General features: G+C 52.6%; 1 protein-coding gene and 1 pseudogene across 2 annotated transcripts; one reads left to right on the forward strand and one right to left on the reverse strand.

The window, feature by feature from the left end:
* Positions 1–29,511: 29,511 nt before the first annotated feature.
* Positions 29,512–237,449, reverse strand: TRABD2B (TraB domain containing 2B). 2 transcript variants are annotated; one of them, XM_027576377.2, is made up of 7 exons: positions 236,957–237,449; positions 234,308–234,868; positions 67,712–67,858; positions 61,220–61,394; positions 46,554–46,644; positions 43,244–43,516; positions 29,512–34,991 (listed from the first exon to the last, which is right to left on the reverse strand). In XM_027576377.2, the coding sequence occupies exons 1-7, from the start codon at positions 237,056–237,058 to the stop codon at positions 34,772–34,774; spliced, it is 1,569 nt and encodes a 522-aa protein (XP_027432178.1). In that variant the 5' UTR covers positions 237,059–237,449; the 3' UTR covers positions 29,512–34,771. The 2 variants fall into 2 exon arrangements, with proteins under 2 accessions (XP_027432178.1, XP_027432172.1); XM_027576371.2 differs by lacking the exon at positions 236,957–237,449 and adding an exon at positions 235,674–235,801.
* Positions 237,450–279,973: 42,524 nt separating this feature from the next.
* On the forward strand, positions 279,974–280,385 carry LOC113926798 (annotated as a pseudogene).
* The last annotated feature ends 5,329 nt before the right edge of the window (positions 280,386–285,714 follow it).

Below are 285,714 nucleotides of genomic sequence, written 5' to 3' on the forward strand. Positions count from 1 at the left end.
AGATGAGCCTGAGGCTGCGGGGCCAGGAACATGTCCCTGGAGACAGGGCAGGGGCAGAACCAGAGCTGCGTGGAGCTCCAGCTATCCGCAGGGGTGGGGGTGGGGAGGTAGGGGGGTGAGGGTGCACACCAGGCACTCTGGCACCCCGCAAGCAGATCATGCATTCAGAAGGGGGCTCCTGGGGAGCAAAGGCCTGGCACAGGGACACTCTGCGACCTCTGGGAGCGCGCACGGGAGCCCACAGGGGGCCACGCACTGAGCCGCCAGGGCACCTCACCCGGGGCCCACCCACCCCGCACGGCCTGCCTGCGCTCCTCCCCCGCCCGCCAGTGCGGGTCGGGGGGGGGGGCGGTGCTCGGCCTCCGCTTAACCTGGGCGCGCGGGGCCGGCGGGGCCCGGGCCATTATGCGGGCGCATGGCCGGCCGCGCCGGGGCGCAGAGCAAACTTAACCTTCATTTGGGAGCGCCCGGCGGCCGGAGCGCGCTGCGCAGCCATCGATCGCGGCTAATGGCCTCGTCTAAATGCGGAGCCGCTGCCTCCGCCCCCCCGGGTCAGGGCGCCCCCGCCCTCGGCCCGCGCTCCGTGCAAAACGGTGTTTACCAAAGTCAATATTGGCCGCGGCGCCCGCCCCAGGGCGCAGGGGAGCCCCCGCTGGCCTCCCCAAGCCCTGGTCCACATCCGGACTGCCAAGGCCTCGTCCTTGCTGTCCCAACTGCCCCGGGGTCTGAGGAGGGACCTCGCCCAAGGTCGCCCAGGGCCGGCGTCCTGGGGCGCTGGACCTTCCGGGCAGCCCCTGCGGTGGGAAGAGAAGCAGGGGGTCTGGCCTGGGAATGGCTCAGGTTGACTCCTGGCTCCGTCTCTCTGCAAATTTAGGCAGGTCCCTTCACCTTTCTGAGCCCTCAGAGTTGGCACTTTTAAACGTCTCCCCCAAAGGGTTGTCGAAAGGATCGCGACAGAGAGTGTGAGGCAGTGGCCAGCACAGAACCTGACTCGCAGGGGCGTTTGCCCAGTGGCTGGGCTAGCCCGAGGTAGTGAGGTGTCTGCTTCTCCCGTACCCCTCCTCCCGTGCCTGTTTCAGCTTATGGACCAGCACGGTCTGGAAGGTACTCCATCTGCATCCTGGCCTCACCACAGACGAACCTGAGACAAATCCTTGACCCCTTAGATCCTCCGCTTTGTCTCCTGTCAACGTGGCCATGATAATTCTTGCCCTCCCAGACCAAGGGATGTCTGACTGGGGGCACCGAAGACCACACAGCTTCCAGGCAGCGCAGAAGCTGGGAACATGTGGCCGCGGTGGGGTATGGCCCCCTGGCTCCAGTTACACCTTTCCAGCCTGCTGCCTTTAAGTGTTTATATGGCATCTTCTTAAGCTCATTTGACAATAAAACCACCTCCCTGCTCAGGTCCCTTTTCATTCTTGCACTGTTGATCTTCGGATTGATAAGAAAAGCATCGTAATTACAATTTCTCCTCCCTCCTCTTTCACTCTGTTCCCATGAGAGAGAGGAATTTTTAAGTGAGAGCGCCAGAGAAGATTTGGGGGCTGGACCCACCGCGGAGCTTTGGCGGAGCCGGTCTACCCAGGGACCGGTAACCCGAGTCCGCCACCTGGTGGCCACAGCTAGGCCCACAGCCCTGCCCTTAGAATGGGATGGAGGAGCCCTTGTCCCTGGGAATTTAGACTCCGGTTCAACCTCTGAAGAGTCCCAGACTTAAAATCACAATAGTCTGCTCTTAGGATTGGAGAATTTTGGATGCTTGAGGATTGCATGTGTGGAATTTTAGAACAGTGCTAATGACTACCAAAGAGGTTTCTCTGTGCCAGAAGTTACAGCAAGTTCTTGGTAGGCGCTCTTTCTTGTAATCCTCTTCACAACATCATCACATGGCAACAGTCATGTCCCCATTACGTGGATGAGAAAACTGAGATTCTTGTTAAGCAGTTTGTCCAAAATCACACGATGGTCAGCAGTGGTTGAAATGTGAACCCCGGGTCTCTGGGCTCCATGCCCAGGCTGTTAACCACCATAGAGTCTTAAGATTTCACAGTCTTAGTGTTATAGAATCATAGGGTATTAGGATCTTAGGATTGGAGGATCTTAAGATTTTGGAACCGTGAAATCCTGGGAAGAGGGCATCTTAGACTTGTAGACTGAGGAACTGTGCAGGGTTAGGAATGGGAGGGTCCCTCAGGGAGGGCAGGCTGCCGGCTGGCTGGGCAGGACAGGGTGGGAAGTGTGGGCTTCCTATCTCCTGACCCAGCATTCTTTCCACCTCAGGTTTCTCAATTAAGGCTTTTCTAATCATGTTCTTTTATAGCACCGCAATAAAGCTGTGGACTTTTGCTCCAGACAGCACATAAAATATCCCATTATTTGCCTCTTAACCCAGGCTTCTGTTTTACATCCTAAGTCTAAAGTGTAAGCCTCATAAAAGGTAATCATCTAAGGCCTGTTCAAAGAGAAGCCATAAATTGGCCATTTAGCCTGATCAGCCTTGACTGTACTCCTACAGGCACCCAACCAGTAGAAGCCTGTGCCCCATCGCAAGGGTGGGGGGGGGGGCGCAAACCTCCATCCCTGATAACGTGCCACTTAACTTCCCTTTGTGGAGGAGGGCACAGATGCTGAGTCAGTGCAAGAAGCAGAAATGTCACCGGGGATGCCATTCTGTGGCTAGATGCAACAACAGGAGAGGTCAGTGTGGGCCGCAAAGGAGTGGAAGCAGAAGGGGACGTGTGTGTGTGTGTGTGTGTGTGTGTGTGTGTGTGTGTGTGCTGATTATTAAGTCATTAGGATACACTGGACACTGTGTTGTGTATGTAATGCATGTTATCACACAGAATCTTCACCATAATTTTCTGAGGTGGGTATATGAGCAAGCCAAGGCTCAGAGAGGTCGAGTGGTTTACCCAAAGTCACACAGCTATTCAGTTCTGGAGGTGACTTGGACTGAGGTCTTTCTGATTTCAAAGCCTTTGCTTTTAATCACTATGTCGCACTGCTTTGGGGTTGGGCCTTAAATGACCATAGTGGTTGTTTGAAGAACGGAGGTCAGGGGGAGTTCTGTGGATGCACAAGGCCAGAAGGTGGGAGGAAGGTTGGCTTTACTAGAAAATGCCCCCCCCGCCACCATGCGGGCTCACCCTGCTCTTTCCAGTCTCATTCTTAGCTTCCGTGGCTCCAAGTTGATCAAGAAAACAGGTCTTCTTCTAGGCCTGGCCACCCAGAATTCAGCTCTATCCTTAGGCTGTCTTGGCTGGGCCTGGGCAGCCCGGCCTTCCATGTGAGCCCCTCTCAGGGGGATGCCCCGATCTCTCTTCTGAACCTCTTCACTAGAGGCTCCTCCTGCGCTGTCTCCCCTCTCTCCTGCCCACCCCCAACCCTCTCTGCGGCCCATACAAGTATCTGAGAGCCCAGGGTTGGGCCCTGCTGCCCCTTTAACAGGGCTTTGTCACCATCTTCCTGACAGTGTGTGCTTCAGGCTCTGCCTACGACTGGGGCCTCCTGTCTCCACTCTCTCCCTCATACTCAGAGGTCACCTGCCCACCTTGCTCCTTAATCATCCCACCACCATTTCCTGAGGTCTCAGCCCTCATTCAGGCCTCATTATTTCACACCGAGACTAGGGCACGGGTCTCCTCACTGATGTCCCGGCCTTCACTGTCCCCTCTTTTACCCTCTACACACAAATGTGGGCGGTGTGCAGCTGAGAACCCTCCCATTGCTCTCAGGACAACTTCCAGCCCCTTTTGGGGTGAAAAGTCTCCTTCTCATCCGCATCTATTGACCTCTTTAGGTTTCCCTCTCTTCTGGTTCTTTTGCAGACAGGGTGTGGGCTGGACTAGAATCTTAGCCTCACTATGAGCAGAATGATCTTGGTCAAGTTATTCAACCTGTAAATCTATAAACTGGGGATGATAACTGAGTCTTCTTTGTTGGGTTGCTGCAAAGATTCAGTAAGCACCCCCCCCACACATACACACAAAAGTAAAACGCTTTTAACATTGCTTGGTAACTCTCATTATCATCACTATCATCACCTGATACCAGACTCCTTCTCTATCAAATGACATGCCATTCTCTTAACTCACTCAGCTGTTTCACAGTCTCCTGGATATTTAACGGTCAAGGCAGATTCAGAATAGCTACAGGTTCTTTGGCCCTACTTCTTTGAAGAGATGGGGGTCTGCATTCCCCCTTCTTCAGTGTGGCGTGAACTGTGACTGCTTTGACCAAGAGGTGGAAGTGACGCTCTTCCGCTGTCTCACCTCCCTCCTGACTTTAAAGAAATAGGTGGCTTCCGCTTTTGTTTCAGGGAGCCTTGCCCCGCCCTGTGACAAGTTCTACTACCCTGTTGGAGAGATCATGTAGAAAGACCCTGGGACCTCACGAAGGGGGTCCAGCTAAGTCCAGATCTCCAACCACGCCCACCGAGACACTAGGCATCGGAGTGAATGTGTCTTGGATCCTCTATCCCAGCCAAGGCATCAGCCAAAAAGTAAGTGGCCCAGCTGACACTATGTGGAGCAGAAGACTGGCCCTGTATTTACCACAAAGACACAAATGTAGGGATCCGAAGGGGTACGTGCACCCCAATGTTTATAGCAGCAATGTCCACAATAGCCAAACTGTGGAAAGAGCCAAGATGTCCATCGACAGATGAATGGATGAAGAAGATGTGGTATATATACACAATGGAATATTATGCAGCCATCAAAAGGAATGAGATCTTGCCATTTGCAATGACATGGTTGGAACTGGAGGGTGTCATGCTGAGTGAAATAAGTCAGAGAAAGACATGTATCATATGACCTCACTGATATGAGGAATTCTTAATCTCAGGAAACAAACTGAGGGTTGCTGGAGTGGTGGGGGGGTGGGAGGGATGGGGTGGCTGGGTGATAGACATTGGGGAGGGTATGTGCTATGGTGAGCGCTGTGAATTGTGCAAGACTGTTGAATCACAGATCTGTACCTCTGAAACAAATAATGCAATATATGTTAAGAAAAAAAAAAAGAAGATAGCAGGAGGGGAAGAATGAAGGGGAGTAAATCGGAGGGGGAGATGAACCATGAGAGAAGATGGACTCTGAAAAACAAACTGAGGGTTCTAGAGGGGAGGGGGGGATGGGTTAGCCTGGTGTTGGGTATTAAAGAGGGCACATTCTGCGTGGAGCACTGGGTGTTATGCACAAACAATGAATCATGGAACACTACATCAAAAACTAATGATGTAATGTATGGTGATTAACATAACAATAAAAAAAGAAGACTGGCCCTGCCAAGCCCTGCCTATACTCCTGACCCATGAAATCAAAGAGATATAATAAAATAATTGTTGGTTCAAGCCACTAAAAGTTTGGGGGCCATTTGTACATAGCAGTAGATAACTGAATCGATGACCAAGGGGTGTTTTAGTTTGCAGAGAAAGACCCTCTACTAGTGGTATTTTAAAAATATTTTAAAGTACATTACTAAATGAGTAACATCTAATAATAAGATGCTAAAACACAGTTTTTTCGAATATTTAAACGTCTTAAAAAAACACACTGCTTTGCATAAACTGCAAGTACAAATTTTATAATGTGCTTTGGATCTTCCAAACTCATGAAACAAACAGATAAAACATATACAAAACCAGAATTATTAAAACTCAAGACTATGTTGACATTTATACTTATCCTAAGAGCATCTGATCTTTGGGTTATTTCTTCATTATTTTTATGCTTAATTTTATACCTTCTTAGTTTCTTAGATTTTTTTTTTAGATACTCAAGCTAGGGTTGCAATAACTTTCCAAGTTGAAAAGAAAAGTTAGAGTGACTCACACCAAGATCTGGGTTACAATTGTTTGGCTCTTGGTTGGACATGGAATGTGATTGTCTCTCCCATGGCCTTCGAACAAGAGCTGCTGGTCAACAGACGGAGCTGCCCTTCTTTTTTTTTTTTGGCTTAATCTCCACTTGTTACATCAGTAAAATTCGTAAGTCCAGGCTTTTCACACAATCGTTAGTTTTATTGTAGCTGGGGGTCTCTCCCCCAAATTTTATACATTGCCAATTTTACTTGGTCAGTCATTGTGACATGTGGATCTGATCCAGGAGCATTATTTAAGACTTCTAGATACCTTTTATTATCTTATAATTAGTGAAGTCATCTGGAGGTTTGATTGGAGATGAGGATTCCAGCTCCGTGAATTTTCTCCTCACTGAGACATTCAGCTGCTCTATCACTGTGGGACACCCGGTGGAATGCCCTCTACTCAGTTACATAATAAAAATGAATTTACCTTTACCTTTTACACTTACCTTTTAATGACAACCACCTTTTTGTTTGCTTTATATTGACTTTAAGTGTCACAAATTTGCAGCCTTTCATTAACTTACTTTGTTCTAATAAACCATATTTTTTCCTCTCCTCCTTGTCTTCCTTCTTGGAAGGAATATTCAGATGATCAGAACTTTGCCAGTGGAAGGTGCTTTAAACTGCCCCCCCCTTTAATACACTGATATCTTGTAAGCTACTCTTGTTTTCTGGGAACGGCAGGATGCCCCATATCCATCTGTATTTTTTTTTTCCTCCGGGACATAGAACCAGCTGTCCTCTAAAACATACTGATTCTTTTCCATGGAGAATGGTAGTAGAGACCTTGCTGTGAGCACTAAGTGGGCAGACATAGTCTTGGTGCTGTGACTCTAGCTTTTCTGATTGGGTGTCATGTGATGCACATGGGGACCAGAGGTGGTCATGCTTCAGACCCACAGTGCTCTGCTGGGATGTGCTGTTGGCCTCGGCAAGTGGCAGACACTGCTCTCCCCTCTACCATGGTGTCCTAGCCTCCCCTTAATTTCTCCAGAAGAGCAGACATAATCTAGATCTTTTGACTGGAAGATTCAAGGACAAGGGAGGGGCATTTAGTAGAGAATAAATCATCTCTACTACTTGAGGCTTCCTTCAGAGCCCTAACACCTAAATCCGCTCTAAGATCTCTCTCAGAGCCTTCCCTCCCTCCCTCCCAGCCTATCCCTGTAGGGGACACCCACCCCTGTCCCTCGCCAGGAATCCATGGAGGATATGTCCATTAGGATTTCAGACCAACGGCCAGAAGGACTGATGAGAAGGAGTTTCCTCCCATTCCCAGGGAGGGTCCACTCTTGCCGGCATCAGGATTGACAGCTGCCTGGAGGGTGGGCAATTGGGATGTTGACTTCCTTATCCTTACTCACAAAAATGGGGCCTTGTTCTAAGTGCCCCAAGGACTATCACACCAGAAAGCAACAACTGAACATCACTGGGCACAGCCCCGGAGTCCAGGTCATGTAGCTTAAGCGGTCTGCAGAGGACATCCAGAACTGACTTCAGTGTGAGCTATGTCCAGTCCGGCCCAGTTTGTTGTTTCCAGTGGTCCTTCAGGTATCATGCTCGGACATCTTTCTAGGTTCTTAGCTTAGACCATCCGGTGAACTAGTACTAATAATTATTAATTAATAAAAATTGCACACACACACAGGCAAGCACAAGGAAGTCAAAGTCCTACAGAGTAAAGAAGTATTTATCACTTTTCCTTTTTTACAAAATTTATTCTATTGTTTATTTTTATTTTTTTAGAGGGTGTGGGGAGAGGGAGAGGGGCAGGGGGAGGGGCAGAGGGAGAGGGAGAGAGAATCCCAAGCAGGCTCTGCGAATCCGGATGCAGGGCTCTACCTCAAAACCCTGAGATCATGATCTGAGCTGGAATCAAGAGTTGGATGCTTCACCAGTTGAGCCACCCAGGCACCCCCTTTTTGTTTTTTAAAAAGGACAAAATCTACAGAAACACAGCACTCACCACAACTACATGTGTCAATTTACATGACGGAATATCTCCTTCAAGCTACTCAGACGTTGCCCCCCCATAAGGAATTGGAGAGGGCTTGCTTGCTTTATAAGATGTTACTAAATGGCCAGTTCTAGTGCTTTTCCAAAATAAATGGATATTCTTTCCCCAAAAAATCATATGTAGATTTAAAAACTGTAATGCATTCTCATGATTCAACTTCGGAAATTACAAATATATACAGTGAAAAGTCTCCATCCTGCCTGTCTCCAGCACCCCCCTCTCCGGCTGTCCCCTTCTTCCTCAGGATCCGATGCTACCAATCTCTTATACCCCTTCCCCCCTTCATAAAAATGCACATTTTATGCATTTGCAAATAAGTGTGCACACATGATCTTCCCCACTCCTCTAAAAAAAACATGAATGAGAGCACACTCGACACTGTGTTCCGCACCTCACTTTTTTTTTTACCTAACAATGTATCTTGCAGATCATTCCACAGCACCTCATAAAAATGTTCTTATTCTTTTCCCAGTCAGAGTGTGTTTAACCATGTCCCCTGTTGATGAACACCTAGTTTCTAATTCTCTGATACAAACGATGCTACATTTAACAGTTTCTGTACATACATCATGTAACATGTGTCTAATTGCATCTGCAGCATGAAGTCCTAGAGGTGGGGACCGAGGGTAAGAGCCTGTGGACTTTGACATTGCCAAACTGCCATCCAAGGGAGTCAAACCAATTTTCCATGTGGGCCATTGGCTTCTGTGTGTATATCCTTGCCAACAGAGTATATTGTTATTATCCATCTGGTGGGAGAAAAAAAGGATCTTAGAAAGTCTTTTATTATAATTCTGAGCATCTTTTCATATGTTTAAGAGCTATTTGTATTTCCTTTTCTCTGAATTATTTGTCTTATAACCTTTGCTCATTTTGGAGAGTGGGGTGGAGTGTTAATCTCTTTAATTGATTTTCCACGCTTATATTTTAAAGGAAATGTACTTTTGCCTGTGATATGAGTTGAAAGTATTTTTCTCAGCCCATTATTTACCCTTCATTATATTATGAATATTTTTGCATGTTTACTTTTCCATATGAACCTTAGAGTTTTGTATAGTTCTGCATCCCCCCCATATTTTATTGATATTTCTATTGAGTGTTCTTGCCATGAATAAAATTTGTATTTTTGTAGAGTCAAATTATTCAGTTTCCTTCATTTGTGGCTTCTCAGTTTTATAATATTTAGACAGGCCACCCCCTGTCATGAGACTATAACATTATTTTCTTTCTATGTTTCTTATAGTACTTTTAATTTTTATATTCAAATCTTGGATCCATTTAGAATTTATTTGGGTGTTGTCTCCTGTGTCTGTCTTGTTCCTCTCAATAGACCATGGTGCTATGTGGCAGGCACGGTGGCTGAGATATGTTCCCTGCCACAAAGATTCAGCCATCCAGAGTATGTTCCCAGCTGCTAAACACCAAGGAGATGCTGGCTGAGCCCAGGGCAGTGGACAGACTGACTCGTGTTTCTTGACCTTAAATCAGGTGGGTCTCACAAAGACCTCAGAACTCTCTATGGAAAAGAAATAGTCTAGAGATCCCCCCATCTCTGATGAGGAGTCTTGTAGACTATTCGAGAACAATTTTTACCCAGGTTTTCTTATTTTTAATTTTTTTTCTCTCAGATTATTCTTGTAATTTGGGGGTTAATTCTAACACTTTATTGTAAATAAAAACCAAGCTCTTTGCAAATATTTTAGGAAACAGAGAAAAGGAAAAAATTAATCTCCTAGAACAACATACACAAAGGATCTTTGAGCCTTCTCTTGTAATCTCTCCCCACTTGTATTTTTATTTTATATGGTCGAGATAATAATTCTTATACAAGATATAACTTGTTTTCCACCCCACAATAACTTACAAGTATGTCCTAACATTATGATAAAGCATTGGTGTGCATTATTTTTGGTGACTGCATACTATGCAAACAAGAAGATGTGCCATACTTTACTTAGCCAGTTTTCTGTTGTTGGGCAGGTAGGTTGTTTCTACATATTTGCCATTACGTACAATGTTGCACCAAGAATCGTGTACATAAAGCTCTGTACAAATGATGGAATGACTGGAACAATTTTAAAGACACTTGGTCCAACCTTCCAGAGTGAAGTTTGTGTTTTTAGAGAAAGAGCAATGGTAGCTAAGACTAAGTGGAAGACTCGTTTCCGTTCACGTTGTTTTCTTAGTAGTTCTGTAAGTTCCTCTTGTAGAGGAACCCTGCATGGGTCCTTAAATATTGTTATTACTCATGGGCTATTTGATGTATTGTAATAGCAATTGAAATTATAGCTAATGTTGAATAGTGAGCAACAGAGCTAGAAAGAGGAAGGGATAGACAGCAAGACCAAATGTTAGCGCAAGATCCCAACTTGACCCACATTAATGGCCCTCTCTGTATGCTGTAGTTGTCCGTTTTAAAGTCTCCACTAGACACTTAGAGGGTTGTAGAGATGGTGAGGTCTCAAACCTAGGAAGGCGAGGCATAAGGATCCAGAGATGTGCCCAGAACACAGGGTAGAGCCGGACTGGCCTGGGCTGGGCTGGACAGCAGTCAACTGCTCTAGGGTTGGCCCATCTCAGAGATGGACTCCAGGTGGCGCTGTGGCTGCAAAAGTTTTGGGCTGAGAAATTTTGGCAAAGCTGTCAGGACTCTAGGAGGGAGAAAGGAAGCCAGAGAAGCAAAAAGGAGGAATAGTGTGCTGGAGGGAAGGAGAGTAGAGGGGAGTGGAGGGAGTTGGGGGGATATAGAGGAGAGAGAAAGAGAGAGAGAGAAAGAGAGAGAGAGAGGGAAAGAGAACAGTAATAGGAGAGAAAGGGGAAAGAGATGCCCCAGCCTGTGCTTGGTCCAGAAGAGATGAAATAAGCTGAGGACTCATTCATTCATGCAACAAGTACGGACCCATGCCCACCCTGTGCCTAGTAGTGGAGATAAAGTGGGCTGAGCAGCTTCATTCCCAAGGTCCTGTTGCATATGAAAAGTGACAGTGACCAATATTAATCAAGCCACACGTGAGTAAATAGTGGCACATGCGCTGTGGGCCCCGAGGAAGGGAGCGAGGATCTGGGAAGGCCTGTGACGGACCTGGTTTTGGATAAGTGACCTGGTTTTGGAGGAGAGGCGGACTGTTAGCAGTGACTGCCCAGTGGAAAGTACCAGAGGTGATACTGAAGGTAGACAAGAGCGAACGAGGGGAGAAAGGAGAAGGAGGGCATTTCTGGGCAGAGAAGACAATGTGCGTATAAGCTTATGGTCCAAGGAGATGGTATGTTTGAGGGACTGAGAGGAGAATCAGGGAGAGGGAGATGTTGGGGGGAGGGTGGGAGAGGAGGCTGCAGAGGGAATGGGTACAGGCCATACAGCACCTTATTCACAAGGGAGATTTTGGTCTTTATCCTAAGAGCATGGAAAGGGGCTGAAGGGTGTAATGCAGGGTAGGCGACTTGCTCACTGTTGTTTCTGGAGATCACTTGGGTTCAAGTGTGGGAAGGGCCTGAGAGGCTTGAATGGATACAGGGAGGCTGGCTGGGAGGTTCTGCAGGAACCAGCGGAGTTGCTTCAGCTAGAGTGCCGGCAGAAATGAGCAAGTCCGGCACACTGAAGGGTAAGATTGGGCAGAAGTGGTCAGTGAGGAAGATGATTCATTCCTACAGCTAGACTCCTGGTGTTGGCCCTTGGACGGAAATTGCCGCCATCACTGAGACAGTGAATCCTGGAAGATGACCAGGTTTGGGGAAGAAGATCATGAGCTTGGTTTTGGACACATCCGCAGGGACACCATTCTCTCTTCCTGATGCTTCTACCTCAGCTTATGGAATAGGCACTCCCACCTTTGTCAAGATGAGAAGCTTCCTCTTTTTCTGCTTCCCCTCTAAGGAAGGAAAATGACTTCTCTGTTAAGGAGACTGCAGGGACCAAGTGTGACCCTGCCACCTTCTCTTTCTTGTTGAGCTCCGCCTGCCCAAGGATTGAGATGTTGAAAGGCTGCTCACCTCCCTTTTTCATGTGGAATGTATATGGGCAGGGGTGTGTGTGAGCGTGGGGGGTGGTGTAATCTTTAGGATTTTCTACATGGAAGATCATGTTGTCTATAATCAGAGATAATTTTACTTTTTCCTTTCCAGTTTGGATGTCTTTTATTTTGTTTATTTTATTTTATTGTTTTCTTAATTGCTCTAGCTAGGACTTCTAGTACTATGTTGAAAAGAAGTGGCAAAACTGGACGTCCTTGTCTTGTTCCTGATCTTAGAGGAAAAGCGTTCAGTCTTTCACCATTCAGTGTGATGTTAGCTGTGAGCGTTCCATATATGGCCTTTGTTGTGATGAGGCACTTTCCTTCTATTCCTAGTTTGTTGAGTGTTTTTTTTGTTTTTTTCTTTCTTTTCCATTTTGCTTGACCCCTGCTCCCTGCTCTGGCAACACCGATCTGTTCTCTGTACCTATGAGTTCAGTTTTTTTTTTTTTTTAAAGATTTCTCATAAAAGTGGTATCATACAGTGTTTGTCTTTGTCTGTCTGAGTGATCTCACTTAGCATAATGCCCTCAAGGTCCATCCATGTTGTTGCAAATGGCAGGATTACCTTCTTTTTAATGGCTGAAATATACATACATACACCACATTTTCTTTATCCGTTCTTCCTCTGATGGACACATAGGTTGTTCCCATGTCTTGGCTCTTGTAAATAATGCTGCAATAAACCTGGGGGTGTAGGTATCTTTTAAAGATAGTGATTTCATTTTCTTTGGATTAATACCCAGAAATAAAATTGCTGGATCACATGGTAGTTCTATTTTTAATTTTTTTGAGGAAACTCCAGACTGTTTGCCACAGTGGCTGCACCACTTTACATTCCTACCAACAGTGCACAAGATTTCCTTTTCTCCACATTCTCTCAACACTTGTTATTTCTTGTCTTTTTGATAATAGCTATTGTCAGGTGTGAGGTGATATCTCATTGTAGTTTACATTTTCCTGATGATGAATAATGGTTAGTACCTTTTCATGTACATGTTGGCTATTTGTATGAGTTCTTTGGAAAAATGTCTATTTGGATTCTCTGCCCATTTTTAAATGGGACTGTTTTTTGTTGTTATTGCTTTTGCTGATGTTGAGTTGAATTGTATGAGTTCTGTATATATACTTTTTCTTTCTTTTTAAGTTAACACTTTTATTTCTTTTTAATTAAAAATGTTTTTTTTAGTGGGGGCTGAGGAGCAGAGGAAGAGAGAATCAAGCACATTCCATACCCAGCGCAGAGCATGACATAGGGCTTGATTCCTTGACACTGAGATCACCACCCAAGCTGAAATCAAGAGTTGGACACCCAACTGACTGAGCCACCCAGCACCCCTATATATTTTAGATATTAACCCCTTATCAGATATATATTTTGCAAATATTTTTTTCATAGATTGCCTTTTTATTTTGTTAATGATTTCCTTTGCTAGACAGAGCTTTTTAGTTTGATGTAGTCCCTCTTGTTTGTTTTTGGTATTGTGGCCTTGGCCTTTGCTTTTGGCTGTCAAATCCAAAAAAATATTATTGCCAAGACTGATGGCCAGGAGCTTACCTCCTATGTTTTATTTTAAGAGTTTTATGGTTTCAAGTCTTATATTTAAGTCTTTAATCCATTTTGAGTTGATTTTTGTGTATGGTGTTAGATGGTGGTCCAGTTCCATCCTTTTGCATTTGGCTATCTAATCTTCCCAACACCATTCATTGAATAGACTGTCCTTTCCTTGTTGTATTCTTGGCTCCTTTGTCATAAATTAATTGACCATATATGTGTGGTTTTATTTCTGGACTCTTTATTCTGTTCCACTGTGTCCCCTTTTATGCCAATACCGTGCTGTTTTGATTACTACAGCTTTGTAATATAGTTTGAAATCAGGAAGCATGACGCCTCCAGCTTCATTCTTTCTCAAGATTGTGTTGGCTATTTGGGGTCTTCCATGGTTCCATACAAACTTTAGGATTGTTTGTTCTATTTCTGTGAAAAATGATATTGGGATTTTGATAGGGATTGTATCAAATCTGTTTCTTTGGATGTTATGGACATTTTAACACTACTAATTCTTCCAATCCATGAGCATGGAATACCTTTCCATTTATTTGTGTCTTCTTCAATTTATTTCATCAATGTCTTAGAGTTTTTAGTGTATAGATCTTTTATCTCCTTGGTTAAAATTATTCCTAGATATTTTATTCTTTTTGATGCAATTGTAAACGGGATTGTTTTCTTAATTTCTCTTTCTGATAACTCATTATTAGTCTTATAGACATGCATTGATTTCTGTATATTGATTTTGTATTCTACAACTTTACTTTTATTTATTTATTTATTTCAATTAGTAACTGTTTTATTATTTCTAACAGTTTTTTGGTGGAATCTTTAGGGTTTTCTATATGTTGAGTGTTTTTTATTACAAAAGGGTGCTGAATTTTGTTAAATGATCTTTTTCTACCATCAGTTGAAATAATCATGTAGCCTTTTTTCTTTATTCTGTTAATGTGGTATATTTTATTAATTAATTTTCATACGTTGAGTCATCCTTGCATTCCAGAAATAAATCCCATTTGGTTATGCTGTTTAATTCTTTAAATGTTCTGTTGAATTCCATTTGCTGGTATTTTGTTGAGGGTTTTTACATCAATATTCATCAGGGATATTGGTCTGTAATTTTCTTTTCTTTCAGGGTCTTTGGCTTTGGTGTCAGAGCAATGACGGCCTCATAGAATGAGTTTGGAAGTGTTCCTTCCTCTTCTATTTTTTGGGAAGAGTTTGAGGGATATTGGTATTAATTCTTTTTTATGTCATGTCTTTTTGCAGTGAAGAGAGCATACTTCTTCACACTGATATTGAATTTGTCTATGTGACTTGATTTGGCCAATGGTAAGTTGGTAAATATGACTGCAGAACCCTTCTGGTGATTGCCATGAGAAGAATAGGTCTAGAAAGCCACTGCACCTTCAGACTGCCCCAGAGGGAACATGCACGGACCAGACCTGAACCTAACCTTGTAGCCTAAAGTTCACCTGGATGATCTTCAGCCTGAGTAAATCAACCCAGACCAACCCAGACTAGAAATGCCAAGCTGAAGCTAACCTGCAGCCTCATGAGCAGGGGAAGAAATGTCCATTATTTTAAACCACTATGTTTTGGGCAGTTTGTTATGCAGTATATTTGTGGCAGTTACTGATTGAAATAGGACCGGATCCCATGCTAAAGGCCGACTTGAATGAAAGAGATGAATCACACTATCTCAGTGCCCTGAAGCTCACATTTTAGTGGGGCTGGGGGTGGTATAACTTGAGATAATTTGTAAATTAAATTCTAATTTCTAAAATTCATACCTAAATCAAAGAGGTAAATACAAATTTTCTAAATGCTTCTTTTATGGACAGCCTTAGACTATACTTGAAAGGTGAAGTCAACAAATTAAAAAAAACAAACAAAACACTTGCTGAATCTATACAGTGTACCAATGGCAGGATCTAATTCATGATTGCAAGAGGCATCCAAGCTGGGAAGGCGCCTTTATTGAATGACACCATCCAACAGCACATTTGATGAGCTCAAAGACAAACAACTGATTTAATGAATGAGGTTAACTTGACTCTTTACCCTTGAGTTGTATGAAAACATGGATTTTAATGATTTGGCCATTTTTCTTTTTTATTTGTTTTGTTTTGCTCAGTGTAGAATGACAATGTCTATGAAAACATGTTAAAATGTGCTTGGAGCACTTTTCAGCCAAACATGAGGTTTTGGTGAGGGTTGAATCCACTGGACAAATACATGGCTGTGTGAGCAGGGACAGACAGGGGAGGGGGAGTCTGGGTCCAGGCCTCTGCATGCGCTCACTTACCGAGAACACCTTACCACCACAGGTTGCCTCCCAGTGTTGATGGCGCCTTCCATAGGGTAGCTCAAATGACAAATTTTATTAAAATATATGAGTTGTGACTTTAATATTCAACTCTGAGAGTATATTGGTAATAATTTACAAAGCACAGATGCTCTATGGAGAACTCAGAAGTTGCTTGCTAAAGTTTTCAGTCTTAGGGTCAAATTGTTTTATTAATTCCTTGATGGCTTGAAGGAGTGGTGTTATAGGGTGGAAGGCATTTGAGCCTCATTTTATTCTGAAGGAAGGAGCCAAAGAAAAGATAAAGTGAAGATGAAGGACAGAGTGTCAACTGATGTGTGGAGACCTTGGAGGAAGTGAGGGAGAGGGTAAGGTCCCGCGTATGAGAAGAGGGGCTGGCCTTGAAAAGGAAAAGGGGGATCCCCCATTAGCTGAGACTGGGGTGGATGATCAGTAGAAGCAATCAGTTAGGCTGACATATTGGGGTTGGGGCAGGGCAGAAGGTTGAGGAATTTCTAGCAAAAGGCCTTAGTGAAGTAGGAGGCAAAGGTCTTCCCTTGTGAGTGAAGGCCCCAGGAGTGGGAAAGAATAGTGAGGGGAAGGGCAGCAGAATGAGAAGACTGTTCGGGAACAGGCCTGACAGAGGTGCAGGGGCAGGCGGTGAGATGGCTGGGGGGTGGGGGGGGTTCCCGTGTCCTGATGAGGCTGACTCAATTTGTACCTTCCTGGCTGCTCACCTGTGCAACTTTGTCTCTCAGAAAGATTCTTCTTCATGATTTCACTCCTGTAATGCCTTCTCCAGGAAGCCTTCCCTAATTCCACTCTGCTTCCCCAGGCTGAATGGGCCCCTTTTGGGTGCTCTGGAAGCCTTGAGGGTTTCTTTCTGCTAGTAGCCTTCCCAGGGTTTACAGGTCTCCTCCTTTGTATCCCTAGACTGTGCAGGACATAGATGTGGGTCTGTCCCGGGCCCTTGAAAATTAAGATGAGGAGGCCGTGGCAGTAACCTCCCCTTCTCTCAGTCAGACTCAGGCCAAATGACTGACAGAGGGCAAATCTACTTTTCCTGCCTGTCATCCCTTCCCTGCCCCACCTCCCCTGTGGCCCTGTCTTTTCATTCTCTTCTTACTTTGAATCTCCCCTTGGTCTTCTGAGGAGGTGAGTTCCATCATTCCTGAGAGGAGCCCATGGGCTTCCCCTGCCTTCCCTCTGGGACTTAATTTTCCCATCTGCAACAGAGGATAATAACACATTCTACTAGCGTTATGCGGAGACTAGAATGAGACCTTTCAAATGGAGCACAAAACCCAGAGCCTCGCACAATAAATGGAGGGCCCCTCCCCAACTCCAGCCCCCTCCCATCCCCCTTACCAAGGTGTGGTTCTCTGACCCTGTCACTAACTGGCATGAAGTTTCCCTCTCTGGGCCTCAGTTTTCCCATCTGGAAATCACCATTCTTAACATATTTATTTATGCCCCGCTGGACTGTGAATCCCTTGCAGGCGGGGCCTGTATTTGACTCTCCACCCACAGCATCCCTAATACTCAGCACAGGGTTGAGCCTAGAGGTGAACTCAATCAGTATCCATTTTCATGCCCACTATTACTGTTTTGGCGGTGGTTCCTGTCACTGTAACTCAGAACTGTGCCCTTAATAGTGCAAAGGTGGGGTGGTAGTCCCTGGTTAAGAAACCTTACTGCAGGAGCACCTGGGTGGCTCAGTCGGTTGGGCATCTGGCTCTTGGTTTCGGCTCAGGTCATAACCTCAAGATCTTGGGATCAAGCCTCACATTGGGCTCCCCGGTCAGTGTGGAGTCTGCTCCAGATTCTCTTTCTCTCCTCTTTCTGCCCCTCCCCTCTCAAATAAATATATAAATCTTAAAAAAAAAAAAAGAGAGAAACCCTGCTGTTAAGTAGTGGGCCACTCACACAGGGCCAGAAAGAAAGTTGTTTGCTTCAGATTCTAGTCATAGAATGCAAGGAGCATGCATTCATGAACCTCAGGGTTCACAAGGAACAGACATGAGCACGCATCTAAGATCTAGCCAACAGGTCAGTCCCTGAGTTGAGGTCTGGGGTCAGACCTCCAATTTACCCATAATTATATACCTCTTGTTAAAATATGTGACCCTAATTTCACCACAAACAGAACTTCTCAACATTCATACCACAAATATGTTTTGAGTGCGAGCTCTGAGTCAGCCAGGGGAGATGGGGAAGGAAGTGTGCAGAGAAGGTGTGAGCCTTGGGGGCTCTAGTTCTAGAGAAGCTGGACACAATGGACAGTAGAATGCCAGGTGGTGAGTAGTGGTATGAAGAAAATGAATATAGGATGGTGGGTAGAGAGAGCCCTAGGGCAACGCTTCCTACAGATGATCAGGGGGCTTCTCTGAGAAGGTGGCATGTAAGCAGAGAGGTGAAGGGGGTGAGAAGAAGTCAACAAAGACCTGGGGGAAAAACATTCTGGGCCGAAAGAACAGCAAGTGCCAAGTCCTAACACTTGAAGGTGTTACCATTGTTCAAGCAATGATGAGGAGCAGTATGGTTGGCTTGGAGTAAGCAAGAAGAGGGCAAGGAGTGACACCAGATAGGACCCGGATCAGGGAGGGTAAGCAATGGTGATTTCATTGAGTCTGATGAGAAAGCACTGGGGGTTCACAGCTGGGGACTGCCATGATCTAATTTACATTGAAAAGGATCATGTGACTTTGTGGGGTGTAGACTGGGGTTGGCAGCAACAAGGAAGTCAGTTGGGAGGCTGGAGAGAGGAGGGTGGCTCAGCCCAAGGTAGTAGTGGGGGTGAGAGTGGTCCTTTTCTGCATAGATTCTGATGGTAAAAGTAACAGGATGGAAAAGATGTAGGGGATGAGGAGAAGATCAGTCACGATCACCTCCACAGTGTCTGCTCTGAGGGAGCAAGGGAATGGTGGCACCATATACTGAGGTGGGACATGGAGGGAGGAACGGGCTAGGGGCGGAAAGCACAAGTTTGGTTTTGAATGTGGTAACTTGGAGATGCTTTCTGATATCCCAGTGCAAAGGTTGCGGTATTAGCGGGATGTCAGGGCAGAGGCGGGGCTAGTGTGTAGCTTGGGGACCGATCACAGATTATTTAGAGCCATGGGACTGGCTGAGGTCACCAAGGGAGTGAGTGTGGACAGAGAAGAGGTCTCAAGCAGAAGGAGCCATTAAAAAAAATAGCTGGCTACCTATGAATGTGATTCTATAAATCAGAGTGACGTGAGCCATGAGGGGCAAGTGTTGTAGTGTGCTGAGGGTCACAGGAGAAGGAAGATTCGGCCTGGCAATCTGGGGACAGTTCTCTGAAAGATGGAGTCAGGCCAGGGGGCCAAGAGTGAGTAAGATGGTAAGATGGGGACATGACAGAGTTTGAGGCTCCAAAAGGCAGGGGCTGAGGCTGGACCCAGCTCTGACTTAGGGTAGTTGGAAAAGCACAGATTTAGAGTCTTACGGGCCTTCTCATTCTTGCAGTCACTTCTAAGTTATGAGGTCCCAGCAAAAGTCTCTCATCTTTCCAAACCTGTGTCTGTGTCTATGAAACAGGGCTGGCAGCACTGACCTCTCAGGGCCATTGGCAGCAGAGTGCAGGAGACGCTCACGCCCAGCACCCTGCATAGGAACGCCCGGAAAATGGGGGCCCCAGAGGGTGGTTGTCCATGGTTGATACTGGCCTTCTCCATGTGAGACAGGAGCTTGAGTGCCACAGTTGTGAATCAAGATCTCATTTTAGGCCAAAGAGAAGCCATTTTCAAGGGTCTTATATGGAGAGTCCTTTGAGCCAATGTTTCGCCATGTGGTGGTGCCTCTCGGTGATGGCTTAGTTCTCTCTGGACTCCAGAATCTGGATGATCTACCCCATTTGGATGTATCCACACAACAAAATCTCCAGGCTTTTTTTTTTTTTTTTAATGTATAACTTGGACTTTCATTTTGAGAGAGTTTGAACCATACCCTGGAATGAAAATTATACACAGCCTGCTATGGAGCTAACACACTCATCATTGGATTTACTGGCTTTGAAGCAGCACCTCAGTGATTTCTGAGGTGGGTCTCTCATGGTCTTTTACAGATGAAGTCGTAAGAATGGTTACCAGGGCAGCTGAGAGCAGGCTCTCCAAGACAGTCTGCTTTGGATTCTTGTTCACCTTGTCCTGCCTGATGCTGCTTATGTGGCCAACTCTGCTGGCCAGGTTTCCAAATGTAAACTTCTGATTGATCCGGGTGGACTCAGTGGGGTACAAAGAGAGAACGACTTGAGTTTCTTTCCCCCAACTACTCCCTTCAGCTGGTTATATGGTCCCTCACCATCCCTGGATCACGTCCTGTGTGGATCCAAGTTTTCCCATCACTATTTGGGATTAAAAGGGTCTCTTTTTCCTGGATTAAAAACTCCCATCTGATCAAAATCAATCTAAGTTTCTCACCAAATTCAAAGTGTTTGTCTCCCCCCCCCCCCCCCCATCCCCCCCCCCCCCCCCCCCCCCCCCCCCCCCCCCCCCCCCCCCCCCCCCCCCCGCCCCCAGCTCAGCTCAGTGTGAGCCCTGTCACCTCAGGCTGCCAATGAATGGCCCCCTGCCCCCAGGCTGGGCGGGACGGTGAGATGAAGAAAAAGAGGGCATCAGTGCCCTCTGGTGGCAGATGTCCAAATGTTGGCTCTTTCTCTGGTTGGGGACATATGTGTGGGTTTCTTCAGGGACACTGAGCTCCTCCCTGCTGTGGGCAAGCCCTCCCTGGCTGGCATGTCCCATCTCCCTCATAGCTCCTGCTCTGCTAATCTGCTCCTTACTGCTTCACCCCCCACCACCCCTGAGTGTCCTCTGGCCTCAACCCTACCCATATGCTAGTTGACTGGGGAGGGGTGGTATATGGGGTGTTTTCTATCCCTCCGCGATCCCACAGGGGTGGTCTGGTTTCTTTCTTCCAAACTGGGACACACTGTCTTTATCTTTGGGACCTCAGCCATGATTCTTAGACACCAAGAAAAATTCTAAGCACTATTGGGTTTTACTTTAATTCCTTAATCTCCATTGTGCAACTTTTATCTCAGTACAGCAGGGCGATTAAGTGTGCAGGTTCTGGAGTTCAACATTGGCTAGGTGACCACGGGCAAATAACCTAAAGTCTTGGAAACTCAGTTTTCTCACCTGTAAAGCAGGAACAACGATTTTCACTCTCAAGGACAGCATGAAGATTGCACTGTTCTTTACATGTCAGGTGGCACATAGCGAGCCCTCAATACACAGGAACAATTATCTGTCAATTTCTGAGCACTCTTCATTCCATCCAACCAGACTGGATGTCAGTTCTTCTTGCTAATCCAGAGATGGCTCCCTCCCATTTGCCTGGCCTGTGGGGTTCTCTTTGATAACACTTAGCCAATCCTGAGCACCGTTATCTTATTCACATCTCACATGTGCAGGATAGGTCTTATTATCATTTCCATTTACAGATAACAGAACTGAGGCTCAGAGGGTGAGTCACTTGCACAGGGTCAAGTAGTTGGTAAACTGGGATTCAACCCAGGCTTATCTGATCCCAAAGCCCGGATGGCTTCCACGACTCATTTCACATCCTCGACCTCCTTGCTCTTTGTCTTGTCTTTGTTCCCTCTGTCAATGGCTCTTCTTCACTCTGGATATAACAGGGCATCTCTTTGAGTGAAGTCACTTCCTGCTTGGAGTGCACCCTGGAAATGGATCCCCCACTGCTTGGTAGAATGACACTTCCTGTGTTGCACACTAACAAGTCCCCAGAGCAGCTGCTTATAGGTAATACTGTCTCCATCCACGTTCTGTCTACTGTTATTTAAGCTATATACAGTTGCATTTTCATGAAAAGCATCCAGTTAGCCTTGACTCAGCATCAATCTCAGGTCTGGATTAGTTATGAAAGGTAAGGTGTTTTCTGATCTTAGGCCTCAAATCTATTTACAGAGATAAGATATGTAAAAAAGATATGTAAACAAACAAACAAACAAACAAAAAAACCAGCCCCAAACCAAAAAACAACCTGCCAGCAAGGCCCAGATGTATGTAGTAGGTGAAGGCGTGCAGGGAGTGGTACCCTAGGCACTCAAAGGCAAGAGTGGTCTGGTGGCTGGTGGCTGGAGAGGTTAGGGTCTGGGAGGGGAGGTCGTAGAAGGATCTGGAGAGATCCTGGACCGCTGCTAAGCCCTGAAAGCTGGGTAGGATTTGGATAGACAGCATGCTTGGTGTGCTAGCAGCAAAGAGGATGTGGGTGACCAGCGTGGCAGGAACCCAGCATGGGTACAGGGACTGATTCTTCCAAAGGAGCCTCTCTTTTACGACCATGAACCTCTTTGCTCCCTGCTTGGGGGATTTTTACGACGCCATCCATCTGTTTGCAGTCAGGTCTGCTTTGAAATTCAAAAGCTAAAAGGGAAGTGCTATATTGGAGCCAGAGCGGCGGGCTGGGCAGCTGTCTCAGAAGGAGGGAGAGGCTTCATGGAGCATAAACCACAGCAGGCAAAGCACCTCTTCGGGCTGGCCCGCGTCCCTGGGAAGCTTGGGACCAGGAGTGCTTGAAGAGGTGGTGGACGATGAGTTCCCTGCGGGAACTTCTAACATGGGTCTGAGCTGGCAACCCAGGTGCCTGCAAGCAGGCAGCCCCCGACGGTGGAGGCCGAGCGTGGACGTTCAGGGCGCCTTCTGCAGGGGCTTCGGGCCACTCCGGACCCGGCGGCCTGTGTTTGTTTCTCTTTCCTGCTCTGGCCGACGGGCCCAGGCCCGCTGTGAGAGTTGGCTCAGCCCTCCATGCCTCCCGAATTATCTGGCCCAGCTACACCCCCTGCATTCCTCACGAGCCTCAGTATCCCAGAGAGACAAGATTTTTTCCATCTTCTGGAAGAAAGACTTTTAGTGACAGTTGTTGATCAAACCCAAAATCCACAGTAGGGACTTCCAAGTAGTGCTCCAGGCCCCTGACTCCCCTCAGTCCCACATCCCCCAAAACCACCTCCTAGTTAACGGCCTTCACCTGGCCCAGAAGCGCCCTCGAGCACATCCCCACACCCACTGACCGCGGTGGCTCCTTCTCGCCCACCCTGTCCACACCCCACACTCCCATGGCTGCTCTCCCCCCATTTCAAACACCCCCTGGGCCTATTCTCCAGGCCACAATCGACCACAGACCTGGGTGTGCCTTTGGACCTCTGTTTAAAGATGGGCTCTGCCTGAATGTGTTTGAGTGGCAGACGAGGCTTCTGGGGCAGGGCAAAGACTATTAGCTAGGAGGTGTTTTTTGTTTATTTGTTTTTTTAAAGATTTTATCTATTTATTTGAGAGAGAGAGAGAGAGAGACATAACGAACAAGGGGGAGGGGAGAGGGAGAGGGAGAAGCAGACCCCCGCTGAGCAGGGATCCCGACAGGAGACCTAATCCCAGGACCCTGGGATCATGACCTGAGCCGAAGGCAGATACTTAACTGAGCCACCCTGGCGCCCCAGGGAGGTGGTCTTAAGGGCGTGGGGCCGAGGGAGGCCAGGGGTCTGTAGCACAATGTGGAAGTCCCTACTGTGCATTTTGGATTTGATCACCATGGACCTGGAGCTCCTGCTGCCCCGGAGAAGTCAGTGGCCCTCTTACAAGTCAGGCCGCTGGGCAACAAACTGCTAACAGCCACTGCAAGGCTCTGAGCCTTAGCATGTGGCGCAGACCAGCATTTTAGAGCAGGTGTTTCAAAGCCTGGGAGCAGAGTTCAGAGGTTGGAGGTTGGAGGTTGGAGGAAGATTTCGACATTCCAGCCTGTAAGAGCTAGGTGATTCCTTAAAGATCATCTGCTCTAAGCCCTGCTTTTTTCAAATGGGGAAACCGAACTTCGGAAAGGGGGTGTCATTGGCCTAGTGTTATGATGGAGTCTGTGGCAAAGCAGGACTGGAACCCACTTTGGGGCTTGAATTAGCCAAAATCTTCCACTTACACCACTTGGGGGCCCTGGGTGAAGATTGGGGGACTGTGGAGTTCTGGGAACAGGCTTGTTTCCTCTTTCCAACAACTGTAATAATGTGCATTGATGTTGGCTTTGCAGAAACGAAGCTCTTCTGGCCCGTGGTCTCAGTCACCATGACAAGCTATCAGGTAAGTTATCTCGATTCCCATTTCACAGATGAGGCAAGTAAGAACGAGGCTTAACTGACATGCCCAACCAAAGGTAACCAGGAAGTAGCCAAGGGGGGTCTTGGGCCCAGGCCCGCTGCCCTTCGCGATATATCGCTCGACCTCCCTATTCCTTGAAAGGTGCTACTCTCTTTTGGAAAATCACGCAGAAAAAGGGCAGAGTAGAAAGTAAGATATAAGGGCTTTAGCTGCAGATCCCAGGATCTGGTACTGTATCTCAGGACTTTTCACTTTTCACAGTTAAAAGAAATATGCACAGCAGGGTCTCTTAACCCTTCCAGGTCCAATGTCCCACCTTATTACAAATATTTTATAACGTCCCTTCTTGTACTGACATACCCTAAGTCCTCATGGTAACCCCGTGTGATCAGGGTCGTCCTCTCCCATTTTGCTGATGGGAAAACTGAGACTTGGTGAGGGGAAGAGATTGGGCCCAGGGCATCCGGCTTTTACACTACTTCATACCACTTTGTTCCAAAACTGCCTGGGGCAGAGTCTGCTGCTTTAGCTGGCAGGTGACAGTCCCTCACACCTGAGCCCAGCCCCCAGCCTGAGCCTGGCCTCCTGCTGCAAACTTCCCTGCATCCTCTAGGCCGGAAGGCAGTTAGGTCCCCAAGGATGCACTGTTCAGATCCCTGTGAGAGTGGGCACATCTCCTCACCCCGACCTCTCCTGAGAACTCAGACTCAGAACCAGTCTCAGGTATAGACTGCAGTGTGAAAATCAACTCCTGAGAGGCATTCTCCCTCCTGCTCTGCCCCTCTTCCTTTCTTGCCCTAGTCCAGGACCCGCTGACCCCTAACATTTCACAGGGCAGCCGGAGTCATTTGCAAGGTCACCGATCCACCAAGTACTATAATGCTGGCCTGCTCTGACCTCTGTGTTGCAGACCTGGCTCTCTGCACCCTGCCTGAGTTAGCTCATTTAATCCTAGGGCCACTGTAAGACAGAGACCTCCAGTCACGTGGTCAAGATCACACAGCTGACTCGGTGGCTCCCACTGTCTCCGGGATGCTGTACCAATTTCTAGATGTGCACAACAGTGGTCCAGGCCTGCCCTTGCTCACCACTCTGGCCATATCTTCCCAAGCGGCCACCTGGAACCCTGCTCCCCTCCATGCCCAAGCGTCTGCAGGCCCTCAGCCGCTCGAGTGCTGGACCCTGTGGCCTGTGGGGGTGGCAGTAACAGCTAACCTGGGTGTGGGCCTTGCTTTGCAAAGCATTTTTGCCTGCACTATCTCATTAAAACCCCATTGCAAACCGTGTCAGAAGTATTTTTATTATCCCCATTAAAGAGATGAGGAGAAAGACTCTGAGGGAAGGGAGGGCAATGCCCGGGGCCAGGCCCCAGGCCCCTGATGACCAGCCCATGACCCTGGCCGAACCTGTACCACCTTTGTGCAGAGAGGGACCAGGAATGAAGAGTGAGGGGCTGTTCTCCTGAGTCTGGGGAGCCAGGCAGGCCCTGGAACCAATTCGTGTTTTCGGGTTTCCCTGAGAGGAGTAGACAGCTTGCTCCCAGGGGCTGTCCCTAGCGGCCCATACATCCGGCCTCCCACCCACCCCAGCATCTGTCCCAGGCCCCACGCTCTTTGGAGACCCTGCTGTGTTCTCTCTCTGGGAATTGGGCCTGACCCTCTGCCTCGACCTTCTCTCTGACTGCTCCTTCATTCTCCCCGTTCTCTCTCCAGCTCTGGCTGGCTGGCTCTCTCTCTGAGGCCCCTTGCTCCTTCTCTGGATCCCCACTCTGTCATTCTGTGTATTGTTCTTTCTCTCTCTCCTGCATCCCTTCCCCCACCTCTGGTCACCACCCGGCTCAGCCCCTTCCACCCTTCCAGAGTCTCGGGGAGACAGGTCGGGGAGAGCTAAGAAGTGTCCTTCAGTGCTGGCCTGGCGGCTTGTGTCTCCAGGTTGGAAATACCATCATTCTTTTCTTGTGACTGGTCAGGGAGGAAGAAATGGAAAATATGAAAAAAGAAAACACGAGAACTGTTTCGTCAGCCCAGAACCGACACGTAACAGCATTTTAGGACTATTTTCTGAAAAGAACCTCTTCTTACGGTGCTGACACAGTGGTGGCCAGGCCCCGGTCAGTGGTCAGGGTCCTCTCCCTGGGTGGCAGCCCCGGAAGCTCCCGAACCCCGCAGCCCACGGCCGCTGGAGCCTGGCGGGTCTGCCCGTGATCCGGTTGCGGCCTGGGCACTCCTGCTCCGGCATTCCTGGTTAGGATGGTCCTGACCTCCAGCTGTGGGGCTGAGGTCCAAGGCCTCCCGGAGTTTGTGAATTCCTCGGGGGCTCTCCCTGGTGTGTGTGTGTGTGTGTGTGTGTGTGTGTGTGCATGCGCACGCGCATGCGTGTGTTTGTGTGTGTGTGCACACGCGTGCGCTCTTCTTGGCCTCCAGCTCCCTGTCATTGACCTTGTCTCATCTGCTTCACACCATGTCAACTTGGCCATGAGAATCAGCCCCGGCTGTGCCTCTCCCTGTCCCGGATCTTCACCAGCAGTGGGGAATTTACTGGAGATGGCAGAGCAGGGGGAGTTGGGTTCCCACAGCAGCCAGGAAAACGACCACTGTCTGCAGGTTTTCTCTCCATGGAGGAGGACTTGTTCCCACCTCCTTCAGTGCCTCTCCACCTCCCTAGCTCCACACCTCTCTTCCTCCCTTCTCTTGATTCCCTCTTTCTCTGGCCCTCCTTTTCAGGAACAAAATGACCAAACTCCTCCCTTGATCATAAGGAATATCTTCCCTCCACCTCCTGTGAGGAGGGAGAAGGCGGTTTTCCTTCCTACCTCAAGCCCCCATGGAGGCAGTCTTCCAAAGATGTTGCTGCTCCTCAAAGGGTGAATACAAGTTGCTCCTCCTGCTGTGCAAATAAGAACACTGAGGTCCAGAGAAGGGCAGAGCTTGCCCAAGGCCACACAGCAGGCCACGGCAGAGCTGAGGCTGGGGCTCAGGGCTGTGGTCCTCATTGCAGGGGGGGCGGGCACCGGCTGAGGGTGTCTCTGTATGGTTGGGTGGTAGGGCTGTGGATGTTCAGGGGTGGGAAGGAGGGGATCGAAGCACACAGAAAGATGGAGAAGGAGTAAGGACACAGAGGCATGAGAGAGCAACAAAGACAGACAGGCCGAGGGAGATAGAGACGGCCGGTTGGCCAGCCTCTAGTCTGTGGTGGGGATCCCCTCTCCACTGAGTTACCCCGTCACACACGTCCCATGTCAGAGAACTCACTACCTCCTCAGCCGTGTGACCTGCTTCTGGGGTGGGGGCGGGGAGGGGGGCGGGATGTATGGCCGCTAGGGGCAGCTCCTGGGAGCTGGCAACTCTTTCCCTATGGGCTCAGTATCTACACAGAGAAGCCTCCTGCCTGGGGCAGCCCTGTAGAGCTTTGGAATCTCATGATCACATATCAGACAGGGCCTTCAGTTTATCTCCAGCAGAGCACTGTAGCGGGAGCCTGCTCAGAGCAAGGGACTGGGCTTGTCAGGACAGGAGAGGGGGCCGGGGCTCCCCGGTTAGGAATTGCAGACACTCGGGTGTACTAGGTACAAACACTTGAGTGTTCCCTCTTGCCGCCCGCGTGTCCCCTCAGCCACCCATTCCATCGTGTCTGAGCCCCGTTCCTGGCCACACCTTCTTCTCCAGGGAGCAGGGGCAAGGGCTCACTCTCTCACTGGGCTTCTAGAAAGGTAGATGACAGGAGCCTCTTTTCTTGAAAACAGCTGGTGTGTGAGGGGCAGAGAACACAGGGGTCACAGGCCCCCACAGGACGTCTCAGACCCCTGATGGCAGTCCCACAGACCCGTGTGGCCATGCGGGCCGAGGGCGGGCAGGGCCTCTTCGGGCACCCCATCCAGAGTCCGGCGAGTGGGACAGAGGTCAGGGCAGGCTCCATGACGTGAAAGAGGCTCACCGCACTGGGCCGCGCGTGGGTCCTGACCTGGCCTACCTGGTCTGTGACATGGGGGTGCAGACACCCCCTTGCCCTCCTCACAGGCCACAGCCCACACGGGCTTGTAGCCAAGTGAAAGTGAAGAGAGTGGTCTAGGAGCTTGACTACTTGGCTTTCCGTCCTGGCTCTAGCATTTACAGGCTACGTGATTGTGGTCAAGTTGGACTGCGTGCGTGTCGGTTACTTTGTCCGGAAAGCAGAGGTAGGGAAGAGGAGCTGTGAGAATGAGGGGGTCAGGCTCGTAAAGGCTCAGAACACTGTTTGCGCATCAGAAATGCTCACTCCGTGCTGGCCCCGGCTGCGTTACCAGCTTTATCTGGAGGCGGGCCCGCCACGGGCAGCCTGTGTCAGTCCCGGTAGGAGCCGGGCAAGAACCCGTCGACCATGGCCAACGTGTCGCCGCTGCTGAAGGCTCTGTGGCTTCAGAACCCAGGCGGGCCTCTCCCCTCCCCACCCCTCAGGTCCCTGGGGCTGTCTCCCTTTGGGGAACTTGCAGCAGGAGCAGCGGGTGGAGACCCCAGCCCACTAACCCTTGAAGTATGGCCTCTGTTATGATAGAGAAGGACATTTTTTCTCTTTTAGTCTCCCCCCTCCCCCCGCTCTTCTTCCTTTCCTTCCCCCTTGACTCTGCCATTTTCCCACAAGTACCCGGTAGGTATCAAATCCCATGCTCGGGGCTGACAAATCAGAGAGGAGCAGCCGTGGTCCTGGCCTAGGTAGGTGAGGGCAAGGGCAGGCACGGGGAGCGCATTTCAGCACAACCCAGGTGCGCAAGGAGCAGGTGCTGTGGGATGGGAGGGGAGGAGTGGCAAGCTCAGCTTAGGAGCTCAGGCTCAGTGGGGCAGACACCACCGGGGCTGGGTCATGCACGCTGTGTAGGACCCCCCCCCCGCCCAGAGCAGTGTGCCAGGAAGTGATGGAGGGGTGGACAGATGGTCAGTGCGGGGGAACGCAAGTGCAGAGACAAGGGAGTTGAAGGGTAGGGTGCATTCAGGAAGTGTTGAGGCAGACAGTAATGGGAGAATAGGAGGTTGAAAAGGAGAGGAGTTGGGAAAATGTGAACTTCATACTGGAGATACTTCTTGGTGGGAAAGGGCCAGGTCGCAGAGAGCTTTGTGTGACCTTGACCTTTGTCCTGGGAATAGTGGGGATGCATTGGTGAGATTTAAAAGCAGGGGGATACGTGGTCATTTTGGTGGTTTATGGACCTCGCTTTGACCTTGGGGGTGGGAGGGGGAGGGGACTGGGGCACAGCTGTAGGCGGCCGTGGTTCAGACGAGGGTGAGGAGGCCTGGCCTGGGGTGCAGGCGGTGGGGAGAAGTGAAGGAATGGTTGGTCTGGGCGAGTGAGGGAGTGAGAGAAAGGAGGCCCTCAGGGTGAACCCCAGATTCTAGCTCATTCTGGCTGGCCAGGGCTTTCTGGATGCCACTTGGAATGAGGCCTCTCCAGTCACTGGATCCCTGCCTAAGTACCCCCACCCACCCCCCCAAATCTGCCCAAGCTTTTGCATGGAAAATGGGCCTGTTCCAGTTCCTCCACACCACTGTATCCGGGCTTGGACCTCCCAGCAGAGTGATTTCCCCTAGTGTTCCCTGGCGGCGGGGCGGGGGCGGGGGGTGTAGCCATCAGCACACAGAGACACCGTCCTGCTGAATTCATAATGTCTTTTATTAATATATTATGCTACAAAAATATTTTTGGCAAAATAACATTAATAGCATCTTTCTTTGTCTTCTATATTCTTAAAGGACTCTTCATGATAATTCACAGAGGTGAAGGGAAGAGGTGGTTAAAAGAACAACATCACCAATATCTTTCAAATACATTAAGATCTGAAGCTTGTGTCACATAATGAGTCAGCTGGAAGACCTTCTGCAATCTCTTTGAGGCCCGGGAATGGGGCAAGAGCTCCAGCTGCCCCTGCTCTGGCCTAGAACCTCCCTTGGCCAAGAGTTAGCCCCCTGCTGCCCCAGCCCCTGGGGCCCAAGATGTTTCAGAGCCTCCCTGGAAATGTCTTAGATTCAGGTCCCATCCAAAGCCCACCTTCCCTGAAGCAGGTCTGGGCGGGAGCAACCTGTAAGGCATGCTACTCTGTCACCCTGCCCAGTCTGCGACATGCTCCCGACTCCAAGGCGGTCTGTGGGGTCTGGGAGGAAAGCTGAGCATGGAGCCTGAGGAGGGGTGGTGCCTCACCTTCACGGAGCCCTGAGATTGCACACAGCATTCCTCCAGCCCCCAGAACGGCCCGGGCAGGAAACAAGGTCTCCATTTAATCAGAAAGGAGCAGGGGCTTGCCCAAGGTCACCCAGCAAGGTGAAGGAGTATCCAGAGCACCTCTGGAGAGGAAGAGCCAACATTTGGAGAAACGATGGGGAGATCTGAGGGTGTGCCCCTACTCCCAGGAAAGGGCCAAGTAGGGGTTCGATCAGTCCTTGTGGCCCCTCTCTTCTGTCCCCCATGGTCGGGGGCAGGGAGGGAAGGAGCTCTGGCTGGGGTCAGGGGCCCTGGGTTCCAGACCAGCCCTCCCCCACCACCCAGAAGTCTCCCTGCCTCAGGGTAGCAGGCAAGCCTGCCAATTTACGTCAGGCCTGGCTGGGCTCCTGAAGAACGGGGGTGTGAGGCTGGATGGATTCCTGAACCTTACTGGTTTAGACGGCCAGCCTGGGTGATGTTTTTGGCTGCTTAGACGAATTTTTGGAAAAATAACAATGTTCAAAGAACCTGAGCATTACAGAGCCAGGAGGGACCCTCAATGTCATCCACACCAGTCCCTTGCCAAGACTTCAGCTCTCATACCACATCTCCAGCCGGCGGGCCTATGCCCTGCTCACACCTCTGCTGACAGCAAACTCACCACCTGTAGAGGACAGCTTTGGCTTTGTAGAGATTATTCCACTGCCAGAGCTGATGTCTTTGTCTCTCCTTTCCTCTCTTCATTCCTCCCTTCCTCCTTCCCTCTCTACACATCTACTGAGTGCCATCTTTGGGTCAGATGAGGATCTAAAGACGAATTTACATGACCCCTGCCATCAAGGAGCTCACGGTCCGGTAGGAGAGCAGATACACTATTATAGTCTCAACACTGATCAGTGGGTGTTGTGATAGATGCTAAAAAAGCAAAAAAGCATCACAGGGGCTTCCTGGAGGAAGTGTTATCTGAGTTAATCCTCAAAAAATGAGGACTTGGGGAAAGAGAAGGGGGTTTCCAGACCCAGGGAGTGGCACATGTGGAACATCCTGTCTATTCTAGAAATGACAAAGGATTTAGTCTGGCCAGGCACAGAGTAGGAGAGATGGGTGACGTGGCTGGCAAAGTCAGCAGGGCCTGATCATGGAGGGTCTGGTCGGCCAGGCCGAGGACTCCTGCTCTTATCCCACAGTTGCTGGAACACTGTCTCGAGGCCCGGTTCATTCTCGCCACACGGGACACCATCAGAGCTGCAGTTCCCAGGTGGAGCCTCTCTTGTCTTTCGTGGTGGTTTTCTTAAATGTGACTTTTGGTGGAGGACCATTCTTTGGGATCCACTGTGACGAGGACACTGGGCTGGAGCCTGGGCAGGTGGAACCGGGGTCCCGAGCCCCGAGGCTTGCCCGGGCCTAGCGAGGGTGAGGCAGGAGATGGCAGAGCATCGCGTATGAGAAAAATCAGCTTGCGGTTATTTGGCGCACAAAGCAAATTTGCCAGTCAGTGCAAGTTTCCGTGCTTCATCCGCTCCGGGTCTTTGCATCTCAGCTGGAGGGGCCCGTGGTGGCCTTTTGCAGCTCCCTGCGGCCTAACATTTCCACTCGCCCTGCCTTCACCTGGCTGCTGGTGCGTCAGAACAGCCTGGAGAAGGACTGGAAGGACGTGGCCATGCTGGCAGCTTCCAGAATGCCCCTGGGCCGTTCGGTCAGTTTTCCTGAGACGGGGACCGAGGGCCACCACTGACACGCTGCCTAACCTTGGGCAGGTCACTTAGCCTGCTGGGTCTCAGTCCTCCCATCTTCTCTGCCACTTGAAGGTCAACCATGAAAGCCCTAAGAAATGTACACGGGGCTCTCAGAGCAACAGGGGCTTTTTATGAGGACAGGCACATAGAACATGCTGGAAAAAATGTCAGCAGTGGTGGACAGATCATCCAAAGTGTGTAAGTGGCTGTGGATGGCGTGGTGGTTCCCTGGCTCGGGATGAGAGAATTTAGTGTCCCAGCCACGCAGATTTCCACAGACATGCCTCAGGTCTTCTGGGATGTAAGTTTGTTTCCCACCCCGGCCGGTGGGTGGGCCGCGGGGATCTGTGAGCTCAGGCTGTAGACGTCCGATCGACATTGGCTCTGGCTGTCCTGTGGGCACCGGGCTACCTAATCAGCCGGCCCACCCCTCTGCCGCCATCCATCCGTCTTTAGACACTTGAGCGCTTGCTGGAGGGAACGTCTGGAATCTCCTAATCTCTCCAGAGGATGGATCTGGGGAAGACTAGGGCTGAATCTGTCTGTGGTCAGGGGCCTGGGTAGGATAACCTCTCAAGTTCCTTCTAGGAACCTACGATTGGGCTGCTTGCTCCGCCTTGATGACGAAGGGTTCCTCTGGGCCAGGAAAGGTGCACAGATGAGGCCTCAACACCTCGCCTGGCACCGCATGCGCGTGCTCAACAGTCACACAGCGGGTTGATTTACCTCTCTGGGCTCATGCCCGGCACAGAACTGGGCATGCAGTCAGGTACCTGGACTGTTAGCTCAAATGTTTCATCTTTAATTCACCTCAGGCTTCGGCTGAGTGCATCTCATGCCACACACTGCACTGAACTGAGGGAAATCTGGCTTCTAATTCCTTGACACTTATCTCATCTACAGAGCGCTCCGCACCATCTGTTTGATGTCCAACAGGCCTTCCGAGCCTGCTTTAGAAGTCAGCGAAGCCCCTTCCCACTCAGAAATAGGAAGTCACATTTCTGCCAAAGATAAACGGACTCCAGCCCTGGCTGGGGTCAAGTTCAGTTTACAACGTGATGCCCATGGGGCTGGCTGGACCCTCTGAAGCAGATCTCAGGACTCCTGCCAGGTCTCAAGCTCAAACATGTCCATCCAGGGCCGAGATGAAAAGAAGTTAGCTGCTGGCCAAGGTGCTCATGGGGCCTCTGGCCGTCCGGAGATGTCCGGAATTCTGTCTCAGAAGGGACACAGCTGCCGGGCTGGGCACAACGGCACTGGGTCTGATCAGCCATTCCCGGGCCTGCCAGGGAAAGCCACGGTGTGGTGACACTGTGGAGCACTGGGCTGGGGGTCAGCAGACCCGGCCAGCTGGGTGCTTCCCCTCTCTGGGCCTCATGATTACTATTACCGTTCTTATCTGTCAAATGAGGGGCCCTTTCTGCTCGTGGGTTCCAACTCAGTAACTGACGAGCCACCAGCCCAGTGAAGACTTAGGGCTAGGAGGCAGCCAACCTGGGTCCTGTGCTATCTCAGTTACCACCCTGGAGGCAGAGGAGTGAGGTCAGTTTCCCTAAGTCTCAGTTGCCTGCCTGCCCAGATTCCCCCACCCACCAGCCTCTGATTTGATAGGAAAGCCTCTCACTGGCTCCAAGATAAGACATGTTGGGGCATGGGACACGTGGTCCACACTGTTGCCAGAGCCCTTCGCTCAGAGGGGCCGACATGAGTGACTGTGGCCAGTAGGTCTCTTTGGTTGGAGCAAGGAGCTTGTGCTGGCCCATTTGGGTGAGATCTGCCTTCTGCAGAGCTTCCCTGTGCAGAAAGAACATGGCAAAATATGGTCCAGGGGACAAGCATTGCTTCTGAATCATACTGATCTGGGGTCATGTCCCAGCCAGGTGACCTTAGGCAAGTCCATTTATCCTTTTGGGGGGCTCAGTTTCCTCATCTGTGAAATGGGGGCAATCACATCGCACAGAACTGGCATGAGGATCAGTGATAAAGTGAGTGTGCAAAATGCCTGCCACGATGCAGGCCTTGGACAAATGGTGGCTTACATTAGGATTGTTATTACCACGCGACTCCTAGAGCCTCAGTCCCTAAAATTGCCTTTTTGTGCCCACACCTGTCCTTTGGCCCAGCTCACTCTGTTTGGCCATGACATCAAGAGGCTCTTCTATAAGCCAGGCTTATAGAAGATTAATGAAACCAGAACAGAGAGGTCCAGATTCACATCCCGGCTCTCCCACTTGCTGCATGACCTTGGGCAACCACCTTCTTCTCTTTGGGTCTCAACTTAACCATTTGTCGCAGAGGGCTGGGGGATGACCCCCCTCAGCACCACCATCCCTCCCCCACCCCCGTGCTTTGGTCCAAACACTTACCAAGAGCTCTGGAAGGCCAGTTCACAGACACTCAGGGCTTTCAAAATAGCAGCATTCTTTCCTAAAGTATCTTCCCACCTTAGGATGCATCCAGGGGAGGGAAGGATCGTCAGCGTTCACATCTCTGGCTCCCAGATCCAGCTTCACAAAAGCTAAGCCTGTCTGCCTGCCCCTCTCTCTGAGATCCCCATGGTGGGAGAAGCCAAACCCAGACACCGGAGGCTTCTGCGGGTCTAGGAGCAAGCCAGTTCAAAGCCACGGTCTGCCTGAGGTTTGCAGACATCCTGGCAGCCTGGGTTCACTTCCTGGGTTGGCATTGGGGCTACTTAAAGGGTTAACATAGGCCACATAAAAATAGTTTTATCGGTAGAATAAATACATTTTTCTTTTTTAATATGGACACATATTTTACAAAAGAGCCCCATAGCACTATGGGAAATTAAGATCCTTCTACAAAAAAGAAGATGTAACTTGGGTACAATAAAGCTCTAGTGTTCTAACGGATCCCGTCTGGACTGCCCGTGAGGTGTCAGGCACCCTGGACGTGGTGGCAGGGGCAGTGGGGTGTAGCCACAGACCCTCCTGTGGTTTCTCTGGCTTCTCTGCACTGGTGGCCAAGGTCAGGAGGGCCCAAGGGCGTGCCGCAGGAGGGGGGCTGCAACGCTGGCCAGGATGGCGGGGAGGAGGCCCAGGGTGGGCTGTGGGCAGCGGGGCGCAGAGCTGCTGGTGGGGCCTGGCTCTTCCCGCTGCTGAAGCCGCTCTGAGGGCTGCAAGGGGGGCCCTGCTGTCCCGGAGCTGTGCGTAGGCTGCAGGGGCGGCGGGGGCGGTGAGGCGGCCGTGCTAGAGGGAGAGAGAAAGCAGGAGAACCGCGGCGTGACCGCTCAGTAGCCTCGTCCTGGGCTGTGGCCTGGGGTTCTAGGCGACTTTAGGGAATCTATTTTCTTATAAATGGAGAAGGAGACGAGGGGCTGCGCAGGGAAAATGAGCGACCCAGAGCCACACAGCCGGCCGGCTGCGCTCCCGAGGCTACAGGCTTCAAGTGTGACCACTCGACACAGGTCCCAGGGCAGAAAGGATGAAAGTGACACGGAGGAGCTGGGTCTGGGGTCACGCTGGGGCAGTCAGCCTCCACGCCTGTGTGCGCAGGCACTCTCCTGCCACTGTGCCCACCCAGCCCGAAACTGACAGGAAGCCAACCACACGGACCACCCTACCATCTCCCGGCCCTCCTGATCACAGCTCCCAGGTCCTGAGGGTCTCTCTGGCCTCAAAACCAACCTTCACAGTGGGTCTCATCACCCCCTTCCCCCAGATGAGAGGGCTGGGGCTCGGGGAGGCTAAATGGCACCGGGTCCCAGGAGAAGCAGGGCCAGCACCCGGGGCAGCCCCGGGGCAGCCGCCCTCTACACAAGTCCAGGGAGGTTGAGGGAAACCTGTGATCCTTCATGAACTCATAAAAAGAGAAGCCAGTTTTGGAGGGAATGGGTGAGATCGTTGGCTCAAGAGAACCTATGAAAGAGAGGGAGGGAAAGAAGGAGGGAGGAAGGGACAGAGAAATAGGGAGATTGAGTGCGGAACGAGCCTGCTGGCTGAGGCCAGAGCCTGGTGCCGTGGGGAAGTGCAGGGGAGGACAGGGGCCAGATGGGGTGCAGGACCAGGTAAGCGGCTCAAGTCCTGGAAGGAGAGAGAGAGCACATGGCCAACAAAGAGAGGGCCAGGGACAGAGGAGGAGAGGAGACAAGGACAGACAAAGACACAGGCATATAACCCAGAGAGGCCATACGGGTAGAAGGCTCCAGGATGAAGAAAGAGTTGGAGCCCCAGGGGGCGCTGGGCCCCACCTGCTCTCGTGGAGCCCTGGGTCGGGGAAGCAGGTGGAGATGCAGACAGAGGACCTGACAAGTCCCTTCACAGCAGGGGTACAAGGGTGGGAGGGGAGGCCGGGCAGGGGGCACAAAGAGGGGTCCCTGTCCAGGGCAAGGCCAGGAAGGCCTCCTGGAAGAGGTGACAGAGCAGTCTGCCTGAAGACAAGAGTCTACCCTTGCACGTGGCTGAGGGTGCCCCCGGTGGCCAGAGAAATACTTACCCCCAGCCTGTGGCAGCTCTGGGCCAGCACCTAGTACATACTTCATGGCAACACTAGGAGGCAGGTCTGACTCTTATCCCCATTTTACTTAGGGAGAAACTGAGGCAGGAAGAGGTTAAGTAACTTGCTCCAGGACTCACACGAAGGCTGGGATCGGAACCAGGCACATAGTAGGTGCTCGCTAGCAGGTGATGCACGGGCAGGAAGCTTGCCCTTCCCTGGGTGTCTTCGGTGTGAGCAGCCTCCTCCACGTGGGACGCTGCCCCGTTTTTCCAGTGCTTAATGCCCCTCCCCAGGAGGCTGCTCACTCGCTGGGTCCTCAGGGAGTCCCCTGCTCTACCTTGGCCTGCCCTTCCATGGGTTCGGCATAGGGTCCCAACAATTGGCCATAGTCACTGTGAGCTCTATGATCATCACCACAAAGATCCAGCCCCACTCCCATCCCGGCCAGACGCCTCTCACACAGCCTGGCTCAGCCTCAGCCTTGGGTGGGTGTACAGGGGAGCCCGGGGTCACCATGTACACCCCTGCCTCCGAGTGGGCTGAGACCTCTAATCTGGGAGTGGGTGTCCACATGCCCTCAGTCAAGAAGGTCCTCGCTCCTGGCCTGTCCCTCGTTCTCTATCCTGGTCATGCTCCAGCCACGAGAACCTGCCACCTCCTCACATGAGGTTCTTCTCAGCCTGGCATCTACAGTTGCCGTGTACTGTGTTCCTCTGTCTTTAGAAACTCCTAGAGGGGCTATCAGGAGAGGAGGGAGCAACAGCATGTCATGCACCATGGACAGAGGGAAGGTGCTCCTAGGTAGAGAGTGTGCCTGTGGAACAGAAGAGGGGTAGACCAGGAGGCTTTGCCCCTGACGACACACAGTATCTGGCAGATGATGCCCCAGCCTGTAGCGGCCAGCTGAGCACTGAGACCCCTCACGCAGTCGGGGGCTGGCCGACCTCACCTTTCCTGCCTCCGCCAGTACGTGTCACCCTGTCCAGTCACACTGACTCCTGCTGCCATTTCCCACCCATGTCTGAAGGCCTGGCTCAATATCCCCTCTCTTGGAGGCCTCTCTGGTGGGTTCTCCTTCCCCTTAAGGCCTCCAGGGAGAGTTAAGGTTCCCAAGGAACCTTGTGTGTGTCTCATCGATGCTGCTGGGTCCTACACAGGTACCTCTTTCGGCAGAGGAGGCCTGAACGGGCTCCTGCGTGGGAAGTGCTTTGAGCAGCGCCCCGCGCGCTGGAAGCACGACACGGCTTTGTGTTTAGCATCGTCGTTAGAATGTTTGTGTGTGTAGCTCTCCCGCTAACAGCGTCCTCCACTTGTGAAGCGTTTCCTAGGAGCCCGTAGAGACTGCGATGCTGTACACGTGTCACCTCATTGTCCCCATTTCCAGGATGAAGGGACAGCCTGCAGGGGATTGGGATACAGAGGCACACCCGTCAGAGGGCACAGGGGTCAGTGTGGCGCTTCCTGCTGAGACCCGGAGAAGCTGTGTGTGGAGGCTCGCCGGGGTGGGAGGTGAGGCCCATGTGGCCTCGGCCCCGGGAGGGTCAAGCCTGTGCCCAAGCCACTGCCTGAGCCCTTTCTCTCCCTTTCTCTTCTAATGAAGAGAAACTCCACAGGCTACACAAAGTGTCCACCACGGTCCCTTCCTAGTGCCTGCCCTGTCCTTTCAGCCTGAGCAGCCAGGAGGCTAGGAGGCCCAGCCTCAAGAGAGGAGGCTCTGTGCCACTTGGGGTGCCCAGAGAGGGGCCCAGACTGGCTGCAGCCAGCCCTGCCATCAGAGGGAAGATCAAGTAGGAGTTATGAAAATTATGTCTCGCTGAGGAAGGCGCCCAAAAGCATTTGCTCTCACACTTTGAAAACCAAAGATGCACATTCCCCCTTGGAGCCCGAGCAGGGGTTTTATTGCTTGGAAAGAGTCCCAGGGAAGTGGGGTGGGGGGCGGAAAGCCCCTCCAGATGCCCCCGCCTCCCCGGCCCACTCTGCTCACAAAACTCAGTCCCCAGGCCCAGATCCCCCTCCCCCACGCCCCCAGGCCCATACAGGGGGAAACTGTCTCATGGCAAAATGGCCTCGAAGCCAAACCAAACACACTGAGTGTTCCCAGGCTCTGCAGACGGCTGGCACCAAGCGGCCGAGTCTGCTCTGAGCCGACAGGGCCCCTCGCATGGGGAAGGGCCCCACTGCTTGGGTGAAAGGCTGAAGCCCTGTTCTAGAATGCCTTATGTCCCTGTTTGCCGTGTGACTTGGGGCAAGTCCTGCCCTCTAGGCCTCAGTTTCCCTACGTGTACAATGAAGGAGCAGGAACAGACCCATGCATTTTAAAATGTTTTCTAGCAGCAGAAGCCAGGAGGGAGATCTTAGGCAGAAGCTGAAGGTGTAAAGCACAGAGAAGGAGGGTTGCTGCTTGAGACAGTGTCAGCTGTCTGCCCACTGAGGCCTCCGCTCTGGGCACCCCACGTGGCACAGAGCCTCCTCTCTCGAGGCCGGGCCTCGGAAGGTGGTGGCCTTCTTCCCAATGCAAAGGGCTGCTGGCTGTGCTCTGGGCGACCTCCTCCAAGGCTTCCGGGGAGACAGAGTGGAGATGGGGCTTGGGCGTGCAGGGCCCCGCTGCCAGGCGGTCCTACTGCCTGGGGGTGCAGCTCTTGATGTGGCCCGGCTGGAGGAGACTCCGCTGCCAGTCTGGTCTGGCCTCAGCCTCTCAGAGCCAAGCGGGCTTTGCCCACAGCCCGATGTCCCGATGTCAAAGGCCCATGCCCACCTCCAGGCCTTTGGCCTCACGGCCTTCTCTGCTGGCAATGCCCTCATCTTCCCCACGGCCCCGGCTGACCGATTCCTTCGCAGGCACAGGAACACTGACCGGGGCTCCAGGGCTCCTTCGGTGACACCGTGTTGGGAAGCTGTCCCTGCCTGGCCGTGGCCTGAGACTTTCCCTGCTCTCGTCCCCACCAGTGTGTGGCCAGTGTGCTCCTGTTAAGCAGGGGGGAGTGGGCGGCACCCACCCAGTGGCTCACTGAAGGCTTGAAGCCTAAGAGGCGCTAGGGACCCACGAGCAGCTCCTGCTGGGGTCGGGGAGAGTGGCATCTGAGGCCAGCCCAAGAGTCCCACCAGCGGTGGTCTGGTGCCAGCTTACCACTTTATAAGCATCCCTTCGTTTCCTCTCTATCCGCAAAGCAAGCACAGGGCAGAGCTGGGCGCTGAAGCCCATTCTGCCTGCATTTGTCTGTGCTTTTATTCATGGAGTGATCCAGTTTCCCCCTTTCTCATGGGGTGTCTTCTACCTCTAATCCCATGGCATTCTGGCCTCATACAGAGACGCTGACCACGCTGGACCCTCTGAGGAGAAGGTCTGGCTTTACTGAGAGAAACTGGCACTGGGGAGCTTGGGGCAGGACGGGTGGGCCAGCCAGAGGTGTGCAGAGCCCTCCCAGGGGCCGAGGGGTTAGAACACTGTGTCTTTTCCCCTTCGAGGGGGCCCTGGCCACCGGCTCAAACCCCAGGGAAATCTAGGCCCAGAAGGACAATGACACGCTGTGCGTGTGTGAGTGTGTGGGTCCCGCATGGTGCACCCACAAGGCCCTGGGTCCGTCCACACTGATGCGCACCTGTGCCTTACTTCCAGCCACGCCCAGCCCTTGGAAGGAGCTCCCTTCCCTGCCACTGCCCTTCTGTCCTGACGGCCCAGCACTCTGCTCCCTTGTTTATGCACCCCTCCACCCCCATCGTGCGCACACGTACCCCAGCCGTGGACAGGGAGAGCAGCAGAGCTAGCATGACCTTCGGAGACCAACCAAGGCCCTAACTGCCCAAAAAGAGAGACCGAGGATTGTCACAGGTCCCATACGGCACACAGCCAGTGGGAGCGAGCCCTGCCCTGCTGCCCGCCTCCTGGCCCTCCAACATGGGGATTCCCTGGGGGTTCCCTCGGAGTTCCGTGCTTGCAGCACAGCCGTCTGCAGACACACGCTTGGCCCTTTCCGGGGGTCCTCGTAAATCACCCTGCCAAGGGCTGCGGCTTCCCTAAACTTCCTCTGGGGTGTTTCTGTCTCAGGGATTGAGGGGCAAGGGGAGGGTCAGCAAACCCCCAGCGAGGCCCCTGGTGGCCACAGTCGTCCAACCCAGATCTGGTGCCCAGGGCCCCCAGGCCTTGAAACACAAGTGAGGAATCGCAGGCCGTGTGAGTGAGGGGGCTCCTGAGGGGGCTGTGGGGTGTGGGGGAGGAGAGAAGGGACACAGCCGGTGAGGAGAGAGGAGTTGCTTGGAGGTGACAGCAGGAGGGGCATTTGCGTGGCCACGGGCGAATGTGAGCCTCAGCGTTAGACAGACCTGGGTGTGCGCTCTGACTCTGCAGCTCACTTGCTGTGTGGTCTTGCACGAGTTACCTGACCTCGCTGGGCCTCAGTTTCCTTGTTTGTCAAACAAAGTTTACTTCCCAGACTCCTGACAGGACCCGAGGCATGAGGACATAGGAGCCTGCTGCGGTGCCGGGCACAGAGCGGGAGCTCGGCCAATGTCCCCTCGCGCCCACCGCCGGCAGAGAGAAAAGCAAGAACAAAGGTGGGCGGTAAGCCAGGCATGGCCCGCTGAGGGTGGCGTACAGCCCGACCAGGACAGGGCCCGCAGGAAGGGCGGCCTCGGGCCGGAGGGGAGACCACAGATCTGCATCCCTAGCGGTGGCAGGGAGCACCGAAGAATCTCAAGCTGCTGGGGGCAGTGTGCTCGGGCAAGGGGTGGTCACAGGTGGAGCAGGAGCTGGGAGAGGTGATGGATGGCTCTGGCAGGATTTGGGAGGAAGAAAACAAGAAAACTTGGAATGGAATCACAGCTCCAAGGAAAATGGTTTTGTTAGAGTGGCTACAAATGGGCCTTAGGTTCCCCCTCGGAGAGCTCTCCTCTGCTCCCCCGCAGAGGACCGGAAACTTGGAATCCCCAGGTGGGTGGGGTGAGTCCCCTGGGAGTGACAGAAGCTGCACCCTCACCTAGGCCTCTCAAGGAGCTCAGGGCCTGCTTCCCTGAGAAGCATCGAGAACTCAAACGGGGTGCCCATTCGTGGAAACTTCCTTCTCCAACCCCACCAGACGGAAGAAAGCTAGCCAACCACAATTTACCTGTTAGGTTGGAGAAAGGGCTCCCGCTTGCCAAAGAAAAGCTATTTTCTTCTCCTGAAACCAGGCTCTGTGTTTCAGAGTTACGTGTTGTGAAAAGGAAACTGTTTGGAGTCGTTTGCCGAAATTTACCTTTCAGAAGCAGTTAGGGTCGGGGGTCTGTTGCTGGAGCTGACAGCCAGCTCCCTGGCCCCTCATGGGCTGGGCCCACCCCTGGCTGGGTCTCCTGGTTGCCCCAGCAGGTTGACAAGGGCCCTGAGTCACCCTCCCAACTGGAGCTTTCTATGGGCCCCCAGCGCCTCTGTTGGCCCCGCTGCTCCCTGGGAGGCTGCAGGCCGTCCCCAGTGCTGAAGAAGTGGCTCTCTGATGCAACTCCCTGCCCGCGCTCCCGGGCTGGAGGGAGCGGCCCATGCCGGGCATGTGAGCCAAACATGTCCCCGCTAATACAGCTCCAGCGGTGCCTCTGCCTTTGGGGGGCCAGGCTGGCCAGGGCTCCAAACAAGTGCATTTCCCACTAACCCAAGTCAGATGCTTTGAAACCAAAGCCCAAAGGAGCAATGGGCTCCACTCCTATTTGCTGGAAGTCTTTGTAGAATAGTGCACCTCCCAGACTTTAGGAGAGTGGACTGGACTGTGTCAACGTTTTGTCATTGACTCAGAGACCTGGCTGCAGGAGGACCATGAAGTCGACAGGGCAGGAGGCAGCCCCTGATGGCTTGTGTGACCCTGGACAGACCCCCTGCCCCGCAGCCTGTAAATGCAGAACTGGGTCCATGTTCCCCAAAGCTGCTGAGAAGACTCTTGAGTGCACATTCAACCCAAGGGCAGACTCAAACACACAACTCCCCAGGCCCATGCGGTGCAGGGTCAGATTTATGAGGTCTGCAGTGGGGCCTGGACATTTGTTTGTTTACAGGTACCCCAGATGATTCTTTCTGGGAATGTGGAGGAAGTCCCAGATGATGGTCTTTAGGGCTCAGGGGAGACTCCAAGTCTCCAAAGGCCCACTTCTGGGGCACGAGGTCCAGGGCTGGGCTACCACAGTGGGTAGGACTCTGACCTTCACTGACAAGGTGACACTGTTCACTACACACGGAGATTCCTACCCGCCAACGTGGAAGCTAGGGAGACTGTTCTGTACCGAGCCTGCAGGCAGAAGTTGGGAGATGGCATCCTGGTTACAGCAGGAGCTTTGGTGACAGGCTGAGAGGGTGGCACAGGGGTGGCAGGAGCACACAGGCAGGGGACAGACAGGTATTGGCACAGCAGGATGATCTCTGCACCCGCCCATGCTCACCATTGTTCACCACAGATCCCCCCCACCCCCTGCCAAGATGGAGGATTAGCAGTAAGGGCAGTGGTCAGCCCCTGCCATCTCTTCTTGCAGAGTGGGACCCCCTGCACCCTCCCTGCCCGGGTGTCAGCCACTCAGACCTTCCAGGGACAGGGAGCTCACAGCCTTTGCAGGTAGCCAGCCTGCTCTACTCACTCTTAGTGTCACCGTCTGGCCCGTGGGACAAAAGGAGACTGCTGTGCACCCCAGGTGCATCCAGGGAAGCTAAAGGCAAAGCAGACTTCTGTCCAGTGCACCTTAGGGAAGTTTCTATTCCCTTACCTTTAAAATGGAAAGAAGTGTACTTGCTCTCATTTTGAGAATAAAAATGAAAAAATCAGATGTGAGCATGCTCTGTAAGCCCTGCTGAATGACCAGGAGGAGCCTTTGTGAAGGTGGGGGGAGGGTCAAGCTATCCCATAAGTTTCTGCTCAAGTACCCACCTGGCCCACTTCCTCCGAGCAGGGCTCTTGGAGGAGAGAGGCCCCGGCTCCGGGGTGTGTGCGTATGTGTCTGAGGCCGGCTGGGAGAGGTGGCCAGCCCCAGACGGGCCCGCCCCGCTGCCGCTCACCTGTCCTCGAGGCGGACCCACAGGTCATTGAACTGCCGTGGCCGCTGCTGCTTGTTCTGCCTCTTGTGCCACTTTTTCTGCCGCCCAAACTCCTCCAGCTGGCTGAGGCTGTCGGGGAGCAGGAGGTGTGGGGACAGGGCCGGGTCTTCCTCCTCAGGCGGGGCGGTGGGGGCGGCTGAGGGCGCTGCGGGGACGGCGACGGCGGCAGGGGTGGCTGGGTCTGGGCTCGCCGAGGTCCCCTCGGGGGGCGGCGCAGGGCTCCGGGTGGCGGGGCTGGAAAGGGGCAAGAGCACGTGAGGCGCACGTGTGGGAATGTGTCACTCATGCGCAACAGCGAATGCCACCCAGCGGGAAGGCTGTCACCGCAGGAGGAAATGCTGGGTGCCCCTGCCACCCCGGGCCAGGGTGTGTGCTGTCTAGAGATAGAGGGAGCTCTGACTCCTTTCACTGAGGGACTCCCTGCGCCGGGCACTCTTCTAGGAGTTGGGCAAAAGCAGTCTAAACTAGGTCCCTGTCCATTCTGAGCTCCCTCTCCGAAGCAGAAGATGGACGGTAAGGATGGCAGACGGTGGGAGCCCTGGAGGAGGCCAGGAGGGCGGGTGGAAGGTGCTAGGCATGCAAGGGGGTCTGGTCACTGCCGGGTGACATCTGAGCCCAGACTCGTGGGAGCGGAGGGCGGGAGCCATGGGCAGGTCTCTGGGGGCATATCTGACCTTCGTCAGGGTCTTTCATTCCACAAACTCTGGCTGAGGGACTTGGGGCAAGTGACTAACTGTGCTGTGCCTCATCCCATAGCCCGTGCTTCCGAGGGGCATCATGAGGATTTCATAAGTTAACACAAGCAAAGCCCTTAGAACACTGACTCGTTCATAGTTAGCAGCTGAAATGTTTTAGTAATGAACATTATTCATTAAATATTATTAAGTATTAATGTGGTTACTCGTGTCATTCATCCAACCACCCATCCGTGCATTCAACATCTACCTCCTGAACACCCTTCTGGGGAGGTGGGACAGTGTTCAGCAAGTTAGAGCTCCGGCTAGAGGTAGACAGACATGGGTTCACACCTGGGCTCTGCAGCTCACAGGCTGTGTGACCAAGGGCAGGTGCCACGGTGGTCTGGAGCTTCAGGGAGCTGTAAGATGGGAGTAGTCATACCACTTACTTCATAAGCTTACCACGAGGTTCAATAAGATGAGGTCTTAACACAGTGCCTGGCACATAACAAGCATTTCTTTAACGTTGGCCTGCCAGCAAAGGGACTTGGCCATAGTAGGCACTAAAGCATTGATTAGGTGTGTGTTCGTGGAATTCACATTCCATACAGTGCTCTATATACAGGTGTCTTGGCCCAGGAACATCCTCTGCTCGTCTCCCTTTTATTCTTTCCTCTCTGGCGCCCGAACGGACTTTCTCTGGAGGACCTCGGTCGGACCCTGGCAGAAGGCTGGATGTGTCATGGGGACCATAAAGGTACGGTGACACCCGAAGCGGCATACAGCCTGTCCTCCACTCCTGCATGCACGATGGGGTGAGGGGCTTCTCCCTCCTTGAAGGAGAGAAGGCCATCAGCTCAGCTTGTCCATCCCCAGCCCCCACAGCAACCCCAGATTCCCAGGGACCAGGAGATGTTGCAGCTGCTAGGGAGATAATTCAAAACAGGCGGACAAAAAGATGGATCCAGGAAACACCTGTGGCCGAGGATGGCTTTTATTGTTGGGATCTCCTCAGCATCCCAGCCCCTCGGGCCCCCCCGCCCCGACCCCGGGACTTCATCGTGTGCTGGAGACTCAGCCTGAGAGCTCTCAGAGCGGAGCCGGGCAGGGAGGGGAAGAGGCGGGGGACCTTCCTCTAATGCCTGGGCTCTGAGATGAATAGGAGCTGAGGCAGCCTCACCGGCCTCTCTGCCCACCCTGCCTGGCCTGGGCAGACACAATGAGCTCTGAGATGAAGTCCTTGGGGCTATGTAGGGGAGCGTGAGGAATGCCTTGTCCCCGAGCGAGGCTGCCTTGGGCCTCTCACTCCTCCAGCACACCCCTGTGCTGGCCCAGGGCAAACTGCTTCACGCTGCACTCAAACATGCAGGAGGAACAGTCTCATCAGGCTGACTCAGATGGTCAGAAGAGGAAGGAGTCCAATGTGAGGGAGTTTTTAAGTTCTTCTAGAAGAGCCATGGAGACAAGGGTGAGCACTGGCCCAGAGCTAGGAGACCAGAGGCTCAAAGCCCTGGGCAAGGGGGGGCAAGCCTCATCTCTGCAGAGCAAGGAGCAAAGCCTCAGTCATTCCTGAGCACTCCCACTTCCAAGCCCACCTCCAGTCCCCAGAGAGGGGACGGGGAATGGTTAGGAGTTTAGGGAGGCTCTAGAGCCAGACTGCCATTTACATGAGCTGTGTATCCCTCTGCCAGTGACTTTACCTCTCTGGGCCTCAAGTTCCTCAATTTTAAGATGGGGATACTCATAGTTACTAACTCATGGAGGTGTTGTAAGGATTCAATGAGCTAAAAATGCTGAGAGCCTGGTGTACCGTGAACCATCAATAAATATTCGCTATGATTGTTCAAACTTTTTTCTGACTCTGGCTCATGTCATGTCAGAGACAGGGACTGAAACTGCACTGTGGCCACCTTTGTGGGCTAGTGAAGCATGTTCCTGCATTACGGTTGGAGTGCGGGCTGCACGGAACCCCCAAGTTCGAACATCCTGTCATTGCCTCCCCCCACAGAGCTGCCCGGCATGGGCTAACGCCCATCAGGCCCGCCCTGGCACCGTGGGCCACAAGTGGGCCCAGCTGGCCCTTGCCCTCGGGGGACACCCAGCCTAGGGGGGATAGGAACCCCTCAGATGCCCAGTGATGGCTATTTGAGTAGAGTAGGTGTGCCCTGGTGGGAAAGTCAGGGGTAGGGAGGCACAGCCAAGAGGTGCGGTCAAAGAAAGGGGGGGTGCGGCCGGGCATCCCCCAGGTCTCTAGGCAGCACCCCAGGTATCCTGCGGAGTCCTTCCACCCCCCTGCTCACCAGGCTCTAAATCCTGAGCATCTCTCAGGATCTAACGCTCTTCCCACTCCCACTGCCCCAGCCCCCAGCCTCACCTCCCAGCTTCCTTCCCAGTCCGCTCACCTCCAGCCCAGCCCCTCCACTCTTGGCTGCCTGGTCACAGCCGGGCCCTACGAGGCTTCTTCACAACTTGCCCACAGGCCCGAGCAGGAAGACAGGGTGCAGCCCAGCCATGCAGCACGGGGTCTGGCGGGCTTTGTGGACGGTGGCAGCAGGCCAGCCAGGCCCGTGCCCCCAGATGCCCCAGCTGCTCACCTGCGGATGGTCTGCCCCGCAGGTGTGTGCAACACCTCCAGCCCTGCTTGCCGAAGGACGTCGATGACCGTGTTGTTTCCCAGGAAATGACCTAGAACACGAGAGACAGAGTGGACTCAGCCACATGCCAAGTCACCAGCAACTGGGGACAGCCTCAGGCCAGGGACCTATGCCGAAGGCGGTACAGTCCTGGAGCCAGCTCGGCATGGGCCCAAATCCTGGCTCTGCTGCTCACCTGTCGTATGTCCCTATGCCCCAGTTTCTGTGTCCCGTTCCTCTCTGTGGAGTGGGAATGATGCTAAAAGCAGCCTGCAGGTGTTGGGAGGATGGCGGGAACGGTGGCTGGCACTGTGGCAAAGGGTCACAAGTGTTGCCTGTGGCATCACTGCGCCTCGTACCCTGAGGCTGACCCCAGGCCCAGGCTGTAATAACCCGTGGTGCTGTCTCTGTGCACAGGTCCCAGGTGCCGGCTGTGGCCACCACAGTTTTATACCGGAAAAATAAAGTGAATTAAGCCTGTGTAAAACAGACAACAGAAACAAGCGGCCGACAGTGGTCATGCAAGGCCCAGCTCCGAGAAAACCTCCACCAAGAAGCCCTCAAGCCCTCAACAGGTCTGTGGCTTATCTTTGTAGGTTCCACCAGCAGCGCAAGGCTCCCTCCCTTAGCACAGCGGTGGGTTCTGTGTGTTCACGTCTGTCTCCTCACCAGGCTCCCACAGGGCAGAGGATGGATTCATGGTTTCATTTGTTCACCTTCTATCCAACATTCAGGGACGACCCATTACACCCCAGGCCCCAGGGTGGCCCCAGAAGGCTCATGAGGTGTCAGATTCTGGGGAAGGGGAGAGCAGTGCGTGGTTGCAATGGCCGCAGGTGCAGCCGACAGAGGCGGTGGCTCAGAAGGGGTATAAAGCCGGAGCTGAACACCGCCGAGCTGGTCCCTGCTTGGGGGGGGGCGGTCTTCATCTCGCCCCAACCCCTTAATCATTCATCCAACACACACTTCTGCTGCACTTACTCCGAGGCCAGCCCTGGGCTGGTGGCTCAGAATACGGAGGGCCTCGGCCCCAGATGCTCCCAGAAATCGCTCTCCTTCAGCAAGACTCGGGCAGGAGGTCTGTGAACAGAGAAGGCTCTCCCGGCCTCTGGTTAGGAAGGGTCCTCAGGAGGCTAAGTGACTGTGGAGGCGGTCTCTGCTGGGAATCAGCACCCTGGCAAGCCCCTTGCCCTCCCTGGGCCTCGGTTTCCCCACCTGTTTGATGGGGGCAGAGTGGCAGTGGCCCCTTGTTGCCTCCTAGCCCGTGTGCCTGCCCTGCGGCCCCACTCACATGGGCAGCACGTTCCCCTCCGCTCCCCATTCAGCCCAGAACCTGGGGGGAAATCCCTGTGCCATTACTCTAATCGCCTGTGACAGGCGGTGACAGGTGGGAAGCCGGAAGGTCAGCACGCTGACAGCCCCAGGGAGGTCTGAGGAGAGCAGACAGTGGACAAGCTGGGCGGGAACGGAGAGGCTCCGGCACAGAGGGGGTGAGGCTGGGACTGCAGAGCGGGTGGACGGGGCGGGGGGAGGGGGTGAGCCCGCCACGCTCTGCCGCCCACCCTGCACACCTCTGGGCTGGCTTCTGCACTCTCGAGCTGGCCTGCCCCTGTCCCTGGAGTCCACCTTGGGATCACCGTGAAAGACCACTGGTCTGGGAACAAGAGACCTGGCTTCTAGTCCAGGACCCACCTCACTCACTCTGAGACCTCGGGCAAATCCATTATGCTCAAACACCCAATGTCTCTGTGTACAAGGGAGGGATCCACGGGCTCCCCCGGCTCTCAGACTCTACGGGGAAGGTTTTGGTTTGACTCCAGACACCCTGATGAAAATGTATTTTCCCTCCCTTCTTCCCTTTCTTTACCGATTCAGTTCATTAATCTGACAAACACTGAGCGAATGGATATCTAGTGCTAGCCAGGGGTGAAGAGACAGGGGCCTGTTCCAGGCACTCGGTCTCAGAATCAAGGTCTTTTGATCGGGGCTAAGTACTGTGTGGAGGGAAGCACAACCTCAAGGCAGGGCAGACTTCCTGGAGGAGGCACTGATAGCTGAAGGGTGGGATAAGAATTAGCCAGGTGAGGATGAGAGTTGGGCACAGGGTGGGGGGGGGGGTGTTCCAGACAAGGGGAACGGCATGTATAAGGTTAGGGGACAAGTGAGGCTCATCCGGGAAGCTGACTGCAGGAGACACACAGACACGCAGGCATCAACAGTCCCTCCCAGGGCCCTGGCCTTCACCCAGTCCTGTTGAGGACGGAGACCAAGCTCCTGGAATGGCTATGAGTCTCCTGAGCTGGAGAAGCCCATCGTGCACTCCTGGGTGACGTGCTAAGTCAGTCTTCGGCGGGACCCCAGGGCCGTGCCCACTCTTGCCCAACCCGCGAGTGTGACAGACCTGGGACCGGGCCTGGGCACGGTGGCCTTTGGCACATGGGCTGCAGGAACTCACTGCCAACAGTTCTTGGAACTGACTCCTGGCAGCAAAGGCAATTCCTTCCCTGCCTCCATGGAGACCCTTTAAAGGCGAGGGCCTCCAGGCCCAGCAGAGGTCTGCCCTGAGGATTTCAAGCACCAGCAGGGAGAGCAGGCTGCCTCAGGCTGCACAGGAGCAGCACAGAGTATTTAATGAGCAGTGTGACCCGCTCCAAAAGGGACATTCCTGATGCTGGTGGAGGCGGTGTTTGGAAGGGCCCAAGCCTTACAGAGTTCCAGCTGGATCTCGAGCGCTGCCTGACAGCGTTTCGGGGTCCAGTCAGCACCCCATCCATGTCCTCACCCTCAGTAGCTCCAGGCCCTCACGGTGCAGCTCAAGACCCTGAACAGAAGACTTCAAATACTTTGAGAAACTAGTTGGAAGCAATCAGCAATGAGTCTTTCAAATCCCTTCTTTCCTTCTCTAAGCCACACCCACCTTCACTTCCTTCCCTGTGGGGCAGAGACCACCGTCTGCACCCCGCGGCCCTCCCCTGCCCCGGCAAGAGGCAGCTCCCGCACGGCTCCAGGGAGTGCTCCCCCCCCCATGAACCCCCGGCCCAGGACGGCACAGACCAGCCATCCATTCCTGAGCCTGTGCTCCCAGCACGGCCCCGGCCCTGCCCTCTCTGGGCCTGGCTTCACAGGACCCCACGACACTTCTCTTCATAACCCTCTCACTGCCCCGCCTCCCCTACCATAGCGTCCTGCTCCCCCACAATCTGTGGACAAGTCATCCACCATGTGGTTTCAATGACCATACAGTGCAGACCACTCTGGAACGACTACTGCCCTAGCCCAGACCCGTTTGTCCGGCAGCCTACTGGGCATCTCCACCTGACAGCCCCCAGAGCCTAGAGAGCCAGCTTACCCTCCTCTCCCAGGATGTCTCTCAACTGAGCTCTGTTGTCCAAGTCACATGGGCCCTGTCTCGACCAATCAGTGACCGGAGTGCCCCTGATCTTTTTCCTCCTAACCGTGCTTGACCAGCGCAGGTCACCATCAGCTTCTGCCCGAGTCACTGCAGACACGGCCTTCCTTGTTAACTCTGCAGCTGGCATGATCTTCCCGCCCTCCCGGGATGCCCCTGTCAGAACTCGTTCCCAACAAGCCACCAGAGGGGAGACTGTGAATTTTTCGAGGGCAGGAGCCGCGTCTGATTCATCCTTGGCCCCAGGGCTGAGCCCAAGTTTGGCCCACAACGGTGGCTTCGTGAATGCTTGTTGAATGAATGAATGACAAGACCTGTTGCTCCATATCCTTGTTGTGATCTCATCCTAGCCCCAGAAGACTTGAGCTCACAGATCCACTTCCCTGGTAGCCCCCGCCCAGCCTCCTGGGGATGCTCCGGCAGATCTCACCAATCCCAGGAGCTTGGGCCTTGCACCAGCCCAAGTCAGGGCCCCGTGCCCGCTGTCCCCAGGGGCTGGCAGACAGGGCCTAGGCTTGCCTCCAAGGTCACAAATTCCGAAAAAGTCACCACGCCCATCCTGGAACCTGCAGGGTAGGTGTGGCAAGTTTCCAAGGGGGCCCTACAGTGTTGGGGCTTGCCCAGGCTCCTGGGGTCTCCTGGCCACCGCTCAGCCATTCCTTCCAGCACTGACAGCTGTTTCTGGCCTGCTCTCCGCAGGGAGGCACGTTCCCTTTCATCTGCTGAGGCTACATGGACGGGGAAAGGAGGAAAGAGAGGGAGGACAGTGAGGGGTGGGGCGCGCAGAGCCACAGGGACGGAGTAGGGGAGAGGAGACAACAGAGGGGCCGGGAGGGAAGAGAGACTCTCCCCGGGAGAGACCGGGAGAAGGAGAGAGCGCCAGGACACAAGGAAACAGAGAAAAGACAGACAGATGAGAGGGGGAGAGAGGGGCTGGGAGACAGGCTGTCAGAGACTCAGAGAGAGCGGGAGGGAGAGAGGGAAAAGGAGAGACACTGAAACAGAAAGCAAAGAGATAGAAAAAGAAAAAGACAAAAACAGGGCAGAGATACCAAGAGACAGAGATAGAGAGGGAAGAAGAAAAGAGAAAAAGAACCCAGAAAAGAAAACATGGGGCATGGTGGTAGATATCACGGAAGGCTTCCTGGAGGAGGGACCCACGTAGCCAGGACTCCCAGGACGGGTGGGATGGAGGAAACATATGTGGTGGCGGGCAGGCGGAGGACTGTAGGTCTGTAAAACGGTGGGGCTGGTTTGGTGATTGCCTCCCGGACCCCACAAGCCACAGTACCATTAAAGGACATTCATATACAAACAAGGGAAGTGTCCTGCTCCCAGTGGGCACAGCCCCGTGATGTGTTAGTGCAGAGGAAAGGCCCCTCTTCTTCCAGGTATAAGCAGGCCAGGGCATCAGACTCAGCAAACGGAGCCCAGGCTGGATCTAGCCTCTACCCATCAGCTGGCCCGGCCAGCCTGGCAGCCCCCATTTACCCTCCCGACATGGAAAGGCAGGGTAAGGCAGAGCAAAGAACCCTGTTGTGGGGTTAGGACAGAAAACCTCGCTCAATGGCCACAGGGCTCTGTGACAGTTTCCTTACCCTCTCTGTGCCTCAGTTGCCCTCCATGGTCTCATGGGTCTTCCCACCTCTATGATTCCGTCATTGGATAACACGAACACGAACTCCTACTCAGTGAATCTCCTGGGTACACTGTGCTTCTCAAATGTCCTTTCACATCAGCCTTGTGGCAGCCTTTTGAGGCACCTCAGAGAGAGGAAAGGACTTGCCCTAAATCGCACAGCTGGTAAAAGGCCAAGCTCTGACTTCTATCCAGCCATGTCCTAGTTCACTGCATGCTCTAGTACATTCGCTCTGAAGTCTTAGCATCTGTGAGGGATCCTGTGTTCACATTTGGGGGGCAGGGAATTGTCAGCAATGTGTGTCCTTCCAGGGTTCACCAGATCAGAGAGAAAAGTGTTGTGAGTCCTCAGCAAGAAGAATACGCCAATTAACAGGGTAATTTCAAGATAGTGTTGGGGGGCCGGGCAGAGGGGAGAATCAGATGTTCCCACAAAGGCTCCAAAGTAACAGAGGCTCCCCTCGGCCAGCACACATGTTTTCTCTCCAGTGAGCCTGCTGGGTTTCCAGTTTTCTCCTCCTGGAAGAGGGTCCCAAGCTCATATTTATGTTCTGTATGAAATTAACGCAAGGGAAACTTTCAAATGCTAATCTAGCTGCCAGGATTAGCCAGCCGGATGCCAAGCGACGGAGGTGTTTGTTTTCCTGAGGAAGTGTGATGGGAGGGCTGGATGGGGGGACCTGGGGATGGACAGACAACTGGGGGTACCACGGGGCTTCGGATCTCCCAAGGAAGGTCTGCCTGGGAAATTGGCAGAGTTGGGTTTCCTTTCCCCTGTTGCCCCAGCCAGCCAGGGCAGGGTGCATTTTTAGTTCAGGGAGGACGGAGAGGACGTCTCCCCTGCACCCAGTCCTGTGCTGGAGCTGAGACACATGGCCCCCACCCCAGAGGAGATCACAGTCCGGGGCGGGGTGGGGGTGGGGGACATGCACGAAAACCTTTACACAGCATCGAGAGCCCCGCAGGGAGGGAGGGCCTCCAGGGGCTGTGGAGTTAAAAGGAAGGGCTTTCACGAGGGAGGACTGAGCACTTGCAGGGGCACAAAGAGAAGAGGGGTCCACCACCGTGGTTCCAGGTTGTTGGAATATGGGGCGGAAGGGGAGGCGGGCCATGGTGAGGGTCAGGGCAGTGGGACAAGCTGTGGGATTCTGACTCATGGCAGGACAAGACGAAGAGGGCAGGTTTCAGCTGGGCCCAAAGAACACCCTCCAAGGCAACTGTCCGGCTCTGTAAGGGAGTGAGGGCTCCCTCCCTGGACGTGTGCAATCAGAGAGTCACTGAATGCTTGTCAGGCCCGCGCAGAGGGGAGTCAGACACCCTCCAGGGAGCTGGGCATGTCCAGGTGGAACCCGATTCTGCCCCCTCTACCATCTGCTCCTCTCTGGAGCCTGCCAGAACCCAGGATGTCAGAAACAAAGAGCCCCGAGCCTTCGCTGGTCAGCTCAGCTCTGCTGGTAGATAATGGGAGGGTGGATACAGATACCAAGAAAAGCCACCCCACCTCCCATTGCTCCAGAACTCAGACGGAACTGGACGCTTGGAGTCATAGTGTCACTTGACCTCACTGCGATGCTTCTGAAGCCAGTAGAACTGGCCCAGCGTCACGCAGAGAGGAGGCGCAGAACTGGGGTTTGCTTGAGCCTGTTCATGGCTTAGAATGCATCTGTTTAAAGGGCACTTCATGGGGGCAGCTGCTGAGGCGGGGGCTCCCTGGGCACAGGGCAGCCTCCCTCTAGGGCTGGAGCTGCTGCGGGGCCTCTGACACCTGCCTGACCGTTGCCCAGTCTGGGGGTCCTGTTCAGACCTCCCCCAGTTGTGTCTTTCCTCTTAGAAGCACGCCCCCCATCCCCCACCAGGCCCATCCCTCCACGCCAATCCTCTTGGTTCTTCTAAAATCCCCAGGGTTTGAGCCTTTTTATTCTCTTTGGACATAGATTGTCTTTCAGTTAATATTGTTCAGAGGTGAGGAAGTCTCCTCCATGCACCCCACCCTATCAGTGAGGACATAAGCCCTGGGGGTTTCAGCAGTGTCTCCTCCACAAGCCTCTCCTGGGACCTCCTACATGTCAGGCATGTGCCAGGCCCTGGGGACCCTGAGATGGGTCAGACATGGCAGCCTTTCCTCCTGAGGCCCGACACCACTCTAGACCCAGGTGATCACTGTGCAGAGGGGTTCGAGGTCACAGTGAGGCTCTGGGGGAGAGCCCCAGAGACAGAGCCTGTGGTGGGTTCTGTGGCTGCAGGGCGTGGCACCCAGCCAGGGGCTCACTGTGGCCAAGGTAATTGCTCCACGACATCCAGAGGCTCCTCTCCTGGAATTATAGCACCTGGGACTGGGAAAGCTTCCTGTTGGCCAATCTGCTCCTGAGCCTCACTGTCACTTGGAGTTGAGCAGACTCTGGGGTCTCCGTGCCATGACCTATCTGGGTCCTCAGAGGCCACAGAGCACCTCTGCCTCCCCCCACCCCCTCTGCCCCGGGTGGCCCTGCTCTCTCCTGGGTTGGGGGAGTACTGTCCTCGGGGAACTGTGGGCTCTGACAGGTGAGGACTCAGAAGTATTAATAACATCAAGAGCTCACATTTATCCAGTGACGGTGCTGCCCCAGGCACTGAGCAGTCCAAGGACCAGCCCCCTAACTGGGGGGAAATTTGACGTCAGAGAAGTGAAGCACCTGGTCTGCTCAGGCTACTTCCTCTAAGGAGAAGCGCTAGGTTTCTAACTCAGGCAGTCTAGCTCCAAAGCCCATGCTCTTAATCGAGGCCATTTTCTTCTCCTGCCTTCCCTACACGGCCCAGCAAGAGTGCCGAGCCCATGGCCGATGTTCCATAAGTCCCGGCTCACTGACAGATCCAGCCTGGGATATGGGTCCTCCGTTCTTTCCTCTCCCCCATCCCAGAGGGCAGGGTTGGCTCCAGGGAGGGACAAGCTAGCAGATGGGATGTTCCTCTGGGCTGAAACAGGAAGGGCGACTCTGGCCAAGGATCACAGCCTGGAGCAGGCGTGCCAGCAGCCAGATGTGAGCATGGTGGGGAGTAGGCTCCTTTGAAGCTCCGTTGGAAATTCTGAAACACTTCCGGATGCTGTGGCCTCATGTTCCAGCATGGGGAGTATGGCAGGCCATGGGCGTTCCCCTGGGAGAGGAGAAAGCGGCTGGGCGTGTGCTCCCTGTTAGCTGCACTCCTTATTTCTAAGGTGAAAGAGGCCCTACACGGGACATGGCTGTTCTTCTATGTTCAGCCATGAGCTCTGTTCCTGAGGCTGCCGAGTGGAGAACTCCGGCGGGAGGGAGGCGGGTGTGGTATTGTCCCGAGGACTGTGGGATGATGAGGAACCAAAGGCAGTTGGACCAGCACCGGGAAAATTTTAACTGGTTCTTACCTCCTCCAGGAAGCCTTCTCTGATTTACCTTCCCTCCTAGACTGGGAGATGACAAAGGGGCTCGGCACAAGCAGGGCTGTGATAAGGAAATCCTGCATGGCTGTGGGAGCCTAGAGAGGAGGTCGTGGAAAGCCCAGGCAGAAGACGAAAAGGGCACCATCAGCAGAACAGAGGCCCAAGCAGCAGCTGGATCTTTTTTTGAGGGGGGGGTGGTACTGAGCAGTCCAAGGACCAGCCTATCAGCGTGACCATCATTTCACTCCAGTTCTGTGTCTCTCACTTCCCATCTGCACCTCGATTTAACCATCGGCCTAATGGAATAATAAATACCATCCTGTTTCCCTCCAAGAGGAATTGAGGACATAAAGGTCATATGAATGTCCTTCAAGCAGGATGGTGCCACTTACAGGGAGTTGTGGCCACTGTTATTAATAAGAAAGATGTTACTGGTGTTTGGGACACTGGGCTTCTATCCCTTCTCTCGAGCCGGGGCCTTCACCACCAATCGGCTTCTGTGTCCCAGGCCCCGGCGTGCTGCTGAGTGGGGCCTGTGGCACTTGGGCTGGGGCAAGAAAGAGTCCCAGCACGCTGTCCCTGCTGCTCACACTGCCCGCCTGAGAATGCTTTCTGCCTGGACTTCTGCTTCTCATGGGGCAGGCGGCCATAGCCCTACAGAGAGGGGTCTCCAGGGGCTGGAAGCTCTTAGCTCCAAAACCCTCCCATGAATCCCAGAGTGACGGAAGCAAACTATACGAGAAGGTGAGAAGGCTGGGAGGATAGGGTGGTGGGGGTTAGAGCCACCCTGCCCGAGATAGACAGGGTCAAAGGGCTTTGGAAGGCCAGAAAGTAGAAGCATATTCAGATTATAGCACTTTAGGGGTCTGGAATGTACGGTAACCACTGGCTCTAGAGTTTGAAAAGAGTGGGCCCTAGTGGTTATCTGGTCCACCTTTGAGTCTGGTTTGTATCTCAACCCAGCTCCTCCAGCTTCTACATTACTTAGTCCATTCCAGATTCTGGAATAGCTGATAAATCAACACATCCCAAGGAGGCCCAGTTCCCTGGAGCTAGGGACAAAACTGTAATTTTCTTTTAGTGCCTGGGACTGAGACCTCTCTATCCCTCGGGGGCCTGAGGCCTAGGAGATACTGTGTGACTAAATGGAATGAACTTGATTCTGGGCGATTGGGTCTAGTATGCCTTTGTAGAACATCTCCTAGGCGTTGGCGATTCTGAGAAGCTATGGGCCCTGCCCTGGGGTAGCACCCACACAGTGGGATGCTCAGTGAGCAGTGGGTGCTAGCATCAAGTCAGGAGAAGGCCCAGGGGACAGCATTTACATTTATACCCTAGCTGTTCAGTGTTGCTGTAGAAAATTTTGCAGCCTGTGACTGGAGCCCCTCACAGGTTCGTGGGCTCTCATTGCCAGTCAGGGGTCTGTGCTGCTAGCGGTCAGAGCAGAGAGGTGGCAGACATGTGCCCTCCTCTGGAGCCACGGCAGGCATCCCTAATCAATTGGAACCTCTTCTCTGCTGAGCCCCGATGTGGTTTTGTCACCCCTCACACCACCAGGCTCCAGGCAGCCACTACCCACCAATCACAGTTGGCCCATGAGATGAGACCTGTCTAACTTGCTGTCCATGCCAGTTCTTATAGCCAGTCTCGCTTGCATTTAGGCCAAATGGTCTCTCTTTAAACCAAGAACCCTCCACTTGCCTCCTCTTTTGCCGCAGATGACTTTACCCTCCCTAGAGAGGAGCTCTGATTAGAAAGCCACCAGGTGACTTTTCCACTAGCAAATCACCCCTCTGCTGGCCTTCTCCCTCCTTCAATTACAGGTGAAGAAGTGCCCTTCTCTACCCACGGCCAGACCCTTGACCTGAGCTCTGGTTACCGCCCCCCCACCCCCTGCCGCTTCCTTCCTTTTCAGAAGCCCTGGGCTAGTAATTTTCCCCACTGAGCAGCCTCACCCCTCCTATGACATTCTTTCCATCATGTTTCAGGCGTGCTCAATTCTGTCCCGCCGTAAGAAAAGCGGGGTGGGTAGGGGGAACGGTACAGTTACCAGCTTTGACTCTGGCCAAGTAAGGGCTCCGAAAGCTCCCTTTGCCTTATATCACCATTTTTTTTTTTTTTTTGTTTATTTGTTTTAAAGCAAAAGATGTTTAACTTCGAACATGGTAGAAAGGAGATAATTTCAGAATATTAGATAAGCCTGTAAATTGAATAAATTTAGTTAATAAAAACTCACCACCTAGTACCTATTTTTCTAAGTTATTTATAAGAGCAGAAGAAACCCAAGAAATCCAAGAACCTGCACGAGATCTGTGGGGGCCCTGCAGGATCAGCTTGTCCTTGAGCCTGATAGTCGAGAATCAGGTCTTCCCTCCCCTTGGGCTGGCACTCCTCCCCATGACAGTGGCCTAGGTCATTCCAGAACATCTGGGTTTGCACACTGGCCACAGCCACCTCCTGGAGAGGCAGGGCTTCCGTCTGGGCCCCTAGATGTCACCCAGGCCAGCTCAGAATTGTCACACACAGTCACACACCACTTGCCACTGAATAAGCTCCACAAGAGGTCAAATAGTGTCTCGCCGCAGAAACATCACTGACACCAAGGAGACTACTCTTCTGTGGGATGTGCCAGATAAAAGGATACCCTTCCCACAGAGCCATCCACAGTTCTGGAATTCTAGAGCAAGGGCACCACGTATGGAGGAAACGCTTGGGACTGGGACTCAGAAGCCAGGGTTCAAGTTGAAGGTCTGCCTGCGTGGCCTTGAGGAAGCCATTCTTCCTCTCTGGGACTTAGCTTTCATCTGCAGAATGAGTATAATAAAGCCCATCTCATGGTGTTACTGTGAAGATCAAAGGTAATATAATCTCAGAGCCTGGAGTGGTGGCTGGCACACAGTAGGAGTTTTTATTATAAAGATCCCTCCACTGCGGTAGAGAATTTCAACCCTGTGATATAAAATGTCCATATTTAGCACAATCTGACAAGGCAGGTATATTATCCCTGTTTTGCAGATGAGAGACTGAGGCCCATAGAGGTGACATGGCTTTCCTGGTGTCTCTAAGCTGACAGTGGTAGAACCCCACTTTACACCCAAGCATCCTGACACCAAACCTCTTACTCTTTGTACCGAATGTCTCCATAGAGCAGAAGGGAGAAGGGGCGGCCGATTGCCCCTTGGTAATGGAGACCCCAGTCTGTGCCCGGGGCCTCCCAGAAAGGGATGCTGGAGCAGAGGTGGGCCGAGGAAGGCCTGAGACGGGACTGCAGAGGCACCCAGACAGCGGCGTCTAGAGTGGACTGGTGTGTCTGCAGGCCGTCTGCAGGTTGCACGCTGCCCAAGGGTGCTTGTGTCCGCCTTGCACATCAATCTTCAGCCTGCCGTAGGATGTGGGGCTCAGGCGTTACTTAGCCATAAGAAGGCAGTGAGGCGGCCGTGGACTTCTCTCGCTACAGATCGTGTGTGGACACGTTCCACACCAAAACAGGTCTGTGCAGCGGGCTCCCTGACGGCACATAAGAACAGAGCCCCTGGATCATAGCTCCTGGGCGCAGGGCTCCAGCCCTGGCTCTCTCCCTGACTTGCCATGAGCTTCATCCAGATCTTGGCCTATTGGGCCCTCAGTCTGTCCGGGGCTCTGATGAGGCGGGCAGGCTTGAGCTTAGAGGCTGCAGCCAGCTTTGAAATTCTCAGAACATTGTTTCAGGAGGGGCTGAGCCTCCAGCGGCAGCTTCCAGCAAGATCTGCACGTGGCTCTGGGCTTATTATTGGACAGCAGGCCTCTGAGAGCCAAGGTGGGGCTCAAGTTGCCCTGACTGTACCACTGTCATGTCCACCAGGCCCAACGAGACCAGGAGGGGAGGAGCCCGTCAACATGCATTCGTTCATGTGTGCATGCCTTCACTCATTCATTCTTTCATACACTCATCAAGCTTGAAACCTGTTACACGCTACTAAAAACACAGATGGCCACGTGGTGCAGGCCCTCCGGGAGCTCAAGGCGGGGGTGGGGGCCAGAGCCAGTGGCAACCAGCGGCTCTGCTGTGGTGGGGGCGGGGAGGGCAGGCTGGAGGCGGGGAGGCTGAGCTGGAGCCCGGAGGCTGGAGCTGATGGAGGCTTGGCCTGGGACGGTGGCGATGGGGATGGACAGAGTAGACGGATGTGAGTCTTTCTGGCAGTCTGTCAACAGGACCAACCAGGGACCTGCTGGGTTGCAGAGATGGGGAGGAAACTGGAGATGGGCGTGGTGCTTGCATGCTGGTTGAGTGCCTGAGTGGGCATTTGTGTCTCCACGGACTTGGGTTTCAGGAGAAGCAGACCAGTGCCCAGGGCCGCCCGCACTGCTGTGAAGTTCATCTCCAAGCTCCCTCATTCCCTCACCCACAGGAAAGAGCTAGGCTCAGACCCTGGGTGGCTCTGGTCTCGGGCCCTGGGACCACTGGGGCAGGCGGCCCTACCACTCAGGGGGGCCATGTGGAATGCTGGAGCTCTTACTGGCCTCCCTCAGGGATCACGCTCACCGGGAGGCTGGCTCCGCTCAGAATGGCTCCCCTTTTGTAGTCAGTGGGGGGCCATTCCGGAGCAGGAGCACTGCCTAGATGCCCACGGAGGGAGGAGTAGGGAGGCAGCTGGATGGTGAGAGGGTGTGTTGGGGAGCACTTCTACCCCTCACCATCCCCAAAGCTGTCCTGACTCATGCCAGGTCCCTAGTAGGTATCCTGCACCTGGAGGGTAGCCTTGCCCTCTCCACGTGGTTGGTCAAGGTCCTGCTCCTGCTGGCCTCTCCAGATACGCCAGTGGGAATCCCTCTTTTCTCTGAAAACTGTTGGAATAGCTCCTGGAGCCACCAGCGGCCCCTGTGCTTTCTGAATCCTTCTGTTCAGATGCGTGAACTCAGGCTGTCAGAGGGGAAGGGGTCGGCCACAGGCCACCACAGGCCATGGTCGTGCTCCAACGCAAGCCAGGACTCGTTCTGTCCAGCTGCAGGGGTGGCTCACGGGCGCTGTCCCACCAGCCGCCCCCACGCTGAGGGCCACAGAGGCGGGAAGACAGGCACAGTCAGAGGACCCTGGCCCTCCCCTTGACGTGTATGGGGTTGAATGGCGGGGCGGGGGAGGCAGACCTCCCACAGCAGACACACCCCACTGCAGAATCAGGACTGGCCCGGGCTACAGGGACCTGAGTGGGCAGGTGGTGCGCAGGCCAGGGGCCACGGAAGGAGGGCGGAGAGGCAGTGGCCGTGAGTGCTCCCACCCCCCCCCCCCAGGGGTGGTCCCTTTCCCTTCATTGTCATGCATCAGGGGGTGGACTGAGCCCACATGAGCAAGACATACATTTCTATCCTGTGGCTCTGGAGCCAAAGCTGGCTGATAAAGGAGGCAAATGCCATCCCCTGGTCCCATCATCACAGGAGACAGCCACAGGGAAAGGAAGGAGTGAGGGGGAAGAGGGAAGAGGAGACGGGGGTGGGGTGGGGGCAGCAAGCCTTGCACCTGGACATCCGGACTTCCCTTTGCACAGAGAGGCCAGAGCCCCCCAGGAGAAGCATTAAGCTCATGGCCCACGGTGGGATGACAAAGCGTGTATTAACCGTCCTGATGCTTGGGATGACAGTGAAGCTAGCTGCCATTCTGAGTTCCTGCTATTAGGTTATTGAAGTGTTACTGCTAATCTTTATAACTCTTCCACACGATAGAGATTTTCAATTCATCAGCTAGTCATTGCTGTCACTGTGCATTCATAGAAGAGGGGCCTGCGCCCTTGATGGTACCGTGCCAAGGTCACACAGCCCAGAGGGGGCTGGACCGGGCCGTGGGGTCCTGGAGCCCGCCTCTCCCCACCAGGCCCCGTGGCGCTCCTACGCTTGGCCCTGGCTCTTCTGGGTGGGCTCGAGGCTGGGCTGGCCGTGGGAGCCAGCTACTGTTCTGGGCTCTCAGCACGGCCTCCTGGGGCATGAAGGGGCCCTAGAAGCTGTCCTGGCCCCGGCAGGGTCACCCCTCTTGCCCATGGGGCCTATTACGGAAGAACCCCTGGCTAGAAACAAGAGAAGTGTGGGGCGTGGCTTCTCCTGCTCCATTCTGGACCTCCACGTTTTCCTTTAGGAAGGAGAGGTCAGGGGAGGGTCTAACAAATCTCCCAGCCCTTAAAGATTCTGCAAATAATCCCTTCCCCACTCCGGCCCAACCTGCTCCGAAGGCAAAGAAGCAGATCTTGTCTTCGTTCTCCTGCAGAAGAGCCATGACCCTCTTTCCCATCCGCTCATTCCTCTTGTAGATGAGCTCGTGGCGGAAGTAGCTATCGATCTCCTGTGCTGTCACCTGCTCGTGCGGCGGGAGGGTGGTGTTGATGAAGCTGGGCAGCTGCAAAGGCAAGACAGAGGTGCCCTCAGTGCTCCCAGGGCACGGGGGGCTTTAGGCAAAGACACCAAGCCCAGCGGAGTGGGCCACTTACCTTTCTTAAATGGCCCGTGGAGTGGGCTATACCGTTTGTCTGGGTTTTTCATCAATTCCAAAAACGCTTTGAGAGGAGTGTGGTTATCCCAGTTTTACAAATGAAGAAAGCAAGAGTGGAAAGATCCAGAGACGTGTGCAAAGTCTCACAGCTGGTGGGGTGGCAACACAAGGAGGTATGGCTCCTGTGTCTCTGCTTGTCGACCCTCTGCTTCCAGAACGCAGAGGGCCTGGGAGGCAGGACGGCTCTCGGCTCCTTTACTGTCCTCCCTTCAGCACCCAGCCCAGTGTGCAAGGAACTCACTCAGCAGGCGGGTGTGGAGGGTCAGCTGAGCTGCCTGGTGTAGGAGGGAGGCCACAGAGTACAGGATCAGGCTGACCTGGATTCAGGCCTCTTTCTGATGCTGTGTGACTTTGCCCAAGTTACTTAACTTTTCTCAGCTCGTTTCCTCATGTGTAAGATGGGGATTAGGTGAGATGGTGGGTGCTGTCACGGGCTGCGTTCAGCCCAGCCCACCCTACAGAGAAGACAGGAGAGGTCACAGCCTCCAGTTTCCCCAAGGCCTGAGCCCTGGCTGGCCACCACCATCTCCCCATTCCCAGCTCCACTACTTCCCAGGGCAGAACCAAACCCCTCCAGCCCTTCCTAAAAACGTCAACTGCAGGACCACAGCTGCCTCCCATAATGATGGTTCATTCCACAACCTGGCTTGGAACTTTCCACATTTCTCAGCTCTGGGCCCACTGTCCACACCCAGGTCTGTGGCCGGGGGCAAGTGTCACTGACATGTTATTGAACTAGGCAGAGAGCTCTTTGAGTCCAGGGACAGAGCCCTTGTCATTCCTGGGCCCCCAGTGCCTGACACACAGTAGGTGCCCAGAAAGGTTTCTGGAATCTTAAACATAAAATCGCACTGTCCCCCCTCATTGCATTTCCTCTTCCTGGGTTCCTCCATACCCAGCATTTTGTCTTTCCGGCCTGGATGTCAGGTCCAGGTGTCCCAGCACCGTGGCCTCCAAGGGTGGGCGGGGCCTGAGAAGAAGCCACGAGCCACGGAGGAGATGGGGGCATGAGTCAGAACATCCTCTCTATTTCCCCATAACCGCTCACTGTCATTCCACCTTCCAAGCTCTTGTGCACAGGATGTCTTCCATCTGGAGTCTCCTCTTCCCCTTCTCTCTTCATCAACTCAGGCTAATGCACAGAACACGAGGCCTCACTGACTGATGGGCTAGCTAGGTGGAGAGTTGGCATGAGGAGACTGAAGTCCTGCAGGGCTTAGCCCCCAAGGGTCATGGGGCCCAGCCACATGGCTTTTAGAGCCACTGACAAGTTGTCAACACTCTTTCTGAGGAAAATGGAGACGTCAGCAGAGGCTGAGCCTTCAAGGATTTGGACAGGGCCAGGACATCTGTCTCTGATATCTACTGGCCAAGCACCAGGGTGCTCCCCAGAGTGGGAGGGGAGGGGCTTCTCTGCCATAAAGGCCTGATTCACTGTTCTGGGATGACAAGGCAATGATATGACTGATAAAACCTAAACTTACTCAGTGCACAACCTGCGTAGCTGTACGCAGCAGCCCTGCCAGAGGCCCAATCAGAGATTGGTGCCCAACCAGAGTCGGTGTTTGGCGAATGGATAAACAAAGGAATGGAGCTCTTACCCCTCCCACCAATGATGGAAGGGATGATTGGCAGACCTGACAAAGCAGGACACGTTTGGACATGATACAGCTCCAGGAAGGGCTTCTGAATGGGGGAGGAGTTGTGGCTCAAAAGGGTTATTTCTGGAGGCATGGCCCTCTCTGTTCCTCAGGTATGGCAGAGAATGTGGGAGGATGTTGTACCAAGAAATAAACATTTGTTCCATCAGTGAATGAATGCATGAAGGAATGAGCTGAGAGGCAACAGGTGGTTATGAAGGCAGGTCCTGGCTTCAGACAGCCAGGGTAACTTGGGATGGAATCCTTCTTTTGCCACTTACCAGTTGGGTTGCCTCTCTCTAACTGGCAAGTAATTTGTGCTATTTGAGACTCCGTGTCCAAATTGGTAACATGGGAGTAATATATGTTGTTGTAGGAATTAAATAAGATCAGTTTTGGAAAGTGCTTATTAGCACAGTGCAGAGCACAAAGAAAAGTCTTGACTAAATGTCAGCTTTGTACAACTAGCCTGGGGGATGGAGCTGGCTTCATCATTTTCCCCTACAATGGCAGAGGCTACAGTGAAGGGTGACCTTGAGCAGGGGGTAGAGACAGAGATGACAAATAGAAGCCCTCAGAATCACCAGAGAGCCATGAAGGAAGCATCCTGTTTCCCTTCCCTTCTGCCAAGGGTCCTGGCAGAGGCTCTTCCTCACCATGAATGTGCATTTGTGGAAAGATGAATCTCGATTCATTCCTTAGGGAGCTAAAAAAATTTAACAAGGACAAAACCCAGAAAGTTCAATGTCAAAGCCACGAAGCAGTTTGGCTAGCCACTGGGGTTTCTGGGACTGCCCGGCAGCTGGCTGACATTCTCTGCGTGTTTCATGCTGATGGGCCCTGGCTCCATGCCAAGGATGGGACTTGGGTCTGAGCCCAGGCTGGGATGGAAACAAATTAATGATGTCATTAGACTTGTCAGGAGCCTTAAATCTCCCACAACAAGTTTAAGTGCAGGATGCACCATAGAATTTGAAAGAGGACATGTCAGGTCCCTGGGGTCCTAGAGCCATGAGTCCGAGGTGCGACGATGAGATAGATGGGCCAGGCGGGGCTAGGGTGGGGCCGCGGGGAGCGACCTCAGTGTAGGCTCCCCTGGCCCACAGCCAGGACAGGGTCAGATCTGGTGGTCAAATGCTCGGGTCTACTGCCGTCACTGACCTCAGTGGCCTCATCCCTTCTCTTCAGCCCATCCATCCAACAGACAACTTCTACAAACTTCCATGAGTGTAGCCCTGTGTCAGGCGAGGGGTCACAGAGCACCCTCACACTGGGTCTGCTGCCCTGGATGAGGCTCACAGCCCAGTGAGGGAGTCACTGTGGGGTCCATGCTTTGACCCCACCAAGGGCGTGTGGAGGAGGTACCTCACAGATAACCGTGTGTTCTGCTTTGTCCAGGATGGTCCAGTTTCATGGCTAAGGTAGACTGCCCCATGCCCGTTAATTTTTCTGACCCTTAATTATATTTGACCTTTCACTTTCCAAAGTGTCTGGGGACAGATGATAAGTATATGGCTGCTCTCCACCTAACACAGGCTGAAGGGCTCAGACAACGCTTCCTTTGGGTCACCCTGTGATCGTGGGGCATTGATGGTGCAAGTGACCCGGGAGCTTTGGGAGGTTGGGGCATGAGCCATTTCTGAAGGTGAAATGGCGGGGTAGGGAGGCAAGAGAGATCAAGACAGAGGTGCAGCCAGCCCCTGTCCCCCATCCTGGCCCCTGCACCTGTCAACCCCAGCCTCTAGAGGCCACTGCATCATCCTCTGCTGTGGCCAGAGACATCTTTCTGACCACATCCCTCTCCCGCTTGAACTCCAGGGCTTCTGCCCCTCAGCAGACATTTTCACCCCCACCCCCTATGATCTGCCCCCTGCTCTGCAGATCATTCCTCAGGACCATCCACATCCCTCCCCGCCCAACCAGGCAGCCAGCCCCTCCCTTCGGCCCTGCCCGGTAGACTCCTTTCTCAGGCCTAGTTCCAACACCATTTCCTCCCTGCCTACGGGCGGTGACTGTACCCCTACAGGCTGTGTGTTCTCAGCTCCCCACAGCTTTCGAGGCCTCTCGCTACAGAGGCAGCCCCATGTCACCTGGACCCTTTCTCCATCAGCGCATGGCCCTGGATTTAGCCTTGCTACCCCGACTCTAGGCTTTTCCGTGTCTGGGGGCAGGGCTGCCTAGTTCCTCCCTTGGGGGCTAGACTCTGCCTGTGTACCCAGGGGGTCCAGGGGAGTGCCGCCCAGTTTGCTGTCCTAACTGGGTGCACCGATCCAACTACACCCTCTGTCCCGCTTCAAGGACGGGCACCGCCAGGGGACCCCCCAGTGCAGTTCACCTGCCAGAGACAAATCAGTGGATCTGGACACAGGTTCGAAGTAAATCTGAGCTTGCTATTGCCTGAGGTCACCCCCCTCCTCCCTCTCACAGCTGCGTGCCAGCCGCGGCCGCAGCAGGGCCCTGTCCTGTCCACCCCTGCCCCCAGCCCAGCTACTGCGCGCCCAGGCTGCCCTGAGTGCTGACCAGGTTCCTGCAGCCACAGAGCTCACCAGGCTCTCTCCCGGCGGATGACACAGGGCGGGCTCCGGCACAGAAGCTCTCAGACCTACAGATTGGAATCGGGGCTCTCAGAGTCCTGAGCCTCCTCTGCAGGGTCTCTGGATCCTTCCTTTCATGGCCTCCACTGCCCGGAGCACAACACACCCTCACCTTCGCTCCCTGGACAGCTGTTCCCTGACACACGCTCTGCGGCCCTGCCCTGGGCCTGGGGACGGAGGGAGGCATGGCACACTCTTGCCTCAGGGAGTTCTGGCTCTAGACGGTGGCACGCGCACACAGAACCTCTCAGCCCGGTCCCCGGCTACACCTCCAGCCCAAACTCACACCCCTCCTCCTGCTCTCTCTTGCCTCTGCTGGAACCTTCTGCTTCCTCCTGTCCGTGGCCAGGTTAGGTTCTTCCCTGACCTCTCACCTTGCAGGCATCCTTCCTTCTTGCCCTGAGTCCACCTAAACTCTTGCTCCTGCCCCAGGCCTCAGCTGTACCCTCTACTCTCCCTTGGAGCAAGGATCACACTTGGGTGCTATTGCTTACGGAATGTCCCCTTCTCTCCCGTCCGCCCCACTGAGGTGGCTCTCTCTGGCTGCCCTGCCCCCCACCACCCCATATCCCTTTTCATAGCACTGGGCCCGGTATTTACAACCAATTTCATTCATTCATTCAGCAGCTATTTGCTGAGTCCTGCTCTGTGCCAGGCACTGGCCTAGCCAATGAGAATATACTGATGGATCAAACAGATGCAAATCCCTGTCCTCAGGGAGCTTATGCTCTAGTGGGGAGGACAAACAATAAATATTCACTTATCAATGAATCAAAATATGTAAGTATGTGAGAAGATGATAAAGACCATGGGGGTTAAATGGAGCATAATAAAGAGGTTGAGAGTGTGGAAGCAGGGTTCATTCTGCAATTCTAGATCAGGGAGTTGGGGCCCAGCTCACTGAGACGATGATGTCTGAGTAGAGATGGGGGGTGAGTCATGGTGATACTTGGGGAAGGGCAAAGGTGAAGCATGCCAAGGGGTCCCCTGGAATAGCATGGAGGCCCGCAGAGCTTGAGGGGTGAGTGTGAGGGGAGGACAGAGGACATGGGGTGGGGGTTAGGGGAAGACTCGGGGCCCACACAGGTCATTACAGAGACTCTGGCTTTTACACTGAGAAAAATGGGGAGCCACAGCAAGGAACTGCTCTTGAACGAGTGGTTAACCAAGCACCATGACAGAAGGCACAGGGGTCCTAGAGGGGTCTAGGAGAATATCTAACACCATCCAGAGGGTCAGGGAGGGCTTTTCAGAGGAAGTAACAATGGACCATGGCCCAGCAGGAGGAAAGGAGGAAGGAGGAGCCTGAACGGAGGCATAGTGGCATCAGCAGGCGGATGGCGTGGGGCATAGGTCAGCAGAACAAGGTCTGCGGGGTAGGGCACCTGGGCTGGGACAAGGTCAGCAGAGGGCAGGACACAGAAGGCCTCAAGTGTTAGACAGAGTAACTTGGAATTTATCCCGAGGGCAATGTGGATGCCTGGTGGAGTCATGCTCAGCTCCTCGGGGTGCTCCTCACTCTCTGCCCACTTGTGGGTAGTCTTTCCTCTAGGACTTGACTCAAGGCAGAACGCCCCCAGCTGGACTCAAGCCCGAGGTCTAACTGTGAACTTGTTTCCTCTGGCCTCTAATTTCTCCAGATACTGAACTGAACTTCTCAGAGGCCTCCCTGCTCTTACAAGGCTAAGCTTCTACCACACACGCCAGACTTGAGTGGTGCTTTTGATAACTTGGGAACTCGACAATTAAGCGCTGTGGGCTTGGGCAAGTCTCTTTGCCTCTTTGGGCCTCAGTTTTCCCATCTGTAAAATGGAATACCAATAGGTCCTGCTTCCCATGGCAGAGAGATGATTGCCTGCACCAGACACATAGTAGGTGTCTAACAAATGCTAGGTGGGTTCAGAACTGGGTGGGAGGAGGGGAGCCTCACCTGGGATGTGTCATGGTTGAAGATGACAGCGTTGAGATCCCCGCAGTTGTAGTGCTTGATGAGGTCCTCCGTGGTGTAGGGCGCCTGCAGGCTCCCTGCCCGCACGCTCTCATGCTGCAGCAGAGTCTGGTTCAGGGCAAACAGCACCTGCACAGAGGAAAGAGAGAGGAATAAAGGCTGTAATTCTAGATCAGGCTGGGGGCCCTGACACCTCCAGGCCCGGCCCTCCTCGCTCTGGACTTTGGGGCAACAGGCCCTGAAACAGAGAAGGTGTGTGGGGCCTGGCACCGGCTGGCGCAGGCTGAACTCTTCCACTGGCCTCCGGACACGTTCAGCCTGTTCTCATCTCCAGCCCTTTGCCCACATGGGTCCCCACTTCTGCTCTGGCTATCAACATCTTATCTGAGGAAGGGGCAAAATGAGAACCTAGTTGTGTCTGGGTTTGGAATGATGGGTGCGTTTGTCTTTTGACTAAATTTTTCTTATTCCTGTGCTTAGGAAAGTTCTAGAATGAGCACAGACTAATTTTGTAATCAAGAGCACGGCAAACAAAGCAAGACAAACACACGAGCAAAACAAACAGAAAACCCACTTAGATTTCAAGGCCCCACCCAAAGGACACTTCCTCCAGAAGTCACCTTACCTACAGGCAAAGGCCCAAGGGGCTGGGCCTCTCTGAATCAGACCCATGCTGGCACTCAGCACATTTCCTAAAGCTCCTTTGCACTCTGGGCCGCTATGCGGGGCCCTGGGAACACAGCTGCCCCCTAACCAGACCGGCCTGGCATCAGGATCACGTGGAGCATCATACAAAAATATCAGCTGTCTGGTCCCCATGCCCAGAATCGGCATCTCCGAGGGGGAGCCCAGGATGTGTATTTTTAACAGGCTCCCTGGGACTGACATTAGAGGTCTGATTGCTTCTGCCATGAGGACCACACTCTGATGGAACATGGCCTGCCCACGGTTTGGGGGCCCTGAGAGATGATCTCAGATGTCCCATTTTAGATGGAGAACCTGAGGCCCATGAGGGGAAGGGACTTGTTCGATTCTGCACAGCTAGCTTCATGTGACGGTGTATCCCAGACCCCCCCTGGCCAACAAAATGGGGGAGTCTGACCATGATTTGGGTTCTTTAGCACAGGTGCAGGGAAAAGCTGCTGCAGTTCCTGGGCAGAAGATCCAGAGGCTGTCTCAAGTCCTCTGTCCTTGCTGTTGCCCAGCCCCAGCTGGCCCTCCGCTCTTCAGGTCTCGAGCAAGCTCTTTGCCCATCATCTGTTTGCCACCCTCGGCCACAGTCCCCGGCCTCCCACCTCACACCAGCTCAGTCCTGAGCATCTCCCACTGGGCCCAGTGCAACCCGCCCCCCTCCCTGCAGACCCCCTTTCCTCCCCCCATCCCGTAGTTGTCTGCCACAGGCACCTTTTGAAAGCACAAATCTGATCGTCTTCCCTCTCTTTTTTTTTTTTTCCTCAAAACTTTCACAGGTGCCTCCTACCCTCAGAGTAAAGGCCTAGCTGTTCAGTAGAGCCTGCAAGGCCGTGGCCTGGACCCTGCTGTGGTCGATGACCTTGCTTCCTACTCAGTCCTCGTGACTCCAAACACCCAACTACTCAGCACTCTTCTGTCTCCACGCTTCTTATATGCTCTTCTCTGCGCATGACAACCTCCTGCCTCTGCTCTCCCCTTGCAAATCTAGACTTGGCCTTCCAGGCTCTGCTCAAATGTCTTCCCCAGGAAGCTTCTCTGACCACCTGGGGGCTGAGTCAGGCCCCTGCCGGAGGCCCCCACAGCCTCCTTGCGGGGCAGACTGCCAGAGTAGTGGCTCCAAACCTTAACCTGTCCGCGTATTCGTGCCCTTGGCCATGGAGCTCTTCGGCTCCCTCCCGTGCTGATATTGTGTCTCTGGATATAAGTCACCAGGACGTACAGAGGCCTGAAAAGCAGGCTGCCACTGCCTCTTACACCTCCGCGGACCCGACAGCAGCCCATGCTAGCCCACTGGAGGACGGGCAGGGCCGAACTGCCTCAGCTGTCCCACCGAGGCCATCCCAGCCCAGCCAACAGACAGCCAGCTCCCGGACAATACGAGTAAGGGCCAGCTGAGCCCAGCAGGGCCCACCTGCCACTGGGTCCAGACCCCCGAGCAGACGCTCAGTGCTGGTGCTGCCCGGCACCGTGGTGATGGACAAGCGACCCACCGTGCTTCTGTGTCCCCCACCCCGGCGCGAACATGAGATGGTGCCTGCTGTTAGCTACCTGGCTCTCCCATTAGGCTCTGAGCTTCTCGAAGATAGGACTTACGTTTTATTCGTTTTGTGTCTGCAGCTCTCAGCACGGGGCTGGCAACGAGAGGATGTCACTCTACTCTTTGCCTACCGCCTTAGTGCCACCTAGTGCCACCTGCTGGGGTCAGTCACCTCCTATTTCAAAGCTACTCAGTAAGCCCCTCAGACTAGACCCTAGGCCTTTGGCACTCTGTCTGCATTTGGGGCATGATGCTATCATGTGGCAGAAGCTCCCACCTGTGACGCCAGCCACCTCATTCCAGAACACACAATCTGAACAGAAAAGCTCACGTAATAAGGTACACAACGTGCTGATGTGGGCAATGGGGCCAAGTGTGCTTGAGATCACCTCTGCCCGTCCCCTCCCACTTTTGTATCTGGCAGGTGGAGAGCTGGATACCGCTGGGGTGCAGTGGCCCAGGCCGCTCCCCCTAATGAGCTGGCTGGGGATGAGGTCAGACCCCACCTCTGGGCCTTCTCCAGGCTCTGGCGAGCACCCTGAAATTCAATCTGCGGCCACCTGGTGCAGGGTGTCAACGGCAGCCTGGTGGCTGGGATGAATCACAGGAGGCCATGGCCCTGTTGCTGTGCACGTCACTAAGCCAACAGGCACTTCCTTCCACACGGAACAGGCCTTGTGTGCAAGTATCCATGTCAGGCTGGAGCGCTCTACTTCTCTGGGGGGCTGGGGTATGCAGGCTTCCCTTGACCACGCCCGCCCCGGCATACACCTGCTGCTCCTCAGAGGCAGCACCACCTGGCCTGGGGTTGAGGTCATCCGTTCAGGTGCCCAGAAGACCTGGCTGGAGGGGAAATTGCTCCCCTGGGCCTCCCTAGACCCATGGAGTCACTTCCGCAGTCCTGTGGCTTTCGTGGAGCAAGGAGGTGTTCCGGTGAGTTAAGCACATTACAATCTGCAGGGTGCTAAGAACAGTCCTGGCGTGTAGTAAGAGCTGGAGGAATGCTTGCTAAATAAAACTTGGAAGAAAATACTTAGACTTGAACCTTCCCAGATTGGAGCTGGAAGGGCCCCTGTAGGTCATCTGGCCCAGGGGTTTTTTAAACCTTTTTTGGCCATAGAATCCTTTTTTATTGTTATTGTTTTCCAAAGGAACTTTACTTGGAACTCAGTATGTGGAGTAGATAAAAGTGGAACTTTCCCTAGTTGATGTGAGGAGACCGGCTAGAGCCTGAAGACCTACAGGCTCAAGGCCCTCATGCAGCAGAGGTTCTCATGGCTTCTTTGTGGAGACCCATGGGTCTCCAGGAGCCCATTTTGAAAACCACTGATCTCATCCTGTGCCCTCATCATATAGAAGATGAAAGGAGACAGGGGCCCAAAGTAGGCAAGAGAGAGCTCACCCAAGCCCACACAGGAAAGCTGGGGGCAGAGCAGACTCAAAGCCAAGCCTGACGCCCAGCCTAGGACCCTTTGCGGTGCCACAGATTGGGGCTGGATTTCTGGATGTTCACTGGCACAGCCCAGGTTCATCCCACACACTTTACCACACCTGTCTTCCTTTTGGAGCCTCTCGAAACAGCCAGAAATAGCCACAGGGTATTTTTTATTAGCATGTTGCATACAGAAAACTGAGAGTAGATCATTCCCAGTGTGGCACATGCAGTGTGGTGGGGTTTGGCCAGAAACCCAAGCCTATCATTCTGGACTCCCATGACCCTCAGGCCAGGTTTGGTGCCTCCCACAGACACCTGCCCCACCCCCCCACCCCCCGTCCCGGTCTTGGCACTTAGCCCATGAAGTGTCCGATTCTGGTGATTCCCCATTCCCTGCCTGTGTAGACCGAGAGCTGGTAAGTGCAGGAAGCTGACCTCTGTTCACCGGTCACTGCTGGAGAGCAGATTTTTAGGAACTGTTTTGGAAGGTGGACTGCTGACTGTCTGTGACCGAGTCACATGCCCTTTCCCCACACCTCCCGCCTCCTAGCCATCCTTTGCAACTCATAAAGAGGTCCTCATCTGTTCATCACTACGGTCGCCATGTTTCTTGAGCACTTACTCTGTGTCAGGCATCTTCTAAGGTCATATTAATTTATTTTGCAGCAACTCTGAGGGAAGTCTGATATTAGCTCCAACTAATAGATTAAAGAACCCCAACCCGACAGCAAAGACACAGTAAAGACACAGCAACTCACCCAAGGTGACAGAGCTGGAGAGGGATGGGATGCACACTTGGCTTGGGCAGGCCAGCCTTGGAACCCATCCTCCTAACTGCCCACTGCCCAGTGGGGCCTCCCTCCGCTCTCCCTGGGAGACAGCCAGCAGAGAGGGTGTCCTGATTCATAGACGGGAAACCAAAGAAGCAGACGGGGCCCAAGGCCACATGGCTTGTAAAGGGCAGAGCTGGGCTTTGACATGATGTCTGGCTCCAGACCAGGTTCCCATAACTGGAACTTCAAAATAATATGTGCTTCTTCATGAGCATTCTTGGTGCTTCCAACAGATATAGGGAAGCTCCACTTATTCATTCACTCAACAAACATTTACTTTCTGTGGATTCTCTGCAGGGATCTGGGGTTGGTGGATTAATTGGGCTTGGTTTCCACCTCTACGGAGCTCATTTCAGAGGCAGATATCCCAACTGACCATGACAGTAGAGGGTGGTAAGTGGGGCCTCTGAGTCCCCGTGCACAGGGATGGAAAAGCCTCGCCCTGATTTCTGCCTCCCTCCCATTCACCCTGAATTCCCAAGCCTGGCGCTGCTCACAGCCTCCCGAGCCTCCATGCCTTGTGCCCCCAGCCACTTTAGAATAACAAACCCTCCTCGCCAAAGCTGCTATGGCCCACTCTAGGATAATGTTTATGATAAAGCCTTGACATGGAATAACAAACACTGGGTGGAGGCTAGAGCCGCCTTGTTCCCCCTGGTTGACCGTGTGTGGAGGCCCAGCCACCGGGGAGGACCCGAGCATCCCACGGCCGCCCCCCTTGCCAGGGCTGGCCTGCCAGGAGCTGGCCCGCGGTGTCTGCTGAGTGTAGGCCCAGAATTTAAACACATCTTCAAACACAGGCCTAGGATGGAGTGAGGCAGGCGCCAGGAGGGTGGGGACAGGTTTATTGTTCCAGATTAGTCTAGTAAACAGTCCTGAATGGGCTGGGATGGTGAACACCGACCGAGGCCTTGGGTTTGCTCGCTGGCCCAGCACCATCAGTGTGAGGAGAAGCAGCAGGACCACCTCTGTCAGAGAACATGATGCAACCCAGGGATCCTTGGGACAGGCCTGACTTTCAGGCTGGGGTTCTGAGGTGGATGATGAGCACCTCTCACCTACCCCAAAGCACAGGGAAATCGCAGCAAAGGACCCAACCCCCTCAGCAATGTTTACTGAGTATGTGCCATACACCAGGCACTGTTCTAGATGCTGGGGATTTAGTTAGGGACAGAACAGACCCAGATCCTGCTCTCATTGAGCCTACCTGCTGGGGGCAAACAGAGAATAAACAAGATGATTAGCGAAGTATTAGTATGTAGCCTGTCAGATGCACACAACAATGATTCCATTGAACTGGGGACTAGGACTGCCTCCAGCCACTTTGAGCTCGTCATGCTTCCTAATCAACAGGTAAAGAAAGGAGTCACTGTGCTAGCTGGCGTGACGGATCCTGACCAGCAGGGAAAACGGACCGTTGCCCCACAGGGAGGTTGAGAAGAGCACGTCTGGAGAACGCGAGATCCCTCAGGGTGCCTCCTAGTATCACCACGCCCTGTGATTAACCGACGTCAATGGAAAACCGTAACAACCCAATCCAGGCAGGACTACTAATGGTCCAGATCCTTCGGGAATGAAGGTCTGGGTCACCCCACCCACTGTGAACCACAACCAACTGAGGTGTCTTCAAAAGGTAAAGGGGATCCCTGGAAGTAGAAGGGAGTTACACATAGCAGCTATGAGCACAGGATCGGAGACAGAAGCAAAAGACAGAAACAAAAGCAAAAGGTCAAGAGTATTTCTTCCTTATTTTAAGAATACTTGTATGTGTATAAAATACTTTCTTCTCTCTCCTTTTTCTTTTTCTCTCCCCCATGCATGTAGCATAAGACATATTGACTCTATATCCTAGTATTTAAGTATTGTTAACTTTACATTGTTGTATTTAAGCTATGGTATATGAAGAAGAGTAAACATTACGCAAAGGCTTTGCCTCCTCATCTGGGGAAGTGCATTCTGGTTGCACGTAGGAACGCTGTATCATGTTAGGTAGAATTATGACCTTGCTGTTGTCTTTATTTGGAGATGAAGTATGGTTTAAGGAGATGCTTGTGGGTGCCAAGTTAACAAGGGAGGCACTTATGATGGTTAATTTTATTTGTCGACTTGGCTAGGTCATGGTACTCAGATATTTGGTCAAACATTATTCTAGATGTTTCTGTGGGGAGGCTTTTTAGAGGTGATTGTCATTTAAATCAGTAGACTGAGTAAAGCGGATTATGCTCCAGAATAATTAGATGAGGGTGGGCCTCATCCAATAAGTTGAAGGCCTTCATAGAAAGAGGCCAACTTCCTTCGTCGAAGAGAATTCTGCCCACACACTGTCTTTGGACTGAAACTGCAGCATCAGTTCTTCCCTGGGTCTCCAGCCTGCCAGTCTACCCTGTAGACTTTGGACTTGCCAGGCTCTGCAATGTGTAAGCCAACTCCTTAAAAGAAATCTATCCATGCAATCCATCCATCCATCCATCCAACCATCCATCCATCCATCCATCCATCCATCCACCCATCCATCCATCCATCCTATTGGTACTGTTTCTCTGGAAAATCCTGACAAATACAGTATGTGTTACAGAGAGAAAATAGAGCAGGAAAGGGGGCAGGGAGTGATGAGGTAAGGGGGAATAGCAGGTGCAAAGGCCCTGTGCATGTGTGAGAAACAGCAGAGGCCAGGGTGGCGGGAGCTGAATAAATAAGGAGGACACTGATAGGAGATGAGGTCAGAATTGGTTAGTAGGCCAGGTTCCATGGGCCATTGTATGGATGCTGAGAAACCATCCCCTACCACAATCCTTTCAGAGAATGGATTGTTATTTCCACATGACATATGAGGAAACAGGCCTTGAGGATGGTGAAGTCACCTGCATAGGGTCTCAAGTTGACAAACTGGAACTGGGATTCCAATTCAGGGCCAGCTGACAGGTGCTGGGTTCTTTCTGCTATCCCTGGGCCTGACCTGCCAATCTACCCCCACCCAGTCACTGGTAGGAAGAACAGACATTGAGACAAATAGGGACCAGTGTGGGAAGCCCAGCATCTGAGTGGTCAGCTGGGAGGAAGGAGGGGTGCTAGAACCTTAGCCACGGGCCTGGTCAGAACTGACATGAGGAGAGGAGAAAGGTCACTCTTGCCAAGGTAGCCCACCTGCTAGAGGGCCTTCCTGCGTTATCGCTCTCTGCCCCGGCGTGAAGGATTCTCATTTGTGCCGCGTTCTTCCCAGCCTCAGGCCCGTCCCCTTGCTCCTGCTCTGCCTGAAACCACCTTTCCGTGCCCCTCTCTCACTTGGCTGCAGGGGCTCCTTCCTCAGGAGGGCCTCCCCGGGCTGGGGGCCGGCAGTTTCCTGCATAGTGCCCCCAGAGCACCCAGGGCTGTTGGATGCTTGCACTCCCCCAGCTTCACAACTGTTTCATGCTCATCCTTCCTGCTCTATGGTGACACGCCAAGGGCAGGCAAATCATCTGACTTGGTCACAGCTGTTTCTCCAGCAGAGAGCACAGTGCCCAACACACAGTAAACGCTTCAGAAATACTTGTAGAATGAATGAATAAAAAGCTGAGCAAGTTAGCTGTCGCAGAACCCCAGCAGCTCCCTGCCTGGACCCAGTCCCCCCCATGGCACAGAGCTGGGAAAGCTGAGCCCCCGGAGCCCTGAGCTGCATCAATCTGTCAGTGCCCGGAGTTGGCGTGGAGAGTAGCTCCGCCTCATGGGAAGGTTTCTCCAGCCTGGGGGAGATTTCCTCAAAGGTTAGAGCCCACTGGGGTCTGGCTGAGGTTTATTTGTTTATTCTCCTTGCCCCATTGACAGTACCAAAGCAGTGCCGACGACTTCCCTGCTTCCTGCTTAGTATTCTGAGTCCCCTGAGCCTCCGGCACAGAATCCTGTCTCCGGACACTGGGCTACTGAGCAGCAGGTATCCAAATAAACACAAGGTTTCCTGGAGCCAGGCACTGGCTCTGGGCTGGCAGGTAGACCAGAGATCTTGTCTCCATCTGAGTCTAGACTACGAAGTCCTAGGCAAGTCATTTTCCTTCCCTGGGCCTTGGTTTACCCACCCACCCATGCAAAGGACGAATTCACACATTCATCAAGGAAGTATGTACTGGGAAATTATCAGATGCTGTTCTAGGCCCTGGAGGTACAGCAGTAAACACAACATTCACTCCAGTGGGAGGAAGCTGACAATAAACAAAAACAAAACTAGCAAAACATCCATGTTAGAGAGGGATTGATAGTGGCTAAAGAGGAAACAAGGTAAGGAGCATAGGAAGGGTGTGTGCGTGTGTGTGTGTGTGTGTGTGTGTTGGGGGCTGGCATTTTTGGGATGATGCCCAGTAAAGGCACAAAGAGAGGTGATGTTGGAGATCTGAAGGAGAAGGAGCTGAGGGAGGTGGTTCTGTGGACCCTGAGAGAAGACCGGTGTGGGGCAGGCAGCAAGTATAAAGGCCCTGAGGCAGAGGCAGGCCTGCTGGGTGTGAAAGGCAGGAAGGAGGCCAGTGTGTCTGGAGAGGAGTGAGTGAGGGGGAACAGGAAGTGAGATCTGTCTCAGGCAGGACCCAAGAGAAAACAGATGGTGCGTGGTCAATGAAGTAAGTTCAACTGCAAGGGTAACTGAGGCACGTTGAATGATAGGAACATCGACAGAGGTGCGGACAGGGGGTGGTGGGGCATGAGGGGTAGCGGTGGTGGAAGATTTCCTGCCCCAGGCCTTAAAGGGAAAGGGGGGGCGGTGAGGGACCTGAACGTCGGAGGACAGCACAGCTACCCCTCCCTGGCCTAGCAGGGAGAGGGGCGGGCGGGGGCACGAACTGTCCCAACTCTCTTCCCCTCCTGCCTACAGCCATCTCCTGCCAGCGCGCCCCACGGACGTCGGGATAAGGGAGGCCAGGTGATGTCACATCAGGTCTGGGCTCTGAGCAGGGAGAACAAGAGGGTCCATCTGGAGAGGAAAGGGGATTTCCAGGACCCGGTCGGAAGTATGGTGGGAGCACATCCCTTAAGGCCTGTGGCTCCCCCTGAGTGAGATGGGAAGGCCCGAAGCCTGAGCAGAGGAATGCTGTGGTAGCCCTGCTGATCTGGAATCCAGGGAGGACAGGAGTAAACACAATCAGATGGAAGATGAAGGCAGCTCTGGCTTCCTCCTGAAGGGGGAGCAAGTGAGCATGCCCCCCCCCCCCCCCCCCCCCCGCCCGGCCCCCTTCCCCTTCCCATCTCTATCCCAAACCCCAGCCACAACCCAAAGAACCATGGACTTGGCTTCCAGCACGGTTGGTCCCGGCTCCGTGAACGCCTACCGGTCAGACCCCGGCGGTGGCGGCCACATCCTCCCTCCGCACTGCAGTGTGGGCTGGCCGAGCCCTCTGTGCTTTCCTGGGCGGGCAGCGGAGGCTGACTCACCCTTGCTTTCTTTCCTTCTTTTCTCTGAATGCCTAGTTTCTCCACCCAAAGACCACCCTTAAAGATCCCGGCGTTCCTCTTCTGTCCTTCAAGTCATGCCAGGAAACGCTCATAAATCCAGAGCCACCCACAAGAGGAGATTAGCATTCTGCTGGGTAGGGAGGCTGATAGCCAGGCTGGGTATGGGGGAAGGGGCAGACCCAGAGGCTTGGGGTCTCCAGGAAGGGAGCTGATGTGGGTTCTGTCCTGTTGGAGGGCAAAGGGGTCCCCTGGCTTTCAGTTTTAGGCACAGGTAAGCCCGAGGCAGGGTGGAGACCCAGATCAGTTGTGGGAACCCCTCTCCCGGTCACAGGGTCCCCCTCTGAAACACGAGAGTGTGGGAGTACCTCTCAGCTCTGGAAGTCAGGCTCTATGAGCATAACATTTTAGGACAGCAATACCCTACCACCACAGGATTTAAACAGTCTATGATTCTAGGCACTTTGCACATGGAAGCTCATTTATTCTTCATAAGAGCCGTGTGAGGCCACCATTAGTGACTCCCTTTTACCTACAGAGAAACCAGGCTCAGAAAAGTAAGTGACCTCCATGCTCCCCCATCATCGGGTCGATGTGGACCAGTGCCTCAGCTCTGCCAGGCCGAGCGCACCAAGCCCTCCCAGCCTCGGTGTCCATTCTCTGCCGTGAAGCTTCTTTGCTCCCCAGTCACCACTTCTGATCTCCTAAATTGAATATACACTGCAGGTGGAGAAAAAAGAGCAAAATGTAACAGAAAGACCCAGAGAATCATCTAGGCCAACCTATTCTCATGCATAAAGCTGAGGAATGTCCAGGTGGTGGAGGAGATGGACAGAGAAACAGGCTATTTTAAAACCAAGTGGTAAGTTAATGATAAAAGGAAAAAACTGGGGCCTTTGGGAGGGAGTCTGTGAGGCAGCCTGGGCATCGGTGAGGGAATCAGCTTCAGGCTGGGCTGTGCAGGACGAGTGGGGTTGGCAGGGAAGCACGTTCAAGGTTGACGGGCCCAGAAGCGTATGCTGTTCTTAAAGCGCATGTGTCAGGCATTAGGCCCGGAGAGGGTCCAGGGATGAAGGCTTTCCATCTCAGCCCACGGGCTCTGCACTCCACCCAGCTGGCAGACTCGGCTCTTCTCTGCTGGCTCATCAGCTGTGAGGCTGACATGGGTGGGGACGCCAGACTGACACCTGCACAGGGACAATGGTGTGCACGGCGGGCGGCGAGTCAGCGGTGGCCACGGTGACCACCACCATCATTATTACTATGAAGTGGCTGATCCACGGAAAGCTGTAGCTTTCCTTTTCCCTGCTGTCTCAGACCAGCCTGCTGACACAGCTGCCTAGACTTCAAAAGGCAAGTCTCCATTTTCATTTGCAAAATCAGTATGAAATTCCTCTAGGGCTTGTCTAATTCCTTCTGGTCTGACCACACGGCAATTACCAACGTGCAGGGAGGAGGGGGAGGGTCTCGCAGGCCCTCCAGCAGTGTGAGGACCTCGGCTCTGGGTCCCGGGCAGCCGCCAGGGAGGACGGCACTAGAGCGGGCACCTCGGGGGGCCTTGGGCGAGAGGCGAGGGCTGGCCCTGGGAGCGCTCCATGCTGACGAGCGAAATCGTTGTCGGCTATGCCACAGGCTACCAACTGCTTCAGAGACGGAGTGTGTCTGTCTGGCAGCGGGAAGGGCAGGGCTCTGGCCCAGGTTCAAATGTGCGTCCTGCTATGTGCAGGCTGTGTGGAGTTCCTGTTCTGGCTTTTCTGGTGATGCGCTGCTACGAGATTGTGGCACAGGCCCTTCTCCTCTCTGGGCCTCAGTTCACCCATCTGCCAACTGGGGAGAATAAGATTTGTCCTCCCCAGCTAGGGAGGTGGCCCCTTAAAAACCTCGTAAACATTACTGTCCTTCCTTAGGGCACTTTAAGACACTTCTGTTCCTCTAAGCAGCAGCAGGGTGGCTCTGAGAAGGGGCAGAAGCTAACACGTGTGGACTGGATTCTCATTCACTCCTCAGTCTCCAGTGTGGATTAGCGCCAGGCTCTGTGTTGGCTGCTGAGGCCGCAGAACCAAATCGGCACCATTTCTATCCTCAAAGAGCTCAAGGTCAGGGGTGGAGTGGAGCAAGGAAGGAGGTGCCCAAGGAAGTCTTGCAACAAGATGCTAACACACCGTGTGAAGACTGGGCACCGGGATGAACTCGGGGCTGTGGGAGCCACAGCAGGAGGGACTCATCCTGCCAGGGGGAAGGCCACATCCGGGATTCAGGGGAGGCAATCCGATCCGCAGTGGTGTCTATGGGATGTCTGTGGGAGCGTGCCCTTGTCATGCAGAAGAGGAAGAAAAGGAATCCCAGGTCGATGTCCGTGCAAAGGCCCGGAGAAGCTGGCCACTTAGGGGAAATGTGTGGATGACCCCGTGGGCTGGAGTGCCGGTGCGGCTGCTGAGGAGCATGAGATGGGAGGGAGCAGGTGCAGAGGATGAATCTGGAGCTCAGGCTTCATCAGAGGAAAGGAGGAAGCCCCGGAAGTGATGAAACTGGGAATGACTAGTCAGGCTTTCCACCTAGAAGCTGCCCTCTGACTGCTTCGTGGAGAAAGGATAAGGGAAGCACGGACTGCAGGCAGGAGACAGTCTTGGCCCTCTCCAGGCCTGGGGTTCTGCGGATGCATGAAGGAAGTAAATGCGGGCTAGAATTCCAATTCCTTCCTGATTTAGATATTCTAGAACCTTCCAACTCAGGGCTCTGAGTCTCCTTCCTTGCCCACTGCTGCCCCCTCTCCCCTGCTCCGAATTTTGGGGACCGGTCCTCCTCCACCCGCCCTCCACTTCAGGAAAGCCTTGAGCCTCATCCAGGGGGAGCAGCTAGACAGAGAAGGGGCCTGCTAAGAATGGCAGGAAAGAAAGACTGCGTGGGGCTGGCATGGGGCCCGTGACCTTCCCAGCCCCGGGGGATGGACACTCTTGCTAGCGTACATCAAAGGAGACAGCTGCACAGAACTTGGCCTCACAGACAAAACTAAAATGCAGTCCCAACGTCTCCTGCTTTTCACCTGTTTAAATTCACAGGTGACACATCCCGGCAGCAGGATGGGAAAGTTGAGAAGGTCAGGTGAGGGAGGGGTCTTAGATCCTGCAGAGGCTCCTCACTCTATGGAGAGGATGCTGAGGTCCAGAGAGGACAGGAAGGTGCCCAAGGTCACACAGCAAGTAGGGGATGCACATTAAGGCAGGAGCAAGGCATCTGTCTGTTTTACTTGGGCAGCTTGGGTCTCCTCTGCCCCCTTCTCCCTTCTTTCCCCCCATCGTGGAAAAGGAAAATGTTTTTAGACCTGAGGCAAAAGAATGCGAAACTGAAACCTGAGCCTTGGGTCTTGGGAAAAGAATACAGAGAAGTCAGACACATTCTGGATGGGCAAAGAGCTGCTTACTCTGCAGACGGGAAGTACTCAGGGCTACCCAAGCTTCCTTCTGCGCCCCTCTGACCTGGGAGGGCAGGCCGAGTGTGGGCCTGTGGGAACAGAGAAAGACCCCCACGAATGCTGGGCCAGTGTTCTTCCAGGATCCACTGTGGGCAGAGGGAGGAATGCTCCAGCCTCTTACTTAGCTCCCTGCTGGCAGCCTTCTCATGGGGCCCTAGGCCCAAGTCAGCACTCCACTGCCCTTCCTGGACCTGCCACGAGGGCCCCGCCACATGGGGGGCAGGGCTCCTTGCTGGCCCCCACTCATCCACATCCACACATCCATCCTGCCCCTCCTGCAAGCTCACCTCCTCAGAGGAGGCCTCCCTTCAGCTCCAGCCCGTTCTGCCTTCTCCTTTTGTGAACTTCTGCAATTGGGAAGGGCAGCAGCAGGCCAGAGTTTCTTTCTGTCTTGGGATGTCTGGGACTCTAAGTGACCAGGAGTTGTGTAAGAATGTGTGTGTGCACATGTGTGTGAAGGAGAGGGTTGCAGATGGAGATAAAAACAGATACATAGAAGAAAGACAGATAGATGATAGATTGATCAATAAATGATAGACTCGGGACAGGTGTGAGGTCTTCCCTGTGCACCATCCACATCATGAAGAGGCTTAACCACAGACTGATATTTGCACATGTCACAGAAATCCCCTCTCGGCCAGGAGCTGGACGTCAGTCCTTGGGAAGCCTGAGGTCAGCATGTTCCGTTCCCCCCTTCCTGATACCAAGCAGCCCCATCAATCATTCTCCATGGTCCAGGCTTCAGCCTGGTCCTGCCATGTGTGTGTCTTCAGCCCCCTCTCTCTCCATGCGTTCCCTTTTACTATTATCTCTACTTGATGTTGGACGATGCTGCACAGGGTGATCCTGGGCTTTGAGGCCAAGGGTCTGGGCTGCATACTATACCCTGAGCATCCCTGACCTGATGCAGGGCCCATTGGATCTAGGCCTAACAGGGAAAAGGGATGGTGTGTGTAGGTGTGAACTTAAAAAAAAGCAACACATAAATGAGACCACAGCACCCCCAGGCTTAAGTCCTTCATGGCTCTGTTCTGCTCTAGGAATAATGATTGACTTCTTCAACCAGGCCTTTCAGCTCTGCTTGGCAGGGCCCTGCCTGCTTCTCAGATTCACCTCACTTCCTGTCCTCCTTGCTCTGTGTTGTCAACATGTTGCCTTTATGGGGTTTTTTGGAATATGCCCTTTCTTTCCCACGTCAGGGCCTTTGCACATGCTGGTCCTTCTGCCCGGCATGCCCTTTTCATCATCCTTTCTTTTGCTTCATTAATTCCTCCTCATATTTCAGGTAATGGTTCAAGCCTTCATCACCTCCTGAAAACTTCCCTGATGCCCCAGTCAGCTCCGGGGCCCCTTTCAAAGTTCTCCCCCACCCTGTACTCTTCCTTCAGAGTGCTCATAATAGTCTGTCTTCATATATCTGCATATGTAATCATCTCTTTAATGTCTGCTTATCCTAATAACAATTTTACTATCACTGACTAATCATTTGTTCCATGCCAGACACTGCACAAAACTCTTCTCAAATATTGTTTCAATGAAGGCCCAACAACCCTGTGAAGTACTTAGAATTTTAATCCCATTTTACAGATGAGGCAAAGGAGACACAGAGTGGCTAAGTGACTTGCCTGAGGTCACACAGCAGGTAAGCAGTAGAGGAATCAAGATAATTTGGCCATTTTAGCCACGGACCAGTCTGTAGCCCACTGCTGTGTAGACAGGATGAAGGTGGGGACCAGGTCTACTTTGCTCCTCCTCACATCCCCAGTACCTACTCTGGGACTTGCCACTCTCAGTTACCCACAAAAGGGAGGGAAGGCCAGAGAGGCTGGGGTGCCAGTTGTCAGAAAGATATCCTTGGGCAGCCAACTCTCCAGGAGCCAACCCCCAGAGGCCACATCTTCCCTGCCCTCTGGTTCCGGAATTAGGAAGAACCAGTGTTCAAAGCCAGCAAGTATGCTTTCTCAAAATAGGATGGAAAGAGCTCAGGGAACCCAGATGTGGACCAGAGCTGGGCAGAAGCCCTAATGTGTCCCAGAGCCTCGGGCTTAGGTGGGGTCTCAGAAATGGTGTAGTCCAGGGGTTTTCAGCTCCAGGATTTCTTTTCCAAGTCCACTCCACTTCAGGTGCCTGCCACATCCCTGTGGGGGACATGCCACAGGTACAGAGAGAGGGGCTGTTATGGTGGTTGGGAGCTCATCCTCCACCCACAACGCATGAATGTGGACCGTGGCGAGGGCCTTCCTTATAGACCCCTAATGTCTGCCTCCTGGAAGCTTCGTCTCCCGTTGGAGGCACCGACCTGCTCCTGAGACTGGCATCCGTGCTGGAGGTGAGGGCCCAGTCCCTTCACAGGATGCCAAGGGGGCCCGTCGCCTCCCTCCCCGTTGGCAGCACCCAGGCCCGAGCAGCCGGTGGCCGGGCCCCGGAGCAAGCCCGTGAGGTCAGCAAGCCTGGGAGGCTTCCCCCAACTCCCCGGCCCCCCTTTGAAGGGGATCAGGTTCCCCCACAAACATAATTGAACGAAAATATGAGAGAGAAAAGGTCTTTGTTCTCCCATTTACAGCGTCAGAAAATATGTAACAAATTAGCCGTTTATGAGGTAAGAGAACAGGGCTGTGCGCTGCGCCGGGGAGGCACAGCGGCCGCACAAGGGGGCCTTTCAGCACGCCGAGTGTGGGGGGCAGCGCGGCCCGGGAAGGACGGGCTCGGCCCCGGGCCGGCCTGCCTGTAAGCATGGCCTGGCACTGGCAGGACGGAGGCGGCCCCATCTGACCCCCTGGCTCGGGCTGAATGGAAACATGGAGTCAGCCAGTCAAGGGTGAATACAGCCCCTTGGAAGGGTCAGGCGGCCCGAGAGTGGGAGTGGGGACCGGGGGCCTGGGTTCCAAAGCCACCTCTGACCGCTTCCCTGGAGTGACCCTGAATGATTTCCTCTCCTGCTGGGGACCTGCTCTTCCATTGCTTACAGGAGATTGTTGTTCACACTGATCTCCGGGGGCACACACATCTCCCAGCAGGAAGGCCTCAGTGGCTTCCTTACTAATTTCCCTGAACCTTAGGAGTGGAAAGGTGGTTCTTGGCACTGCACCGGATTTTTCTCTCCAATAACTTCGATTTTTGTTCCAGGGTTTGATCAAAAATTCCAGCCGAAGCATTGGACAGAGGATGTCGTTAAGGCCGGGGGTCGGAGGGAGCACGTGGAACCTGTGAGGGGCTGGTTGGCTGAGCAGGAAGCAGCCCCTTCAGCAGGGAGGGGGAGAACGAGGCTGGTGCCTTTATTTGCTTCCCGGTGTGTCCAGAAGAGCAAGGAGGGTGGGCTGAGAGCTTTCTGACGGAGGTTCTTCAGGCTACCCAGTGTGGGGATTCTCCGAGTTGGGATTTAATGGCCCTGACTTGCCCCTCCATGGTTCCGGTGCCTGAGGACCTGTGAGTCCACAGCGCGTCTCTCCCATTTGAGGGCTTGGCGTTCTACGATTTGGAATTTCTGATTCCGTGGTTATGCCATGTGTTTCGAGGCTGCTGCTTGTCCGATGTTTATGCTGCTGCAGGCCAGTAAGTGCCCTGCAGGCGTTCAGGGCTGTAGTCTCCCGTGGTGCAAAGAGCCCGAGCCAAGGGACTCTCCTCCGAGTCACACCATCGGTGCTCAAGCCTTGCACTCCCCTCTTCGGTCGCACGGGGCAGGAGGCTCACGAGGGCCCCAGGCCTCCGAGAGAACATGCTGCTGAGATCATGGGGCCGTGCCAGTCTAGTGTAAGGAATCCCTGCGAAAAGCGGGGTGCTGGGCTTCAGCATGAATATCCTGAGTGTTTCGTCTGCAGTCACAAACACATCGCTTTCCTGGATCTGATTTTATTTATTTTGATTGGATCTTAACAGTTCTTTACAAGGCTGAAACTGAAGCCGCCTGGGGCCCCCAGGAGACTTGCTAAAACTTCAACTGCACCCAGTTTAGCAGAGCAACTTGAAAGTCAATCAGCGGTGAGGGACAATTTGCCTCATTATTTCCAGCCCTGGAATTTGGCAGCATATGGAATTCTGGGCCTGGTGTCGACGCGGTGCTGGGCAATCAACACAGCAGGGTCTGTCGCCCCTGGCTATGTCGTGCAGGGCCAGGGCTGGAGGGGCTGGTATGCCCTCCGAGGCTGGTGCCAGGAAGGATCTCCCATCCCGGGGAATGAGGCTGACGAGGCCCCCTGACCCCAGGTTCAAGGCTGCTGCTCTAGACCCCGGATCAGTCCTTCAGATCAAGGATTCCAAGCCCCTCTGCAAGCCGAGCCCCAGCTGGGGTCTGAGGAAGCAGAGGTGGAACCCGACAGAGTTGCTGTCCTCCAGGAAACAGACCAGAGACACCGGGGTACATTCTCCCAGGAGAGAGCTGAGGGAGTGCACAGGAGGGGTCACCTGTGCTGACACCTTCTGCATTAAGCCTCGCTTTCTCAGTGAGGCCCACACTGATGCCCTGATTTCAAATGCTAACCCCCTCCCCAGGCACTCCCATGCCCATTCACTCTGCTGTCCGTATCTCCATCCATCACCTTCCAACACACGACACTATTGCTCTTTTATTGCATCTCCTCCCACTAGAAGGAAGGCACTCCCTGCGGGCTGGGATGTGTGTCTTGGTCACTACTATCTCTCCAGCCCCAGCACAGGAAATATACTCAGTCACGATCTCACACGAATGATTGGATGTACCTGGTGGCATGTCATTACCAGTGACTGTTTCCAAGTCCTCCTGTGCAAGTCCAGTGACCCTGTGCCTCCACCCCTTCTACAGCAAGGTACTGGTGCCCCGCGGAGAAGGGCTTACATACCACCAGGTCCAACTCCCTCGACAGACAAACCTCAGAGAGGGGCAAAGGCCTGCCCAAGGTCACACAGCACAGGAGCGCATATTCGGATAGACCTTAGGATGTGCCCGTGGATGCCAGCCGCTGAGGTCCTGGCCTACTTCAAGCCGACTGGGGCACCCGGCAGGAACCCCCACGGAGAAGGACTGGGAGCCCATGGTGAAGCCCGAAGTGGTGGCCCGGGCTGAGGCCCTGGCTGCTGGGCTGTCTTTCCTACCTTGCTTCCTGCCCATCCGACCCTGCCAGTCTCTCTTCCTGCCCTCCCTCCTTGTGCAGGAGTAATCATAAGTCAACAGATTCCATTTGTTGCAAACTGAGGACTTGGTACATGTGCACACATATAAAATCTCGTTTGCTACTCCCCCAATCCTGCAATTAGGAATATTTCATTTTTAAAAACAACAGAACTAGGGCTCTGGGAGGTCAGACAACTTGCCGAGGTCACAGAGGGAGTGGCAGGAGGTTCGGACTTCAGCGTGTCCTTTCTGTGCTCCGGGTCAGTGTGCGCACTGGCCAGGTGTTCGTTGTGCTGTGTTGTGTTGGAGCCTGGGCTTCCTTCCCCTCCCCCACTGCTCCTCTCCTGCCCAAGTGCCCCTGCTGAGCACAGGTTCCCAGCTCATCACAGGTATTACCAGCGAATTGAGCTATTCTGTACGAGGCTGTGTTGTGGAGTCTTGAGAGGTGGACAGAGGATCGCATTAGCAATCAGAGGCTCTGGGTTCAAGTTACAGCAAATCAATTCACCTCTCTGAGTCTTCCATGTCCTGCTCTGGAAAATGGGTATAAGGAAATCCCAGGGCTATTTGAGAAGTTGTGGGAGACCCAGAGGAGCCTGACTCAGCTCCAGGGGTTGGCTTTGGAAGCAGGAGCCATGGCTCCAGATCTTGGGGTTGGAAGGAATCCTCCTATTTGGAGGCACCCTGGCAATGGTCTGCCACACAGGTACATGGGGACCTCTGCACCAGAGAGCCTGCCATACACCTCCATCCCTCAGACCTCTCCAATTTCGAGAAAGTGCTTTTCACATGGAACTGGACCTTGCCTGCCCATCTCAGGCCAACCTACTGGGACTCCAGAACTCATCTGAGCTCTGTGATCCTGGAACGGCTGCAGAGATTTGGGGTGGGTCAGCCCTTGTATAGGCGGACAACCCCTCTCAATGGCCGGTTCTCTCAGGACCAGCTTGGATTCAAGATGCCCTCAGCCCTGGTCACCCTCTCTGTATGCCCTATAGGCTGTCATAATCCCTCTGCAAAAGCGGATGCGGACACCAGAGGAAGAAAACATTCTACAGAATTGGATCAATGAGGCCCTGCTGATTAGCTTTCAGCCAACCAGAAAATATAACTAAGCTCCTTGCCCAATCCCGAGCACCGGGGTGATGTGTTCTCTCTCACAAACCTTCGCACGTAGACTCACACACACACATGCAAGTCTGCATTCTTACTCACATTCTACTCGAAGTCCCATCACCAAGATCCTGTGCTGTCTCACATACAGACAACACCTGGATGGGCACAGACTGTGTGTGCACAGTCACATGTGTAGCTTCAGTCACACACACACACACACACACACACACACGGTTACACGCACAGTCACACAAAGTCATACACAGAATTTCACACACACATGCATGGCCTCTGCCATCACACACACAGAGTCTCACACACACACACACACACACACACACACACTCTCTCTCTCTCTCTCCTCCAGTGGAGATCTTGCGCCCCACTAGGCCCAACCACCTACTATGGGTTGCTCTAGGCTCTCTTCCTCCCCCACACAGCGGGCTTACTGTGGGGAGAGACCCACCTCTCTACCCTAGGCATCTATGAACCCCAGAAACCAGGCCGCTGCCTGTTCAGAGCTTCTGGTGGGCAGTGCAGGGCCCGCGTCAGCTGTCTTGGGCTCACACAGGCAGGTTTGGGTGCCCCTGCCCCGAGCTCCCCGGGCACAGGCAGGGAGGGGGTGCAGACCTAGAGCCTGGCTGTGGACTCGAAGCCCACTTGCGTGGCGGCTCGGTCCGGGTCCCTGGTCTCGCCAGGGCATTTCCTTGTCTGTAAGACAGGGACTGCTTTCTTGCAGGGTTGCTGGGAAAGCTGCAGATAAGGTACGCACTATGCTTTCATTTTTTAACTCTTTGGATCCCCTTACCACCCCCAGAGGCAGCTGCTGGTATTGTCAAGTGTTTTAAAAGATGAGGAAGCCGAGGCCCAGAGGCGTTAAGCAGCACACAGCGCTGTGACCACTGTTGCGGCACGACCCCTTCCCAAGACGACTTCACAGTTCTGTTCCGGCCCTGGAGGGTCGGGAGGCCAATGATAAGAACACGCCTGTGAGCCTCATTTGCCCCTTGATCCAGGTGGCCTTGCTGGAGAAGGCTGCGGCCCCATCGAGAGCATCACCCAGAGAAAGCACCACCCTGGGCACCACCCTTGGTTCCTGGAGCCAATGCCACCCCAGCCCTGATTGCCCTGGAGCGGGCCTCATTTCCCGAAGCTGGTGTCAGGCCATGTGAGGAATCAGGAGTGTGTGGTGGCAGACAAAACCCCCAATGATGTCCCTGGGGGCTGCGCAGTCGTCGTGTCAGCAGAGACAGTCTAGAGAAGCCAGCGCCTGTGGCACAGGGCCTGGGACACTGCGAATTCAGAGCCTGGGGCTGGGGCGCTTGGCCCTCCCGGGGAGCATCTGCCTTGAAGACCCCTCACCCCAGGGGGGGAGTCCTCCTCCCAGAGGGAACAGTGACTGAGGGGTCATGTTGCTGGAGAGACTTTTAGGGAGTCGGATGACAGACTGTGCTGGCCTGGCCGAGCCACGGATGAGATGTAAGTCTTGCTGTTGCTTGTGCGTCCCCTGGGACGCTGTGGGTTTTCCCAGCCGGGAAGGCAGAAGTTCAGGATGCAGAGCTGTGTGGAGGAAGCTCATGGCAAAAAACCTGCCCTGCTGGTGTAGTGTCAGCACATTCTTGGAGCAAAGGCACTGAAAATCCCATCCTCTGACTTCACTTCCAAGTGAGAATGAGGGCCTTGCTGCCCCAGCCAGGCCAGGGTCACCGCCTGGAGCTGGAGGCTTTGGCGGGGAGGGGAGAGGCCTCCGAGGCAGGCTCCTCCTGGTCTCCCTGACCCGGAGCCCCTGCCCCTGCTTGCACGGCCCTGGTGGCGGGGAGCTGGCTGAGGCCCGGGCCTTCGGGGCGGCTCGTTCTCCGGCAGGCAGGCTCTGGAGAAGGGGAGCATGTGTCTGCAGACGCAGAGGGAGTAGGGGGCCGCTGGCTGGGGAGGGGAGAGGAGGCCTGGCCGCAGCCTGCAAGCGGGCCGGTGTGACAGAGGCCTGGAGCCGGGCCGGCTGGGAGAGCGGATGTCAAGGCTGCAGGGGCCCGTGCAGGCCTACCCTCCCAGGGTCTCACAAGGCCTCAGCCAGGCCCGAACCGCAGCTTGTGAGTTCTGGTGCAGAACGCCTGCTGGGAAGCCGAGTGGGGTTTGAGGGGCTCCAGCAACCACCGTCACCCCCGGGAGGGCGCCCCAGGGCCCGGCCGAAACGGCCCTGGGAGCGATGCCGGCTATTCTGTCATCCTTCCCGGACCCGGATCTCCTCCCCCAAAAGCCGAGGTTGCTAGGACCTCTCTCACCAGCAGGCTCGGTGATGCACGGGTTTCCCCGCCTGGCCCAGGGCTGGCATGCATATCACAGACGAGGACACTGTGGCCCAGATGGGGGCAGCCTCATGCCCGGGCACACAGCTCACCGAGGCGGTGGACGAAGTGGCACTGGAACCCGTGTCTGCCTGACTGCAAAGTCCGTGCCCTCCTCACACTTTCGGGACACAGGGGACACGGGCGGGGGAGGGTTGTGGGAGAGATGGCCCTGAAACCAATAGCGGCAGCACCCGGGCAAGGGACAGCATAAATTACTGAGGGCGATATTCGAGGCTCCTGGACCTTCCCTGCTTTCTTTCCCTCCACTTTGCTTCCTTGTCCCCAGGCCCTGGAGCTGCCTGTGGAGGGGCTAACCGTGGGCGGTTACCACGGCGGCGCATCACCAAAAGTCTGTAAAAGGCGTGGGGGGCCAGAGCCAGACAGCATCCCCAACACACACAGGCACGTGCACACAGCTGCCCACCAACGGTGGCCAGGCGGGCCAGGACAGGCCCTGGACGTGGCAGGTCTCCATCCCGGTCACAGGCTCCCAGGAGGAAGATGGATGGCCAGCCCAGGTCTTCCCTTGGGAGAATCTCAGGCTCCGAGAGAGGGGGTGATTTTTCAAAGGTCACAGAGCAGGCTGTGGACAGAGCAGGCAAATCAGCAGGAATAAAGGCTGACCCTACCGGTAGTTTCCAAAGCACTTCCTAATCTAGGTTCTCATTCGTTGTTACCATAGCCATCTGAGAAACGCAGAAAGTGACGCTCAGAGGAAGAAAGCCGTAGTCTATCACAAGCCCTGCCTTGGGCATGACCTTCCTACAGCAAAACTGACCACACTGCCTTGCTCCAAAGCCTACTGTGGCTCCCCACTGCCCCCTTACCCTCTTCTTTAGATCCCTCTCCTACTCACCCATATTATGGTTCAGAAAAGGCAACTATCTACTCCTGAGTCCCCCCAGACAACATTCTCTTTCACACTGCCACACTTCTGCTTGAGCTATGCCCTTTGCCTGGAAGATCCTCCTGCTATCCTCTACCTGGCTGACGTCCACCTGGATTGAGCCATCCAGTCTCTCATTTCAGGGATCACCGTCTATCCTCGCTGGAGGCACCCACCCCCTCAACCCCTGTGAGAAGCATTCCTGTGGGCTCAGAGGGCCCTCTAGGTGGGCACTGAGCAGCAAGAAACAGCCGAGTTCTCAGCATGGAGCGCCACCCCCTCAATGGAAGCCAGCTCTCTGAGGCCGTGACAGCATGTGGGGTCTGGGGCTGCAAGTCAGGAGCCTGGTTCATGTTCTGCCTCCACCACTGACTTTCTGTGTGGCACTGGGCAATTCTCCACCGCTGCTGGGTCTTGGATTCCTTGTCTGTCCCATGGGGAGAGGTAGAGGGCTCCAGGAGAAGAGTACTGGTCTGTGTGTGCTCATCAAAGTATGCTCTGTGCCTTGCAGATGCTGGATGTTCAGTAAATACTTGGTGACCCATCAGCAGCGATTCTCAGTGGGGTGGGTGGGTGTCCGGCTTACTGGGGGTTGGGTGGAAGGTCGTGTGTACTTTGCAAGTCAAATAGCCCACCTGGCTTGAAGTGGCCTAAGGTGGGCTCCCGTCTATCACATGGGCCAGGGCAGAAGAGTGGCTGGAGCAGAGTCCACAGACTTAACTCTGGGTGAAGGAGAAATACCTATCTTTCTAGATGAATAGATATTTGTAGTTTTACCATTGCTTTTGGGTATGGTTGAACTCATGATATATAACTTATTTAATATAAAATATATTGAATTCATATCTAATCTATTTTACATATATAATTTATTTCAAAATATATATTTACTCTGAATAGGTAAAAGAGGGTCTGAGATGTTCATGTTGAGTTAGAAGGCGCCATCGTGTTCGGAGTTGAGAGGCACTGGCCTGGGTGACGGGATGCTTCTAGGAAGACATTCCATAGAAGATGGTGTTCAGGAAGTATTTGGGCAGGGCCCCCTGAGTCCCTTCTGTAGTGACCTTACGTGCTAGGAGTACCTGGGTGAGGATGGGGAAAGTTTGGGGCCTTAGCATCCTGCTCTGTCAATGGGTCCAAGCTCCACTCCAGACCAGGTAGGTGAGCGTGGGCCTGCAAGGCAAGGAGGCTGAGGGCACTTGCCAGGGCTGCTCAGGGTGCTGCCTGGGCTTCCCTGTCCCCTTTAACACCACCCATCCCAGCAGGCTCCCCAAGACCAGCCTCGGGCCCCTGAGAATCGGGAGGCACGTGATGGAGGAGGCAGCCAGGGAACTCTAGCCCACTGGCTCAGGACTCCAGAAACGTGAACAGAGCAGGCGGGCTGCTTGATTGCTCAAATCAAGAGGCACATTAGAGACAGACCCTCTAGGTTTGAATGCCTGTATCACTTCCTCCGTCTACATGGCCTGTGGCAAGTGCCTTGGCTTCTGCCTTGCACGTGCGGCCCTTAAATTGCCAAGCATCAGGGTGGAGACTACTGAGCAAGCTCCCAGAGCGTCCAGAGCCTGAAAGAAGCAGCTCCCTCGCTTCTGATTTGTCCTGCTGTGGAGAGCTCAAGGCCTCTCAGAGCCTGGAAAAAACAGGGCAAATTGAGATAGGGCCTCTTAGGGAAAAATCACCCCAACAGCCACTTATCCCTGCTCAGAATGGGAGCTGAGGCCCCAGCAGCGGGGCAACCAGCAGCACTTTGGCCCACAGTGAGGCTCCCCCTTTCTTTAATAGGAGGGATGGGAATACCTGGTTTACTCACGCTGGGGCATTACCTCCTGGGTGGGACAGCCACTTCAAAGGTGCCACTGTAAGGCTCAGCCAAGAGAGTTGGGATGCTGGGGCTTAAGCAGGTGGGAGTCCCAGGAGGGTCAGACAGGCACTGTGACCTCAGACCAGGAACCCCAGGCTGTGCATCAGTTTCCTCACGTTCCCTTCCTCACAGGCTTGCCCCTCAGCACGGGGCCACGCACAGCGGGTGCTGCAAGGGAAGATGTTCCCTCCTTCGCCTCCAAGGCTCAGTGTCCACCCTCTGGGCTCCACCGCAATGGGGACTTTCCCCCTGGGTGGCTATTCCCAGGGATTCTAGAGTCTTCCAAATGTCCCTCCTTCCTCATCAACAGGCCCTTGAAGTGAAAATCCCCCACCAAGTCTGGCTGGGGGTCCCTTAATCTGTACTTTGGCCCCCCAGCAAGGGAGGGGCAGTACGGGCAGGTGTGTTGGTGAGTGACGAGTCACTGTCCCTCCTGGCCTCTCCCTCCCTCTTCTACTGTGCCAGGGGCTCACTGTGAGTGGAAAGGGCACTAAAGCCACTAGGCCAGTAGCTGCTGAAGACTTTGAGGGGCCATATGGCCTCAGTTTACAGAAGAAATAATAAAGAAAAAAACACTCCGCAAAGGGTCCCCTTCTGCGGCCAATCTTGCCAATGCCAGAGGTACAAGCCCCCTTCCTCAGGGCCTCTTCCTAAGTGGCTCCTTGCCAGGATGTGGCACAGAGGAGCTCTCCATCCCCAGGCCTCTCCCAGAAGCTGCCTGCAGTCTTTGCTATTCCAGATGGGCTGACTTTAACCCAGTGACAAAGTGAGTCTCGACATCAAGAACCTTAGCAAGTGGGGTCCTTAAAAGATCTGGGAGTTGCAGCCCTTCATGTGACAGGTGCAGCCAAGAGTGGTCTCCCTGCAAGCAGGTAGCAGAGGCAGGGCTGGACCTGACCCCTTAATCACCAGTCCCTTGGCTACGACAGGCGGCCTCCATCCTGTGCGGGCCTCCTGTGTGTCTCGTTAGGCAACACGCTATGGGCAGGACAACAGTGCTGTCAGAAGATGATGCTCTCATATGATGTCTAATGGGGATGGGGAGGGGAGGGTCATCTCGGAGGTCTGAAGAGGAGAAGGACCGGTCCATGGTGACCCAGAGAAATCCTGTGCCAGCCTTGTCCCTTAAGCTTGGACATCAGGAGGGGCCTGGCCTTGGCTTTTCAAATTCTTACAAGCAGCTAATTTTAAATATCCCAGAGGGCAAGACCCAAGGAATGTGTTGGCTTCTCAGACCTTGGAGGCTGCCCACAGGGCCCTATTTGGCCTGGAGGAGAAGCCTCTGGCTTGTTCCTGTAGGAGCCCTGAAGTTGCTCGCACCCTCCCCAGGGAAGGGTCCAGCTGGGCGTAGGAGGGAGCCGGAGGAACTCAGGGGCTGCTGCTTGAGGGATGGGGAGCAGAGGCTCCACTCTGACACCACAGTGACTTGCAGGGGAAGCTAGCACGTCACTCCTCTAGGACTCCGTTTCCTCAGCAGTCACAAAGGGCTCCTAACCCGAATCTGGAAGCAGCTGCCCTGGTCCTGGGGTCAGCCTGGACTCTGCGCCCCAGTTACCACCCCGCACTGGATCCCTAAGCCTACCTCCCAACTCCTCAACCTACCGCTCCTCTTTGCCTCCACTCCCCTGTCTAAGCCGTCTCTCTGGTCCTCCGTCCCTTGTCCCTGTCCCCTTCACTTCATTCTCCATCAGCACTGAGATCCAAATCAGAACACAAGTACCCATGGCACCTTCAGTGAATATCACGTGGATAAATTCACACACGGCACTTAAGACACTCCTAAAGAAACCACGAACAGCAAAAAGTCCTTCACTGCACCCCATCTTCTTAGGAACAAAGCCAAGTTGTCACTGAACATCAGGGCCCCTGGCCTCTCCCTGCTCATCTCTCATCACTACTGGTTAGGCCTCTGTTGTTCTTCCAAAACATCTCTGGCCTCTGGGCCTCGAACTTGCTTCCCTCTTCCATCTGCTCTGCCTCACTTCAGTCCATCCTTAGAAATCCCAGCTAAGCATCACTTCTGAGGCCATTTCCTGCCTGGCCAAGAGTCCTCTTGTGCTCGGGGCACTCTGACTGGTCTTTCTGGGGTCTCACTGCCCTGCCCTTGGATGACCCTCTCACTGGATGGGGCCTCCCCGAGAGCAGCCGTGTGGCATCCCCATTCACTCCTGGCCTTGTCCTCAGCCCCAAGGATGGGCCTGGCCCAGAGGATGCCCTCAACATGTCTCAGATGAACACAACTGTATTGACATCAAATACTAGGTGCTTGGTAGATAGTCAGACCAGAGGGAGCTCAGGGGTTTCATACACATGGGGCATATGCTTTGCTAATGAGAAATGAAGCAACTTAATACACTCACTAGAATGAGAAAACCCTCCAGGCTGGGAACCAGAAGAAGCAGGGTTCTAGGCCCAGCTCTGCCTCAAAGCTAAATCACCTCCCTTCTCTAGGGCTTCAGCTTCCCCCCTAACATAAAGGACATGACCCCACTTTGTGTGTCTTTGAGGATCAGACAAGATAGTGGTGGTGAAAGGGGCTTTGACGAGTACAAAGCTCTAGCTGGACGTATAGGATAACTGATATTATTTAGGGACAAAGAGAGGTTTCTCCAAGGCCTTATCTCTTCTTTATTTTCTTTCAAGGAAATGGCTCAGACCCGCCCGCCTGCATTATTGTTGGCACTGAGAGCCAGGGGGAGAGGGAGGCAGAGAGGGAGAAGGAATCTTTAAGAGAGACTCTCTGGGGGACACTAATATTTTTAATAGTTTGTGGGTTATGAAGCAAATCTCTGTTCTCCGTATTATATATCTCGGCCGAGCCTGAAGAATGTTTCCAGAGTCTTTAATGAAATTGAAGCAGTAACCCAGCAGAGAGAGGGAAAGGCAGAAAGAGGAGATTTATTTGCAGAGATGTTTGCTCAGAGAGAGGAGAAAGCGGCTGGAGGCAGGGGGCCGACTCAGCCACATTCCCCCTCAGCCATCGAGTGCCCTGATCCTGTCCTTGGTGGAGGCCAGACCACCTGTCCTCACCTTTGAAGAGCAGAGGCGGCGGCTGTGCGCATGACCTCCTCTCCCCATGGCTGGGGTGGGGTGGGGGGGGGCTGTGTTTTCCCCTCTGATGTCTGCAGAGGAGGACGAACTCGCCAGCAGTTGGCTGGGGACTGGCTTTTACAGCACAGAAGAGAGCAGGCTGTAGCCCAGAGCCTTGGTGGGAGAGCGGAATTATTAATAGGTCCTACCGAGGCCTCGGGAAAAATGCAGGACTGCGTGGAGTTTAAAAGGTCAGCGTGAATAACAAAAACAGACTTTCTGGGGAGTCAGAATGGATTTAAAATACACTCAGAGGAGCCTGGGGCTCCTTTGCTGTGGCGGGCGCAGCATGACCGTCTCTGTGTGTTGGTGGGTGTGTGCGCACACCTCCGGGCTCTGGAGACATTTGTCAGCTCCCAGGGAGCTTGCTGCAGGTTTCAGCCTCACGGAGTGTGTGCTCTGGGCAACTTTTGAGTGCCAAGAATGGCAGCTCAGTGGCGGGGCTGCCGTGTCGGGGCAATCACTCACCTCTCTCTATAAATTGAGGAGACTGGGTTAGCCGGCCCTCCGAGTATTTCCCACTTCAACAGTCAGAGTGCTGGAGGATGGAAAGAACCTGACTCTGGCACTGCGCAGACCCGAGTTCAAGCCTTAGCTGCTCAGGCCACCGGCTGAGTGACCAGGCAAGTTGCTTCCTGCCCCCCTGGCCCCCGTGGCTGTTCCCACCCCCCAGAGCTGCTGGGGGGATGAAGTGAGCAGAGTGGGCAACATGCCTGGCTCCCTGAGGTCTTGAAGATCCGTGGTTCTTTCTCCTCATTCCAGGCCTCTCTGGAGGCTGGCGTCACTCATCCTTTACTTGCATTTTAGAAGATTCCTACAATCGATCAGACTAATATTGAATGAACACCTACTACGTGTCAGGTGCTGTTCTAGGTAATGGGCGACAGTAGAGCGCTCCTGCCCCATGAAGCTCATGTTTTATGATCATCGGTGTCTGCCTGTCCTTGGGTGGAGTGGGTCAGACTCACTGGAGGTAGGACGTGGGAGCAGTGATGGGGAGCCCCAGGTCTTGGGACTAGTCAGACTGACATTTGCTGTGATCACAGAGGAGACCCATCATCTTTCAGAACCTTGGTTTCCTAACCTGCAAAATGGGGATAACATCAATAATCCTCTTTGGGGGGTGATTTGATAGGCAAAATGCTTAATAAATATTTGTTAGTGAATGATTAACAGGTGGGAAAACATTTGTAAACTTTAAAGGGCTATAAATCCTTCCTTCCTTCTTTCCCTTTCATCATCTTCTGCACATATATTAAGCCTGTGTGTTAACAGGTTGTGGTGAGACTATCAGGAAACTCTAGCAAGTCCTAAGAACTTTATAGTGGAGACCAACCTTATGTGAGCACCTGCTATATATAAGCCCTGGTGCTGGGTGCTTGGGGACGTGGAGATGAATCTCGGAGGTTCTCGCCCTTGTTATATTCAGTGTGGCTGGGGAGACACAGCTTCAAACAGGCACTATGTGTGGTTATTTGTAGGGGACAGAGGGAGGCACTAGAGCTCCTGGGAGCCCAGAGAGTCACCTAATCCTGCTTTGAGAAGCTGGGAAGACTTTGAGACGACCCCTACCCAGCTGTCACAGTCCTGGGCTCTGAGTTTCAAAGGCTTCTTACAGACCTTCCCCCTCATTTTACAGGTCTAGAAATTAGGACCATATAAATCATATTCTTAGGGCATACATATGGTAAGTGGCAGAATCCACCAGGTGTGACTTCCAGGCTAGGAACCCCTTGGAACTTGCATTTCAGGAAATCAGAATTTATTAAATACAGATGACTGGACAAGGCAACAAATTAGTGATGATGGTAGAGTTCCAGGCACTGTGGTGGCAGAGCGGTTCTGACATGGGGAGTCCTGATCCAAGAACAGATTTACTTGGTCCTGAGCTCAGGTCAGTAGGAGAAAGGACAGATCACCAATGAGGAGAAGATGGTGCTAGGTTTTAAGATAAAGGCTCAGATCCTACCTGGCTGAGTAGGTCAAAAGGTGCAGCCTAGAAGAGAGGCTGAAATTTTAAAACTAAGAAAAGGTCTCCCAGATGGAGCAGTGGCATTTGGTGGAGTTCAGAGAAAAAGAGATGGTAGTCAGAGGTGTAGCCAGTGAATGATTACTTGCATGAGAGATTGTTAAGTCGCAGAAGGTGCTGGGATGAGTGAAGGCACTTTCCCTCTTGGCAGTCATGGCAACCCAGGATCTCACCTCCTCCAGTAACATTTACTTATACCTCAGTCTACCTTGATCATCCCCTCCTGAGGATTCCTATGACCCTTATTATTATAACCATGCCTTTGGCACTTAGTAAAACCTTAGGATATTGCCTTCTGTGTTCTCGTAACACCCACCCTTCCCCTTCATGCCCTTGTATCCTGCCTCTAGGCAAAAATGCAAGGATTTGGACATCACTGAACAATTTGGTGAAGTAAGGACCTCCAAAAAGTTCTCTTTTCCATAAAAGCAATAAGAACACTGGAAAAACTAGTTAGAACCAACTTTTTTCAGAAGTCTGGAAGTTAAAGTCTTGCAGCAATCCAGGGAGCATTTATTTAAGAAAAACAACTGAATTTCAGTAAAAACAGAAGATTTTGTGGCATTTTAACTTGTCTGATTCCCATACCTTGCACTCCTCCAGGGTAACCTTGAAAACCAACACCTGCAATCATAGTGAAAATCAGCAGCCTGGCAGCCACTGGAGGCTACAAAACCATGTCAGAACTCCTTTAGAGCCTCATTCCCATACAACAGTTACCCTATGACCTGCCTGGTGATTCCCTGGAAAATCCTACTCTCAATGCTGTCTGTCTATATTTGACCGGTCTTTGGAGCTTGCCTAGTACTAACAGACTCGTTCTCAGGGGTGTTTGTCAAAAACAATCAGAGGCATTAGTTTACCATCAAAGCAGTCTGAGTTAATGGATAACAGTTGGGGTAAACAAGAGCTCATTAGCTAACCATTAAGCTAACTGAGCAGAAACTTCAGTGGCCACACATGACAAAGAATATGCACTTTACTGAATTGGTTTAGAAAAGTCACTAAGCAAACAGTAATATCAACAAATAGCAACTGTCCTGAAAAGGTGGGAGAATCTGATTTCCAGAGTTGTCATATTATATTATTCTAAATGCCCAGTTTTCAACAAAAAATTATAAGACATGCATAAAAACAAGAAACTATGGCCCATAAATAGGGAAAAAAGCAATCAGTAGAAAGTTATCTCTGAGGGAGTCCAGAAGTTGTACTTACTAGACAAAGACTTTAAATCAGCTCTATTAAATATGTCCAAATAAAGAGATCATGTCTAAAGAACTAAAGTATGGGAATGATGTCTCATTAAATGCAGACTATCAATACAGAGGCTGAAATTATTTTAAAAAGAAACAATCACATCTGCTATAGTTGAAAAGTACAATAAATGATTTGAAAAATTCACCAGAATGGCTCAACAGTAGATCTGAGCAGGGAGAAGAAAGCATCTGTGAGCTTGAAGATAGGTCAACTGAGATTAGACACTATGAGGAACAGAAAGAAAAAAGAATAAAGATTTATGAACAGAGACCTGTGGGACACCGTCAAGTGTATCATCATGCATAATGGGAGTTCCAGATGGAGAGGAGACAGAGAAAGAGGCAGAAAGAATATTAAAACTTCTTTAATAATAATAATAATAATAGCTGAAAACTTCCTAAATCTGATAAACAGTGTTAATCTATATATCCAAGAAGCTCAGTGAATTCTAAGTAGGATCAATTCAAAGAAATTCACATGTAGACATATCCTAATCAAATTGTTGAAAGCCAAAGATGAGAGCCTTAAAGCAGTGAGAAATGACTCATCATATTTCTGAATAAGATTAATAGCAATTTCTTATCAGAAATAATGGAAGCCAGAAGGCAGTTGGTTGACATATCAATGCACTGAAAGAAAAGAATGTCAATGAAGAATTCTATGTCCAGCAAAACTATCCTACAAAAAAAAAAAATGAAGAAATTAAGCCATTCTCAGATAAACAAAAACTAAGAGCATTTGTTGCCTGCAGAGCTTCCCCGCAAGAAATACTAACGATAGTCTTTCAGGCTGAACTGCAAGGACACCAGAAAGTAACTTGAATCCACATGAAGAAATCAAGAGGAACAGTAAATGTAACTTTATATAATATAAAAGACAGTATAAATGATTTTTTTTGTTTGTAGCTCTTTTTTTTCTACTATGTGATTTAAAAGGCAACTTCATAAAGTGACAGTTATAAATCTGTATTGATGGGCTTTATAATACCTAAGGATCTAATTTGACAATAACAGCACAAAGGAGGGAGAGGAGGGAAAGAATCTATATAGGAACAAAATTTTATATGCTACTGTAATTAAGTTGAAATTAATCTGAACTAGATTGTTATATATTAAAATGTTAATTATAATCCCCAGGGAAATCACTGAGGAAAATAACTCAAAATAAGTAGTCCCAGACTTGGGTTCACATGACAGAGCTATCATTTTATCCCTAGATGACCTTGGGCAAACTACTTCGCATTTTGTGTCTTAGTTTCCCCACCAGTCAAATGGCTGTATTGAACCCACAGGTTTATCCATATCCCTGATAAGGACATTGATGTGCTATGCATGTTGAAGGGAACAGAGTCCACACTGGAAGCCTGGTTGTGAATATTGCTCCTCAGCCTTCTTATGCGTGTGATCTTGGGCAAGTTATTCAACTACTCAGAGCCTCAGTTTCTTCTTCTGTACAATGGGAAAACAACAATCTATATGGAATTAAATGGGGCCATAAGTATTGTCCCTATTCAGCAGAGTGCCTGGCATATAGTAAGTATCCAATAAATGTTGGTGATTATTCTGAACTGGGAGCAACCCAAGGGTTGGGATGTCCCTTTAATCATCTCTGGGTCCCTGGGGCCTAGTGAGTAACTGTCCACTAGATGGTGTTTGTTAAACTTGATCAAGTTTGCTATGCCTTTTGTCATCCACACGGAAGGCTAAGATCTTGTGAAAGTTCACACCACAGGGAGAGGTCTGGGGCTCAGGAGGCCAGGGCTGGAAGTAGAAAGTCACTGGTGGGATCCATCCCTGTCCCCTTCTGGGCTCTGGGAGTCCATGGCCAGGCTTGGCAGGACAGCAGACTCCTTAGCAGGAAATGTCATAACCTCAGCACCAAGACGGGATGGATATGCGTTTTTCCCACATTAGGACATCTTGCTAATAAGAATGGGTTCCTGGCCCTGAAAGATGTTTGGGATTCAAGGGTGACCAGGCCCATTTAAAATCTCTTAAAGGGACCACCACAGCCTCCCTCAGCCCTGCACCACCTACCTCTCCTTCAGTACCACCCTTCCTGACGGTCTCCACTCTCCATGTCCCCTTGTCCTGCCCAGGTCACTGTGTCTGCCTCTCCTGTACTGCTCTTGCACAAATCCCCAAAAGCCTCCTAATGACTGAAGCCGAGCTCAGAGCCTTGGACCCACTTCCTGGTTGACTATATCACCTGGACCATCAGGCCTCTCCAGGGCCTGGAGAGAAGCTACCTAGGCTTCTGGGGAACACACCTTCCATGGCTTGAGAGTCCTTCTGAAAGGTCTAAGAGTGATGAGTGAAAACAATCCAGAGGGTGATCACTGCCCAAGATTCATAGTGCAGGCCAGTGAGCAGGGGAGTAGGAATCATATTGCTCACTCTGAGCCAGATCCCATGAGGAAACCGAGGCACAGAGAGATTAAATAATGTGTTCAAGTCACAGAATGAGAGTGGAGCCAGGACTGGCGTTCAAGCAGTCTAAGGGGAGATGCCACAGTTTTTTTGTCTTTTGTTTTTAAGATTTTATTTGTCAGAGAGAGCGAGAGAGAACACAAGCAGGGGGAGCAGCAGGCAGAGGGAGAAGCAGACTCCCTGCCGAGAAGGAGCCTGATGTGGGACTCGATCCCAGGACCCTGGGATCATGACCTGAGCCGAAGGCAGACGCTTAACTGACTGAGCCACCCACATGTCCCTAGATGTCACGTTCTTAAGCAGAACCCACTTTGCCTCTCAAGGTGGGACATAACAGCCTTTGCTTAACTTAGGGCTAATTCACAATGTGGGGTTGAATTTCAGGAAAACAATCAGCTTCAATGAAAGCGACACCAGGAGAAAACAGCATGAGAGAGGAGAGGGTACAATTTGTTTGCAATCAGACTTGGCCATTGTTTTCCCTGCCCGCCCCCCCCAGCTGGGGAACACCGGCTTTGCTTATTAGACATCCACGGCTGGATTTGGAGCCAGGGCAATCTTCCTAGAAGTCATTCACCCAGGGACCTGGAGACGTTCCAGCAAGAAAGAGTGTCAATTGTCTTGCTTGGATGATGTGGCATGTGTGAGGAAGGCTGAGGCCGCTGAGGGAAGCATCCAGCATTGGGATGGGCTCTCCAAGAAGGGGGTGAGCATCCTTCCTGCAGGGGGTTGAAACAACGGGGCCGCAGATCATCTCTGGGGTTCCTGCTGGCTCTCTGAGGCACTGAGTGCCTGCAGCTCACCAGGTATCCTTGGGGACTTCATTCAGGTCTCTGGATCTCCCATGTCCTCCCCTCCTGTAACACAGGGCTATTGAGCAATGCTTTAGAAAGTCAGGGTCAGTTACAACTGACAGGTTTAGATAGTCACCCCCAAGCTGTCCCCTGGGGAAGACGAAATCCCTTTGGTGGCACTATTAAAGAGGCACAGAGTAGACCATGAGCCACCGGCCCTGGCAGGAACGGGGCTATCAGCTGGTGCGACCGGATGGGAACAGGGCTTGGCAGGACAAGGGACTAATGGAAGGCCATGCAGCAGATCCAGGGCCTCAGGACCCTGACCATGTGAGCGGGAAGGAGACAGAGGAATAAGTGCCTCCAGCAGAGGGTCAAGACTGACCCCCAAGGACCCCCGAAAGGAAACATGGGTAGCAAACCAGGAGCTAAAGCTAGACGTGCATGTGGCCTGCGGCCTGGCTGGTTTCTGTCAGCCCCTGATACTCTCTCCTGTGGCGGGGGGTGCTGGTCAGGCGCACACACCGTGAGTAGGTCACGCTGGGCTTTGGGCCTGCAGAGTCGGGGTTAAGTCAGATCGCGAATGCTCAGCATTCTCACGAGAGGACGTGCTACACAATGTAGTAGGTGTGCCCCAAGAGGCCACAACCCCACCACACACTGCATTCTCAAACAAGAGCCCATTGCCTCATAGGTGGGCTCTGCAGACACAGCCATGACCAAGTGCGGGACGGTAGGGGACACACGGGGTGAGCCTTCCTCTGGACCATCCTCTACTTCATGTGCTAGGAGTCCGGCTTCTCCTCTCATCCTGCCTCCTTGGTCCGCACCACACACTCATGCGTGCACACACACTCACACTCATGCATTCACACACAGAATGCATGCCCACACCAGCACACTCACGCATATACACGCACATGCCTGCACTCACTCACCTAACCAATCTCCTCGTCAGGCCAGGTGGGCCTCCTACATATCTCCGATGCCGCGGCCTTCTCTTTCCCGAGCTCGCCCAGCTGTCCTCCGCCTGGCCTGGCCCATCGACCTGCTCCCTGGATCCCTACCATCCATGCTCCGGTCTGCAGCCGGAGGGAATTTTATCAAATGCGAATCACATCTCAGAGGGGAAGGGAAGAGGGAAGAACTAAGGACTAAACCCAACGGCTCTGGAACAGGCCCAGCTCCCACGTGAAGCACTTGATGACTCACGCTGGCAGTGCCTCCCCCACCATTATGACAACAACCAGCCACACGACGCTGTACCTAGCGGAGGCAGAGGACCCTGTGCTTGCCATCTGCGGCACCACTGACCTCTCTGAGACGCCAGGCTGCGAGGCGGAGGCTCATCTACCTGGTGAAGGTGAGGGTGCCGAGCTGACCATGGGTGGCGGGCAGCGCAACGTCCGGCCCTCCAGCCATGGCCGAGCTCGTTGCATCATAGCCGCCCCTGTTCCTATAAATCCCGGTGGGTGTTCCCCCCTCCCCCATGGACTGTGAGTTCCTGGAGGGATTTACCTCCTACTTTCGGTGCAACTGAGGACCAGGCCAGAGCCCAAGTCCGCTGAGAATCTTGTTTGAATCTCTGTCAGCTGGGAAGAGCTCAAAGGACCAGAGAGATACCAGAGGGCAGGGTGGCAAGTCCACTTCACAGATGAGTAAAGTGAGGCTCAGAGATATTTTAGAATGGGCATGTACTGTCCATAGTGGTTATTCCTTATGAGGAGTGGTTGCTTTGTCTGTCCATCTATGGGCGCCACAATGTCAGGAATGAGAAAATTAAGCACGCCCATCCAAGGGCTGCCCTTTTTCAGAAGCAGAGACTAGGCTCTGAGAGTTTCAGCAATGTGTTCGAGGTCACACCAGTCAAGCCAGTAACTGGTAGAGCCGTAATTCAAACCCACATCCCCTGAGTCTCACATTTTTTTCTCTGCTCAGACAGACCCTGTAGCCCAGCTCCTTGGCCCTCCCTGAAGCAAGGCAGGGTCTAAAGCAGGCCCCAGACTTGGTCCCCAATATCCCCTGGAGCACTCATGTTTGAAACAGAATTTGGCAGGCCCACTGGGATTAATTAATTACAGGCCTATCTCCAGGGTGGCCTGGTCGGCCATCGAGTTTGCGCATACCTGTTGATTGCATAATCCATAAATATATTTGACATCTTTAATTGGAATCAGGCCCCCCAGGCCCTGCCCACAGTTGAGTTACGAGCTCCAAACTCCCTGTTGGCAATCCTGAGCTTCTGCCTGAACCAGGGCCCGGGGAAGAGGGAGAATCAACTTGGAGCTCGATGACATTTCTCCACGATTAGGAAGCAGAGAAAAAACCAGCGTTCCATTGTAAGGATGGGGATCTTCCTCTAGCTCTGTGGTTATGGACCACCTCCCAATCCCATCCTCCCAAATCCAGAAAGCCTCCCTAGGCCTGCTGGACCCTGGGCTGCCAGACCCCCATGAACAGTAGAACAACCCTATTGGGTCTGACAGGCGGGCTTTGGGGCTCTCTTGCTGGACTCCCACAGCAGTCTGCCCTACCTGGCTCATCTCCTAAGGCAGGCCAGCCCAGTGCGCACAAGCCAGATGCTACAGCAACAGGACAAGGCCCCTGTGTGACGGGACACTGCAGGAACGCCCGGGCTCCAGGCTGAGTCCCGGAACCATCACCTACCCGGTGGATAACTTTGCATGAATCACCCAAACCGCCGAGTCTCCACGCACTCATTCATTCCGTCCCTCACTCAGTCTCATGGCCTGCCTACTGCTTTGCCAAGGTGCCGTGCACACACGGAGGGCAGCTGTAGCTGCCTTGGAGCACCCCGTCTAGAGGAGTCCACAGCCCAGAGGGAAAAGTGTGGACACAGGGGCCACGTGAGGCACAGGTCAGGGGCCACGATCTCAGCCTGGGTAGGGGTGAGGAGAGGGAAGAGGTTCCCCAGAGCCAAGGGCCTGAGCTGAACTGGTCTTGCTGGATAGATCCTACAGGGCCTGCCCCACTTTCTCTTCTGCCTTGTGATCTTGATGACAAAGCGGGTTATTGTGAACATTTAAACAGAAAGCTTGTAGAAAGTGCCTGGTACAATGCAGCTTTTTGATACTGGGTTCCCTTTCTAAACCTTTTTCCTCTAGACGCATCTGGAAAATGAGAACATTGGGCACACTGGGATGAAAGGCAGGAGTTCTGGCTACCCTTGACCTTGTGGGACCACCCGAGGGCTTGGGGGTCATGATTTGGCTCACCTGTCAAGAAGCTCTGTCTCAGGGCATCATACCTCCCTGGGCTGTATGACCCAGCCTCCACAGAGCATCTCCCAGCCTACTGCTTTGATTTCTCACTCTGCCTGATCCCCTGCTGGGGCTGTAAGCTCCCAGAGGGAGGGGACTCGTCTTACTGATGTCTTCCCTTCCTCCCCCAGCACGAAGCCTTGATAAAGCTTCCAAGTGAGACGCTTTGGAAGACCAAACTGTAGGAAAGAAAAAGCGGATTCTGTGACAGGACATGGCAGCCAGAGTTGGGTTGATTTCCCACCACGCCCATGTGCTAACTGTGCAAACCGAGTGGTTTACTTCTCTGAGCTTCCCTTCCTTCCTCTACAACACTTCCTAAATGGTTAACTGGATGATTCATTCATATGCCTGTGTCTACTCCATTCAGAAATTGTTTTAGATTCCAAGGATACAGCAGTGAACAAAACAAACTCTCTGACATGTTGAGATTATGTTCTAGTGGAAGAGACAGGACTTGACAAGTAAACATACTTGCATGCTGTATGGAGAAACTACGAGGCAGGGTAAGGGAGATCAGGAGGGTGCAGGCGGGGTATTATTTTATTTAGCGTAGTTAGGGAAGGCTTCACTGAGAAGGGGCCATTTGAGCATAGATCTGAAGGGGGTTCGAGAGCAGCCATGGGGGATTCCTGGAGAACCCTGGAGACAGAGGGAGTCTCTAACATGAGGTGGGAACATGGCTGGCATGGCTGAGGAGCAACAAGGAGGCCAGCATGGCTTCGTGGCAGTGAAGGGGGTGAAGGAGGAGAAGGTACCAGATGAGGTCAGCATGGTAACAGGGTGGGGATGCGGAGCGATCCAAGGAGGATCTCAGGTCATCATGAGGACACCGGTTTTTCCTCAGAATGAGGAGGAAGCCATGGAGTGTTTTAAGCCAGGGCTAGTGACACCTGACTCGCCATTGAGAAGCCGACGCTGACTGCTGTGTGGAGCAGGACATACAAAGGGACAGAGGTGGAAGGAGGGAGCTTGGGAGTGAGGCCACCTCAGTGATGGCAGGGCAGGGTGGTGGGTTTGGGGTCGGGTAGGTAGAGGAGACATGGTGATGCTCTGGATCCACCATGGAGGCAGAGCCAGTAGGATGTGCTGACCAACTGCATATAGGGTATGAGGGGGAAAGAGGAGCTGGGAAGGAGGCCACTTGCTAGGGCTGGAGCACCTGTTGGATGGGAGGCGCCATCTCCTGAGTCCAAGAACATGGGAGGAGGAGGTTCAGGGGCAAGGAGGACTCGGGGTCTGGTTTTGGGTTTGCTAATTTTGAGGCGCCCGCTAGACAAGCAGATGGAGATGTCAGGACACAACCAAACACACTAGTCTGAGACTCAGGAGGGAAGTCCAGGGTGGAGATAGACATCTGGGAGATGACTCTGAGAATGAGCGAGGAGGGAGAGGTTTGAGGATGGAGCCCCACAGCTCTTGGTACTTAGGGGCCAGGGACACCAGGAGGAGCCAGCTGGGCCGTGGTGAAGGAGTGGCCCATCGGTCAGGAGGCAGAGAAAGGGGGGCCCGAAATTCTCGTAAACATTTTTTTTGAAAAGAAGAAATTACCAGCTTCATTAGAAGCTGCTGAAAATGAGATGGTCTCACAGGAGAAGACAGATGAGGTGTGTGTAGGACCTGAAAAGCAGAGGGACCCCAGCCCCAGATCATTTACTGCCCTCCCCTGAGGTGCTAACTCAGAATGGGTCTTTCTGGAAATGGAATGGCCAGAGTTGTTGAATCCCTCTGATGGGTTCCCAGCCCCAGGCCCATAAGCTGTGGAAGAAAGCCCCGACAGAAGCCGCCTTCAGCCCTAACTCCTGGAATGCCTTTGAACCCCTCAAGGAAAAGCGGGAGCTCGGAAGCAGGTAATTTTAGCCAAGTGCACTGTGTTTGCTTAGAGTTTGGGTGCAGGGAGCAGTTAATGACGCAGGTAAATCATGTCGTGGTCCCCTGCGGCTGGGGAGCAATAACACCGTGCTGACCACACTTTTAAGGGTGACCTAAGCCTCTGAGTGTGAGCTAAGAGGTTGTAGAGGCTTCCCTTTGAATGGACCTCTTTCTCCCAGAGCCCACAGGAGTTGTGCTTGCCCACGCCCGCCCAATGGTGGGGTGGGAGGGTGGTCTTGTCTTTGACAAGGGCCATAGGACTTGGGACCAGTCCAGCGCTGGCTGGTGGCCCGGTGGGAGGTGGGAGAAGTCCATCTTTTGCATCCTCTGCTCACATCATTGCGACATGTTTCTCCCACTGCCCAGACACTGCACAACCTTCCAACTAAAATCCACGTCAGCAGCACAAATATCCATTGGGCCTGGCCCCGTGCTGGGTGCTGAGTGCTTAGAACCCAGGCGTGCCGAGGTTTGTCCCTGCCCTCCAGGCAGATGGAAAACACGGGCAGAAAGTCTGCTCCGAGGCTGTAGCAGGATGAACTAAGTCCTTCCTAAGAGGCTGAAGCCTCATGCAATGTGAGCACCAAGGAGGGCATGATGGATTCTGGAACATCTGTTCCTACAAGACGTACAAGGATAAGATTTCAACAGGCAGGATTCGGGGATAAAGGAATTCCAGGTGGTGGACGCAGCATGAGCAAAGACCCAGGGGCTTGACTGTATTCTACGCTGGGACACTCGCAGAAGCTTAGACCCCTTGACTCAAACGCAGGGAATCAAAGACCCTCAGCATTCTGAGACGGTAGAATGCAAGAATTTCAGCTCTTGGAGCATGCCAGAGGTGCACCTGGCCAGTTCTCTCCCCGGGGGGCAGGAGACCCTCCCACTGGTCACCAACAGCAGGCACCTTGTGAGCTGGGCAGAGGGATGGGGGGGAGGACCTGTCTTGCACAGGCATCTGCTTGGCAGCTCTGTCCCCATCCATCCATCTCCAGGCACTGCCCGGGTGCATGCTTGAGACCAGCTTTGCCCACTGTGTTCCAGAGCCTCGGCCTGCCCCTTTCTCCTGCAAGCAAGGCTCCTCTCCCCACCACAATGGCGTTTCTGCTGAGGGTCAGAGAAAGTGCCCAGTCTGACAGCGTGCCCGGGGGCTGATAGCAGTCTGGCATCTTGGTCAGGATTTTGGTCTCTGCTCTAACTTTACCCTCACATATTTTACTTCCCTAAGTCACAACTTCCTTTTCTTTAATATTAGGATAGCAACAATGACAGTGAGCAATTGTTTTGTTCTTACCAAGTGTCTGGCACTGGGTTAAATGCTTTATAGGCATGATCTCTGCTAAATGATCTACAGTATAGGCACTATTATTCTCTTCTTTCCTATTGGGAGGCTGAAGCGCAGAGAGGTAAAATAACTTGCCCATGATCACCCAGCTAGTAAATGGTGGAGCTGGGATATGGACCAAGGAAGTCTAACTCCATCGCCTGCTACTAATGGCAATGAGAATGATTAATAATAATAATACTAAGAACAAAGTACTATCCTTTTCCAGGAGGACATGCAGCAAATTCATTGTCTGAGTGGGGGTTTAAAGTCTATCTTTAGGGGTTTAAGATATAAAGTATATGAGTATAGGGCCTGAGGAGGTGTGGCTGCTGAGAAATTGTTATTTTTTTTTGTAGTGAGGAATGTATTTTTATAATCTGAGTAATTTCCTCCTAATGTGTTTAGCTCCCATTAAACTGTGGACTTCTCCAGGGAAATGAACATGTTTTATTGAACCTGAAGTCCCCAGAATCATGCCTGACACTTAGTAGGTGCTTAGTGGATGTTGACCTTCCTCCCAGACTCACCCAGTGGGCCTCCTTTCTCCCAGGCTGACCTGCATACTGGGCACATCAGGGACAGAGGAGGTGCATCTGTCCTTTATGCATTTGCAAAGGGGGTCTGGGTGACGGACCAGGTACCACGAACGTCCCATGTCTGGCTTTTTGGCAATACTTTAACAGCTGTTGTGCGAAGACTCTTAAAGCCTCTCGATGCAACGGCTTTAAAAAAAATAAAAAAAAAAGAACCAACATATAGCTAAGATGTGGTTAATACATTCAGCATGCTTCCCACCCCCCCCCCACCCCGGCCCTCCAGTTAATTAGAAAACTTTATTACAGGAAAGTTGAAGTGGCTTTTCTTTCCAAGGCAAACGTACCAACTTCTGAGAAGTGGGAGAGAGGCATGCCAAGAGCTGCACCATCATCATTTCCATCCTGCTCTCCCCTGGGTTTGCTGACGCTCGCCCAACTGCCGCGAGTCCAGTTCACACATGGCGGGGGGGTGCTGGGCTTGCACCTGGGCTGTGAGAATGAGCTGCCCTGGCAAAAAGGATGTGTGCCCGTGTAGGAATCGGAAGGCCCAAGTTCTGATCCCGTTTCTCCAATCTGCTGCCCGTCCACAGCCCGGCAGGCAACTGCTCTGGGCCCGGTCTCCGTTCCTGAGAAAAGCACTGGTAACCACCCCTACCTCTAGAGGTGGCCGGGAGATGAGCGAGGCAGGGAGTGAGGCTCGTGACCTATGGAGATTGGGTCTCAGGGACACCCGAACATCTGGTTAATGCAGGGAACAAAAGAAAATAATCCTGGCGGGGGCGCACCAAGTCCTACAGGCCAGGCATCCAGAGGACTCACCGGGTTTTCAACGGTTCCAACCACTGCTGAGCTGCTATGTGGATAATGATTGACCGTGTGGGGCTGCCACGCCTGCCTAGACCAGGAGTGAGTCACATCTTGTAAGACATTCTGGCTTAACATAACGCAGGCCAGGTGAGGTTAAAGCCCACACTCACTCAAAAATGAGGGCTGGGTGCCCTCTGACCCTCGGTTCAATAGCTACCTCCCGGGCAGTGATCCTAGGGAGATAGGAGTGTCCACATCAAAGGATGGAGAGGGGCAGATTTATGGGTAAGCAAGGGCTCCTCCCAGGTGTTTCTGCTCCCACTGCTTCCCCACTGGAGCATCTGGAGAGGAGGGACTGGCCTTGGAAGGGAGAAAGGAAAGGGCTTTTCCTGGAGCCACCTCCTCTGGAGTGTCTTGGGGGGATCTTGAAGGTGGTCTTGCACTCAGGGAAGCTGGGCTCACTGCCAAGGCCCCAAATGGGGGTGAAGGAGATACTACCTCAACTGACAAAGTCTGAAACGGGTCCTTCCTGGCCAGGCAAAGGATTTCTCCTTCACGGTGATCTTTGTAAGCACCTCCCCTGTGAAGCCTTCCCTGCTGCCCTCTGAAAGGACCAGTCACTTCTATGTTCTCAAAACATGCGACCTCTTTCATACAGCTCCTCTTGGAGGGAGGCCCTGTATTGAATTCATCCTCATGCCTGCAATGCCCAGCACAGAGCCTGACACAGAGCACTTATGCACAGAATGTGGGGTTGCAACGAGTGGAATTGTTCGTGACAGTATTCTGTAGATTGATCTAAATAGTGCCCTCTCACTGGAAAGGTGGGGAAACAAAGGCCCAGAGGGAGGAAGTCACTTGCCCCAGGTGGCTGCTGGGAGTCAGCACCCGATGTAGGACAGAATTCGGGATTCCGCCATACCCACTGTGGCCCTGGGTGGCCCTTGCACACTGATAGGGCTCCCTCCCTGCCTTGCCTTAATCTACTCGACCACGCCGTGCACAGCCCAGCCAGGAGGGGGAAATGTCTACTACGTTACAAAAATCATACGAAAGAAATTATGGATGGAAAAATCATTACCTTATAAATCGGCCGAGCTGTTCAGAACTTGTAGGAAACAGGGCATATAAAATTCATATGGCACGTTGGGGCTTTGATAGAGCCTCATTACAGCCCTCAGACTCCCATGAAAAATGTCCTCACCCAGAGAGGGCTAATTTTCCTTTATTAATGACATGGGGTGGGGCTGATGCCATAAATTCCAGCTACCTGAGCACCCCGGAGCTTGGGAGAAACTCTCCCGAGCAGCAGATCTCTCGAGGCTTCGGTGCCCCTACCCTGCCTTGCCCCTGCCGCACCCAAAGGAAGCAAGACAGGGGAAGATGGCTTCCCCTTGCCCCAGGCCCCAGACCCTCAGCTTTCAGACCAAACACGATGGGGCAGGAAGGGTGGGGGCTATCTCTTCTCTGGTGAGGGCCCAACCGGCAATGTTTAAATCAGCCCCTTCATGGGGGATGGAGTGCTGAGGAGAAGGGGATCCACATATGACCCCACATTTTAGGTGTGATTCCTATCATGGAAGTGGCATGCACTAGGCCATCCATACTCCAGTCTGTGACCAGGGCAGGGCTCGGCCTATGATCGGGGTCAGGATTCAGCCTCTAACCAGGGTCCGCACTCAGGCTGTGACCAGGGTCAGGGCTCAGGCTGTTCCAAGTGGGCAGGACAGTACCTTGGTCCCAGGCCCTTAGAGAATCCAAGAATCTAGAGTCACGGTCATAATACCAGAGAACAGTCAGCCAAGCTGGGCCCCTGGAAGCAAAGCTGGCTCCCGGCCTGTGGTTTTGCCTTTGTTAGAGGCTGCGGTCAGCACTCAGGCTTGCACAACTCAGAAATCCTCTAGGTTAAATTCTCTCCTTGCCCATGACACAAATGAGGAAACTGAGGGCCCACAAGTATTCTTGGAATGCGGGCAGAGTGACCTGGAGGGGCAGGGAAAGTGAGTCCAGGCCACCTGCTCCCCGCCCCCCCCCCCCCCCCCCCCCCCCCCCGCAGCATGATCCCGGCCACCCACACCTCCTCTGCAGCAGAGAATGATGATAAGTCACACCAGTCACCACCAGGCCACGGTCCTAGCTCTTGGCTCTTCTTGACCATGTGCCCCAAGAGAAAAGGGAAGGGAGGGCTTGTCTGTCTTCTGAGATAGTCACATGCCCCCAAACATCTCCCCTATGGCCACAGCTTCCTGAGGTGTCCCAGCTGCCTCTGTCCCTGTGGGCCCCCAGTTAGCAACCCTTCACACCTGTGTGGCAGTTCCTGGTTTTGCACACGTTGCCTAACCTGAGCTCCACAGCAGCCTTCTGGCTGGGCGACCGATGAGAAATTTGAGGAGCAGAGCAGTTGGGTGATTGCTGCGGGCTGTTGCGTGACCAACCTCCTCAACTTCATGTGTTGAAGCTCTAACCCAGTGCCTCAGAATGTGACTATATTTGGAGACAGGGCTTTTGGAGACAGGGCTTTAAGGGAAAAATTAAACCGAAATGAGGCCTCAAGGGCAATCTGACTGGTGTCCTCACACGAAGAGATTAGGAGTCACAGACAGGCCCCGGGCCATCAGCACAGAGAGTAAGAGGGTGGCCTTCTGCGGGCCCTAAGAGAGGCTGTGGAGGAGAACCCAGCCCTGGGGCCCCCTGACCTCGGACTCCCAGCCTCCAGAACTGTGCAGAATGAAAGTGTGTTGTTGAAGCCCCCGGTCAGTGATATTTGTTACGGCAGCCTGAACTGACTGGTTTGCCCAAGATTTACCAAGACGAGACTTGAATCCACGTGTCTGATTCCTGGTTCTGCTTCTTCCCTACTGACAAGTGGGCACCTCTCAAAGCCCTGGAGAGCTAGAATTCTGAGATGACAGAAATTGCATCTTTGCCTCGATATCTCCATCGCCTGGCCCCCCGCCTGGCAGGCGATGGGGGTGTTGTGAGTCTGTGCTGCTTTGTTGAACCATGTGCGAGCTTCTGAGGTTGGTCTGCTGGCTGAAGGGATGGATGGGGCTGCTCGGGGGGCAGGAGGAGGGGAAGGAGCACAAGGCATGCTGGCCTCTGAAGGCAAACTTGGCCCTCACAAGTGCTTTTGCCTTTGTTACAGCTGCGGTCAGCACCCGGGGTTACACAACCACTTTCTTGCTCGGTCCCCACCCCCTGTAGCCAAAAGCAGAATCCCCTGATGGGACATTTGGCACAACCTAGGATTTCACAGGCCTGTTCCTTCCAGAAGAAGCTGCAGACCCAGCCAGCGCTGGCCCACAGACTCACAGGAGAATTGCAAAACTAAGGCATTTACCCCAGATCAAATTCCCCCTCCTTGGGTCTTTGAGCTACTTGTTTATACAGAAGAAAATCTCTTTCCCACCCTCAGTAGGGAGGCAGCTGGACACAGACAACTGTGTCATCAGGGTATAGCACAAGAGGTGTGGCTTCCGAGGGAGCTTTCCACCAGCCATAAGTCCCCAGAGGATGCGGCAGACTTCTCCCAAGAGCTGACCCAGGCCCTGTCACCCAGGGTAGGGACAAAGCCTGGACACAGAATCAGTGAACACAGATGATGGTGACAAAGTTCTTTCTCACAGTCAGAGCTGTCTCATGATGGGGCAGGCTGTCCCCAACAGTGCTGAGTTTGCCAAGTGGGGTGGTAGGGAGGTTGCCACTAGAAATTGAGGAAACGACCCATACATCATATGGAAGGTGGGCCAAATTGACCCAAAGGCCTCTCTCTGCCCTGAAAGGGTAGTAGTCTAAAGAGTATAGAATCGTCCATTCAATGTATCTATGAGCCCGGTGTTGTGACGAATGAGACCTGCCCTAAGGAGCTGGAGGCGAGAGCAGGAAACAGATGACCACAGTCCAGAATCATGTGTGCAGTGACAGATGGATGTCCAGGATACTTCCTCCACACTGCCCCTGCTCCACCCATATCCCCTGCCCTTAAACACTCCCAGCCAACTTTCAAGTGCCACCACCTGCGTTTCTTTGCCTGAGGCTTTCTCTAACCATGAGATCTCACGCTGCCTGAGCAGGCTGGTGCTGGGGATGAGTACTGCTCTATGGACTAATGACGGACAAGAACAGGAGTATCAATACCTCAGCTCCCCTGACTCACAGGTATCTTAGCACACTGCTCCCTCTGCCAAGTTTGCTTCCCCAACTCCTGGGTTCAGGTCTCCAAGAAACTTAATTATACTCAAATCCTTCACTCAGGGTCTGCAGAGTTGAGTCATAGATTGGAGTAGGGGGAGCAAGATGGGAGGGGGAGAAGAAGGGGGAGAGAGAGAGAGTTCGGACATTATGCTCAGCAAGAAATCTAGGTCTTCTTTTGAGTTATACTTAAGCTGAAGAAATATCAGATGGTTTTCTAGAGTTGGAGGCTTCTCTTAAAGTTGGTCTCTGTCACCTGCCAGGTGAGTGAGCTCAGGTGATGAAACTCGTATCCCCAACTATTATGGGAGTGATGATCGCAACTTCCCAACTTCCCAAGGCCATGATGAAAATTAAATGAGACGAGTGTGTGTGTGTGTGTGTGTGTGCATCTCACAGTTGACTTACTATGTACTAGACATGAGCAAATTACTCCACGTGCATCACTTTCCTAAATCCTTCCACTGACCTTGCTATTAGCATTTCCATTTCATTGATGAGGAAGCTGAGGCTCAGAAAAGTCAAGTGATAATCCCAAGAGAACTCAACTAATATGTGCCAGAGGCGGGATTCGAGCCCACGCCATGTGGCTCCAGAATCTGTGCTCTTAATCAACATGAATCACATAGTAGGTCCTTGAAATGGCAAAGGAGCAGCCAGAAGCTGGCACAAGCCAAAGCAGGGGAAGATGTCAAGAGCCATTTCAGAGCCCTTTGCTAAGGGCTGAGCGGAGAAAGCAAAACAGAAAGACAGAGACTGTCCAAAAAATAACCCCAAACCCAAACACCCACAAGCCACAATGGTGGCCCCTGGCACGGCTGAGCTCCCAAGAAACCTCAGGGGCTCTGGAACTAGAGCAGGGCCCAGACTGTGGCCCAACACAGAGGAGGAAGGAGAGTGATCAGGGCAGAGCTGCTTGGGGAAGCCGGGAGGCTCCCTGCCCCGAGGAGCCCCAATCATAAGGACACTCAGGCCACCTTTGTTGCTGTTGAAGACCAGAATTCCAGGCCAAAGTAATCAAACTGACCATGAGTGGAATAGAATTTCGGTCTCCCCTCCTCCACCTCCCCACCCACTATGGGATCCCTTTTCACGATCCCCTTGGAATGATGCAAGCTGGAGAGAGCTGGAAATTGGCCCGGTGCGTCCACTCAGCGCCAAGGATCGGAACCGTCCCTTCAGCCTACTAGGCCCACTGCTGCTGGACAGGTCAGCCAGAACTCTCCGGCAACTGCAGCTCAGGGCGGAATCAGTGAATTCTCCAGCACACCGTGACTACCCCTAGCTCCCACTGAGTCAATCCGTTTCTGCTTATCAAGCACCAGCTGTGTTCCAGGCCCTTATTAGGTCTCTCAGTCTTGGAGGAGGCAGCTCTGTTGTTGTCTCTACCCTGCAGATGGGGAGGTGGGCCAGGTGAGGGGAGGTAAGGTTGAGTAATTTGTTCAGTGTCCAATGTCCAATGTCCACCTCAAAAGTTCTTAACAGAGAGCTTGCCCCCAAACGGAGTGACTCCAAGTGTGTTTTTCTTGGTCGTCTCTAAAATGAGGGTGATGGCGACAAATACCTCTCCAGAGGCCTGGCTGGATTCTCATATTCTCTTTGACGTTTAAGAGCCCCACTTCCATGGGTTCCTAAAGGCAGCCAGAACTGGGTGGGGCAGGTAAAGGGAGGTGGGTAGAAAGCCCCCCCCCCCACACCCTGGAAACATGCCTCGCAAAGAGAAGCCTTTTCTAATGAGTGTTGGCTAAGCAGAGCAGCCCCTGTACAAACACCCCGAATGGGGGGCTTGACTGGTACTGGGGCCCAGGGCCACTCACAGGGGGTGGTCAATCCGGGGAATGTCAAGCTCTGGGGGATGAGCAAACAGACTGCAGTGCAGTCCGCATTCCTCGGCCTGCAGCCTAGGGCCCAGAGCCACTGATGCGCCCTGGCATTGTCTGGAGGGGGCCTGGTTTGGGCAAAGGGGCAAGATCAATATTTGCTGGTACATATTATGCCCCACCTCCAGCGGCATCTGTGTTTGGATAGCCCTGCCTCCCACTGCTCAAATGCACTCTGGGCCCCACAGCTCCTCACAGGAGGGTGGTCACTAGCCCCAGGATTGGGGATAACTCCAGTGGCATTTCCTATATATTGTGTCTGACCTCTAACTTTTCCCCATATTTCGAAAGTCATGCAAGAAAGGAAAGTCATGCAAGAAAGAGTCTTAAAGGATGTCAGGGTGCCTAGCTTAGGGCTTGCTTGCAGGCCATGCTAATTGGTATGGGTTATTTTGGGGGTCATCCTTGATTCCTTTTCTCTCCTTCCAGACCCCACCGCCCACCCATCTGTCTGTCCGTCCGTCCATCCATCCATCCAATATTTATTAAGCTCCAAATAGCCTGAAAGCCTATCTTCTCAACTGTGATTGGCCCTAAGCACACCCAAACTCCTCCCGCCTGGATACTGTAGCAACTTCCCGCCAGGCTGCAACCAAAACCCACTTTTCAAACCACAAAGATGATCATGCCTCTCCCCTGCCATGGCTCCCACACCTGCAGGACCACGCCTAGCAACTCAGAGGGCTTACAGAGACCTTAATGATCTCATGGCCGCTTCCTTCTCCCTTGGCCTTGCTTGCAAACCCATCCTCTAGCTCCCCAGGATAATATGACGTAACAGTTATGAGCAGAGCAAAAACTCCAACAGTTTTTGGAGTCAGAAAGACATGGCTTTCAACTCTGCCACTTATGAGCTATGTCATTTTGGGCCAGTCCCTGAAATTTCCGAGCCTCTGTAAAACGGAGGTGGGTTCTTGAGCATGACGCTAGGGAAATGTATTTCAAATTCTCAGCCCAATGCCTACCACCTCCAGGTTTGGCAGGATGGGTCACGCCACAGTGCAGAGAACCAGGAGGGGCCATAGGAAGGTGTCTGGATGCCTCAACCTGCTCTCAGTCTGCCCTGAGACTTTCACTGCCCCTGTCCCCTTCTGATCTCTCCACTCCAGAGAGTTTAGTTCCATTTCGATCAGGGAAGGAAAATACTGGGGACGAGGCCTGGGGAGTCTAAACTAAGATTGCCTACCTCTGAGGACATACGCATATCAAGATGCAAGCGGAGCAGAAATGTTCCATCCAGCAATGAAACCGAATCACTCTGCTAATTGCCTGGAAGAAGCCACTGTCCTCTACGGTGTGACAGTGAGGTCACGAGCATGTTAGCAAGTATGCTGTGGATAAGGGTACGTGAGGCCCAGCTGGGATGCCACACCACACTTTGCTTTTTGCAGTGAGGGCAAGTAAAGCTCCCAGAGGGAAAGGAGCTCACCAAAGGTCACAGCCAGTTGGTGGCAGATGCAAGATTCAAGGCCAGTCTCTAACCTCTCACCCTTGAGCTGGTGGTTTTCATTTCGTTTGGTGTTTGAGTCAACAACATTTCATGAGGAGAGGCAGCTTGTGTGGGTGGTATGAGTAGAGGAGAGAGCATGGTTTGGGGTTACAGGCACCGGAGTCTAAAGCTCAGGTTTTCCACCAAATAGTTGTGTGACATTGGGCAAGTTGCTTGCCACCTCTGGGCCAGTTTCCTCATTTGTGAAATGAGGGTAATAGGCCTTGTTCTTGGAATCACAGGAAGATTCGCTGTGGAAAAAAAGGTTCAACAGGGCACCTTGCAGAGGGCTGGAACTCAGAAGTCCTCAGACATGTGGTTCATGTGGGTTTTCCAGTCAGACTGTCTGGGTTTTGTTTAACATCTTTACTTAAAATGAAATATTTCAAACCAACAGAAAAGAACAGAGGAATCTCACAAATACCTATGCATGTACCACTGAAATTTAACACACATTAATCTCCTCCTGTATTTGTGTGACCTATTTTTTGAAAAGAAATAAAATTGTAGCATCAGAAGTTCCCTTGTTCCCTCCTTGATCCCATTCACCTCTTTTCCCCTCCAGAGGCAATCCCTTTGGAGGCTGGGGTGGATCCTTTTTGCCTGCATTTTTATTCTTTTATTACATGCATATGTGTGTATATACACGGTATGCAATATTGTTCTGTTTCTCAATTTGCATCAGTGGTAGAAGTCTGCATATGTTGTTCTACGATTTGCCTGGTGAACCCGATATTATGTGAGATTGGCCTGTGTGGACACGTGTAGGTCATTCATTCTGTGTGTTCCTTGTGTTCCAACCCATGAATATAGTACGCTTTACTTCTTCATTGGACGGACCTCTCCCCAGCCCCCTGCCCGTGCTGTTTTCACTAAACTATGGTAGAGAAGAGAAGCCACTTTCCCCGGAGGATGGACAAGCCGCTCTCTGAGCACGAGGCTGGACTCACAGAGAAAGGCCCCTGAAATGCTGTTCAGCCTGGGTGAGTGGTGTTAAGGCAGACTGATGTCTCCTCTTCTTGCAAGCAGGGGCTGAGGCATCCTCTGCTGGGGACAGAGGGACGATCTGTAGGACCACTGCCCGTGCTCCACTTGGACCCAGGAGTCCACTCCGCGGGGGCTGTGCAGTGCTCCCCGCCCCTGCTCCTCTGGTCTTTCTGTCCTCTGTGCTCCCCATGGACCCAGGCTCCCCACTCTGCTACCAATGCAGGCTGGGTGCTTGGCACCCAGTAGGTGCTCGGGGAAATATCAGTGATGAATGCACAAGAGAGTGAAGTGACGATGAATGTGTGTGAATGATGAGGGGCTAAGTGGATGAGTGCAACTAGCTCTTGGGTTTAGAGGAAGTTTGGGCTTCCAGACCATCTCCCTCGACCTCAGGAAGGCAGTTTGGAGTGGGCCCGAGGTCTTCCTGGCCCGGCCGTGATGTTCTGGCTCTGGACGTAGCTGGGGCCGCCTCGCTGTCCCCGCACACCCACCCCCACGCCTGGGTGCACACTGTCTGCACACACCCTCTCATTTTTCAAGAGCACGGTCTGGGATGAATTCCTTGCTCACCACCTATGGTAAAGGAGATTTATTACCCCCACGGACTCATTTTATCCTCCTTCCCAGGGACTTTGATGGATTTTATCTTGATAAATGATGAGGCCTGGGCCCTGCAGGCACAGAGGAGGGCGGGGAGCTGGGAGCGTGGAAAGGAGAAGGAAAAGTCGAAAGAACCGGAGGCTCTGGGCTGTTGATGTTCGGGAGGGGCTGTCACTCAGCGCTCTCCTAGGCTGGGAGAGTTTTGGACATTTCGGCCAAGTTTCAACAGCCCGCTGGGTGAGCACGGCGGTACTGCCTTCTTAGCTGTGGCCCTTGTGCTTGGACTGGACTGTCAGAAAGGCAGCTTCTCCATCTAAGTGATCAGTCTTGGTGCAAGCCACGTGATGTGGCCTCTCCTTCTCTCAGACCCGGGCCCTTAGTAGGTGCTCCCTCATCTGCGACCTGCTTGTGTCCTGAGCCTGCCACCTTCCTGAAGCTACTCCCACAGGTTGTTACCCAAGCACTCATCTTCTCAGCCTGCAGACTCCTCCGGTGCCCCGGCTCAGGCAGGTGACTCCGGGCCAGAGCACCGTTGCAGCTTTGGCCCTGCCCTACTGCCTGTACCCATCTGGAAACTTCCAAACTATCTTTCTAGGTGTGGGGCCATATACCCCTCTTTGGGGAAGCTTAAGGGCCCCTTCTCAGTACCTACTCTGGGTAGCCCTCCAAATTCCCCCTGGCACTCTGCATGAGGCCTGACTGCTCACCTGTCTTCCCTTCAGGTGACTTCCTGGGACGCCAGCTTGGATCCACGTCAGCGTCCCAGGGCCTGCCCGGCACACGCTGTGTACAGGGAAGGCCTCCAAGCACGAACACAGGAGTGAGAGGGTGAGAGAACCCTTCTGGGATCCTGCCCCTGTCCTGAGTGGCCAGCTCCCTGGACACAGGGACTGTCCTCAAGTTCTCTCAGCTTTGGTCCTGCCACACAGTAAACGCTCGGGAAATGGTAACCAGTGCTAATAGTTTCTGTGTGCAAGGCACTCGGCCCACCACTTTCTATCTCATTTAACGCTCTTACCAGCCTGCAGAGTAAGATTTATTATCCCCAGGGCCAGACAATGCAGGCTAGCCTGAGCAGAGGAATGCAGAGCTTGTACACATAGAGATGCCCAAACGTGAGCGCCCTGCCCCCGAAGCCCGTGGTGTCTTCCCTCTGCCTCATCCTGAACCTGCAGACAGCAAGTGCCGTAAACCTCTTCTGGAAGCTGGCCTGGCAGGAGGAGCTTGCCTTTGCCCTCTGGAGTAGCCGAGCCAGCAGACAACCCCAGGAAGGGCCTCAGGCAGGTGGCCTGGTTGGGGGGGCTGGAGGGGTGGGGGGGGCAGTGGGGAGGGGAGCTCTTGCCTGGGCGTGGGGACCTTGGTGGCTGGGTCCAGGGCAGTGGCCTTGTCTGTAGGAGCCACAGCTACCCTCCCTACCCTCCCTGTGCACGTGGTTCCCGGAGCCTGTTAGGAGGCGGTCTTTGCCACCAAGCAGGCAATGGCCTCTGCTCAGCTTGGGGAGGAGCACAGGGGCTCCTGCTGTGAGTGCACCACTTTCTGGAGACACGGGACTGCCTGTCCCGAGGCTGGCATCGCACTTCGTTTCAGCAGACCCCAGCTTTGTGGGCCCGTCCTCCTTTCTTTCTGCTCCTCCTGCCCTCTCTTTCCCATCTGGCCTGCCCCTCCCACCTCCGGAAACCCAGCCACTGCCAATGCTGTGGTCCGTGGTTACCCAGAGCCAGCCACACGTGGCTGAGAAACGCATGTGGCTAACCGGGGGGCCCCTCCAGCCCAGCTGACCCACGTGAGCTCCAGTCAGACCCCAGCCCCTGCCTCCAGCATCAGCCCCAGAGCTCAGTTCTACCTCCTGCCCTCCATTTATACCTCTTCCCAACAACTGTGTCTGAGAACAGGTTCATGTGCCCCTAGGCATTACCTGTCTTGGTTTCAACTTGTAAAGCTCTGGCCATGGAATTCAGAAGTCTTTCTGCATCGGCCCCTTTCTGGCCTGGCCCTGGGGTCAGGGGAGGCTTCTGCATGCACCAGCAGGCATGCAGGCACAACCCCGGCGGGGGCCTGCCTTAGCTGCTGCTCACATTGGTGGGAAAAGCAGGCATCCCAGCACCCGGCTGAGAGTGGCACATTCCCTCTCATCTTCACCGGCCCAAATGGGACAAGGCTCAGCCCAGCCGCCCCCTTGAGGGCGAAGTCCTCGGCACCTTCCAGCCCTGGCACCTCTATCTGTCTGGGTGCGGATCCCACCCCATTTGGGATGGTAACGCTCACTCCTCACGCCGGGCAGCTCCTCACAGTGACCCCAACCCTCGGGTGCCCAGGAGCTCACTCAGCTCTCATATGCCACCTCATGGGACAGCCCACAGGGGAAGTGCAGCTCAGGGAGGGCAACCCAGCCGAGGGCATGGGGGAATGAAGACGTGGGTCAGCATGGTAGGACTGCACCCCGTGAGCACTGGCCTGATGCTGGGGCCGTGATGCTGAGCAAGACAGGCCCTGGTCCTTGGTGCCTGACGGCTGCCATCTTCCTAGATGGCTAAATGCGGGGTGATCTGAGCGCACTCAGATCGCTGCCTCACGCCTTCATTCTTGCTCTTTCCCTCTCCTTAAACTCCCCTCCTGATTCCCAAGGGCTCAGCTTAAGTCTCCTTTCTCCAAGTCTCTTTCTCTTTTTTTTACCAAGACCTACACCTCCCTCCAGACCAACACAGCTGCACAAGCTCCCCCCGCCCCGTTGCGCGCAGCCAGCCTGGAGACCCGCATGAGTAGAACCTGCTGGAAGAACCCTGTCTGCTCCTCCCCCTTGTCTCTTAACTAGTGTTGCCTGGCATAGTGCTGGGCACCCAGACACAGTGCCACACAGACTAGCCGGGGGTTTGAGTCTGTTTGGGACACGGAGCTAGCCGCTGAACCTTGGTTACAATGACACAGAGAACGGATGAGTCCTGGATCCCTGACTGACAACAGGCCCCATCTGCCCTCTGGGCCCCAGCATCTTTTAGTGAAATGAGGCTGTCTTCGACCAACAGAATGTTAGCCCGGTGAGCATCTCTTTCCACCTATAGGGAGAAGACCAGGCCCAGAGATGTTTGCTGGTTCTGGCAGAACCAGGACTCTAAGCTGGTCTGGCCTAGGTGACCTCAACAATCCCTTCTAGGCTGAAATCCTTCGCCCATCTACAGCCGTGGTTCTCAGCCTGGGGGCAATGCTGTGCTCCCCTGTCCAGGAGACATTCAGCAATGTCTGCGGGTATTTTTAGTTGTTACAAATGGGGGAGGGTATGCTACTGGCATCGAGCTGGCAGAAACCAGGGATAGAAAACACCTTACAGTGACCAGGACTGGGCAAATAAATGAGACTCGGTTTTCCCAGAAGCCTCCAGGTCTCCCCTTTCCTGTCAAATAGCCACTCCTGAACCCCAGCCTGGGTGTGCAAGGCCCTGACTGCCCTCTGCCCCAGGCATCCCATCTCAGGCTGGCTGCCTGGCCTTGGCCTCCACTGCTCTTCGATCACAGGGTGCAGACTGGGTCTATAGGAAGGTCTGACTGCTGGTGGGAGGGAGTGTTCAGGGCGTCCTGGGCATATGGTCTAGCCATCTACTTCCTTCTCAGAAGCACCTCTAGGGAGCAACACTCCTGCCCTCAGCATCACACTCCATCCCAGGCCTCCTCTCCAAGTGGGCATCTGCTGGGCTTGCAGCTGAGACCAGGAAGCCAGGAATGGGGAAGGAGGCCCAGCTTCCTCCTTGTCGGTGGTCTTCCCTCCACTGCCTGGCCTGCCACGGCTCACTGTCTCTCTTTCTGTAAACTGACCTAAAGGCCTGCCTCCTGCATGCAGGTTGCTAGCTCCTGACATCCCACCCAACACTGGTAGATGGCCTGTTGGGGGTCTCTTTGTTGACTCGGCCCATCAACGCTCATGACAAAGTTTTACCCGACCTTTCAGTTTGGTGGGATTTTGTTACACCTTGGCTCACCTTGATAGAAAAGAAAACTTCTTGGCATGGGCAGTGTCCCAGAGAGTCCAGGAAATGCAACTGTGGGAATTCAGAGAAGGAGACACACGTCCTCTGCCCGGCTCCAGTTCCCGGCCTCTGTCTGAGCCTCCTTTTCTCATTTATAAAGGGGTGAGTCTGGGCCAGATGGTTTCCAGCCTTGCTCCCTGGTCTCCTGTTGCCGCTTATGAATGGCGGTGGTACTTCTGGCCGGACCAACGCTCAGTTTAACACTCAGACCACAGAGAGAGGTAGCAGCTGCGCAGGATGGGAGGACCCTGCTGTGCACACAGTAGATTTGGAATCCCGTGGGCTTGGGCTAAGTTTCAACTCTCCACTTGCAACCTGTCACCTAGGCAGCTTTCTTCATTCCCTTCAGCCTCCTCTTCCGGTGAGGACCTAGCACCGTACATATTGTTACTACGACGACTGTTATTTGTCATCGCAGGTCAAGGAACTCATTAGCACTGACCCTGTGCCCAGCTCTGTGTGCAAACAAGACAGTGAGCCTTGTCCATGTGCTTGGAACCGCCCCCCCCAAGTGTGGCAGGAGGTCAGCCATGACATAAAAGACCTCAGGGAACGAGCTGCGCTATTCAGACCTAGTTTCTAACATCCGTGTTCCATTGCCCAGAAGGCATAGTCCCTGGGGGCAGGTGTAGGCCGGCACCTCGGCTCAGGGCTGGCTAAGATCATCAGGAGCAGAAAACACATTTCTGTGAAAGTCCCCCAAGGCGGCTTTGAATCCCTAGGAAATGAGAGAAGGCTCAAGAGATATAATTTGACTTTGGGAGCCTTGACTGTTTATCTAAACCCAACTTCCTTCGGGACCCCTGTGAGGCAAAGAGGGAGCCCATCCCGGCTGCTTCCCAAGGATGAGGGCCATGCTCTGGAAGAGAGACAATGGCTCAGTTTCTTTGAGGCTTCCCAAATGGTGAGTGGCCCAGCCAGGACAGGGGCCCCTGTTTGCCAAACCCACTATCACCAGCAACCTCCCAAACCCTTCCTAGTCCAGGAGAGTCCTGGAAAATTCCCAAGGCACGCGCTGGGACAAGGGTGAAGGATAAGCCAGGAGGCTCCTTGGCTGTGTTCCTCCTATGCTTTAGAACTTGGCTGTGTCTGTGATGCAATTCAGTGGACCCCTCTCCACCCCACCCTTCCCGTCCAGGCCTGTTAATTCCCTGACTTTCCAACAAGCGCCCAAATGAAGGCAGGCTGAAAGGCCCCCGGGGGCCTCGATGTCCAGGAATGGGCTATTAGTGGATTTCAAAGACCCAGATCTGATGCAAAGCTGCAGCCAGCTAGACCCTCAGTCTCAGGCCCTGTCACAGCCAATCCGCCCCTCACCAGCTGGTAAGAGCTCTCCCTACATTCAGCTCTATAGTCAGACGTCAGAGCCACCTGCCTATCTCCACAAGGAAGTAAAATGTGTAATGACAACTGCATTTACAGAGCTGCCCTAGATTGTGAACCCAGATGCTCTGAAATCATTCTTGGCTGTAACGTGTGCAGTGGCACATCCGCTGACAAATGAGAAAACATGGCCTTTCGCCGAGAGGGCGAAATGTCAGTCCTTTTCTGGCTCGCACCCACGTCCAGGCTTCTGCATCTGCATCTCTTCCTACAGGGTGGGGGGGACGTGGTGTGGCATCAGGGTGTGACTCTATGAGTGGCTCGGAGAGAGGGAGCAGAGTGATAAAGGTGCGACGAGATGAAGGCCGCCTCTGGCACTTCCTGGCTGGGCGACCTGGGTCAAGTTCGTCAGCTTGTCTGAGCTTCAGAAGGGGCTGTTGGGGGGATTAAATAAGATAATGTTTGTAAAGTACTTAGTGTGACATACATTGGCTTCCTTCCATTTTTCTGGAAGGAAGGAGGGAAGGACAGAGGGAGTGAAGAAATAAAATCGTGGTCCTTTCCAAGGACAGGCAAACATGCTCAATGGACATCAGAAGTGTAAAATTGTGTTTCAGCAGGCTGCAGAATAACTTTCCTGCGACATTTTGGGTTTTAATGGATTCCAGAAACCTTAACATTTCTCTGCAGTCAGAACAGGATGTTTAACTTTTGTCCTTCATGAGAAAAAACAAAAACAAAAACAAAAACGATGCACTAACTAATCTCTTCATTCACTGGAAATATGTGGGAAACAATGAGAAATGGGTTCCAAAAAAAAAAAAGTCAATGTGAAATGTTCTGTTTTTGAATATGAGCAACCAACAAGAGTATTGCAAAATGTGGCTGGAATCAATAACAAAACTTTTGGAGATGAACCATTGAAAGTGATGCTTTATCAGGGGCAAAACACTTGGGAGGCTCCAATTTTGGAGGCCTTCAATGGGGTTTAGACTTCCTTTAGTACCTCAAGGGCAGGAAGAAGAAATGCTTTTATCGGAAGCGGGTAGGAGGTGAACTGGCAAAAAACACCATCTCCCTATTCCTTTCTCTTGAACTCCTTTCTAATATGAAATGGGGACCAGAACCATTTTACAGAAAATGTCAATGTGGAGAAAGCCAGCAGTCCCCAAGCCCCACTGGCATTTGGTATCGAGAGGGATAGTATCATTCTTTAGCTTAAAATAACATGAATTCCTGAACTAAATGCTTTAGGAAGCCCAGGCCTGTTGACCTTGCTCATCACTGTTCCCAGAGTTGCTAGCACCTGACATGTGGCTGGTGCTCAGTATACATTTCTGAATGAAGCCAGGAAGGACAGAGGGAAGAGGAATTGAGATCATGGAAACTCGAAAGTGTGGCCCAAATCAGGGACCATCACTCCGCTCAGCTGTGATCAGCCTAGAAGCAGATGTGGACTTTGAACTGTGAGGCCCCCACCTTCCCCAGCTGGGCAGACATCCTTGGTCATTTTTGTAAAAATCAAGATGTCCTTCTTTACTTGTTGGTAACCAGGGAACTCGTAACCCCAACCATCCTCACTTCCTGGGGCCTCGCTCTAGACTCTGCCCATGAGCATCACACAGTAGCCAGGGGAAAGTTCAATGCCTCTTGCAAGATTCCCCAATTGATCCCCCTTGGTCTTCCCTTCTTCTCTCCTTCCCCCAAGTGAGCTCTGTTCATCTTCTATCTGTGTTTACCTTATAGAGCCCCACGTCATGGAATTGTCTCTTAAAGTTTCCACTCCTCCACCTGAAGGATGGGAGCTGTTTTATACATATTCATATTTCCATTGCCTGGAACGTAGTTGATTCTCAGTAAAAGTTTATTAAATAAATAGGTGGATATTGCTATGATAAGCAGGGGAAAGACAAGGAAAACTCTCAAGACTTGTTAAACATAAAACACAACAAAATATTTTCTGCTTCTGAGCAGTTGGCCCGTCTGGCACTGGAGGGTGAAGTTGTCATAACTACTAAGACAGCCATGACAGGCGTGTTCCTCCACGTAAGCAGACGTGTGCCAACGCCATCTGCAGGTGGGCGTGATGCTGTGTTGGTTCATACCCTGGTCTTCATCCTGGATGTCCACAGCCTCCCAGGGTCAGTGACCCAGCAAGGGGCAGCTGGAACGGTCTGCCCAGTCTCGGTATTGTCGAGTTGACCAATTCTTGGCCAGGGCTGCTTCCTCTTTGTCAAAGAGAAGGCAGAGAGGGCAGGAAAAGAAGGCTTGAAGAACATATTTTTGAGGTTCAAAGGCCATCAGATATCGCTCAGAATCACACTGCCTTTGAACACAGGGGAGCTGAATCAGAAACACATGGTGTCTATTCCCTCCCCGTCACATACGGTTTGAGAAATCAAGGCAAACCGGAGCACTTGAAGGCCACAGAGGTAACCAGAGCTGGGTCCCAGTGGCTGTTCTAGGGAAGGAGAGCAGGGCTGGGGAAGGGGCGGTTTTCTTTAGATCTAGCCCATCACAGACCAGTAAGATACTGGAGGCCCTAGTCTATCAGTCAGGGTCCAATCAGGAGACAGAAACTGTAGAGGCGGAATGTTTGCGTCCGTCCCCCAGATTCAAATGCTAACGAGTCCCCAGTGTGATGGTATTTGGAGGTGGGCCTTTGGGAGGTGATTAGGTCATGAGGTGGAGCTCTCATGAATGGGATTAGTGTCCTTATAAAAGAGACTCCAGGGAGCATCCCTGCCCCTTCCACCGCTTGAGGATATAACCAGGAGGTGGCCGGCTAAGAACCAGCAAGCAGGCCCACACCAGACATCAAATCAGCCAGTGATCTTAGACTGCCAGCCCTCAGAGCAGTGAGAAGTCATTTCTGTTGTCTGTAATCCCCCCGCCCCCGGTCTGTGGTAGCTTATGACAGCAGCCTGACAGACCAGGACAGAAGCCACGGGGTGATCCAGGCAGGGGATAACGGTACACGGAGGGGAGCTCTGCACTGGCATCTCATTTATACCTTCGACACACTTCCATAAGCAGCGAGCGCCACAACCTCACCCTGCCATCTTCCTCGGTTTCCTACCTCCACTGCCCCCGCCACGCTCAATCAGAACAACTCCCTCTCCTGAGTACCCACCTCTGCCCGTCCCTCCACCATGGTCACCGCCACTGTGCATGGGAACCACTAGTGCACGTGTCCCCCTCCTGTCTCCCAGCACACACGGGAGGAAAGGAACGAACATCGCTTGCACCCCTGCCCTAGGCCTTGTGCTTATGTTGGAGACACAGAGACCGAGGAGATCCCAGACGGCACGACAGACACCAAGTGGGCTCCAAGTGCAGCCGGAAGCATCTCGGCACAGGATCAGCCTGTCCACCCCGTGTGGCAGAGAGGATGGGTCAGCCTGAACCAGATCTTGACGGAGGAGTCACGATTTCCAGGCAGCTGAGACAAGGAAGGGCGTGGAGGCAAGGAGGGTACAGGTGAAAGCAGGGGAGGCCCTGACCTGCACAGGGCGGGGCCGGCATGGAGAGGTTCCTTGGGGTTAGAGCGCCATCCCGCCAGAACCACAGTGACAGGGAGAGCCGCGCTCACACATTCCGGACGTCGCTCTCTATAGGCTGGACCAGATCCTACGTGCTTTATGTGTGCTAGCTCTTAATCCTCACAAACAAGGCTACCAGGTAGCTGCTAGTATTTTTGTCATACAGTTGAGTGACCTGAGGCACAGCTGCTTGCTCAAGGACGGTAGTAAGGGGCAGAGAGCTACTAGAGCTGACCAGAGAGGGGGCAGGAGTGGGGCGAGGGGTGAAATTTGAAGGACCCTGGAAGCCCCTGCAAACCTGTCAATCAGAAGGGCCCCTCCCAAGGCCCTCTCTTATCCACTCTCCCTGCTCTAACCAGGACCAGACCTGGCTCGGGTTTGAAATCTGATAAGAGGCAAGATGGCTTAGAGTCAGCAAGGAAATATATTCACTTTCAAGAAAATTACATTGTTGTTTAAAAAAAAGAAAGGAAAAGAATCCCCCCGCCCCAACCTTGAGGTGACAAGGGGAGAGAATGGGGCTGCTGGCCTTCTGGGGTTGAGGCCCTCCCAGCCGTGGTGGGCTGGTTGCTGCAAGACTCACACAGGCTGCTCAGATGGGAGGGGAGAAGGTCAGGGCAGGTGGGAAGATGCATCAGAGGGGGCTGGTCCTGCCCCTTTGCTCAATGCTTCACAGATGAGGAAAATGAGGCCCACAGAAGGTGGTAGCTCCCCACGGGCTCAAGCAGGTTAGTGGCAGGGCCTGCACGAGCATCCTGGGCCCCTGACCTCCACTCCGTGCTCTTTCTTTTCCTTGTTCATTCCCTTCCTCCTAGCCCCCTGGAAGTCATTAGCTCTCAGCACCAGCAAGGCCTCGATCTTGGTTCAAAGGCAAAATCACGGGCCTCTCCGAGGAGGGGGAGGGACAAGAGGGCCCACGGGTGCCTATGCCTCCGTGCACTGCTATGCTTCCAGGGATGTCTGGGATATGAGTCATTCCACATCCGACCCTGGGGGGACAAGTGTCTACACATGACCCATGGGACTGTGGGCTCCTGGGAAGCAAGGCAGCTCTACGTTCAGGTGCATGTTATACCTGTGACACCCAGGTGTGTAAGCCCAGTGCACCCTGATGCTATCCCCACCACCAGGAAGAGAGCAACCCACAGGGAGTCACAGCAATGCTGTTCCCATACTCTCTAGGGAACCCTGACTCCTAACAGGCTCATGTCTATTTTGCTGTGTGCTATCTAGCTTCGGTTCCTCTGGACCTATGTCTGGTCTCCTGGAAGGCTTTCCACTCCCCTTCCAGGACATGACTCAGGCTGTTAGAGATTCAGACGACCTCGACCAGGCTGCTGCATCCCTTGGCCTCATAGACCCCACTGTCTGCCACCATCCCTGCCACCCAAGGATGTTTGGAAAGAATAATGTATGGAGGAAGAGACAAACGAGTCTCTAGGCGCAGGGACAGACAGAGCTAGAACCCAAGGATCCTGACTCCCAGCCCAGGTACTTGCTTCTGCTCCCTGTGTGGGCTCCAGGAGGCAGCTGAGCAGAGGTGGGTGGGAAGTCAGCATGGCTGGGGTGAGGTGGAGGATGGGGTAAAGAGGGTAAGGCTAGGGAAGCAAAGGGAGAGAGTCGGAGGACTGAAGTGTCTGCTAAGAATATTCTTAAAGCCACTTGGCCTAGTGTTAAGATCTGACTCAGTAGCCCGGCCGCCTACCCAGATTCACGTACTAGTTGGTGATTAGCAAGTTACTTGACCTCTTGGTGCCTCTGCTTCTTCACCGTGTCACAGAGGTCCCACGCGAACGGATCCTTAGAAACCACTGTCTTTATCTCAAGGGAAAAGATGACACTTGAGGACAGCCTGGCTCCCTCAGGGCACAGAGAAACTGTTGAGAAGCTCGAGCACTGGAGGAAAGAAGGTCAAGGGAGGGGGTATCAGGTTGGGGGTCTGAGACATCCAGCCCGGGCGTGGGGAGCCCTCGGGGCTCCTGCACCTTGCCAGACCATGATACCTCCCATGTTTGAGCCCGGGATGCAGGATGGGGAAGAGGGAGGTGTGTGGTTTGCCCAAATGCCACCAAAGGGCTTTCCCAAAGTGTCTGCCATGTTGCTACCAGGCACACGGTCTTGATTTGCTACTCTTCACCAGATTTACTGGGGGGATGCATCCATTTCTGGCTCACTGTCTAGAGAGCTCCAAGCACACGCCCTTCACAACCAAAAGGAGTAGGGGCAGCAGTGAGCACATGGCTGGGAAGAGGGGACCATACCACGAGGGGCAAGCCCCCAGGGCCAGGACAAGGGAAGCGGGGTGCTGGCTGTGATTCAGAACCCAGCGTCATCTTCCAGATGTGTCTATACCCCCAGATTTTCCTGTCTAGACCATGCAACTGATTTCCCAGTAGAAGCAGAAAACTATGAAGGTCTGAACACATTTCAAACCATGTCGGGCCTCCGTGGCCTAGTGGGGCCTGGGCAAGCGCCACCCCAACCAGCCCCGGGGACTAGAAGGCTGCCTGGCATGCTATATCACTAGGTCAGACCTGCAGGAGTGAATGCAAGGGGCAGAATTCCAGCAGTGTGCCTGGGACCCATTCTGACACTAACTACATCAAGTTTGTCTTTGCTTTTTTTTTTCCTTCTTAAGATAAAGCCCTGGGTTTCTAAGCAAGAACACGGGCTACGAGAGGATGCTGATGCCAAAGGGAAAGTGACAGGATAGCTTGCTGTCCCAGGCCTCAGAGCAGAGCGGGCCACAGCCAGCTGTGACCTTGTCATAGAGAACAAAGAATGCCGGCCCCGCGGAGGTCAGGGGAGAGTGCACAACTTGTAAAACTGGGGCCTGGCGGAGAGAGCCCGGTCTAGCACTGGGGCAGGTGGTGCAGGGGCTGGATGCCCAACGGGCAAAGTGGGTAATGAGGGAGCAACTCATTGAGCCAAAGGAGGTCAGAGGAAGCGGACTTGTGGGTTGGACTTGAAAAGACAAAAGGAATTTATCAGCAGTTCATGAGGTGGAAGGGGGACAGACCATTCACAAATTGGTATGCCCTTGAATGAGAAACCTCATGCAGGCTTAATGCTGGGCTGGGGTGAGACAAAACCACAGATTCTCTCAGCTGGTGCTTGCCTTCTGGATGCTTCAGATTGGCACTCAAGTAGCTTGGCAGAGTGTGGAGCGCAGGAATGGTTGGGAAGCCCGGCACCAAGCTCGGCTGCTGTTCAAGGAGCTGCATGGTCTAGGGCATAACCTCAGTTTTCCCAACCACAAAATGGGAAAAAATTTGCTGTCCCTAACCCCTCTTCTCCCCCACATAGTAAACAGAGCTCATTAGAGTTTATTGCAGAAAGAATAGAAGGCTGGTTATACACACGGGATAGTGGGAGATCATGGCAACATGTACTTGCCTGGCTATTGAAAACTGGAGCTGGAAGGGACCCGAGAGAGAAAATAGTTTAATCCTCCTCACCCTTCCATTTTGGAGATAAGACTGAGGGGAGCGGTGGTTCTTCTCGACTCCTCACTCACTGCTTCTGAACCCAGGAGCTGCTCTGCCCACAGCTGTACACAGTGGCTTTCAGGTCCCGACGGGGTTTTGGTGCTGGATTTAGTGCTGCCACCCAGGGCTCTGTACGCCCAGCGAAGGTCAGTGTTGTAGGCTCATGGGTGCAGACTGAGAGGTTGGGAATGTGTCTCTTAGAGGGACTGAGCTTTAGGTGTTAAAAGGAGGTCAGCCCCCCGCCCCGATAGGAAACACTCTCTGTTCCAAGTTGTTAAAGGCATGTTAGCACTCCACTGAGACTTCTTCCCGAATCGATCGCAAGCCTGACGTTTTGCTATTACGACGAGGGCAGGGAGCGTTTAGTACTCTCCACACTTCTCTCTCTCTCTCTCTCTCTCTCTCTCTCTCTCTCACACACACACACACACACACACACACACACACACACACACACACACACACACACACACACATGGCTCTGAATATGCTGCCCTTAAAGCCTAAAACTCACAGCTTAGATGCCACCAAACTTGCTCTTCAGCTAAGAACAAGTGACTGATTCTGTCCCTGGGGAGGTCACTGCACTCCCTCAATGTCCCAAGCCCCCAAGAGTTCTGATCTTGCCCCAGCTGAGATCTGAACCCAGTCACAGACCAGAAGCAATTCCGGCCACAGTCTTGGCCTCTCTTTACATTCACGCCCGTTCACATTTGTGCTGCCCACTGACCTACCATGCTTTGCACCACATAGGCGCTCAATATATATTTATAAAACGGACGTGTGAAAGAATAATGTCACAAATCAATTTTAGTATATGTGCTGCCGAAGTGAGCACTAATGTCACAAATCAAATCCAAGACAGATGGATATGCTTTTCCACAGCTGAGAACCAAGACTGATGGCACACCAGAAGGAAATGGTGTCCCCCCAGCCCGGAAAGGCCCTGCCCCCGCCCCACCTCTGAGAGGCCAGCAGGAACTGAGTCCATCCACTTCACTACTCCCACTATAACAGTAATGAAAAGAAGAGTCCGTATTTGGACACGACTGACTTTGTCACTTAGTAGCCTTGTAATCTTGAAGCCAGTTGCCCTCTCCAAGCCTCAACTGGGCAGAACAGCCCTGAGATCTTAGAGCTGCTGGAAAAAGCAAATAAAATGACTCATGGGGAGCCTCCTGAACCCTAACTCAGAGCCATGTGACATCACAATTGCCACGAGTCTGAGAGCACAGAGCAGAGATCCAGTGAGGGGGGACCCCAGCCCAGGCGACCTAGGAACCGGAGCTATTCCTGACTCCTGGCCCAGGGCACAGACTCTGACTTGGCCACCCATCCCATTCCTGGAGCACCCAATCATTAAGTCAGCGGGTCAAGCGGTCTCTGTGTGGGAGACGGGCTAAGTGCACGGAGGCTGGGGGGACGGGCTAAGTGCACGGAGGCCGTGTGTGTGGTGGGACGAGGGGGCAGAAAGCCCTGGATCTCCAGCATTCAGACCTTCTGGAGATGGAGCCACAGGTTCACGTAGCAGGTCGCTGCAGCCCTGCTCCCCAGAAACACCCCAGTCCAGCACTGGTCCATGGGGTCTAGCAGGGCTGGGATGGGTCTGAGGTCAGTGAGCGTTGCCTCCTACCCAGAGAGCTCTGATGGTGGCGCTGTCATTTTTTCTGCTTTCTCATTAAATGTGCACATAGGAAACGCTCCTACACACTCCGCACTGCGCTACATGCTAGGTTATTGGTCCATTCATTGGTTCGTCAATCATTCCTCCAGTAACAAGTGTGTGGTTGAGTTCTGACTCTGTGCCAGGAACTAAGTGGGTGTAGTAGTGGATGAATCACACATGGCCTCTGTTCACATTAAGATTACAGGCAGGTGGGGGAGGGAGACAAATAAATATAGGTTACAAATTGTGCTGAGTATCACAAACGGATCTAATCAGAGACAGACAGTAATATTGGCGCAGGCAAGAGGTGCTGAATCAGACATCTGAAAAGGACTCTTGGGTGGTGGAATTCAAGGAAAGGCACAAAGGACCAGAAGAACTCAGCTCAGGGCGGTGCAGGCGGGCGGGGCGGGGCCTCCTGGTGGAGGAGACCCCCTGGGAAGGCCACTGGTGGGGACAGAGCTCAGCACGCTGAAGGGGCTCACAGAAGGCCAGTGTGGCCGAGGGAAGGTGAAGGTGGCAGAGCAGGGGGTGGTGGTCTCTGGGTCCATGCTCCATTCTCCCACGGCACATCTAGCTTTGAGTGATGACGGCCGTGGACCCTTTGAAAGAGACAGACGCACGTGTCCCCTGCCCACCTGTCGCCCCCTCCCCATTTCTAATGAATGATGTCGCTCTGAGTTGGCAGGCATTGGGAAATCAGGGATTCACAGAAATTTTCTGGACATTATTTTACCATCCCTATCATAACCCTTAAAAATATGCATAGTTTTTGAACGAGCCGTTTGGCAGCTCAGAAGGCCCTCTAGGAGAAAGGCCTGGGAGGCATGCAGAAATTATACATAGACCAAAAGTCAGTTAATAGGGAAGTGATAAAAAGATACAGTCTTCCATAAATAAAATATTATACAGCTGCCAGGAACATGTTTGTGAAGTGTGTGAAGTGAGTAGGTTAGGAGACAATCATTATCACACGGCACAGGATGCAGCATCCCCGGGCCGGGAGGAAGGCGGGATGCAGGCCACGGCGGGGCGGTTCTCAGGGTCATAACACTGACGGAAAGCCAAGTCCGAGAAACACATGCACAGCATCGTTCCCTTTGTGAGGGAGTTTAAAGACATAGGTAGACTCAAACAATAAATAGCATCTAGATGAGACAGATCTATTTTTAGAAATTAAAAGAATAAGAAATAACAAAATGTAAGACAGACTTATCTCTGGGATGACAGGGGCCAGGAGAGAAGGGAACAACACATGGGGAGATGTGAGTCACCAGTAATATTTTAGTTCTTGGGTTGAGTGGTAGGTTCCTAGCTGTTTATCACATTGTTTACAAATAAAACAAAAACAAAATAAGGTCTAACAAGTATAGACCAGTGACGACAAGCATAGCATAAGGTATTGGTGTAGCATAAGGATTATGATAAAAAATATGTTACAGATTTATATTTGTACTTTTCTAATTTTCCAATAAATGTATATTTTGTAACTAGATTTAAAGAGAGACGGCCGATTCAAACGCTATCTAGAACTTCTTCTCAGGGAGCCCAACAAGGGCTGGCAGAGGGGGACTGGCCCTGAGGTCCAGAAGGTGACGTGGCGCGGGGTGGTACCGCTGTGACCGAGAAGTGGGCAGAGAAGCAGGGGAAGGCCACCGCCGCAAGCTAATGTCCAGCTGCACCTTTTCTCCCCCATTTCAGGTATCAGTGTCTATTCCTCATCTGCTATCTCTCCCCATTCCCTTCCCCGAACATCTAGAGAAGGGGAGCTCCTTGAAGAAATGAATAAACCTATCAACCAATCTAACAATGACAAAATTCCTTTTGGATGAAGGGTTTTCTTCATTGGTTTGTTCATTTGTATTTATTTTTGTAAGTTTGTATTTTCAAGTGATCTCTACACCCAACGTGGGGCTCAAACTTACAATCCCAAGATCAAGAGTCGTTCACTCTACCAACTCAGCCAGCCAGGCACCCCTGGCCTGAAGGTTTTTATTTGTATTTTTTAAATTGGAAAGCAATAATGACACAGGGATTGGGAAATAATCAGCGTTGTTTTCAGCCACTACCTTGAGGTCATGTTGTTACTCAGCATAAGCCACTGGTGCACGGTCAGAACTGGGGCCACCAGAGGACAGGGCAGGGAGCAGCTGCTGTTTTGACTTCAGGGAGGGCTGGAAGGTGGTTGCCCAGGGGGGAGGGGGGCCAGCATGTGCTCACGTCCTCTGCCCTCCAGGCTCCAAGTTTTACCTGGACAGACCTTCCCATGTGGGGTGCCTGTCCTCGCCCAGCACTGTCTGGAACTGTGTGGTTAAGCCTGCCCATTCCGGGATGCAGTCAGACGACCTCTCTGCCTCTTGCAATACGCTATGATGCCCATCCTGAACTTTCTCAGTAAAAAGGTTACATTGGGCCCCCATTTGCCATCATCACCTTTCATTCCCCAATCATTTAGAACTCAAGTGGCACTGTTTTGGGGACCCCTTGGAGCAGTGTGCGGGTACTCTGAGTGGGGAGGGAGGCAGAGGCAGAGCACGGAAGATCATTAATTTTAGGCTGGGGAGACTGGTTCTTGGCTTGTAGGTCCATGGCCTACAGAAGAGTCTGTGTGTTTTAGTGGCTAGAAACCACACCGCACAGTATGTGCCTCCTTGGCCAAGAAGGCATCTGGTTTGCCTCAGCTCTGCATGGTTCGGTCATGTGCCTGCAATCATCTTAGCTTGGTGGTGGTGGTAGAGGGAGAAGGGGGCGTGTGTGTGGGGTCTGCACAGGTTTGTCTGTGAGCCCCGATGCGTATGGCTCTGTGATCTCTGTGCGTTCCCCTGTGTCATTTGGTCCATGTATGTTTTTGTGTGTCTGAATATATTTGAATGTCCCATTTTTCAGATGAGCTCATCACTGGTGAGGGCGTTAAGAGAGGTTAATATCAGCTAAGGTTCATAGAGTTCTCAGCACCAAGAACTCTGCTAAGAACTTGATGATCGCTTTCTCATTTGTATCTTCATAATGACCCCATGAGATTGGGACTACCGTCATCCCACTTTCCAGCTGAGGAAACAAAGGCACAAGGAGGTTAAGACAAAAATCTAAGAGAGAGAAGTCAGACAGAGAAAGACAAATACTGTATGATACTCCTTACACGCAGAATCTAAAAAAAGCCAAACTCATAAAAAACGGAGAGTAGAACGATCATTATCAGGGATGGAGGAGGGAAGGGAGGGGGGACAGGAGAAATGTTGTTTAAGGCTACGAACTTGGAACTAGTAGGTAAAAAAGCCCAGAGCATAGCGATTATAGTTCAAAGGCGCTGGGAGCCTAGATCTGAATTGTTCACTAGCTAAGGTAAAAACCATGTTGCAGTATATAAATACATCAATCAACATGTTACACCTTAAACTTACACAATTTAATATGTCAGTGATATTTCAATTAAAAGGAAAGAGTGAGGCGCCTGGGTGGCTCAGTCGGTTGAACGTCTGACTCTTGATCTCAGCTCAGGTCTTGATCTCAGGGTCATCAGTTCAAGCCCCACATTGCGCTCCACACTGGGAGTGGGGTCCACTTAAAAAAAAAGAAAGGAAGAAAGAAACTCAAGTGTGGTTAAACAAGTCTATCTATCCTCTTTCCCACCCAGCCTCACGCCCATGATGATATCAGAAAGAAAGGGCATGTGGAGGTAGGTGATGAGGTAGACAGGGGGAATGGGAAAGGAAGGAAAAGGAAAGAAATCTGAGGCCACACTTCCAGCAGAAGGTAGATCTGGGAGCAGACTGAGACGTTGTGTCCGAAAGCCCATCCAAGCATGTCCCTGTGAGTCTGGGTGTATGGCCATGTGCCCAGGTCCTACACGGCACCCGGGGCGGGCTTATCTGTATGTGGCCGAGCTGTGCTGGTTTGGCCGTGGAGGCGCCACGCGCCCACGTGTAAGTGCGTGCATCCTGGGGGACCGGTGCTCCTCGGCCTGGCTCCCGTGCTCCTCTCCCACCCGCTGTCTGTGCCGCGCGGCTGCACGCGGGGAGCCGGCCGGGCTCGGAGAACATCTGGCTCTGACACGCCGCCTGTGGGGGGCGGGTGGCGGCCGCACTAATCCCCGCCGTGGGAGCCGTGTGCCTCCTGCCCTGGGAGGCCGGGAGGAACCCCACGGCCGCCCCACCGCAGCAAGGCAGGCAGGCAGGCAGGCGGCGCGCTGCTGGGGGCCTGGCTGGGTTATTTTCAGCCACCGAGGAGGCCCTGCGGCGTTTAATTAATTCCACTCCCTGTGTAAACACCAGCAAACACCGGGTTCCAAAGGCACAAGCACGTCCCGCCTCGCACCCCCTGTGGCTGCCGCGGCGCAGGGACGTCACTGTGGTGACCGCACATGTGTGCCGGAGCACCGGCCGAGACCGCCGCCCCGATCCTGCCATCCAGTCTTCCCAGGACCTGCTCCCTGAGTCGGTCTCCACCTGTCTCCCGTCTTTATCCTGTGGCGTCTCCCCTGGCTCCCGGCTCACCAGCTCTAGCCTGGACCCCTACAAAAGTCCTGCGGGGCTGGCAGTGGGGGGCTGTCTCTCTTCAGCGAGCCCTCCCAGCCACCCCCCCCCCCACCCCCGCCGCCCCAGCACAGGGACCGAGCTTTGGAAGTGCAGGCCTGTGCGGTGTTCGGTTCAGACAGAATAGCGCACATGGGGCGTCTGCGTGTGTGTAACACAGAGACACCTACACGAGGGGCCCAGTGCTGGGTTCACTGGGGACGGGCTCCGCGGACGGTAATATACTAAGCAGTATCAAGACAGCGGGGCTGCAGACCTCCAATTGGGTTATGAGGAAATAGCCATAAGTGGGGAGTCGTGGGAAAATTTTTCTTTCAAGGAGTGAGGAAGGTGGGAGTGAAGAAAGAGGCACCTGGGGGGCCAAAGCAGAGGAAGCTATCAGGCAGGGGTCAGGCAGGAGGTCCCTAGAGAGAGCCAGGGACCCAGGGATTGGGAGGAGAGTCTCAGAGAAGAAGCTGCTCCTGCTGGTGCTGCTCTAGTCCGTGCTCAGAATGACCTCAAGCAAGTCACCCTCCCAAAGTGTGAGCGTGCCTGTCCAGGCTGACACACACCAACGATCACCGGAGCGGCTTCTGCCGGCTTACGACACAGTGCTCTCGGGGCGTCACCTTGCTCACTGTTCACAGTGTGCCCACCCGCTCCGTCTCCACGCCCCAGGCTGTGGAGGACCACATGGAAGGTCAGGGATGTCAACTACCTGGTGCAAGGCCACACCCCGAGCAGGTGGCAGAGTTGGGATGTCACCCCGGCTGGGGCCTGGGGCTTCTCCCAGAGCCCGGGAGCTCACACTGCCTTGGTTCTCCAGCTCAGACCGGGAGAATTCTACGCTCCACGTTCATGCTCGTTTTCAGTCATCTGGAGAATTTTTAATTCCACTGATGCTCAGACCTACTGGCAACAAGATGGAGATGTCACTAGGGGCTAGGGAGGACAGGGAAACTGAGAGAAGATGGATAGAAGAAAGCATGGCCTTGGGTCTGGGAGTCGAACAGGGAGGTGGCTCGGGGCCGTCTCTGCAAACCTGGAGGGACCAGGCGCTTGGAGCCCTCAGCTGTGTCACAAAATCAGGACATCTGGTTGGTTAACCAGACCCAGAAAAAATAAAATGCCCCAGGGCATATGTCTCATCTTCACCAGAGCAAAACACATTCACAATCATTTTGTTCCAACCGCTCCGACAGGGGGTGGCAAATGCAAACCCACTGTTCTGTCTCCACGGTGTCTCACTTAGAAGTGTAAACGCCATCAGCTTTCTCTTTATTTAGCACGTTGCTTTTATTGCTCATTTTAGGGAAAGTAACAAATACGCACAAAGCATTTGGGAGGTCCACACCCAGCCCATCTTTCCCAGAGGCTCTGACGTTTCTGAAACAGTAATTCTTTCTCTGGGGATTTTAGGATGCCGAGCCTGGTGGCTTGGAAGGGACGACTGTGCCTGCATCTCAGGGCTGGTGGGAGGATGGAACGTGACCAGGTACATAGAAACAAATTCTAAAAGCAGCAGACCGATATTTGTGGTGGTTATGTAATGAGAGAGCCGCACGGTGCTGGTCATTAGGGCCATCCACAAATAGTCTGGTTCTCCAGGCTTCCTGAGTATGGTGGCACTTTTCTACCCTCTTTGAAAAGAGAAGTGGCCATTGCTTTGGACAATGAAATGTGAATGGAAATAATGTGTGTCACTTCCAGGTGCAGGCTTTAAAAGCAGTGTGGAAGTGGCCTCTTCTCCTCATTCTTTCTCTATGTTCCATGCAGTAGCTGCTCTGAGGCCCATGGCTGATTTGTGAGTCACACGGTATGGGTGAGAAATCAGCTTTTATGGTTTGAAGCTACTCAGAGTTCCAGAAGCAAATCCTAGCTATCCTGACTGTAAGTTCCCACAACCCATGCACCTGCTGGTGGTCCTCAGAGTCATGGTGTGAAGGGCATCTGGTTCATCCCAACCCTCTGCTGGTGGCCAGTCTGGTCCTTACTGCCCATTCTCCACACAGCAGCCAGGGTCATCTTCTTAAGCCACAGACCTAATCACAGCAGGGCCCCCAGCCCCCCAAGCTGGTCAAAACCCCCGAACAGGATAAGGTTCAAGGACTTCATGGAAGTAACCCCAGCTCATCTCTTCCGTCTTGGCTCTTGCTTCACACTCAAAACTCCTACATTTTTTTCAGTCATTCAAAGGTGCCATGCTTTTCCTCAACTCCAGAAATGTCACGTGCTATTCCCTACACCGAAAACACTCTTCTCTGTCCCCATGACTTAACCAACTCCCACACATCCTCTGGGACCCAGCTTAGCTCCCACCTCCTCCAGGAAGCCCTCCCTGACTCCCATGCCAGGCTAAGTGACATCTTGGTGCCTTCACTCTTATATTTTGTATCACTGTGTACTGTCTACTTACTTGCAGACCCCCTTTTGGGCAGTAGATCTGTTGAAGGCAAGGACTGCGTTTCTTTTGTTCTCTACAGTGTCCCCAGTGCCCATTATAGCAGTGGCCACTAAGTAACTACGAAGCACTACTGAATGGACGACGAATCCCTCCAAGAACAGGTCCTCTGACTTCAGGAGGGGACAGGGGTTTAATGAAGCTGGGGAAGCTTCCATATGCACTCTACCCCCAAATCACTGGCTTGAAGGGGGAAGGCTGGGAGCCCATGGTGATGAATGGAGGCCTTCCATGTGGCTTAGTGGCCGAGACACTCAGGGGTGGCAGCCTGGGGTCTCTTGGGGAGCTAACAGTTTTCAGGAGCAGTTTGGAAATGAGTCCCACAAACAGCCAAAACAAAACATAACCTCTCCAGGACCCCTCTGTCCCGAGTATTCAGCTCAGAGAGAGCTCAAAGGGACTTAATGAATTATTATGTCCACATTTCTTGCTGATAAATGACAGTCTCATGCTCCATTACCAAATGCTGGTTGTAATATTTAATCAAAGTCTAGTTTCATGCACCAGTTGGTTTTGGAAATAATATTTATGGGTCTGGAATGCCTTCAACCTTCAGGCATACAGCCGAAGAGAATCACTGTTTTGTTGCTACTGGTCAAGAATATAGGAGTGAATTAAAGAAACTTTCTGAAGTTCATTATTGCCTGCTCAATGCCAAGTCCTCTCCTGGATGTCAGAGATGCTGGGATGTATACAAAGGACTTCTTTCATGCCCAGACCCCATCCTCAGGTCCAAACCTTTGCCCTCGTGTGCTCCATCCTCCCCCAAATCCAGTTCATCATTCAACCCAGCAGTTCAAGTCCTGCCTCCTCCAGGGAGCCCTTGGTGACCAACCGACCCCCAGGGAGCTCCCCTCCCCTAAGTGCCACTTGCTGTCTGCCCACCACACAGGCATAAGTGCTCTTCCGCACCAGGGGCCCACTTAACCCCTTAAGTCCTGGCCATCCAACAAGAATGGAGACAATGGACGGTTTGCCTCTTGTCGCTCTCCACCCCTCCTCATGCTGGACACCTAGTGGTGTTAGGGCAAGCCCACTTGATTGGACAGGATTGAATTTATGGCCTCTGGACCCTGCACACAAAGGGAGTTTAAGAGTTACCTGATTCTATTGTAAATCGCTCTCCAAATTTTGTTCTCTTCCCTGTGCTCCCTATTTCAGTGACTATGCCAAGCCCGACTCCTGGAAGTCATCCGTGAGTCCTCCCTCTGCCTCTTTGAATTATCCATTCATTCACTCATTCATTCATTCACCCATTCATTCACTCTTCCATTTCAACAATTAAAAAAAAAAGGTATTATTCGATTACTCACTGCCAGGCCATGAGCTCGGGACCAGAGACAAATTGTGGTGAATTAGCCAGAAATGGTCAAGTGGGGATTTTACCTTCTAAATAGTTGTTCAAATTGTTTCTTCTCCTCTACATTCCCCAAGGCCCCTGCCTTGGTCTGGGTCTCTACATCCTTAACAGACTTCTAATCAGTCCCCTGCCTCCAGCCTTCGGCACCTCCAAGCCATCATCCATCACACCTGGTCAAATTCTGAGACCATGGAAGCGGGAGTGGGGTAGGGAAGAGAAGCCCTGAGTGGGGCTTGGAAGGGCTGGCTTCTAGCTCCCTGTGTGAACATGGATAAGTTTTTCCCTTCTCTAAGCTTTGGTTCCATAAGATGTGAAGTGGGCTAATAATTTGTACCTTAGTGTGGGTCTACCTTGGAGGCAGGTCTGGAAGAAATAATAGCAACGGTTTACTGAACAGGCCAAGCACATCATTATACATATTAACTCCCAGCATTAGGGGTGGGCAGCCATTCCTCTTACTCCTATTGCCATTTTGCAATATGGAAACTGAGGCTCAGAGAAGTTAAGTGGCTTTCCCCAGGTCACATAGCTCTAAGTCGTATACCTGGGATTCCACACACAAGCCTGCTTGACCCCAGAGCCCCAGATCTTAACCTTGACATTTTACTAGCTCTCTCAGTTGGCAAGGGTGTACTTATTCTAACTAAAGCCTTCACCTGTGGCTCTGAGTGGGGTGGGGCTTGAGAGTCATGACTCAGTTTCCCCTAAATAGAGATAAGAGATATCCTCTCTTGGGAGGTCATCACACTTAAATCTATGACTTGTCAAGGTGTTTTCAGATTCTTCACCATAAGTGAAAGATGTGAAAGCCCGGGTGTGTGTGGGGGGGTGATTACATGATAAACCCAATAAAACAGCCTTAACCTGAGCATAGCACGTGGATCTTGCCAAGGGCACCAAGTGCCAATGGTAATCCTGCCGGTGGGGGCACCCTGGGGAAATGGGTCTGCTTCTTCTCAAGGCTGGAGAACGGCGCTGAAAGCATCAATCGGGAGGGAAGGGGCCAGGTTCCTATCTCCCAGAATTGCCTCTAGGCCCCTCCCCTCGAACCAGTCCTGGGTGCTCCCCACCACCCCCGGCAGCTTCCTCTCTCATTAGGATTCTCTGACAACCCCGAGGATTTACAACGTGAAATGTTTCCATTTCCCTGACATGATGTCTCCGCTTCAAAGCCCCCGCGCCTGCCCTCCGGAGCCCGGGATGGAGGTGATTTTGAGAGGGAGACAAATGAATCAAGGGGCTGACACCCATCCCTTTCTTTCCCCCCATAATACATCTGTTTATTATTGAATGGGGGCTCGCAGGGTCCTGTGATGAATTGTCTTCTCCTCCGTAGCCATGTCCCCAGACAGCTAGGCAGGCCGAAGTGTCTTCCAGGAGCATCTGCTTTTGATCTCTGGTCCTTTTAAATCTCGGGTTAAAATCTTTAGCCTTGACGGGTATGAAAGGCAGCTTCTAGTGGCAAAGGAGCCTTAAAACCCTTGGGGAGGATGATCTGGATTCTGGGTTCTCTTGAGAGAGAGCTTCATAAGACTCCCTCCTCGGATAGGCTGAAAGTAGAGCAAGGAGCCCTTCGGCCTGGAGGAAGCCCCCACTTTGGACCTGAAGGCACAGTTCTCATCTGCAGGCACTGTGCCACTTGGGGACCTTGGGAGGAATAGGGAGAGGCTGAGGCTGCTCTCCCCCCAGGGCTGGGTGCTGCCTGGAGGGAGGCTGGACCCGATCCCCTGGTCTCCTCCGAAATGTTGCTTCTTTAAAGAAATTGCTCTTGACCACCTCCAAACTGGGGGTGGCAGAGCCTGCTGCCTGCCGACTGGACCCCTGTCCTCTTCCCCCCTGGCACCCGTCTAGACTGCCTCTCCAGCCTCCCTTGCAGGTGGGCAAGGTCATGTGCCTTCTTCTGGTCGGTGGAACTCGAGGCTACTTGTGAGCCTGTTCCTATGACCCAGAGAGGTTTAGCCCCGAGGTCAAAGATCCACAGCTGCTGAGAATTGGTGACGACGGGGCAGTGGGAGCATTACTAGGGAGGTCTCCGGAATCCTGGGCTAGAGATCCTTCCACCTTGACACGCTACCCCTGACCCCGGTGCGTGGGCTCTGGAGCCAGGCAGTGCCCTGCCACCGACCAGCTGGGCAACCTCAGGCACCACCTTTACCCTCTGAGCCTCAAAAATGGGGGAGACAGCATTCACGTCTTAAAGTTGTGTTATTAAATGGGTTAAAACTTAGGCACGTGCCTAGCGCAGTATCTGCCCTGGAGGAGGCCCTTTGTAAATTCACCGATTAGCTCTTCCTGCTGTCTAAGCCTTTTACTACTTGGGTGGCATTGTCTACGCCGCTGCCTGGCTCTGCCGGAGTCTCCTCTCCTCGTCGGTGCCAGACGCCCTGCCCAGCTCAGCAAGCCGCCGTGGCCTTCATAGCAAGCACAATGCCAAGTCAGCTGGGAAGCCGCCGGACGCACCACCTCTGTCCCTGAGCCCCAGCCGGCAGCAGGCAGTCACGATAACATCAGACACTGCGACTCCTAACGGCCACAGAGTTGGGGGGCAGAGTCAGAAGTTGGGGTGGCACCACAGCACTGCCTGCGATGGGGGGACTGGCGGGGCAGGGGAGACAGGAAGGGGTCAGGGCAGCGAGAACCCCGGAAGCGGCGGCAGTGGCGATCAGGGCATGAGGGTGGTGGCAGTGGTTGCGGAGGGGGCAGTCACAGTAGGAGCGGAACCCGTGACAGGCTGGGGGTGGAGGAGGTGACAGAGGTGGTCCCTGGGCGCGAGCCACACTGACCTTTCGGCGGCCGGGCCCCTCCCAGCCTGCTCTCCCAGGACAGGCCATGTGGTCGCGGCCATCCCCGAGGTCAACATTCCACGGTGTGAGCCGGCGGTGGGAAAGTGCTCCTTCAGGCTCCTGCTGCCCGGGGAGCTCACGTGTCCACGGGTGACCGAGCCTCCAGAGCTGTGCCACAGGATCTATGGGCCTGACCCTCCGGGCCAAATACCGCCTCAAGTGCTCACCTGAAACGGACCTCTTCGAGGAGCCTTTGAGAATCCCCTAAGCCAATCTGGATGTTCTTGGCCTCCACTGTCCCTTAACACTTGCGGATTTATTCTGTCAATATTCACGGGGGCCCTACTGTGGGCCCTGGAGAACGAAATGGTTGTAGCCAGCTTTAAAAGGCTACAGTCTGGCGAGGAATCTCACACACAGCTTTGTTCCAGGAAGTGGGTTGCTATGTTAGGGACACTTACGTGGCTGTCCTCAGTATTCTGAGAGTCGGGTACACAACAGATGCTCAGCGGTTGGATTTCTTTCATCCAACAGATATTTCTGGGTCAGGCGCCATGAAGAGGCACAGGGGATAGTGGTTAGACGCCTCTGCTCAGTCCCAAGCCTGGCTTTGTAGGACAGTGGGCAAGTTTCTCAATCTCTGCCTCAGTTTCTTCAACTGCAAAGTGGGGATAATAATAGTACCTATTTCAGAGGTTCGTTATGAGGACTAAATTAATTATCATCACAAGTAAAGTATTTAGAATAGTTCTCAGTGCACAGAGTGATGCTATAGAAGTGTTAGCTATGAACGCGTGCCAGGGACCACACGAGGGCACTGGTCACATAGGGAGCAGCCAAACCAAGTCCCAGCTCTCCTGAATTTTACACTTTAGTGGGGGAACCGATGATAAACACACAAATATGTATGTCAGGTAGTAAAAGGTACTAGGGTTATAACATAAGGCAGGGTGTAGAGATCAGACCGTAATGGGGGCTGCTATGTAGGTAGGGAGGGCTTCTCTGAGCAGGTGACATTTGAACAGAAATAAGGTGGAAGCCATGTGACCGGCTGGGGAAAATGGGATCCGGGCAGAGGGAAAGGCCAGTGTAAACATCCTGAGGCAGGAATATGCTCTGTGTGTTCAAGGAGGAGCAGGGACCAGGGCGGTTAGAGAGAGGGAGTGAGGAGGCCAGCGCTAGGAGATGAGATGGTTAGGGTCGGATTAGGCAGAAGCTCTCAGGCCACAGGGAGGCTCTGGTTTTATTCGAAGTAAAATCAGGAGGCCATGGAGAGTTTTGAACCAAGAAGCATGAGTTGACCACACGTAATGTTTTGAAGGATTATTCGGGCTGCTCTGTGTAGTGCAGACTCTGGGGCTGGGCGAAGGGTGACGGGAGGGGACATTTAGGATACTAGCTACTGCCCCGACCGTGACAGTGGCTTGGGCCACAGCACTAAGCAGGAGAGTTGGTGAGAAGCAGGGGAGTCCCGGACACATTCAGAATGTGGACGTGACAGTGCTGGTCGACTGTGGGCGCAGAATGTGAGAGAAAGGGAGCATTCGAGATGACCCTAAGACTTCTGGCCTGAACAAGCAGCAGGATGGAGGGAGCTGCCACCTGCTGAGGCGAGGAGCCTGGAGGCTGCAGTGGCAGGGAGAACCACCGGTCTGGCTTAAAATTAAGTCTGAGGTGTGTATTTGCCATCCAGGGGAGATTCCATCTGGCAGGTGGATACACGAATCCAGGGAGCTCCTATGAAGGGGGAGTTTGGGTTGAGGACAGAAGCGTAGACCCCCTGGGCGCAGAACAAGAATGGGAACAAGAGGGGGAAGGGCCGAGGACTGAGCCCTAGGACCCTCCAAGGTTAAGAGGCAGGGAGATGAGCAGGACCCAGCAAAGGGGACGGAAAGAGTGTCCGGGGAAGCAGGAGGAGAGCCAAGAGGGTGACACTGGGGAAAGGAAGTGTGTTTGGAAGGCAGGCGTGCTGATGGGTGGAGGAGGCCAAGGACCGCGGGATTTATCGATGCGAATGGAGGGCGAGGAGGTGCTCACAGCGGGACAAGGCCTGGCACGAAGTGGAGGAAACGCCCTCATGGGAAGGTAGGCCACCCAGCGGCTCCCAGAAGGCCAGCACAGTGAAACAGCGGCAGGAACCAGGTCTCCAGTTTTAGGGCCCTGGAAAGTGCAGTCTGACATGCAAAGCTTTTAAGATTTTATGAGGGCATCTAGAGGAATAGGAAAGGGAAAAGAGGTAACATGGTGGGGACTGATTTATGCTCACTGTGGAATTACATAAAAGGTGCCGATAGCTCCGGGCACCCTGCAAAAGGCCCTGGGAGGGCAGCGGAGGAAGGGTCCCATGGAGTCCGTGTGGGATGGCATCGGGCCAGATGGCTCCGCGGCAGCTGGTGGGCATGCCTCACCTCCCCACCTCCTCACCTCCTCAGTAACCTCAGGGTTACTGAGCCGAGCGCATATACTTACTGACCTCTTCATTAGTTTCTGTTTCACAATTTGACTCAGTTGATTATATATATGATTTTCAAATGCCTGGATTTGTTTTCTAGGAATCGTCCTCTTCATCCCAGCTCCTGGCTTTACCCAGGACAGAGGGCTTTTGCAGGGCCTTCACCTCCCAGCGTGTGGCAGTCAGACTCGAGGGTACATCCTCACTCCAGCGCTTCCCGGCTACGTGACGTTGGACAGGCAACAGCCTCCCTGAAGTGCCTTTCCTGGTTGCTGTCTACCCAGGAAAGCCTGGCTCTTGTGCACCCTCCACCCCAGGCTGGCGAGGTTCCGTTTGCACCCCCTGCTCCTACCACGTTTTGCCGGTGTTTTAATTGCCCGATTGCGTGTTGATGGCTCAACTGTAAGCCCTTGAGGGGAGCACCCGGGTTTAATCTGTCACTGCGTACACTACACAAAAAGCCACTGAATACATAGTTGTTGCATAAATGGTCTGTTGCTCCCTTCCAGGGTTGTCCCAGGGACGAAAGGAGAAAAGCTATGAGAAAGGCCCCTGTTCCCGGCGTGACAGGCAGGGGCTCAGCAGTTTGTGAACTGCCTGGATTCGTGAGAAGGGGGGAGCTCTTGGATTCTGGGACGGCTGCCCCAGGATCCTGGCTTGGGTGATGGGTCCCTGAAAGTGATTCTGGGGAGACCATGATCCTCCAGTTGAGGACAGGTCTCTCAGACCCCAGCCATCCCAAATAACACGCTGTGGACCCACTCTCTGAGAATTAATTATGCTCTTCCTTGAACCTGCTTATATTCTTAGCCTATATTCATTAATCATTCGCTCATTCATATTCTTTCTTGTCTTCGAGAATTCACATAATATTAGTGAGCCCTCAGTACGTGTGGGGCACTGTGTTATGTGCTGGGGATGCAGCAACAAGCACTATGGGGTGAAGCTACTATGGACACACATAGCAAGAACACTAGAGATTCTAGAATTGAGCACCGAGCTGCTGGCATCACATCCTGGCTCTGACACTTAGTCCTGTGCTCTAGGGCAAGCTACGTAACTTCTCTGGGCCTCAGTTTCCATATCTGCATAATGGAGATCTAATGGTCCATAGCCCACTGGTTTAAGAGGATTAAACGAATCAATCAGATGAAGTTCTTTGAACAGCGCCTGCCACACAGTATGTGCTCAACACGTGTTGGCCATTCTCAGGCACGGAACAGGACAGATCTTCCCGGTCCTAGCAGCACTTACGTTCCGGGACAGACAGACAACAAGCACATCACCCCCAAGCTACATGATACCCAGTAGCAACAGGTGTCAAAGAATAGGGCAGGGACAAGGGAACAGAAGGTGACTGGCGCGAGCCTCTGGAGACACGGTGGTCAGGAAGGCTGTCGGGGGAACGAGGCTTCCAGGCAGAGGGGACAGCAAGCACAGAGGCCCAGCAGCCAGGCCCACAGGCCCATGCACAGTAGAAGCCTGCCTTTCCTTCTTTCCCTCTCCTTTCCCTTTCTCCTACTCGGCAGAGCACGGCTGTGGACGGCTGGGACCTCAGACACTACGGTGACTACAGCCCACCTTGTCTTCCCACATTGCTGTTCTTGGGCTCCCACGCCCCCCTCCATTCTTTGCCCAGCCTGGGGAGGGCCCGTGCGGGCCATGGCAGGGCAGAATGGAGGAGGGCCGGCAGCCTGGGCCTGAAGGCTGCGGCTCGGCCTTATTTCTCCCATCTGTGAACGGAGGGGGCTGCGTCCTGGCAGTGTGAGGACTGGGGGTTCTGTGATCTCTGGGGTGGTCCTGGCGGCAGGCACAGAATGAGCCTCAAGCACAACTAGTGGATTCCACAAAGAGCATGTCACTTGTCCTTCCGCACAGTCCCTGGGACGGGATGAAGCCACATCACCTGGCAAACTTCACATGCAGGGGAGAGGCTCTGGGGACAAACTGCACCAGAAAAAGCCTTGAGATCGAGGAGCCTGGGGGCTGGCTGGTTCTTACGGTTTTGCTATGGGTATTTTCTGAGCATCTAACCGGTGTCTACAAATGCCAGGACTCGTGGGACCGCAGATGGGTGAGACCGGAGGGGTCTCCGTCGCATCTCCAGCAGGGGAGGCAGGGCTCCAGCCAGGGTCTTGACCTTGAATCCCAGCTCCACCATACATTCAGCGTGAGCCACTGGGAGTGACTTCCCCTCTTTGGGCCTCAGTGTGCCCGTCTGAAAAATGGGAGCAATGATGATCCCTGCTCATCCTGCCTCAAGGAGCGGAGGGCTAGCCAGTAACAATGATAAGAACGATACTGCCCATTCGCATCTGCCACAAGTGTGACAGGCTGCGTACACTTCAAAGGCCATCTGGACCAGAGGCATATTACTGCGTAACAGGACCCTGGGGTCAGAGGGCCCGGTTCCAGATCCAGCCCTACCATCTGTTCGCTGTGTGTTCCTGCCTGGGTCACATCGTCCCGTCGAGTCTGAATTCTAGCATCTGTAACGTAGGCTCTTGGGGCTGCTGTAAAGATGAACTGAAACGCGTGGGAAGCACTTGCTCATGAGCTACAAAGAGCCTCGCGCATGTTAGCGGCTCTTATTATTAGTAGCATTTGACATAATTGACAACACCAGGGTGAAGGGCCGCTCCCTTTGTCATGGGATGCCGGGACCCCCGGGCTCTACCAACACAGCCCAGTGCCTGTGGGACATGGGAAGTTCCCTCCTCCGGGAATAAGGCTGGCGGCGGGGGGCGGTGGGCACCGGGAATATCTGAAGTACTGTGTCATGCGGCCTTTGCAGGCGACACAGGACCGAGGAGCACTGTGGGCACGCAGAAGGAGCACTGAGGCATGCCAGCCACCGCCTCAGCCAGCTTCTCCCGGACAGGCAGGTGGGATGTGCTGAATTAGAGAAAGGAGCATGTCGTTCTCGTCGGCGGGCAGATTTTTCTTGGTACCCGCTAAGAGGAGACCATGTGAGCGATGCAGACGGAGGTCTAGTCTGCATTCCTTTGGCTGCCCCCAAGCCCCCAAAACAGACCCCGAGATAAGGACTCAAGCAGCCAATCTGGGTCGTGATCCCAGGAACCGTGGCAGAAAAGTGAAGAACTGTGACAGGGTTAGGGAAGAGCCACTAAAGGGTCTGTTCTGAACAGATATCTACAAGTGCATCTTCAAGGGGCTGACCTTGGTACCAAGGTACCAAAGATCCCTCTGGACAAAATCAGCTCTGGTAGCCCCTGCCCCACCCCAAGGATGCAGCCTTGACACTCTCCAGGGAATTCTCGGGAGAGGGACACTTTGGTTTCAGGGGACAGTCCTCATCACAGCTTGAGCCCCACACCCAAGCACAGAGGATGCGCTCAGGGAGAGCAGAGGGTCTCCGGCAGGGCACTCCCCTGACCCCAGCTCCGGGACCCAGCCCGACACCCACTTCTCACTGAAGTTACCATAAAGCACAGCCTGCATCTGGTCACCCTGTGTGAGCACTGCAGCGAGCTCTGGATTGCTCTGTTGAGCAGAAGGAAGCATGCACATTTCCAAGTTCAACAACCCTGCTGCCTGGCAGGGGGTGCCTTGGGACTGCCCGGCCCTGGACCCCACTGCCCCCTCCCACCACAGTCAGAGAAAGGCTCCTTGTTGAGGAGAGGAACTGGTAAGGCTGCCTCCATGTCTCGCGCCCTCAAGAGCCAGGTGTTTTGCTCGGCAGCAAACCAGACGTGTCCTGGAACCAACCCTGTTCAGACTTGGTCACCCCGTCCATCACCCCGGCCTGGCTCCGAGGCCCAGAGTGGCATTCACTCCTCATTTATTTTCAGCATTCCTCCCTGGGGAAGCTGGAGTAAAAGTCTCTTGGCGTGATAGTAGCCCTAGGGTCATCTCTCCTGATGGGGACCCAGAGGGTGGAGACGTCCTCAGGGTCCACGGTGGGGAGGGCGGGGTGGCAGGGACAGAGCTGGAGAAGAGCCCGTGCTCCCCCACCTTCCAGCCCTGCCTCATCGTACGAGTGTTTGCCTCTCCCTCGGGCGTGCCCATATTCCCTGTCACGGGGAGGGAAAAGCTGCCTGGTGCTTGGGCCCCACGCGTCAGGACTCACTCCAGTGCCCAGCACAAGGTTGCAGAGGCACACAAGGTGATCTCCAGCCCCGAACCACAGGCTTGGGGGCTGCATCTGTCAAGGGTGACCTCTCCCGGGCCACCGTCAGCCCCTCTAAACAAGCTATCTTTATGAAATAAAATGATTGACCTTAATATATTAAAATAACACCTCCCCAGGAAGGACCTTGCGTCAGGGCTGCCGCACAAAGGGACATTCACAGGCTGGCAGAGGGAAGCCGGTGAAGGCTTGGCCTAGGGCCCAGAGGGAAGCGAGGATGGGGAGCTCGGGGCTCTGGGGTTACAGACGGGAGGGCGGGTTCGGGGAGGCACAGAATGGGCTGTGAGCCTCCAGAAGGCAGGACGGCCCTCTCCCGCGGATGGGGCAGGCCAGCGCTATTCTCACCGGCTTCTTAATGCCATGGTCTACCTGCCTCAACCACCCCCTGCAATGTAAGGAGGGACCCCAGCAGGGAGGTGCAGGTCGAAGAGGTCTCCGATGCCGGCACCTGCTTGTCGAGGATGCCGCAGCAAGAGTGGGCACTGCAGCCCAGACTGGGGTCCGCGGGATCAGGGGGGCTTGGGTAGCCTGGGCTAGCCGGCCTGTCTGTGACCTGGGCATGGGCTGGGCTTGCCCTTTCTGAGGTGCTGCCCCCCGTAGGCCTGGACTGTGTGGTTCTAGATTCACATAGACCTGGGTTCTGAGCCTGGTGCCGGTACTGCATCATCTTGGGCAAGAAATTCCACCTTCCGTGGCATCAGTTTCCCCAGCTGAAAAGTGGGGATCACGGCAACGAATTCAAAAGATTTGTCATGATGGTTAAACAAGAGAGTGCCAGTAACAGTAATGCATGCAGGAGGCACTCCAGGCTGGTTTTCTCTCCTTACGCTCCACCGCGTATCCAGATTTTTAAATAAGCTGAGACAGCGAACTTATCTCCCTCCCAGAGCTCCCAGCCTGGAGCTGGTTACAAAGGCTGAAAAGAAATTTTAAAGATATAAAATATAAATATAAATAACTATTTTATATATGCACACATATATAAAATCACCATAAGCAGAGGAGGAAAGCACCAAGTCAAGTTTCTCAGCCATCAGCAAAGGCATCAAAGATTAATTCCACAAATATATACCGAGCCAGTACTATGTGCTGAACACTGTTCTAGATATTGGGATAGTCAGCATATAACAGACACAAATCCCTGCTCTCCTGGATCTTACAGTCCATTGTGTGTCAGGGGGTGAGACAGACAGTAAACAGAGGACATAACAAGTCAATTTTATGTACCCTGTTTGGGTGGTGGTGGTGGGGTAGGTACCATGGTAAAAGGGGGAAAGTGAGCAGGAGCAGGGGATTGGAACACTAGCGCTGCAATGTAAATATAGGTCTGTTTAGGGTGACATTTGGGAGACAGGGGAGTTGGCTGTGCTGCTTTTTGAGGCCAATGCATTCAAGGCCTGGGGAACAGCCAGCACAAAGGCCCTATGGCCAGAGAGTGCAAGGAGACAGAGCAGCCGGAGGGTGGGGTTGGGTTTGGGTGGGGGGGGGCGGGGGATGATCAGAGAACCGGACAGAGAGCTGGGGCAGCTGTGCATTTTGGGCCTCATAGGCCACTGTACAACTATTTCTTAAACCGTCATAGAGCAGGAACCTGCAGGATGGCCCTTGGTGGATGAGGAGGAGCTCACCGAGCCAGGAAGCCGGGAGACTCGGAGGTGTGTCCAGAGAAGAGACTCTTCCCCAGGGGGAAGGCCCCCAGAGGGAGGCTGTCGAGACGGAAGATTTTTGATGGAAGTTTTGGTAAACGGCAAATTGTATCCGAGGAAGAAATAGCTCTTCTTCTTTTAGGCAAGGTGGGCCTCCTATATCACATCCTGTAGCCACTGCTTTTCTTCCCATGGACATGCCTACCCCCATCTCCTTCACAGGGTTGTGGGGAAGGATTAAATAACACTTGAAAAAATGCCTTGCAAACCACAGCATCCTCTACAAATACAAGTTTTAGATATCGATCTGATATGAAAAAAAATAACTGAAATTTACTCTTATCCTAAAAGGGTTTTCCTTCAGTATCCATACCGCCCAACTCACCGAATAATCCTAACACCACCACCCAGTCGTGTTGGCACGTAGTACATGCTTAGAACATTGTTGGTTGAATGAACGAATGAGCACACGAGGGAAAGAAAGAACTGCCGTAGAAAAGCATGCAGCCCCTAGCTCAGACAAGTGGACCTGGAGAGGGGTGTGGAAGAGGCAATTTGTCAGTTGGAGCTATGACAGTGCTGGAGCCCTGAGCCCTAACAGACGGGAAACACAGGCACAAGCTCTCCCGTCCCAGGAGGTGGCCACCGCAATCCCAGGCTGCTCGGGCTCTCCCTCGGCTACAAGTCACTACCCTCTCACTTAGCAGGTGCCATTAGAATGTGAACGATGCGTGATTAGACCTGATCTGAGCCTCCATTTCACTGACCTTGGTGTGGCAGCCCTGGAGGCAGAGAAAGAAACACACAGCAGGAGGGACCCAGAGAGCTGATGCCCAGCTCGGGGACTGATGGGAGCCATGGAGGCATGGGCAGGGCAGTCAGTCTAGTAGGGGCTCCACATCCTCAAGGGGACTTAGGAAGCCAGAAAGAACCTTGGCCCTCACTCCCTTATTGGCAGTTCCGGAATCCAAAAAGCTCTGAAGAACCACTGGTCTTTGGCAACCTGACATGAGCCTACACAAGGCTATATAGAGTCTTGGTCTATCCTGCTTTTTGTGAATATCATGTTTTGCAGCACAACTTATTAATGTGATTATGGGTGCTGTTCCCGGCCCCAGTGGAGTATTAAGGATAGATGGATATGTATATCTAAAACCCACAGAATACTGAATTCTGAGACAAATAAGGGATTAGGGATCCATTCTACTCAGTTGCAGATTTCTTTGTTCACTCATTCATTCATTCATTCATTCACTCACTTCACTGCCTTCACTACCCACGTTTGTCCTTTTGCTGTTGGAGAAGAAAGCTCTGATCATTTGCTTATCCATTGGCAAGCACCCACTTGCGTGAGGTGATTTGCATAAGTAAGCATGCTGGCTGTGAAACCCGGAGCTGGGCTCAGACCTGCATCTCCTCCACCGGATTTGCTTCCTCTCTGACCCTTTTTCCAGACAGAGGTGTGGATCCCACGGGCCTCCTTGATAAACACTGGGCACACAAACCTGTCTCAGGGGCTGCTTGCCAGAGATTGCAACCTGTGGCCCTGGGAAGCTCACAAGAGGGTGCCTGAGGGGACGGTTGGAACCGAAGAGTGGGGAGGCAGGAGAAGGTACCCCGCCCTTCATGCGACAGGAGCCGGCCAGCCCACAGTGCCCCCTTCCCAGTAGGCTTAGGGTTCTCAGCATAGGGCCAGCCTGCTCTGTTGGGAACTTAAGGGGCTGGTGGGAGTGCCGAGAAGCGGCACTGGCCGAGCAGGGCTGTTAGTGAGTGGGGTCTTCGCAATGACTCTATTAGTAGTCCTTGTTCTTAACAGATGAACACACTGAACGCTGCAGAGGCTCAGCCGCTGCTCAAATCATGCAGCTAGAAAGTGGCAGAGCCTGGCATTGAAAGCCAGTCTGACTCCAAAGCCTGTGAATGTCCCAGTAGGAGGCCCCACCCCTCTGCAGAGCAAAAGCACCAACATCTCTAAGGTCCAAACCTGTTCTGATAACCTAATTTCCCTCTTGACACTCAGAACATGGCTAGGGTCAAGGCCGAGGCAGGGGCTGGGGTCAGGGCTCAGTGCCTGACCTGGGGCTGGGCCCAGGTGTGTGGGGGAGTATGGGCTCAGTCCGAGACCGCAGGACCATATGTTTGTCTCTGTAAAATTAACTAACCTTGACCCCGCTGGAGCCATCCTGCTCTCTCAGCCCAAACACCATCTTTTAAGAGCGAAAGGAAGCAGAAAGGGGTGGGAGTGAGCACCGAAGAGTGAGGAGACAGATTGAAGGGGTTCTATTCAACCTTTTATCCATCATCAAAACCCTCCATCATTAGGATAGCTGTGCCCGTCTGTCCCATAACATTTACAGATGATCATAAAAGGGAGGGTAATGACCGCAATTACAACTGAAGGGCTGGTTTAATGAATATTAAACAGCTTTGAACATCAAAGTATTGACTGAAGTGGAAACCTAATATCTCTCTCTCCAGCCCCTTCCGCCCGGCGAAAGGGCAAGGCAGATGGCCTGGCCTTGTGGGGCTGTCAGGAACAATTTGCACGAGTCACCAAGTGGCACTTGAAGCAAACCCTTCTGCCTAGAGGCCGGCCCAACAAATAAAGGGATCTGCCATTATCTTCTCTGCAGCAGTCAATCAGCCGGCAAGGAGGGAGCCCAAGAGAAGCAGACAGGGTGTCCCCTCCCAGGGGAGTCCGCTCAGGTCACACTGTAGGGGAGAAGATCCTGCGGGTTGGCAGTAGGGACCCAGGGCCGTGCCACCTGTTTGGCCTTCCCTCATTTCCCACAGCCCTTCCGGGTCCCCTCCTGGTTCTGTCCACCCACAAGTCCTCTGCCTCCAGGTGGGGTGGCCAGAACAGCCTCCATCCTCCCGCCTTCACTCATTCATTCAGGGATGTGTTAGCTGAACAACACAGCCCCTGTGCTCAGGGAGTTCTAATGGTGGAGACGGAGATATAAACAGGTAGTTGGATGCAGAGGGGTAACAATGGGGGCAGACTCATGCGGAAGGGAGGGGAAACAGGCATCAGGCCAGGGAAGAGCACAGTTAACAAGGCACGTCTGACTCTCATGGAACCCAGGTCTAGTTACGGAGCCGGACATAGCTGCAGCCCACGGGGCTAGTGTCCTGTGAAATCTGGAAGGCTCCTTGATCAACCCGGGGAGGTTTCATGGAGGAGGTGACCCTGGAGCTGGGCATGGAAGAGGGGGAAACTGATCTCTGAGGCAAGTAGGCAGAGGACAGCCCAGGAAGAGGCAGCCACTCTCCCATGCTAAACCTCCTCATCCTGCTGGCCTCCACCGCTGCCACGGCCCCAGCACACCCTGCATTCGGCCTGTCCCTCCGGCCGCCCCAGTATTTGTTGTTCATGAACAACCGGACGACTCTGAGCCTCCACGGACTGCATCCTCCTGTGCTGGCCCTGCTCAGCCTTCACTGAGAGTATTGGCAGGGGCAGGGTGATGGATAGGCGCTGAGCTTGCTGCTTTCTCACAGGACCCTGGTAACCTCAAGGCCTTGACATTACTGGGGAAGGTTCTGATCCCTCTCCAGAGGCCAGGTTCTCAGTATACACCTCTCTTGTGACCAGGGATGTGGGGCACAGAATAGGAATTCATAAAGCAAGTAGGGAATAAATAAGCAGCCTCCCTCTTGGGGTCGACGGAGGTCCAGGGAAGAGCTGACACCCTCCCTCCCACAGGAAGGGACCCCAGAGTCCTTCTCACATCACTCAAGACCCTTTGCAGTCTGATCCTAGGGACCCTGCCGACTCTTCCCCACTGATCCCCAGCCACTCTGTGCTCTGGACCAGTGGTGGACAATCCAACCTCCTCGGATGGTGGAAATTCTGTAATACAGCTGGGCCGCTAGCCACATGGGGCTGTTAAGCCCTTGAAACGTGGCTAGTATGACTGAGGCATTGAATTTTAATTCTGTTTAATCTTAACCAATTAAATTTTAACCCATTTAAATTTAAATAGTACATGCAGCTTGTGGCTACCACTGTGGAAAGCACAGATCTAGTCACAAACTCATCATGCTCTTTCACAGGCCAGATTTTTTTCATGTCTCTGGGCCTTGGTATACAACATTCCCTCTGCCTAAAATGTCATTTCCCTCTTCTCGGGCTGGTTTCACAATGCAGCTGGAGATCACCTCCTTGGAGAAGCCTTCCCCATGCTGAGGGAGATGCCCCTCCCTATTTCCCGCAGCCCCCAGGCTTCCTCTGGTCTAGTCCCCACTCTAGTGCTGCCCATTTGTCAGTCTCTGCTTCTAACCCTGTGATGTCTGTTGGATGATACACTCTGAGGGTGTGCATCAAATCACCTGGGGGCTCTGCACGCCCCTACACCTCAGGTTTCTGCACATCCCTATTACCTGGGGCCCCTGCACACCTCCCCTGGGGGATTCTGCACACCCCCTATGCCCTGTCCTTCCCCAGAGATCCAGCTGTGTCGCTCTTCCTCCCCAGTGAGCCCGAAGCCTTCTGACTCAGCTGTGACCTGTAGCATAAGAAAAAGGGCTAGGCTGGGCGCCTGGGTGGCTCAGTTGGTTAAGCGACTGCCTTCGGCTCAGGTCATGATCCTGGAGCCCTGGGATCGAGTCCCACATCAGGCTTCCTGCTCAGCAGGGAGTCTGCTTCTCCCTCTGACCCTCTTCCCTCTCGTGCTCTCTATCTCTCATTCTCTCTCTCTCAAATAAATAAAAAAAAAAAAATTAAAAAAAAAAAAAGAAAAAGGGCTAGGCATTATTTCTCAGGGCAGAGATGAGAAACGAGAAGCTCCTTGTGGGGAGGGAGCTGTTTCTGTCTCACCTCTGTGTCCCCAGTGCCCAGTACAGAGCCAGGCACAGAAATGGGGTGAGGATTCTGTGAGGACAGAGCCGGGGGGGGGGGGGCGGACTGGGATTTGCCTGGGGTGGAGTCAGGGCTTGAGAGCCCAAGAAAAGAATTAGAAGCTGAAACTCCACCTCCACAGGGCTGTTGGAGTCTGTGATGGGGGTGTGTGTCTGAAACTGGTCTGAAGACAGGTGGAGGGGGCTCCCTTCCCGAATCCCCCAGGGTTGCGCATGCCTCCCATTACCGTAAATGAGAATGGCTGTTAAATGCTGCATTAGGCTAAACACTTAACACCCAGTAAATATTTATTGATCACATGTACCCCTGATTAACCCCTGCTGTGCCAGAGGCTGTGCCAGGCCAGGCTATGGGATCTGTCTGCCTCCTTGAGTTACAGGCTCTCCCTCACCTGCAGTCACTGAGCATGCCCTTTGGGCCTCAGAGCTCCTTTAAGAGTTCACTGTGGGGGAAGGAGAAGGATCCTTCCCCGAAACCTAACTTGAGCATAAAATTGCATGAGGCACGCAGAAGAAGCTGTAACAGGGTACTGAAGGGAGGCTGATATTTGCCGCAAGGAAATGAGGGAAGGCTTCCTGGAAGAGGAGGGATCTGAGCCTTACCTTAAGGATGGATGGGAAGGATGTGGTAATGGGTCAGGATCAGGGAGGCCATTAAAAGAGATGAGAGCAGGGTGACCAAAGGCTAGGATGGGGGAAGCCCGGGTGTGGGCGAAGAAGCAAGGGGGAGGGCAGGGTGCAGGAGGCAGTGATGGTAGGATGGTCAGCAGAGCCCACATTCAGGGACACCAGGCAGAGGAGTTTAGATTTTATTCTGTGGGTGAAGACATCTATACTGTGAGTCCTTTCCAAGGCAAACTCTTACTGGAGCAAATCTCCAATCCCTGCAGGAAACCACACTACGTTTCTGGCCCCACATTACAGCAGTGGAGCCAGAAAATGCTGCTCTACAAAAGGTCCTCTAACCAAGTGCCTAGGATCCCAGGACCCTCACTCTTCAGCCGAGTCTCACTTTCATAGTGTGACCGTGTGTTCCCCAGGGGGAGATTATGTGGTCACCTCGCTCCTCCAGCGCAGCCTGGCACAAGATGCGGGAGCGTCCCAGGAAGCCAAGCCCACCCCCAGCCCAGTGAAGGGCTCCCTCCCAACACGCATCCCTGCCCTTCCCTCTGCCAGAATGCCCCAGATCTCCCCGTCGCACTTGCCTCCATTGTCAGAAACCCCACCGTGAGCGCCGCCCTTCCACTTGACTTCGGCATTGCCCTCAAAGTATTAAGTACTCTGCTTCAAAATATAATCTTCCCCCTCCTCTCTCCCAACAGAGCTGACTCCTAATGCCACAAATCACAGAAACTGAATTCAGTAAGCCGCCTGCAGATTAATTAGATTTAATTAATGTAAGATTCTATGTAGTCCTTTATTTTAGGGAGAAAGAGAGAGAGAGAGGGTGTGGGAGGAGGGGCGGAGGGGTGGAGGGAGAGGGAAGGGGAAAGAATCTCAAGCAGACTCTGAGCCTAGAGGATGCAGGGCTCGATCTCACAACCCGGAGATCACGACCTGAGCTGAAACCAAGAGTCAGACGCTTAACTGACTGAGCCGCCCAGGTGTCCCTATATTTAATTCAACAGAATCGAGTCAACATGCTGAAGCTGGAGCCCGGGTCTTGGAGCACACACAGGTAGACCAAAGGCTGAGCTTGCCCTGGAGGAGCTCACAGTCAAGGTCAAGGAGAGGAGAAGGGGCACGAATAACTGTGGACTTAGGGAGACACAGAAAGTGCCAGATCAGACATTCCCGGGGCAAGGGGAGCCTGAAAGATCAAATTAAGTGAGGCAACACGTGTAAGTGCTCAGCTCATGCCCGGAGGGCAGTAGGTTCTCTATAAATGGTTGCTAAGTTCAAACACCACTCCTTGGTTTTCTCCAAGGATCCAAGCCTTGGGGAAAACTTCCATGAGAGGGGCAACGAGAACCAACTTCCCAGAGGAGCAGGCCTGGCCAGGCCCTTGGCAGTGGGGGACACGGAAGGAGGTGCTAGCTAGATGTCGGAGTAGGAAGGTATCTGAAGCTTCCCCCAGCGGAGCGCTCTTTGGGCCTGCTTCTGGTCGGAGTTCTCTGGGGAGTCAGCACTACTACGCCCCCACCCCAGACATCAGAAATGAATGAGCACCCTGCATCGCCACGGCTCCCCCAGCCACCCACGGCCCCGGCCTCCTCTGGCCGCACTCCTACTTTGGATGGGAAATCTGTCCTTCCGCATTCTTTAGGGCTGACCCCACATGTCTCCAGCTCTGTGGTTCCGTATAAACTCTCACCTTTCTCTTCTCTCTTCTGCATATCTCTCTCCCCCTCTTCCCTCGCTCCACTGTATCTTTCGCCTTGTCCACTGCCTGCCCAGCCCCTGGTCTGTCTGGCTGGTGTGGGGGGGGAGCATAGAGCACACACACTGGGAAGCGGTCACCTTATGTGTCTGCAGCACTAAACCAGCTTCAGAGGGAAACAGAAGAGGTACCAAAGGAGAGGCTTTAGTTCTGGGCAAGGCTTGCCCACTGATCCTACCTGGAGTCTCACCAGCCCCCAGCCCCTGTACGTGCCACTCGTAGACCCAGGCACCCCTTACCCCTGGGCTTAGAGGCCTTCACGGCCTTCTATTTCTGGGCCGAGAAATGAGTTAAGGACTGCTCAGAGAGGGGCACGGACCTGCCTGAAGTCACACCACAGGCCTGTGGCAGAGCTGAGATCAAAAGCCAGGTCTCCTGACTGCCAGCCGAGTGCCCCCAGTCCAATGCCCCGCTGGCGGCACTAGGCCCTTGTGAAATGAACAGTGACGGCGCCACCCATGCACTGCTTGCCACAGATGGGGCACGGGGCGCCCCATTGAGGAGACGCGTAATTCATTTAATCTTGACAGCAAATCCTCTGAGGACATCATTATTTTCCCATCATACGGAGGAGAAAACCAAAGCTCAATGAAGTGAAGGAACGTGCTGAAGGTCAGCAGCGAGGACACGGTAGGGTGGGATTCCGCCAGGCCCCCGAGCACCGAGCTCCATGCCCTTTGCGATGGCGTGCTAATCCCTTTCCAAGAACCCAGAAGTTCTGATCGCAGTCTTACACGGGCCCTCCCTCCCCTGCTCACAGCTCTATTCGCCCCTGGTAGCGTGTGAAGATGGCAGGGCTCCATCGGCCTCCCCACGGGGACGAGCCCGATTCCCCAAGTCTGCACCGGCATGGCTGGAACCCCTCTCAGTAGCAGCCTGGCTGGGGGCTGTCAACTGGCTGTCAGTCGCCCCGCAGGGAAAGCGGGATTTCTCCATGCTGTCCCTGCAGTTCAAAGGAACAGGGGCCCAGAATCTCGGCTAGGATGACCTGTATTATGACAGGCCCAGGAACCTTAAAAGCAAAAGACAGCTTAATAACGCAGCAAAGAAAACACAGGTCCCTTGGCCTGGCTCTTAAGGGTAGCCAAGAGCTTGGCAGGGGGGCCACTCCCCTGTGCTGTGGGTGCCCTCTGACAACAGGCACGACGTGCCCTAGGAATACACAGTTCTTGCCCAGTTTCAGCCCCTTCTGCAGACAAGTGGGGCCTGTCCGTTGCAGCACGCTTGGAGGCCTCCTGCCTGCACAGGCCACGCAGCCTGTGTGAGGAGTCTGGCTCCAATCACACACAGGTTCCAAGGGCAAGAGTGTGGCTATTCAGGCAGGGCTACCATCACCTCCAGCAGCTGGGCAGCAGGCCCAAGCTGCCTTGGCAAAGACACTTGCATGCTTACTGGAAACACTTTCTTTCATGATGGGGGATATGTTCATTAGTTGGGCTGGGCCGTGAACGTGGCTTTTTACAAGGGAGTCTTATTGTCACTGGATTCTGACTTCTGAGCTCTCTTCCACCACTGAATAAAGGGGATATTTAACCAACAACAGGTGGGCCCACCTCTCTTAAAGAAAATTCTCTGAGAATAGAAAATAATAGAGTTTCAAAAATTATTTGTTGAGCACCATTCTCTTCTGTGCCATATACCCCCACCAACCACCCTTCACATTCCCTGTATCCCTTCCACTTAATAACTAGGAAACTGAGGCTCAGACATGAACCAGGGCATGAGGTTATCCTGGAAATATGGGGGAAAGGCGGGATTTGAACCTCATTTGTCTGACTTTTGGATCTGGTGCTTTTTTTATCACGCCATGTCATGGAGGGAGAAGCTAGTGACCCATGGTGCATCCATGCTTATTCTTGTTCTTTATCCACCTGAAGGAGGAGGATCCCAGGCACCCAGAGACCATGAGAAATGCAGAGAAAGAAGTCCTTATTCCAGAAAGCAATTGGGCAGGAAAACCCTCACAATGTTTTGTTTGACCTTTTCCCCTTCTGTGGGAAGGGAAAAGGGAAACTGACTTAAAGAAATGTGCTTTCTGGATCCTTCTAGCCATAAAGTTGGTGATTGAAAGATTCAGTGGAGGCAGGGTGGCTTAGAGCTGCCCCCCCCCCCCCACCCCGGTGAGGCAAATCCAGGTGAATGGTACTTGGGTGTGTGCGGGAGAAGGAAAGAAGGACTGGTTAGTTTTTGCCTTTTTACTCCAAAGTTTCCGGATTTCTTTTCCTTTCTCATTAAAAAAGTCCTCTTGATCAGTGTTCTCTCCTGTGTGCCTGTGGAAATTTGGAAATGATCTAAACCTGCTCTGTGACCACTAGAAGTGAGAGCATGGGTATGTCTTCACTGCAGTGGAAAGATGTTCATGATATATGGGGAACTGAATAAAGGACAGTATATACAGTGGTGATCCCATTTTCATAAATACGTATTCATCCTCATGCACGTGTATTGAGAGAGACATAGATTTGCATGGGGGAAATGTCAGGACAAATATTCATCAAGTGTTAATGGCGGTTATCCCACCAGATGGTGGAATTCTATAATTTTTTTGTTTATGCCTTTTATAAAGATGACATTCTCTATAATAATACATACCAGTCAGTGTGAGGCTTTTTTAGGAGAAGAAAATGAGAAGGAGAAAGCTTTGGAATCAGATCACTAATCGGGTGAACTAAGTAAGTCACTAAGTCCTCGGAGCCTCAGCTTCTTCATCTGCACATGGGGCTCCTATCCCCGACCTGCGGGCTTGTTGCTGTCCCGCTGCAGAACCTGAGAGCTCAGTCTTTCGTGGCTCCTACTCTCTGCCTCCTGGCCTCCGGTTTCCAGTCCCTCCCCACCTGCTGTCCCTTTCCCCCTCCGTCCTGTGTGCCGAGCTCACCCGCAAGCCTCTCTGGCCTTTGCCCCAGCCCGTGCTCATGAGGAGCCAGCTCGGCCACACAAAGCCCGTCAGTTTCCCCATCTGGGCTGGAGGAGCAAGCCTACTTAGCAGAGCTGCAGGACACAGATGGAGGCCAGCAGAGAGGGGCTGATGTGAGGGGAGATCTGCCTAACCCCTCTGCCTCATCGCCTGCTTCTCCTGATCCCTATCTTCCTGTCTAGCCTCCTGAGTGGCCGGTGCATTGCTCCCCATTTCGCCTTTGCTCCTGCCAGATCTTCTGCTAGGTGTGCTCTCACCAATAACTGACATCTATGAAATACCTACAGAGACGTTGAGAGTTCTCCCTTTAGCTGCATGAGGTAGGGACTCTACTATGTCCGTTTTACAGATGAGGAAAGTGCGGTTTAGAGAGGTCAAATAACCTGCCCAAAGTCGAAGGGCTAGGAAATAACTCAAATTCATCCTCTAAGACTGACTTCCTCAGAAGGCCTTTCCTGACTCCCCAGCCCGGATCAGGGACCCCGCCAATCAGCCCCATAGTTTTGTTTGTTCAGAACCATCTGGTCATTATTTGCTGAACTGAAATAGTAGTAATTAATAGCCGACAAGGTTCTAGGATGACCAGGGTAAGTAGTGAGTATCCCGTCCCTCAGTGGGTACAAGAATGAGTCAGTAACCCTCAGTGTCAGGGCCTTGCAGTGGAACTGCCCAGGGGTGATGTACCCTCTCCCTGGCTTCCCTGGAGTCCAGGAGGCTTCTTCCTGGAGCCCACACCCCTGGAGCAGTAAAAAGCAGTGTGGGTGCTTAGAAAATGCCTAGACCTGCAGGCTGCATGACCCAGGCCAAGTCATTGCTCTCCTAAGCCTATGGCCTCATTCAAAAGACTGAGACACATGTACCTTCCTATACCTCACATGGCACGTGGTCGCCCAGAAGAGACCCCAGTTCCTATCTCCCTTACCGTGCAGTGGTCAGGGTTCCCAGTTGTGGCTGATGGGATGTGACAGCACGCCGGCCCCTCTCCTTGCCCAGGCCTGGAACACCAGCACCGCAGTGGCCAGCCCCCCCTGGAGGGAAGGCAGTGCCTCTTGCGGCAGAGAAGTAAAAGGAGGCTGCATCCTTCCTGGGGCAGGCACCACCCAGCTAGAACTTTTCCGTAGGAGAAGACAGGCTGTGTCACCTAAAGCCACTCTACCCTTTAGAAACTCAATGAGATGACCCAGTGAGACAATGCATGGTAAGGGACACCTTAGTGGGGCACAACACATGGGTTGCGTTCTGATGGTTAAAATGAATTTTTTCCACTGCAGCGACCCTTGCAGAACCCCTCTAGACAGGCCTAAGAGAGACATCCAGCAAGACAAGTCTCCTCAGAAACTGCTGGTACCCATTACACTTTCCCAGGCAATCTTAGGATAGAAAGACACAGACATTTGGGAGCAAGTGTATTTTGTTGTTAGGGGGTAGAAAAGGCCAAAGACCTCTCAAGTCATTGAAATTTCTGGAATCACTTAAGATAATGCACTGTCAGGGCGCCTGGGTGGCTCAGTTGGTTAAGCGACTGCCTTCAGCTCAGGTCATGATCCCGGAGTCCCGGGATCGAGGCCCACATCATGCTCTCTCTCTCAAATAAATAAATAAAATCTTAAAAAAAAAAAAAGGACAATGCACTGTCAATTCTCTAAGGGCAAAGGTCCTTTTGACAAACACTCACCACACGCGGACTTGTCCCCTACAAGGCTACGCCCTCCTGGGAGGGCAGGCCCCGGTCTCCTCTATCCCTTGTCTCTCCTCTGGGACCCACGGCATAATTTGCCAGGCCCAGCGCAGAGTGCGAGTATAGAGCCCCATGTTCCTAAATTATTAAGAATTTTAAAACGGTGACGGTAGAGCATCAGAACAAGCCGTGTGTGGCTACGTGGGTCTCATGGCACGGAGCTGGCTGCCCCCCAGTGCCTCGCCCTCTGGCCTGCACGTAGTAGGCAGTCAGCAAGCCCACGTTCACTGAAGCGACTGCAATCTGTGTGGACAGGGCGACCCCAGAACAGTCTGGCCCCTCATCACCGTGACTGGGCTGGAGGTGGTTTTGTTTTCTTTTCCCCCAGTCTCAATTCTTTACATGTCTTGGAGGAGGGGACGGAGGCAGCACAGGGTTCAGGGTCTAGAGGTCACGAAGAAAACACGCTTCTTTGCCTGAGTGAGGGGGCAGGAGCGAGCGACAGGCATTTCTGCGCTGTTCTCCTTCTTGTTTCTTGCCACAAGATATAAACTAATCTATTTAGTTAGAAAAACATGGTTTATTGCAATCTAAGTAATTTGTATTTCTTTTTCTACCACAAGATGTAAACTAATCTAGTTAGCTAGAGCAAGTTGGTTTAACTGAATTCAGAGTAATTACCCTCCAAAGCAAAGCGATGTGTGTGTTTTTTTGGTTTGCCGGGCTTTTTTTTTTTTTTTTCCCCTTTCCTTTCCAGTATTCAAAGGTTGAGACGTATATGCACTTATGATTAAATAAAACCCAGCCATCTTTTGGTCTGCCGGGGCCTTGGCCTTTCTGGAGGGTCTCAGCCCCCATCCCCACCACCTGGGATTTCCCGAAAATGTGCTGGAGGTGCCATGGAAAATCCAGTATGTGCTCTGGTGGAAAAACAATTTGTAACAACATTTCCTGGAGCAGTGGAGCTCCAACTCACAGGGAGGGTATTTACCAGACACTGAGAGGGCTGACAGGGCCGCCTGCGGTTGGGGAGATCGGACACTGGGCCTCATCCGGTCACCTGGGCTGATGGCCCCCTCTGTGCCCGGGCCTGAGCAACAGAACTCCCTCCTCCCAGGCTCGGATGTCTGTGGGGGATTTTGCTTGTCACACTCCCTAGCCATTACCCTCCCCCTGGGGCAGTGGAGAGGACCGGGGCTCAGAGAAAGAAGACCTGTCTGGGGCCATGAACCTGGGAAGAGTGCAGCCCACCAGGCCGCAACCCCAATCCCAGCTGCTCCAGCAGAGGCCAGGCCACTGCCCGCTGCGCAGGTAGCTGACTAATCCCCATAAGGCCGGCAGCTGTTGGCTGTGGGAAAGCTAGATCTCACTTCAGTTCTCCCCCACCAGGCCCAGCTGCCTCTTCGGAGAGCCCGTCTTTCCCTCTGTGCCAGGCCAGCCCTGCAGGTTTTTGGGGAAAGCGGTTCAGTCCTCCCCAAGTCTCTTCTCCATGCTGCCCCCGTTCCCTCAGCCCCTGGGGCTCCTCTGCTCCATTCCCACCACCCCCTCCAGACACAGATCCACTCTCTCCTTAGCACCCACAGCAATGGGGAGGGCACAGCCTTTTCTCCAATTGCAATAAGCCAATATGGTTTCCAGTGATTATCCCACCAGAAGAGGGACACTTGGGAGTGACCTAAATGACACCATTTTAGATGGAAGAGAGACACCGTCTTAACGAGAACGTCGGGCTCTGGCAGATCCAGCTGGTGGCTTACCTGGCATCTACTCTGCTCTCCCTCCTCAGATCAGGGGTCTACCCTTCCCCACTCAACTTTCATCGATGACATACCACGTGTCTGTTTTTGTCCCTTGAGGCCCCGACACAGAGCCAGGATGGGGACACGTGGGGTGGCAGGCACCCCGTGACCATAAGCCCCTATCAACGGTCTGGCACAGCGCCTAGTTCCCACTTCCCTGCTCCCTCCCCCTCCCACCTGTCCCACTGCCCAATCACCTGACTTCAGGAGAAGAACAGACGTGTCCTTTCTGATTGAAACACCAGGAAGAGCAATAAGCAAGTAAATAAAGGAGCCGGGAGAGGAGGGGGAGAGAACCTAGTGTGCACTCGCATAGGCAAATCGTCCCTTGTCTCATCTTCATGGCCAGGCCAATGTTCACAAACGCCTCTCACCACCACCTTGGCGAAATGACTCCTGGCCTAGCCCTTGGAAAACCAGAACCAGCCCGGAGAAGGCAAGTGTGACGCAGACCCCAGGGCTTCAGGAGGAGGGAAGGATCCAACCTGAAACCCCTACGCATCACCGGTGCCTTTCTTGGGACATTTCCTCCCCTCGGTTCCTTCTCTCAGGTTCCTGTCCTGGTGACCTGGACAGAGTCCGCTGAGCCTGCTGCGGGAGGAGAGTGGGCCTCCGTGGGTGCAACATGATGGGCTGTCAGAATTAATGAAGGAAGGGGCCCGGAGCCAGCTTGTTTGCCCACGGGCACTTTTAGCAGCAGTGTGCAATTGGATAATTGAAATCAGGGGCGAGCACTGGCGTGCAAGGAGCCTGCTTCCAATACAAATACAGAAGACCACTCCAGCACCCACCAGCTTCTCTCCCTCCATTGCCAAACCTTCCAGGGTGTCTGGACCTGGTGGCCCCCTCCGTGCGTTGGCCCTGCTGAGGAGGCTGAGCCAGCAGAATGTGAAACTGGCCGTGGTGGGGGCACGGAGATGGAGTTACCCTTCCGGCACGAGCCGCAGGGGAGCCGAGCTTGCCAGGCCCCTTCACTTATTCAGTCCACAGGCACTGGCCGGGGCCTGAGCCCACCCGGCTCCCAGACCGATGCTGGGGTTCCGCGGTGAATCCAACAGACAGGGTGAATCCACCCCCTCTGTGCCCGGTGCTGTGGGTGGAGACCTGGTTAGACATTGTCCCTGCCCTCCAGGAGCTTAGTCATGGGGAGGACAGCCGGACAAACAGCCCGCCCCAGGACGGTGAGACAACTGTCACAAGGCAGACGTGGCAAGGAACAGGGGCTCCTGGGAGCAGGGGAAGAAGACAGGGCTTGTTCACCTACGCATTCCAAGTGCTCAGAACAGTGCCTGGTGCATAGTAGGCACTCAGGAAGCATGTTTTGTGACTGAAAGGAGTGAGACAATTGGAGAAAGGCATTCCAGGCAGAGGGAACATCATATACAGAAGCTGGGACATGCAACAGACGGGCTGAGCCACGTGGGGGACAAGCAGCTGCTCCCTAGGACTGGGCCTCAGGAGGCCAGGGGTGGAGCCTAGACTCTTTGTAAAAGCCCCAAGAGGTGAAAACGCCTTGCCTAAATTCAGACACAGTCCCTTAGTGATGGATCTGGAGCCAGAGGCATGGGGGCTGACTTTTAATAAACACGTATTACAGGGCACCTGGGTGGCTCAGTTGGTTAAGTGACTGCCTTCGGCTCAGGTCATGATCCCGGGGTCCTGGGATCGAGTCCCGCATCCGGCTCCCGACTCAGCGGGGAGCCTGCTTCTCCCTCTGACCTTCTCCCCTCTCATGCTGTTTCTCTCTCGCTCGCTCTCTAATAAATAAATAAAATCTTTAAAACAAAAAACAGTATTACAGCCCAGGCCCTGCACTGGGGCCATTTACACACATGCACATGTAAGCTACCACCCTAGTCCCAGCCCACAACCTATGCAGAAGTCTTTACTGACCCATTTTACGGGTGAGTAAAGTAAGACTCCAAGAAGCAAAAGAAGATTCCTGGGCTCACAGAGCTTATAAGGGGCTAAGGGGGGATTAAAGCTGGGTGATTAGGACACTTGTGCTCTTTCACTCCCTGGGGTGAAGCAGAAGTCTGAGACAGTGAGAGGGGCATGGCTAGCTGTCCTCCCAGCGCTGTCCCCAGCGAGGGCCCAGCTGGAACCAGAGCGCCCTGGCTCCTCTGGCCTGGGATGTTCCTGTTAGTCTCCTGTGACCAGGGTGGGAGGTGGCTGCTGAACCCCGTGCTGGGCCCCAGGAGCTGAACACTCCGGATGAGCACTCATGAACGCTGCCATGCCCACACCCCTCCCCTGCCCCCAGGAGGTGATCCCAAGCTGCCGCCCAGCCTGGGCTGATAGGTCCCTGGGAGACACCTGTTTTTCATTGCGAGCCCTTGTGGCTCTGGGGCAGCGGCTGTGTTTGTTTTGGGGGGGGACTGGGTGGGAGCGGGGAGTTGTTTCTGCAGGCCTGCAGGGACCTGGGGTTACTGAGGAGGCCGCAGACAGCCCTGAAGGAAAATGCGGCATCGGCATCCCTGGCGCAGCACGGCCAGGTACCCTGGCCGCTTAGGAGAAGAGGGGGAGCACGGGAAGCAACAGAGAGAGATAAAAACTGCTGAGGACAGGCCCTGAACAAAGGCCCCCTGCTCCACCGTCCCCCTCGTAGTCATTTCATTGATTGATTGATTGATTCATTCATTCATTCAAACACTCACTGAGCATCTATAAGGAACCCACCACTGCTGGGAGCCAGGGAGACCCAAAGATGAGCCCCGCAGGCCCTCAGCCTCGAGGGGCTTACCGTCTGTCCCATGAGGGGGCAGCTAAGCAAACACACCAAAGGTGGTCGCTTACACATGCTACAGCGGGGCAAGGAGGGGGCATGCAGGAAGGGAGGGGCTCACTACTAGGGACGGGGTCCATCAAGGAGGGCTTTCAGAAGGAGGGGGCACCTTCAGAGTCCTGAAGGTTAAAGAGCAGGTGGAAAAGGGGACGATAACATCTGACTCAGGGGGGAGGAGCAACCGCTGAGGGAAAAGAAGTGGAACAGAACTTGGTGGGAATAGAAAGAAGTGGCATCAGGCTGGAGAAGAGGGTGCGGAGGAGACAGCAGGCTCAGTGCTGGCAGAGGAAGGGGGCAGGAGGGCGGGCTTAGGCCCTCTCCTCTTCCCCTGGTCAAGCCCACTTCCCGTTTGTCTCCTTTCCATAACCCTTTCCAAGCCTCCCCTGCCCACCCCCCACCCCCACCCCCGGCCCTACTGCAGCTGTGACAAGAAGAGTCACATCTCGAAAGCTCCTACGATGTCTCAGGCACTGGCTGAAGCACTTTACACACTTTAATGTTTGCACTTAAAACCATTTTATGAAGTGGGTATTATTTTCCCATTTACAGAGGATGAAACAGGCTCCAAGAGGCTCAGTAATTTGACCAAGACCACCCCGGAGCTCCTGCCAAGCAGAGCCAGGGGCTGCATCCAGAAGCCACATGGTCAGCTTTCGCAGACGGAGTCCAGCACACAGAGGACCCATCCCAAACATTCCCCCGTAAGAGGCAGCGTGGACTCAGGGAAAAACCTGTTTATTCAGCTTTCAAGGCCTGGTTAGGATGTCACCTTCTTTCCAGAGCCTTCCATGGCTACACAGAGTGCCCCGAGTGGACCTCAGACCCAGGCCCTAGCAGCCTGCATAAAAAGGGCAGGCTCACCTGTCGGTCTCATGGCTGGGCTGCGAATGCTTTATTTATGCGGATCCCCACGCCTCGCCGGCAGTCTAACACGCTGGAAGGGCTACACAACCAGGCAGTAAGTGGACGCATGATAAAACTTTGACCATCATATTTTGGGAACCTACGGTGTGTCTGAATGGGTATGTAAATAATGCAATCAATCTGCCAGTTAGATGTTATTAGTCCCATTTACAGAGAAAGAAACAAGTTCAGAGGGAGCCATCCAAGGTCACATAGTTAAGGGACAGAGCAGAATTTGAATCAGGGTCCGTCTGATTCCAAACACAGTGGCCTTCACTATTATCTTACCAGATAAAGACATTTTTTGTTGACTTCACTAATCCTCCCTCCCACTCTCCTTTCCTTCCTTCCTCCGAGGCAGACAAGCAGTAGTAGATGAGGCCTCGTGGAAATATGCACCCCAGATAATCATCTGGAAGACTGGCTGTAAGCCAAGATGCAGCTGGAAAGAAAGACCATCGAGCTCTTCGCGCCCAACTGGACTCGCCACCTCCTGCACCCCCACACAGCCTGGGGAAAACCAGCGACCACAGCCACGGAGTCAAGGCCAGAGATGGACAGCTCCAAGAGCCGGGGCTGGGCCATAGCTTGCACTGTGCTTCCTTCTGCCCAGGCTGACGGGGGCAGAGGGGTTTGGGCAGCACAGGCCTAGTGGCCCCTGAGAACCTCGTTAGGAGCTAAGGGACAGTCCTTTCTCCTCTCTCACCAGGAGAACTCCTGCTCATCCTCGGAGGCCAGCTTGGATGCTACCTCCCCTGGGGGTCTCCTCCAAGCCCACTCGCCCTGAGCCCGTGCCCGCCTCCAGGCTGCCGGCCACCGGAAACAATCATTTTGTGCTGTAGCGGTCTGTTTGATGATCAGTCTCCCCAGTGAGCATGGGTTCAGCGCTCTGCATTTGCTTGTTAAATGAATGGATCAGTAGACAAGTAAGCGGGCCAGTGAATAAATGATTAAATGAGCGAGTGAAAAACTGAGGTAAATAAAGAGATGGACAAGAGAATGAAAGGGTGAATGAAGGAGTGCGTGGCTGGCTGGCTGGCTGGGCCGGTGAATGACCGGCATGCCCTTGGCCCTTCCCATAGTGAGCTCTCCAAAGAGACAGAAATCTCTCTGCCACAGGGGGCTCCAGAAATCTCTGGTGAGCCAAACAGTGAAGTTTCCTGAGGGTTCCCTGAGGCCGCAGTCCTCCTGCAGGTAGTAGGAGGCAGATGGGAGTGTCCTTAAATCCCTCCCAGGGAAGCCGGAGAAAGCGGCTAGGCTGCTGGTCAGCTCAGCCGGTATCTGCCAGGTGACCTGGGGGAGATCAGTGCCTCCCTGTGGGCCTTCATCTCCCTTTCTGTAAAAGGAGAGGACTGGACCAGACCAGACAGTTCCAGCAAGCCAACCCTAGTACTTTGTAGACCCCCGGGGCCCAACTGCCAGCAAATCAGAGGTCAAGAGTGCTATAGGGTAAAACGCTAGTCTCCCCTGTCCTCAAAAGGATGCATGATCTAGACCATGTGACTCTGAGTCAGAGCATTTTCATCCAAAAAGAGTGCTGCCTGTGGAAGGTGGCCCGTGGGGAAGGGGGGGGTGACTGCTCTAGGAGCTTCCCCACCCACCCTCCCCCACAGGCTGCCGCCTCTTTTGAAGCTACCTCGGAAGCCGAAAAGCATTCCTCAGGATGGCTCTGAAGAGGGTAAACTTTGGTCTTCTGAGTCTGGTTTCTGGAAGTAACTAAGACTCTTGTAGTCAAAGCAGAGAGAAATAGAATTTAGCTGTATCCCGCGCCCAGCTCTCTATCCCGCGCCCAGCTCTCTATCCCGCGCCCAGCTCTCTATCCCGCGCCCAGCTCTCTATCCCGCGCCCAGCCCTCTATCCCGCGCCCAGCACTCTGGAGGTACCTGTCCCTGTCCTGGTGTCTGAGCACAGGGCTGTGTGTAACAGGTGGCCTCAGAATGAATGAATGAATGACAAGGTGGAAGGCCTGGGGGACCTCTTAGGCATCACTATCTCTGATTTTATGATGGCCTAGCTGGGTGGGGTGTGGGGGATGGGGGCTTTCCCAATTTCACAGAGTCAGAGATGCATCCAGGACCTCAATCCACCCTCTTGGACTCCAAGTAGGTGCTCTTTCCACTGCACAACCCACCCTGACTATGGCGACTACCCATTTTATTAGAGGACTCAAGCCCCGCCTTTGAGGTGGGCATGCTCAGCATACTGCACCACGCCTGGCCAGCCACACTCACCCAGCGTCTTTCAAACTGGACCTCGGCATTTCATCTGTGCTTGAAGCTTGTGAAACGTCTCCCCTGGTGGGTGTCTCTCCCCATCTCCAGAATCCCCAGGTACACCGGGTCAGGGTGGACCGATGGCTGGGTCAGGCTGACCTGTGAATTTCCAGAAGTGGAGGCGTTTCCGGGCTGCAGATGATGATCTCTGAAGATGCAACACTGCGCGGGGCCGGCAGTGTCGGAAGGCAGGCCAAACAGAAGCTTCCTCCGTCCTTCCTGACTCTTCCCCACACCCCACAGGCTTCCAAGGAGTGTGTGGACTGTGGCGTGCACAGCATTCCTCACAAGAGAGGAAGCACAGAGTCACCATCACCCTCCAGGGGCCCAGACTGACGCCTCTCCCTGCCCACTTGGCAGCAGCGTCTCCACTCCATTTTAAAACGGACTGGATTTTTGTTGTCTGTGGCAAAGATGCTCCCGAAAAATTGATAGTGTGGGGTTCAGGGAAGCCTGCTGTCTCTAAAACCCTCTTTGGCTCCTGTCATTTGCAAAGCACGTACTATGTGTAAGGAGTGTGCTAGAAATTCTGACAAGGCCGGGAGGCTCTGGTTGTCACCTCTTATCCCCAGTACCCAGTAAAAGACCCCACGTCCCCATACATAGTAGCTGTTCAATAAACGGGTGCAAAGGAAAGTTAAGGGGCCGATATTTATGGAGTACCTAATCTATGCCAATTCTGTGCAAACAATACCTCGAATCCATACCTCAACTAAACGTAGGTCCTGGGATCCCCAGCGGCAGTAAGGAAACATGCTCACAGAGGCCAGGTAAGGTGCCCGTGGCTACACAGCTAAACGGTGGCAGAGCTGGGGTTCAGACTCAGGGCCGTCCATCTGCAAAGCCATGGCCTTTTCGCTGCCTGTGCTGCTGGAGCCCCCCGCCCCCTGCTCCCCCCAGCGCTACACCCTCTCCTCTGGTGCCGCGATGACCGGCAGTGTGAGCCGGCTAGAGAGCTGGGGCTCAGCGCCTAGCCTCACACCAGGCACAGAGCGACCACTCGCTACCCATGTGGAGGGTGGCAGAATCAAGAGGCCTTGGGCGGGATGCCACCAGAGGCCAAGAGCAGGACTGAGTGGGTGACCAGGGTCAGGGCCCGGTTTGGGCTCAGGTGGGATCACTCAGTCCTCGGCTGCAGCCAGAGTTGGATCCCGGAGTCAGGACTGAAGCTGGCGGGCAAGCACTCAGAATGGACGAGATGGGTCCCGACCTGGAATCTAAGCTTTTGCTGTATTAGCACCACACAGAACCAACTGAATTAAAGACAACCAGCCAGAAATGTGCTGGAGGTGTGGTTCTGTGGGCTCGGGCTGCATCCCGGCTTCGCACATCACTGGTGGGGTAAGCTTGGGCAAAACGCCAGGTCTCTAGGGGCCTCGGTGCCCCACTTTATTAATGGGGGGTAACTGCATGCATCTTTGATTTTTCCCTTGTCCTCATCTTCCAGGTCCAGACAAAAATGGGGTTCTGTTGGTTCTGCCTCTGAGATGCTCCTCAAATGTCTTCTCTGCTGTCCATCCCCATGGCACCTCTGCGGCTCGAGTCACCACGGTCTCCCTGCTGGAAGTCTGCAATCACCTCCTAAGGTTCCCACATCTCCTCTGATTCCTTCCTGTCCACTCTCTGCAGTCCATGGATGGCAACTTGCGTAAAAGACAAATCTGCTCATGTAACTTCTTTGCTTCAAATCTTTCAGGGGCCTCCTGGTGCCGTTAGGCTACAGTTAAAGATCCTGAGTGGGCCTAGAAAGCTTGGGAGTGCATCGTCTGCCTTCCTCTGCAGCCTCAAACAGGTTCTCCTTTACTTGCACAGTGCACAACCTATGGACACTGCCAGCTTCCCTCCAAGTCTCAATTGTGCCAAACCCTTTCCCACCTTATGGCCTTCATATGCATGGCTCCTTGGCCCCAAACCCTCTCCTCCTCCACCTTCCCCTGCCCATCCAGGGCTCGTCCTTCAGGGCTCAGCTTGAACGTCACCACCTGAGAGAAGCGCCCTTCAACCCTGACCCTAGACCAGGTCCCATGCCAGTCATCCTCACACACCTTGTCCTACTTGTGCTCTGTGGGACTCACCACCCTGGACACTAAATAGGACAGATTTGGGAAATTACTCATTCAATGTCTGTCTTTACCACTGGATTCTCAAGAGGGAAAGGACTGGCGGGGGGGTGACTTGCTGGGCCTAACCCAGTGCCTGGTGCAAAGTCAGGGTCCAAAGTAGTGTATTTACAGGATGAACTGATTAATCCTAGCCATTCCCGACTTTTCCACAAGGCTGTCAGAGGATCTGGGGAAGGATGCCTGAGAAAGGGTTTTTCCATTATCACTGGCTCTTCAGATGTGAAATGGTGTGATGGTAAACTTTGTTTATTAATTTTGGGTGGATACCTAGATTTTGGTCAGACATTTTATTTCTGGGAAGCTATTTTTTAGAAGACATTAACCTTTAAATTAGTAGACTTTGAATAAAGCAGATTACACTCCTTAATGTGGGTGGGCCTCATCCAATCAGTTGAAGGCCACAATCGGAAAAAAGACCGACTTCCCTGCATGGACAAGGAATTCTGTCAGCAGACCGCCTTCAGACTCAAACTGCAACTCTTCCCTGGGTCTCCAGCTGCCAGCCTAGGCTACAGATTGTGGACTTGCCCTCCACAATCATGTGAGCCAACTCCTTAAAATAGATCTCTTTCCTTTACTCTCTGGAGACGCACATGTGTATATGTGCGTCTCCAGAGAGAAAGAACCCTATTGACCCTGTTTCTAGAGAAATACGGGGTGACTGAGGACCTGCCGTTGTGAAAATGGCAGGGCTCTGCCAGTGACCAGAGGCAGGACTCGGGCTCATTTTGGGGCCAGGGTCAAGTGTCAGGTTATGACCCCAGGTGGCTTTGATTCTTTGATTCCCGAGAAGTCACCCAGCCCAGCAAGTAACTGCACATTCTCCTCATGTTTCCAGCACACGGACCACGCCTCTTTGAAACCCAGTCCAGAAATTTCAGCTTCTCTACATCATAAAATGGGCCAGAAACCTCTCACGATTCCAGTTGTTACTGGTCCTACCTCCAATTCCTTCTTGTTGCTTTCCCTCAAAACCTCTGGACTGGAATAGACTCTGGTAGCACCTCAAGGAGACTTCTCTCCTTTTTAAACAGAGCAGAACTGAAAAAGCATCGGGAAATTAAATTGAAAAAGGGATGAAAAAGAACAGGGGCTTGAAAGAAGAACTGTTGTATTTTATATGGAGAATAATCCTGGTTAATATTTCCCTTCACGAGATTCGAGAACTGGTCGCTGAGAGAATGGGAACATATCTGTCCTGTAGCGGCAGCAGCCAACATGCACTGACAGCTGAGACCGTATCAAGTTCTAGTTCAGCCGGGCTCTTCCGTCTAACCCTCCCTGAGCACATCCCAGAGAGGATGCGCCCACTCTCCCCTCTTGTATGTAGCGCAGAGGAGCCTGGGGGGCCTGCTTTGGCTTCGATGAGATCTCGAGGGCACAGAAAGGCTTGGAGTCATTCGGTTTATTCTATGGAGTAAAGTTTTTTCTGGGGGTGCAAGAGAGGGAGTTAGTATTTCTTTGTGCACATGCTAAGCCATTGGCATTATTTTGTTTAGCTTTTGGATCAAGTTATCTGACGGGCGTTATCCCTCTTTATGGGGAGGAGAAGCACGTGCCCCCAAAGTCTAAGCCTGCCAGGGTGCCAGTAGAAGGGGACCAAAGAGGAGGGATGGGTCTCTGCTAAACATGTCACAGAGGAACAGGCCCCCAGGCCCGGGATGACCCCGTGGGTGTAATGCCTGACCCCACAGGCAGCAGGGTGCCCAACGGTGCATCTGCCTTCCCTCTGCAACTCGGCCCTGCCAGGAAGAGGTGTTCCCGCCTCGGGAGGGAAGCAAGGGCTACCTGGGGGCTCTGGGTCCCAGGAAGGAGTTCTCATGCCTCTACCCTACTTGAACGGCCAGGGCTCTCTGCTGCTGGACCTGGCAGCCGGAGGGGACAGCCTGTCCTTCTATACCCTCTCCCTGGGCCGACCACCCAGACCGCCTAAGGCCCTGCCACTGTGTTAAGTAGCTGCCGGCGGTGCTAAGAGCAGGTGGCGGGTCCCATTCCAGCTGAGAGGCACGGCCACTGCCACCCAATGGCCCCGTGTACAGAGGGACTGGGGAGACTGGGAGGGTGGTGGGTGGGGCGCAGCTTCCAAACATTTTTATAAAGGAAGAAAGCCAAGGTGACTTCTCTGGGGCATGCAGCCCTGCAGGCAGCTGCAAAGCTTTCAGCCCCGTTCCCTCCCTCCTCCGGGCCCGCTGCTTCAGAGAGCCCGTGCTAACAGCCTTTCCTAAGTGCTGACTGTGTACCGAGCTGCGAGATGCAGATGCAGTGTAAGGGCTAGTTCCTAGGTTCAAGAAGTGGATGAAAAGCAAAATCTACCCACAAACAAGTCCTTGCAATCCATGTATCTACACAAGGTGCCATGTTAGGCATGTGCTAGATTGTACGCTGCAGGCCAGGTCACAGAAAGGACAGATGGAGTTAGGGGGGAAAGCCCCCTGGAAGGGCCTTGAAGGCCCTGGAAGGACCAAGATTGAGCATGGCAGGGGGACCAGCACGAGCTCAGGTGAGGGCAACTGCTGAGTGGGCCCTGAGGAGGCCTCGTGCATGTGGGCTCAGCCCACCAGAGGCGCCAGGTGCGGCCTTCCTGCTCAGGATGACTCAGTTCTGCAGCCCAGATCTCCCTGACAATACAGGTAAATATGAGGCCTGTAAATCCATTTGCAAACATTCACTCTTCCAGTGCATTCTCCCTTCCAAGTCTACAAGCCTAAAGCTATCCCAGAGAGCATGAGCACGGCAGTGCCTCACAGAGAGGCTGTGGGCATGACAGGCTTCCCAGGGGCAAGCCAACTCCTCCTCCTGGGCTCCTCCCTCCAGAGAGCCCATATCCACCTCCAGCCACACGGGCTGCAGGGAAGGAGCAGGCTGACACCCTAGCAGCCACAGAGGATGCTGCTTCTTGGTCAGAATGGACCACCCTGGTAGGGGAAATGTGGGGCCATCCATAATGGGAGATGCCTATTGAAGATGCTGACTCCCAGAGCCCAAGAAGAAGAGGCTGCCCAAGGGAGAATGCCCCCCCCCTCCCAGAGAGACATGGGGAATACAGGAAAGAACACTGGCCAGGCATTGCCAGGAGTGGGCAAGCGCTGTGCCCTCTGAGCCTCTGGTTCTTCTAGAAAGGGGGAGACAGCCTCCTTGCCCTTGATCTCTTCACAGAAGCTGAACGGAACCTCAAGAAGTGTCTTGAATGATCCTGGATTGAGAAGTGCCTCCACTCCTCTCCCGAGCAAGAGTCCGTCTCCATGGATAGGTGGGCCCTTGGAGATGACCCAGCCCTGGTGCTCTCAGTGCGGTCCACGGACCAGAGGCAACAGCACCGCCTGGGAGCTTGCCAGAAGTGCCGACCCCTGGGCCCCCTCCCAGCACTTCTGAATTAGAATGTGCATTTGAACAAGACCGCCAGGTGCTTCATGGGCACAGTAAAGTTTGAAACGCCTTGTTCTAGTCCATCGAGGCCAACACTCATGTTCTGGGTGAAGAAACTGAGGCTCGGTGGCACTAAGTCACTTGCAGGGCACACAGTTAGGAAGTGGTGGACACAGGTCATAGCAGCAATGTGGTGCAAAGGAAGGATTACAGGCAGGCTGGCTTCAAACCCTGTCTCTGCCATAGTGCGCTCTGTGACCTGGGAGAAAGCTCATCTCTCTGAGCTTTGGTTTTGCCATCTGTCAAATGGGTATAACAGCTACCTTTTATGATTATGGTAAGGATTAAAATCAGATGACATATCGGGTGCCTTGCATGGGGACTGCCTCATGCCTGAAGGTCACGGTTGTGTCTTTCCTACACTCCACTCCCTCTGAATTTCATACCCCATGACTGTGGTGTGCGAGTCTGTGAAAACACTGCTTTTTCGCTCTACTCCAACAATGCAGGCACAATTACTGGACTGAGAAGACGGGAAAGATTAGGCAGGGGGCAGCAAGGCTCTTAAAGTTAAAGATGGCCTTAAATTTAAAGTTTAGATCACCTTAGATCACTCTGAAGACTTCCCAGTCAAATCCTCTAACAAGAAGCTGATCTACAAACAGGTGCTGCCTCGCTCACGAACAGTGCCAGGCACACGGCACACACTGTCGGTGTGATGCATGTGTGGCCGTACCGTTCCTCAGGCCCTCACTCTGAGCTCGGCCATTCTCACTTCTCCCACTTTCATGTGCCTGGATTCTATTCACCCTTCAGGGACCAGCCCAAACATCATCGACTCCAGGAAGTCCATACTGATCCCCCCTGTCGGAATGATCTTCCCAATAAAACCCTAACTGCTCTAATAGAATTTACAAGGCTCTGTCTCCCTCTCAGCCTCATATTTTGAACCGCCTCAGCTAGATCAGATGACCTGTATTTCTCTGAGGGTGGGCGCCTCTTGCCTCAGAGCCTTTGCACATGCTGTTCCCTTTGCCAGGAATGCTCTTCCCACAAGCCCCCTCTTCATCTAATTCCTCCCCAACCTCTACATCTCCAGCTGTATGTTACTTTAGACATGAATTTTTTCCTGTAGGGCTAGACTAGGATAAGGCAAGCTTTACAGAGGCCTTGGCTATCCGCTGATGGCCCTGAAGGATGACTCTCCTTACAGTGGGAGTCCTAGGGGTCTCCCTTACGTCACCCTGGTCCCCTCACTGTTTCCTTGAATCCCAGCTATTTCTAAGCCCCCCACCCCAACCCCGCCCAGTGCTAGCCCCTCATCCTATCCTTTCCCGAAGAGCACTGTGCTTGCCTGGGTGTGTCTCAGTCTCCCCCTCCGAACTGCAAGTTCAGGGCCAGGACCACTTGCCGCTGGCTCAGCACATCAGCCCAGACCCTGGCCCAGAGCAGACCCTGCGGCCATGCTGCAGAACGGACATGAAGGTTCGGTCTCCCTCCTGTCCTCTCAAATCGCACTGAAGATGCCAGCGTCACCCTCTGCCTTCTGCTCTGTAAAGCTGCCCTGGTCTCACTGGACTGCACTCCCTGGGGCTGGCCTCCAGCTCCGAAGGCCCAGGACCCAGCCACAGAGGGGTGCTCGTAGAGGCTGGCCGCGGTTAGGCTCCTGTGGCCGTGCTCTAATGGTGGCATTCGGCCCTGTGAGCAGCCAGGGCTGGACCCCGTCTGCACACCACCACCAGCCCCTCACCTGTCTCCTCCCCTCCAGGGTTTCCCTGCCCAGACAGAGGGGCCCATGAGGCCTCCCTCCCCACACTCACCTTTGCCACTGGCTTGCCAACCCTAAACGGCATGCCCTTTCTGTCCTTGCCCCCACTCTGCTCCCCGTCCCCCCCACCAGCCACACACACACACACACACACACACACACACACACACACACACACACACACACACACACACACACCACACACCACACACCACACACATACCTGTGCCCTTGCCCACTTTGATCCTTCTGGCTGGAATGGCCTCTCCCCAGGCCTCCCTTTCAGACTCTGCCTGGGCACCTTCTTTTCTAAGGAATCTTCCCTGACATTCCCTGACACTCCTTTTTGCCTCTGGGATTTTGTATGTACTGTTTCCTCTACCTGTATACTCTTCCTGCTGCTTTTCACCTGTATATTTGTTTCTCGTCCTTCAGCTTCCTTGAGTCAAGAGCCCTCTCCCAGGATCCCTTGTACTGACTCCAGTATGAAAATAGCTGGTTATTGCACAGACTTCACTCCCCATTGCCCCCAGCTCCATCCATCCACGTATACATGGACTCTTTTATACTGCAATGCTCACAGCATTGACTGTCCCCCATCCCCGGTTCCCTAGCACCCGCCCAGGCAGGTGCTCAGTGTGGAGGAGAGGCTGAACTGCAGACCCTTCCAGTTCCCTGCAAATCACATAGAGACCTTCCCCTCCTCCTTCCCAGGAGGTGGCCCCTGAGCCACGGTCAGCTGAGGTTTAGTGTTCAATTTTCTGAATGCCTTTTGGTATCTGGCAGAAGACACCAAAGAAGAGAAAGCCCAGGAGGCTAGGTGATTTATGAGGGAAGTGTTGGCTCTGACAAAGTTTGAGCCCCAGAGATTAGGGCAGGCAGGAGCAAAGTGCGCGGCCCCTTCCTGAGGGGCGGTGGGATTTTTCTGGGTATCTGCACCTTGATCCCTTTGGATCAGGGCCTGGCTCCTGGCTGACTCCAGCAGCTCCCTGGCTCCACACCCTGAGATAGAAAAGAAAGAAAGAATGAAAGAAAGAGAAAAGAAGGCCTCTGGCAGTTTGGGGGCTGGGGGAGGGAAGAGAGCCATGGGTAACCAGACCTGCTTTGTCCACCCTCCTCATCCCAACTCTGCTCCTCAGGCGCTGCGGGTGGAGGAGACTGGAAACGAGCTGCGTGACAGGAGACACACACAAATCTCTGCCTGTAGGCTGGGAGCATACAGATGGAGACTAACATCCATTCGTCCCCTGGCCCCCCTCCCAGAATCACTTATCCCCCCAAAAACATCTTCAGGCTTCCCGTCCCACAAGTCTTGTCTCTCCCCCACTTAGGGGCCTGTGTCTTTGGGGCCCTAGGGGGTCAGAACACCAAGTCTTTCACTTTATAGATAGGAAAAGTGAGGCCCAGAGAGGGAAAGGGCCTGACCCAGGGTCCCACAGCAGATTGTAAGCAGAGCTCAGCCCAGATCCCACATCTGTGGACTCTGGCGCTCCCCGAGACCACACCCCAAGGGTCTTGTCAGCACCCCTGTCCAGGTGGAGGAAACATAAGGTAGGTGTGGCTGGGCAGGAGGTGTGGGGGAAAGAGAAAGGTCTCGCCACACCTTCATGGGGCTGAGTTGGAGGCTCTCTAAAGTGCTCCCTGCTCTAGAACACTCTGAGACTCCACACAAATGAGCCAAGGAAGAAAAATCATCTATATATTTTCAAATAATGAATCAAAACCTACACAAGGGAAGTGGCTTATTCTACACACAACCGCGCATTCATTCTTTATTCCTTTGTCGGTTGCTCTGATCCGGTCCCTCCCCCACACCAGGTGCCGTTTGAAGTGCGAGGGATAAAGCAGAAAGTAAAAGCGAAAGGTCTCCGCCCCCATGAAGACTGCATTCTGATGAATTCTGTGGGACACAGAAGAGCAAACAGATGCAGCAACCTGAGGGTGGCCACAAGATCTCTGCCATTCCTCCCCACAAGCGGTGAGGTCTAGAGCCCCTCTGCTGGAACCCCGGTGTGTTCCAGGGCTACCCTGCACCGTGACACTCGGTTGGAGGCGCAGCTCCGCCCGTTTTCTGGCCCGGGGCTCAAGAACACTGGCAGCTCCACGTCCTGTCTCCTAGAACGCTCACTCCTGGAGTCCGGAGCCGGCACGCGAGAAGTGCAGCTTTGCTTCTGGAGACACCACGTGGGGAGCCCCTGAGACCACGCGGAGCGGGTGAGTGCCCCAGCTGAGCCCAGTCTTCCACCGTGCCTGCCTTCTAGGTCGGGCCTTCATGAGTCCCCCACACCAGCCCCACTATCAGTTCAACACCCCTGCGTGACCTCAAAGGATGGTACTTGGAGTAGAATGGCCCAGGTGCTTCTTGCCCCCATCCCTGACCTACAGATCATGAGCATAGTAATAGGACTGTTGAGCCACTAAGTCTGGGATGGTTTATTATAAGGCAGTCGAGAATGTGATGGTCAAGTAGTGACAAGCATCGGGAGAGAATAGGAAGCAGAATAAAGGGATAGAGAGGAAAAGGGATATTACTTTCCAAGGGTGTGCCTCCCTGGAAATGTGATATTTGATTAGAGGCCTGAACAAAGGAGGAAGCCAGCCATGGAATGATCCAGGGAAAGAAAAATGCCAGGCAGGGAACAGTAAGCACGAGGGCCCTGGACTGGGAAGAAGATCAGAGGGCTCTTTCTTTCCAGAAACAGCAAAGCAGCCGTAGAGGCTGGAGGAGGCGAACAGAGGTGGGAAATGTGGTAAGATCCAGCAGGGTCAGATCACAGGAGGCCTTACAGACCATGGAGAAGGCTTTGCATTTTATTCTCAGCGTGACTAGAAGATGCCATGGAAGGCTTAAAAAGCAGGAGAGCAATATGATGGGGATGAACGAGCATCTGCATGATTTCCGTAGGAGGAGAAACTGCAAGGGAACCAGCACCAAAGCAAGGACACCCATGGGAGGCTACTGCAACTAACCCGGGTGGCCTGGGTGGGGGTGGTGGCAATGGAGAAGGTGGCGAGAGACGGGATTCAGAACTTAGGGAGAAGCGGTCCTGCCAGGACTTGCCAGGATAGTTTGGATCTGGGGGTGGAGATGAAAAGAGAGAGATCAAAGGTGGCTCCTGGGTTTTTGGCCTGAGCCATGCACCTAGATGAAGTCTTGGGGGCACTGGAAGGTACAGGAGGGATAGCTGACATCAAGAATTCTTTTACTAACATGTGAAATTTCAGATGCCTGATAGGCATCCAGGAAGAGTTGCTGAGTTAGCAGTTGAGCATGCTAGTCTAGAGCTCAGGGCTAAAGACAGTAATCTTTAAAGGAGTAATCTGCATGATGCTAGCTAGTTCCACGCTTACTGAGTCCTTACAAATCCTGGCCCCAGTTCTAAGACCTCTACGTGTGTCCGTGATAGAAACGGACAGCATACGTGGCAGGCAAACATGGGGTTCAGGACTGCAGTTGGAGGAGATTCCCTGGAATGTAGGTAGACAAAGAAGGGCCACCAAGGACAGATGGATGATGGATGCTTCGATTTGACAAAACGGAGGTCGTTTACTGGCTTTAATGGAAGTGGTGCCTGAGCAGCAGTGAGGATGGCTGGGAAGGGGAGTGGGGAGTGGGAAGCAGGCCGGGGGGCGGCGGGGAGGCGGTGAGGGCAGGTGAGGCACTTGAGGAGCTCAGCTATAGAGGGGAGCTGAGAAACGGGCCAGGGCTTGGGTGGGGGGTTGAATCAAGAGAGTTGTTTCTAGATGGGAGACACTGCAACTTGCAAGCATGCTGAATGAGCCTTAGAGAGGGGAGATGATTCTGGGAAGAGAAGGGATATGCACAGGAGAAAAGTCCACACGGTAGGGGAAAGGGTGTGTGAACAAGGAACCAAGTGACCAAGCAGGTGCGGTTAATCCACTCTAACAGCCGTAATGTGGCAGGGTTCTGGTGTTCGGGGAGGACAGATCCCAGGGGGCCAGCCCCGGCCCAGCCCATTGCCTGGATGGCAGGCTTACTCTGGGCGACCCACTGCTTCCTCATCTTCACGTGGGGATTAATTACCCCTGCCCTACAGGGTTGTCGGAAGGATAACACAAGCTGTCGGCTGCCAAGTGACTCGCTCAGGGGATGGATGGTTCCAGCCGTTCAGGCCTGGGTCATACGACAAACCTCTTTGGGTCTGAGCTTCGTGGTTCCCACGCGAGTGGGAATCCCAGGGGCAGAATGCTAGCAGGCAGCCGGGGGCCCGCCCGCCCCACCACACTCGGGCCGTGTCCCCAGACGTCCGCTACCAGCCGGCTGCTTCGGGCCCACCTGGCCCGGCGCGCTGTGGGGACCGTGGCGGGGGGGGCAGGGGAGTGGGGAGGGGTCTTCCACTGAAGCTTCTAGGCCCTGGAGAGGGTGTGCAGTCAGCCTGGTGTGCTGGGAATCAGACCTGCTGTGTAGTTTTCAAACAGAGGGACTGCGGCAAGTCACTGCCTCTCTCCAAGACTTAGTTTCCTTGTTTGTAAAGTGGGAATAATAGTATTTCCCGCCTTCCAGGATCACGGTGAAGATGAACCTGTTAAACAGAAGGCAAGGCCTGGCACACACCAAGTGCTTCACAATGGCAGTCCTCCCCAGCCACTTCCTTCTGCCCTGGCTGTGCCGTGCCATTGGTGACCATTTAAATTTAGAGTCAGCTGCATCCGTTTCTCAGTCACACCAGCACCACACACACGTGTTGAGTGGTCACCGTACTGGACCGCACAGGTACAGAATATTTGCAGCATTGCAGAATGTTCTGTTGGGCCGTGCTGCCCCCAGGTCCATCTGCTCCTTGGGAAAAGCTTGGGCATTTATAGTCACTGGGGCAGACCCTGGGGTCACAAAGATTATTGAAACCGTACTGTCCCTCAAGGAGCACTCAGTCTACCAACAGAGATGGGTAAACAGCGTGAGCAATGCCAAGATGCTAGGCCCAGAGGCACGGCACGAAAAAAAAAAAAAAAAAAGCCAGAGAGCGTTGGGAGAAGGTTCTCTGGAGGGAGAGTACCGAGCTGATATGTAAAGGAGGTAAGGTGGAGAATGACGTTCCAGGTAGAGTAGCCGAGCGGACAGCATCTCCAGACAGAAAGCTGAACAACTGGGGTGTGCGTGCGTGCGTGTGTGAGAGAGAGACCTCCAGTAGCTCATTACTAGCAAAGCGTGGAGTGCCAGGTGGGGACCGACAGGAGACAGGCCACCTCAAGCAGGGTCCTGCCTGCTGAGGAGGCTGCGGACAGGGCTCAACACTCCTGATCTACCAGCCCCACTGCCCCTTCCCCACTCCCCTGCCCCCGCTCCCACGGTCCCTGCAGCGCACACGGGCCAGGCGGGCCCGATGCAGCCCGCTGCGGGGGGGGGGACGTCTGGGGACACGGCCCGAGTGTGGTGGGGCAGGCGGGCGGGCCCCCGGCTGCCTGCTAGCAACCTGCCCCTTGGATTCCCACTCGCGTGAGCAGCTTTGGGGAGTTCTCTGGTGCTGTTGTAATTTGTTGTTTCTGCTCTAATGATTGCTCCATGTCTGATTATAAATGCCTTCTGGCTGGGGGCCCAGATTCAGAAAATTCCCATGATCTGCTTCCAAAGTTGATGGAGCCACAAACGGGACTGGTGTCTCTGTTTCGTCATCAGCCACATTTCCAAGGTGGGTGGGGGTGGGGGACGTTCAGAGCCAGACACAGGACTCAGAGTAGGGTTGCCAGAGGAAGATTCTGGTGGCCTGGAGTTCCAGTAAGAGTCCCCAACAGGCATCTATCTCCTGCGTGCTGGAGAGCCTTCGAGGTGGCACTTGGATGAGCCTGCGCCCCCCACCCCAAAACAGAAGGCAGAGTCTAAGTCAGAAGCAGCAGAAGATACAGCTCCTAGTGAGACGGGCCCCTGCAGAATGCAGTCCAAGCCTGCCAATGTCCTTCTCCATCTTCCTGGCAAACTCCGCCTCCTCCTTCAGGAGGCAGCTTTGCTGTCACCTCCTGCCACAGGCCTCGCTGGACCCCCTGGCAGGTAGTTAGTGACTCTCTGCTCCCTATTAGCCCTCTCTAGCACAGCACACCGTAACAGTGATCACACCGGCTCTTGATCGAGGCTCTGCTCTTTTCCAGAACCTGTGCTGAGAGCAGTATGTACCTTATCCTGTCTATGCCTCACCTCACCCCTGTGGGGGAGAGACTGTCCTTACCCACATTTGATAGAGGAGGGAGCAAAAGCTCAGCAAGGTTAAATGACTTAACTAAGGTCAAACAACTGTCAAACAATGGAGTCAGACTGGAATTCGGAAGATACCTGCAAGAAACGTTAAGCTCATGGCACGTGCTTGCAGACCTCAGCACCAAACTGCGCTTTGCTGGAAGAGAGCTTCTGCGGGCAGGTGTGGGGCAGGGGCAGGTCCGACCCCACACGAGGTGGATGCTCGGGAACTGACCGCTGAGTACACTTCATGTGAAGAAGGGCGTGCTGTACAGAGTGGGCAGTACAGTGAGGCGGTGACCTATTACCGGCAGGATATTCAAGCACACTTGAAACAGCAGGGGGCACGTGCTTAATGAGCGAGCAAGATGTGACTGCAGAGAAAAATGCCACATCTCTATAGGGACTGAAAGACCAGAGTTTTCTGGGTTAGTCCTAATTTCAAATACCCTCTCCCACTAGCCACTTACATCACTGGGATGGCCTAGAAATCCCAATATTTAGGTATCTAAACCGTAACGTCCTAAATGATTTCTCATCCCAGAGGAGGCATCCCAAAGGTCCCCCCATGTCTTGTAATTTGGATTTGGGAAATAAAGCCACAGAGGAAAAGAACATCAACGTTAGAGGAAGGCAGATCCATGCTCAAATTCCACTTCTGCCGCTCTGTAGCTCTGTAATCTCAGACAAATGACTTCCCTTCGAGAAGCCTCCAGTGCAAACATGGGGCTAAGAGCCACTGCTTTGCAGGGCTGTTAGAAGGAGTAAACAGGAGAACATATGGGAATGCACCCAGGATGGTGCCTGGCACCCCGGAGGGGCTCAGGAATTATGAGCACTCTCCCTCTCCCTCAGGCGACATCAGGGAAGAGAGAGCCACTCCTAGCAACAGACTCAGCAGCATGAAGAGGGTGTGACGCTCTTGCAGACCAAGATCAGAGAGAAGATTGGCTCTCCTGGGGCTGAGATCATGAACTGGATGCTTCATCACTTACAGACTCACAAAGAGTGTGGATCAAACAACAATTTACCCTAAGACCAGCTCTACACTAGGGCAGAGGGAGCCAGAGAGATGGCCAAGATCCTGCCCCCTTCCCAGCTATGAGCTCACAGTGTGCTGGAGCGGGAGAACAAGAGGAAAGGGGAATGGATGACCTGGCGGGTGTGAGGGGAATGACAGACAGACATGTGGGGGACCCAGATGCCAAAAAGGACCTTTACTAGGACTGGAGAAGCCAGTGGGGGCTCATGGAAGAGCTGGGTCTAAAAGAACAGGTAGAACTTCCATGAAATCCTGTCTCCAGTTACTGCGGGACAGCACACACATAAAGGAGAAGGCATGAGAAAAAATAAGAACGTTGAAAAATTAGACTGTCATTACATTTTAGACTCAGAAGGGAACTTAAAAAAATCCACCACACTCCCTCGTTATCAAAGGTATTCTGCTTCTCCCACTTATGATCTGTGCGATCTTGCCAAGTTAATGACTCAGTGCCTTGGTTCTCTCATCTGTAGAATGGGGACAATACCAGTACCTACTGGAATGCTGTAAGGAATAAGTGCATGGAGACCATTTACAACATATTGATCAGTACACAGGGATCATCATCATCACCATTACAGACCAGGAGACAGGCCTAGAAGAGGGAAGGGATTTAGAGGGAGTTCGAGGCAGGCCCCAACACTTTTATTTTTCTAACAAGGACAGGGTTTTTAAAAACAAGCTCCCCGTGGCACGTGGAAGCGCAGAGATCCCCGGTGACGGAGCAGGGTTCATGGAGACTAGGCCAGTGTTTACCCAGAGGCATCTCCTCTCAAGGCCGATCTTCCTGCCTCCGGCCTTGCTGGTACCAACTGTCCTTGAGCAAAGCTGTCACCATCTGCAGTCAACGACAGAGGGCAACATCCCAAACCTAGACACCAGGGAGAGGAAACGAATAGCCCAGACGTGGTGAAGGGTTGTGGGGGGGGGGGGGCGGTGCGCACATCTGTCAAGACTTCCCCTTCTAAGAGGAAACAGGAACCCCCCAGCTCCCACCCCAATCCCACAGCGGTCTCCAACAAGATTGCCATTCTCCAGCTCTACCACTCATTATATCTTTTGCCAGCCGCAAACGGGACCTAAATTACATATCGTAGCCACTAAGTCCCAGGCACAGGCCCACAGAGCGGAGCTTAAGGGAAATTAGGTGAGGCGAGAGGGAACTCAGGACTGGAAAAGACCAGAAGCCAAACAAAAAGGGACACACGGTCCACTCACAGGCTTTTTCTTTCTTCGAGGTGCTATGCCCACGACGGGGCTCAGGCTGCGAGTGTAGAGAGGGCAGGGCAGGTGGAGGTCCGAGCAGAGGCGGAAGGGAGAAAGAAGAGAGCGCTCAGAATTAAAGAGTCACAAAACCTCTGGGTTATTCTAGTCCCAGCGCCATCCCTCTCTCTGGAACAGTCCATAAACCTTTTCTCCTTCCCACCTGTTTATCTGAAAACTATGGTCCCTTCTGTCTTGAATCTTGGGCTAAGCATAAATGGCAGGTAGGCGGGAGGGGAGTGCACGACGACACCTTCTTTCTGGAACCATTGGGAAAAGATAGTTTTCTCTCCTGCCTCGAGAAACAGTGTTTCCTGTGACTTTACCTTACTAACAGCCTGGGGGAGTCCCACATGAATCCTGCTCTCTGGGAGTGGGGTTGGGGAAGGGAGCAGAGGGTCTCCCGTCTTTCTTCTCCCAAGGGTCACTTGGGATCCAGTGACCCTACCTGTAAAATACTGGAGTTGGGCTGGATTCAGTTCAACTCCAGCATGAAACAAAGGGCACTTGGGAAGTATGGGGTGGGGGCCGTGCACACAGCAAGAGAGAAGGCTTCTTGGAAGAAGTGGGATAAGGGGTTGACTTTGACAGGTTCTGGATCCCACAGATAGAAAAGTAAGAGCGTGTGCATTTGTATGTGTATGTGCATGCACGTGTGAGAGAGAAAGAGAGAGACAGGCAGATAGACACATTGTGTCAGGAGGACGAAACAGCTTATTAGGGAAAGACATCACACGTAAGAGGCTCGAATTCCTAATATCCCCCAAGATTTTCTGATTACCGTTAATTAATCAGTTCCACATGGGACAGGATTTGGAGTGGGAAGATGGGATTGGTGGCAGAGAGTTTTAAAAGTTTTGGGAGTTGATCGCTCAGCGGGAAGCTTGCTTCTCCCTCTCCTTCTACTATTCCCCCCGCCTGGTGTTCTCTCACTCTCTCTGTCAAATAAATAAGTAAAATCTTTAAAAAAAAAAGTTTTGGGAGTTGAAATCCAATAAAAGCCAATAGGACAACAAGGAGGAGGCACTCAGGGAGCAGCCTAGGGCATGGGAGACAAGGGGGTAAGGATGGACAGGGCGGGTTCCTAGGGGAGTGCTACCTAAACACTGCGTCATCATGGAATGGTGAGAAAAGATTTTATCTTTGTTTTTTTTTTTTTTTTTTTTTAAGATTTTGTTTATTTGCGGTGGGGGGAGCATGAATGGGAGGGAGGGGCAGAGGGAGAGGAAGAAGCAGGCTTCCCGCTGAGCAGGGAGCCCGATGCAGGACTCGGATCCCAGGACCCTGAGATCATGCCCTGGCAGATGCTTAACCAACTGAGCCACCCAGGCGCCCCATAAGAAAAGATTTCAAATGACAGTAATAATACTGATAATAAATAAGGTTGCAATAAACAACAGCAATGAGAGCAGTCATGTAGGTTTGCTATGGACCAGGCACTGTGCTCTGTCTGGGTCTCTTTTTCATCCCCTTGACAAGCCTTTCAGACAGGGACTACTGTCAACCCCTTTTAAGGATAAAAATCACAGTGGCATTGAGTGGTTAAGTAACTCACCCAGAATCACCCAGCTAGTGAGAAGGGGGCCAGGAGTCTAGCGCTAATGTTAATCACGAGGCTATTTCAATGCCACAGTCACAGATGGAAACACTGAAGCCCCCTGAAGACAGTCGACGGACTCAGGGCAACACCGGTTAAGTCTGTCTCCTCTCCACGTTTTTCATTCCAACTTGTATTCAGAGCATGTTACGGACCTGGGCCTGTTCCAGCCCAGGGCTTCAGGACCCCTTTTCTGGACTTCCACAGCCTCCTCCCTGACTTTCCTGCCTCCCACTTCTCTCTAGTCCACCTTCCACACCATACCACACCACACCCAGAGTGACCCTTCTGAGATCCAAGCAAAGCTAAAAACCCTGCAGGGCCTCAGGGCCCCTGGAAAAGCGCTGTCCCTGAAGGCCTATCACCGTCTGGTCTGGCCCCAGCCTCATTTTCCAGCCCGAGGTCCCACCCTATCCCTGATGCCCCTTCACCCCAGCAGCCTCAGGCTTCTCCCTGGCCCTGGGCACCATGAGCTCTCCAGGGCGTACTTGGCTCAAGCTCTCTGCTTCTCTCTTTACAGCACCCTGATGCATCTTCTCTGTCCTGTCAACTCTGACTCTTCAAGGAGCAAGCTTGGAAATTCTCTCCTGGGCCCCCAAGCAGAATGAAAGATGCTGGCTGTCACCCAGCCCCCTACAGGACTCTAGTGCAGCAAAATCCCACTGTTCTCGTCTCCCAGGTACCAGGTGGTCACCCGTCCCCACTGTCACACTGTGAGTACCTCAAAACCAAGAAAAGGATGATGGCATATGTTGGGGGTTACTACGGACTATTATTACCTCGGTTTTTATGCATGGGGAAACTGAGACACAGAATGATAGAGGAGTCTGCCCAGGTTTGCACACGTTGGAAAGCACTGAGCTAGAGCCTATCTATCTGATGCAGAGGCCACATGCCTACCACTCTGTCACCCCTATCAACCACAGTGACGGCCAGGACACATCCCTCTAGCGAACTGAAGAGCAGCAGTGCCATCTCCGGAAGCCTCCGACGCCCCGCGTCTGGGCCCTGCCCCCGTCGGCCAGCCTGGCCTCCTGGGCAGGACCTTGCTGCCCAGCCAGGCCCCGAGGAGTCACACGTTCCTGACACAGATGGCAACGGGACCTGGGCTGGCTCTTCTGTGTGCAATCAAGGCACAGAGGCGGCAGGCGGGAATAAAAACAGACAGGCTTCGGTCAGAGAGAAAAGAAAGTGAGCAGTGTGGGAGGGGAGCTTGGGGGCATGGCAGTGCAGGAATTTGGAGGGGGAAAATGCCCATAATGGCATATTTTCCAGCAGTGAAAAACATTAAGACCCACTTTAAAAATGTAGTTCTCACCACAGCTATTCCTGGACGTCAGCCCAGAAGAGCAGTCGGGGCGTATGAATGACACTCCCTGCCCACACTTACCCACTGCCGACTGTCTGATTCAGTCCCAAACATCTTGTTCTTGGGGCACCTCCCCAAGAGTGCCAGACACTCTCCTCGCCGATCCCTAATCCTAACTCAGAGACTGGGGAGAACAGAGAGGACCTGGTCAAGGCCCCAGGACCTCGGTCACAGAGCCAGGATGCTTGCCTGACACCTCCCATCTCAGGCGTCTCATTACCCTTTGCCAGCTCAGCCGACTGCCTCCTAACACGTGCACACACCTACATGCACACTCAGACACACACGAGCTTGTGAGCACACAGACACACAGACACACACACACAGACACACACGCACACGCACGCACACACGCACAGAGCCAGATGCCGGGAAAACTGAACTAAGAGCCAGGAAACCCTGGTCACAGACTAGTTGTGTGAACCTGGCCTTGTCATTTCACAGCTCTGACCCTCCCCTTTCATACACCCAGCTAATAGTCCTCGCCTACCTGTTGGGGCTGCCTGGAGGAGGAAAGCAAGCCTCAGAGGGGCTGATGAACCTGCCTTCATCTCTCAAGAGCCTGATGGTGTGGCAGGTCTGAAGCCCGGCCACTCGGATGGGAGCTCCCGCTCTGCGGCACACCACCTGTGTGCCCCTAGGCAAGTTACTCCACCTCTCTGTGCCCCAGTTTCCTCATCTACAAACTCAGGATAATCACAGCACTTACCCCCTGGGTTTTAGTGTGAGGATTAAATGAACGTGCAGTTGCGAAGTTCTTAGAGTAATGCCTAGCATACGTAAGTGTTCGACAAATGTCAGTCAATAGGACAGCACTCTCAATTAATACTCAGTGACTCTGCTTCGCCTGGTGCCGCGCAGGAGCTCAGTGAATATCGGCATGAACACTCTGGGGATGGTAAGGCAGCCAGATTCAGTCACATCCAGTGGTGGAGAACTGGTTTGAAATGACCTCTTCTAGCCCCTGTTGCCCTCGGACTCCCTGACTCACTGGGGATGTCAAGAGTCGCAGGTATGCCATTCCTGGTCCCGTTTTCCACCATCTTGCCCCCCCCTGGAGAAGAAGCGGGGCAGTTCTTAGGCTCATCAGCCCAGAGCACTTGAGCTCTTAAGATGGAGCGAGGTCGGGGTTGGGAGGGGTAGGGTGGGGTGATGGGGCCGGGGCAGGGAAGGCAGTGACTTCACAGCTGGGCTGTTTATACATTTTCAAGGTCCTGCTCCAGCAATCGTCGAGCATTATTCCAGGAAGCTCTGGCCTCCCTGGCCAAGCAGGGCTCAGGCGCCGTGCCGTCCCCCTCCATGAGTCAAATGGGCTGGATTGTGGCCTGAGAGTGGCAATGACAGCCCCCAGAAGGACATCCCTCGCCACCCACGTAGCGCCCTCCAGAAGGGAAGAGCCGGTGGAACCCGGCCAAGTCCCAGGCTTAGACCAAAATAACGATGGCCACGACAACAATAATAATAACGTTACTGATAATAATTTCCAACACTTCTGGCACATTTACTAGGTACCAGGCAGGGGCTACTATAGGCTCTCCACGCATGCTAACTTAGTTACGACTTATAACAGCCTGGGAAGTAGTTACTGGTAGTGTACCTGTTTCACAGATGAACCATGGAAGCAGAGGGGGTTGAGGAACTTGCCCAAGACCAGAAGGCTAGTTAAGGGCACAGCTGGGATTTAAACTAGGCTGGCTCCTTGAGGGCACATGCTTCTTACTTCCTGTGCCCAAGCACTCCCTGAGCGGTCATTTCTAAACAGTTTAGAATTACCTGTAAGGTTTTTGTTTTCTTTTATTGGAAGCCTGAAGGCAAGAGCCCTTGACCTCAAAAGAAGAGCACAGGCTTTGGAGCAAGGGAGAAGTGGGCTCAAAATCCAATCATTTGGTCGTTCCGAGCCATTAGGAAAGTTCCTTCCCCTCTCTGAGTCTTGGCTTCCCAGTCAAAAACACGAGGCTAACACTGGCTTCCCTAGAATGGGGTTCTGGAGGTTCAGTGAGAACATGCACACAAATTCTCTACCCAAGGACATTAGCATACAGCCGACATTTAATCAACACTGATTTGCCTCCCCCACTTTTGGCAAGAAATCTCAAATGCGGGTGAAAGAACCTCTGTTCCCCTCCCCCACAGGTAAATTATAAAATATAATTAATACCAAATTATTTATTGTGTTTATTGAGATGAATTCTCAGCCCTCATGGAGAAAGCAGGTGGGAGTGGAAAAAGCACAAACAATCTCAAAGCAAAAAGCAAATCCGAGTTCATTTCTATTGGTCCTGGACTGGATTGCGGAACCCGAGTTCCATAAGCGTTGTGAGAATCAGTCTGATTCTCTCTTACTGGTGGCGGGTGACACCGGGCCCCCCAGAAGGACAAGCTACCGGCAGAGCCAGCACTTTGGTCTGCTGACTATGGACCGGTGCGCGGCGCTGCCTGAGGCGTGCACGGTTGGGTCACAAGTCTCAGGAAAGAGGCAACAGAGAAGGTTTCACCGACTCTCTCCCAACTATAGGAGATGTATCAAGTGAAAAACAAAACAAAGGATACAATAGAAGGAAACATCAGCTCCAATTTGTGAGATAGGACATCAAGTGGAATTTACTGGAAATTGACCATAAGCATTTACCATGAACTTGTTGCCTGCCAGGTCGCATGCTTGCTGCTTTACACGCATTACCTCTTCTGATCAATCCGGGCAACAGTCATGTGAGAGTCACTCAGACACCCAAAGAGTAATTTCTGCCCCCTGACATATGCTGTGTGCTGTCATGAGCAGTCACCGGGGCCTGGTGCCACCACCTGGAACTCATTCATAGAAGGCCACGGAGGAGGAAACTACCTAGGGAATAAGACATGGCATTTCGAGACCCACAGATATATGAGCCCAGGAATGGAGAGGCCACAGGACATGGAATCTCTGTGTGTGTTTGTGCTGGGGGAGGCAAAGGCAGATAAGTGGCATCCAGGTGGGTGCTATGGGAAGAGAGCAACCTTGGAGCTGTGGACGGGGGGCACTGTAAATGGCAGGTCTTGAGAAGTAATTGTTGAATGAATGCATGAATTAAGAGCCAGCGGAGGAAAGACCAACAAGAAAAGGAAGAACCAATGAGAAGTCCTTCAGGAAGCAGAAGCCAGGACAGAGGTAGACGTGTGAGCGACTTACTGGGAGTGATGCTTGCAAGACATCAAGGGAGAGGGGGCCGAGCAGCTGCAGAAAGCCTTCAGTGCAGGTTGTTCATGGTGAAGAGAGAGGGTGGTGGAGGCAAGGAGGACTGAGAGAAAGAGCAACAGACCAAGCCCCTTGGAGGAAGTCTCGGCTGGCCCAACAAAGACGGCATGCAGAGTGGGCTGGGCAAGCACGGTGAGGTCCCAGCACAGACGCTGTGCTCCATGGGCCAGGGCTGCTGGGAGGAGTACAGGCTTGGCTCAGAGGGGCAGATGCCCAAGGTGCGGCAGCTGGAGGCCTGGAGGCCAAGCAGTTCTCCGCACTCCCTGGCGGCAGGCTTTTCCCCCGAAGGGCCATGTGAGCAGCCCATGGCCGTGGCCATGGCCATGGCCACCTGTCAGAGCTGTGACAAGTAGACTGATTTGGGAACAGCAAGGAGGAAGGATGCAGCTCTGTCCCAGGAGGACTCCCCAGGAGGGAACATCTCAGGGAGACCTAGAGGTTGGGAAGATAGAAGAAAGAGGGCTGGAATTCTCAGAATAGGGAACAGCCCCCAAAGGCACCGATGTGGGACCGAGTCTGACCTGGGCATAAAATGCAAAGCTCTTCAGTGTCTCTGGAGCTTAGGTGGGGCCGGGAAGCCAGGTGGGCAGGGAACAGATGGCAGAGGGCCTACTGAGCCATGGGAGGGATTCAGATCTCCCAGCACAGGCAGTGGGGAGCCTTAGAAAGGCGGGGCTCTGTGTGCATTGCTGTTTTAGCTCGCTGGGGCTTGAAGGCGGGAGGGCAGGGAAGGCAACAAGGAGGTTGTTGCCATGTCCCAGGGAGAGGAAGGAACCTCCGGAGTAAACCATTTGCCTATTCTAAAGATCTTAAAGTTTTACTAACCTGCTCTTGGAGCTTTTTTTTTTCTTTTCCCTATTAAAACATATTTGACATGCAGTAAAACGCACCCTTTTTAGTGTATAGTTCTCTGAGTTTTGATAAACACATACAGTCATATAACCACCCAAACTGAGATCTAAAACAGTTCCAACACCCCAGAGAATTCGCCTGTGTCCCTCTTCAGTAAGCCCATCGCCAGCCCCAAGCAGCTGTTACTCTTTTCTGTCTCTCTAGTTGTTCCTTTCCCCAGGATGTCATAGAAATGAATCATACAGCGTGCAGCCTTCTGCATCTGACTTCTCCTGCTTTGCATAACACAGCTGAGATTCATCTGTGGTGCTGTCTGTCTCGGTGGCTTTTCCCTTCTCGTTGCTGAGCAGTATCCCATTGTATGGGCACGCCACAGTTTGCGTATCAGTTGCCCAGCTGAGGGACATCTGGGTTGTTTCCAATTGGGGGTTATCACAGATAAAGCCCCTAACAAACTTCTGCGTACAGTTTCCGTATGAACGCAGCTTTTGGTCTCACTTGGGTAAATACCTAGTATTTATGACTTCCAGGCGTGGCAAGGGTATGTTTAACTTTGTAAGAAACTGCAAAACTGTTTTGACAGTGGTTGGGCCATTTTGCATTCCCAGTGGCAATGTATGAGAACTGTAGTTGTTCCATAAACTCGCCGACACTTGGTATTTTCAGTTTTAACTGTAGCCATTCTAGTAAGTATGTAGTAGTATCTCGTTGCAGTTTTAATTTGCATTTGCCTACTCACTAAAGATGCTAAGCATTGTTTCAGGAGCTTATTTGCCGTTCTTGTATCTTCTTTTGAGAAGTGTTAGAATATTTTGCTCATTTTTAAATCATCTTTATTTTCTCATCATTGAGTTTTGAGAGTTCTTTATATATTCTGGATATTAGTCCTTTATCAGATATGTGATTTGCCTTGTTCCCGATCGTAGGGAAAATATTCCATTTTCACCATGATGTTTGATGTTAGTTGTAGGTTTTTTGTAGACATCCTTTATGAGATCAAGAAAGTTCCTTCTTATTCTGGTTTACTGAGAGTTTTTTTCACCAACTGTGTTGAATTTTGTCAAAGACTTTTTCTGCATCTACGGAGATCATCATATGGGTTTTCTTCTTTAGTCTGTTGAGGTGGTAAATTAACACTGGTTGACTTTTGAACATTATACCAGCCTTGCATTCCCAGGATAACCTCTTTTCGTTCTGATATATTAACCTTTTATATATCACACTTGATCTGATTGGCTAATATTTGGATGAGAATTTTTGATCCACCCACATTCATGACATGAGGAATACTGGTCTATGGTTTTCTTTTCTTGCAATGTCTTCATCTGATTTTGGTACCAGGGTGATGCTGGTCTCATAAAGTCGGGAAGTGAGTTCCCTCCTCTGTTCTCTCGAAGCCTTAGATTGCCCCTTTCTTCCCTCTTTCTGGTCTCTTCCATCTGAGTTGTTAGTTTTGCTGATTCAATTAATTTCAGAAACTACATGGCGCTATACACAATAGCCCAACAGGACGCACAAAGATAAATAAGACTAGATTTCTTCCGTAAGGAGGTGAAGCGAGGCAATAACAGGTACTCTTTTCCATTCATTTGACTCACACTAGCACTAAACTTCGCTGCAGTCCTGTTATGCCAGTTTTAAGGATTTCAAGGATGAGAAAGCTGAGGTCCAGAAGAGTTAAGTAGCCTGCCTAATGTCACACAACTTTCATGGGACACAGCTGCAGCTTGAACCCAGCTTCAAAGCTTATGTTCTTCCCACTTTATTTTGTCATTTCTCCTAATATTTATGAGTGCCTACTAAGTGCCGCCAGCTTCTTTAAATACTATAAGGCTAGTATTCTGTTCATTGCTAATCGTCGCAACTGTATGAGGTATGTGTTACTTTCCCCAAGTTCACAGTCAGGAAATTGAGATTCAGAAAGACCGGGGACCTGGCCCAAGGTCAGTCAAGGCTATTAGACACCAAAGACCCACAAGTGACGGAGACAGGAGGTAATTAGGATAATAACATAATTAACGCATACATATATAACCCGTATACAAAGCAGCTTTGTGGAGTGCTGTAACAGAGGCATGAACACAGGAGGTGAAAGCAGAGGAGGGATTGATCGTGACTTGGGCACCCCTGGAACGGGCACAGGAAAGCCGGGAAACGGGGAAACCAGACGAGAGGGCTGGAGGAGCTGAGGAGTGGATTGAGTTAAAAATCTGGGTAAACAGCAAAGGGTGGACACGGCCCATGGAGCAAATGAAAGCCAAGACCAGCAGGGCACGTAGCTTAATTTTCCAGTGTCACGATGTTGACGCTGAGCAGGGCGGACAGGCACTAACACAGGAATAGCTCACATCTGCAGAGCACCTTCCTCCCCGGCGCTTTATCTTCCCGATCCTCCCCAAGCATGCTCTGAGGTCCTGCTGTCCCACATTTTATAGGTGAGGACACTGAGGCTCAGCCAGGTGAATGGTTTGGCAGAGATCCATCTCAGCACACCAGAAAGAAGGCCCAGGGCCAGGCATGATTCCTAGTCCGGGACTCCTCAGGCAGAAAGGCAAGGGCCAGAGTAGAGCTGATAGCATGGTCGGAGGTCAGAAAGTACCCCGGAAGGCTCCGGGGCTTCGCTGACATGGGCTCTAAAACTTGTGGCAACTAAACTTCTTAATATGAGGACCAAGGGCTCTGCTATCTTGAGGTTGAAAGTCCTGAAATGCTGATGACACAGGCTCTGCAATTTTGGGGTCAAACACTACGAAATGGTGGGGATGGGCTCTGAGGTAGTGGGGACAAGGACTCTTAGCATCTTGGGGCAAAACTGCTGTTATCCACAGGGCACTGCCGTCTGGATGACGGCATGCTAGGGATGTCCTTGAGGGAGTAGATAGGAGCTAGAGACCCCTAAGCAAAATGTTATCCTAAAAGGTAAAAGGGGTTGAGTCCAAGATTAAACATCTAAATCTGTAAAAAATTAAAAAAACAAAAAACAAACAAACAAAAAACCATCTAAATCTGTCACTGCAGCCAACCTGCAGTACGTGGAGTACCTAGGGGTAAACACGCCTCTCTCGGGCCATTAATGTTTCACTTCCCAATGCCTTTGACCAAAGGCAAGGGGACAGGGTGTACAGCACGGCCTTCGGATTTAGACACCAAGTGCATAGACCTCCTTGCCTCTCTCCACTCCTTGGATTTAAAAATCAGGACCCTATTTGGATTTTCAGGAGGGTGACGGAGAGGAAGCCCAGCTCGAAGACCTCACCACCAATCCTTTTCTCGGCATTTGGCTTGTTGGGAAGGAAAATACAAACTCCTCGCCCCTCCATAAGGTTCCAAGACCCTCCTGAGTGGCAGAATAAGATGCTCTTTCTCCCTCCCCTCCTTTGTGCTACCTTAATTTCTGTACTCATCCCTCGAACTTTTAAGATGTTTCCCTTTCTCTTGGTTTTGTACACACTCTCCAATTCCCTGGTTGTAAATCCGCTCCTCTCGCTCGCCCCAGCCCACCTCCAGAGTCTCTCCCCTTCTTCCATCAGTCTTCAGCTCCCACGACCTCACTGAGCACGTGATGTGTATTTTTTCCATACATCCTCATGACCAACATAAGGGTACATGAGCTATACATGTCAGAGCTGACTCGGAATAATAACTGTACTGCTGCTACTACTGCTAATAAAATTAGCTAATAAATGGTAATACTAATAACAGTGATTATAGATAAGACCAGCATTATCATGGACCAAGCATTATTCTAAGCACTTTTTATTTATTAAGTCATTTATTCCTCAAAACAATCTTTGAGGGTCAGAACATTAGTATTCCCATTTTACAGACAAGAAAACGGAAGCACGGAGAGCTAAGTAAATTGTTCAAGGTCCCGCAGTTTTGTTTGACCCTGAAGCCTGGTCATAGAACTTCTCTGCACAACTCTGCTGGCCTCTCCCGGCCGGTCTACGCTATCACTACACCTGTCTGGGCCACGGCTCTTCAGATCTATGTCCTCAGGTCCCCAGAAACTTACCAGAGGAAACAGTAAATGTTCTGAGAAAAAGTCCCTGAAAATTAAGACATAACATTTCAGATTTCATTTGTTCATTCTAAAAATATATATATTAACCAAGCTCCTAGAATGGACTGGGCGAGGAGCTTACATCCTAATGGGGGAAAAGAAAGACAAGTATATAAATACTGTGGTTTTAGAAAGTGACAAATGATATAAAGAAAGGGACAGCAAGGTAAGGAGTTGAGCACAGGTGAGAAGAGACCATTTAAACTGAGTGACCACCCCCCCCCCCCCGCCCCCGCAATCTGTCAAGGACAGCCACACCAGCATCGGAGAAGAAAGTTCCAGGCAGATGAGCTGCAAATGCAAAGGCCCTGAGACAGAAATGAGTTTAGGGAGCTGAAAGAAACAGCAAAACTGGAACGAGACCAGAGAGGGGAAAGCAAAGTAGAAGTCTTTGTGAAGCTGAAGAGGCCCACCGGGAGCATGCAGGGGCCCAGGCTGCACTTTGGTTCTCTTCTGCACAAGGTGAGTGGCTCTGGCCAGGTTACAAGGTGGGTAGGAAGAGAGACTGCGGACAAGCCGACAGGGCATGCTGAGGTCACCAGTGGAGGCTGCCTAGCTCACCCTCAGCTTCCGCTGACCCACTGATCCTTACCTCTCCCCAAAGTGGTGAAAGGACGCAGCCCCGCATCTCAGCCACTGACACCCCACCGTGTGAGCTTGGCAAGTCACCCAACCCCCTGAGCATCTCCATGTCTCTAACTGCAAGATGGCCATGAGGGCTCAGCTGGCGGTGATGGGAGGCAGCCTGGGGCTCATCTGAGGCCCGAACGTCAGCCTCGCTGCAGGAGGGGGAGGGCTGCACCTCTATGAGCACAGTGCCTGGCACAGGGTGTGCGCTCAACACAAGTCTATGGACTAGGGCTCCACAGAGAGTGGCCTGGGGGAGTCACGGGGTTGCGGCAGCCCCAGAAGGCCTGCAGGGCCTAGGCCAGGCTGAACTGGCCTGACCAGTCAGGGCCTCGGGCGTCTCCTTCCCAGCAGCCAAGTCAAGCGGGCAGCGGCAGGCCCACTGGACCAAGGGTAGACAGGCAGGCGGGCAGGCAGGGGCGAGCCGTCGGGCACAGGGAGAAAGAAGGGCATTGTCTGCCGAAATCCAACCAAGGGGCCATGGCCACAATGCAGGGGATTCTTTCAGGAGAAACAGACATGCCTTTCTTTTCACCAACTGCTGCTAAAACAGCCCACTGGATTTGATTCTCTCTCATTTCACCCCAAACAAATGACAAATAAATAAACCTTGGTGAGCTCAGAGCGCTGGAGCCAGGACCCTGGGGCCCAGAGCAGACTGGACGCCATCCTCCCGGGGCGAGGGGGCCTGCGTGCCAGGGGGCCCTACCTGCCGTGCTGCAGCCCGGCGCATGGGTGCGTCTGCAGAGGGTGGCAGGCCCTGGCCCAGCGGCCTGAGGAAGGCCCTCCACGGGTGGGGGGGAGCTGGCCAGGCTGTGCTGTCCTCAGACTCAAGGGGACAAGCAGTGGAAAGGGTGGGGAAGCGCATCAGAGGAAGCGCCGGGGCCTGGCTGTGGAAAGCAGGCTGGCAGTTCCTGGTGGGCACCAAGTCAGAAAAGCTCCCAGCGTCTCCTGAGCCCTCATGTTTATCTGGAGGTTTGCTCTGGAGTGACTTCACCAGCACCCTCTGGCCTCCCAAATGCTCAGTGAGCTGACAGGTGCCTCATTCTCCCCATTTTACTGACTAGGCAGCTGAGTCCCTGAAGGGGTGTGCCTCGCTCAAGGTCATGAGGCAAGGTAATCACAGAATGCCAGAGGTCCCCCCAATATCCTTGTTTTCCAGCTTGTTGAACTGAGGCACAGAGTGGTAAGGGACACGGCCCGATGCCATAGGAGCCAGGCCTTCTGACACCTTGACTCAAACACTCCACGTCCTCAGGGACCTGACCAGGCAGTGGCCACTGCTACTGCAGGAGCTTTCTGTTGACACAAGGAGGAAGCCCTGGCATTTATGGCCCCACTAAGAGGTGAGATACAGCCTCATCGAAGGTGCCAGACATCGTGCCATGTGCCACCGCAAAGCCCCCCTCACTTGCTCCCCACATCACATTCTCATCCGGCCCCTGGTTCTATGCTCTTATGGGGCTCGTGCCCTGCTTTTCTTCCTACTTGTCCAAACCATCTCCTTCACCGAAGCCCCAGACAGATACACCTCCTTCTCCGGGAAGCTTCCCAGCTCACCCCTGCCCCCACTCCTCCAGCCCTCCTTATAGCCTCTGCTGCCCATCCTGACAGCTGGGCTCCACTGAGACCCCGGGTAGAGACACGTGGCGGCCCTCAGGTAGGGTGCAGGGGGCAGCCGAGCCCACGCTCAGCCCACAGCAGGAGCGCATCAGGCTGCTTTCCATGGGTCCCTCCCACTGGCTGTCACTCCCTGTATCTAAGATGCTCTCTCCTCCCTAAGTCAAATTCCTCCTCCCCTAGACTCCGACCCAACACTAACGGCCCTCGATCACACCCGCCACCCACTCTCAGACTCACATGTGCATGCCTGTCTCTCCCACTACAGGGTGAGCCCCTCAAGGGCGGGATGCACAGTGCAGAGAGCTAAGCCATCCCCAGGGCTTCTGGATCCGTGCCTTTATCCACTTTTACTATTTGCTGAGCTCCTAATGAGTAAGACCAATTACCTCTACACTTATATAACCGCTCTCCCACATGACTTGTTTCCTGCCTGGGGACACGGTGACCTCCCCAAGGGCAGGTTCCGTCTTTCTCTTCTGTCCCTTTCCTGCTATTAGTTCCCATGAGGAAAGCCAGAAAGCTGTGACAGAAGAGAGACTCTGCCTGGTCCACAGCCCCCGCCCCAGGTTCTAGCTCAATCCGCAGGCACCTCTGCAACCCCCTGCTATCACTCAGGGTTGGGGAATGTTTGCTGTGTTTTAATTTTCTTAGCTCCTAACCGTGCGTGATTGAAAAATGCCATAGAGGCCGGCGCCAAGAGCCCAGAAAAATGAGACAAGAGGAGCCAGGCATGCAGGGCTGTCCCAGTGCACATGAAGCACAGAAGGACCTGGACCAACTCCGAAGACTAACCAACGGCTTTTTGAGAGAAATCAGGGCAGCTGAAAATTGAACACATACGTACGTGCAAAAGCCTAATTCCTTCCTTGGAGCTTTGGAGAGACACTTTCATAGCTTTTCGTGACATCATGTCAAATGTTTCCAGGCATCCAAGACAGAGTTTGGCCCTAAACACTGTGTATTCAAGTCACATGGTCCTTTGCTCTTAGAATTGTAGGGCTCAACAGGACATAGGACTCCCGCCCACTCCATACCTTCCCAAAGGCTCACTCTTGCCTCTTCTCGGACACAAGAAAATCTCTTCTACTTCCAGTGGCTCGCAGGGCTATGGGATGGCCAGGCATCAGATATCAGTGCAGCTCTGCACTTATGTGAGAATCCGTCTTGGTGGCAAATAAGAAACACACAATCAGGTAACCGGTAACCTGCCAGCTCTGTGACCTCGAACGAATCACTTCACCTCTTGGAACTTCACCCAGTGCTCTTAAATAAGATGAAGATAATGAATTGGTGTGTGAATCAGGTTTTTCTGTGGATTAATGAAATGCAATGCTGTTTGTTGAAAGTGGCAAGCTTCATGCCTGACTTCAGAAAATACTTAGAAAATGTGAGTTTCTTCTTGTCTTACTTAACCTGGGGTTGATGGCAGAGGAGGGGCTCAACCCCAACCCAGGGCTCCTGTCTCTCCCTCCTGTGTGCTTTCCAGTCAATGGCCCAACCTGCCTTGTCCATGTTCCAATGACAACCAGACATCCTGAGCTCCACTCTTCCTCAGTTTCTCCTTCGTCTACACCTCTCACTTTACAGGAGGCCACAGTGCATTCAAAGAAGCATTTTCTGAGGGCCTACTATGTGCCCCCAGCTAGAGGAGTTTGGGTAACAGCTTCAAAAGACTGCAGAAACGAGACACCAAGGAAAAGGTGGGCGAGGGGACAGGGGACAGTCGGTATAGGGCAGCTGGAGACGAGTGAGTGGTTCTGGCAGGGGGAACCACGGGGTGTGTCCCCCCACCTTCCACGCAGGTTGCAGTCTCAAAGGCCATGGCTGAGCACCCCACACAGGCTTTTCCAGGCCTGTACGGGCCCCAGCTCCCCGCTCGGGGCCACTCTCCGAAACCAGCTGAGCGCCATGCAGTGTGCCTGCCTGCCCCGTGGGCTCTGCAGCACTGCACGCGTGTGCATGCGTGTGTCAGGGAACGGGGATTTCAGCAGAGGGGCTGGCCTGGGCAAAGCTGCAGAAGCTCTCCCGGCAGGGCCCGGCGGGGGCTGCATGGCCACTATCACCTGGCCTCCCGGGGCTGCAGCCCCTCCTCTCCCTCTGCTTGGCCCCGAGGATGGCCACTGTCCCCACTTCTGTCACTGTCTCCTCTCCTCTCTGTGCCTCTTCTCCTCTCAGCCCGTGGTTGCGCAGCTCGGCCCCAGGGTCTCCTGAATCTTTATCTCCTGCCCAGACCCCACTCCCAGGGGCTGCTCTGCCTGGCGGCCTGTCCGCTGGGGCCCTCCACATTGGCCTCGAGTCCTACAGGAGGGAAGGGGGATTCATCTCTACCCACTGGGGCTTCGCCTCCTAAACACTCCCCCCCGCCCCACCACCACCACGTGTCTTCAGAATCTCAGCAGCCCCTGGCCGGGAGGGCTTCTTCCTTCGTCATCTTTCTTCATCTCTCCTTTCCTCACTGTTCCTGTGTGTCTGCCTCAGCCTTTGCACTTCGCAGGTATTGGTTACAATGACAAAGCTATGAAACTGCGCCAACCGCCTCTAGTCATCTCCTGCCCCGAGCTCTTGCTCCTTCCACCACCCTTCCAGAGCCCTGCCTCTCCTTCCCGATCCAAGTGTCTCCGGTACAGACATAGAGAAGAGTAGAGACTGTGGGCCACCATCTGCCTCGTCAGAAGTCTGCTCAAACCATGCCCATTGGCTCTTTTTCACTAGCTTGGCTTTCAAGGCTCCCTTGACCCCAGCCTTGACTCCTCAGTCTAATCCTGGGCTTCTTCTCCAGGTGCATGTCTTTATTCATATTTCTGGATCTCATCGCCGCACACAACCCCACTTCCATCTTCACTGGCTACCTCTGCCTGGAATGCCTCAGCTCGAGTCATCCAGGGCCTGACCGTCCCTGGGGCCATCCCAACTGACAGCCTTCATGGAGCCCCTTCCACCTTAACTCATTAGTCTCCGATGTCTCCAGGCCTCCTCTCCACCTGCCTTCTATTTGGAGGTGGGTCCCTGTGGACTCTGCTCCCAAGATCCTCCGGCCAGGCCTGGAGCCCACTGATCAGCAACGCCAGGAGCAGGGTGTGTGGTCTGGCTGCCACACCCCTGATTTCAGTTGTGCCTGCCAGAAGCACTGGGCAACCTGTACCAGGCTTCTGCCTCCATTTCCCTAGTGGGCACTCACACAAATCACTGGATCCTGGCCTACCTGGTTGGCTCCAGACTGCCCTGCCTGATCTTGCCAATTTCCTGGATGCCGTTTGTTATACTCCCTGCAATTCAGTGAGTAGTGAGTGAGTGAGTGAGGGAGGGAGGGAGGGAGTGTGTGTGTATGTGTGTATGTGTTGAGAGGTAGGTATTTGCTGCTCAGAACCAGAACTAGGACGAGGCTGCTGGCCACCTGATTTCACCTATGACCTCCTGCCTCTACCACTGTAGAAAGCTCCCCGCCCCAGATAACCTGAGGGCTATAGAGACCTACAGCCTGAGAAACTCAACTCACAAACGGACCACAGCTCACTGAACAATCTCTCTCTAACTACAGCTCCCCCTCCTCCCACCCCTTCATCCCTCCAGAAACTGAGCTGTCCAACAGCTTCCCTGGACCCTCAGATCATGACAACCGTTCCTCTCCCCATAATAATAGCATGAAAAAGAACTAATAGTTAATTAGTACTTACTATGTACCAGGCACTGTTCTGAACACTTTACACATATTGATTCATTTACGCTACACAGCAACTCTTTGAAGTAGGTCCTGATATGCCTCCGTTTAATAGATGAGGAGACAGAAGCACTGGTCCCACATGGTGACATTAGCACACGAACCTAAGTACTCCAGCGTCAGCATGTGCTCTTGACCCCCTCGGTTTCTCCCCAGACGCTATCCCCCCAGCAGGGCCACTCCACACACCGATGGTGGCTGACTCCTGCTCAAGGGCTCCCACCGGGAGGGCTGCATGCACTCAGAGGAGTGGGTATCTATTTCTGGCGCACAGAGACACACCATGCAGGTGGGCCTGCTGTGTCCAGCTGTGTAACAAGGTAAGCCTGGCTGCAGCTTTATCTCTGAGTTGGAACTGAATTTCTATAATTCCAGTATCCATTCATTCAATAAATATTGATTATATGTCCGCCACTGCTAGGTACTGGCTTTGTCCATCCCAGGACAGTGAGCAGAAATGGACATTTATCTGATGGGCCCTCTCCCAAACAGGGATTAACAAGTTCCCGAGAGCAGGGACCACCTTACAGACAGGTGCCTGGCAATATGCATCCACTAAGTTTTCAAAAGCTGCTTGTTGAAGATAGTGACAGATAGCAGGCAACAATTGGACAAGACTTGGATGTCTTTACCTCCCCTTGCCCCCCAAGTGACATGCGATAAATAGACCAGAATGCTGGCGGTCAGAACCCATCTCTCCGGCCTCTCCACTGCCTGGAGCTGCCTCCTGGGGGGAAGGAAAATGATCTCCCCAGCAAAGCACTTCAGAGAAAAAGAGCCAGCCATTCCTTGAAGCAGGGGCACAGAGAGCTGGGGCAACTTCAATGAGTTCCGAGTGTGGGAAGAATTCTGAAGGTCAGAGGAATGGAAAAGGTAAGTTGAGAAAAAAAGTTGGCATTTAGCAGTGGAGATAAACCGAGCTGATAAGTGGCCTTTGAACAGTTGGGTTATTTATTTATTTGCTTCCAGTTCTTGCGCGGTTGTTAATTCCAGCTAAAATTCCCCCGTGCCCTGCTCACATGTGCGGTGCATTATGTACCCATCTGGCAGCAAGACGGACACCTCCCGTGGCAACTGCGCTCTGAGGTTTCAAACACTCGTTCACGTTTGTGTCCCAACGGCAACTACACAGAAGAGAACACCCGGGAGGTGCCTGCACTGATTCTCTCTGGCCCGGCTGCTAGTTAACAACGTGTTGACTGCAATCTGCAATAGGAGTTTAATGACCATGTGAGGAAGTGAACTTGGGCTGGGCCCAAAGCTGGGCAGACTGAGACCCCGCGTGAAGCCAAAGGGACAAGGGAGAGTCTGAGAGAGATGTGGGCCAGGGTAAGGGTGAGGTGGCCCTCCGAGGTTCCCTAGGCAAGATGAAGATCGATCGTTGATTCTAGAGATTTTTTTTTTTTTAAACAGATCCTGCTGAAAAGAACTCCTCCTCCGAGTGTCCGTGGAAAGGTTCCCTGGAATGTTGGCCCAAGTGTCTGGAATGTATAGATTTAACAAGCCAATTTGGAAATTAACAGATGAAAAAGGAGTGTTCCGGTTACGAGAGTCACTACCTGAGCCCATGCAGGGGATGCCCAAGGCACAGTGGCGCTCCCCGGGACAGGCTTAGCACCTTCCAGACCTGAAGCCTGGAACGTTCTGCAATTTTAGGGTTGGAAGAGTTGGCAGAGACACCCACAGTGTTGTTGAGGGAAGGACACAACCTTCATTAAGAATTCCGAAATGCTGGAAACACCATGTGTAAACTTTATTACTGAGCAAAGACCTTCCCATCCACGGCTTGTTAGAGTGTCATGTTTTTAAATACCTCCCCTGCCAAAAAAAACTGCATCCCTGTCCCCAACGATTTTGTCAAAACGCCAGTCCAGGCTTCTGCTCAGGAAAGAGATAACAGTTGGAGCCATGGATATCAATACATCTGAGGGGGAGAAACTTGCCATCTGCGTTATCTTTGCAGTTTTGCTTCGATAAATATACTCTCACTTTAGTTGTTCGTTTTATACTGAACAGCCTTGGGATTTCAGCTAGAATCCTCTACACAGCTGGGGAAGGTGGGGCCCAGGCTGGGGCTGCTCACTTCCCGCAGCCTCTCTCCTGCAGCAGTGCAGGGGAGGACCATGACATCCCACCAGGTACTGGGGCAACGGGGGGGGGGGGGGGGGGGGGGGGCAGGAGGCCCCGCCCCTTCCACAAGCAGACACCACTTCCCCTCATTCCCCGTTCTACCTGACTCTCTAGCACCTTTCCCGCCATGCAGGGCACTGAGCCAGCTGACCTGGTCTTCAAAGAAAGAGTCTTTTTTGTTTAGAAATGTATTCAGGGACTTGACGCCCTGCACAGGATTCCTCCTCAACAGCCTTTGATTTTTCTTCCACAACTTGATCAAATAGGTTCAACTCAAGCATCAAGTCCATGTTGTGGTTTCAAGTCCCTGGGGTGGGGAGATGCCCCTGTCGGATGGGAGGGTTGTTAGGGTTGCCAACGAGGGCACAAGTCTGACTTTCCCGGGGACTTGGGGGCTGCATCTCCATATTACAAAGTGACAGGAATGTCTCGCAGGGTCCAGGACCAGATTATAGATCCAGATTTTCAATTAAGCATCCCCCTCCTCATAAAAAAAGTCCCCTTTGGGGCCAGAGATTCTGGTAAACTCCTGTGGAGGATGTCAGGGCAGAGGGGAGACCAGCCAGATGCCCCCTGGCTCGCCTCGATGATATCTGACATCGGACTGCCCCCTCCCTCCCATGTCCTGAGGGTGGCTGCCCTGGCCATGCCCCCTCCCCAACCCAGGAAAGAAACTGACCTCATGGGGAGTCTGTTTCGGCAGGGCCTCTGACAAAGGTACCCAATCTCTAAATGTGACTTCCTACCCTCTTGCTACTTCAGTACCTGGGGACATGGGCTTCCTTCCACCTGCCTTCTTGGCACGATGCACTCTGGGGCTGGCTAGAGTCAGTGGGAGCCCCTCCCACCCCTAACTGCCAAGCCTGGGCATTCAAGGTCATAGAGAGCTGCCGTACTCCAAAAGGGATTCGGAAACTTGGGGGAGTCCCTGAGCCACGAAGAACAGAGTGGGAAAGGAAGAATTCCCTTCTCTCTACCCTCCCTAACCCGTCAAGCAGAGGATTCTACAGGCAGACACTCCTCACTGTTTATGAACACAAACAAAAAGCCCGAGCCGCACTCAGCATCACAGCTGCATGAGGCAATACATGTCACTTGAACAACTGTTTGGCATGGTTTACAAAGAGGCCTATTAAATCCTTTTGAACATCAGCACAGGGTCTGAGGGTTTGAGTCAGCCACAAACAGCAGGGAGGTGGCAGGGCTGTGCCTTGTGACATCTGGAAGCTCTGGCCAGCCCAGGAGAACCCAGGCAGCTGCTCCCCGACACCGACACATAGAGGGCAGAGCCTTCTGGAAGGCAGTGGTCCATGCTTGTCAGCCTTTATGGACTTACAGCTGGGCACTTGACTTGCCCAGCTGTCACCTGACAGCAAGTGAAATTTCATCCATTTTTAGTTGTTGAAGATGAAGGTCTCACCTCAGGAGCCAGGGAGAAGCCCATCTACCCTCAGCTTGCAGTGAGAATGAGCAAAGGAGGAGCCTCCCAGACTGCCTGGTGGACACACGACCAAAAGCTCAGTAACTGGGCCCCACCTGGGAAGAGGGTCACTGTCTTAGCTAAGGCTGCCAAAACAAAAGATCTTAGATGGGTGGCCGAAACCACAGAAGTTTGTTTTCTCATAGTTCTAGAGGCTGGAGGTCCGAGATCAGCATACAGGCATGGTTGGGTTCTGGTGGGGCCTCTCTTCCTGGCTTGCAGATGGCCAACCTTCCGGCTGTGGTCATCAGGGAGAAGGAGGGATGGAGAGAGAGAGAGAAGAGAGACAGAGAGAGAGAGAGACAGAAAGAGAGAGAGAGAGAGCTCTCTGTTGTCTGTACTTATAAGGGCACTAATCCCACCATGGGGGCTCTACCTTCATGACCTCATCTAAACCTTATTATCGCCCAAAGGCCGATTCTCCAAATACCATCACACTGGGGATTAAGAATTCAACATACAAATTTGGGGAGGACACAAACATTCAATCCACCACAGTTGCTAACCTGAATTGCAGGAGGCAGTGGATATGCAGACTCAAATTTGGATAACATAGCTTTACCCAATCTTAAGAACAGATTTTCCTTTTTCTTTCTTTATTTTTTTAAAGCGGGGGGGGGGGGGGGCAGGCAGAGGGAGAGGGAGAGAGAGAATCTTAAGCAGACTCCGTGCCCAGCGAGGAGCCCAATGCAGGGCTTGACCTCACAACCCTGAGATCATGACCTGAGTCGAAATCAAGAGTTAGACGCTCAACTGACTGGGTTCCCCCAGGTGCTCCTTAAAAACAGATTTTAAAAACCAATCAGGCCATCCCTTCAAATATATACCATTTAGTACACCTCGAGTATACTTTTAACAATGCTGACAAAATTTTAAAAATTTAAAAACCAGGTCAATCACTTTACAGATGTTTAAAGCACTGGGATGAGTAACCTGGCCTTTGTTAGAACAGCTCTGGTGATAGGAACTCCTGGCCCCCAAGGCAGCCACTCTATGACCAGACTTCTCTCTTAGCAAATTCTTCCTTTACTGAGCTGAAATCAGCCTCCTGGAAGCTTTGACCCACTAATCAGGGCCATGTGGAACACACAGGATCCTTGTGCCAAGAGAGGGTCCTATAGAAACCGAATTACTAATTACCAACAACACCCCCCCACACACACACACAGTTATACTTTGTGTATCCAGAAGTCCCATATCTAGTAACTTCCCATGTCCAGAATGCATGTTCAAGTAACAAAATTGATACCACACCACATTCATGCACTTGATTCCTAGGAGAAAGCTTCAGTAGTCTCATCTGAAATGATTTAGCTTAGATTTGGACTCACTTTTAATAAATCTGATTCTTCAGCTTCCTAATTCACAAAAGATTAAAAGCAGCCAGTAAATTGAAAGGATGCTGAATCCAGTAAGAAGTCAAAACATTCGGCTTGACTCTGATGGGGTGGGTGGAGAAATGGTCAGCAAGACTCGGAGAATCTAGGGAATGACAGTAGCCCTGGGTCATCTTCCATACGCACCCAATCATGTGATGGCCGGGGCCACTGGAAATCACCCTGAGTCTCCGACTGAAAAATCTGTTGTTGTATGTGACAAACATACTTTTGAAAGCTTCCCATCCAAAGTGAGTATGTCAGCTAACACCGTAATACCTAACGGTTATGATTTTATTATCTAGATGACTCATTTTGGGTGGGAGAGCTCACTCTAAACTGATGTTGCCCAAGTGAGGTGTCACTGTGTGTTATCTCAGGGTGCAATGTAGTTTTCAAGGACCAATGATCCTGATGACTATATGCAGAGTCACCGCCCTGGTTGCCTGATTCCCATGGTAACTGGAGCTAGGCAGGAAAGTACTGTCTAGTCCAGACACTTCCATTACCTGCTCTCCGAGAGATAAGAACTGTTGAAATTAGCATGTTAATATTTGATTCAAAACAAATAACATCGCTGCCTTGTGATAACTCTATGTTCACGACCCAGATGCACATGTCCTCATGAATATTTATTTTAAATTCTAATTTGCTCAGTAAACCGTTTTCCGAGAGAGCCCAAGGAGGTAAAATGCAGGCTGCTCCTAGGACAATAATTGTGGTTTTGGTTCCTCCATCACTGGGGTCCCCAAGCCCCCAAGCCAGCTGCCAGAAGGCCAGGACTTGGGCATGAGTAGCCAGGAAGGAACAATAAACTTAGTTATCTGGGCAGCTACGAAAGTACAGCTAATGCCAAACAATGTTTAGTCCAAAGTCATCCATCTTCGGTTCGGGAACAGAGAACCACACTGTGGTGTGCACACACATGTGCACACACACACTCCGCAACAACATACCTTGGAATCATCTCAGTGGCTCAGCAGGTTTGAGCCCCAGGGGCAGAAGCCCCCGCAACAGTTCGGGGTCATATGCTGCTCTGAGTACCTTAGACGAGACTGTCGCTGGGGGTCACAATAGGGGTGCTTCAGGGAACTTCCATTTTCACGGCACACATTACCTTCCTGCCCACTATTTTATTCCCTTACTGTGTTTCCTATTGGCTGCCTGTCTGTTCCCACTAGAACGTAAGATGCACAAGGGCCCTGAACACGGTTTTGTTTTGGAGTGGCAATTTCAGCACCCAGGGCACTCCCAGATACAGAGCAGAGGCATCAGTAATCAGGTGTTGAGTGAATGATAGATGAATGGGTGGCTGAGCCATGTGGAGTGGCCAAAAGAAAGATACGGGCCCTGGCAAGCGCCTGGCGCAGGTGCCACCTGCAGTTTCTCCAGTGGCCGTCATTAACACATCACAGCCCTGCGTCCCAGGGCCACGGAGCCTCAGAATCATTCTTGGCCCAAGATTTCAGGCAGCCTCTACCATTAACTCCTCATTAACATAGGAAATGGGCTCTGCTTACCATTCCTGACCTAGGCTATTATCACTGAAGCCTGGAGGTTTTGTTTGCTTGTTTGTTTTTCTTTCCCCAGCGGATCCACAGGTGGGGGGTTGACAGCTCCTGACCTGGGGCAGGTGCAAATAAAGGGTCACTGGGTGAGTCTGGTCTCACAAGCAGGATGCAGCTGGTAGCAGAACGGGCTTATCCTCCCCTCAGCCCGCCTTGGGCACTTTCTAACACGCTGACACTCACGCTCAGCCTCTGTCACACAGAGCTTCCTCGAGATCTTCACACCTTACAAGAATGGAACCATACCACCTTTCAGAGACTCAGTCAAATGGTGACTTGCTCAAGGTCACAGAGCCAGCCAGGCACAGACTTGGGATTTGAACCCAGGCCTCCCAGCAGCCATTTCACAGGTAAGGAAATAGGCGGGGAGAGGGCCACAGTTTGCTAAAGTCACACTCTAGGGATTTGTGAATGATTGACGTATGCACTCCTCTAAGCAAGGGACTGCCTCTCAGTCATCTTGTCTCCCCTGCACCCAGCCTGGGGCCTGGCCGAGGCAGATGAATGAATGAAGGCGTGGACATAAAGCCTGAAAAGATCAGACCACCTCGTCTGAAAGGAAAGATCAAATATAATCAGAATTCACAAACCTGGTCTCTGCAGAACGAGCTGTGGGTTTCGGCATGTTGCCAGGGCCCAGGGGAAGCCAGTAGCGATGTCGCCCACCCTACTGTGTCCTCACGACCAAGGGAGGGGCGCATGCCCACCCTTGAGGCTACCCCTTCCCCTTGCCTGACTCCACTTCCCCCACTGTTCCTCACTCCCTCATTCCAGCCCTCCCTCCCTGTTGGCCAGACTGCTTGTGCAAGACATACCGGGAAGGCTCCTACAGGCCTCTCCTCGGATTCTGTCCAGTCTTGACCCAGGTTCAACTACTTATCATCTCGAAGACCTCAACAAATCCTGGTGAACAAATGACTGCGTAAATGGAGGAATTAATCAGAGGCTCTGACTGTCTTAAGTTCTCACTATCCAACCCCGAGGCAATTTTGTTACACATCTCTTCGCTCAACAAATATTTACTAAGTACTTACTATTTTTAAGGGGCACAGTGCTAGGCTCTGTGGCAGCAAAGAATAGCAGCACCCCGACAGGCCAGTTGACCTTGGTTTCCTTTTCTCTCCATTTTAACCGTTTTGCACTTGTTTTCAAATTACCCTTCTACAGCTGGTCTGGGTCTCATCCCTCCATGCTCAACAGCTTTTAGCGCCTCCCAGAGCCTACTGAGAAACGCTTAAATTCCTTACACTGACAAGGAAGACCTTCTGAGACTGAGCTGGTCCTCCGCTCCCTCCTTCCTCTGTGACCGATGGGCCAGCCCGTGCCTGAGATGCCCTCCTCATTGGTACCAACCAGCTACGGCTGTGGAACAAACCACCCCCAAGACTTGGCGGCTCAAGGCAATAATGACTTATTGTCACCGTGCGTCAGCAGGGAGCTGGCTGATCAGGGGTGAGTGTGGCTGGCCTCAAGCTGTGCATCCATCTGGGCTTGCCTCTCCATTGTGGGCTGGGCTCAGGGCTGCTGCGCGCATACTGCGACCCAGGCCAGAGAGGCAGCAGCTACATGGGGACTTGGCTTCTTATGGTGGCAGAGGCGTGAGAGGGTGCTCGCTTCACGTCTACTAACATCTCCCTGGCCAGAGCGAGTCTACATGACAGACCCCAAAGTCCAGGAGCCAGTAAGCACACCTGCCCCAACATGAAGCCAAAGCAAGTCACATGGCCAAACCTTACATCACTGGAGCCTGGGGAGTGAATATTTTTTAACAGTAATCTAATTTAACACCCTCTTTCTGCCTAATGAAACCGCGCAGGTGGTAAAAGAAATCAGGCTTTGGAAACGGAAGGCCTGAGTTTGTGTCATGGTTACATATCTGACTTTCTGAGGATCTCCAATACAGTTTCTGCTCCAAATACTTCACTCATTCGATACGTAGGCACTGAGGACCTACTACATGTAGGAATACCATGCCAGCCCCTGAGCCAGACTGGTGAATCACTCAGTTACAACCCTGCTCTCCTGGCGTTATGAACAAAGCTCTTTACCCTCTCAATTCCAGCTCTCTCATCCACACGGGGAGAAGCAACCTGGCAATGCACAAGAAAACAGTGGGGACGCAGGCAGCCTTGGGTACAGTTATAAGTGGAGCAAGCCCTATATGGAACGCCATTTCTCCCATGATGCCCTGGCTAGTGAATCCTGCAGGAAGCAGTCACACACCAATCTGAATCCTTAAAACAATTAATTACCATGTTGGTCCTCCCATCGAGAATTCATTGAGGTTCACCTTGTGGCAGGTAGGCTTACCTGGCCCTAAACCCCTGCCCTCATAGACACTACCTTCTAGAGGGAAGACAGGTGGCTTCTTCCTGCATTTCTACAGCACCCAGCCCAGCCCCATGCCCACCGCAGGTGATTGGTGCCTCCTGGTGCCCAAGACTCCGGAACCTCCTTGGTCACTCTCATGATTTCCTGGAAACAGCCTTGAAGACTGAGATTTCCACCAAAGCCTCCCACCCCAAGCCAGAAAGAAAAATGCAGTTAATGAAAGCAATCTGGACTTTTCTTTCCACCCCCACGCCCCCCCCCACCTCCACCCCAGACTGAGACCTTCCTAAGTGATTAAGTGTTATAGTGAGGATTTGGCATATCGACCTTGTCAGAGAGTGTGCTTTTGTGGTGTCTCATGGAACCAAACAGATGAAGAGCCAACGGTGCGACAGACTATCAGCAGAGACCAAGAGGAAAGAAAACAAGGAAACCTCAAGATAAAAATCCCCTCGCAGTCTCAGTCAATAAGCCCTAATCACACACAGCCGGGGCCAAGCATGGAACCCGCTGTGTCTTACCGGCAAAAATAATGCCAATTAAGTAGTTATAAAAATTATTGTTATTATGAGCAGTATCCTTATTTATAATAAATTAAATACTGGCTAGAAATTCAAAAGTCTGTCTTCAGGATGTGATTCCTTCCACTTTTCTTCAACACTGGTTATAGCTGGCTTCAGTTCCCCACGGCCCACAGGAGACAGCTCCTCATCCTGCACCGGAGGCCCTCCAGGCAGTGCCCTAACCTACTTTCCAACCACTCACTCGTCCAACAGTTTGTGGGCACCTCTTCTGCCCCCCACCCCGTTCTGGTGGAGGGGCCATAATCTGACTTTTCCAACCCTTTCTCCCTCCAATTCCCTAACAGAAACCTTGGCCACGTGGCCCAGCAGGCCGCTTGGTGCCCTTCAAATTCACAGCTCTGTTTCTCCCTCTTCCAAGGAGTCCTCCCTGATAGCTCCAGGTGTCCTGGGGACGCGTGTGTTCTCTCTGGCGGCCAACTGTACACGTCTGGTTGTGTCCTTTTCGCCCACATTGTGTCCCCTTACTACCTTTCCTTCTTACCTGCTCACCTGCACAGGGACCACGGCCCACACCGAAGACAGCACCCCACAGTAGCTGGCGTTGACCAAACGCTCACCGACTGGCTTTCCTGCAAACGTGTCCAGGCTTACTCAGTGGCAGCTGGGACAGGAGAAGACAGACTCCTCGGGGCTGGGCGCTGGGAGAGGCACGAGGGCATCCCACTCAAGATCTGTAGCTGAGCTCCTCAGTAAGTAACTGGCCCACATTCCCCACCCAGACTGCCTGCCATGGCCGTCTGCCATCGGCATCTCCTACTTCGACGCTGTGAATGCTGCGGAGAAGGGGAATGTCTGAATCCACAGAACACTATCCCGGGTCTTGAGGGTAGGGGATACAGCCCAAAGGTGCCGTCGCACCGGTCCCGACAAAGAGCCTTCCAGCGGAACTTCTCTGACGATCTTGCAGGATCTGTACTTTTACCACTGAAACTTGCTCCTTCCCCAGCCTCCTCTACGTGCAGTTACGAGCGCTACCATGGACCCAAACGTGCAAGCGTGTACCAGTGTTCTTCTCTCTCCACCAGCAGCTCATCAGATGCCTTGTCAGTGCCACCTCCAAAACTGAGCGAGACCCACCTTCCCCTGCTCCCGGCAGGTCCAAGCCACCATTATCCCTCAGCTACACCCACACGGTCCCCCAGCTTCCTCTGCTCCTGCTCCCAGGAGAACCCATTCTGCGCACCATAGCTGAAGCTGTCTTTCGTGTATGAAAGCAAATAGGATTGCTCCTGCTTCAAACCAATGGCTTCGACTGCTGGAAGAAAATCCAAACACCTTCCTGGAATCGGAAAGTCCCACCCCACCTGTCCTGTGCACACAGGGCTCTGGTCACAACATTCTTTCTGTTCCTGCAAAGGACCGAACCCCAGAGCCTTGGCATCTGCTGTTCCTTCTGCTCAGAATGGGCTTTCCCCAGGTGCTCATGGCTAGCTCCTCCTCATCCTTCAAGATTCATCTAGAAAGGCACCTTCTCCCCAAGCCTAAGAAAACAAAGCAGCTGCCCCTCTCCTGCTTCCTCCCTCTGCCCCTGCACTGTGGTCTCTCCCTAACTTACTGCCTTTTTTTTTTTCCTTTATACCCCTTATCACACTCTGAAATTACTTACTTATTTATTCATTATTAAATCCTCACTCAAATAAAAAGTCCATGTAGGACAAGAATCTTTTCTGTCGCATTTGCCACTATATTTTCAGCATCGGTGACAGTGCCCAGCACATAGCAACCATTCAAAACACATCAGTTGAAGGGGAGCAAAACTCCCCCCTCCTTAGGCATGGGATGCTCACAGTGACTGCTTTGGGTGTGTACAGTATGGAAAGATGGCGGGGAGAGCAACTTCATAGTGGAGAAATCAGACAGACACCGCCTCAGCCAGGTGGTCAAGATCAGTATCAACAGTGATGAGCCAGGTTGATAATATGTGCCCTTGATAAGACAGGATGAAAAGGGCACTTTATTTATCTCTGGTCTTCCTCCCTTGAACGCATAACATCCAATAATAAGGAAAACACCCAAACAAGTCGCAACTGAGGGACACATATCTGGTTAATACTCAATGTCAAGGTCATCAAAAACAAGGGAAGTCTGAGAAATTGTCATAGCCGAGAGAAGTCAAAGGCAAGATGACAGTAAACAATATGGTATCCTGGATGGCATCCTGGAACACAAAACGGACCTTAGGCGAACACTGAGGAAATCTGAATGAAGAACGGACTTTAGTTCATAATAAAGCATCAGTATTGGTGCACTCATCATGAGAAATGTACCATATTTTTTTTTGAGAAATGTACCATATTAATGTTAGATCTCAGTAATAGGGCGAACTGGGTACTATCTTCTCAATAATTCTGCAAATCCAAAACTGCTCTAAAATTTAAAAATTTTATTTAAAAAAAAACGCATGTTAGGTGACTGTAAGTAAGATATTTTCATGGAAAGATATCCCATGTCTTTTTGTAAGAATTCACTGAGCCCAGACTCCAGCAATGACGTCAGAAAAGAGAGAAATCCCTGAAGTCTGTTAAGCGGTCTGGGGCTACTGTGTGTGCCGGGTTGCTTTGTCAACCGCACACCCTGAGATGTCGTGAAGGCAGACGTCAGCCCTCCCCTCGCTGAGCTTCCAGGGGTTCAAAATGAGGAAAGTTGGGGTCAATGAAAAAAATAACAAATGCTGCCCTCTCTGAGGATGAATCCCATTTTTCCACTGCTCTTAAGTCAACCCAGCTGCAACCACTGCTCCAGCTTAGCAGCGAGCTCCTACCCTAGTTGGGGGTTCATGCACCACCCACAGTGAGGCTGGTCCAACACAACACTCTCTCCCAAAGGGTCAAATGGTATGGTACAGACTACAAATGGCACAGATGTCAGAGAGGACGAAGTGTGGGAGCTGGGGCAATCAAAGAAGCCTTCCTGCAGGAAGGGCCAGGCTAGATCGGGAAGAAGAAACAGGGTTTAGAGAGACAGGATGAAGGAGAGAGGGCACACTGGGCTTGAGGTCATAGCATAAGCACAGCCAGGGTGTCCAGGTCCACCCGCAGGGAACGGTCTGATGAGGGCTTTGGCGTCCCCTAGGAGACCCATGGAAGAGGAATTTGGTAAGCTGAGCCCAGCTGGACCAGAAAAAAACTTTGAAACCCTCCCAGACTTTGAAGGCCGGGAATCAACACCTCCTCCTTCCTGAAATGCCTGGGCTACAGTAAGCCCCACCTCCGTGGCCCTCTCCTAGCTCTCGCGCTTGGCTTCCTTCTTCCTTTTCACGGGCTGTTTGCATTCCTGCCTCATCTCTCCCACCTACCTGTAAGCCTCCCGGGGCAAGGTCCTTTTCGACCTGCTCTAGTGGGTCCTGCACATAGTAACGGCTCAAAGAAACATCTGGTGAATGACTAAAAGGAAGAGAGCTTTAATGATGGGTTACAATCTAAGACACCAGGACCCTACCCCTCCCACAATGGGGAGGCCTGCCAGGTCTGCAGAAAGTCCACACTAGATAGAACCCACGATGCTTCCTCCACCATCTCACTGGCCCCTCTCCCCCACCCCCGCCTGGCTTTGCTTTCCTTCAGCACTCACCCCGCCCCTGTTTCTTGTTGGTCACTCTCAGTCATTTGACAAACATCAGCTAGCTGACCACTTACCACGTGCCTGGCATGTTCTAGGTGCTAAGGATACAAGTCATACAGACAGAGATTTCCACTCTCACGGGGTTGACATTCCAATGCTCGGGTGAAGGGCAAAAAAGAAGTAAGTAAGTAAAATATACAGAATGCCAAGTGGTGACAGGTGTCATTGGAAGAAAAAGGCAGGGAAGGGCAGGGAGTTCGAGGGAGTGATTTGAAATTTTGAATAAGGTGGTCATGGGGAGACCTCATTTGAGCAAAGGCCTGAGGGAGGTGGAGGGAGGGATTGTTTTCTTTCTGTGTTCACTGACCCATGCCTAGCACCTAGAGTGGTACCTGGTGTGCAGCAGGCGGGGAAGAATGAGGGAGGGCATGAGGGTGTGGCAAAAGTTAATTAATTTTTTAATTGAACTTCGTATTTTTATTTTGAGATAATTATAGACTGACATGCAGTTGTCAGAAAGAATACCCTTCACCCAATTTCCCCCCATGGTGACATCTTATGTGACCACAGTACAATATCAAAACCAGGAAAGTGATATGGAGACAGTGCACAGATGTGAGTCAGATTTCCCCAGTTTGACACGTATGCATTGTGTATGTGTGCATGGCATATTTAGTTCCATGCAATTTTAAGGACTAATCCATTTTTTTAGAAAGATTTCATTTATTTGACAGAGAGAGACACAGCGTGAGAGCAAACACAAGTGGGAGAGGGAGAAGCAGGCTTCCCACCGAGCAGGGACCCTGACGCGGGGCTCGATCCCAGGACCCTGGGATCACGACCTGAGCCGAAGGCAGACGCTTAACGACTGAGCCACCCAGGCGCCCCTGGATTAATCCATTTTTAATGCCCAATGAGGAGGCCACGTGGAAGCATCCAGATGTTGAAGGAAAGTGGGGTGAAGTGTTCACCATCACTGAGAAGGCTGGGGATCCTCACATATGTGAGCTCCATTAAATCCTCGTGGCCGTCCTAAGAAGGCAGGTATTCTTAGCCCCATTTTACATATGTGAAAACTGAAGGGCTCAGGGAAAGTACTTATTGGAAGCCATACAGTTGAGAAGCAGAGACCAGAACCCCAAACTCATGACTATCTGGTCCCTTCCCTGGGCTCTTTCCTGAACACAAGAAGGGCCTGGATAGAAAAGCAGAGGAAGCAGGGACCCAGCTGAAGGCCAGGCTCCAGCAGACACTGGAAAAGAGAGGAAATGAGGGAGGGGTTGACGAAGAGGTCTCTGGGATTCTAAGTTAGAGAGAACAGAAGTCTCACTCATGGAAAGAGGACTGGAGAGCTAGAGGGTTCTAAAGGAGGAGTGAAGGGGGATGTCCTGGCTCAGCGTGGATCTACTATGTGGTCTTGGGCAAGTCGATTTGTATCTCTGGGCTCATGTCCCTCACTGGGTACAGGAGTGAGAATGGCCACCCATCCCATTTGCTCTAAGACCAAAGAGAGACGAAAAGGTGGCCCTTTGCAAAGCCAAAGTGCTAGACCAACTGCCAAAACCAGAAAGAAGAAATCAACCCAACAGCCCAGACTGCCTGTGGTCTCCGAACGAGAATGACTGGCTCGCTTTCCCAAAGATAAAAATGCCAAATTTAGGTCAGCACACACAGAGAATCTCACTTTGTTTATAAGAGACAGAGAGTGTGTGTTCCTATTAAATGCCTTCAAATCTCAGCGATGATGAGAGACCCAAGGCTGTTTACCACTTTGGATATTTACTTTTCTCATATACAAATCAGCTCGGGGGCCATCAGAGCCGACGGCACCTCACACGGCAGGCCTCCGACACCCCCGCTCTTCCCCAGTGCCCACACATGGTTTGAATTTATTGGTTTTAGCAGCTTTCATTTACATCGTGTGAGGATCATGGAATGACCAGCAAACAGAAGCTCCGTTCTGTGCCCTGGCAAAAACACGGAAGTGTGAGGAAGTGGCGGGGGGGGGGGGGCTGGGAAGATCGCTCTGACCCCAGGAGAAGCGGCTCCCACCCACGGGGTGGCCCGGTGGAAGCCCCGAGGGCCTCCCGTGGGCTTGAGGGATCAGCGGGAAACCGCAGTGCCACCAGAGACGGCCGAAACACAAGGGTGAGAAGGCGTTCAGGAGTCACGGCCACTCGGAGCCATAAGGCCTGGGAGCCACAGTGGGAAATGCAGGCCACTGCCTAGATGTTTAACCTCCTGGAACCAAACATCTGGAAATCTGGGAACAATGTGGGGTGCGGTTAGGGACTTTCTGTTTTCCACCCGGATACTCAGGCGATGATGTGTAGATAGAGCCGGTAATTTTACAGCTACACACAGCATCCCTACGTGCCTACTTGGAGCCCGGCCCTCCGCAAACCCAGATTCATTAGAGAAGGCTCCTGCCCTCAAAGAACTTCAGTCCATATAAACATATAAAAGACAATAAAATAAAAAATGCCCTTTCCCAGTGAGGTCAGAGCCAGTTTAGAAAGTGGCTTTGCAGCAGCAGGGGTGCGGTTTATGGTCTACCAAGCATGCTCACACCCACTAAGGGCTGTCTGTGAGGGGAGGGAGCTGCCCGGGTCACGCTGCTGGACTCCTAACCCAGTGCTCTCACTATTTAAGAACCATTTATAGACCACGGATCCCTCTGACCCCCACTTCTGCTTGGGGAGCTTTCGGGAACCACCTGCTTCACACCACCCCCACTTTCAACAGGTGGAATCCCTCAAGTCAGCCATCAAAAGGGTCACATGAAACACGGGGCCCGGTTGTCCTACAGTGACCACTTTAGAAATGGGGGTCAGGGACTCAGACTCCCCCACAGAAGACCCTGTGATATATAACTACAGCTGGTCTCATTCAGCTGCCAGATACTTTTAGGATCTAGTTCTGAGAGAACACACCAAGTGCCTTCCAATTCCAGAAGCTGAGAGTCTTCCTCTGGCCCAGCAGTGAGAACATCCTGGATCTGAGGAAAGAGAAGACCCTCCTGCAGCCGTTCCTTCCTCAAGCCAAGGGGCTTGAGAATTTCCAGGCAGGCCTGGGTGAGATGCTCCAGTCTGATGAATGAATGAATTGCAAAGTATGGGAGTGGGGGACAGTGGCCCCCCCCAACACACCCTGGATCAAGCCCAAACTTCTTAACTGGTTGGTGAAGCCTCCACAATGTGGCCCATGAGCCTCGCTGGCCAATTCCCTAATCTCCCATGGCCCCTGCAAACATTCTCCACATGTCAGTTGGGATCAATATCACCAGCAGCACCTGCCCCATATATGCTGTTTCTCCTGAACCCGGGAATACCATCTGTCCTTCAATACTGAGCTCAGGTGGCATTATACTAAAGCCAAGCCAGATACTGATTAGGAGGGGGCCATCTACCATCTACAAATGGAACATCTTCACCGGCACAGACAGTTCCTGGACAGCAAGGGTGCAGTCCCCTGCACCTCAGTAGCATCTGTAGGGCTTCCAGAACACCTGAGCCCTGGCAAAGGCCCAGCCGCCATGGAGGTGGAGGCTCAGGGTCAGTGCTCCACAACACACAGGTAGCAACTGATATTCTGTCCAGCTCCTGTGGCACATTGAATGGGGACTCCGCGGGGCCAGGGGCTGGCTGTGGCCCTCTGTCCCATGTCCTGCTCTTGCACCCACACTAGAGAGCTGTGCAGGGCAGCATCCCCCACACTGGTGATGTTACAAACGCAGACCTTCCACTTCTGTTGGGCCCGCAGCCTGCGCTGCCATCCCCCCACCAGCCAAGGCCAGCTTCTGCCCTTGGTCCTCAGCGGAGCCTCGTTCCTCCCCCAGGTCCTGGCCAAAGGACCTGCTCCCCCTCTTCTTCTCAGAGCTGCAGACTTCCTCAGGAGGGAACCTCAGAAGTCTCAACTCCCTGCCCCTCCCAACCTTTTATACCCGTGGTCTGGAAGAAGCACAGCCCCCACCCCCACTCTCAGACTCCATTTCCTTTTCAGCAGACGCAGAGAAGTTAAAAGTACAGACTCTGCTGCCAGACTTCTGGTTTAAATTCTAGATCCTCCGTCCATTGGCTGTGTCACCTCGGGTAAATGAATTAAGCCATCTGTGTCTCAGTCTTCTCCCCTGCAAAATGGGGCTGAGAAACAGTAGCTGCCTGGGAGACGGTTATGAGGATGAGATCGGGCAGTGCAGGTGAAGGAAGGCGTCAGGCCCACCCCCGGCACCTCTCTCCTCCTGTCTCCTCAACCGCGACTTCCCCTCCAGCCCCAGAGTCATCGCCGAACCCCAGAGCCTCGACCTGAGCCTGGCACAGCGTCGCTCCCAGGAGTGCTTGTCCAACAAACCAATGAAGGCATGGTGAATGGACGAACAGCTGCATAATAACTAAACCTATTGGCTACGCATTGACAGGGTACAGGTATCCCTTGCTACTTGAAAATTCACTTTACGCCACTTCTCTTTTATGGAAGACCTACATTTGTGCCTGTTTCCACCAACCGAAAGAAATCTGAAGAGAATTTCTTTATGAAAAAGGACAGGAAGTGAAAATAGCACGCTGTATTTGTTTTGCAGCGAGCAAGCCATCAGAGAAGGACAGTGAGCACTCAGAGCAGCCAACGGAGGGGCCCCAGCCCGCTCCTTCCCTGGAACCACACTCACATCTTGGCACCAAGCCATCACAGCTTCGGACCGTGTCTGTGAGCATCTGTGCTTGATCTCGGGTGATTCTGTGCACCCATTAGCAAGATGTGTCCTAAGGTATCAGAAAAGCTTGAGAGATTATTTTCTGGGTCTGGGAGTGCTCACAAGTTTTTCCATATAAATTAACGAAGATTGCTTCTTTGCTTTACATGATAGGAACTCTCCACTGCTGGATCGCAGGAGAAACCTGTATTCTCTCTGGGGGAAAGAGAGGAAGAAAAACACCTGCACACCAAGTACTACTGAGAGCACAGAGCACTTGCGGGCTAATAAAGTCCTTCCCAGATTTTATCCCTTGATTCTCCCCACAACTTGGAGTTGCTGCTATTAACATTCAACTGATCTTTGCAGAGGAGGGAAAGGACCCTTAGATAGGGGCTCTTCCCAGGTCATGATCAAACCCGTGACGGAGCTGGGCCCAGAGCCTGGGTCTCCAGCCTCCATTTTTCAATCCCTCCTTTTGATGTGTCCTCACTCCAGGGAGCAGTGGGAGATCACAGGGAAGCCAAACCAGAAAGGATACAGTCAGACATTAAACACCACAGATGGTCAGCAAAAAATGATCACACTCTGGGTGGTCGGGCCACACGGTTCCCATCAGGTCAGCCAAGAACACCCATCCCTGCTCTGGGTAACGCTCAGTGGCTCAGGGCATGAGAGCCTAAGGGATCAAGGCCCATCTTCCCTGTGGACTGGGTTTCACCTCAAGACAGTGTGAACACGAGCCAATCACAATAATTAAAAGGACCACGACTTCAACCAGCACAGTTAACATTCGGCACCTCATACTGCGTGCCAGGCGCTCAGCGAGGTGGTTTATAGGCATTACCTCATTTACTCTTCACAACACACCAGGGGGGATATACTACGTGAACCCCGTTTTTTCAGATGTGAAAACATACCCCAGCCGTCCAGCCAAAGTGGTGGGGTGGGAATTCCAACTCCAGTCCAGTCTCTCTTAATGTACCAGAAGATCTAAGTACAAATCCTGGCTCCACCATTTTGCACAAAGTACTTAGCCTCAATTTCCTCAAAATGGTGAAAATAATACCTGCCTTTCAGGACTGTTTTAGGAATTTACTGTGATACACCGGAGGCCCAGCACATAACAGGCACTAAATAACAATGGCTCTCTTGGGAGTTGGATAGGAAAAGGAAGAATCAAGTTAACAGGGGGAGGGGTAGAAACACTTTTCTTTGCATGCCCTCTGCATGTTCCCACCCTGGCACTCCTGCTTAACAGTCCACGTGCTTCCCCGCATGGCTCTCTGCCACCCCCACCTCCAGGCCCTGATCCTCTTCAACCTGAAAGATCTCCACCAAGAATCCTGCATTCTTTTCTCACCACCCTCCTGGCAAAACTACACTGATGGGAGCAGAATAATATAAAACCACCTGCAAGACTGCCGGCAGGCCTAGGCATGGGGGTTATGCTGTGCTGCGTCAACTAAACATCCCAGTCAAGGTCAAGCACAATGACCAAGTATTATTACCACTGAGGTCCAGCAGTGTCTCAGTTTACCGTTCCCATGACCAAGCCACAGCTCCACAAGATGCATCGCAGCCCCACTAGCGGGTCTGGTGCTCAAAAATGTCTCATAATCCAATGGATGCTTCCAGCCACCCAGCTGGAGACGCAGGGGGAGGGGGGCACTGGGAGTCCGAAAAGGAAGGAGAGGCAGGAAACTGAAGTAGGCCCCTCTAGGTGTCCTCGTGGGGGCGGGGAGGAAGAGCGGTAAAGCGGGTCAAAGACTGGAAACTGCAAAGCGGGATGCAAATGACTGGAATTACCTCTGCCAATTACACTTTTGTCTCCTCTCAAACTCAAGGCTGAGCAGTTCAAGAAATGGAAACCCTGTGAACCAAGGCTGAAGGCTGAGCCAGGGAGATTTCCAAAAGGCTTTCTCTGTCCGCATCTCCCTTTTCAAAAAGGACTTTAAAACGGGACCGCGACTTGAATGACGAACAGCTTAGAAGGCGCATTAAGTCCCCAGGAGATGATACTGGCCAGGAAAACTAAATAACCGTAATAGGGAGGAAGCAGGTAAGTCCTTTAAACTGAAGCAGCGGAAGGAAAAAAGGCCTCGCCTTTTATCTTTGCCCTGCGGCTTCCCCGGCAGGGCTGGCCCCTGGTGGGCGCGGCTCGCCCCGAGATGCGGCTGGTGCCACCCGCTGCGGTGGCCGGGCAGGCCGAGGGGCGCGCGGGACGGCGCCGGACCCACCCACCGCGGCCCTGCCCGCTCCCCGCACTTTTGAGTGAGCCAGTCCCGAGAGCTGGCCGCAGGGCCTGGGCAAAGCGACCCAGGTCCCGGACCGCTTGGCTCCATCCTGCGCTTGGCCCCAAGGGGCGGCGGGCTGCGGCCGAGGAGGGCAGGCCCCCGGCAGGCGGTTTCATTCGGCCTCTTCTGGCCGCAGCCCACGCGGAAGGGCCAAGCTGCCCTGCAGCACTGGCCTGCTGACTTTTTTTATTCCTTAAGATCTCGACTTCACCTAGGCTTCCTCCGGGTAGCCTTCCCAGATCTTCCCAGGACTGAGAAGTGTGCGCCTTCTGTGCTCCCCCAACACCACCCCCAACCTCCTCCCCCTACACCTCCTCCCCACTCGGAAAGGAAGCAGCCCTGGGAAAAAAACATCATCGTCCTTGCTCACATTTCGATCTCCAGCACTTACCCCAATGTCTGGCACAAAGTGGGAGCTACAAAGTATTTCTCAGGCTAATTTAAAACTCCCATAGTAAGTACGAGCTAGTGTTTCCTGAGTGCGAGTTTTGTGTCCGGTGCTGTAGGACAGTGCTTTACACCAGTCAAGAAATCCTCCAGGGGGTTGGATGAAGTTGACCAAGGAGAAGACTGAGGCACAGAAAGGTCATGTAACTAGTCCAAGGTTACTGACACTCCCAAGAAGTGCAGTGATCCTGGACACTGAAGGAGCCCTGGGCTGTCCTGAGCCAATGCCTGGAGGCTTTGCAGTGGTGGGGCTTCCTGAGCGGAGTCTGTGCCACTGCTGTGTAAATGAAGACTAAGTCTTATTTCTAAAGGTAGAATCAGACCAGGATGTTCCTCTGAATGAGGGAGGCAGGGAGGGATTTTTATACAAAAGATTTAAGAGCAAAGGAGAAGTAAATTTTAACACTTCCCCCTGCTCTTCCTGACCTGATGGGAAGAAAAGAGTGAGCCCCAAGAATAAAAGGTGACACACAAGGTCTCAGCACTCAGGGCAGGGGCGTATTTGCTGATCTGCAAGCTGGCAGGTTCCCCCACCTTGCTGAGTCAGGGAAGGGACAGACTCCAGCAGCAGGTGCCACTGTACACCCTGCACCTGTCTTGTGGTCCCAGGCTGTCATCCAGAGATGGCGCAGGGCTCTGACTTGCACAGGCCTGGCCTGTGACCTGGCTCTTTTCAAGGGTACTCAGGCATTCAGGGGGGCTCCGGGTGCAACTCACCCACTGATAAAGACCAAATGTGTCCCCCTCACCCCAATTCATATGTTGAAGTCCTAACCGCCAGAGTGATGCTATTTGGAGATGGAGATTTTCTGAGATAATTTGGTTGAGAAGACGTCGTGAAGGTGGGGTCCTCGTGACGGGCTTACCGCCTTTATAAGAAGAGACATCAGAATGCTAGCTCTTTCCTACTTTGAACTCATCTCTCTCTCTTCCTCTCTCTTGCTCTCTCCAACTCTCCTACTCCAATCTCAGACTCCCAGCCTCCAGAACTGTTGGAAAGTAAATTTCTGTTGTTTGAGCCGCTCAGTCTATGGGATTTTGTTATTCCGGCTGTCAGCAGACTATGACACCCATCGGTCCTTTTAAGACGCGATGCTATTTTACAATATATGCAAATACTGAATTAGTATGTTGTATACCAGAATGTTATGTTAATTATACCTCAATTTAAAAAACTACATAAATAAATAAAAGAAAAAGACCCACAATGCTGAAGGCCAATTACATCATTGCACCTAAACACAAATGCCTGAGTTGGAATCGGGTGGCATCTGCCCACAGGTTATCTGATGACCATGGATAAAAGTCTGGCTATAAAGGGGTATTGGAAGAGTTCAGGCTTTTAAAGCGACGGCCCTTAGGAATCCTTACCACTTTGGGAGTCAGAGCCAGCCGAACAATAAAACTGGGAAGGGCTCTCAGGTAGAGGGAAGAGCAGAAGCACGTGCGTGGAGGCGTGACCAAGGATTGTGTGTGAGGGAGGGAGGGAGCACGAACTAGGAGAGATCCACGTCACGGGGGCCCCGAACCAAAGTAGCCAGGAAGGGATAAAATTAAACATTTTAAAATGAAAATAAAGGGTGGTGAGCCTGGAGAGGCTCAAGTGCGCTCTGGGCAGTAAAGAGGAGGGAAAAAGAGGCCTTTGTTTGCAAGTAACAGATGAGGAAGGGAAAACAAAGGGTTCCAGGATGGACAGAGAGAAATCCAGTGAGGTGCACAGGTGTCACAAAGGCCTGACCAAATGGGCCAGCGACAGGACTGAACTCGTCTGCTGTCTCAGGTAGCAGGTCTGAGGGCTTTCTGGCAACACAGAGGCCAAGAGGCAGCCCCTTCTTAGCATCCAGAGCTGCCAACACCCCAACCACAGAGTACACCACAAAATCCCAACTTTAAAACTGGAGCACATTCTGTCTAATTTTGTAATCAATTGTGAGCATAGCCGGCGCTAGATTTTGAATCGGGGTCTATTAGGAAATAAAAAACTGTCTTCGGTAATATTTATAATATAAGGTAAAATCTGTAAGTGTTGAGAGAATATCATAAGATGTCATAAAAAAAAAAAAAAAAACTTCCACAGAGGGAAAGAACATAAGTGGCTGGGTCACCAGGGAAAGCTTTGGACTGAGTCTTCCCAAGCAGGTTATTTTAGGAGCATTCTGGGAAGACTTCCTGGAGGAGGCTCAGCTTTGACCGGAGCCTTGGAAATCTCATAGGATTCAGAATTAGAAGAGAAAGGGAGGAAATTCCTGGAGAGGGAGGGGGCTCAGCAAAGCAACAGCGTTTCCAAGCTTGGGGCAACAGTTTTGTGTTCCAGCGGATATACTGCGCAGATTTAAAAGCCTGTGATCTTGGAGGATCTGCTCGGCGAGACGGCTTGGCAGCCGCTGAGCACAACTGAAGGCTGGGCCACCAGCTGCCTGCGGATTAAGTAGGCGGACAGAGAGCCAGTGATGGGGGATAAAAGGGAGTGAAGTGGATACTACTTAGAAGCAAACTCGGGGGAAGAACGTCGGCAGCCCGGCTGGCAGGCCATGGCTGTCCTCGCCTTCTTCAGCTTCCTCCCTCGGAAAGCTGCATTACCAGGCAACCTCCTCCTGGCTTTGAGATGTCCAAAAGGGAACCATTAACAAAGGCACCCTCCCATTTTTATCTCCATCACAGAGTGCTTCCCCGCTCAGGCTTTCTCCCTGTGGCCTGGGATCGGGCTGGCGGGTTGTGGGAAGAAGATCAGTGTGTTTGTCGATGGGGCTTCTTGGAATTCTTGGGGACCGGTCCCTTCCAGCACTAAGATTTTAGAAGTCTGTGTCTATGAGCTGAAAATTCTTCAAAGCTCAGAGGCTAGGATTTCATGATGTGAAGATTCTTCGAGTCAAAAAATGCCTCTGAGCCTAATGTTCTAAGATTTCACCATTCTTAGATTCCCTGAGCCGCCGGCTCCTGGCATATGACTCAGAGAGTGTGTGCAAGTGTGGAAGACTTCACGCTGGGAGCTTCTGATTCTGAGACTAGAGTATTTCATGACATCTGGGTCACCTCTGGCTTTCTGGCCTCACTCTCCTTTGATGGTGGTACCTAAGCCATCCTGTGTGTCTGCTCCTGAGTCTGTTTTCCTCCCGCCATATGTTGGGAAAATATATTCCATGTTCAAGTGTGAGTTACCCAGGTCAGAGAGAGCGGACAGAGCCTGCCGAGCCAGCAAGGGCTCTTTGCAAAGAGCTCTCTGTGCACACAAAGAATCTGGGACTACGCATGCCTAGGGGTCCGTGTTAGGGGGTCCCCAGAGGGACTTCCCTGCCATGCGACAGACACTGGCTGAACAGCTCCCAACCACAGCGCTCCAGTGGGAGCCACAGCGGCTGAGGTGGGCTGCAGAAGCACAGGGTGGAGGCAAGCCGGGAGGGACCTTGTCTCTCAGTCTAGGATTTGGAGTCACACGGTGCAGACTAGACCAGCTTGTTCTGATCCAACATTGACTGAGGGGCTCACACTCTCTGGGGGACTTTTGGGGAGAAGAGGGCTCAGCATGGCCTGGGAGCCTTGCGGAGGTGTCTGTTGCCTTCACTCTGGGGAGGCCCTGAGTAGGGACCAGCGCTGCGTGCTCGAGGGACCAGAATTGGTGCTGCTGTGGCTGCTGTGGGGCCTCGGGGAGGGTGGGAGGACTTGAGAATGGCCATTCCTGGAGGATGGGAAATGAGAGACAGGTTCTGAGAGATGGGCACATACAACAGGAAGAGAAAGGAAGAAGAGAGTCTCCATTCGAGGTGTGGAGAACCAGGACACGGGAGAGACTAACGCACAGGTGCTCCATGCCTCAGTTGCTACGGCTGTAAAATGGGACTAATAATCCCCACTCTCCCCGGCTGGCCAGCGAACTCTCTGCAGCTAAAAACTAGGCCATTCTCAGGTCTGCCCTCAGCATTGCACTGACCTGGCACAGGAAGGCGCTCTGGCTGAGTGAGTGAGGAAGGGAGTGAGGGAGAGGAGCCCCAGTGAAGGGGAGGATCTGAGGCTGGGCAGGTGTCCAGGGGCTGTGCCATGGCAGGCTGGGCTCTCTGCTCCGCAGACTGGCAGCGGGAGGCAGCTGGATCACCCACTGGAACCAAAAGGCTTCCAGATAATTAGGTATCAGCAGCGGCCTGCCGAAGATTAGACTGTCAGAGCCGCCCAGGCTCAAAACCTCGGGGTGGCCCCAGGCCTTCAAGATAAGGGGGCCAGAGATGAGCACCAGAGGAGTCAGAACTGGGCCAACCCTGGAAATTATCCAGCCAACAGCTGAGGGACAGAGGGAGCAACCGAGGCCCAGAGAGGGAAAAGACTAGCCCAAAGTCACCGGCAAGGTAGGAATGAGGTCAAGGCCAGAGCCTGCTTTGTAAGTGAACTACCCACTTGATGATTTCAACATTTTGTGTCCCTGTAGGAATGCACGGATTTATTCAAGTTCAAGGAGGAGGTTCTTCACTGTGGCTTATACGGTCTCCATTCATTCATTCCGTAGTGCAGGATGGCAGAAGGGAAGCAGGGATGGTCATATCATGGTTTCTGACCATTCATTCATTCATTCATTCATTCATTCATTCCCCAAATATTTGTTGAGCACCTCATAATATGTGCTGGCCCCTCAGGGTATAAATACAGGCACTCTGACTATAGGGAAATGCTTCTTTATTCAACTGTGCCGGCTTAGCCAGTGTTAGGGGCACATCTTCACAATGGTCCCTTGGAAAGCTAGGGACTCCTTCCAAGGAAGCAACTCATGCCCAGAATGTCTTTGGGAACTCCTATTTTAGAATCACCTTCAGATGCAATTTATAAGCCAAGGGGAAAAATCAATTTTGGCACTTTTCAATGATCTCTATCGTATTTTATTTCATTTTTTGGCAAAAAAATGATGATCTCCCCCAACTCCAACACACACACACACACACACACACACAGGTCACCAGATAATGCCATTTGACTACTAAAAACAAAAATGAACTCATCTTTCAGATGCCTGAAAAGCGTGGGCTCTAGCATCAGACACACCTGAGCTGGAATCCTGAGTCCACCCGCCTGGCTGTGTAAGCACAGCCCCCATTTATCGTCTGTAAAAGAGACATGATGATATGACTTGTCACATCTCTGTGAGGATTAGAGAGGATGTACTTACGAGGTTTAATGCAGTGCCCTGTGTGGAGACAGAGCTCAATCAATGACAGTTTTGTGGTTTCTAACTTCCTAGTGAGGGGGCTGAAGAATTTTGGAAGCCCTTGGCCGCCGTGCCCAAGTGCTCAGGCTTTATACACATTGGGTGGGTAACGTGGGCATGTCTGTTACAACACGGCAAAGTACAGAATGGCAGGGTCCTTGCTATATCATGCCTGGAGAAGTACGGGGTTTGGAGGCATTCTCCTCCAGTGCGTCCACTGTTCCGGGCGGGGACGACTGAGGCCCCCTAGAGGGAGAAGGACATCTCCTGATCAGCCCCGCTAGTTAGTGGCAGCCGGTGCCAGTCTCGGGAGGCAGCCGACGGAGCCGATTGAAATCTGCAGGTCCCAAGACTGTCACAAGATCTGGACTCAAGGCTCAGGCATCCCCAGGTCCCCGAGGGTAGGGGCTGCCACCACCCCACTCCAGCGTTGCTCTGTTCTACAAAGGATGGACAGTGGATATGGCTGATGGAGAAGGTGCCAACAAGACAGAGATGAGGCTACCCGTGTGGCCTTCCTCTTCTGTCCTGGAGCCCCGCCCAAACTGTCTTCCAAGCACAGGACCTACATCGAGGTAGTCATTTTACATGCTCTATCACCTCCCACAAGCAGTGTCTTCTCATAGCCTCACAAAACCCGCTCGATTGTGAAAGGCTGGTCACCACTGCCCCATTTTACAGATGGCAACACGAAGTTATACATGAGTCGTTGGCTTGAGAGCCAGAGCAGGGACTGAAACCTAGAAGCAAGTCTGCTATCTCTCAACCACTATGGGAGCTAACACACCAGGGCCTTCACCATCCTCTCTCTAGCCCCACAGCCAAACAAAATACTTTCTCTGTAAGTAGAAATGCTCCAAGAAGTAAAATGTTAAGCCCTTGAGCCCTAAAGGGGAAAAAGAAACAGCAGAAAGGACTGAAGGAAGAATCACAGAAGGACATGAAATACGTGGTGGGCATGGGGTGGCAGGAAGCAGGAAGGCTTCATTTAGGGCCAGGTAGACTGGTCTCTGTTCCTCATTAGCCACGTGACCTTGGGCAAGCCATCCAGCCTTTCTGAGTGCTCACCTGAGAGAGCATCCAACAAAATGGAAAAGCATGCCTCCTGTGTGCAGGGTGCCTGGCAGGTGGAATTGATTTTAACTGTCCCGTGGAATGTCAGGACTGGAAGGGGCTTGAATAATGACCTAATCCTGGCATCTCACCTCACAGACAGGAAAAAACAGGCCGAGAGAAGGGAACTGACTTGCCCAAGGTCACACTGCAAACCCATGTTGATGTTGGGTCCAGCACTCTCAGTTTATACTGAAATCAGAGGCCAGAAACTTTTTCAGTGGTTCCTCCCACCCATGGAATCCTAAAATGTACACATTTTTTCTCCACTTAGCAAGGAAAAATGTGGTATTTCTGCCCAGAAGAAAATATAAAAATTTGAGAAATACTAAAATTCAAACTAAAACCCCAGCTCTTAACAAAAAGGTTCTCTCTTTTAAGGTTTCTTTTTCCCGCCTTCCTCTCTCATTGTTTGCCCGCACCAAATATTTTGCAATAACAGTAATGCTGAGAGGAAAGAAAAAATAAAAATCTGATGCACTTAACAGATATTTCGGTACAATAATGCATCACAGATGTTCATATCAAACTGTGCACGCACGCATACAATTTTACGGAGAAGGCTGCTCATTTCTGACTTTGGGGTTGAGGACCCTAAACACCCCCATCTGCCCGAGCTCTGGAATCCCTCCCTTCCCAGTTAGCCCACAGCTGCCCACAGGGATGGAGGAGAAATTTCAGCGCCTCGCTCCAAAATGATAACAGGACAAATTGGCGGGGTCGGACACTCTGGCAGGTGGTGAAGGGTGTGCAGATTAGGGAACCAAGAGGAGTCCTGTTTTCTTTTGTTCCGGCCTTGCTTCCTGCAGTCCTCTTGAGGAGCTAGACCCGAGAACAATTTTAAGAGCGGGCCCAGGCTGGTGATGGGGTGGGCCCATTTTTGAAACGAGAGATTTGAGTCCGTTTGATCTTCAAACATGGGCTTTGGAGACTGTCAGCGGGCTCCTTGCTGGCCGATAAATGGCTCTCAGGAACTTTTCCTAAAACATAACTTCACACACTTTCCAGCAAATGTTTTCAACCTACCAAAGCCGTCATTTGGTTGAACGGCAGTGTTTCCTTCCAGACACCAAAGAAAGATAGTTTTGTTGTTTTAAGAGAGACAGATTAAAGCCAGGGGCTCTTTGACCAGAGGGTTTCTGCACTCCCTCCAGCTCTCCTCGGATTCCTCTGTGGTTGGTACAAAAAGGGTGCAGACGGTGATGTCGGATGCCCCACCTCCCCGGCCTAAAAAAGATATCGAGGCCAGACGTGAGGTCTCTGAACAGAGAGGCCTCCCACAAACCTGCCTCCAAAATGAGATGGGCGGTGAGCACTGGGGAGCCCGACACAGATAATATCAGCTCCTGAGGCTGGCAAGGGAAAAGTCACTTCAGAGGGAGAAAGCCGGTATGTTCAGAGGATTCAGCGCCCGGGCCAGAGAATGCACAGGATTTTCCCCCGTGGAGAAGGAGTCAGGCGGAGTCAGAACCCTGCGGGGCGTGACTAACTGCCCCAATATTCCTGCCACCAGGGTCCTCTGGGTAAGGACTCCACAATTATGGGAGAGCCAGCAGGAGAACCGACAAACCCGCCTTTCATTTGGCCGGCAAATCAATCTGGCTTCTTACCTCCCCGGGGACGATATTGCATTTCCCCTGGAAAAACAAAGGCCAGAAGATCTCCAAAGGGGGATCGGTTTCTGCCGCTGTTTCCCTGGGGAAGAGTCTGCAACATCCTGGGAGCGGCAAGCAGGTCTGGTACCAGTGGTAGAGCTTCTAGCCTGGCCAACTTATGAGGCTGTCTCCTGAACGGAGAAGCACGTCTTGGGGGCCGCACCTCACCCAGGGCATCAGCCCAAGCCATTTTGGCGCCTCCTTGCAGGAGCCACCAGCCCTGCCGTGGAGCCCCCATCTCCAGATTGACAGCCTGTTCTCGAGGCACAGATGTGAACTCATTGTTCCCAGGGTCTCAGAGTTGAGTTTGGGGCCAGTGAGTTGCAAGTGACCTCTGCCCATGGAGATGGGGCTTTTAATGACATTTTGCTGGATCAGGCCTCGGGTAGCCAGAGACTTTAAACCTCCGAAGCCCTTCCCTTCTCCCTGCCCCCTCTCTTGAGGTCCAGAAACCAGAACTGTCAACCTTTAAGTGAACACATTGCTCTGAAATTATTAACCCCAAAACTATCCTTGTTGACTTTCTCCAGGCCTAGGGAGGCAGTCCGAGGGTCGCCTAGAGCCATGCAAGGCCGGGGCAATTCAGCAGTGCTTAGCCTTCAACAGCCAGCCAGAGCCACATCGACACCAGGTCCACGGCACCTCCCCTGCCCCCAAAGCCGCAGGAACCACGACTCCCTCTATGCATCCTCTGTACATACACGCTGCTGCCCAGCCGGGCCCACATAGCAGCCTCGGGACAGCCTCCGGCTCGGGGAAGCTGGACACAAACTTGCAACTCACTCTTTTTGTTTTCCTCACTCTGATGCTCCCAGGAAAATTCTTTCCGCTCAGGCAAGCACAGAAAGTGGGGCGTGCCTATCCCCAACAGGTAGCACCACTGAGCTAGAGGCAAACACCCCAACTCTCACCCCGAATTCTAGCACATGCCAGTTTGCCCCCGACCCACCACTAACGCAGCCAGAGAGCCGCCTCCCAGGCCGAAAGAGCCTCTGCCGTTGGAAGAAGGCCAGGGCGCCGGCTACACAAGGAGGAAGGCAATCGGAAAGGAGGACAAAGGGGGCTGCCCGGTTCAGACAAGCGCCTACCTGGGAGAAGTTGAGACCATTAAGCGGGTGGCACTGCTCCTCCACCCGCTCCACGGCCCCGGTGCTCTTCTTCATCTTCTCGGCCTGCTGGGCCAGGTAGAGATCCAGCACAGGCACGCCTCGGGAGCGCACGTCCGTCTCCGTGAGCGAGTTCACCATGAGCATCACCCACACGGGCCTCTTGCGCTCCCAGTTGCCCGCGATGGCGTTGAACAGGTAGTCGGCATAGAGCCCCTTGCCCCGCTGCGCTGGCGTCATCCACGAGGGCATCATCAGCTTCACGTAGTCCAGGTGGCGCTTCAGGCGCCAGTAGAGGTCCTGCGGCAGCACGTCCTGCAGGTTCTCGCCGTGCGGGAGAAGCTGGCAGCTGGCCAGCGCCGAGACAGTGTAGGGGTCTGTCAGGTCCAGCTCAAAGTAGACGCGGGCGCTGGCCTGGAAGGCTGCCTTGGAGTTGTCCGGGATGAAGTCCCACACGCGGGTGTACGGCACGTGGATGGTGCCAAACAGGTAGGCCGGGGGCTCGCGCCGAATGGTCCACAGGAAGGAGTTCAGCTCCGTCTGCTGCAGGCGGGTGGAGAGAAGGCCAGCAGTGAGGCTGAAGGCAGCAGGGGAGACTGGGGGCAGCCCAGGGAGAGGCGGGTGGGGCTGGGGGTGGGAGGCAGAGGCCTACGTGGGGTCGGGGCAGGAACCAGGACTTGGGAAGCTGAAGGACCCTCATTCAAATCCTGCCTCTGCCCTGTCGTGGCTGGATGATCTTAAGCACGCTGTTCCGCTTCCCACAGACTCAGTTTCCCCTGTGAAATGGGGGTGAGAGCAGCCACCTCAGGGGAGGATGAAAAATGTAAGGAAGCCCTAAGAGCAGCGCCGGGCACAGAGGCAGTAGGCAATGAAGGACACTCTCATTAGGATTAGCTTGCCCTGCGAGTGCCAGGGACGGACTCCACAGAACCCGAGAATATTCAAGCTCGGCCAAGCCAAACCTTCACCGGTGGTGTTCCATGCGGACGGTGGGGGAGAGGGGGGAGCAAGAGTCCTGCTCTGGCAAGAAGGGAGGAAGTCATAGAACTTTTAAATCCAGCCATTAGAAGATACACGCCAAGAGCACTTTGAAAGCAGAACACCTATTAAAAATAGCACACCTATTTAAACAGCTACTTCCCATTCATCGGGGTGGACACGACGCTCTTGTTGGAGGGCAGGTCTGGGGGGCCGGCTACTAGCTCCACCACAGACGAGAAAGGGCTTGAAAAGCTGCAGGTTAAATACGGACTCAGGGCCCTGGTTCAGGGGGGGAAGATTCCCCGGAATTAGTCCCAAGAAATGTACATCCTCTGGGGCTTCAGGCTCCTCCCCTAAAACGCTGTACCTGGCCTCCAACCCCACCTCTGTCGTCTTCTATGACCGAGGCTCTGAGGAGGAGCATTTGTAGGGGTGAGAAGGGGCCTGGACATAGGGCTCCTTTCTCCAGATCTAGCATAGGACCAGAGCTTAAGGGGCACGAGAAAGAGACTATCATTTCTCTCAGGCAAAGTCTTTTTCCAACCAGAGAAGCCCCTGGACGGGCCACTGACCACTTACAAGCTCGAGGTCAACTCATAAAATTTTTCCGCCTGATTCCAGCACAAATGATGTGACGGGGTGGGTGGGGGAACAATACCTTATTTTACTAACAACCAAAAATCGTGAATCCCGGCATACTGGAGGTCGACTCGCTCTGAGCTCCCAGCTGGCCACCGACCTCCCCGTTCCCTCACAAATCAGGACGCTGGAGGTGCACCTTGCCCAAGGTCAACTAACTCCCTGCTAACTCGGCAGTGAGGGAGGACCCTACAAAACCTTTTCCTGTCCCCTGGCCTCCAAATAAGTGTTATTTTCAATGCATTCATTTACACTATGAGGGAAGGAGACTGAGAGAAATCAAGGGATTCTTAGTTGAGAAGGAAAATTAAGAGAACCAGTAATTATTCAACCCCCAAGGAGATATTAGGCCAGCATGCCCTGGCACTTCCTTTTCCTCTCCTCTGGAATCTTCCCCCTTTTTGTGAAATGGGGGCAGGTGGGAGATTGGGTGCTGGGGCCTGGGCTGGAGAGGTAGAGAGAGGAGGGAACCAGCACCAGGGAGAAAGTTTGCCTTAGGTTAGAGTGGGAGGACAGGGGAGAGGGCAGCCTGAGAGGGGGACAGAGGGGGAATGGGACAGAGGGCAGGTCTGATGGAAGTCAGAACAGAGAAGGGCAAGGAATGGTAGAAACAGAGTCAGAAGTGGGCAGAGAGCAAGCAGAAGGGTAGAGACAAGGATAAAGGAAGAAAGAAGCGAGCCAAAGGGGCACAGGGAGGAAACGTCCAAGCAGGACCAGGACCGAAAGTCGAGGAGAGCCCGAGAGCGTCAGCGTGTGGAGAAGGAGCTGGAGAGGGAGCGCCCCATCTCGGCTCCCGGCACGGAGCTGGAGCCGGGCGGCAGCAACCGGGCGGCAGGAGCCGGGGAAGGGCGCCCGAGGCAGCGGCACCCGGCGAGCGGAGATGGAGCGGGTGGGCTGAGGCGGGTGCGGAAGGCAGGGACCCCCCCCCTCGCCCCACCACCACCAGCCCTCGTCCCCACGGGTTGGAGTGGCTGGGCGGCCGGGAGAGTAGCCGGGCAGGCGCTCGCTCACCGATCCGGGCGGCCGGCACTGTCCTCCGTCCGGGGGCTGCGGGAGGGCGCGGGCGGTGGCGAGGAGGGCGGCGAGCAGCGGCCCCGCCAGGGCGGCGTGCATCCTGCCGGGGCCCGCGGGGCGCGGGGACCCTCCTGGGCGGCGCCCCCTCGGCGGGGCGGGGAGCCCCCAGCTGGGCACGGAGGCTCCTCTGGGGCGCGGGGCTCCAGCGGCGGGATGCTGGGAGCCCTCTGGGGCGGGGCTGGGTGTCCCTGCTGGACCTGGGGGTCCCTCTGGGGCGGGGCTCCGTCTGCTGGAAGCGGGGGGACCCTCTGGGGCGGGGCGGGGCCCCTCCCCAGGCGCGCAGCCCCGTTGGCCAAGCCCGGGGTTCTGAGAGCGCGCGGGTCCCGGGGCGCGCCGACGTCCCGGAGCTGCGTCGCGGTCCAGGGGCGCGCGGGGTCCCGGGGCGGTACCGGGCTCCCAGGGCGCGCGGGGTCCCGGGTTACGCGGGGGAGCCGGGCGCGCAAGGGTCCCAGGGGTGCGCGGCGCTCCAGGGGGCGCGCGGTGGGACAAGTGCGGCGGCGGGCGCGGCGGGGCGGGGGTCGGGTCTGGGGCGCCCGGCTGCCCCAGAGCCGGGCTCAGAGGGGCGGCGGGTGGCCGCGCGGCCGCTGCCCGGGCTCCGCCATGCTGCTCCGCGGCCGGGAGGGAGGGAGGGAGGAGGGCGGGAGAGCGCCGCGGAGCCGGGCCGGGCGGGGGGCTGGGGCCGCCGGGGCGGGGGGAGGGGAGGACCCGGCGCGGGGGGCGGGGGGCCGGAGCCGAGCCGGGCCGCGCCGGGCCGGGCCGGGCCGCAGGGAGTCGGGGCGAGCTCCGCGCCCGGGCGCGGCGAGGCGGGGTCTGATGGGCATGGCAGGCGCTCGCTCGTTCCTCTCTCGCTCCCTCGCTCGCTCCCTCACACACGCGCGGAGGGAGGCGAAGCCCGCAGCAGCCACTTCCCCACTTTCCAAACTTCCCAGCGCAACTTTTTCCTCTCCTCCCCTGCCCGTGCCTCCTCCTCCCCCATCGCTCCCCCTTCCCCTGGCCCGCTCCCCGCCGGCCGTAGCTTCCGGGCGCGGCCACCAGGGGGCGCCCGGGCCGAAGCCCCTCTCGGCCAACTTCTGTGGGCTCTTCCGTGGACACCGCTGGACGATGAATTCGGGGACACGGACCAGCATCGCCTAAAGCATCTGATGCGCAGATCCTGACGGGAGTTAACAGCGAAGGAGGCAGGAGTGGGCAAGCACTCCCAGACTGGCTGGGAAGGCAGCACTCAACGGAAATCCAGGGAAGCTGGTAATTAAAACTTTGTATCACACTGTTCCTGGCTAACACTGGCACGCGCTTAGTAGGTGCTCTGCAAACTCTAGTTGAATTAAAACAAAACAAAACAACAAAGTAATCTTCCTCACAACTCCTTGGCACCTTCCATTTAAACAGTCTTCTCCCATTAACTGGACCTGCACAGGATCCCTGTAAATGGCCGGGGAGCAAGGAAGATTCATATTCTCAAATCCTTAGACCATAGGAATTGAGAGAGCCCTTAAAACCAACCTTCTGTTCCTGAGAGGCAGATGAAGCTTCAAGGAAACCAAAGGACAGGGCACATGCTTCTGGGCCATTTTCAGCAAGTGGGGAAACTGAGTCACAGGCACCCTTGCTTAGTTCTGTTAAATGAAAGTTCACTGATTCCTCCTATGCTGACAACAGAGACTGAAGTATGAATTAGGTAGAACTGTCAGGAGCCCATAGCCTAGAGAGAAAGACAGGGACAGTCATGCAAAGAGGCAATTAAAATCAGACAATGAGCGCCAGGACAGAGAGAAGCACTGCCAAATGGGAACAGAGAGGAAGGTCTCCTAACGCAGCTCAGAGGCTCAGGGAAGACTCCCAGGAGTGGTCTTGAATGGTACGTCACAGGCAGCTGAGTGGAGGGGCTGCACAAAGTCTTCCAGGTGAAGGAAGAGCAGGTGCCAAGGTGCAGAGGGGAGAGGGCATAGGTGCCCGCAGGGGACTGCAAGCAGCCGGGCACGGCCGGAACAGAAGGCCAGTGGCAGGAGCTGAAGTCTTGTCTTCTGGCCCTGCTGGAGAGTTTGTACTTTCTATGTACTAGGGGCTAGGGAGCGGTCATGGCAAGATTTGAAGTAGAGGGTAGCTGGAGCTGACCTGTTCTTTGAGGAGGCATGACTGTAGGTGGTGAGTTGGGGGCAGAGAGGTCGGTGGGCAGATAGGCAGTCAGTGCAGAGGTGACCTGACTCCCAGACCAGTGCTTTCCCAGCACTCTGGAGCACTCTTGTCTTCAGGCACCAGATTGAACAGCTGGAGAATGGCCACTCTAAAAGGTTGGGCAAGGAAGACTGGGCTGGGCCGGGCTGGAGGGGCAGAAAGGCTTCCAGAGCACAAGATCTGGGCCTTGGGGCAGAACACGGAAGGGAAGGAGGGGGACACCAGAGACTTGCAGGTTGAACCACATGAGATTGCCATTTCTGTAGGCCAAAACTAACCAATGTTGGCAATCTCACATGGTTCAGCCAACTAGGTATTCGGAGCAACCTCAGTCTCAGCCCAAGCATACATCTGGCGACAGATGCAGAGCAGGCCAGAGTGCCCAGATGGGGTGAGACAACAGTGTGGCTCCATGTTTCCCTCACCCAGAGCTCTGAGAACTGCAGCTGTGACAAAAGAGAAGTCCTTTAAAGAGCCCCTGTTCCCCGAGGCTCCAAAGCTCCCACAGCACTTGGTAAGGATGAGGTGAAACAGTTGGGAAGTGGGAGGAAGAGTTTATTCCACTGAGATGGAGTGTGATGGTCTTCATGGGGAGTTAGAAGATAGAGGATAAGAAAGGACCTGATCAAGTTAAAAATGGATCCATATAATTAAAGTGATGGTGCATGTGAATATGTGCGTGTATGTGATTTTAAAAATGTTCTAAGGCTTTTTTTCCCCCTAAAATTATAAAAGTTTCATTGGCTAATTGTCATGAGTACCAGCTATGACTTCTTCCTTCATGGTGCTATCCTATGGCTGTGTGACCAGGGTCAAAACAGTTACCTCTCTGTGCCTCTCTTTCTCCATCCAGCTTCCTGTCTTTTTTTTTTTTTTTTTTTTTTTTTGAGAGAGAGATTGAGCTGGAGAGGGGCAGAGAGAGAGAATCTTAAGCAGGCTTCACACTCAGTGCAGAGCCTGACATGGGGCTGGATCTCACAACCCTGAGATCGTGACCTGAGCTGAAATCAATAGATGGACACTTAACCGACTGAGCCACCCAGGCTCCCCGCCTGTCCTATTTTTTGAGTCAATGTGTGCGATAATACTTAGAATCTCCACCAGCACTGTTACCGATATTGTTAATAAGATGCAAGAACAAACAGGTTTTTCCACTCCTAGGTGGAAAGAGAGTTGAAAACATTCATCCATACAAAGTAGTAGTATTGTTCAAAATAACTAAAAGGGACAAACAACCCAAATGTCCATCTATAGATGAAGGGACATACAAAATGTGATATATTTTTATGCTGGAATATTATTTGTCCAGAAAAAGGAATGAAGTACTGATACACGCTACAATGTGGATCAGCCTTGAAAACATTACACTGAATAAAGGGAGTCAGCCACAGAAGGGCATATATGAAAATATGATATGATTTATTCATACAAAAGGTCCAGAAGCAGCAAATAATAGAGGCAGCAAGTAGATTAGTAGTTGCTTAGCATTAGGAGGAATGGGGAGCTTGGGGGAGCTTGAGGGACCTTGGCTGAATGGTACTGGGTTGCTTTGGGGAGTAATGAAAATCATCTAGAATTAATTGTGGTGAATTAATTGCACAACGCTGTGAACATACTACAAACCACTGAATTACACACTTTAAATGGGTGAATTGTATGGTGTATGAATTATATTTCCATAAAGCTGTTACCAAAAAAACAAAAAACAAACAAGTTGGGGCCCCAGGAGAGGGTGTTCCTCAAGAACAAGGGTCTTAGTGTTTTCCAACAATTTTCTCTCCCACCTGGTGGAGCGAGAGAAGCCCTGGATGGACAGTCCTAAAATCCTAGAGATTCACTGTGCTTCTGCTACTGCCTCACTGAACAGCTTCAGGGAGATCTGTTGGCCTCAGTTTCCCTGCCATCAGTATGAACAAGCTCATGGAGCAGTAAACCATTAAGAGTCTTCTGTGTCCAACACTAGAGTTCAGAATCCCATGGCCACTGCCTGCCCCGGGGCCTGTAGGCAGGATGGGAAAGGCACCGGGCTCAGGAAGCAGGCAGTGGACTCAGCCACCCGCTTCCTCTCCCAGTGCATATCCGGCCCACTTTCCTTTTATTGCAATTTAATGAAGTTGTTCAATCAGATGGGTACCAGGAATCTGTAGGCTGTAACAGCCCGGGCAGACACAGAAGCCTTGTAGCGTAACTAAACCAACAAAATCTGCCTCTTGAGCAGATCCAGGAGCCCCAGGGCCTGCCAAAGGGCGTCTCTCAGGGAAGGAGATGAGGGGCTCCCTGCTCAGCTGACCTAAAGGAGGCATTTTGCCCTGGGCTGGAGGGCTACCCTCTGGCCCGCCATTGCCTGGGTCACTGACCCTACTGGTGTTTTCAAGCGGGCCCCACCGGGCCTGACTTCCGGTTCACCTGCTATCCCAGTTGTGCCCGTCTCTCACCCACGCAGGGCTCTGCCTTCTTCCTCCCAGCCTTCCTTGTCTGGAAGTTAATCCTTGACGACCGAAAGACAGGACTGCATTGGGGGTAGGGGGTGTGGGGGAAGGAAAGCAGACTCCAGGACCCTGCAGCATCAGCAGTGCCGAAGACAGTCTAGAGTGATGGAAAGAACTAGAAAATATCAGACACTGAGATGATTCAGAAAAGGGCATTCCCTCCTGGAGTGGGGTGATAGACACAGGATCATAGGGTATGGATTGGAGTTGCTATACAGATGGCATTCCTAAAACAAACAAACAAACAAACAAAAAACAAAGCAAAACAAAAAGCAACTTAAAAAGAATAACTAAAAAAAAAAGAAGAAGAGGAATTAAAAAAAAAAAAAACAACCCACCTGTGGTCCAGCTCAGTGGAGGTGTGGAGAACAGGGAGGAAATCAGCCAGATGCTGTCCTCACAGCACTTGCAATCCAGTGAAGGAGACAAGATATGCAGATCGTGTGATTTGGGAGACACATGGGGTGTGTGTATGTGTTAGGGGAACAACTTTAGGAGAGAAAGCCAGCCTTAGGAGAGAGGAAATCAGCAAAGGTCTTTGCAAGAAGGTCGTATTTGAGTTGACCTTTAAGGATGAGCAGGATCTGGACAGGGAGGATGAGGAGAGGAAGGTCATTTCAGATAGTGGGAACAGCATGTGCGGAGGAATGAGAGTGTAAGTGTCTGACATATCTGGGGAACTGTGAATGATGTTGGGGGAGAGCTAGCATTCGAGAAACACTTGGAAGGGTTGGAAATAAGACTACAGCAAGAAGGGCCATGCATGATTGTGGAAAGTCCTTCATCTCACCATTCAGAGGATATAATCTTCTTAGTTTGCTCTGCATAAATTGTAGGTGCTGGTTGAGAGTGACTACATGTCAGGTTCTCGATGAGAGGTGTGCAGACATCAGTGACACAACAAGAGTGTTATGCACTGACCATTAATTCACAAATGCTTATCGGGTCCCCACGTGTACTATATAGTGTTAAGCATGAAGGAATATAGTCCTGACCTCTGGCTACTTGTAATTTTGAAACAAGATGGAAATACTCAGGTGTCTAGTTATAATGCATTTAAGTGCCAGGTGAGTGACGTAATATTGTGAGAGTCCAGGAGAAGTCAGGGAGAATTGGAGTGTCAAGGACATCTTCCAGGAACAGTGGGGATTTGAATTAGGCGGTGAAGGAAAGGTAGCATTTGAATAGATGGAAAGAGAAAGCACAGGGACAGTGGTGGGGCTGGGAATAGAACGTCCAGGCTGGAGAAGGGGGTGGGCTGGAGTGTGGGCTTGGGTAGCACTGTCTGGGGGATTGGCAGGTGCCGAAGGAAGAGCAGCTAGGGATTGTCGTAGACCAATTCTGTGCATGACCATTTATCTAACGGGTCTTGGCAACACCGTGAGACAGATATTTTTATCCCCATTTTAAAGATTAGGAAACAGAGTCTCAGAGGGGACACATGGCATATTCAAGTCACACAGTTGATGATTGGAGGCTTGGACTGTCTAGTTCTTTCTACGAAACCACTTGCTTCCTTTCAGACACAGACGGGGAGGTAGCACAGGTAGCATGGGCTGACTGGGTGTGGCTTCTGGACACACACACACACACACACACACACACACACAATCACTGGGGGACACACTCACACTGCATATAGCACATCCTGGACTGTCTCTCCCAACCTCATTAGGACATGGGACGATTGTCCTTTAGGAGACTTTTGCCTTTCACTCTAGCCCAAGCTGTGCCAGTCTCCATTCCTCCTTTTAGGATTCAAAGAAGTATGGGAAGGGGAAACAGAAATGTGATGCCTGAAACAAAATACCCCATCGAGCTGACCACTAAGTAGCACTTAGACCCCAAGTATACACACAGCTGCTTTATGTAATGAAGGCTATAGCCCATGTTCCTGGATATAAAATAACAAACCACATATAACGTTTTACATTGCTATGTAATTAGCACGGATCTGTGAGTGTGTGAGCCAACCGGGGGGAGGGAAAGGGGTCTCGGGCCTCGAGCACAGTAAGCCGTGGAGAAAACAGCATGTGCTGTGGGGCCAGAAAGACAAGAGTTTGAATCCTAGCTCCCTCTCTTTGTATCCCTAAGGGCACTAGGGCAGTGCTTGGGATGAAGATGCTGGTGATGCCTCCATCCACGGAGGTTGTAGTAAGACCTTGGGCCACTTATTTAAACTTGGAGAACTTCCAATTTCATATCTGTCAATGGGAGTAAAAGCGTATGCCTTACGGAAAATGGTTTTGCCCTTTCTGCCCCCACGGGAACATTTGGCAATATCTACAGACACTTTTGGTTATCACACTGGGAAGGTGCTGCTGGCCTCTGGTGGGTAGAGGCCGGATGCTGTTAGGCATCTTACCATGAGTAGGGCAGTTCCCACAACAAAGAATTATCCCACCCAAAATACCAGTCATACTGTGATTGAAGAATCCCGTCTTACAGAGTTGCTGTTTTGCATTATTAATCTTTACGAACTTTTACTGAGAATTTACTGTGTGCCCAGCCCTGTTCTTATCACTTTATTTAAATGCATTACCCTCTTACTTGTTCATAGTAAATTGATGAGGGAGATACCATTATTATCCTTATTTTACAGATGAGGAAACTGAGGCCCTAAAACCTGCCCAGAGTCACATAGCCAGTCATAAGTGGGGCCAGGGTTTGAAAGAAGGCAGTGTGGCTTCAGAGCCTTGCACGAGCTAGAAGGAGCTCATGCTTAGCAAGTGCCTGCTTCCGTGCCTGGAGCATGGTAGTGATGGTGACTCCTGAAAGAGCATGAGAGAATTCATTCATTCATCAATGCAATGCGTGTGTGTTGCGAGTCTACTCAATGCTTGGTGCTAAAGAATTGGTGAACAAGATAGGTAGAGTCTTTGCTCACACAGACCTTTCTTCCTAGTTGATGATGACAAACAACATAGCAGTAACCATTACCAGTGGGGACAATGGAAGTGATAGAGTGTCCAGTGAACTAGGAGGAGTTTGGCAGGAAGAGATCTGGGGAAAGAGCATTCCCAGCAGAGGGTGAAGCCCTGAAAGAGAAAGCCACCTTGGTGTGTTTGGGAAACAGACAGAAGTCCAGCAAAGCTGGACATGTAGAGCACAAGGGAGAAAATTCTAAGAGATCACAGAGAGATGAGAGGGGCCAGGTGAAGTAAGATTTTGTAGGTCAAAGGAAGACACTGGAATTTCAGTTTTGCTGAGAAGGTAGAGGAGGGTTTTAAAGAAGAGTAACATGACCTGATTTACATTTTTAGAAGATGGATCCGACTGTAGTGTGGAGGCTGGTGAGGTGGCAAGTGAGGCCTTCAGGAGCCCAGTAAGGGCGTTAGGGCAGTACTTGGGGTGAGGATGGTGGTGGCTCCAACCACGGAGGTTGTAGGAAAATGAGGAAAGTGAGCAGATTTGGATCATACAGAGTTAGAGCCAGATGTAGCAGATGTGCCATGGGGGTGAGGGGGCCAGAGGAATCTAGGACAACACTGAGGTTTTGTCCTGAGGAACTGGCTGCATTTACTGAGAGGGGAAGCCTGAGGGAGTGGGGGGTTGGGGGCGGTGACAAGAATCCAGTTTTAGGTCATGTTAAGTATGAGCTGCCTACTGGGGTCCACGTGGAGGTGCTAGGGGAATGGCTTACACGTGAGCATGGGGCTCAGCAGAACAGTCCAGGCTGGAAGGGTCCCTTTGGGCTCCATTGCATGGAGATGCTACTTAAAGCTAAGGGCCCACCTGAAAGAGATTGAGAATTGAAGAAAGCCTGTGTCTAAGCCCAGAGGACCTTATCATTTCCAGTTTGAGAGGGGAGCCTCCACCCTAAGCAATAGAAGTAGGAGAAAACCCAGGAGAGAGAAGGCAAGATATCCAGTGAAAGAAACCAGGGAATTGACCATTAGATTTGACCACAGGGAGGTTGACAGGAGCCATTTCAGTCAACCGCTGAAGACAGAAATTCAATAGGTTGAGAACGAGAGGGAGGAGAGGAAGCACAAATAGCCAAGCAACCCCTTCTCAGGTTGTGGGAAAGGGTAAAGTCGTGGAGTGGCATTAGAACATATGGGCAATGCAGAGACTTTTTAGAACATGGGTCATACAGCACACTTGTATGCTGATATGAAGGATCTGGCAGAAGGAAAGAACTTAGGATCCTAGGGAGAGAGGGCTCCACCAGAGAGAGCCTTGAAAAGCACAAGAGAGTGCAAGACACTTGAGATCCAAAGACAAAGGATGGGCTAATCCTTGGAAGGACATTTCAGCTGTTGTTGACACAGGGAAGGCAGCAAGCATGTGAATGACATTCATGGTGGATAAATCCTTTGTCAAGTAAGTACTCGTACTTTCTCAGAGGAACATCAGCACCCTGACCTGGGCCACTGGTCAACCCCTGGCCCTGACCACCGATCCAGACTGAGCTCAGCCCCGTAGACTGGATATCTAACGCTATCAACCATCTCGCTCTGTTCATAAGGGAGCCTCTGGGAGAGACCATGGATGACTCAACAAACCTATCTGTACAGCTGACAAGCACTTTTGAGGCAGAGGTTCAGCAGTACCAGCATCCACCAACAGATGAGGGCTGCCTTCAAGACAGTCTCAAAGAGGGGAGCTCCCAGGACCTGTCTGAGGTTCTACTCTGGTCGTTCAGAGTAGAACCATTTGTGCAGCGTGTCTTCATAGGAGGGAGTTAAGAACAGGAGGCTATCAAATGGGGCCAAAATTTGGGATTCATCAGAATGAGAGGGCCAGAGGTCGTCCAGAAGGACTCAAGCAGAGCTAAATGAAGTATAAATGGTTAAGGGGGGTTATTGGTGGTTCAACTAAATCTAGGAGTGCTGCATGCTTTTCAGCTTTCTCCTTTTATTTGGGCTCTTGAAGGACCGATGTGGTTTGTGTGAGTTAAATATGCATTTCTATAGTGATTAAGAGTTTGTAATTGCCAAACACATGCTGTACGAGAAAAAGCTTCACAACTTCCTAGCTTACTCCCTCCAGATCTCCATGTCCTCATCTACAAAGTGAAAACAACAGCAATGCTGAGCTCCTGGATTTGTTGTGGGGATCATGCTGGTGAATGTGAAAGCACTTGGTGTACTGTCAAGGCTGGGAATATTACCTTTATGATTATTATTAATAATACTAATAAGAAGAGGACTCTAAAGTACCTCCTTGCCTAGGATAAACACTGTCGTGCTCTTCTAAAAAGTTATAAGGGACCCCTGGGTGGCTTAGTCGGTTGAGCGTCTAACTCTCGATGTCGGCTCAGGTCATGATCTCAGGGTCATGAGATGGAGCCCTGTGTTAGGCTCCGCACTGGGCATGGAGCCTGCTTAAGATTCTCTCTCTCCCTCTTCCTCTTCTCCTCCTCCCCCACCCTCTGTTCATGCTGTCTCTCTCTCTCAAAAAATAAATAGTTATAAAAGAGCACGAGTCATCTGCAACATGGACACCTTATGAAGAAGCCTTGAGTGTCTGTGGCATGGTGGTCTCCAGAGCCCCTGCATCGAGTAGTTGGCCAGGTTGCACTGTGCACAAGGGCACTCGGCTGAGGAGGTGGGGTGGGGGGTGGGGGTGGGTGGGGGGGCAGTGATATCCAGCCAGTGGCAAGGGGCTGCATCTGTGTTTGATTATGCTAGGCACTATACAAGCTGTCAGGGGTTTGGAGGGCACCCACCAGCACACTTCTTTTTTTTTAATGTTATGTTAATCACCATACATGACATCATTATTTTTTGATGTAGTGTTCCATGATTCATTTTTTGCATATAACACCCAGTGTTCCATTCAGTACATGCCCTCTTTAATACCCATCACCTGGCTAACCCATCCCCCTGCCCCCCTCCCCTCTAGAACCCTCAGTTTGTTTCTCAGAATCCATAGTCTTTCATGGTTCGTCTCCCCCTCCGATTTCCCTCCCTTCATTTTTTTTTTAAAGATTTTACTTATTTATTTGAGAGAGAGAATGAGAGATAGAGAGCACGAGGGGGAAGAGGGTCAGAGGGAGAAGCAGACTCCCTGCTAAGCAGGGAGCCCGATGTGGGACTCGATCCCGGGACTCCAGGATCATGACCCGAGCAGTCGCTTAACCAACTGAGCCACCCAGGCACCCTCCTTCCCTTCATTTTTCCCTTCCTGCTATCTTCTTCTTCTTCTTTTTAACATATAATGTATTGTTTGTTTCAGAGGTACAGGTCTGTGATTTAACAGTGTTACACAATTCACAGCGCTCACCATAGCACACACCCTCCCCAATGTCTATCACCCAGACACCCCATCCCTCCCACCCCCCACCACTCCAGCAACCCTCAGTTTGTTTCCTGAGATTAAAAATTCCTCTTATCAGTGAGGTCGTATGATACACGTCTTTCTCTGATTGACTTATTTCGCTCAGCATAATATCCTCCAGTTCCATTCACGTCATTGCAAATGGCAAGATCTCATTCCTTTTGATGACTGCATAATATTCCGTTGTGTGTGTGTGTGTGTGTGTGTGTGTGTGTGTGTGTGTGTGTGTATATATATATATATATATATATATATATATATATATATATATACCACATCTTCTTTATCCATTCATCTGTTGATGGACATCTTGGCTCTTTCTACAGTTTGGCTATTGTGGACATTGCTGCTATAAACATCGGGGTACACATACCCCTTCGGATCCATACATTTGTATCTTTGGGGTAAATACCCAGTAGTGCAATTGCTGGATTGTATGGTAGCTCTATTTTCAACTTTTTGAGGAACCTCCATACTGTTTTCCAGAGTGGTTGCACCAGCTTGCATTCCCACCAACAGTGTAGGAGGGTTCCCCTTTCTCCGCATCCCCGCCAACATCTGTCGTTTCCTGACTTGTTCATTTTAGCTATTCTGACTCCACCAGCACACTTCTATAAATATTTAGAATCACTTGGCCTTTACTTACCAAAACCAGTAATGGGGAGGCTGTTGACCTTCTTTAGCTATCGACATTTTCATGATGACGTTCCAAATGTACCCCCAGTACCTCCACCACTTGCATGCCCTGCTTTCCATTCAAACTCAGCATATCCAAATTCAAAACTCCATTTTTCTCAATTCAGAATTTGGGTTGGATTCTCTGTTATGTGTGATGTGTCTTTTCATTAATCCTACCTGGACACTGATTATGACATTTAGTGACAAGAAGCTCACTTCCTTCTGAGGTAGCCAACTCCACTTTTAAGCAACTCTTAACCTTTAGAAACTTCCGTAAATCAAGTCTGCCTGCCTGAGGTGTGCACTGCAAGCATACCTTATACCCACAAGGTGTTGGTTCCCACCCTCAAGATCACATGGAGCAGCTCTTCTCCACTGTCTTCATCACAGCTATTCATAGATTCACAGAGACCAGGTCACTCTGTGTCTCATTGTTCTTTCTTCCCTTCCTTATACAAAAGGCTTAGCCTGTTTCTACTCTCCTGATCACCATTTTAAAGATTCCTTGTGTGGTGATGGGCATTAAGGAGGGCACGTGATATGATGAGCACTGGGTGTTATACTCAACTAACAAATCATTGAACATTATATCAAAAACTAAGGATGTACTATACCTTGGTTAATTGAATTCAAATAAAAAAATAGAGATTCCTTGTGTCTAGAACCCACGTTGTTTCCAATATTCCACAGTTTTCTCATTCGCTGATTTACTATGTTGTTCATCTGTCATCTACGTGCCCAGGAATTGGAGGCTAAGAGAGAAAAAATGATTTGCCCAGGATCTTCTGGCTGCTAAGCTGTTCCGACTATAGACCTGCTCTTTCACTGTTCCACAGTTGCTTCTGGCAAGAAGCAGTGGCCCTCTGACTCCAGTCAGCCTTCCAAGTGGCAGAAGGGTCCCTGCTTAGTTGAATTTTCTGCCTCAGAGCTTTTCCCTTAATCTGTCCGGAGGGTTTAGCAGTTCCACTTCTTTCTTCGCCTCTCAAATCAGCAGCTCATGCTAGAGGTCTGGCTGAATCAATGCCAACCGTTTCTTCACAGTTCTAGAGCCTTTTTCCTCCAGACTTCTAGACATGCCACAGCTGGAGTAACCACTGTTTCCAGCCATAACCTAAAACATTAGCTCAGGACTAGGAAAACCGGAGTTCTTAAAGACAGTGAATTCAGGAGAACCGTGAGAGACTATGGACGCTGAGAAAGAAACTGCGGGTTCTAGAGGGGAGGGGGGTGGGGGGATGGGTTAGCCCGGGGATGGGTATTAAGGAGGGCACGTCCTGCGTGGAGCACTGGGTGTTACACGCAAACAATGAATCACGGAACACTACATCAAAAACTAATGATGTAATGTATGGTGACTAACATAACATAATTAAATTAAATTAAAAAAAAAAGACAGTGAACTCAAGGGATTGTCACATCTAGAGGGAGAGAATATGGCTAGACAGAAGCCTCATGAGGGTAGAGCCCGTGTCTGTGTTTTTTCATTGAACTTTGTGCATCATTCATGTTCTTAATGGCTGCTATGATTAATTGATAATGTATTGGGGGCACTTCCACTGCGTCAGGCATTTAACAAGATGTGAGAGTTAGGAGAGCTCCATCTCTTCTATCTCCTCACCAACACTTGACCTGGCCCATTTTTGTGATTACAGTCATCCTTGTGGGTGTGAAGTGGTATTTCATTGTGGTTTTAATGTGCATTTCTCCAATGACTAATGATGGTAATACTTATTTGACATTCTTATTTAGTGAATCCTTTGTTCAAATTTTTTGCTAAGTACTAGGTTGTTTGACTTTTTACTGAGTTGTGATAACTTCTTCAATGTTCTGTTCACAAATCTTTTGTCAAACAGAGTTTTGCAAATAAATATTTTCTCCCAGAACGTGGCTTGTATTTTCATTTTCTGAACAGTGCCATCTGAAGAGCAAATTTTTTTTTAATTTTTAAGAAATCCAATTTATCAGGGTTTTTTGTTTGTTTTATAATTTGTGCTTTTTGTGTCTTATTTAAAAAATCTTGGCCTAACCCATGGTCACTAAGATTTTCTTTCCTTTGTTTTCTCCCAGAAGTTTTAGAGTTTTAGGTTTTACAATTAGGTCAGTGATCCATTTTTAGTTGAATTTTATATGAAGTGTGAGGTAAGAATCAAGAGCTGCTGCTGCTGCTGCTTCTTTTTTTTTGGAAATGAATATCTATTGTCCCAGCACCATGGGTTAAAAAGAGTATTCTTTCTGTATTGCCTTTGCACCTTTATAAGAAATCATTGGTTATTTATGTGTGGGCCTATTTTTGGACTCTCTATTCTGTTCCATTGATATATATATATCTATATTTACAGCAACACCACATTGCCTTTATTATCATAGCTTTAAAATTAGTTGTGATAGCTAGGCAGTGTACGTCTTCCAACTTTGTTCTTCATTTTCAAATTTCTTTGGCTACCTTAAGTCATTTGCATTTTCATACAGATTTTAGAATCAGTTTGTCAATTTTTGCACAAAATCTTGCTGAGTTTCTGATTGAGATTGCAATGAATCTCCAGATCAATCAGAGGAGAATTTACCTCTTTGATACTATTACCTTATGATTCATAAGCATGGTTTATCTTTTTTTTAGATTTTCTTTAACTTCCCCCAGCAATATTTTGTGATTTTTAGCATATATAACCTGCATATCTTTTATAACCATTTTCCCTAAGTATTTCATAGTTTTTAATGCTCTTATAAATAACATTTTAAAATTTTCAATTTATGACTGTACTTTGCACGTATATAAAATACAATTGAATTTTGTATATTGCTCTTGTTTCCCACAACCTTGCTTTTCCTTTCTTTTGGTATCTATTGAGGTGATCATATGGATCTGTAATGATATTCCCTCTTCATTTTGTTATTAGCAATTTAATGTGTATTTTTCATTTGTGTATGTTCTTAAAAATATACATTGCTGTTTTGTGGGCATGTATTTTTAATGTATATAAATGGTATTGTTTTATTAATCCAATTCCTTTTTTGCTTTTTTGTACCAAAGAATACACTCTACAACCAATTTCTGTTTCTTCTGATTGCTACATAATATGCAATGGTGGTATCCCATACATTTTACCTGTTCACTCTCTGAGTGATGGTCTTCCAAGTTGCTTCCAACTCCGAGTCCACAAATAATGCTGCAGTGAACATCCTTATACATATTCTCTTGTACACCTGGATGAAGTTTTGGGGGGATGCATACTCAGGGCTCAATAGCTGAATTATAAAATGTGCATATACCTAATTTGACTATATGATAAGGAATGTTCTCCAGAATGGCTCTACCACTTCATAATCCTGCCAGCCTGAGGGATTTAGGGAATCCTGTATCTCTGCAAATCTTACCATTATCCAGCCTTCTAATTTTTATTGGTGTAAATTATAGAAAGTGATATCTTATTGTAGTTTAACTTAAATCTCTCTGATTACTAATGCTTGTAAGCAGCTGTCCCTATACTTTTTGTCTTTGGGGGGTTGCCACTTCTAAAAATTGCATGTATATCCTTTGCTTTGAGTTTTCTCTTTTTCTTGTTCATTTGCAGGAATTTCTTGTAGCTTCTAAATGTTAATCTTTTTTAAAGATTTTATTTATTTATTTGAGGGTGGGGGAGAGGCAGAGGGAGAAGCAGACTCTCCACTGAGCAGGGAGCCTGACCTGGGACTTGATCCCAAGACCCATGAGATCATGACCTGAGTCGAAGTCAGCCACTTAACCAACTGAGCCACTTAACCAACTGCCCCTAAATGTTAATCTTTTGTCAGTTTTAAACATTGTGAATATCTTCTATCCTGTTATTTATTTATTTTCTCCATGGTGCCCTTCACTGATAAGAAATCTTTTTTTATTTTTATTTTTTTTTTAAGATTTTTATTTATTTATTTGAGAGAGAGAGAGTGAGCATGAGTGAGGGAAGGGGCAGAGGGAAAGACTCCCAAGCAGACTCCCTGCTGAGCATGGAGCCCAACATGGGCCTTGATCCCATGACCCTGAGATCATGACCTGAGCTGGTATCAACAGTCGGGTTGCTTAACCCACTGAGCCACCCAGGCGCCCTGGGACATGTTTTTAATATTAAGTCAGCCTGTCCGTGAGCATGAATGTCTCTCAACTAATTCAGATCACCTTCTATGTCTTTTTTTTAAATAAAGATTTTATTTATTTATTTGACAGAGAGAGACACAGTGAGAGAGGGAACACAAGCAGGGGGAGAGGGAGAGGGAGAAGCAGGCTTCCTGCAGAGCAGGGAGCCCGATGCGGGGCTCGATCCCAGGACCCTGGGATCATGACTTGAGCCGAAGGCAGACACTTAACGACTGAGCCACCCAGGCGCCCCTCATCTTCTATGTCTTATATTAGTATTATATTCTTTTATATACTAGTCTTTTATATATTCTTTTCTATGTAGTATTTTCGGTGTAATTCATAGATACTTTCTATGTTGCTGCTACTATGAATGATGGACATAATTAGCGAGTGCCTTCTATATGCAGGCCCTGTTTTGGGTGCTAGGGATGTAGTAGTGGACATGACACAGTCTCTGGTCTCATGGAGCTGACACTGCAAAGACAGACATAACACAAGTAAATAGACAAATATGACCACACATTGTGAAGAGTGTTTGTAAAGCAAAGGTCCAGCTTTCTACCCTGGCCCTTTGCCTTCCCTATGTCACTTCTCAGTGCTCTGTATCTCTGCTCTTGCAAAGATCCTGACCAGATGTCAGGAAACCAGGATTTCCAGTCCCAGATCCGATTCCATCTAGCCAGTTTGTTCATCTTTAGAACAAAGGGCTGAACTAGACAAACTTTTAGGACCCTTCTAGCACCATCCATTTTCCTTTGTTCCTTCTCTCATCCCTTCCTCCCTCCCTCCCTCCCTCCCTCCCTCCCTCCCTCCCTCCCTCCCTTCCTCCCTCCCTCCCTCCCTCCCTCCCTTCCTCCCTTCCTCCCTCCCTCCCTCCCTCCCTCCCTCCCTTCCTCCCTTCCTTCCATGACTGAGTGTGAAAGAAAGAGCAGTACTACGTGGAGAAGGGAAACTGGCATGTCTAGTTTTAAGATGTCAGGATAGTCAGGTCAAATGCCCACAGTAAGAACACTCAGGTGTGACTCTTAGGAGAAGAATCTATGGTAGAAATGGACAATTGAGAGCTACACTTAAAGCCAGCATGTGAATGAGAAGAGTGTATAAAATAACAAGAGAGGAGGACTAAGAATAGAACCTGGGGACTGAGCCATTTAAAGTAAATTAGAGAGGAAAATTTTCAGAGGAAAACAGCCATAGGTTTAGTTTTATAAGACAAAGGTTTTTAATCTCCTATGAAAACACTTTCAGAGGGAGTTTAATTAATGATTAAAAATCAATCTTTTAGAAGTCTTTTTACATCATCTTCCCTCTGGAATAAAACTGGTCAAATTGATGACCTTCTATGATCTTAAAAGCATATTGGCTTTTGAGGATTTTGTTAACAAGATATTGGAGCAAGTCACCTTATTGCCCATTGCCTCAGTTTCCCCATTTATAAAATGGGCATAATAAGGTTTATTTGATGAGGCTGTGGTTAATGTGAAATTTGGTCTAGGAAAGTAGGAAATTTTTATGGAATTAGGAAATCTTCATGTTTTAATTCTTTATGATGATATCAAGAGTTAAATTTGCTTTCTGTCTTTGAACTTTTTTCCCCATCCAGTGACTAACCTTTTTGTAAACTAGTGTTCATTCCATTCTCACATACCTCCTCCTTCTGTCTCAGCTCCTCTGGGCGCCCCACGCCCAGTAGTTGGGAGACCAGAAAGACACCATCTGCTGATTAATAAACAGACACGTAGTCATTTATAAGTTGATTGGATGAGGGTGTCTCTTGATGTCCCTGTTCTGAATGTTTGTGCATTCCACCACATCCTCACTTACCGAAGTCACCCTCAGAGGCTGTGTGGCTGGGATGAATCACATCTGAGCTGACCATCCTTCCTGGAATCCGTGGGCTGCAGAGTATGTGAATTTAGCCAAGGTGGACACCTGCTACCGACTCAGAACAGGAGTGGCTCTGGAGGATCACATCTTTACAGACTCTGCTTGGGGCCCTGACCACAAGGCCTGAGGATCCTGGCTGGAGCTTCTGTGGAGCACCTTCTGCATGCTCAGTCCTGGGGTGGGGGAGCGTGTGGTGAAACTGGAATAAATCAAGAAACCTGGGTCCTCGTGCTTCAGAAGGAAAGAGGATAGCAGGGGATGGTGGCAGGCTTGGGACAGAAACTTAAGGCATTTCATGGGCAGCTTTTTATTTATCTAGGCCAGACTGGGACCTAGCAACCCATAAGTTCCCCCCAATGGATTAATATTCTTCCTAAAGATCCACAAATCTCTCAAGCCCCTCTGAGCTCACCGACTTCCATTGGCTCCCCTCTCTGGAGCGTGATGATTTCTGTGGGAGTTGCAGGCGTTCGTGCTTGCAGGGCTTGGCTGGGGCCTTGGTCGGCCTCCTCCAAGTGAAGATGAAGAGCTGCAGATGTATCTGGGCTCCTCACCCATTTACTTGCATTCTTTATCCCCAGCTTGGTGTCCCAGAGACATTAAGAGTTGAAAGGGAGATTGTTTGCTTTGTTTTTTAAAGAGATGTTGAAGAAACAGAAATCAAGAGGAGTCAGCCCTTCCACTGCCCCAAAGTTAATAGGCACAGAAAATCCTTTCGTGCGATGGGCACTCACACAAGTCAGTTTCCAAGGCGTTTCCATTTTCCAGAAGGGACACCGAGGCCCCCACATTTAAAAGCACTTGCCCAAAGTCTTGTTGAAAATCAGTGACAGAAGTGAGAATAAAATCCATGTATTTTTTTTATCCCGGTCTGAGCTTCCACTCGGTACAGCAGGGAGGACATAGGGCAGCCTTAGAAGGGGGACGAGCGGCCCTTTCGGGTGGGGTGGGCATGCACGCGGGCAGCCAGGACAGGGCCAAGGGCTAGGGCCATCTCTGCGGGGCCTGCACATCTCTCCCTGGGAGCTCACGCCAGTCCTCACTTTCTGTCTTAGTCTTCTCTCCTCCAGCTTGGGCTGCCATCCACACGCCAGGGCTGATCAGGGCCGGGGGTGGGTGCGTGTCTGTGGGTACCCGTACCTGACCGCTCCGGCCCAGCTCTAAGCCACACACCCACCCACCACTGAATGCAGGGTCTGAAAGCCAGTGGGTGGTGAGTGGATCCCGGCAGTGCAGCAGGAACATGAACTTTAGGTCAGACAGACCTAAATTCAGAACCCCAATCTACTGTTCTTAGTTGTACCGGCTTACACAGGCTACTTTCAGAGCCTCCATTCCTGAACTTGATTTTTACACCAACCCAGGCGAAGAACACGTGTTAGAAAAGTGAGAATCAGAGATGGAACAGCCATGCAGGGGCAACACTGATGATAGGAGGGGTGGATCATGGGCGATGGGGCCCTCGTTCCCTGGTGCTGTGTTCGAATCCTCCCACCAGCCAGCTCTGTGAGGCAGGTGTAAGATTTGTCCCATTTTATGGATGAGAAAACCGAGGCTGGAAGGGTTGGGCACCAGTTTTGCTATCTCTGTATGTCCCTCATGTGCTTCCTGGGACAGGCGAGGAATTCCTTCCCGCCATACTGGGGAGAAGTGAAGGCACAGAGAGGAAGATTAACCGTGTGCCCAGGGTCAGCAAGGAGTTGATAGAGGGGCTGGTTCTGAGTCCAGATTCCCTGGCTCCATCTCAGGCTCCCCCGCCCCCGGCCTCTACTTGCTGGGCCCTGACAAGCCCCACGGAAGGCACCCTGCCCCGGAGTGGTGCTCTCCCAGGCCAGCCTCACCCCTCCTGCCAGGGAAGCTCTGCCCTTATCCCCTGCCAGACAGCCTTGTTGCCCAACGTGTGGACTAGAGCCAAGCCTGGCAGCCTTTGGTGGGCATCCAAGTCGAACTGCTCTTTCCTGCGCTGAGTTTAGCACGCAGCATGGCTTCATCATCCAAATATGTCCTGCCAGACAGGCCTCAGCTGCTGGCCGGCGGGGCACTTGGAGGCCCGAGAGAGCTTGGCCCTAATTGGGCCCAGCCGACATAAATCTCTGCTCTCATTAAGAGGAAGTCCAGCCGTTCTCTGGCAGGGAAGGAGTGAGAGGTGGGGAAAGATGGCAGGGTAAGAACCTCTCACTGAAAGGGGTTGAGTCCTGCAGTGGCGCTGGGACCACAGCAAGTGTCCGGATAGTGCTGGTCCTCAAGTCCATCCACCCATCTGAAGGGGTCAGAGGCTGCCCCCAATGATCTCTGAGAGTTCATGCCAATCATAGAGCTGTCCTGTTGCTTTGGGTGGGGAGGGGGGATGTTGTTTTCCCCTCTGCTTGGAGCACCCTCAGGGATAAATCCCATTATAACCTGTGGTGCACTGGGCTGTGTCTATCACCTGACTTGGGGGGTGGTTAACAGAAAGCCATCCCCATGAACAAGAGATCTCCCAGGGGCTGCTTTGCTGTCTGGAACCTTGGTAGCAGAAGGCTTGGATGGCCGCAGACACAGAGCAAGGTGCTCTCACAGGGGTGGCTTCCCAGAGAAGCTGGGTCACTCACAGGTAGGCAGGTAGGAGGTTGCCTGTCAGGGTCTGTCCTAGGAGCAGACTTGAGTTGGAAACAATGGTCAGCTGTGATGACCGGAAAATGTTGGGTCAGTTTGAAAACAGATTATACCAACCTTACAACCTCTGACCTTTCCAAGCACGCAAGCACCTAACCACCCACGCATGCATCATGACATTCACTCCATCCTCGGCGTTTATGAAGCACTAGCCACTCACAGCAATCACGTGGGGCACTGGGGATGTCAATGAATCCCACAGAATCGTTGCCTTATCCAGAGTCATGATCTACAGAGAAGGACACACATCTGAAAAATTGATGACAGTCCTCTACCAAAGATATGTGCAAGGTCCTCTGGGTACAGAGTCAGAAGTTATGGGCTCTTATGTGGGGGGAGGCGGTACAGGGCACAGACAGGGTTCCCAGAGAAGATGGCATCAGCAGTGTCTTGGGGAGTGAGTTGGAAGTACAGAGAGGACAGCAGAGGAGAAGGGAGAGTGGAGCAAAAGCTCAACAGAAAGACAAAAGGGGTGCTCTGGTCAGAGAACAGAGCAGCAGAGCTCTGTGTGGTTAGAGGGGAGGATGCAGAGTGAGGGGTGGGGATGAAGGTCTAGTGAGGCTGAGGCTTGGACTTCTACGATGTCCCAGTTAGGGGGGACCTAAGTTTGTTCCAGTGATATTTTATAGCAGTTCCCAAACCCTGTCTGTGCCTCAGAGACACCTGGGGAGATTTCATAAAATACAAATAACCAGTTTCTACCCCTGAGATCCTGATTTCGCTGGCATGGTGGGGGCCGGGAATCTACATTTTTAAACCAGCTCCCTAGGTAATTCTGAGGTAGCTAGCTAACAGCTTAGCATTGCTCAAAAATGTAAGATGCCAATACATGCATCAGAGAAAAATAGGGCAGAATTGGGAGACAGAGAATTCCGAGTGGGGGTGTGTGTCACAATTTACAACAGAGTGGTCAGGGTATGGAAGATCTGAAGGAGTGAAGGAGAGAGCCATGGGGAAGCCTGGGAGAGAAGACCACTCCAGGAAGTGAAAACAGCAGGTGCAAAGGTCCTGCGGCAAGGCTGACTGATGTCTTGAGGGGAGAATAAGGTCAGTGGTGCTGAAATGTGGGAGATGAAGTCAGAGAGACAGTGGGGGTAGGCAGGTTGTGTAGGGCTTATCCTCTGGCTTTTTAAACCATTGATTTAGTCCCACCATCTCGTGAAGAAACAGACCCAGAGAAAGGACCTTGAGTAGACACATCTACTCTGTGTCCCTCTTTGGCACAGGGCTCTGAATGAGGCTGTGTGGCTGGGTGGTGCAGATGAGCATGGAGATGAATAGAATATAGGTTTTGTTGCCTCAAGGATCTCAGTCTAGAGGGGGAGACCCCACTCATGCGATTCTTTCCAACAGACGGCAGACTGTAATCCATGCTAGTATCCTGATTCCAACTATCACAGAAATAGCAGTCCCAGTTTGAGGATGTGTGGAGGAGGTGGGCATGGGACCGAGCAGACTGTCACTGAGTAGCACCTTGAGGGGTGAGGGGTAGGACTTTAGCGGGCACAGCAAGAGGCACGTGCCCAGCGAAGCAGCACAAGTGCAGAGATGGAGCCCGAAGGGAAGGGAGGTCTGTGGTTTGGGGAAGGCAAAAATGCAGGGTCAGAAAGTCCTGACTTTCAAATCTTGCACAGCCTTGACATTTGAGACCAGCTGGGGGCACAAGGCTTTTCTGCGTCTCTCTGGTCTCAGTGTCCCCATCTTTTCCACAGGGTTAACCCCTCCTCTGAATATTGGCTCTGGAGCTGAACCAAGTGGTGCCTGGTCCAGGGTCTACGGGCGGGGGGCGTGGCGCGGGGGAGGATGAGCTCAGGAAGGAAGTCTTGCAGCGCCCTGCTCTCTCTTTTGCGGCACCAGGCTGCTTCCATTAGCTGCAGGAAGAGGAAGAAAGCCGGTGGGGAAGGCAGGAGAGCATGATTTGGTCTGTTTTCCCCTTTACCTACAGCACCACTTTCCGGCCTTCTGGGAGCCGTTGTGGGCAAGGGCCACCGAACAGTGTCCCCTCCGCATTCACACTGCCCATCTCATTGGCCAATGTGCTCCAGATCTCAACTGCACCCTGGAAGTGGCATCGTTATTGTTGCTGCATTTCACATGGCATAGGGTGGGGGGGGGGGCGGGGGAATGGAGAGGGTATGTGGAGGTGGGCAGCAACGTCCGTGAAGGAGCCAGGGCTTCTTTATGTTTTTTCCTCTCTACCCTGCTGACCTCCAGGGCCAGGCCAAGGGCATACAGACCTCCGAGGCACCTAGCATACCGAGGTGAGCGAGGAGCTGGTGAGCGGGTCAGGGAGCTGGGGACGCTCCCCTTCCTTCCAGGTGAAGGGGTCCTAGGTGACAGTGGTCACTTGGCCCTACCCTTCGCCCTGCCAGGGCTTCCAGGTTGGCCAGACCCCAGCCCTACCCTCTAGGCCCAGCCTGGTTTGCTCAGCCTGGGGAGGGAGCCTGCGCTGGGAAGAAGAGGCGCACCCATACAGGTTAACCCTTTCTCTGCCAGACAAGGAATATTTCTGAGGCAATTTGGTTAGATGCAAGTTCTTTACTCTCTTGATCCTTCTTCTTCCAGTACGCCCTTCCTTAGGTCTCTTGAGCCCTGTTTCCTGGGTTCAGCATGGGGGATAAAGGAGCAAGTCAGACCTTGTCCCTGCCCTGGACCTGCTCACCACCTCTGGGGGTACAGAACGGGGGACCGTAATCAGTGCTGTGCTGAAGGACTTGAGAAAGATACAAGCCCTGGGGAGAGGCCAGGAGCAAGAGATGAGTTCTAGCCAAAGAAACAGAATGTTCCCTCTCCCTCAGAATGGTCATTCATTCATTCATTTACTGTTCACTCAGCCTGGGCCCTGGGGAGGCAGAAATGACCCAGACTGTTCTTGAGACCCTTGAAACTGATGAGGGGTGAGGATGGGCACACATTCGGCTTTGAAATCGACAATTATGGAGAGTGTGGCAGGGGATCGAGGGGGTGAGGGGGCAGGGTTAGAGTGGAGGCTGCTCCTGGGAAGAGGGGGCATTCACTTAGGCCTTGAAGAAGGGAAAGTCTTTGACTACTTGAAAATACAAAGCTGGGATCCTGTGGAACCATGTTTACCACCTGCACAGAGATGATGTTTCTGAACCAGGACCCCCAGGTCCTGGGAGAGCTCTTATTTAAAGTATCTGAGTCGTATTCCAACGGAAATTATCAGTTTGGGGCTGACCTTTGTGATCATTTTTATATAATTGTCTTCTTACTCAAGGCTACATGTACTCACAAACTTTCTATGGTTTGATTGCTCTGATCAAACTTTTCAGAGACAGAAATGAATCAGATAAGAACATGTCCCTTTCCAGCCCACATGTCTTGAGTTCTGGTTCAGAAGCATCATCTGTGTGCTGACATCTACACAGCTGGGGTCTACGTTGACCCTGCAACCCAACCACAGTGTGCCCTCAGGAAAGACGTGGCCTCAGTCACTTCTCCTGAAATGTAGTGATAGGTGGGCAGCAGAGAGAAAGGTGACAAAAGATCTAAGTTCCTGGGTCCCCTCACCAAGTGGAAGGTTGGGGTGGTGATAGCATTTTTGGCTTGAAATGACCTGGCGGAGAAAGGAAGTTCAAGGATCCGGAAGGTTTGGTCGTATCAGTGGTTAAGAACAAAGGATTTGGGGGCGCCTGGAGGGCTCAGTCATTAAGTGTCTGCCTTCAGCTCAGGTCACGATCCCAGGGTCCTGGGATCGAGCCCCGCATCAGGCTCCCTGCTCCGCAGGAAGCCTGCTTCTCCCTCTCCCACTCCCCCTGCTTGTGTTCCCTTTCTAGCTTTGTCTCTCTCTGTCAAATAAATAAATAAAATTAAAAAAAAAAAAAAAAGAACAAAGGATTTTGATTTGGTTAAAGCTGGGTCTGATCCTTTGCTCAGATACATGTACCTTTGGGCAAGTCAAAACTAACGTACCCCGTGTCTCATGCATTTTCTGTAAAACCATTGAGAGCATTCTGTGCAATAATGTAAAAATACAGCCTTGATCTGTCACTGGGTGAGGACTCAGAGGAGAGGGGGCTGAGAAATTAGTCGTAGTAGTGTAAGCACTGGGAGCCTGCGGTTAAGATGACTTTGGGGACGAGAACCTTCACCGCCCCTGAGATCCTGTGACGAAGGACTGTCATCCCGGCCTCCCTCACCGCTTCCAATTCACACACCTGAGCAGGTTCAATCAGAGGCCAAGAAGCCGAAATGCTCAAAAATCAGAAAACTCTAATGATGAAGATGATGCCAGACCAAGGGCTGCCTCTCCGGGAATCTGAGACCCCCCCCCCCCCCCCAAGCCCCCCCAAAGCCAGCCGGATCTCTTTGGTCACATACTGCAGAAGAGATCTAGAGCTTTGCCCCCAGCCCTGGGCCCTACCCTTCTAAAAGGCCTCTTCTCATCTCCATTCGGCTGCTTCTATCCATTACCCCTGAATGGAAATGGAAGCTTAATTTTTCTTGCTTGAAGCCATTAACACTCTGGGCCCTTGACAGGAAACACAGCTCAGCTTTAATTAGCCACAGCAAGCTCCCAGCAAGCTCCCTGCAAGAGCTTCTAGCACAGCCCGGGGACTTCAAAGATAAAGGCTGCCCCATTCTCTCTAATCGCAGCTATTAATGAGCCAATTAAGGCTTTCTCTGGGGCCGAGGCGAGCAGCTCACTCAGGATGGTGGGCACACAGCTAAGGCTGCGGGGAAGCTTGAGAATGGCTGGGGTTGGCGGCCCCAGCTCTGCAGCTCATCGGCTGTGTGCTTAGGATGGAGCAAATGTCCTCTCTGGGCCACCTTCTACGACAGGGGAGGAGAACACTGTTTCTCCTGAGGAGCTATTATTGTGACAGGAATAATTACAGGTCAGTGGTTCTCAAACTTTAGCATGCTTCAGAATCACCAGGAGGCCTTATTAACACTCTTTGCTGGGCTCCACCCCAGGTTTCTGACGCAGTTGGTCTGGGAGGGGTTGCCTGCTAGAAAGCTTATTCTCAGGTGGGGGTGTTGCTGTCGTTTCGGGAACACGTTTTAAGAAGCATTACTCTGGACAACAAATGTGAGATATTACTTGAAGATTTTGATTACATTCCCAACTATAAATGTGCCGTCACCCCTTTCCTTCACTTGCCTCATCTGACTGTTTCCAGAAGTTTCCCACCTGGGCAGTCAACACTTGGACACAACAACATTTGTCACGCTGCGGTGGCCTGACAGTGTATAGCACTCCCCGATTCCAGACAGATCAGACAGCGTGGAGTCTTCCAAGTCTTCTTGACCAATGCGCTGTGCGGTCGATGTTGAGATGGAGCTGTGCAGAAAGGAGGACACTTGGGTGAGGGAACGAGGGAACGTGAGCAAAGCGTGGCACTGCGATAATGCCTGTGGCTTGTGTGCGACTGGTTAGAATCTTCTAAAGAATCTTCCACCTGAGGTGGTCCCTCATGTTGCATTTTGTGTTTCCTTAGGCAACTGAGACAGACTCATTCAACTATTGCTTCCTGCCTGCAGTGCCCCGTAGCATGACTCGAGTCGCTGTGCTTGGTGGCTTCACAGACAGACCTCTGTGGTCAAAGCACAGTTCAGGTCCTTAAAATGCTGGGTCTCCGCTGGGGTGGTTGCCACCCTGTTCAGACCCCTCCTGGCGCTCCCTCCCACCTCCTGGGCCCTTCCTTTGACCTCCTCTCATTTATGTCTGCTTCAGCCCTCACAGCCCACCTAAAGTTCCACAGAGGGCTTGTTCTGAGTACACCCACTTTAGCCATTTTTGCCTTATAGATAGGGCATCCCAGAGTGCGTGCCCAGGGGCTGCGGAGGATGTTAACAGCTATAATGTGACTCAAGGAGTGCTGAGCTAAGCAAAGTAAGTCGGGAATCTTCTCTGCAGAACTTCTCAGAGCCTTGAATATGCTACTGTGGAGATCCAGGAGGGATGCTTAACAAGCAGCATTTCCCAAACTAATTTCACCACAGAATGTATACTTTTTCCTAAGAGGATCTTGCTTTGATACAAAGGAGCTGGCTAGGCTTCAGATTCCAGAAGACCTGGGCTCCAATTCTGGAACTCACCCCTTGGAGCCTTTGTCTCTTAATCTATAAAATGGAGATAGTGGTCCTTCCCCTGGGAGCTCTTAAAAGGCTTAAGTGAAGCGATATAGGAGAGGTACTCAGCTCAGAGTGAGGTACATAGTAGGGGCCCAGTAAATGTATATTTTCTCCCATCCCTATTGCCTTTCCTGGTGGAAGCTTACAATCTGAGTGTGTTGCAGGTACCTGGCATATGAGCGTGAAGCCACGCTCAAATGCACAGGGTTGGAGGAATGAGAGCTCATAAGTGACCAGGCCATCCAAGCAGGCTTCCTGGAGGAAGAGGGTCTTTGCTAGGCAAGATTCTGAAACGAGTTTTCCAGCAAAGGCCTGGGACAGTGGGGGAGGTTGAGGGGGAGGCTTTGAGAACTACACCTCTCTGCAAGCAAGCTACAGCAGGACTCCTTTGCTTTATTTTCCTTTTCCACCCTAGAGGCCCATTTCCCCACCAAATCTAGCCGACGCAGCACTTGCCTTCCCCTCCCACGGCTTGAACTTGGCCAACATCTCGAGTTCCCGAGGTGTGAGCCTCAGAGTGGGGCCCTCCTGGCTTGTGGAAATTCACCAGACCCACAGAAGCCTGCTGTACCAATGCCCTCAGAAAGCTCGGGTCAAACTGACCACTAGGACCTAGGGTGCTGGCCCACGCCCCACCTATCCAACCGTGGCTGTGGGGTCAGGCAGGGAGGAGTCCAGTCAAGGCTGAGGAGGAATTCTGCAGGTATTCTCCCCCCGGACTCTTCATCACCCCTGCCAGTGGCCCCACGGTCAACCATTTCCGGAGACCCTATTTTGAACCAAGTTCATTTCATTTAACCAACTCATCTCATCTCTATAACATCCCTAAAGCTAGAATTACATTTCTCTTTTTACTCATGAGGAAACAAAGGCTCAGAGAGTCAGCTTGAAACCAAGCCTGTCCGGTCCGAAGTCCCAGCTCTTTCCGCTGGGGCCACAGCACTGTGGATTTCTCTTGGCAGATCTCGTAGTGTGGCTCGTCCCCACCTCCAGAAAGCCTTCCTGGTCGCCTCCTGAGACCATGCTTACCTCCCCTTCTCTTGAGTGTCCACAGTTGGAACTACAACACTCCTCTCCCAAGCGTCTGTATTTCCTGGGAGGAAAAGGACTGGTTCCAGGTCCCACACTTGGCCCCTGGTAACCAGCGCAGCACACATAGTAATCTCTGTCGAGAGAAGGGGGTGACATGTAATTTTTGAGATTACACAGATGGGTCACGTGCATGGCATCCCCCGCCAATCCTGAGCTCCGCATCTTCCAACTCCACCTTTCCTCACCCTTCCTCACACCACCCCGGGCCTGGCTCACAGGTACGGCTGACTCAACTCTCCTAAAATGTCATCCATTTTACCCCTCTGCGACCCCGCTGGCTAGATTTCAGCAGGACCCCAAACATTCATGAGCACACCTCTATGGCCAGACACTCTCAGGGGGGTGCTCTGTAAGATCTCAGCTCCAATTTTCTTCCTCCAAATGAGTTGCAGTCCACATAGTCCTCGTCAGACCTGGAGCTCGCCCTGCCGCCCACCGAAATCCCCTTCAATGACTAGCCAAGGTGCCAGGGAAAGTATGAAAACCATGTGACAGGTAAATGGCCGCGCCTGCAACTTAGGTTTCAAAGGGAGGACGGCTTGCTCCAGCGTGTGGGCTGGGAATTCAGGCTTGCAAGCGCTTTCCAGAAAGCACAGGGCACAGCGGACCCTTACAGGATGCTGCTTTTCCCTTCAGTGGAATCCAGCTGAGCCTCTTGCTCCTGAGGACCAAAAATGGTCATGGACCTGGCTCCATCCAAACACTGTGGCTTTGTTCCCTTGTGTGAAGAGCAGACAGGCAGATGGGTTCTGAAAAGAAAAGGAGCAAAGTAAACAGGTCGGAGGGTTCCAGAGCTGGCAAACACCTTTGGTCACTAAGTCCAATCTTTCACTTTCCAGATGGGAAAACTGAGGCCCAGAGCAAGGTGTTTGCCTAGAGTCAAACAGCTTCCAGGAGACTGAGCCATGGCTAGAGTGAACGCATTAATATCTCTCAAAAATCTTGCAAAAATGAGTGATAAATGGCCATGAAGAATTGTGTCCAGAAGCTTCTATTTGTATTGGCTGGTAGAAATACAACAGGTACTGGGATTGGGCTTATTCCATCTGTGGATAACGCTGGGCGTGTCCTGGTGAGGTATATAAAGACAGTGAAGGCCGGCTGGGATCCCTAGCTAGATGCTCTGTCTACCAGCCTCTGGCCACATGGCTCTGTCCCCCAGGGATCTGGATGCCCAGAGAGCTCATATGCAGACTGCATCCCAGATCAGAGCTCAACCTGGGCAGCAAGTTGCCTTTGGCATGGGGACAGGAGAATCTCCAGTTGTTACACATCAGGCTGTTTCTACAGGGTCCCATGAAATACCTGTAAAAGCATTTTCCACACCTTGATAATATTGGGACTCATGTGGGTGGTCCTTATATATACATACACTGAGCAACTCTTAGATGTGTTAGCACCTTCAATGTCTCCCTATTGCTATAATAGAGACAAAGGCCTTCCCATGATGCTCATCTGTGCTTCTCTGACCTACCTTTCACTTGTTATCTCTGCAAACTCATCAGTCCATGCCATTCATGGCCATTGTGCTGAAAGCACCATCCATTTTTTTTTGCTTCTGAATCTTTAAAAACAAACAAACAAACAAACTCTCTGGAATGTTCTTTTCTCTTTCTCTTTCTGGAAGCTTCCTCATCCTTCTCTACAACCCAGCAACCCAGAGGAGTGTCACCTTCTCTACCAGGTCTTCCTTCTCCCAATCCCCAGGCAGTTGTACCTTCAAAATAGATCTCCAAGCTGACTCTTTTCACCATCTGCTCTGCTACCCACCAGGTCCCAGCCACCTCATCTCTTGCCTGCTTTGCTCCAGCACACTCCTAACAGGTGTCCCTGCTTCAGATCTCTTGCTACTATGAAGCGTTCTCTACGCGGCAGCCAGGGTGATGTTCTGTACACCATAAATCAGATTAGATCACTTTTGTGCTTAAAACCCTCAGATGGCTTCTCATTGCAAAACTTACCATGGCTTATAACATCTCCCCTGCCTGTCTCTCTATTGTCACATTATCTGTTCTGCCTTATTCTTCATGTTCCAGCCACAGTGGCCCCTGTCTTGTTACTTGAACAGACCAAGCTTATTCAGGGACTGCTGCCTTTGTGTGTCCCTGGGGGTCTCCCCACCCCACCAGATCCTTATAATTCAGGTCATGGCTCAAATATCACTTCTTGGAGAGGCCTTCCCTGACCCTCCTATCTAAAGTAGCCTCCCAGTTTTATTGTTTTTGCGGCAATCATCTTCATATCAAGTGATTTTATGTATTTATTTGTTTCCCTATCGCCGGCTGCGATATAAGCACAAGGATAGCAAAGATGTCACCTCTCTTTATAGACATGTCCCCAGTGTAGACAACAGTCCAGGTGTTGAGTGGGACTTCAGTAATAAACATCTATGAATGACTGCCTTAAATGGTGCCCCAGCATACAAAGCCTATGGGAGAAGGAGATCTTTGTGGACTTCTTATGGGAATGGAAACCTGGATGAGCCGTAATAAGATGGTAGGGTTTGTGTAGGTGGAGAGAATCAGAGTTGGCATCACAGGAGGTAGGCCCGGCCAGGAGCGTAAGTTGAATGGTTGGAAAGAGAGAAGAGTGCAAGAGAGAGAATGCCTAGAGCGGGGGAGGGGAGCAGAGTCTGGAGGCCCTCGCAGGCCAGACAAGAGAGCCCCTTTTCCTCGCTCACCTTTGTACTATTTCCCAATCCAATCCCTGCAGCCTCCCTTTGCATGCACACAGTATTACTTACAGTCGAAAAGGTAGACAGGAGCCACAGGAACGGGGGTGTCACATAATATCATGGCAGATGGAAATGAAGCTCACCCCTGCTGGGGCAGAGCGATGTTTGTGCCAATACAGGCTCTCAGAGAGGCCGGGCAGAATTCGTCCGGATGTGCGAGAATAGCCAGTTATAGAGTCTTTGCTTGCAAACAGGCTCAGTGGAATCCAGCCGCAGAATCTTTGACTCACAGATTTTCAGAACACGCTGCTCTTTTGGCTCACAGTGGCTATCCAGTCCAATCTCCAACGGAACCCTTTAGCGTTCCGTTCAAAATGTCACCAGTGGCTCCTTGCATACCTCTACTGACAGAGAGCTCCCCACTCACGTTGTGGAAAGCTCTGGCTTCTCTGAAAGTCTTCCTGACACTGAGATGGACCTAGTCTCCCTGGAGCACCCCGAGTGGACTTCCTGCTGCTTACTCTGCCCCCAGGCAGCACGGTCAACCCACACACACAGAGCAGCCACCCCAGCTCCGGGCTTTCTGGCTGGACCTGGGCTCTTGCCCCCTTTCTCCTTGGTGTCACTTCAATCCTCGCCTGGCCCTCAGCGCCTCCTCTGGGCTTGCCCCCCTTTGTCACTACTCTGCTTCCCTTGCACTAGGGCAAGTCTCCCCGGGAGGGCGCCAGCCACCCTGGGAGTCCATCACACCCTCTTCACTCCTACTTTAAGGCCATATGGCTTGGCTGGTGAGAATGTAAAATGGTACCATCCCTGCGGAAAACAGCATAGCCGTTCCTCAAAAACAATCAAATGTAGAACTACTCTATGATCCATCAATTCCACCTGTCAGAATACCCTCAAAAGAACTGAGAGCAGGGACTCGAACACTTGTGTGCCCCAATGCTCACTGCAGCGTTCCTCACAAGAGCCCAAAGGTAGAAGCAACCCATTCAGCCATCAACAGTGGAATGGATAAACGAAATGTGCTATGTCCAGACAATGGGATGTTGTTCAGCCTTAAAAAAAGGAACGAGATTCCGACACATGCTACCACATGATGAACCCTGAAAACACTATGTTAAGTGGAATAAGTCAGACACAAAAGGACAAACAGTGAGTGGTTGCACTTCTGTGAGGCACCTAGAACAGGAAAATTTATAGAGACTGAAAGTAGAACAGTGGTTACCAGCCTCTGGGGGGAGAAGAAAGTGAGGAGTTAACTGTTTAGCGGATGCAGAGTTTCTGTTTGGGAAGATGAGAACGTTCTGGAGATGGATAGTGGGGACGGTTGCACAACAGTGTGACTGCACTTAATGCTACGAATTGTGCACCTAAAAATGGTTAAAATAGCAAATTTTGTGTTGTGTATATCTTACCGCCATAAAAAAATTTTTTTTAAAAGACCACACATATGTACCCCCCCATTTCCTGCCGAAGAGGAATCAAGTACCAGACATTTATAAAATACTCAGTGCAGGGACCGTCTGACATGCTGCGGGCCGTCGGGATGAGCAGTAGAGGCTGTCCTTGTTCATAACAGCAGGAACAGCCAAGTGCTAGGCTAAGCAATTAACACGGATTGCTTTATGTAATCCACACAGCCTTCTCGAGTAACTATCATTGTACCAATTTGACAAATGGGACTGCCACTCTAAGAGGCTAAGCAGCTTGCTTAAGATTACACAGGGACAGATTCCAGATTCAAACGTGAAAGACTAGGTTCCCAATCATACTTGATGACTGCTCAAAGAAACTTAAGGAATGCTTAAGAACAAGAAAACACACACATAGATCCCCTTAAGACGGTGTGCTGTCCTCACCATCCATCTCCAGATGTGTGCCAAGATTTGTGGCAGAAGGGGGCAACCATTAATTCCACGAGTCCTCTCACTGGGCTATTCCTGATCAATATTCGTTGGAGGAGCAAGTGTTGAGCGACCATCAGCGTGTCCTGAAGAAGTCAGGTTTCCTGAAGGAGGTGGAGTTTCAGCTGGGCCCTGCAGTGTGGGAAGAAGGGAGGGAAGACGACCTCCACCTCCACTCTGCCCAGAAGCCCGTGCTGACCTCCAGGCTGGGCACCTGTGCCCCCCTGCCCTCCTCCACACCCCAGCTTCCTTGTTGATGGCACCCCTACCATCGGGGGCTGGGCTCCTTGGCTCCCTGTCTCCTTCTCCACTAGATGGGCACTCCTGGTGGGCAGGGCCCCAGTCTAACCCTGTCTGTGCCCAATGCCCCGCCAGGAGCTGGCCCAGAGGCAGTGCTCTGGGGTTCCTCACTGGAGAGATGAACAAAGGGAGAGTGCTGGAGAAACCCTACAGATGACTTCAACCTTGAGGAGCTCTCGTTCGAGTCTCCTTATTTCTCTATAATTAGAACCAATTCCCTGTTAGCTCAGTTTCCACTCCCGAAGGTGAAAGGAATTCAGGAAACTTCTACCAAGATGCCGAGCCCTGTTCTCAGTCTGACTGTCTAGACATATGACCTGCAGGCTGCCCTTGGCGTGATCTTGCAGAACCGGCGGGGGCTGCGGCAGCAGCTGGTGCGTGTTACCTCTGGGGCTGGCGAGACCTTCCATTCTTTCATTCTCGGGAGTCCCCACCCTGACGGCAGCAGCCCTGACCAAATGGCTGAGGCGCACACCTGACTGGCAGTCGCCTGAGCAGGTGATGGCTGGGCTGCTGCTGCAAAGCACGGCCCTGGTGGGGGGAGGGGTGCACAATTCAGCTTGAAGGCAAAGCAACCGGGTTCCCTGGAGGTGTGCGTCAGGGCCACATTGGGGCAGGAGGGAGGCGGCTGGGGCAGGCTCCTGGTTGGGGCCACCTCCCTGCCGCCTTCAGAGCTTGCCTGCCTGACCTCTGGCCTGTGGACTGCATCCCGCCCTGGTGACACGGCTCTGCATCCGGACTTAGCTTCTCTCGCCTCCAAAAGAACAACCCCAAGTGGAGGAAGGAGCACAGGACAGACCTGGGTGCAAACCTAGATTCGTCACATGAGCTGTGTGACAGTGGAAGGGTTTCGACCCGTGGCTGGCCTGTAGTCAGTCTTATATAAATGTTTGTTAGTTGAATACACATTTATCTCAGCATCCCAAGTGGCAGCCTTCGAACTTGGGAGATAGTTTAAAAACAAAACAAAACAGAAGGTCGTAGGATAAATGAAGAACTGAGACCTTGATCTGCATCATCCCCTCACTACGAACAGATGGCGTGACTTTGGGTAAGTGCCATGCCTTCTGGGGGCCTCAGATTTTCTGTCTATGCAATGGGGGTGCATGACACATTCTCCTGAGGGTCTCCCACGGCTTGAATATGCTGGGACACAAAAGCTCACAATACTAGACTTGTTGTCCTTCCTCAGTTGGCTCTAGATTTGGCCCACTTCATCCCCAGCTACTCCTGATCCCTGAAGGATCCGGGACTTCTGTGCTGCAGAACTCAGGCCTCTTGGAAATGCCTGGGCCGGGGATTGTCAACGTGGATTAGTTCTGGGAAACACGACAGCCAGCAGAGTGTCCCCAGAGAGAGTGTGCTTATCCTGCCTGGCCACGGAGGGGGTGGGCTGAACATTCCAATCGGCCAAGTGACCTCAGGGGAGAATTTAGAGAAAAGGGCAGTGGGAAGCTGGTGCTGGAGGTCTCTTAATCCCCGGGAATTTAGAGCCACCGCAAAGTGGACTCCTAACTGAGCAGGGATTTGCTTCTCCTCCCAGCTTCAACAGGCTGCTTCTGCAGAGAAAGGTTTTAAATAGCAAAGGTGACTTGGCTTGATTTGGCCAAGCTTACAGTTGGACACATTCCTCCTTTGGTTCCCAGGAAATAGCCTGGTGGGGGTGGGGGGATGCAGGTGAGCTCAGGTGTCCCCTATAGGGGACATAAGATGTGCCGAATAAATATGGAGGGGGCCCCCTGGACCACTGTGGGGCATTTTATGGCTTAGAAGCCCTCAGAGTTGTCTTGTGTGATTCTCCTAGTTGGAGAAACTGAGTCCCATGGAAGAAAAAAAAACCTGCTCAAGGTCACTCTTGAGCAAAGTAAGTCAATGGCAGAGCCAGGGCTAAGGCCTGGGTCTCCTGACCCTAAAGTTGGCTGACCCTTACTCCTCAGACACACAATTTCTACACCAGTTACAACCAGCATAAACCAGTGCGTGTTTAATTCAGTGCACATTTCCTGGGACTTTCCCATGTGCATGGCATGTGCTAGGCATGGGGAAGGGCGGGGCTGGGATGGAACAGAGATGACCAGGGGCCACCCTTGTCCTCCAACTACCAAGGCAGGGACACTAGCAGCCTGAGAATACATGCTTTAGGGAAAGGAAGAGGAGGAGGGGGTGCACATCTGTCCAGAGCAGGGAAGGGGCTGGGGGCTGGGAGCGCAAAGCTGCCCCTGTTCTCTGTTTTCTCATTTTCACTCGTCTTATCTCCCATGCTAGCCAGAGAGAGGTTTTAAGGCTCCCTCATTAGCCAGGGTGCGCCATCAAGCCAGCTCTCTAAGGCGGTGACTTCTCTCCCAAGCCCAGCAGGATCTCCCACTGAGTCTCCTTCCAGTGGCCTGGCTGGTCCCAGGTTGGCTGCTGCCTGAGGTAAATCATCTCTCACCTGGTTTTCCTGGGGTCCCGGGCTCCTGGGCTCATGTTTCCTGCTCACTGCTGCTAGAGAGGCCTTTCTGCAGTGAAACGTCTTCAGGAACTGAGCTTTGTGGAAACCTGACATTGCCCCCAGTTCTTTTCAGGGTTGCCCATGGACAGGTGCAGCCTGAGAGGTTCTGGCAGCCCCAGGCATCAGAGTTAGGAAGAGGGAAGAGCACCTGGGGTAGGCTGTTTCAGCTCCAAGGGAGGTAGCACAATCTGCTAGCCAGAGGGTCCCGTGTTCTAGCAGGCTGCTGGCATGAGGGAGGGGAAGAAGAAAGGGAGAATGGTTTCCCCCATCTCAAGAGGTGTATGAGCAGGGTCTTGAAGCCCTGTTGCTTGCTTGGACATTATAGAGGGTGTTTAGGCATCCAACAGGCACCAAATTCCAGAACAGGATCGAAGACTGTAAGCACCCTAGGGCCCTGTCTCTATTTCCATGTCTGCATCCCTTCTTGGGTGAGGAGCAATTTGAGAACATTTGGGGTTGCAAATAAGCATGTGGGTCTGATTTATCCTACCTAGCCTCCTTAGCCGTTAGCAGAGAGCCTAGCACTTACTAGTTCAGAAGTGCTTGCTGAGTGAATGAAGGACTTGTGAGCTTCTGAGGTCCCAGAATTACCCCAGAACTGGGCCCGGCCTCTGCAGCGGAGGAATGATGGGGACCTGGGTGTGGAGAAAAGGCTCCCCTCAGGCCACCAGTCCCTGGGACCTCCCCCACTTCAAAGGACTTGTAGATAAGAAGGGCTTTCTGGGCTAAGTGAGATCTGGCCCCCCCCCCCCCCCCCCCCCCCCCCCGCCTCCCCCCCCACCCCCACACCAAATGTGCACATGACAATCTAGCTTCCTTATCTGCCTAGGCTCAGATTTGACACCCTGGGGCTTGAAAGGCTGAGAGAGCAACTGATGGTCCACCCAGATGTCCTTAAAGGCCTCCAGCTGTGGACTGCAGGGTATTGTTCCTTCCGAGGTGCCAGGCCCAACTTCCACCTGCATGAAGGTGTGAGGCCCTGCTTGGGTGGGAACGAAAGAGGCTATATTGGAGATTGAAATCGGAAAGGCAGAGGATCCCATGAGAGTGACAGACCTGGCTGGAAGGGTCCCAGGAGAGGGAAGAGTGCAAGAGGACACAGAAGGTGGAGGCTCTCACCTTTGAAGGGGGAGTTCCCTATATAAGACCAAGTCCTTAACTCACTTGATGAGTGGATGGTTGCATGGCTGGAAGGATGGATGGCAGGAATGGATGGTGGTCCATTCAAGGATTTATTGAATGCTTCCTAGAACCCTGTGCAGTGAATCACATCCAGCCTCCATCCCCAAGGAGCTCACAGTACACAGGCTGGGACGTCACAGTGATCATTCAACTTGGGGCTGGGTATTGAAAGATGGAGGGGGTTGTGGCTACCTGCCGAGGACAAGATTGAGCAGAATTCTCAATGGGTTCAGGTGTCACTCCTTTGGGGGCTGAGATGCTCTGAGCATGTCATGAGCCACCTTGAGACAAAATTCAAAATGATTGAATATGTTCATTGGTGTTAAATTCATGCCTTCTTAAATTGGGTTTCAGTATGGTTAAGATAGAGTGGGCATAAAAGTTCATGAAAAGCTATAAAAAATTAAAAATTGAGAAAACTGTATCTCTTAATGTAGTTTGTGTGCATGTGAATTGAAAACTTGAAGGTGAAGAGTACTCTCTCTGGTCTTTTATTTAATATAATCCATGTGAGGATTATTACACACACTACTCATGTAAGAACACTTGGGTTCATGAAGGTTAAGTAACACACTCAAGGCCACAAAGACAAAGTGGCAGAGCTGGGATTCGGTGCCATTGCTCTGACTTGAAAGTCCGCGGATCTCTCTTACCTCACATGGATCTTAAGATTTATATCAGCAGAAGGACCCCTGGATACAACTCCTGCAACTCCAGACCCCGTAGAAACAGAGATTGAAAGTCTGAAGTCTGAACAAAGACCTGGAAGCATGAGAACCAGGGGTCAGCTCAGTGGAGATGTAGTTATTGTGCAGCATGAGGGCAGGGAGGAGCAGGAGTTGGGGTAGGGAGGGAGATTGGGCCAGTTTTCGGGGACTTTGAACAGCACACCTCAAGCTGCTCATACTCCCCACTACCCCTGGGGTACGGTTGACACCCAGGGGCTATTTGTTGGAGATGTGTATAAACCAACAAAATGCGAGAAAGAAGCTCAGAATGGCAGTGGGGTTTGAGTTATGTGAATTCAGGTTCTGCTGTTCCTAGGAACGGAATTTATGACAAGGACGTAAACTATCAGCTAACATGTATTGACTGCTTACTTGGTGCCAGGGACTGTTCTAAGATCTTTACATCCTCCCAACAGCCCTGTGAGATGGATACCACTCCCTATGAACCCACTTTACGTATGAGCAAATGGAGGCCGTCCTGTGCACTGTGGATCGATGGCATGTTCGCTGGATCCCAGTTCTTACATCTATCATATAGAGAAGTGAGCAAGATAGAATAACTCCTGTGAACACAGCCAACACACTCTTGGTGTGCGAGAAATGTTCGTGGTTGAACTTTAGTGGGGCAGGAGTAATGAAGTGGCAAGGTGCATGTTTTCTGACCCTGGACTCTGGGGTTCCTCTGCCACCCTATCTCCCATCCTGAGGGTCTAGCACATAGTAGGTGAGCATCGGATGTCTGTTGAGGGTTGATAAAGTCTTTGTGCGTTCCAGGGTCCTCTTTGGCCTGCCTGCCTGCCTGCTCCTCAACCGTGGGAGGGATGGGGTGTGGCTTTTTTGAGCTGGGACGTTCCCTCCTGCAGACACTGCTTTCCCGACTCCAAGTGGCCTGATCTCAAAGGGAAGAGTTTGCCGGCAGCCTCCGGGGAGGCGTGGCAGGGATCCCGGGACCAGGTTCTGTTTCCCTTTATGCCGGTGTCAGCCCTTGGGCAGGGTGGATGCCTGGCTCTCTAGGCCACGTGTGCAAGACTGCATCGGCCGTCTGAGAGCCGAGTGCGGATGGGAAGCGCATGTGCCTGCCACCGCTGGGTGTAGGTGCAGCCTGCTTCTGTCTTAGTGTGAACGAATCCATCTTCATGCCCATGTCCTCCTGCAAGTGGATCATCTGGTCCTTCAGAAACAAAATCATTCAACTCTGGCACCTCGTCCTCTGCGATGGCTAGTGGGGAAGTTCCGACGTGGTGTCAGACAGGGAGCATGCTGCACCTACTCTTCCCAGGGAGGTCTTTCTTTTAGCACCCACTCCCGGCCAAGGATTTCTGCAGAACTGGTGACAGGACCCTTAGGATAACAACCTCTGGCCTTTCGTGGGCCTCAGAGGGAGAGAAGGGGTGGATGAAGCGAGTGCTTGAAAGAGAAGACTCTGGAGCAGAGAGGATAAAGAGAAAGGGCGCAGGCAGCCGGGGGGAGCAAGCCAGTGGGGCTTCTGTGCATTCTGTCCCTTGCATGGTTCCCAGTGGCGGGGTGGTGCCGTGGGAGGCGCGTGACCTCGGATGTGCATCGAGTTCAGGCCATGCAGGGCTGCCCAGGGAGGGGTCCTATTTGCCCTGGAATGATTTTTAAAGTCATCCTGCTAGCTGAGATCACAGCACCTGGAGGCAGCCAGCCAGGCTCTCAGCCCCTGTCCTGAGCAAGTCTGTGGAAGGATGTATGCTAGGCCACCTTGGGATGGGAGCTCTTCTCAGGAAAGCCCAGCTCACCCTGACCTGTCAGACCTGCCAGACCCTCCTCCCCGCCCTTCCTGGAACACCCCAGCTGGGGTCAGTTTGCACGGCTGGGGTGACGGTAGAGCATGGGTGGGGAGAGGCTGCTCTCTGGGTCCTGCGGCTCTGGCCAAATATCCTTATGCCAATTGGAAGGAGCCCAGAATGCTGAAAAGGGCCCTGTAGATCCATGAATGTGACATAGAGTTTTGGCGGGAGACTTCTCAGCTGCCTTACCTCTAGCAAGTCTCCGGGCCTCTGTGAGCCTCCATCTCCTTATCCGTAAATGGAGAAATAATATACATAGCAGTCTTGGGGGCACTAACCTACCCACACACGTAAGTAACCAGCCCAATGCCTGACACACAGTGGGGGCTAAAAATGTCAGTTCCTTCCATCTCTTCTCCTGCTATCCCTTTTCTCTTGTTTTTCGCTCTGCAGAGCCATTCATTGATTATTCTGATATGTATTCACTGAATGCCATTAGTGGCAGGTGCTGGGGATGCCGGGGTGAATGAAGTGGGCCCGGGCTCTCCAACAACTTACGGCCTCATAGCAGGGGTGGCCAGACAAGGACAATGCCACACAGAAAGTGGACCCAGGGACGGCTTCTGGGGATGTATTGCCTGTACCTTCTCTAAAGTCCTCTCAGCTGACATTCCTTGTGGTCAGATGCCCTCCTACTTCCTGAGCAACTAGTTGGGCAGCTTCCATTTGTCCTCCAAGCACTGCCTTCTCCAGAAAGCTATTCAGGCTTCCTCGTGGCCTCCCGTAAGCCATTGTACTAAGCACTTTACTGCCCCATCCTTGGAACAACACTGTGGGTGGGTAATATCATCACCCCAGGTTACAGATCAGGCAGTGGGACTTTGAGAAGTCAGTGAACAATGGCAGGATGTCATCTGAATTCAGCTCCAAGTGCAGGGTCCAAGCTCTTTCCACAAAACAACTTTGCCTCTTCCTCAGGCCCTCCCTCTACGCCGGGCTCCCCTCAGCCCCTCTCAGAGCAATTATCACCTGGTTCTTTATTGTTTACTGAACTGTTGTTTCCACAGGCCTAGAAAAACCCTTTGGGAGCTGGACCGTATCGGATCCCTGTCTGTGACCAGGCCCCAGCGCAGGTCTGGCACAGAAGAGGCACGAGTGAACGTCTTGTTGTTCAGAAGCACAGCTCAATCGGGCAGTCTGTGCTTGGCAAGCTGCCCTTCTCAGTGGACTCTGCCTTGGCAGTGTGACCCCACCTTGTTGGCCTGGGTCTCTCCCTTCCTCCTTTCTTCCTGGTTCCAGGTGCTCTGGGGCCAGTAAGATGTGACAAGCAGGATGTGGGGTGGCCACCTATGTCCGGCCAAGGAGTCCAACCCAGGAGGTGAGGCCGTGAGCTCCTGACTCACGCTGAGGTGAGGATGAAGGCCAGGGGAGGGAGGCACGCCTGACAAGACATCACAGCTCATAAACCCAGTGAAACCCAGGAAAGCTTTGGAAAGGAGCTTAAAGAACTTAGGGCTGGAAAAAAGTCCTCAGAGAATCGGTCCAAAGAGCAGGAGGCAGATCTGGCCAGTTCCTCAGACATGGATCCGGCTGTGTTGGCCTGTAAGTGGCTGCTTCTCTTTCCTGTCAGAGGCCAGCTACACATGGCCCGTTTGCTGGGATCCCAGCCGGCCTCAAGGCCACGGGAGCCTGGGAAGGAGCTCACCCAGGGGAATGATGGACAGACTGTTGGGGGGCCCGACTCTGGGTGGGAGCTTGGTTCTCGGGCAGACCACACAGCAGCTGAGACCCCGGTGTGGGGGGTTGGGGAGGACTAGCCCCAGTGATGGATGCTCTGATCCCTCGCTGTCTGCTCCATCTCCCCTGCTCACCCTCCAGCTTCAATCCCGCCTCCTTGCTCTCCCCTCAGTCACGGGCCAGTGGTGCTGGGGGCAGAAGAGCCAGCAGATCCATCAGGGAGGGGGAGCAGGGAGGCTCAGGCCACCAGTTCATGAGTCAGCTCAGCTCTGGTGCTCCTGTCAGCTGGACATGACACAGTGGCAGCTATGGAAGAGAGAAGGAGGCCTCTGGGACCGGAGGATCTGGCCTCAAGCCCTGGTGCCACCACTCACCAGCTCTGAGACCTCGGGCAAGCCACTTGACTTCTCAGAGCCTCAGTGTCCTCCTCTGTAAAATGGGGATAAGAGAATCCCCCCCCCACCCCGTGTCTAACTCATGGGTTGTTGAGAGGATCAAAGAGGAAGAGGGTTTTCAAATTGCTGTCAGTGGACATTACCATTGTCGCTAACCACACAGCGGGCTAGTGGCAGAATCCAGCTCCGACCCAGGTCTCCTGACTCCCAGACATTTGTTCTTACTCTTTCCTATCCCCTCATATTGACCAAGCCTAGGTTTTAGCCTGGTCTGGAGCCTGAGGGAGAGATTTGATGACCTCAAGTTTATCAGCCCCTCTGGGTCTGCCCGATTCAGCTCCAGGGACTGGGAAGCACGTGAGAACTGAGCCATTGCTATGTTTACCTGATTCAGTGAGTGAGCAGCGAATGTGGCTGATAAAACCATTCTTACCCGTGGAGGCCTTAACAGATCACTACAGGCTCAGTGCGAAGGGTGGGTGATGGAGAGGAGGCAGATAGAAGCTCCAGCTCTTGAGGAATGTGCAAACTCTCTGGGGAGTCGGGACACCCATATAAGAAATATTAACTACAAATACAAGGCAGAGCATCCAAGATACCAGGTCTGGGTCTGTTCACACTAGCGTCTCCAGGGCCTAATGCACATTGTCAGCAGTCAATAAATACCCGTCAAATGAAGGCATAAAGAGATGAATGAGTGGCACAGACAATCCTTGTATATTATCCATCTGCCCCTTGGGATTCCCATGCTCCTAGGAGATTGGAGAAAGCCTGGTCTAACCTCAGACGGCTCAGCTGCCCCGCAGTTGTTTGTCATGCTTCTCTGTCCCTGCTCATGAGAGAGTGAACTCCTCCATGCCATGTCAAACCATCAGTCCCACAACACAAAACTTTGCCCTTTCCTTCTTCTAGAAAAATGTAATTGTCCTGGGAATTTTGCCACGTTTTGTCAGTTTGGCAATGCTCTGAGGGTGTCCCAGGGGAGGATTCCCAGGTTTGCCAACTTTTACAAGCTGCCCCATAGAATTAAATCCCCACCATCCAAACTCCGAGCTCCTGACCTTTGCCCCTCCCCAGCCTTCTGGAAAACATGGTCTAGAGGGCACCCCCCCCAACCCCTTCCTGCCCCAATCCAAGGCTTTTCTCACAGGAAGAGGGCTGCTGGTCTGCTTTCCCCTCTTTCAGAGAATTCCAAGTAATACAAAATTTTCTGTTTTTTCCCTTCCATGTTAATCTCTCCAGGCCCTGTGAATTCCCAGACAAGGTCCCAGAGGGTAGTGAGTCAGGTTCAGACTATGGGTAAAGAAGCCCTTTCTAACACTGAGCACTATCTAGATTGCTCAGAGGTGCTGAGCTCCCTGTCATAGGAGGTGTGCTAGCAGAGTGAGATCACAAAAGCTCCTTGCAAGTACGGATGTGAATTCTCAGGTATTTATCCAATGTGGAGGTTGGAAAGGGTATGAAGCCAGAAAGCAGGAGACCTGGATTTTCAGCCCCAGCTCTCTTATTGACTCTCAGTGTGGGCCTGGTCAGGTCCCCGCCTGTCTCGGTGCCTCAGTTTCCTCACTTGCACAACGGGTGCAGAGCCCAGGACACGGAGGTCAGAGTATTCTTTTAGGGTCCTGACTGCTCTGAGCCACTGTGATTTTCTGGTATCTCAAGAGTGGAAGGTGATTTGTTTTTTCGGCAATTGGAACTGAGTGTCAAGTTTGTGGCAAGTTGAGAATGACTGGATCTTCTTATCTCTCTGGCTCCAGGCCCAGTTGGGGCTCCGTCTGGCTGCAGCAGACGGGGAAGGAGCACCTCAGACCCTCCTCTGGCCTGTGGAGAAAGTGAAGCAGGCTCTCAGCATCCTGCCGTTGTGGCCCAGCCGGGCAGGACCTGGCCTCCCCAGCCTGGGAAGAGCCAGGATGGCAGGGGCATGGGGCCGTGCAGCCTCTGTATGGGGGTGAGGAAGAATGGGGAGCATCTGTCTGCATCTTCATGCTGCCTGGTGCCAAGCTCTGCTCTGGGGATGGGATTCGGGTTTGAAGCCCACTCCTGTCTGTCTTCTTCTTGCTGGGCAGACCCCATGAGAGGGTTTGGGAAAGGATGGCTGTCTCTGACTCTCATTGAGATTGGCCCAAATATTCCAAAAATTTTCCCATCTAAGGTCTCCCAAGATCCCTTTACTTATTAGCAAACATACTGTGAACAACTACTACATGCCAGGCTTTGTGCTGGGCCCCGAGAAGTAACAATGAATAAGGAAGAAAAAGCCTTTGGCTCTGGCCCAACAGCACACCCACTGCCCACCCCCAGCAGCTTCTAGGGCCATGGCCAACTTCAAGCGCACGTCCATTGCCAGCAAGCTGGAGGGCCTGCAGCTTGGCCTGCTGGGTGAGGTCATCAAGCACTTCGAGCAGAAGGATCCTGCCTTGTAGCCCTGAAGTTCCTTAGGCCTCCGAGGAACACCTGAAGGAGCCCTACATTGACCTGAAGGACTGTCCACTGTGTCTGGGGCTAGAGACATACATGAACACAGGGCCGGTTGTGGTCATGGTCTGGGAAGGGCTGCAGGTGCTCAGACAGATGCCTGGGGAGACCAGTCCAGGCGGATGCAATCTGAGCACCTTGTCACGGGGACTTCTGCACTCATGTTGGAAGAACATCGTTCTTAGTGGTGATTCAGGAAACAGTGCTGAAAAGAAATCAGCCTACAGCTTATGTCGCCCAAAGAACTGGTGACTCCCAGTCTTGTGCTTTCAACCAGATCTATGAATAATGGGGGGACAAAGCAGCGGTCCCCTCTGCCACTGCTTAGTGTGTCCCCTAACATAGCTCTTCATTCCACGGACTTGGAAGCCATAGGATCAACCTTTCTTTTCTACTATCTATTTGCTAATAAGGCCTTTGGAAACTGGGGAAAAGAAAGAAAGGGAATGGGGGGGGGCAGAGGAAAAAGAGAGGAAGGAAGTAAGGGAGGGAGGGTGGAAGAGAGGGAGGGAGAAAAAAAGAGAAAGGATGGAAGAAGAAAAGAGAAAGAAAAAGAGAGAAAGAGAGAGAGGAAGGAAGAAAAGGGGGTTCTATCTCCTGTCCAAATTCCAGCTAAGTCGCCACTGTCCCAGGAAAGGCTTCCCAGACAGACACACTGGGTTAGAGCCCTCCCTGCGCTCCCCGCTGTCAGGCAGCCCCCTCACACTGAACTCCGAGTGCCCCCCACCCCCACCCCCTGCAGACTGTAAGCTGTCCGTCTGGGTGGGGACTGGGTAGGGAGAGGGCAGTGAACGTGGGGCAGAGGGACTGAACTCCTGGTAAGTGTCTGAGATCCTTAGGCCTGCATTCCAGGTCTACCACAACTCCCGCTCCTCATTTGGGCTTCTCTCTTCCTCTCCCCAAATTCTCCAGCGTTAGCTGGAGGAGCTACACTCCCTCTGGCCTCCAAGCCTTTCCACATGTGGTGCCTTCCACCATGGCTGTCCTCCCCCTTCATGAAGTCCCGATGCCCTTCCAGTCCAGCGGACAGAGCCCGAGGACAGGAATGCTGGGCAGTGAAGGCTCATTAGGGCCGCAGGGCTGACTGGTTGTTTCCAGGGCTTTCTTTGTCCCAAATGCTCCCTCAGTGATTCAGAGGTTTGCCATGAATAATAAAGGTCACTGGACCAAAGAAAACGAAAGAAGGCTCAGGTCAATAAAGTGGATATTGTTTCTCTGGGTTGTGGGGAACTCCACTCTCTCCACCGCGAACATTCTCCAAGCCCCACCTCTGCTGGTTGTCCTAAAGCCCACCCTTCCTTCTGCCCTCTCTCAACTTAGTGCCTTTCCCCTGCCACAGGTTCCTGGAGTTAATTTGGGATCAATAGGCTCTCTGCCTGAGGTCCAGAGTTCAAGTCCTTACACTTGATTCATTCATTCATATATTATTCCTTTTGGGCTGGTCACTGGGGGTACAAGACTCTCAGCCTCTGGAGAGAGACATGTAGACAGACAATCGCAGGTTCATGTCACAGAGGGGATCACAGGGGGCTGAAGAAGAGGGGACAAGGGGGCCTTTTCAGAGGATGCGCTATCTACACTTACCCCTGTAAGATTATAGGATTTGGCAGGCGAAGGGGCGGGGAGTGTCCCGTGCAAAGGAGCGGGTCTTCAAGAGCAAAGCAGGCCCGGAAGCAAGAGAAGGACCCGCTCCAGGTCCTAGAGTAGCACGGTGTGAATTGAGTGTGAAGTATCTGAAGTAAGGGCAGAGAGCTTGGCTGGGACCACATCACAAAGGACTTAGGGAGTCAGGATGACGAATCCGAACTTTATCCACAAGACAACAGGAGACACTGATAGGTCTTTGTCTATCCAGCTGTGAACAAACTAACAACCACGCCTTCATTCAGCTGTGGAGAATCATATTCTAATGCCTCCTCACTTCTTTTGCCGTGTGACCTTGGGCCCGTCCTTCTCCAGCCCACATCCCACCCCTTCCCCCGTGCCCAGGCCTCTTCATCCAGAACATGAAGCATTGGGACTAGGTGACCTTTAAGTCTCTGCTAGCTCTGAGATGTCCGAATCTAGAATATTCTATTTGATTAGTTAATGACTCGACTAAACAACATTTACTGAGCACAAATTTTGTGTCAGGCATTTTATAAGAAGATGGGGATCCCCACTGCTGCCCTGCAGGAGCTCGCAGTCTGCCAGGGAGGCGGATACACACGACACAAAGCGGAATGAGCTCAGAGCTGTGGGAGCACAGCGGAGCAGGGATTCATCCTCCCTCAGGGATCTGGGGGTGGCCTCAGAGAGGAGGCAGCAGATGATCCGGGCCTTGAAGGATGTGCTGGGAGACAAAGATAGGGCCTGCTTTGTTCAGGAAGAATGAGTCACCTGGGGAAGGCTGGAGGTGGCAAATGAGGCCTGGAAACAGGTAGCCAGCAGACCCCGGGAGCCCCGAATGCCAGGCTGAGGGTGTGCCCACCCCTGCAAGGCATGGGGAGCGCAGAAGAGTCCTGAGGAGGGGGTGAGCTCATTCTCTCTGTTTTTGGGACACTGGGCTGGACTTTGTTTCATTGGCCAAAGTCAAAGTCATGCAGTAATACTGGAAAGGGGTGGTTCTAGAGCCCCAGCTATAGGCCAGGCTGTGAGCCAGGAGACCGAAATACATGCTCTTTCCCGTTTTAACCCTGAATCAAGCCCCCCTCCCCCAAGACAGGAATGATAATTCAGCTTTTCACCGGAGGAAACTGAGCCTCAGAGTGGGGCACATCATGCCTGAGGTCACACAGTCAGAAGGTGGTAGAACCAGGGCCACGCCCCACCCCCAGTGTGCCCCGCCCCAGAGCTGTGCCCTTGCTGCCGGCCACTGCCCTGTCCCCAGCCCCGTGCTCAGAGCTGGGGACTTTCCACCAGACCCAGCGTCTCTCTGAGCACTGGCCTCTGGTGTTGGTGGGGTGTAGAGGGCACTGAGTGTTGGAGGAGAGGGAAGGAAGTGCTCCCCATCTGTCCTGTCACTGGACACCCTCCAAGAATGGGCACCAGCCTCCCTGCTGCCCTGGGTGGGAATAAACTCTTGAACTCTCTGCAGAGATAAAAGGTGCTATCTCCTCCCAGCCCTGAGTGTCGGCAGATGGGGCCTCTTGGGCCAACCTCCGGCTGCCTCCACCCACTGTCTGGTGGGGAGGGTGGGAGGGTGGGAGGGCCGGGTCCCTTAGGTCCTGCCCTCCCTGCAGATGCCCCATCCCTTGCTTTCTAAGAGTTTACCTGCACAACCCCTGACCAGTAAAGCCTAGAGTATGGGAGACCTGAGACAGGTATGGATTCAGGTCCCAACTTGGCCACTTTCCCAAAATGGGAGGGTGAACAAATCACTTCTCTGACCCTCAGCTTCTTCCTCTGTAGAATGGGGGTGCTAACCTCCCCTAGGGGCCGAGGGAAGCTGGTGTCTGGCACACAGCAAGCCCCTTGCCAGTGGACCATCATTTCAAGGTAACGATGAAATGGAGCCAGGTTGCTCAGGTTCATATGCCCCGCTCCAGCTTCTGTGACTTTGGGAAAGTTTACTTCTACTCAGTGTCTTTTCCTCTTCTATAAAATGAGGTTTGTGAGGATGACACAGGTTAGTTCCGATAAAGCTCCTAAGACAGTGCCTGACACAGTGGCAGGGGCCCGTTAGTACCAGTTATTGATTTTTTTTAAAAGATTTTATTTATTTATTTGAGAGAGAGAGAGAGAACCAGAGAACACAAGCAGGGAGAGAGGGAGAGGGAGAAGTAAACTCCCTGCTGAGCAGGGAGCCCGATGTGGGGCTGGATCCCAAGACCCTGGGGTCATGACCTGAGCCCAAGGCAGACGCCTAACTGACTGAGCCACCCAGGTGCCTCCCCAGTTATTGATTTGTATCGTTGCTCTCGAGTTCCCCCTCCGATGGCTGATCTGGGTGTCCCAGCCTCCCCCCCCTCGTCCCTCCCTGCTCTGGGAAGCTCCAGTGTCTCTTGCTCTCTTGCTCTTCCCGGGGCAAAGCTGGCGCCCACCCACATTCCTGCTCCCATCTCAGGAGGGGGCTGCTCAGTGGGTCCCTTCCCAGCATGTGTGGAGGGATTTAAGGCTGCCAGACACACAGCCTTTCTGGCCTAGCTCAGAGCCAGTAGGTGATGCCACTCTGTCCCCCACCCACCTGCCCAGACCATCCTTTTCTTCATCCTACAGACAAAATGCCCCTTGGGATAGACTTGGGATCCCACAAAGTCAGGGTAGAAAGGGGCCTCAGAAGGCACCCCACCTGCTCCATGCCCTTACCTCTTGCTCCCTACCCTGCAACAGAAAGCACCCAACCTCCAGTATGAATCTCAGGGCAACCAGACTAATCTGTTTGCCCCTGCTGCTAGGGAAATGTCGAAGGGCCACTAGGTCTGGGTCTCCCCGGCAGGGGATGAGCCGGTACGCCCCTCCACAGTCACCGCTGGGCAGACAGCCTTGGAGCCTTTGCTATTTGAGGGATGTTTTGATAACCTCTGATGCCTCCTCCCCTCCCTGCAAAACCCCACCTGATCACCGCGTGCTGTGGGCCTCCTCTTATCTCCTCTCTCTAAGCTCCCCATCCATTACTGGGCACGAGTATTATCTGAGCCTCCATGGACGGAGATTGATTTCTATGAACAATTGGAATAGCTGGCTGGTGACCCAATGTTGCTGCCACCAGGGTGGCTGGATCTTCAAAACTTGCAACCAGCTTTGCCTCTCTCTCTCTCTCTATTCCCACAGCTCTTGTCTGGCCCCAGCCCCCCTAACCTTTTGCACGGATCATGGTTACAGTTTTCTGACAGCGCTCCCTGCCAAGCTTCTTGATCCTCTCCCCTCCCCACCCCACATCATCCACTCCCAGCCAGGCTCTACAGAGCAGCTAGACCACTCTGTAACTCGAAGCTTCCTAGAGAGCACCCTGACCTTGACTTGTCATGGAGGGCCTTCCTGATCAAATCCCAATTTAACTATTCAGCCTGGCTGGTAGCAATTCACCCTTATGTTCCCGAAGTGCAGTCAGAGGAGGTCTTCACCCAAGCTGCTCCCTCTGGGTGTGTTTATTCATTCAGTCATTCGTTCAGTCAACCACGGTTGGGCACCTGCCTTGTCCAGGCCTCCCATGGCACACTAAGAAGGTGGACAGGAATAAGGCACAGACCTTGTCCTCAGGGAACCCATGCTGGTGGGAGAGGCAGATCCATAAACAGGCCACCTGTAATGGAATGAGATGGATGGGGTGGGGAAGTCTCAGAGGGTCCTAACCCACCCTGGGGTTAGTAGGGAAGGCTTCCTGGACGAGGGGGCAGAGTGGGGTCCTGGAGGAAGAGAAAACTGGCCAGATAAGCAAAACTGACAGTATTAAACAATACTGCCCTCTTGAACCAGACCATTTCAAATGCTGCTTCCTCCAAGAGTTTTTCCTTAATTGGCAAGACCTATACTGCCCTCCCTCCAGCTCCCTGGGCACACTGCTGTTGCGGCACATAGGGCCCCACACTTAGAAGAGCCCCACACTTGGTTTAATTCTCTGCTGGTGCTGGTTTGAAATTATTTATAATTTCAATAATTT

The sequence above is a fragment of the Zalophus californianus genome, chromosome 4 (genome assembly GCF_009762305.2).
Source record: "Zalophus californianus isolate mZalCal1 chromosome 4, mZalCal1.pri.v2, whole genome shotgun sequence".
Taxonomy (NCBI): Eukaryota; Metazoa; Chordata; class Mammalia; order Carnivora; family Otariidae; genus Zalophus; species Zalophus californianus.

What these genes read in the sequence shown, in the direction of transcription:
- TRABD2B (XM_027576371.2), bottom strand. Translation starts at nt 235,784, where the DNA reads ATGCTAGATCTGGAGAAAGGAGCCCTATGTCCAGGCCCCTTCTCACCC. An exon ending in ATGGTCTCAACTTCTCCCAG is followed by an intron (nt 67,859 to 234,307) that starts GTAGGCGCTTGT and finishes TCCTCTGTGCAG; the next exon opens with GTGCTGTTTGCCCTGAACCA. An exon ending in GCGGGGCAGACCATCCGCAG is followed by an intron (nt 43,517 to 46,553) that starts GTGAGCAGCTGG and finishes GCCCCTTTCCAG; the next exon opens with CCCCGCCACCCGGAGCCCTG.